This window comes from Aptenodytes patagonicus, chromosome 29, assembly GCF_965638725.1.
Source record: "Aptenodytes patagonicus chromosome 29, bAptPat1.pri.cur, whole genome shotgun sequence".
Taxonomy (NCBI): Eukaryota; Metazoa; Chordata; class Aves; order Sphenisciformes; family Spheniscidae; genus Aptenodytes; species Aptenodytes patagonicus.
In genome coordinates this window covers 1,338,931-1,577,549 of record NC_134977.1, presented here as the reverse complement: position 1 = coordinate 1,577,549, position 238,619 = coordinate 1,338,931, and the positions used below count along the sequence as shown (strand labels likewise).

At 57.1% G+C, this 238,619-nt stretch overlaps 1 protein-coding gene, 6 non-coding genes and 4 pseudogenes across 7 annotated transcripts; 10 read left to right on the top strand and 1 right to left on the bottom strand.

Moving 5' to 3' along the window:
- Positions 1-24,581: 24,581 nt before the first annotated feature.
- LOC143171649 (polyunsaturated fatty acid lipoxygenase ALOX15B-like) lies at positions 24,582-33,916 on the top strand (annotated as a pseudogene).
- Positions 33,917-59,693: 25,777 nt separating this feature from the next.
- Positions 59,694-59,766, top strand: TRNAF-GAA (transfer RNA phenylalanine (anticodon GAA)). Its single transcript has one exon. It is a non-coding gene; the product is annotated as a tRNA-Phe (tRNA).
- Positions 59,767-60,956: 1,190 nt separating this feature from the next.
- TRNAA-CGC (transfer RNA alanine (anticodon CGC)) lies at positions 60,957-61,028 on the top strand. Its single transcript has one exon. It is a non-coding gene; the product is annotated as a tRNA-Ala (tRNA).
- Positions 61,029-69,960: 8,932 nt separating this feature from the next.
- Positions 69,961-164,677, top strand: LOC143171648 (scavenger receptor cysteine-rich type 1 protein M130-like). Its single transcript, XM_076360689.1, is given in 18 exon segments — positions 69,961-70,111; positions 70,114-70,232; positions 70,235-70,586; positions 71,879-72,187; positions 155,445-155,768; positions 157,062-157,370; positions 157,602-157,916; positions 158,869-159,195; positions 159,282-159,596; positions 160,251-160,565; positions 161,048-161,110; positions 161,195-161,509; positions 161,971-162,006; positions 162,295-162,432; positions 163,192-163,287; positions 163,717-163,800; positions 164,016-164,168; positions 164,421-164,677. Coding segments are annotated over 18 exon segments (3,978 nt in total).
- Positions 89,355-98,685, top strand: LOC143171621 (polyunsaturated fatty acid lipoxygenase ALOX15B-like; annotated as a pseudogene).
- Positions 144,884-144,956, top strand: TRNAF-GAA (transfer RNA phenylalanine (anticodon GAA)). Its single transcript has one exon. It is a non-coding gene; the product is annotated as a tRNA-Phe (tRNA).
- TRNAA-CGC (transfer RNA alanine (anticodon CGC)) lies at positions 146,147-146,218 on the top strand. The gene has a single exon. It is a non-coding gene; the product is annotated as a tRNA-Ala (tRNA).
- Positions 164,678-174,600: 9,923 nt separating the features above from the next.
- On the top strand, positions 174,601-225,769 carry LOC143171647 (polyunsaturated fatty acid lipoxygenase ALOX15B-like; annotated as a pseudogene).
- Positions 217,353-217,425, top strand: TRNAF-GAA (transfer RNA phenylalanine (anticodon GAA)). Its single transcript has one exon. It is a non-coding gene; the product is annotated as a tRNA-Phe (tRNA).
- On the top strand, positions 218,605-218,676 carry TRNAA-CGC (transfer RNA alanine (anticodon CGC)). Its single transcript has one exon. It is a non-coding gene; the product is annotated as a tRNA-Ala (tRNA).
- Positions 225,770-232,012: 6,243 nt separating the features above from the next.
- LOC143171646 (olfactory receptor 14A16-like) lies at positions 232,013-232,996 on the bottom strand (annotated as a pseudogene).
- Between the last annotated feature and the right edge of the window lie 5,623 nt (positions 232,997-238,619).

Here is a 238,619-nt window from a genome sequence, read left to right as displayed (position 1 = left end):
TTCCCCTCACACACACACACACACACACACAGAGGTCTCACCAGCAGCTGGCACTTTGTCCTTGCAGCACACGCACACACACAGGATAGAGTGAGATTACAGAGAGACAGTTAAGACAAGGTTTTATGAGAAGATATAAGAAGACACGACAGACTGTGGTGGTCAGGCGCAGTTCTCAGCCAGACAAGCACACTGACTGACCATGTTTGACATGCAACTGACCTCTTTTATACCCTTTTCTGTCTAACCCCTTCGATGTTCCTCCCTCTTGCCCCTTCCCCTGCATGTCCCTCATGGCCTTGCACAGATCTATCGATTCCCCCACCCCTCTCAGACTGGGGTCCCTCTGATTCACAACGTTATCAGTTGAAAAGTCCAGCTGATCCTCTTGGAAGTGGTGCCTGTAGATCCTTGATGGCCCATCAATCACTGTGACTGGCTAGGTTCCTTCCTTGTACGGACTCCATATTTGTTTTGTCAAGGCTGTGTCTCATTGTATTTTGCTTCTGGAGTCCCTTTTTTCCCCTGAGTTTCCCAATTAACCAGGTCCCCGGTCAGATAAACTTGCTGGAATAAACCCTCTCACCCTCTCACATGCCATCATCGGTTTGTGTGACTGACCAGCTTTGGTTCCCATCCCTGCCTCCCTTACCATTTGCCGGTCAGGTTTGCGTCCCTGTAAGTTCTTGTTTATGGCTTCCTCCTTTTCTCATTGTTTTATTATCCCTTGCTTCATTGAAACAGGTCCTTGACGAGATACCCTTAAAGGAGCAGCCATTCTCCTTCCACACACCCGTACACAGATGAGAGTAAGACACGCTTTGGCTGGATGTCATGAACGAGAGTAAAATATTGAACATGCTAGTGCATGTGTAGACACTCACACACACACAGAGCAAGGGGTCCTTTTGTGACGGTTTCAGACGGTGACCACAGGTGGTGCTGGGACAGCTGCAGGTTCCCCAGGAGGCGAAGCTCAGACAAACTGCCCCGAGAGCTCAAACAGGGCCAGTGTTTTATGTCGGTTTAATTACCCATATGTTTTGCGAGACAGTCACTCGCGTGGTCTGGAGACCTGAGGAAACTGGAGGCTTCCACAGCTCTGGAGGCCCAGCTCTGGCTGGGGTGTTTGTACCTCCCCACGTGCCTTCCTGGTGCGTGTTGGGATCCCTGCCCTGGCACACGCCAGGAGCACCAGCACCACTGCTATGGGAGACATGCCCCGACAGGTGCCCCACCCACCAGCTTCTGGTGGAAGTCCCGCCCCCTCCCAGCAGCTGCAGGGGCCATTTGCCCTGGACATCGCTCTCCTCTACCGGTCATGTGCTCTGCTGTGATTGGCTGGCAGGTTTACCCGGAAGTGCATCAGAAGGCCCTTCCCCTACAAACACAGGGGCCGCCATTTTGGTTTGGCCACAATTTTATGACAGGGTGCCGCCATTCCATGGCAGTGAGCTGCCATTTTGTTAAAGATCATACTGCTCTGTGATTGGCTAATGGCCATTTCTTGACACTGTCATACCTACGAGCGCTCCGGCAGCCCCGTGATTGGCTGGCAGGACTGGCCGCCTGTCCTGGTGTCCCCGGAGGCACGTCACAAAGGGCCTGTCATTACATAAAGGGCAGCTGCCATTTCTGACATCCTCATTCCCCATGTGTTTTCATCCTGCATTGTGATTGGCTGGCAGCCATTTCTAGATACTGTCATACGGATGTGTTCTCTGGTAGCCCTGTGATTGGCTGCCTGCCTCCCTTGGACCAGGAAGTGCTGAGAGATACAAATATATACATTTATATGCAATATATACATATATAGAAATACACCTATAAAAGGGAGTGTCTAATTATTTTAACAAATGTATTTATTTAAGAACAGATACGTTATTTTTATAGATAGACTTCTATATGTGTGTATATGTGTATACGTTTACATATCTATGAACAAGTATAAAGCTATAGAAGTTAAATTAATATAGCCACAAAAGCATAGGTATGAAATGGATAAAACCTTCTTTAATAAGAGCTAATGGAGTGAACAATTATAGTTTGAATGTGAATAGAAACAAAAGGAAAAGGCCAGGCCTGATCGCATGTTTCAAAAAACTCCAGATGACTGAGTGAAGGGAGAAGTCAGGAGTGGGCTGGGACTTGCCCAGGTCCACCTGAGCCACACCAGCCACACCCAGTACACAGTGTTTATGTCATGCCAAAGGGCAGGGAAAGGGGTGGTGGTGGCTGATGACAATGCATTGAATACTACAGGACCTGGGCAGGATGCAAATGGTATGGAATAAGGGGTGGAGATTGTCCTGGGTCTGGCTGGGCTGGAGTACATTTGCCTGATAGCAGCCCTTACGGTGCTGTGCTTTGCGCTGGTGGCTGGTGTTGATAACGCACTGATGTTGTGGCTATTGCTGATGAGTGCTGGCATAATGTCAAGGCCTTCTCTGTTTCTCATTCTGACCCCACAGTGAAGAGGCTGGGGATGGGCGAGAGCCTGGGAGGGGACAAAGTCAGGATAGCTGACCCAAACGGACGAAAGAGATATTCCATGCCATATGGCGTCTTGTTCAGCACTAAAACTGGCAGGGGAGTTTCTCCAAAGTAGCCATTGCTTGGAGACTGGCTGGGATCTTTCTGCTGGTGTGAGTGATTGCTTCTCCATCCCGTGTTTCCTTCCTTTTTTTTATTTTTCACCATTTCTTAAAGTGTCATTATCTTGACCCATGAGTTTTTCTCTCATTTTGCCCTTCCAGTTGTCTCCCCCATCCTCCTGGGGGGGGAGTGAGCAAGCGATTGGATGAGGTCACTTGTTCCCTTGTACCTCATAGGTGAGGAGACAGCAAATAGGTGGATATGTGGTGATCAGGTCACTGGTGCCTGAGTAGCTGATAGGCAAGAGGGAGACACAGAGCTTTGGCATGTACTTGTGATGTCACTCTTGGCTGAGTAGCTGATAGGCCAGGACCAGGTATAGGTGCTTGTGAGGTCATTGGAGCCTGAGTACGTCAATGGCAAGTACATGGCAAATGGACAGATACCTACTTGTGAGGTTACTCTGGGTTGAATATGTGATAGGCCAGGAACAGGCCTATGGATTGTGTAGGCGCTTCTGAGGTCACTGGTGCCTGAGTAGATGATAGGCCAGGAGCTGGCATATTACTTGTGAATGTCTTTGTGAGGTCATAGTTGCCTGAGTAGCTGGTAGGCCAGGAGAAACATGTCTTGTGTTGGATATTTTGAGGTCACAGGGGCCTGAGAAGCTGGTAGGCCAGGAGTAAGAACTTGTCTCATGTAGGTGTTTGCAACGTCATTTGTGACTGATTAGCTGATAGGCCAGGACAAGGCCTATGGGTTGTGTAGGTGCTTGTGAAGTCACTGCCGCCCTATTATCTGGTAGGCCAGGAGCAGGCCCATGGGTGGTGTAGGTTGAGTTGTGTCACTGGTGCCTGAGTAGCGGATAGGCTAGGAGCAGACCAATAGTTTGTGTGGGTGTTTGTGAGGTCATTGGTGCCTGAATACCTGAGAGGCCAGGAAGAGGCACATGGCAGGTTTAGATGCTATGACATCACCTGTGGCTGAGTGGCGCATAGGCCAGGAGTATGCACATGGCTTGTGCACGAATTTGTGATTTCACTGGTGCCTGAGTAGCTTTTAGGCAAAGATCAGGCATATGGCTTGTGTGGGTGCTTCCGATGTCATCAAAATAATATTTAGGCCCCATCCAAATACGACTTTTTGGAAGAACCATGGTCAGCAGAAGCCCATACGCAGCACACCCACACGTGTGACAGTGTAACTCATGAGCACACAGCAGCAGAAGTAGAAGGGTGTGAGGTCATATAACGCATAGCACCCCGTGGCTGTGGGGCTCGGTGCAGAGCAGCCGTGTGCATCAGAGGAGCATCACGGGGGATGGGAGCTGCCTGGCCCGTGTCTGCAAGGCTGAAGGAGCAGCCCCTGCAGCCCTGGCTGGAGCAGTCGGGGTGGGGGTGGCTCAGGGGCACCGCAGGGATGTGCCAGGGCACGGTGCCAGGAGGAAACCACAGACTTCCTGCACGGGGGGAGCATGGCGAGGGCTGCGAGGCCACATGGGCTGTGGTTTGTGCACCTGCAGGCTCCAGCTCCCAATCTGCCTGTGGGGAATAACGGCCCCTTGGTGACAGGCTGAGAGTCAGGGACATGTCTGAGCCTCTGGGCTGCATGTCTGCTGCCAGGGCAGGGACATGTCCCAGCTCCAGCTCCTGCAAGGGACCCACCATGGGGCTTTGCAGGCCAGCACTCCTGGGATGGAGCTCTTGTCCAGGCCAAGGACCTTTCCCAGCTGCTGTTGCCAGCACAGCAGGGTCTGTAGGAGGGGCAGGGGCTGTTTCCTTCCCATCCTCACACAAACCCTCGTGCAGTCCCAGCCCTGTGGTTCCTGTAGCATGGGGATGGCTGGTCACTTGCCTCTTGGGCTCTTGGATGAGCCCAACGTAGGAGATGCTCAGTGCCCCTGGTCCCCACAGCGAGATGCAAGGGGTGACAGATCCATTCCCCGCCCCTCCCCCCCCCAACCCTGTCCTGTGATGATTCCCCACCGCCGTGACCGTGACACCCGAAGCGGAGCCATCCCTCATATATGGTCATGAACGGTGCTGGAGAAGTTCATTGGAGGGCTGGGCTGTGTCGGAGGGGAGATAGCTCCTGATCATGTCTAAAAAGGTGCTGCTGCTTCGATTGGCTCCTCCTGCAGCTGGGTCGGCATCTGCAGAGATATATTACCCTCCCACCGCTGTTGTCCCTGTGAGTCCCCCGGAGCCGTGAGAGGGAGTGGGGTGCAGCAGGGCTGTGCCAGCAGGGCAGGAGGCTCAGGATGGGCACAGAGGGACTCCAGTTCCCTCAGGTGATGTGGCTGCTCCTCTGGGTGCAGCTGTGCAGGGGTAAGTGCCGGTTCCCTTGTCCCACAGCCCAGGGCCAGTGAGTACCAGCGAGGTCATCGGGATACTTCTGAGAACGGGTTTCTTTGCAGGTGCCACTGAGATGAGGGGCAGAAGGTACTCAAGTCAATTGAACTTCTGCCCTTCCCTGTGTCTCTCTGGGTGGGAGAGGCAGCTGTGGGCCTGAGGGCACAGGGCTGTACAGGGGTTTCTGGGATGGTGAGGAGACGGTGCTCTGTGCAGCGCCAGCCACGGTGTGCGGGTGGGCATGGGCAGGAGGTTGTTGAGGTGGGAGGAGGTGCTGCAGGCTGTGGGGTGGTGAATGGCACAGCAGGTCTGCTGCTGGGCACCCCCAGCTCTTTGCAGCCCATGGGGAGAAAAGGGACCCCCACACTGCCCCGGGGACAGCCCAGAAGGGGGAGGACTCCCACTCCAGTGCCTGTGACTCAGCCTGGGCAGGGGGGACCTCCAGACCTGCAGTTTGGGGCTCAGCGCCCTCCTGATGGGTCCCGTGTTGATGTTTGAAGGGGCTGCGGTGGTGAGACTGGAGGATGGTGGCGGACGCTGTGCTGGAAGAGTGGAGGTGAAACACCAGGGCCAGTGGGGGACCGTGTGTGATGACTCCTGGGACATGACCGATGCTGCAGTGGTTTGTAAGCAGCTGAGCTGTGGGTCTGCTGTTAATGCTCCTGTGTACTTTGGGCCAGGATCTGGCCACATTTGGATGGATGAAGTTGGTTGTAATGGCACTGAGTCTGCCCTGTCTGACTGTACACACAAAGGATGGGGTCAACACTACTGTGATCACGAAGAGGATGTTGGAGTGACGTGTTCAGGTAAGGGACCAGCCCATTCCTCACCTTTGTGGCCGGGATAGGGGAAGGGACCTGGCTGTGCCCTCAGGGAAACAAGGGGGTACTAGAGGAGGGCCCAGTGTGGCCGGTCACACTGCTGAGCTGGGACTTTCATTCCTGGTTTCCCCGGTCCCTGAGGAAAGCCCAGTGGGAACCTGTCCCTGCCTGACCCCTGATGTGGCTCAGCCCACCCTCAATCGGTGCCTGGGGCTGGGAGATAAATGCCCACCCTGCCCCGCAGTCTCTGTTGGTTCCCAACTTTCTCCTTCTGTTCACGCAGGAGCTATCTGGCAGCACGGAGGACCAGGTTCCCCCATGGCAGAGGCACTGAGAGCAGCTCACGTGGCCACCCACAGCCCCAGGGAAGGGCCCAAGGTGGCCAGGGACTGTTGGGTTGTGTTCCCTGGCGGACATGAGTCCCCCCAAAGCAGAGGGGCTGCTCACAGGGGAGGAGCACTGGGCTTGGGCAGAAGAGCAGGGTGGCATGGCCACCCCATTCTTCTTCCAGGGTCACCCCATGAGAGCCAGCTCACAGGGAAACAACCCTGTGCAGGCAGTGCTGACCTGCTGCCCAGCCTCTCCTGTCGGCCCCAGCCCCTGTCTGCCCTGTGCCACGGGGGATTTGCTAGCACTTTCTGGCTCTCCTTGGTGCCTGTCCTTGCCTTGGGAGCTTGTGTCAGTCCAGGGCTGCTCCTCTGCCTACTCTCCTGCCTTCTGCCCAGCTGTTGGCTGGGGCTGTGCATGCCTGGCCGTGTACTTCTGGCCCTGGCTGAGGACCCCTCCCCGGGTGGGTGTTGGAGCTTGGGGCTGGTGGAGACAGCAACCGCAGGTACACTCATAGAGTGTGTACCCTCTGGGAATGAGGTGCGTTTCTGGTAGCTCCCAGGGGTTCCTCAGCCTGGCACTGAGCTCGGCAGGCAGAGCAGGCTGCAGCAGCCAACAGTGCCTGGGCCAATCTCCCTGGGCTCAAGTGCTCCAAGCGCTGCAAGTGCCTAGGGCCCGTGCCAGGCATCCCAGGGTCTCCAGGACAGCAGCAGTTTTTCTAAGCAGTATCTGTGGCTGTGGGTTTGGAAGAAAAGCCAGCCCATGAGTGCTGTGCTGATGTCTGAGGAGCGGCAGGCAGTCCCTGATGTGTTTGTGCCATCAGCACCCACTGGGAGCTGCTGGGGTGCTTGTGGGACTCTTTGCCCGTGGCCTCCTTGGAGATTAGGTGGGATGCGGTCAGGTAACAGACAGAGGGCTCTGGGAACTCGCAGGGGTCTTTGATTGCTCCAGGATTTGTCCGGCTGGTTGGAGGGAACAGCCCCTGCTCAGGACGCGTGGAGATCCATGATGGAACCCAGTGGAAAACTGTCTGTGACTCAGACTTTGGTCCCAAAGCCGCCAACGTGGTCTGCAGGGAGTTACAGTGTGGCATAGCCCTGTCCGTCCCCAGAGCAGCTCACTTTGGAGAAGGTGTCGGTCCCATGTGGGACAGAGAGTTGCAGTGTGCGGGGAATGAATCCTTCCTCGTGTTCTGCCCCAGGGGGTCCCCCAGAGACCAGCCCTGCACCCACACGGACGCCGCTGGTGTCACCTGCACACGTAAGGACTGCTGTTGGGGTGTTAAATGCCAGGGGGTGTGCTGGGGACAGGGGAGCAGGGCAGGGACTGTGCCGTGCCAGGTGTGAGGACAGCAGGGGTGATGTGGTTGTCTGCAGCCCTAAAATCATGCAGAAGGAGGAGGATGGCAGGCTCTCGTCCATTTGGCCTCTCCTCTAGCTCCTGAGGGAGCGAGAGCACAAGTCCGCCCTCTCTCATCCTTCTCTTTCCCAGAGTTCACAGGGTTCCGGCTGGTGAACGGCAGCACGGCATGTGAGGGGAGGGTGGAGGTCCATGTGCTGGGGACCTGGGGCTCTCTCTGTGCCTCCCGCTGGGATCTCTTGGATGCCCACGTTCTCTGTCGTCACCTCGACTGTGGGTTTGCTGAGTCCATTCCCAGAGGAGGGCATTTTGGGAGAGGAACCGGCCCTGTCTGGAAAGACTCATTCCACTGTGATGGGACAGAAGCTCACCTGGGACAGTGCCCAGTGACTGCCTTGGGGGCCTCACCATGCTCCCATGAGAACAGCGCTGCTGTCATTTGCTCAGGTGAGTGCTGGGAAAACACAGGATTAACTTCATTTTCCCCTGGCATGAGAGAGAAATGCAAAGCAGGGGACCCCATTGCAGTGCCAGGCTGCATTTCTCCCTGGAGAAACCCTGGCTTCACCAGAAGCGATCTGGAGGGCTTTGCCTGCTCGGACCAACTGCTCTGCTGTGGGAGAGCTGAGGACTGAACAGGAGCAGTCGTCTCTGCCCCCCGGGTCAGCAGCTCAGGCTCCGGGGCCACTACTAGGCCTGGGCTCCTTTGAACTCCCACTGTGGGATGGGCCCGGGGCAGCGCTGCGGGGATCATCGCCAACCCCCTGGCTGCAGACAGCCCTGTTCCAGCCACAGAGAGATACCCTCAGAGCCTGAACTCACCATCACAGGGGCTGCCTGGGTGCCCCCGGCAGCAGCGGCAGACCAGGGGGCTGAGCTGCAGAGCGGGGCTGGGCTTTGCCCTGCCTTCTGGTCAGCGCAAGCCCCAAACTCATCCTGTTTGCTCAGAGAGGCCCCCCTCGCTCTGCTCCCTGCCAGGGACACAGGCTCCCAGTTCCCCATTCCCAGGGACGTAGATGGGCAGAGATGTGTGGGCTGTGCCTGGTGTCTCAGCAGTGCCAGTGCCAGTGCTGAGGCTGGGCAAAGCCTGTCCTGGTGCTGCCCATCCCCAGGCCACTGCTGGCCATTGCTGCCTCCTGCGGAAGCTGCCCCAACTGCATTGGCAGGGACGTGCTGTGTGTCTCTGGCCCGCCAACAGCAAAGCTGGCGTCTGGCTCAGGAAGGCTCAGGGACTGGGCAACCAGCCCCATGGAGCCCTGGCCCAGGAGCTCCCGCAGAGGGCTGGGGACAGGCAGGCAGAGCTTCAAGGCCCTGAAAGGGTGCCAGAGCCTGGAGACGTGCCGCAGGCTGCTTGCCTCCCTGGTGCCACCAAGGGCTGGGGCATGGCTGCTCTCCCCAGGCCCAGCTGGCTCCGCGTCCTTGCGGCTGGTGCTTGGAGGGAGTCGGTGCGACGGACGAGTAGAGATCTTCCAGCACGGGACATGGGGCAGGGTCCTGGATGACCACTGGGACATGCGGGAGGCCAGCGTGGTGTGCCGGCAGCTGCGGTGCGGAGAGGCAGAGACAGCTTACAACCCCCCGAAGCCTCAGAGAGGGACAGGTCCTGTGGGGCTGCGAGGGGTCAGGTGTGCAGGGCACGAGGCCAACCTGACCCTCTGCAACACCTCCCTGCCCGAGAGCATGCTGGCAGCAGGGATTGCAGAGGACGTGGGGGTCGTTTGCCGGGGTAAGTGGCACTGCACAGGCCCCCCCCAGGCTCTGGGCTGGGTGGGCACCGCCCCTAATGACAGCTGGGGTTTCTTCCCACTGCAGGGAGCCGGCAGGTCCGGCTGGTGAACGGGCCTGGGCGCTGCGCTGGGAGAGTGGAGATCTACTACCAGGGCAGCTGGGGGACCATCTGCGATGATGGCTGGGACCTGCCCGATGCCACTGTTGTTTGCCACCAGCTGGGCTGCGGAGGGGTGGTGAAGGCGGTTGGCTCTGCTCAGTTCGGGGAAGGCTCTGGGCAGATCTGGCTGGATGCCGTGAACTGCTCTGGGGCCGAAGCTGCTCTCTGGGACTGCCCAGCAGGGTCCTGGGGGCAGCATGACTGTGGGCACAAAGAGGACGCAGGAGTTGTCTGCTCAGGTCTGTGCCGGGAGCTGTGGTGGGAGCCCAGTGCCCAGGGAGGCTGGGACGAGGGGACAGGCGGCAGCAACCGAGGCTGTCCCTGGCTGCCTCTGAGCCTCTGCCTGAGCCTGTCCTGGGGACACGCATGCACAAACCCCCTCAGTCCCACTAGAGGTCCCTTGTAAGCTGTGCTGTCCCCAAGGGTTAGTGGGGAGGGCATGGGTGTCTGTCCGTCTGGGACTTCTCTCTGCCCCCTGGCAAAAGGGTGATTTGCTGGCCGTGCCTCTGCCTGGCTGAGGGCCTGGGGGGTGAAGAGGCTTCTCTGCTCCCATAGCCCCAGGCCCCAGTGCCTGGGGAGGCTGGGATGAGGGGAGAGATGGCAACGGCCGAGGCTGTCCCTGGCTGCCTCTCAGCCCCTGCCCAAGCCTGTCCCGGGGGTGCCAATGCATGGGTCTCCTCAGTCCCACCAGGGTTCCCCGGTGAGCTCAGCTGTCCCTGAGGGTGAGCGGGGAGGGCAGGGTTGTCTGTCCATCCGGGACTTTTCTCTGTCCATGTGTGCAAGGGGGACTTGCTGGACGTGCCTTTGCCTGGCTGAGGGCCTGGGGGATGCAGGGGTGTCCCTGCTCCCACAGCCCCAGACCAGCATGTTCCCCTTTGGCCACTTTCCTCCCAGAGTTCGTGGACCTGAGGCTGGAGAACAGCGATGGCTGCTCCGGGCGCCTGCAGGTTTTCTATAACGGGACGTGGGGGAGTGTTTGCTCCAACTTAATGACTCCCGAAACAGTGTCGCTGGCATGCAAGGAGCTGGGCTGCGGGGATGGAGGGTTCCTGGAAACACGCCTGCCCTATGGTAGGGTGTCTGGCCCCGCCTGGCTGGATCGTGTGGAGTGTGGGGAGAGAAACAGCTCCTTCTGGCAGTGTCCCTCCGCTCCCTGGGACCCACAGTCGTGCGATGACCTGCAAGATGAGACCCACATCACCTGCAATGGTAATTCTGAGCTACCCGGGCACCAGCATCCCCCCAGCTCCTGCTCCCTGCTGGGCACAGTCAAGTACAGAGACAAGGCCCACAGGGGCTTTGACCTTACGTGCCAGACCCTGCTGCTTCTGGTGGCACAAATGGGACTTCAGCTCTCAGAGCCCCACACATTCACCAGCAGTTGCCAGCCGGGCTCCCAGCAGTGCCCGGGGGAGGCAGAGGTGTCTCCAGGCAAGGTCTCAGGAGAGACCAGCCAGCACTCCGAGGAGCGTCCCCTCCATGGACACCCTCCTGCTTTTCTGTGAACCAGGGTCCCTTTGGGGCTGAGCAGTCAGGGTCCCCCACATTGCTGTGTGTGTCCCCTGAATGACCAGGGTTCAGCTGCTGCCGTGAGCGAGGCAGCACGGGGAGGTGTGAGCAGAGCTGTACCCCACCCTCTGCTGCATGACTCCCCTGCAGCAGTCCCTTCACGCCAGCTTTTCCTTCTGCAGGGAGACGGTCAGAAACGCCCCCAGCCCTGGGGACTGTGTGCCCAAACTCCACAAGCTGCACAGGTAGCTGCTCCTCTGCATGCCCCTCTCACCTGGCAGGGCTCTGCCTGCTGTCCCGGTGCCCTGGAAGGTCTCTGCCTTCTCCAGACAGGGAGAAGATTCGTGCCGTTGGAGGCGAGAATGGGTGCTTGGGCAGAGTGGAGGTCTGGCACCGCGGCTCCTGGGGGACGGTGTGCGATGACTCCTGGGACATGCAGGATGCTGAGGTGGCATGCAGGCAGCTGGGCTGTGGCCCCGCAGTGTCTGCCCTGGACAAGGCTGCATTTGGGGAGGGGACGGGTCCCATCTGGCTGGAGCAGGTGGAGTGCCGTGGGACAGAGCCATCTCTGCAGGACTGCTGGGCTCGTCCTGGGGACAGCGGTGCCTGCCGGCACAAGGAGGATGCTGCCGTGAACTGCTCAGGTGAGTGGCAGGGCTGGGACTCCTCATGGGGGTATTGGCAAGCAGCCACGGAAGGCGTTTTTACTTGCTGGGTCCCATCATGGCTCCAGAGCTCCTGAGAGCAAGGCTGTCCCTGCAGAACATGGGAGCCTGTTCCCAAGTGGGCAGCTGCTTCTGTGGGGCTGGATGTCCTCCGTCTTCTACCCAGCAGGGCTCTGCAGGCCCCAGGGGCATCTTCCAGCGTGCTTGTGCTATCCTACCCGTGTCCCAGAGCAGCGCCCTGGGCTCTGTTCCAGCCACCCTGAGCAGCCCTGCAGGAGGGGCAATTTGTGTGGGATGTGTCAGGGATGTCTAAAAGCACACGCATGCATTCACACACATATAAACACACACACACACACACGGCATGTCAGAGAGGAGGCTCCCTGGTACCTGCACACCCACCCTCTCAGCCCAGTCTCCTTCTCTTCCTCTGCAGCTGCACCCAGGACGGCAGCACCAACGCCCCGAACAGGTAACCTGTCCTCCCTGGCTGCGCTGGGTCTTCTTGAGGTCAGGCTGTGACCCGCAGCTGGAGGGAAGGACCTTCTTGTCGGGGTGTGAAGCTCCCGAGAGGAGGCACCGGGGTAGCGGTGGAGGGGGTTGGATAGGGCTGTCATTTACTCAGTAGGGTGGGAGCTTCCCCATCACTCACCCCCTGGGGCCCCTTACCCCCGGTGTAATGGGGGTCAGGACTGGGGTGTCCTGGCCCCACACCTCTCCCAGGTCTGGTGCTGCCCTTTCTGTGTTCCTGCCCATGCAGATCCCACTCGGGGCCGTCCGACCAGCAGCAGGAGTGTCTCATTGCCCGTCATCATCTGCATCATCCTGGGAGCCCTTCTCTGCCTGCTCCTGGCCCTCCTGGCCGGGCAAGTGCGAAGCGCCAGGGCTGGGCGCAGAGGTGGGTCTGTCCCCCATGGTCCCAGGGGAAGATGCCTCCTGGCAAGGCCAGGGGTGCTGTGGGGTGTCAGTGAGTGGTACAGGCAGAGCTGGGGGGACAAGAGTGTGTGCTGCCTGCATTCCCATGTGCTGCCCCATTGATTGCCTGACCATGGGCCACCAGCAGCAAGGGGTAGAGAGAGTCAGGACACAGGGAGGATTTAGGGATGAGGCAAGGAAACAAATGGCTGAGCTGGGCTGGGACAGATGGGAGCAGAGGGGAAACAGCTGAGGACCTGCCACTGGCAGCACTCTGGGCAGTGCTGGAGTGGGCTCTGGGTCAGGGGAGATGCCAGGAAGAACGTGGGGCAGCAGGGTCCATACTCGTGGTTTCAGACCCCCAGGCTGTTCCTCTGCCCAACCCTGACCTCCCCATGGCAGGGCATGTGCCATGCTCTGGATCCATGGGGCAGAGAGGGGGAAGCTCCAGGGGGAGAGGAAAAGCGGGAGCTGCTCCAAGCTGAGCACCAGGGACCTGACCCAGGGGCCAGAGGGGCAGAAGGTCTGTCTCTGAAGGGACGGTGCAAGGGTGTCACTGCCCCAGATCATCTCCATGGAGACATTGCCCTCACTGAGGAAGTGGCAGCGGTGACCGAACAGCGCAGCGGGTCTGTGTTGTGGGGACAGCCCTGGGCTGGCCCAGGGGAACAGGGCTGGGGGAACAGAGCAGGATTCTGTCCCCTCTTTGCCTGTCCCTGAGCCAGCCCTGCCTCTATCCGCAGGCTCCGAGCGCGCTTGGGAGCCCTTCCCTGAGGCCGTGTATGAGGAGATCGGTTACAGCCCAGCGTGGGAGAAGCAGGCAAGGTTCAGCCAGTCAGGTGGGTGTGGGTCCCTCATGGAGGGGCACATGTGCAGAACTCTTTCCCCTGGCCCTCACCCGGGGCTGACCCACTGCAACCCCCTGGCCCATGGAGTTGGGGTCTGTGGGTTCTGTGGGGAGAGCAGCCAGGTCCTGGGCCTGGGAGAGAAGCTTCCTCCCCACCAGCTCTGCCCATCCCAGCCGGGGACAGCCCCTCTCTGCCTGTCCCTGCACCCCTATGTGACACCTGAGGGGTGAGGGAAGGGGCTGTCCCCAGGCATCTCTGGGAGGCCCTTTGAGACAGGGTTGATCCCAGGGGAGCAGGGTGAGTCCTGAGCCCTCCTCCCCACTCAGCCCTGGCTCCGTGGGTCCCCCGTCCCCAGCAGCACTGACCACAAGCCAGGTGAGCAGAGCGCACTCCCATAACACCCACTGTGCCTCTCTCCAGGCTCCGATTCAGAGGGGTCCCTGACCAAGCTGCAGCCCTACCCCAGGGACAGTGAGGAGGAGGATGGTCCACGTTCAGCACCAGGTAACAGGGGCAGGAAGGGGTTGATGTCCTGTCCCTGCAGACATGTGATGGACAGCAATGTCACTGAGTGTCACCGTCAGAGCTGGGGAGCACACTGGGTGTGTCCTGTGGTGCTGCCAACACCAGTGTCTGAGCCCCATGTCCCTGGCGCATCCTCCCATCCTCTGCTCTGCAGGGTGTATCTTCTCACTCTCACCAGCTCCCCTCTCCTTTCAGATGTCCCTGTCCTGCTTGGAGGAGACCCAGCAGATGGCTATGATGATGCCAGGGAGGTTTCTGACCCTGGGGAGGATCCTTCCCCTGGGCAGGGAGACTGGGAAATGCCCAGGGCGCCAGAGGAGGGAGCAGGGCCCGGGGATGCTCCCGGAGGTGAGAGGGAAAGATAGCGCTACCGGTTCCTGGGGTGCCATCCCTGGTGCTGGATGAATCGCTGCTGTACTGAGAGCCCAGCCTCCTGGGATGGGGGAACCTGCCCTGGGAATTTTTCCTTGGGGGGACCAGGGGGTGGGAGAGAGACCTGAACATCTCAGGACTAGTGAGGAGACGGGAGGCTGGAGATCTACAAAGCAGGAGAGGCACCCCATGGGGTGAACGTGCAATGGCCTGCCTTGCTGCTTGCAGGGGCAAACCTGCGCTCCCAGAGAAGTGCTGGGGCCCCTGGAGCTGAGGGAGATGCCTGGTCCCTGTCCCCAGAGAGCATGGGCTATGACGATGCTGAAGAGGTGTCTCTGGCGCATCGCCCTGAGGACACAAAGGTTGCGATACCAGCGGACAGTGCACAACAGTCCCTGATGCCCAGAGCAGGAGAGCCCGTCCCTGCCGTGCAGCTGGGTGCAGCCGGGAGGGAGGAGAGGACTGTGCAGCTGGGAGAGCCGTGAGCACCAGGGAACTGTTTCCCTTTTCCCACGGGCAGCAGAAACAGCTGGGCATGTCCTCTATTTGTATTATGCTGTTTTTACGCTGTGCCTCCATATTTGTTCTTAATAAAAGTCTTTGGGGGTTTGAGCCAGAGCTGGTGCTTGCCTGCCCAGATGTCGGGGTGTCTCCCTGAGGCTGACTGGGGGGGAGCAGAGCACAAAGACATGGTGGAGGGGAATGGGCACATCTCGGGACAGCAGGCTCAGGGTCAGGCTGTGGGGCTGCGAGAGCCCATGGTTCCAGGAGAATATTCCTGCCGATATTTCCATCCTGCCAGCAAAAGTTTCCAACAAAAATGGCTCTCTGCAAGGTCCCGTGATGCACCCCAGCAGGAACGCCCATCTCCTCACCTCGGGGTTCCCCAGTTGCTCTTTCCCCCAGGACCATGCTGGTCCCACGACAGAGCTGCCATGTTGGGATGAGGCCTGGGTTGTGGCCCCACAGAAGTGAGCCCTAAGGTGGCCGTGGTGCCTTGAACACCCCAGCCAGCCACAGGGGGGATCACGCCCCACGGCTCATCTCCCACAGCGGTTAGGAGGCAGCTGTCCTCCCCACTGCCTCGGCACAGGGTACAGAGCCACTTGCTGGGGAACACGGGCCTGGGATTGCCCCTTCAATGACTCTGCCAGGACTCCAGTCTCCATGGGCTGTTCCTGCTGCCTTGGGGGTCCTTGCAGACCCCGAGAACTTCTATCACAGTCCCAGAGCTGCCTTCCTTCCTGGGCAGGGGCATTAAGGCCCCATGGCAGCCCTGGGAACCCCTCCTCCTGCTGCGCTCCTACCTCCACCCCTGCCCTCCTGCTGCCTCGCCAGGGGTGACAGTGTCGGTTTGTGTCGGGGCAGTACCTGTGTGCAGGTGCAGGGGGGATGGGAGTGGGGGGGGTTGGTGGGGGCACCTTTCCCTCAGCGTTGTGGGAGGCAGATGAGGGAGAGGCCAGGGGGAGGGAGAAAGGATCCCTGTGAGACGTGGACTGGAACCCACAGCTGTCATCCAGCCCCTGGCCTGGAGAAGGGCCTGCCTGGGAGGGTGCTAACGTGGGCACATTTCCATGGCAGAGGGTATTTTGTGTCCCTCCCCTAATGCAGGCACTGCTGGGAGTTGAGCCAGGGTCCCTCTCCCTCGGCTGGGGCGTTCACCTGTCCCAGCTCCCATGGGCAGAGAAACCTTTCACACAGGAGCTGTGTGGGGAGAAGGGTTTGACACTTGGGCAGGAACCTGGAGCCTAAACTGCCCTCCCTGCTCCTGCTGTTGGGTCTCCACAGCCCTCCAGCTCTTCCCCGGTGGGCTTCTCTGCTGCAGGCCGGAAGGTGCGTTGGGTGTCCACAGCAGGGCTCCCCACGAGGAGCAGCCGCAGGTCACTGCAAAGAGCAGGATCTGGCCCTAGAGCAGAAGAGGGGAGGAGGCAGCCGTCACCAACAGCCTCTGCCATGACAGCGTTGGCCCATTCCCTGCTGGGAGCTCCTCCACCCCTGGGGTGACCCTGTGGGGGTCTGGGGGGAGCCCAGGCTCACACACTCCTTTGCCCTGGTCTCTAGAGGTTTCCTGCTGGCAGCCCCTGGCCCCGGAGCCAGCCCCTTCCTCCCCAGCTCTGGGCCCACCTCTCCCTGTGGACATGCAGGGCTGGAGCCTGCCCCGGTGGGAGTTTCCCAGGGGATGGAGGCTGTGTTTGCAGTGCCCATGTGCGTCACCCATCACCTTGGGGGTCTCACCCTAGGAAGGCTACTCTCTCCCATGGCCTTTCCCAGCGTGGGGCAGCAGTGCAGAGGGTTGGGCTCTCACCGTCAGGCCCCTCACGTAGGTCCTCAGGAGCTGCAGGAGCCTGCACAGATCTGGGGCACAGATGATCCCGCACTGCTGCAGAGAATGAACCCAGCCTGCAGGGCCAGACTGGTCAGGCCCCAAATGCCTTGAAATGGGCTCTTTCTGCTCAGGTGTGATGCCCCCTCACCCACACCCAGGGCCTGGCTCTCATTTCCCTGAGGAGGAGGAGGAGGCAAACCTCTGGCAGGTGCCAGAGTAAGGGAGAAATACTACACCTGCGGGAGGGCAGAGCTGGTGGGGAGGTGGCATGGGACAGACACTGGGCTTTTCTCCCCTGTCCCTGCCTGGGGTGGCTTGAATCTGCAGGTCAGTGTCCATACTGGCACCCACCGTCCTGTGTTCAGAAGATATCCCCACAACCCCCCTTCTTCTTTGCTTCACTTTTATACCTTATTTCTCTGAATCTGGGCTCACTGTTCCCAGGGGCTGGGCACCCTGCAGTGAAACATTGGGTCTCACACCCCGTTTTGGTTGCAGAGGTTTTTGTCAGAGGAGCAGCCGAGGCACCATCTCCTTGCCCTCCCCACCTCTGCACGGCTGTGGACAGGCCTGTGCTTCCCTGTTCCCACTGACATGGGGTGGACAGAGCCACCAACCCCCCCAGGAACAAGAGGTGGGTGCCGGCCCCACCAGTCCCACCTCTGCAGAGCTATGCCTGACCTCAGCAGCTCTGGGTTCCCTGAGCTGCGGCTCTGCTCAAGCCAGTGGTGATGGCAGAGGGAAAAGGACCGGGAGGCAGGGTCAGGGTAAGGAGTGTCGCTCCTCCAGCTCGGACATCCCTACCCATTGGCACAGACAGGTACTTCCCACGTGGTATGGGATCTCCACCTGGAGACAGGACAATCTCACAGCCTTACCCCTGGAGAGCCACCAGGGCAGTGTGGCCCTGGTCCCAAAGGACACCTGGGCTGGACCAGCACCCTCACACCACCTCTCTCAGCGCAGCCAGGAAGGATTGCCAGCACCCAGTCTGCTGCTGATGTCTATCCCCTCCCTGAGGGCCACCCCTTGCCTCCAAGCAGGGCCCCTGGTTGGTGTGTGGGGTGGATCTGTGGTGCAGGGTAGTGACCTGAGCTCAGGTCCAGCACAGCTGCCTGCCTCTCCTCCAGGAGGGGGCTCAGCAGAGGCAGTGCACACAGCCCTCCTCACTCCTCAGCCAGGCCCTGGGAGGTCAGGGCAGGCCCACAGCACCTGGAGAGGAGCAGTGCCCCAGCTCCAGCACTCACCCACTTGAGGCCAGGGAGTAAGAGCAAAAGCAGCCCTGGAGATGGAAGCCAGGACCTCCCACGTGCAAAGTTGTTCCTCTTCCACTGACCTACACCCCTTTGGCACCTGCCAGCAGCAGGAACACTCTCCTCCCATGACGTGTCTATGAGAAGCACAGCCCTGTTGTCCCCTGTGTGCCTAGGTGTCCTGGTTTTGGCAGGGATAGGGTTAATTTCCTTCCTAGTAGCTGGTACAGTGCTGTGCTTTGGATTTAGGATGAGAACAATGTTGATAACACACCGATGTTTCAGTTGTTGCTAAGTAGTGCCTACACTAGCCAAGGACTTTTCAGCTTCCCATGCCCTGCGGACTGAGAAGGCTGGAGGTGCACAAGAAGGTAGGAGGGGGCACAGCCAGGACAGCTGACCCAAATTGGCCAAAGGGCTATTCCATACCATGTGACATCATGCTCAGTATATAAACTGGGGGAAGGCTGGCCGGGGGGGCCGCTGCTCAGGGACTGGCTGGGCATCGGTCGGCGGGTGGTGAGCAATTGCGCTGTGCATCACTTGCTGTGTATATTATTATTATTATTGTTATTATTATTATATTGTTATTAATTTATTTCAATTATTAAACTGTTTTTATCTCAACCCACGAGTTTTCTCACTTCTACTCTTCCAATTCTCTCCCCCATCCCACTGAGGCGGGGGAGGGGGGGCGGGGGAGTGAGCGAGCAGCTGTGTGGTGCTCAGTTGCCGACTGAGGTTAAACCACGCAGTCCTTTTTGGCGCCCAATGTGGGGCTCGAAGGGTTTGAGATAATAACAGATTAACTGGAGCGCATTAAGGAATTTATATCTGTTAACAGTTGCGGGTCACAATGTTGCTTCTTCTGTTCTCGATACTGGTTTGTCTAATCTGCATCATGCTCTTTTTTTTGCTGTACGTGTTAGAGATTGGTGTTGGGTTTTGCAGTTTGCTGTGGTCTGTGGTGATTAGTGATGTTTTGCCTGGGAGGTTTGTTATTAAAACACTGACCTTGAGCTTAACCTGGTATTTGAGCTTCGTGCTGAAGCCATTACTGTACTTGGTGTACCACTTCGTGGAGACAATTAGCAATTACAGTCCTTCCTCTGAGAGATTTTTTATGGAGGAAATACAGAATGGCAGTGTCACTACCTTCTTCTATGACATTTCCTCCTTCATTACAGTAACTTTTCAGTATCTTGAACATCCTTAGTAGTTAAGATACTTCTATTGGTATTTCTTGGGAATATTGTATCGGTTTTGTCTAAACTTAATAAGCAATTTAAGAATATCATCCAGAGATCTGCCCCAAGGCTGGACAGTTATGAGTGGCAGGGTGTGTGGGATAGGATGGGCAAGTACCTAGGCCAGTGGGCACCCCCAGTGTTTTGGAACTTCACCCCTGAGCAAGTGCAGAATCCTGAAAAGTTAGTAGAATAGTTGGAAGAAGTATGCTGTCACCCTGGCAACTCCAGAGAGACACAGATCACTGCAACGTGCTGGGGCCTGGCCCATGCCTATCAAGCCCTGTTCAAGATTATTCAGTACCCTCAAGGGGAAGCGAAAGTCTCTGGATCTGACAATAAAACGACAGGCCCTGCTGCCACTCTGACCCCAGCGATGGGCCCTGTGGCCACTCCAACCCGGCAACAGGCCCTGCGGCCACTCCAAACCTGGCGATACGCCCTGCGGCTGAACCAAAGAGCCAACCTGTGCCAGTATCAGTTGCCCCTGTACAGAAGAAGAAATCTTGGAAGCGGAAGTCGGCTCGTTTAGTAAGGGAGGAATACGCTTCTTCTAAAAGGGAGCCAGAGGAAGAAGTGGACAAGGCAGACTACACTGGAGAAGGGCCATCACGAGAACAGGAGGAGGAGGGCCGGCCACTGCTCGGGGAGGAAGAAGAGGAAGAACTCATAAACGAGGCAGTAACCACCCAATCCCTATCCCTGAGTGAGCTTTGAGATATACGAAAAGATTTCAGCCATCGTCCAGGCAAACATATTTTCACCTGGCTGCTCCGATGCTGGGATAATGGGGCCAGTAGCCTGGAATTAGAGGGTAAAGAAGCCAAGCAGCTGGGATCCCTTTCGAGGGAAGGGGGCATTGGCGATTGGAAAAGGGACACGAGTCCTCAGCCTCTGGAGGCGACTCTTGACAAGTGTGAAGGAAAGGTATCCCTTCAAGGAAAATGTCATATATCGTCCAGGCAAATGGATCACCATGGAGAAGGGTATCCAATTCCTGAGGGAATTAGCTGTGCTGGAGGTGATTTCTGGTGACATGAACAATGGACAGCTATCCAAAGATCCAGATGAGGTCAGGTGCACACGACCCATGTGGCAGAAGTTTATAAGGAGCGCACCATCGTCATATGCCAACTCATTGGCAGTGATGACCTGGAAAGATGGAGAGGAACAAATGGTGGATGAATTGGCTAGTCAACTCCGGCAATACAAAGAAATCTCTCTTCCTCCTTCGCCTCAGCTGTGGAGAAACTGTCCCGGGAGGTCCAGCAACTTGAAGAGGATAGGTCCTACTCCCCACCTGTACGGACCAGTATCTCAGCTATTAGGAGTCAGCGTTCTTTTGCTCAAGAGAGAGGATATAAAGGGTACACACCACGGGGCACCCTATGGTTTTTACCTGCATGACCATGGAGAGGACATGAGGAAGTGGGATGGAAAACCTACCTCAGCCCTAGGGGCATGGGTACGTGAGTTGCAAGGGAAAACAATCACAAAAGGGGGTTCTTCCAGGAAAATTGCTGCTCCAGTTTCCAGTGGGCAGTTCCCCAGACAGAGTAGAAGGGACAACCTTACTCCTGATCTTAATGAAGGGATTTCCGATTTGTATGTACAAGAAATGAGAAACGAATACTGTGATGAGGACTAGAGGGGCCCTGCTTCCAGTCAGGTGGAGGAAAGGGACAACCGGGTTTACTGGACTGTGTGGCTTCGGTGGCCTGGCACATCGGACCCACAGGAGTATAAGGCTCTAGTAGACACCGGTGCACAGTGTACCCTAATGCCATCAAGCTATAAAGGGGCAGAACCCATCTATATTTCTGGGGTGACAGGATCCCAACAGCTAACTGCATTGGAAGCCGAAGTAAGTCTAACTGGGAATGGGTGGCAGAAGCACGCCATTGTGACTGGCCCAGAGGCTCCGTGCATCCTTGGCATAGACTACCTCAGGAGAGGGTATTTCAAGGACCCAAAAGGGTACCGGTGGGCTTTTGGTATAGCTGCCATGGAAACGGAGGAAATGAAACAGCCGTCTACCTTGCCTGGTCTCTCGGAGGACCCTTCTGTTGTGGGGCTGCTGAAAGTCACAAGACCAACAGGTGCCAATCGCTACCACCATGGTGCACCGGCGGCAATATCGCACCAACCGAGACTCCCCGATTCCCATCCATAAGCTGATTTCGTCGACTGGAGAGCCAAGGAGAGATCAGCAAGACTCGCTCACCCTTTAACAGTCCCATATGGCCAGTGCGGAAGTCTAATGGAGAGTGGAGACTGACAGTAGACTATCGTGGCCTGAGCAAAGTCAAGCCGCTGCTGAGTGCTGCCGTGCCGGACATGCTAGAACTTCAGTACGAACTGGAGTCAAAGGCAGCCAAGTGGTATGCCACAACTGATAGCGCTAATGCGTTTTCCTCAATCCCTTTGGCAGCAGGGTGCAGGCCACAGTTTGCTTTCACTTGGAGGGGCGTCCAGTACACCTGGAACCAACTGCCGCAGGGATGGAAACACAGCCCCACCATTTGCCATGGCCTGATCCAGGCTGCACTGGAACAGGGTGAGGCTCCGGAACACCTGCAATACATTGATGACATCATGTGGGGCAACACAGCAGGAGAAGTTTTTGAAAAAGGGAAGGAAATAGTCCAAATCCTGCTGAAAGCCGGTTTGGCCGTAAAACAAAGTAAGGTCAAGGGACCTGCACAGGAGATCCAGTTTTTAGGAATAAAATGGCAAGACGGACATTGTCACATCCCAATGGATGTGATCAACAAAATAACAGCCATGTCTCCACCGACTAGCAAAAAGGAAACAGAAGCTTTCTTAGGTGGTGTGGGTTTTTGGAGAATGCATATTCCAAATTACAGTCTGATCGTAAACCCTCACTATCAAGTGACCCAGAAGAAGAACGGTTTCAAACGGGGCCCTGAGCAACGACAAGCCTTTGAACAAACTAAACAGGAGGTAGTTCATGCAGTAGCCCTTGGGCCAGCCCGGGCAGGACAAGATGTAAAAAATATGCTCTCTCTCTATACTGAGTCATGGATGGTGGCAAATGCCCTGTGGGGGTGGTTGCAGCAATGGAAGCAGAGCAACTGGCAGCGCAGAGGCAAACCCATCTGGGCTGCCACATTGTGGCAAGATACTGCTGCCCAGGTGGAGAACCTGGTTGTAAAAGTCCGTCACGTAGATGCTCACATACCCAAGAGTCGGGCCACTGAAGATCATCAAAACAACCAGCAGGGGGATCAGGCTGCTAAGATTGAAGTGGCTCAGGTGGATCTGGACTGGCAACGTAAGGGTGAATTATTTATAGCTCGGTGGGCCCATGACACCTCAGGTCATCAAGGAAGAGATGCAACATGCAGATGGGCACGTGATCGAGGGGTGGGCTTGACCATGGACACTATTGCGCAGGTTATCCATGAATGTGAAACATGCGCTGCAATCAAGCAAGCCAAGTGGTTAAAGCCCCTCTGCTATGGAGGACGATGGCCGAAATATAAATATGGGGAGGCCTGGCAGATCGATTATATCACACTCCCACAAACCTGCCAAGGCAAGTGCCACGTGCTTACAATGGTGGAGGCAACCACCGGATGGCTGGAAACATATCCCGTGCCCCATGCCACTGCCCGGAACACTATCCTGGGCCTTGAAAAGCAAGTCCTATGGCGACATGGCACCCCAGAAAGAATTGAGTCAGACAACGGGACTCATTTCCGAAACAACCTCATAGACACCTGGGCCAAAGAGCACGGCATTGAGTGGGTGTATCACATCCCCTATCATGCACCAGCCTCTGGGAAAATTGAACGATACAATGGACAAAGACTGCACTGAGAGCAATGGGTGGCGGGACATTCAAACATTGGGACACACATTTAGCAAAGGCCACCTGGTTAGTCAACACTCGGGGATCTGCCAGCTGAGCTGGCCCTGCCCAGTCAGAACTTTTATGTACTGTAGATGGGAATAAAGTCCCTGTAGTGCACATAAAAAATATGTTGGGGAAGACAGTTTGGGTTATTCCTGCCTCGGGGAAAGGGAAACCCATCCGTGGGATTGCTTTTGCTCAAGGACCTGGGTGCACTTGGTGGGTGATGCGGGAGGATGGGGAAGTCCGATGTGTACCTCAAGGGGATTTGATTTTGGGTGAGAATAGCCAATGATCTGAATTATCTGATGTTAAGTGCTACATAATATTATATGCCATACCAATGATATTACAATAAGAATCACCCAGATTAATGAAGAATGAACTTTGATGAAACCGAGCAAAGCACAGTGATGATGGAACCAGAACTGACTTCAACATGAAACAATCCAACACCACATACCATCCCCATCTTTCCTGCCCTGGAAGATTATGATGACAGATGGAGCCCAAAGTCATGGACTAAATGAACTCAACGAACATTTTAGAGGGATGGCCCATAGACTAAGGGAATGATATCTCTGTGTGTGTGTGTGTGTATATATATCAAAAACAGGAAAAGGGGTGGTGATTAATGGGAATGTATTGGAAAGGGGGGGACCTGGGCATGACATAGATGGTATAGAATAAGGGGTGGATACTGTCCTGGTTTTGGCGGGGATAGGGTTAATTTCCTTCCTAGTAGCTGGTACAGTGCTGTGCTTTGGATTTAGGATGAGAACAATGTTGATAACACACCGATGTTTCAGTTGTTGCTAAGTAGTGCTTACACTAGCCAAGGACTTTTCAGCTTCCCATGCTCTACCGACTGAGAAGGCTGGAGGTGCACAAGAAGCTGGGAGGGGGCACAGCCAGGACAGCTGACCCAAACTGGCCAAAGGGACATTCCATACCATATGACGTCATGCTCAGTATATAAACTGGGGGAAAGCTGGCCGGGGGGGCCGCTGCTCAGGGACTGGCTGGGCATCGGTCGGCGGGTGGTGAGCACTTGCATTGTGCATCACTTGCTTTGTATATTATCATTTTATTTCAATTATTAAACTGTTTTTATCTCAACCCCCCCGGGTTTTTCTCACTTCTACTCTTCCAATTCTGTCCCCCATCCCACCGCGGGGGGGTGAGGGAGCGAGTGGCTGTGTGGTGCTCAGTTGCCGACTGAGGTTAAACTGTGACACCAGTATTAGTTGCTCCACGACCTTCCTTTGGGAAGGCCCTGCCTGCCCCACAACCACTGCTCCACAGCATCCCTTGAGCAGCCAGTGAAGTGCGGGAGCAGCGCGGGCAGGGACACAGCAGCAGATGGAAGAGACCCTGGGGAGGCAGGAGGAGCTCCTGGACCATGGCAAACGCCCCCTCCCTTGGGCCCATGGCCACCCCCGGGGCCATCGCTTGGGTAATGTCTCCATGGCCACATCCATTGAGATTCGATATGCTGGTCGCCGTCCAATAACGGTCATCTGATAACCTCCCCTTGAGAAGGAAGGACTGGCCACCCGGCTTGTGCAACGGCCACGGGGCTTGCAGCATGCAAACCACCCAAGATGGCAGGTTTCCACCCCCAAAACCCTCACCCCTACAGGTGGTCGCTTTTTAAAGGCAGCTCTTGAATGTCGTGGCGTGTCCTTGTGCAGCTCGCCATGGCCGTCTACAAGGTGAAGGTGGCAACGGGTGACATCCTCAAAGGTGGGACCAACAACTCCATCTCCATCACCTTGGTGGGCAGCCGTGGTGAGAGGCGCCGGACAACCATCAACTACTGGTTCCTGCCGGGGACGGTGAGCGCAGGGATGGGGACACGAGTGGAGGCATGGGCATGCCAGGGGTCCCGGCACGGGTTTTACTGGAGAGGGTAAGAAAAGGGATGGGTCTTCACCAAGGTTTGGGGGGATGGTGGGAAGTGGTCCTGGGGGGATGAAGGAAGGGCTCATGGGGGGATGGAGGAAAGTGTTCTTGGGGGGGGATGGAGGAAAAGGGTTTGGTGGGGGGGGAAATAGAGGAAAGGGGTCCTGGGGACATGGAGGGAAGGATCCTGGGGGATGGAGCGAGGGGGTGGGGGTGCGGGGGATGGAGGAAAAGGATCTTTGGGGGGGATGAAAGAAAGTGGTCTTGGGGGGTGTGGGGTGGAGGAAAAGGATCCTGGGGGGATGGTGGGAAGTGGTCTTGGGGGGGGGGATGTAGGAAAAGGATCTTGCGGGGATGATGGAGGAGGGGTCCTGGGGGATGGTGGAAAGGGGTCCTGGGGGGATGGAGGAAGAGGATCTTTGGGGGATGCCCTGAAGCCCCACTCCACTGGTGGGGAATGCCCGTATCCCCCAGTGCCATGCCAGGGCAGCTGCCCTCCCACCCCAAGCCATTTCCCGCCCACCCCCCACCAGGAGAAGGACATGACCATGCGCTGCGAGCAGGACTTGGGTCGCATTGTCCTCATCCGCCTGCACAAGTGGCGGCTCTTCTTGGAGGATGCCTGGTTCTGCAGGGACATCCGCGTGATGGGCCCTGACGGCACCCTCTACCGCTTCCCCTGCTACCAGTGGCTGGAGGGGGTTACCACGGTGGAGGTCCGGGAGAGCTCGGGTAGGACTCATCCCACCCCCACCCTCCTCTGCTAGCCAGGGGTCCGACCTTGACTCCTCTCTCCTCCTTTCCAGGGAAAAAGCTGGTGGATGATGAGCTGGAGATCCTCAAGGAGCATCGGCAGCAGGAGCTGAAGGCACGGCAGGAGGCTTACCAGTGAGAGCAGGGACATAAGGATAGAGGCCCACCATGGCCAGGGTGGCCTGGCCAGCAGTGACGCTGGCGTATGTCCCCCTGTCCCACCCGCAGGTGGAAGAGCTTCACCAAGGGCTGGCCCCGTTGCCTCAATGTGGGCTCCATCCTCGAGCTGGACTCCAATGTTCAGTTCTCCTGCGTGAGGGCCACCAACTTCACCGGTGTCCTCATCTTCCAGTAAGCAATACCCCAAGGTTGGGGAGGACCTGGATGATGGGAGTGAGGAGCATCGCCAGTGCCACCCTGTCCTGGGAGGCTGGTGGGGGGGGGCCAGGGAAGGAATGGTGGTTGCTGAGGTCCACCTCTGTCCCGTAGAGGGGCCTTCCACCTTCTGGCAGGGTTCCTCTTGAGACCCACCTTCTGGAAGAGCCTGGATGAGATGTGCAGCATTTTCTCCTGGACGCGGGGCAGGGAGATTGGTGGGTGCCTTGTGCGTCTTCCCCCGCCACCCAGGGCTTCCCAGGAAGTCCCTGGCTTGACATGGAGGGTGGGCAGTTCAGCGCTGATGTCCAGCCACCCCCTCAGTCCCCGACTACGCGGCCAGGCACTGGCGAGAAGATGACTTCTTCAGTTACCAGTTCTTCAATGGCAACAACCCCAACACCATTCAGCACTGCGTGATGCTGCCGGCCAAATTCCTGGTGACGCTGGAGATGGTGGCCGGTTCTTTGGGTGGTGGCACCAACCTGGGCAAGGAGATGCAAGAGGGTCAGATCTTCATCGTTGGACTATGAGGTGCTGGAAGGCATTGCGGCCAGCACCATCCACAGGTGCTGGCAGCACGTCGCCACCCTGCTCTGCCTGCTGCACCAGGGTGCCGACGGGCTCCTACGTCCCATCGCCATCCAGGAAGGGACGTCCCACCCCAAACCAGTGGACAACCCCACCGTGGTGGTGGAGAGGAGATGGTCCCACCACGTGGTTTGCGTCCCACAGCTCAGCCAAACACCGGGACCCACCAGCCCCATCTTCTTACAAAGCAATGCCAAGTGGGACTGGCTGTTGGCCAAAACCTGGCGCAACGCCGACTTCTACAGCCACCAGCTCCTCACCCACCCCTTGAGGACCCACCTCTTTGGGGAGGTCTTCGCCATCGCCACCCTATGCCAACTGCCCACCTGTCACCCCCTCTTCAAGGTAAGGTCCCACCTCAGCACCACCCAGTGCCCCCCGCATCTGACCGCAGTGCCCCCCCCCATACACCCACCCCAGCTCCTTAGGAGGTCCCCAGTCGTCTCCAACCTCCTGGTTTCCACCACCAGCTCCTCGTCCCCAACTTGCACTTCAACACGTTGGCCCAGAGCGTCCTCATCAACCCTGGTGGCGTCATCGACAAGGTGAGCACTCGGGTCTACTGGGAGCACTGGGATGTACTGGGAGTGCTGGGGGACACTGGGGGAGCACAGAAGGCCCTGGGGGACACTAGAGAACATGGAGGGACGGAGGGCTGGGGAGCACTGGGGACAGAGGGGTATACTGGGAATACTGGGGAGGCACTGGGGGCACTAGCAAGCATGAATTGACTTGACATGGATTGAATGAGAAGACAACAAAAAAAGTTTTTACAAATATATTAATGACAAGAAGAGAGCCAAGGAAAATCTCCATCCTTTATTGGATGCGGGGGGGAACATTGTCACTGAGGATGAGGAAAAGGCTGAGGTACTCAATGCCTTCTTTGCCTCAGTCTTTAACAGGCAGACCAGTTATCCTCAGGGTACTCGACCCCCCGAGCTGGAAGACAGGGATGGCGAGCAGGATGAACCCCCCGTAATCCAAGAGGAAGCAGTCAATGACCTGCTACGCCACCTGGATGCTCACAAGTCTATGGGGCCGGATGGGATCCACCCGAGGGTGCTGAGGGAGCTGGCGGAGGTGCTCGCCAAGCCACTCTCCATCATTTATCAGCAGTCCTGGTTAACGGGGGAGGTCCCGGACGACTGGAGGCTTGCCAATGTGACGCCCATCTACAAGAAGGGCCGGAAGGAGGATCTGGGGTACTACAGGCCTGTCAGCCTGGCCTCAGTGCCGGAGAAGATTATGGAGCAGTTCATCTTGAGGGCGCTCACAAGGCATGAGCGGGACAACCAGGGGATCCGGCCTAGCCAGCACGGATTCATGAGAGGCAGGTCCTGCTTGACCAACCTGATCTCCTTCTATGACCAGGTGACCCGCCTAGTGGATGAGGGAAAGGCTGTGGATGTGGTCTACCTGGACTTCAGCAAGGCCTTTGACACCGTCTCCCACAGCATTCTCCTAGAGAAGCTGGCGGCTCACGGCTTAGACAGGTGTACTATGCGCTGAGTCAAAAACTGGCTGGACGGCCGGGCCCAGAGAGTTGTGATGAATGGAGTTACATCCAGTTGGCGGCCGGTCACGAGCGGTGTTCCCCAGGGCTCTGTACTGGGGCCGGTCTTGTTCAATATCTTTATCGATGATCTGGATGAGGGGATTGAGTGCAGCCTCAGTAAGTTTGCAGACGACACCAAGTTGGGTGGGAGTGTTGATCTGCTCGAGGGTAGGAAGGCTCTGCAGAGGGACCTGGACAGGGCCGGAAGGAGGATCCGGGGAACTACAGGCCTGTCAACCTGACCTCGGTGCCGGGGAAGATTATGGAGCGGTTCATCTTGAGGGCACTCACAAGGCATGAGCTTTTCCCTTCAGGACCGTCTCCCAGGGGACTCTCTCAACCAACGTCCTGAACAGGCCAAAGTCTGCCCTCCAGAAGTCCATGGTTGCGGTTTTGCCGCCCCCCCTCCTTACTTCACCAAGAATCGAGAATTCCACCATTTCATGGTCGCTAAGCCCAAGACGGCCTCCGACCACCACATCTCCCACCAGTCCTTCTCTGTTTGTAAACAGCAGGTCGAGCGAGGCACCTCCCCTGGTAGGCTCACTTACCAGCTGTGTCAGGAAGTTGTCTTCCACACACTCCAGGAACCTCCTAGACTGCTTCCTCTCTGCCGTGTTGTATTTCCAGCAGACATCCGCTTAGATTGGATGTGAGGAAAAATTTCTTTACTGAAAGAGTGGTTAAACATTGGAACAGGCTGCCCAGGGAAGTGGTTGAGTCCCCATCCCTGGAGGTATTTAAAAGACAAGTAGATGAGGCACTTAGGGACACGTTTTAGTGGGTGGTGGTGTTGGGTCGACGGTTGGACTTGATGATCTTAGAGGTCTTTTCCAACCTCAATGATTCTATGATTCTATGATTCTAATTGGGGGGGCTGGGGGGTTAATGGGAACACTTAGGGGGGCATACTGGGGGCACTGGGGGGAGTACTTGGAGTACTCGTGTCCTGGAAGCACTCGGGACCACTGGGTTATACTGGGAGCACTGGGGGACACTGGGGAGCACAGAGGGCCCTGGGGGACACTAGAGAGCATGGGGCGAGGGGGCTGGGGAGCACTGGGGACAGTGGCATATACTGGGAGCACCGAGGAGCCATGGGGCAGCCGGGGGTTGGAGGGGGGGAAAGGCACCTTCTGCCCTGAGCACCCATGGGTGACCCCTCCCCACCAGGGCTCGGGGGTTACCTGTGAGGGGATGCTGCTGATCATCCAGCAGGGTTTGGAGAAGGCCACCTACACCTCCCTCTGCCTCCCTGATGACATGTGGCACCACGGCGTGGCGCACCTCCCCAGCTACTGGGATGACGCAATGAGCCTCTGGGAAGCCATCAAGAGATGGGACAAGGGATTAGGTGGCAGCTGGTGGTGGTCCCATGGGTGCTCCATGACCTCATGGTCACCTCACCCCATGGTAGCTTCGTCTCCGGCTTTCTACTATGGGGAGGATGCAGCGGTGAGCGGGGATGCTGAGCTGCAGGCTTGGGTGATGGACATCTTCACCAATGGCTTCTTGGGCAGGACCTCCTCGGGTACTGCATCCCCGCACCCATGGGTCCCATGGGGTGTCCCCAGGGGTGGTGGGGGGACAAGGACAGGTCCCTGATGCTCTTTGCTGTCCCCCCACCCAACCCCAGGTATCCCCTCCTCACTGTGGATGGTGGCGGAGCTCAGCAAGTTCCTCACCATGGCGGTGTTCACCTGCTCGGCACAGCACGCAGCCGTCAACAATGGGCAGGTGGGACAGGGGACCTCTGACCCCTCTGCACCCAAAAGATGTCCCCAACTGTCCCCGTCCCACGCTGGAGAGATGTTCCCCTCTGTGCGCAGGAGGGATGTCCCCATCCTGAGCCAGGGGAGGTGTCCGTGTTCCCACCTCTCTTCGTGCTTGAGGGATGTCCCCATCCATCCTGGAGGGACATCCCCACCCCAGCTCAGGAGAAGCTCCATGCCAGAAGTATGTCCCCATCCATTCCCCCCTCCATGCCAGAGGGATGTCCCCAGCCCACCGCATGAGAATGTCCCCATCCCACCTGTCCCCATGCCAGAGGGATGTCCTCTGCTGACAGTGGCCTCTCACCCTGCAGTGTGACCTGGGCGCCTTCCTCCCCAGCGCCCCGTCCTCCATGCGCCACCCGCCACCGGCAGAGAAGGGCAAGGCCTTCCTCCAACACTTCCTCACCACCATCCCTGAGGTGGACACCACCACCAACATCCTGGTGGCCCTCATCCTCCTCAGCTCATGCCTCAGTGACGTGGTGAGTCTGGCCCCACCATCACCATGCCCTCCCCAAAACGGCGGCTCTGTGGGGCTGAGGAATCCCAGGAGATGCCCCACAAGGGCATGGGTGCACATCACCACCTTGGGTATCCCCAAGCCCAGGGTGGTGGGCACCATCGCTCTACAGCTACCACGGGGCCAGAGACCCCCAGATGGCTTGAGACACCTCAGTCAAGTGCTTGAACCTGATGGGTCCCCATCCCTGTCTCCCAGATACTCCCGGGACAGTACCTGGAGGAGCGGTTCACAGAGGTGGAACCCCACTGGCTCATCAGGGCCTTCCAAGGGCAGCTGGAGGAGATCCGGGACCGCATCGAGGAGAGGAACCACTGGGCCAAGCTGAGATACAACTACATGGACCCCCTGGAGACCGAGAACAGCATCTCCGAGTGCCCCCGCACCCCCAGAACCCCACACCTGGCCACCCCCAGCACTCATCACCTGCGCACCCAGCACACCCACCACCCAGCACCTGGATGCCCCCAGCACCCACCAGCCCCCCAGCACCCAGCACCCCCTGCCCTGCTTCTCACCCCCCAGCCCCTCAATAAATGCCAGCTGTCAATCAAACCCTCTCTGATGGGGGGGGGCTGAAAACCTGAGGACCCCCCCCAACACCTCCCCAGAGCCCCCCACCCAGAGAGGGAGTTGGGGGGGCAACTGGGAGACATGATGGGGTGCCCAGTGCTCCCACTGCCCCTCAGTGCTCCCCAGTCTTCCCGGTGCTCCCAGTGCCCCCAGTGTTCCCCAGTTTCCCCCCTGCTCCCAGTGCCCCCCACTGCTCCCCAGTGCTCCCAGTACCCCTCAGTGTACCCCACTCTCCCCAGTGCTCCCAGTGCCCCTCGCGGCTCCCCTGTGCTCCTCAGTCCCCCCATTGCCCCTCAGTGCTCCCCAGTCTCCCCAGCGCTCCCAGTGCCCCTCACTCTCCCCAGTGCCCCCCAGCACTCCCCAGTGCTCCCAGTGTCCCCCATGCTCTCCAGTCTCCCCAGTGCCCCTCAGTGTTCCCAGAACTCCTCCCAGGCATCTCCAGAAGCATTTTGGTTTCTTCTGGAGACTGGGGAATTCCCTGGCAGCAGCCCCCAACTCTTCTGACGTAACTACTGGGACAGCAGTGTGTGTGTTGGGGGAAAGTCCACGCCCAGTAGCTCCGTGGGAATTCTCCCAGGCATCCCCAGGGGTGTGTTGGCCTCCTCTGGAGACAGGTGAAGCCCTGGGGAGCAGCCCTAGACCCCTGCAAGGCAGCTACCCAAGGCGTTTTATCCGTGTTGGGAGAAGGACCATGCTCCACAGCTCCTTCGGACTCCTCCCAGGCAGTTTAGGAATGTTCTGGCCTCCCCTGGAGACAGCTGAATTTTGCAGGTAGCACCCGAGACTACTCCAGGGAAGCCACCCGAGGAGTTTTGTGTATGTTGGAGGCATGTCCATGCTCTGTCCCTTGCTGGGACTCCTCCCAGGCAGCTTGGGAGTGTTTTGTCCTTCCCTGGAGATGGCTGAAGTCCAGTGTAGGAGCTGCCTATGACTCCTAGGCGGTTACCTGAAGAGTTTTGTCGATGTTGGAGGCAGGTCCATGCCCTGTAGCTCCCTGGAACTCCCCTCAGGCATCTCCGGGAGCATTTTGGTTTCTTCTGGAGACAGGAGAATTCCCAGGTAGCAGCCCCAGACTCTTCTAAGGTAACTACCCAAAGAGCATTGTGTATGTTGGGGGAAAGTCCGTACCTGGTAGCTCCCCAGGATGTTCAAGGCTTCGGTGTAAACCCCCGAGTACGAACGGAGGAGGGAGAAAGGGTCTTCAGAGGCTGTAGTCATGAGCGGTTTTCTTCCCAGGGGCTCTGGTGCTTTTTGGGCAGAAAACTCTCCCTGAAGCTCTTCCTCCTGAAAGGGCTGTTATGCTCTGTACCTCCTGCTTCCTTTTGGATCATTCTTACAAAAACAATTGTGGTTGTGCTTTTTTGGGGGTGTTTTTTCCCTTCTCTAGGATGTGAAATGCCTCTGTTTTGGAGAAAAGCAACCCTTTCCCTCCCCATGAGGAGCTGGGGAGGCTGTTGGGGATGGGGTGGAACACGGGGAGCCCGCACCTTCCTTTCTGGGAGACCCTCAAATGGAAGCGGCCAGAGCTGGCAGCCCCGCCGAGTCCTTAGCATCCAACAGACGGAATGGACCATGGCGCTGCCAGCCCTGTGGCTCCCACCACATTGCCCCCGCCCCCCCAGCTGCTTCAGCCATTCATCCTCCCCAAAACCTTCTACCTCCGAGGTAGGGACCGACCCCAATCCCTGCAGCCTGGGGACACTCTCTGGGGAAGGAGTGGAGGTCACCAGCTCTCCCACGCAGGTCTGCAGGTGGCTCCGTGCGGCAGCTGCTTTGACCCCCACGTCATCTGCATGGAGGGGAGAAACGCCGACCTGCCTCCGCCGGCCACCTTCACGCTCGGCCACGGCGGTGCTTCTCCACCAGGTACTGCCCTGTGGGTGTCCCACCCCCCCAGCCTCGGAAGCCCCCAGCACCCCCCAGGGCCAACAGTAGCTCATCCTGACCTGCAACCATCAGGCAGAGCGGTGGTCCCAGCCGCCCCGGTGCTGCCACCCTCCCTCCGCGGCTGCCACCACGTCGCCGGGCAGATCACACAGCTCAGCCTCTCCAGCACGACCACCCCCTGCGGGAGCACCTCAGGGCAGTGCCATCCCCCAAGGAACGGAGGTCCCCATGGACATTAGCAGCCCCCTGGGCAGTAACATCCCATCAGGCATCAATGACCCCATGGATGGTGGCACCACCCTGGGCGGTGACATCACCCATGGCAGTGATGAGCCCATAGCAACATAATATAGTAGTTTTGATGGGACCTTTCCTCTTGTTTTTTTTCCATTACAAGCCAGTTCTCTGGAACCGCTCCGTGCCTGCCTGGGAGGTGGGGGGGAGCACAGGGGGCACCGGGAAACGGCACCCAAGAGCTGCAAAAGCCCCCCTGAGCCCCAGATCAGAGCCGGCGAGCCCCGAAGGGCAACCAAGCCATCCCCAGGGCCGTGTCACCGCCAGCGGGGCAGGCAATGGCAGGGGGGACTCCCCGGTCCCCTTCCCCAGGGGAAGGAGCCCTTTGGTGGGGGAGCCAGGACAGACGGGTCCCTGCAGGAATCACGGACATGGTCCCACGCAGAAAGCAGCACTGACACCTCTCAGGGACATGACAACAAGGGCTGCAGTGCCTCCATCTTGAAAGCAACCACTGGGGACAGGGCTCGATGCAAAGCCCTTCAAACCGTCAAGACGCCCTTCCTCGGGTCCCACCGCACTCAGCTCCAGAGCCCGGCTTTGCCTCACTGCCGCAGCAAAATAACCCCAGATCACCCCAAGAATGCCGAGGGAGGGAGCTGCCGGCAAAAATGCAAAAAGTATTTGCAACCGCAGCAGCTCATGCAAGGTAGAGCCCTGCACCACAGCAGCAGGTGTTTCTTTTCATGCTCCGATAGTGTAGCAGTTGGGATGAACTTCCGAGGGCTTTTCTTGGTGGAGATGGGCAACGTTCACACGCTGCCTGGCATTTCTCCACCACCCAAGTCCTGCTGGCAGAGGTGACGTGCGTGGTCTGCAGGATGATGACGCAGGTGGGGAGGAGCACACAGCCCCTGTTAGCTCTCCCACGAGGGTGCAGCCTCAGCGCAGAGAAGGGAACAGAATGGGACCCCCCCAAAAGCATTTTAAAAAGCACAGTTGCCCAATGTAAGCCAGGCCATGCTTGCAGGAGCACACGGGGAACAAATGCGTTTAGGGGAGGTGGGTTCAAGGGTGGGGCCGTGGGGGAGAGGACGGGTTGGCTTTGATGAAGCCTGTCACTCCCGGGCAGCTTTCCACGGACGGCAGCTCTTGCTTGGCTGATGCTCGCACGCCGTGATGCCAAAAATCACGTGACATGCCATTAAAATAACAAACATGCCCTGCCCCAGCCTGCAAGGGCCTGTGCCCACGGGCCCAGTGGAGGTTTGGGGTGCACCGGTGGGCTGAGGCTGGGAGAAGTTGTGACAGCAGTGGGCAGCTCTAACCTGGTATTTCAGCGTGCCAGGCAAAACCCCACTGTGCCAGGAGATAAGCCCCCAAAACACACCGTCCCCCCCGCACAGGGCTCCTGGCCCAGCTCTGAACTCCTGTGGGAGACACAGGGCCCAGGCAGGTGCCACCCTCCGGGACGTCCCCAGCTGTCATTCATACGCTGCCCCCAGCCCTGGAGGGGGACAATTTCAGACATACAATTTCAGGTGCAGTTGCTGATGGAGATGCCATTGAAGATGCAGACGCCACTGCAAGGGCCACTGGAGATGCAGATGCCACGTCAGACAGCACTTCAGATGAAGATGCCATTGCAGATGCAAGTACCGTTACAGACACCATTGCGGATGGAGATGCCGTTGAAGATTCGGGCATTGATGCCACTGGAGATGGCATTGCAGATGCAGATACCACTGCAGGTGGCCTTGCAGATGCAAGTACAATTTCAGATGCAATTGCCTTTAGAGCTGCTCTTGAAGATGCTGAAGCCATGGCAGACCCCCAGTTCAGATGCAGGTACTCCCTGTACCTTCAGTGGTGTGTCCATCACTACCTGTATGTGTAATGGCATCTCTCTCTGTAATGGTTCCCCTCTCAGGAACGAGATCGGTGTCTGTGTCTGTATCTATAGGTGTAATGGAATGTGCACTCGTGTCTGTGGCTGGTCTTGTGGCTGTAATTGTATGTGTAATTCTGTCTGTATCTATGAGCGCACCTGCAATTGCATGTGTAATGGTGCCTGTGGCTGTACTTGTATCTGTAATGGCAGGTTTATCGTGTCTGTATCTGCCCTTGTATCTGCCGTTGCATCTGCAATCGAATCGGGATCTTCCTCACGGTATTGCTGTCTGTGGCTGTAGCTGAAAAGGCATTGTCAAGGCTATCTGCAACGGCAGCTGCATCTGCAATGCCATCTGCAAAGGCAGATGCAGCTGCAAAGGCATCTGCATCTGCAATGGCATTTGTAATGCTATGGGTGTCTGCAGTGGCCTCTGCATCTTCATTGGTACCTGCAGCTGCAATGGCATCTGCCTCTCCTATTGTGTCTGCACCTGACTTTGCATCAGCAATGGCCTCTGCTGTGGTTTCTACAGTCGTATGTGCAGCTGCAGCAGTATCTGCATCAGAAATGGCGTCTGCAGCTGCAGCAGTATCTGCAACGGCATCTGCATCTGCACTGGTATTGGCTTTGGCGTCCGCATCTGCATAATTATCAGGAATGGTATGTGCATCAGAATCAGCATTGCTACCTGCATCTGCAGGGGTAGCTGCAATGGTACCTGCATCTCCAAATTGGTCTACGTCTGCAGTGGCATCAGCATCTCCACTGGGATCTCCATCTGCAATCTATGCTGACCTGCAACGCTCTCTGCAATCGTATTTGCCCCTGGAATGACATCTGCAACGGCACCTGCATCCGTAATGGTATATGCGTGGGGGTGTGAAATGCAATAGCATCTGCAATATCCTCTGCATCTGCTCCGGTCCCTGCATCTGCACTGCTATCTGCCACGGCATCTGCACGAGTCATGGTATCTGCATCTGCTATGATGTCAGCATCTGAAATGGCATCAGTAACGCCACCTGCAGTGGTGTATGCAATGGTATTTGAGAGTGAAGTGGTATCTGCAATGGAATCTGCAATGACATCTGCAAGGGCATCAGCATCTGCAATGCTATTAGGAATGGATCATCCATCTGCAAAGGTATCTGCAGTGGCATCTGCATCTCCAGCGGTATCTCCATCTCCAGTAGTACGTCCACCTGCAATGCTCTCTATTGGTATTTGCATCTGAAGAGAGGTGTGGGGTTTTCCCTCAGATGGCCAAAACCAAATGATTGGAAAACACAGGATGGGTTGCAATGCCTGTCAGGTCATAATAAATTAATAGAAGGTCGAGAGAAAGAGAGGTGCTGCGATGACAGATGGTGAATTTCACAACCTGCCTCATACCCAGAGGCTCAAGCTCCGCACACTCCATGCTCCTGTGTGGCAGGCGGCTTTCCGCAGCAATGCTGCTCATCAGGCAGTGTTAAAGACATCAATGCCCGACTCTCCTCCAGCACGAGCTGCCCACTGAGCCAAAGCACCCGGAGGACAGGGGCAGCGAGGCCACTGGTACGGCCAAGGCTGCCCGCGGGCTGTCGGGGCCTCGTGGGGGGAGCTGGTAGTTTCCTCGAATTACTTGGAAGAGTGAAGCAATTTGCGACAGGTGCACTTTTGAGACAGACATTTCTGCTCTAATGAGAGTAACCGAAATTAGCCACTCCCTTACTGTTCACAGTCCCATTCTACACACAGACCCCTTCAGCAGCAAAGCTGGCTGCAGACTCCTGCGCTCCCACTGCCTGCGCTCGTAGGGGCATCAGGCCCAGGCGCTTCTTTGGGAGCCCCCTGAGCAAACCCAGAAAGTGGATGAACGTGTCAAAGACGCTGCACCTCACCCATTAAACAAAGAGAGAGATGGCTCAGGGAGACACCACGGCCAGCAGCAGTGTTTGCCACATCCAAGTGTCCTCCTCCGAACCCCACAGAGCTGCTCAGTGCTGCCGGAATCTCCTATTTCCCCCAACCTGCTGCTTGTACAGACCAGACGTGGTGGTTCCACTGCATCTCCTGAAAGAAAGCAGGGGAGCAAGAGTGCAGAGGCGAGGGGAGAGAGGTCCCCATGGAGTGGAGTCCTTGGAATTAAATGCCTTTTGCGGAGGTTTCTCACGTCAGGACAGGCCAGGAAAACAGAAGAAATACGGAGTGGGAAGACTCCGGCAGGCAACATCTCAAAGGGGCTGAGCTCTGCCTGCTAGCCAGTTGTACTAGCTCTCCGGACAGCAGTAACAAGAGCAGCAGCAGCAGCAGCTCCCGAAGACAGGCAATTTACAGAGCATAGTCTCTTCTCAGCAGATACAAGCATAACCCTGACACCTCGCCTACCCTAAGCAGCCCCCTCCTGCGCCACTCCTGGGAGAGGAGCAAGCTCTGGGCCGGGTGGGGGGCTGGGGCTGGTGGCGGGTGACACTGGCCAGGACGTGAGGACCAGCTCCCCCAGGGGCACAGTGCCCCCAGGGGCCCCAGGCCAGCACAGCCCCAATCCTGCGGCCGTGGTCCTCCAGGGCATGGCCAGGCTGCGCTGCCTCCTTGTGCCACCCCACCTCGGTGGGAGGTGAGAGGTCCCCAGGCATTCCCTGTGCATGGAGGGCTGGGGGACCCAGGCTCTTGGGGTGCTGGGACCTAGAGATCGGGCTGTGGGACGTTCTCTGCTCTGGGAGCAGAACAGGCACTCTGGGTGTCTCGCTCGCATGTGGCTGTCCCTATTGCTGCTCTCAAAAGGCCAGGCAGAAATCCCTCCAGAGGCCAGGACCAACCCCACCTGAACTGCAGTGTCCTGCCCGATTGCCGACAGGTTTTCCTGCCTTCCCAGATTGCCCTGTCCCCGCCACCCCAAGCCCCAAGGAACAGAGACGGGTAAGGGCTTTGTGGCAAGGACGGAGGGGTGAGGGGGGAAGTTTGCTCATCCAAGGGTTGAAGGTGCTGGGACATGTGGGGCTTCCCACCCGTTGGACTCCATGGTGAAGGGCGAGGGGCAGAGCACAGCTGGAGCCAGAGGAGCACAGCTGGAGCTGGGGCTGCCTGACTCCTCAGGGGATGGAGGGCGGGAAGGGTGTGGGGAGGGATGTCCCTGACTTTCCTGGGAATGCTGTCTGAGACCCCAGCCAGAACTAGGGCCATGCCTCCCCACCACCTCTTGCCTAAACTTCTTCCCTCTCATTACAGCTGCTTCTTGCGACCAACTGGTTCCCAAGGCTGGGCCTGGCCAGAGGAGGGAGGAGACTTGGGCCTGGCCTATTTTGGCTCATCAGGCTGGAGAATGACATCCTGAGCTGCATCACGAGGGCAGGCCTGGAGAGAGGGAGGATACTGGCACAAGGAGCTTGGAGAGATGTTTGAGCTCAAGCTCTCCAGGCAAGCCTAAATGAAGCCCTGCCTCTGGAGACTCTGCTTCCCAGAGCACCATGGGATGGCAGGGGATCCTCTGCTGACACGCTCTCATGGACAGATGTCCCCACCGCAGACATATACAGCTCCTCCAGGGGTGTGCTGCAATAGGAGGCAGAGGCAGGCGCTCGGCAGGAGTTGGGCTTGAGGGATGGTTCCTCTCCCCAAGGTGATATGCCAGCCAAGGAACGTTCTCCAACGGCACTGGACAGACCATGGAGGCAAACTGCACGTGGCCAGCCTTAGCATTGACCTCAGCGTGGGCTGAATCGCAGACCTCCTGGCGCTGAAGTCTCCTTGAGGGATAGCTGCTGCAGGGAACGTGCCTTCCCACGCTTTACCCTCAGCACTTCCCAGAGGGACCGTTTCCTCACTGGGCTCTAGTAACACAGTGAGCGCTGAGTGCTGACCAGGGCTGCCCTTCCCCCAGGGCCTCCCTCACCTCCCTGTGCCTCAGGCTGTAGACAAGGGGGTTGTCCAAAGGCATCATGGTGTAGAAGAAGAAGTCCACTTTGTTGAGCTGCCTCAGCGGGTCTGTTCTGGGCAGCAGGTAGACGAGGATGCGGGTGCCACAAACAACAGTGATGACGGTGAGGTCGGAGGGTGACGTGACCCTGACCAGAAGACCTTTGAAGACCCAGAGGTCACCGATCTGTGCTGTGCTGCAGCGCAGCACAGCCTGACCGTCAGGCCTGAGCTGTCCTGCACGGATCTCCTGTCTGCAGGATAAACTCAGCCACCTCATTGCACCAGAGGAGCCTGCAGGCAGGGCAGGCACCTCAGCTCCCAGGATGCTGCGGGGAGGGACTACAGTTCCCAGCATGCTGTGGGGCCGCGTCTTCCTTGCTCTTCATCTGGTGAGGGTCATGTACAAATCTTCCTGCTGTCCCTTCATGTCCCTCCCCAGGTCAACTCCAGGTCAGCCTTGGCTTTCCTAGCCCTATCCCTCACCATCAGACAGCACCTCTCGACTTCTCCTGGGTCACCTCCCTCTGTCCCCACCTCTTGTATCTCCCTTTCCGTGCCTGAGCTCAGTGAGGAGCTCCTCACTCATCCATGCCGGGCTCCTGCTGCCTTTGCTTGATTTCCTCCTTGTCGGGAGGGACCTTTCTTGAGCTTGGAGGAGGTGGTCCGTGAATATCAAGTAGCTCTCAGGACCCCTCTTCTTTCCAAGGCCATAGCCCATGGGATTCTTCCAAACAGATCTCTGACAAGGTTGAAATCTGCTGTCCTGGAAGCCAGGGCTGTGGTCCTGCTCTTTGCCCTGCTCCCTCCCCTCTGCATCCTCAACTCCACCATCTCATGGTCACTGCAGCCAAGGCTGCCGCTGACTGTCAAATGCCCAAGCAGTTCTGCCTTGCTCACCAGTGCCAGGTCCAGCAGAGCACCTCTCCTTCTGGGTTCCTCCATCCCCCGTGCCAGGAAATGCCCTCTAGAAATCTCCTAGATTGCTTGAGCCCTGCTGGATTGTCCTTCCAGCAGGTACCAGGGTGGTTCAGGTCCCCCATGAGGACCAGGGCCTGTGAACGTGAGGCTTCTCTCACTTGCCTGAAGAAGGCCTCATCTACATCTTCCTCCTGAACAGGAGGTCTCTAGCAGATACCTGCTAAGACGGCACCCACGTTGGTCTGCCTGCTGATCCTGACCCATAAGCTGGCTCCTGTCCCACCCTGAGCAGGAGGCAAGTCCACCTCCTCGCCTTCCCAGACGGTCCTTCCTGAAGAGCCCGTGTCCCTCCACCGCAGCCCTCCCGCGGTGCCATCTACCCACCACACCTCTGTGGTCCCAGTGTGGTCCCAGCCCAGTAATCACACACAGACTTCTGGCCCTGCTGGTGGTTCTCCACGCTGCGTGCATGAGCGTGCAGGCACTTCAGGGAGGCACGAGCTGTGCTGGTTTCCCGGGAAGAGCGCGAGAGCCTCCTCTGCCGTGCTGCCTGTGTGTTGGGATGTGCAGGAGTGGGGCTGCACGTGTTCGAGCTGTGGGGTAGGTGTGGACTTTATTCCCTCCTGCCCCTAAGAGCAGTTCTGGGATCACACATGGGGTGTGCCTAATCCCTTTAGACGGATCCATCATCAGGCACAGGCCAGTCAGTCCAGCTGGGAACAGCCCCAGAGCTCTTTAGTTTGTATTTAGAGGTGGATCTCGGCAGCTGAGAAGCCTCCCAGCCCCTTGGCTAACAGCCACCGCTCCCGGCACCTTCCCCTCTGCTGCGGTACCAGCATCTAGTGCTAGGGAGGAAGAAAGAGAAGTGTGTGATTGTAAATGAGAAAGCAGAGAATTCCTGCAGGCGTAGCTCAGGCCACCTGTGATGGGATCTGCTTGCAAGGAGGGCTCCAGGTGTCTGGGAAGTGGGAGAGGCCCCTGATGCCCAAGCCCATGAGAAGGTCCCAGGTGCAGCTGATGAGCCTGGGGCTGAGTCAGGTTGGGCCAAGACCTTGAGTGTCCCATATGGGTAGTCCCCCCTCGGGGCAAGGTGTCTTGGCCCAGGACTCTGCAAGGGAAGCACACGCTCTCTGGCTTGGAAGGGGGAAAGGCAGCCATCAGAGGGAGGATCCCTCTGTCTTCAGCCAGGACTTTCACAGCCCACGTGGAAAGGCAGTTCTGGGTGCCCAGGCAGTCCCCTTTGCGTGTCAGGGAGGTGCAGCCCAAAGCCAGCCTCCAGAACCTGCTTCTGTCTCGCGAGGGGTGTCAGAGAAATGCCCTCTTTCCCCCAGGGCTGCCCTCGGTGGAGGGATGGGCCTTGCAGCCGGGGGAAGCACCATCCCTCTTTGGAGATAGTTACCAGGGGAGCTGCCTCTGCTGCTCTTGATGCCGCCTGTTGTTCTCAGCGACGTGCTTGAATATGTTCCTCCGTGCTTGATGCGGCTCCAGCCTTCTGAGGACCTGGACCGCTCGTGGGGAAAGGTGGCTGCAACAACAGGGAAACATCATCCCTCGGCCTCTGCCGGAGATCCCTTCTGCCTCTCGCCTCGTCCAGCCCCTGCCCCCACCCGGTCCCGCGTGTACCCACCCTTTCACCCTGTGGTGAGTTTTGGGCCTTGGCTGTGGGGGTACCCCAGGTCATGCCCGTGTTAGGAGACATCAGGGGGTGTCCCATGCAACTCAGGACGCAGCGACGGGGGTCCTGGACATGTCTGCGGGGTCACGGCTGCTCGACTGCCCCAGGCTGTGGCCAGAGCTGGCACACACTTACTCAGGATGGAGTCTCTCCAGCCGGGCTGCTGCTGCCATCTCCTCTGCTGGGAGAGGGTTTTCAGCCTTCCTCCACCTCTCGTTGGCCTCCTTTCTCCTGGGCTGGGCTGGAGGGTGGGGAGTCCAAGTGCCTCCAGTGCCGAGTGCCTGCCGGGGAGGAGACGCTCTCAGCAGACCAGATGGGAAACAGAGGTGCTGTTTCCCAGAGGACCTCTTGAAAGGAGCCTGCAGCAGGACTGGGAGCCGGGAGACTCAGCACCGTGTGCCCGTCATCACGGCTGACGGCTACTTTTGCCCCTCGGATCCTGCTGCCAATCTCTCCCTCACCAGGATGAGCAGGCAACCCCCTGCCCTGCAGCTGGGTGTCAGTCCAGCTCCCACCCCCTGGAGACCTGCCGCCCTGGGTGCCCCGACAGCGAGGGTCGCTGCTGCTCTCAGCGCTCTCAATCGCTGCCCGTACCTGGGGCGGCTGTCGGTCCTCCCCTGCAGACCAGGCTTCCCACGCCGCCCATTCTGCCTTGGCTTGCTGTCGCCGCTCTTGCCACTGGGTCTTCACTTGCTCCCACTCTGCAGACAGCTGCGAGACCTCCTGGAGGGGATGGAAACGCAGCAGCAGGCAGGATTAGTCTCAGCTCCTGGAGGGGCTTCCTTCGGGCCTGACCCGCGTTGGTGCCCCTTGCCTCAGCCAGGTCGGTCGGCAGCGCTTTGCCCCTAACAGATCAGGGGCCGCGGAGTCATGCCAGGCTCCTCAACTCATGGCAAACACAGCTGAGTGACCAAAGACCTCCGCTGTCAACGACCTAGAAAGGACTCGTACATTTTCCATAGCCCCTGGCCAGGATAAAGTGTTTCCTGACAACCCAGGGAGCAGTAACAGGCAGGAAGGGTGTGCAGCACCTTCCTTTTCGTGAAGAAGATCTGAAGGAGGTGACAAACAGGTTACAATGAACGCACGCCAAGGGATGCTTTCAGGATGGCTCTCTGCACAAAGAGGCTTTTGCCGAGTCTCAGACAGCACGGTAGTTACAGCAAGGTAGAGCACGTACCTGCAACGCTCTCTTGCAGCCCTCGGAGGACGGGAGTGCAGCGGTGGGCCTGGCGGGAGGAGCTGGCTCCCGCCTGCCTGCCTCTTTCGTCCTGGGGGAGCTGCCTGGACATGGGGGGAGCACACTGCAAAGAGACACCAGGAGGAGTTGGCATGAGCACGGGGCAGTTTGGTCTCCCGTTTTTGACTGGTATCAAAGCTCCCCAGGCTGGCAGAAGCAGCGGGGGCCGGGGGGGCCGTTTCCCATGGCAAGGAGGAGCCTTTCCTTAGCCCCATCGGGTGGATGGCAGAGGACTGCACCTCAGGTCTGTTGTAAGGGCAAGGGAAGTGATGTGGGGTGCACTCAACATCTGCCGTCTTCCCCACTAAGAGGCCTGCGGTGGGGCAAACAAGCTCATAAAAACGGTGGGGCATGTGTCAGGGACCTTCCCGAGTCCCTACAGCCGGAACATCCAAAGGGGATGTCTCTCCTACATGGGTGCAAGGATCCCTTTCATCCCTTCCCACAAGGGTCTCACCTGGCAGAAGTCTTCTTCCCCGTGTCTTGCTGCCTTGTGCCTGGCCCCTGGCTTGGCAGCACGGGGAGGGAAAACTTCACCCGCCTCTGCGGGTGAAGCTCCTGCTTGTCAGGACACCCGTCTGTACCTGGGAAAGGAGGAAGCTCTTCAGAGCAGCCCCGTGGGGCGTGCGTTTTAACTGGGCTGTGGTCCCCCAGCGTGGGGCAGGGCCCCGCCTGGACAGCAGGGACCCGTTCCCGTACCTCTTCTGGTCCTGTGCTTTTCTGCAGCCTTCTTGTGCCAGGTGGAGAAAGCCTTGGCCTCCGATCTGCTGAACAGAATGAACTGAAACCTGGAAAGCAAATGGTGACACAGGCTTGAAGAAGGGTCAGCCCCTACCCTCTGCAGCTTCCCAGCGCTAATCCTCCTGACTGTCGTGCAAGGCATGGCATCCCTTTTCCTTTGTGGCCATGCACAGGTTTTACTGGCAATCTCCCCCCAACACCAGAAAATGTAGCTTCAAGTCCTCCCCGTGTGCAGTTGGTTCTCTCTGATGGGAATGACGGCAGGCTGGGCGTGAGAAACACGATCACGATGCCCAGTCACTCCAGGAGAATACACGCGTAGCCCCAGCTCAGCATTAGTTAACCAGAAACCAGTCACTTCAGGATTGATCCCTGACTCGATGCTGAGTGTGGAGCCCTGACAACGTGCACTGCTGAGCAGGAGCTGGGAAGCCGCCCGCTCGGTCGGTCGAGGGCTGCAGAGGAAACACACTCACCTCGGGAACGCATGGGCAGGAGCAGCCTGCATCCCCCGAGTGGTGGTCGCTCCACCGCAGACGGCTGCACCTGGCATCCACAGCCTCTGCAAAGTGACACAGAGCTGTTAGAGGGTTTCCAAGGCAGTTTCCTCTTGGCTCCCAAAGGAAGCAGACCTGTCTCCTGCTCACCCTTCGATAGGCTTCCCAAAGACATTGAAGCAGCCTTCAAAACCTGAGCAACTTACAGTGTGAAGCAGCGCAATGCGGCTGGCCTTGCTCTCCAGCCCTGTGACGCAGTCGTAATAAAACCGCATGCACAGGACATCGTCTTTGCAGGACAGAACGCCAATGTCCTTGAAGGCGAAGGCGAGGCGCTGCCTGTTCCTCAGTTGGAAAGAGTACAAGAGTATGGTCTCTTGCACACAGTCCTTCACCACGTGCTGTGGGAAGGAGGTGGCTCGCGATAGCCACTTGTAGTTCAGTGGCTTGATCTTGACATCGCCTGTAAGGGGAAGGAACATCGTCACTGCCAGCAGCAGGCCAAATTTCCATGTAAGATTCATAACAAAATGCCATAGAAAAGGTCGTTTCTAGAAACAGCTCTTGGGGAGTGGTTTGTTTGGGGGGAGCTCAAGCCATCCCCCGACCTTTGGAGGCAATTCTCTACTTCTCCCAGCCCTTTCCAAAGAGCAGAGAGCAGGCACCCCGCCCTCAGACATGGAGGGGGAAAGTGGAGGGTGGCCGCTGCCTTCTCACCAGGGATAACCACTGTGGGGAACGCGAGCTCCTGCAGACATAACGCATCAATGTCCAGCCGGAAGACGGGTCTTCGAACCACATACACCTCTTCTTCGCCGTGGAATCGCTCTTGGACCATAGCGAAGGTCCCGAGTCCTGTGACCAGGACACCCTGCCCAGGAAAAAGACAAAAAGGCTGATGAGTGAGTACTTTGGAGACGGGAAAAGTGAAGGCTTTGGAAAAGGCCCACGTTCTCCATTTCTTTTCTTCCCCTCCTCAAAATACTTGCTAACATCCCTTGGCTAGAGAAGATCCCAGGCATTTCCAGCACAGGGAATACCTATGGGACTGATCCCCAGGGATTGTCCTTGGCACGGGCCCAGCATAATCCCCAGTCTCTCTGCTTGGTCTCTCCACTCTGACCATAGCAAAGGGTGAAGCCCTATCGTGTGCCGAATGCTTTCTCAGGCTAGATCGGGACTAGTCTCTCTCGTGGTTGACCAAGAAGCAGCTGTGGGCGCACGGGGTTGTCTCGGTGTGCTGCCGCAATGCTCAGGGAGGGATCACTCCCCAGCGTCCAGGCTCTCCAGGGCAAAGGAGGACCAAGATGCCAGCCCACCTTGTCCAGCTTCAGCTGTCCCAGGATGTACGCAGACACAGCATCCCAGATAGCCACAACCTCTGGAAAGCAAGGGAGAGAGGTGTCAGGCTGCGGGCCAGCCAGCTCACAGCCTCTCGGCAAGCTCCTCGCCCAGGGAGTGACAGATGCAGGTGTCCACAAACAGCTGCGGAGCTGGGCTGTGCCCCAGTTTCAGGCTGCCAGCCTTCCTCTGCTCCCGGGGCAGGGCTGGAGCAGAAATGGGGATGTGGGAAGGGCTCAGGACCAGGGCTGTGGCCACCTAACCCCCACAAAGGGACGGCACCCCAGAGCCCAGGACATGATCTGCCAGCCTGGTGGCACAAGAGGATCCCGTGGGAAGGCGCAGAGGTTCTCCCAAAGGAGACTACTTCAAGGTAAAGGGCTGATTTACAGCAGAGGCATTTCCAGCCGGCTCGTGAGAGCCCTGTGGGAGCTGAAGGATGCCCCAGCCCCGGGGACGCAGGACCCCTTTTCATCCCAGAGCCAGAACCCCAAGAGGTACCAGCTCCCAGGGAAAGCTGGCCCCGCATGGCCCCCCTCGCGAGGGGACCGAGCCATTCCCACGGGAGCCTTGGGGCTCAGGGCAGCCCCAGCACCATGACCCGGGAGTCCTGGTTGCCGCACTGTTCCCCGAGCCCGGTGGGACCCTCAGGCAGGGCTCTCGCGGTAGCCCCCAGCCCTGTCCAGCCACCCCCACAGCCCGGCAGCTGCAGCTTTTGACAGTGGGCAGCCCCGGTGCGACCCCTCGAGAAGGAGCTCCCGAAACCCTTACCCCTGGTGGAGAGCTGCAGGAGCGTGGGGAACAAGCTGCTCAGCTCCACGCTGACGGCCACGGTGCAGCAGCCCTCCATCGCACTTGCTGCTTGCTCTCGGCTCAGGGAAAGGGATGCTCTTCGCAGCTCCTCGCCCAAAACTCCTCTCCAACGTGCCCCTGCTCTGCCTGTCAGGAAGGGTCCTGCCTGTCAGCGAGGGTCCCCCAGAGCAGCCCCGCTGCCTCCCGACCCGCTCCTGGCTGTGGAGCAGAGCAGCTCTGAAGGGCAGCAGTGGGGAGCCCCTGAGCAGTGCCCAGCAGCGCCCAGGCCTCGCCGGGAAGTGCCGGCACTGCCGCAGCGCTGGGGAGACCTCCCTGTGATGTGGGGTATCCCCCTGTGACAGCAGCCCGCATCATTTGAAGGTGCATTATGACACCAGCAGGGAGGCGGCACAAGTGGGGAGAGAGGAGATAGATTTCCCCTCTTGTCCTGGGAAACAGTCATCCCCTCTCTCCCCAGTCCTTTTCCAAAAACCCCGCCTGCCCCCTGCCCCAACATGTCTCTGCTACTGGGACCCCGTCTGGGCAGGTGGGCTTTGGGGGTTGGCTGCGGTTGGGCAGTTACAAGAGATGGGATCGAAGGCCTGTGGGATGCAACAGACCCTCCAGCGTGCACAAACGCTCTCTGCTGCGTCGCTTGCATGGTAGGAGTAGGATGGGCTTTATTGCACTGGTTTTGGCTGGGATGGAGTTAATTTTCTCTGTAGCAGCCCATGTGGTGCCGTGTGTTGGATTTGCGACCAAAACAGTCCTGATAACACATCGATGTTTTAGCTATCACTCAACACTGCTTGCACAGCATCAAGGCCTCCTCTGTTTCTCACGCTGACCCACCAGCAACGAGGCTGGGGGTGGGCAAGAAGTTGGGAGGGGACACAGCCGGGGCAGCTGGCCCCAACAAACCAAAGGGATATCCCACACCACATGACGTCGCGCTCAGCAATAAAAGTGGGGGAAAGAAGGAACAAGGCGTGTGTGGGGTGTACGTTCAAGGCTATGGCGTTTGTCTTTCCAAGTTACTGTTATGCCTGATGAAGCCCTGATCATAATGAATAGCAAAAGGTTCAGTTGCCCTAAATTTTGGCATCTGCTGTCATTTCAACTGGCCAAAGGAATTTCCCAACAACCTCCAAGAAGATGCCCCCAAATGTTGTCCGCTCTCTCAGAGTTGCTCCAGTAGAGCTTGCAGTTACCTGCACATATCTTGGACCATCTCTAGTACCTCACATGCCACCAGGTGTTTGTGTCTGAGCAGCTCACTGTGCCCTCCCTCTCCACTGAGACAAGGAGCTCACATGCAGGTGGCCATTTTGTGCACACCTGAACTGAGGCAAGAGGACTCCCACCTCCTTTGATGGATTTGTGGGTTTGTGGTGTGCATGGGAGGGAGCCAAGTCCCTTTCTGGCCCCAGGGCTGAAAACACAGGAGGAGGTGCCGCCGTTGACTCGGCTGAATCCCTTGCCTCCGCAGGGGTACAGGAGATCCCTCCCTGGCCCTGTCTGGGTGTCCTGCCTAACGATGGGACAAGGAAAGGCAATTCTCATGCCCGGTTTTTTTCCTGAGGTGAGAAATGACACTGCTGGAAAGAAGTCTCTCTCCCCAGCTGAGGGAGGGAACGTCAGTGATTCCTTCAGCCTGTTTCACAGCAGGTTCCCCTGGAGCCCCAGGGCCACCTGAAGGGAGCCCAGAGGTGGGGAGAAAAAGTGATGCCTTGGGCTGGTCCTCTGCTGCTGAGCTGGGCTGGCTCCTGGGATGGAGGGAGCTCCTGGCAACTGGGCAGCGCTGCAGAGAGACAGCTCTGCCCAGGAGCAGCTCCTCTGCAAAGCGCAGCAGGGCTGAGGGCACTGCTTGCAGGCACCGAGGGGAGAGGAGCAAGGCAGGGAGAGGTTAAAGGCAGCGTGGAGTAGGAGGGTGCTGAGACCTGACTGGGGGAGAAATGTTGCAACCACAGAACTAGCTGAAGCTGGCAGGTGCAAGCAGCATGAAGCAGAATAGGACCAAGGAAACAATTCCGAGAGAATGAGGTAACTTCAGAAGGCGGCCAGCCCAGCAACCAAGAAAACCAACAAGAAATCAAGAGACCACCGACCAGGCTTAAGTGATTGGACTTGGGGATGGGATGATGGGTGGTACGTTCCGGGAAATCTGTCTGTAAGGGTATAATTGGGGTCTGCGATCAGCACTAGGGGTCCCTCCTTGGAGGCACCCAGCTCGTGCTGCTCTGCATGGTGGATAAATAAACCCTTATTTCCCCAGCAGATTGGCGACTCGTCTTCTGCGAGCAGGAGCCTAGGGCCGAGCCCTGTGAGGTGGCACCTGCATAATTCCTACCATGGCCTAGGTGGCGGCTGCGTAATTCCTGAAACAACAAGCCAGGTGCCTGCTTCTGCCCTATCACCTCCCATTCCACCCATGACATCGCAAGCAGCTGCACAAGCCAGGGGCTGGCCCCCGGCCTCACACCTCCTCAACCACCTATGACATCACAAGCGTCTGCAAAAGCCAGGAGCTTACTCCTGCCCTAATAGCTACACCTGCCATTGACACCAGAAGCAGCTGTACAAGCCAGCTGCCTCCTCCTGCCCTATCACAGATGCAGGTCAATATGACAACACAAGCACCTCCACAAGCCCTCTAACTACTCAAACACATGTGACATCGCAAGGACCTGCGGAAGCCACCTACATAGTCCTGCCCTAACAGCCACTCGGCCACCTGTGACATCACAAGGACCTGCACAAGCCAGCTGCATGCCCCTGCCCTACCAGCTCCTCGGCCATCAGTGACAACATAAGCAGCAGCACAAGCCAGGTCCCGCTCCTGCCCTGTAACGTCTTCAGGGACTTAGGACGTCACAGGCAGCGACACAAGCCAGGGGCCTGCTCCTGCCCTAAGAGCACAGAGCCACCATTGACGTGACAAGCTCCTCAGAAGCCAGGTGCCCTTTCATACCCAGTCAGTTACTTAGCTACCAGTGACATCAGAAGGAGCTGTAAAAGCCAGGTCCTCCTCCTGCACTACCACCTACTCAGACACCTATGACATCACAAGCACCTGCACAGCAGGAGCGTCCTCACTTCCAACACCCTGGCTTTTTCACCATCTCCCCGTGCTCTCCTCTCTCCCAGGCACCTCTCTCACCCACTCCATGACCTCCCAATGCCCCTGTCTGTCTTTGTGTTGGTGTGGCACGTTACCTCGGAAGCATTGTCCCAGCCAGGTCACCCGCACCTCCTTCTCCCTCTGCTGTCATCGTGACTGTCCCAGCTGTCTGATGTGCTTTTTGACCTCAGGCGCCCTCTCGTCCTGCCTCCCTTCTGCTGTTAAGTCCTGTTCCTGCAAGAGAAGTGACAACCAGTTGGTGTCCCCTCTGTGGCACCTTACCTGCATCTTCCTGCGCTGGACAGCTGGTGGGAACTGTCACCATCAGCCTCAGCAATGCGTGAAGTCTTCTCCTGGCACAGGAACAGCTCTGGGTGTGCTTGGTGCGTACCATGCTTCCTGAAGGAGAACGGCAACACTCAGAATGACTCCTGGGCAACGTTCTGCTGCGAGAGCTGATTGGAAGGCAGGTTTGCCGCACGTCCCGAGCCTGGTCCAGGGTTCTCCCTGTCCCCCAGCTCGGCCACGGGTCCCACATCTGCCTCCTTCCAGCAGGATTTTGGAAAGCCCGTTCCCAGCTGTGAGCGCCAGCCCAAGGGCACGGGGCAGAAACAGCTCCCACCCCCGAGGGCCCCAGCCCCCAGCTGGCCTCTGTCCCCACACTACTAACACTTCCAAACAGGCTCTCCCTCTAACTGAATTATCTTCCGTTTGAAGAAAAGAAACACTATGCTTCCAGGTTAAGTAGGCTAAGGCGGTTAGAGGGAGATTTGGGCTTCAATTCCAGAACAAAAGAATTTCCATTACACAATCTCAGCCACCACCTCCACGACCGTCTTGTCAGTGACCCACAAATGCTGCGCTCTAAAACATCTAATAACGGCTAATAAAAAGAATCCTCTCCTCCCCAAATCTTTGTTTCCCTCATAGCCTCAGACTACCGCAGTAATAATCATACCATTATTTTGTAATTACCACCCATCTGAAACCCCTCCAAAGCATCATTCCCTGACCTGACTGACAGCACTGTTGGTAAGGGAGAACCACCACTAACCACGCACCCACCCGTTAGTCCTTTTGCAGCAAGGCCTCTGTGACCAAGCACGTCTACACGGATACCTCTGCCTGAAAGGAGACGACCACGTCCTCTGTAAATCTTTGAAAAGAACAGTACACTGAAGGAAAACTGTTCGTATCAACTGTAAATGACACGTTTCTGCTGTCAAAGGTTGTAACGCTTTGGAGTATCTTCGCCATCCTCATCTTCTTTGTCTTCACTCTCTTCTGATGACACTAGAACTCCCGTACCTCAACAGAACGTTAACCTGTTCAAGTACTCTTGCAAAGCATATAAAATCCAAAATGCCCTACACAGATGCCTGCAGGTTTTGCTATTACCCTCACGTTAACGACACAATCAGTCCTGCCAAACCTACAGCCTGCAAAACCGGAAGACGATCAGCACACAGGCTCATATGGATCGAACTTGTTCTGTCCTTGCCAAAACCGCTGGCGACTTGTCATCAGCCTCAGTGACTAACAGCAGGCAAGACTCATCTGGCTTAGCTCTGACGCAGCTCCGAGGAAAATGGCTACTTCAGAAAGTCACGTCTTGTTGTCTTGGGAAAGTGTTTCAAGGAAATGTTTTTAATACTCTAGAGTGGTAAGTCTAAGCATGGTAATCTCGCTCCACGTCCTAGCTCTGCCACAGATGAAACCTACCTGCTCATTAAAATGGATTAAATGTTATTCCTTGGAAAGCACTACCATTCTTTTTTTTTTTTTTTTGTCTCTTCACCAAAAGGGTGGCACTTCTTTCCTAATGCAAGACGAGTTACGTGGGGTATAGAGACAGCCCATGGAAAACTGAGCAATGAGTCTGTGATCACTGCCATCCCCATTCCTTGGCACTCCAACACTCCTAGCACACTCCTGTCCTTGCTGCGGTCAAGTCACGCAGGCTACGTGACACGTATCAGATGCTGACTTCACCAGGTATTGCCCAAATCACCTCTTATTCAAGATCTGATCAGCTCAACTACTGCCACAGCCTTTTCTGTTCTTACATGCAGTCTCGTCCTATTCTGGCCCTCTCAGAAAGCTCCTACAAGGATTGTCTCACTCACTGCCTTAATCGCAACTAACGGTCTCCTTAACAGCTTGAAGTTGTTTCCGTCACTTCACACATACACTTAATATGGCCTTTTGTGACCCAGCCCCCTTCCTTGTGTGATTTCTCACCGACTACCAAGATGACAGCTCTCAAGTATATGTCCTGTGACCCGCTTCCACCAACTGTCCCCTGCTACACACCAACAGGAGCAGCACTGTCTTGTCCCATGGCCATCTCCATGCTCGGGAGGAGCTGTGCACACACCCCTGCAACCGGCCTTGCTGCCGGGTGCTGCTCAAGGCCATGAAAACTGTCATGCTATGGCTGTACCCACACCACTGTTCCTCATGCTGAGTGACACCGCCCATTTCTATCAGCCTGCCACCTATGAGAAAGTGGAAGCATGTTTTATTGTAAGAGGAAACCCTGAATTGGAAACTTAGTTCACGGCCTCATTTGCCCCTCCATGCACATATCCAGTGAACAGCCCAGGAAACGTTACAGAAGTGATTAGCAAAGCAAACCCAGGGCACCTCGAGAGACCCCGTAACTACACGGGTCTGTCTTTCCTCTTCACCCCCAAGGTCCCAAAGCACCGAGGCAGGAGCAGGCAGGGCAGTCGTGCGCTTGGGTCGCACTGGGGACGAGAGAGCAGGAACAGCCCTCTGGCACCCAGGATTAGGAACAACAATTGCTGCTCTGAGCTGGGGTTACTCCACGTGCAAGGACAGTACTGATCCAGATACGAAACTGAGGGTGTCAGTTAATCCCAGGTGCCACATACACTGTACCGTCTTCCATCACCTCCTCTCGATGAACTATTTTCCAGTCTCTTCCATCTCTCCCCAGTTCAGATACCTGCACTCTGGCTCGGGGCTGACTGGGGGCTGGCGACCCTCGGGGCAGCAGCAGGAACCGCTCTGACCCTGGTTGTGGGGTTGTCCCTGGGGCTGAGCACTCGGGCCCAGGGCTAATGAACTGGGCCATGGTGGGGCCCATGGGCGGTGAAGCCTCCAGGTGCCTGCCAGGCCCATCCACACTGGGAGATACCTGCTCTGGCACCTGCAGCACGCCTGAGCTGAGCTGAGCTGAGCTGAGCTGAGCTGAGCTGAGCTGGCCTGGGCCTGGGCCTGGGCCTGGGCCTGGGCCTGGGCCTGGTATGTAGTTCCTGTTCCTGTTCCTGGCCCTTGTCCCCCCTCACCCCGGCTGCCCCCAGCCCACCTCTCACCCATTTCTCCTCAGGCTGCTCAGCCTCCACCCCCTCCGGCCCCGCCCCAGTCCAGCTGTGACTGACAGGCTGCCTCCGGTTCCGCTGATTGGCTCAGCTGTGGCCAATGGTGCGGCCGTTGCTGGGTGGGCACAGGCAGCCCAGGCCTCTCCTCACAGAGCTGCCCTGTGCCTGCTGCCCCTCAGCTCGCTCCTCAGCCAGCCGGGACACTGGGCCTGCGGAGAGACGGCCTTCAAGAAGGGCCGTTGCACCTGGAGCTGTTCTCTCAGCAGCACAAGGTGTGTGCACAGCTCTGCTGTCCCTCGGTGTGCTCATGGGGTCTGGGCCTGCTCAGGGAGAGAGGGGAGGGAAAGGGGGGTGAAGAGGAGGGGAGGGGACAGGAGAGGAGCTGCCCTGGATCTGCTCTGGATCGGGGAGTCTTCCCCAAAATGCGTGTCTGTCTGTGCTGCCAGCCACAGCCCTGAGCAGGAGGAGCTGCGTGATGGGAGCCGGTGGTGTCAGCCAGGCCGGCACCTGGCAGGAGAGCCCCCGGTCCTACCGCCTGTGCGAAGCCCAGCACCCAGGGCCTTCCTCAGGCCTCACCTTCCCCCAGGCGGTGAGGAGGAGAGACGCCCTGTCCTGGTGTGGCCCAGGGCATCCTCCTGTGGCTGGAAGGAAGGACAGAGCCCCCTCGCTCTCCCTACGGGCTCTGACCGCTGTCCTTCCCTTCTGTCCCCAGGGCTCCCCAGCAGTGGCAGGCCCCGCAGGGCTTCAGGGCCAAGCAAAGGCAGGGGCTGCTGGGGCTCAGGGCAGCTTTGGGCACCTCCCAAGCTGAGGCGCGGCTGCCCCTTTGCTTCTGCAGATGCAGATATGTGCTACCTCCTTTGTGGTCAAAACTGTTTCTCCTCGTGGCACGTGGACGGGACAGATGCCACGTCCCTGTTAGTCTGGGAGGACTTGAGGGAAACGAGGAAGTCCCAGCATGCACACAGGTAGGGGGACAGTGGAAAGGAGCCCTGTCAGGGTTGTTCTGCTGTTTCGCATCTGAACTCAGACGTTTGTGTGTACCAAAGTCAGCTTTTTTTAAATTTAATTTAGCTTTTGCTAATGATTACTTCTTTTGGGGTCCTGTGACAGTGACAGTAAGTTTGTCTGCCTGCAGCAGTGCAGCAGTTAAAACTACCACTGAAACAGTTTTGACGATGGGTGCTGTTCTGTGTATTTTGGTTTTGGTACTCACTTCAGTGAGCTAGAATTACTTCCTTGCGATTAGGTGACGGGGATCTTCTTGCACCGATTTTCTCTTTCTGGAGTGTGTCCTGACAGCCTTTGTCATCCAGAGCTGTCCCCTCTGTTCCCGAAAGTAGCGATGGCAGCGATGTGGAACGTCTCCTGTGAGTAACGGCTTCACCAGTAGGCTTGGGTTTTGTGAATCCCCATGGATAAATGCGTGTGGCAGGTGCTCCATTCCTTAATTTTGATGTGCTGACAATCTAGAGTGAATCTGGAGGTGTTTCGTCCTCCTTGTCGTCCTCCTCCTCGTCCTCCTCCTCCTTTTCCTGTTCTTCCTTCCCATTTTTCTTCCTCCCCTTCCTCCTCTTCTTTTTCCTCCTGCTCCTCCTCTGATTCTTTGTCCTCCTCTTCCTGTTCTCCCTCCTCCTATTCTTCCTCCTCGTACTCCTCCTGTTCTTCTTCCTCCTCCTCCTCCTCCTCTTCTTTTTTTGTCTTGTTCCTCCTCTTGCTCCTCCTGTTCCTCCTCTTCCTGTTCTTCCTCCTGTTCTTCTTCCTCTTCTTATTCCTCCTTCCCCTGTTTTTCCTCCTGTTGTTCCTTCTCCCCCTCCTCCTCCTTTTCTTGTACTACTTCCTCTTCTTCCTCCTCTTCCTCCTCCTCCTCCTGCTCTTCCTCCTTTTCCTGCTCCTTCTCCTGAGTATTATTTTCCTCCTCCTCCTGCTGTTCTTCTCCTCCTCTTCCATCTCCCCTTTTTCCTTCTCCGGTGTTTCCTCCTCCTTCTCCTCCTGTTCTTCCTCCTTCTTTTCTTCTTTCTCCTGTTCTTCCTCTTCCTCCTCCTGTTCTCCTTTCTCCTTGCTCAATTCCTCCTGTTCTTCCTCCTCCTCCTCCTTTTCCTCTTCATCCTTATTCTTTTCTGCTTTCTCCTCCTCCTTATCTTCCTTCTCTTTCTCTTCCTCTCCCTCCTCCTGCTTTTCCTCCTGTTCTTCTGTTTTTCCTCCTCCTCCTCCGCCTCCTGTTCTTCCCCCTCTTCCTTTCTTCCTGTTATTCCTCCTCCTCATCCTCCTCCTTTCTCTTCTCCTGTTCTTCATCCCCTTGTTCCTCCTCCGGCTCTTCTTCCTCCTCCTTTTGTTCCTCCTCCTGTACATCCTCTTCCTCCTCTTCTTCCTCCTCTACTACCTGCTGTTCTACTTCTTCCTCCTCCTACTTTTGTCCTTCCTTCTTTTCCTCCTTAGGTTCCTCCTCAAACTCCTCCTCTTCTTGCACTTCTTCTTCTTCTTCTTCTTGTTTTTTCTCATGTTCTTCATCCTGGTCTTCCTACTGCTCTTTCTCCCCGTCTTGTTCTTCTTTCTCCTCCTTTTCATCTTACTCCAGCTTTTCCTCCCCGTCTTCTTCCTCTTCGTCATTCTCCTTCTCTTTTTCCTTCTCCTCCTCCTTCTGCTCATCTTCCTCCTCCTCCTCCTCCTCCTCCTCTTCTGCCTCTGCATGTTTATCCTCTGCATGTTCTTCCATTCAACAAAAAGTTGTCTCTGCCGCTCCGTGGCTCACCCAGTGCTCCCAATGCCACCCCAGTACTGCCAGTGAGGCTTCCTGGCTTCCCGCTGTGGTCCCAGCGCTGCCCTAGTGCTCCCAGTGCGCTCCCAGACTCCCCACAGTGTTCCCGGTGCGGCTCCAAGACTCCCCCCAGCTTTCCCAGTGCCATCCCAGTGCCCCCAGTTTGCCTTGCTGGCTCCCACGAGTGCTCTCAGTAGCGCCCCAGTGCCACTCCCTGGCTCACCCAGTGCTCCCAGTGCTGCCCCACTGCTCCCAGTGTGCTTCCTGGCTCCCCCTAGTGCACCCAGTGCCATCCCAGTGCTCCCAGTGTGGCTCCCTCACTCTCCCCAGTGTTCCCAGTCCCGCTCCAGTGCTCCCAGTGCGGCTCCCTGCTGCTCCCCAGTGCTCCCAGTGCCATCCCAGTGATCCCAGTGCCATCTCATTGCTCCCAGTGCTGCTCCCTGGCTCCCCCAGTGCACCAGTGCCATCCCAGTGCTCCCAGTGAGGATCCGTGGCCGCCCAAGTGCTCCCAGTGCTGCTACCTGGCTCCCTCAGTGCTCCCAGTGCCATACCAGTCCTCCCAGTGCGGGTACCTGGCTCCCCCCAGTGCTCCCAGTACTGCTCCCTGGCTACCCCCAGTGCTCCCAGTAGCATCCCGGTTCTCCCAGTGCTGTACCAGTGTCCCAGTGTCGCTCTGAGACTCACCCCAGTGCTCCTGGTGCTGCCCCAGTGCTCCCGGTGCGGCTCCCTGGTTCTCTTCAGTGCTCCCACTGCCATCCCAGTGCTCCCAGTGCTGCTCCCTGGTTACTGCCAGTGCTCCCAGTGCCAGGACCTTGCTCCCCCCTGTGCTCCTAGTCCCGCCCCAGTGCTACCAGTTTGGCTCCCTCACTCTCCCCAGTAGTCCCAATACCACTCCCAGTGCTGCCCCAGTGCTGTAAGTACTGTCCCAGTGCTCCCAGTTTGGCTTCCTCACTCTCCCCCGTCTTCCCAGTTCCCCTCCCAGTGCTGCTCACTGGCCCTCCCCTGTGCTCCCAGTGCCATCCCAGTGCTCCCAGTCTGGTTGCAGACTCTCCCCAGTGCTCTCAGTTCGGCTCACTGGTTACCCCAAGTGCTCCCAGTGCCATGCCAATGCTCCCAGTTCCCTCCCAGTGCTCACAGTTTGGTTTCCTCACTATCCCCCATCTTCCCAGTCCCACCCCAGTGCTCCCAGTGCTGCTCACTGGCTCCCCCCTGTGCTACCAGTGCCGTCCCAGTGCAGCTTCCTGGCTCCCCGCAGTGCTCCCAGTGCCACCCCAGTGTTCTCAGTCTGGTCGCAGACTCTCCCCAGTGCTCCCAGTTTGGCTCACTGGCTAACCCCACTGCTCCCAGCGCTGCTCCCTCCCTACCCCCAGTGCTCCCAGTGCCATCCCAATGCTCCCAGTGCGGCTCCCAGACTGCCCTCAGTGCTCCCGGTTCCACATCAGGGCTCCCAGTGCCGCTCCCTGGCTCCCCCCAGTGCCGCCCCAGTGCTCCCAGTTCCCTCCCAGTGCTTCCAGTGCTGTTCCCTGGCTCCCTCCGTGCCTTCCCAGTGCTCCCAGTTCAGCTCCCAGATTCCTCCCAGTGCTGCTACCTGTCTCCCCCCAGTGCTCCTAGTGCGCCACCAGGGCTCCAGTTCAGTTCACTGGCTCCCCCCACTGCTCCCAGGGCCGCTCCCTGGCTACCCCCAGTCCTCCCAGTGCCATCCGAGTCCTCCCAGTGCGGCTTCCTGGCTCCCCACAGTGCTCCCAGAGCTGCTCTGAGACTCTCAACAGTGATCCTAGTGCCCCTGCCCAGTGCTCCCAGTTCAGCTCGCTAGTTCCCCCAGTGCTCCCAGTACCACTCCCTGGCTAACCCCAGTGCTCCCAGTGTCATCCCAGTGCTCCCAGTGCTGCAGCAGTGGTCCCAATGCGGCGCCGAGACTCCCCTCAGTGCTGCCAGAGCCATCCCAGTTCTCCCAGTTTGGTTCCCTGGCTCCTCCCAGTGCCACCCCAGTGCATTAAAACAAAGAGGCCAGCCCCAGAGCTGGCTTAGGGCGTGGAGATGACGAGAGATGGCCCAGGGACACACCACGGCCAGCAGCAGTGTTTGCCGCATCCAAGTGTCCTCCTCCCAACCCCACAGAGCTGCTTGGTGCTGCCGGAATCTCCTATTTCCCCCAACCTGCTGCTTGTACAGACCAGACGTGGTGGTTCCGCTGCATCTCCTGAAAGAAAGCAGGGGAGCAAGAGTGCAGAGGCGAGGGGAGAGAGAGGTCCCCATGGAGTGGAGTCCTTGGAATTAAATGCCTTTTGCGGAGGTTTCTCACGTCAGGACAGGCCAGGAAAACAGAAGAAAAAAGGAGTGGGAAGACTCCGGCAGGCAACATCTCAAAGGGGCTGAGCTCTGCCTGCTAGCCAGTTGTACTAGCTCTCCGGACAGCAGTAACAAGAGCAGCAGCAGCAGCAGCTCCCGAAGACAGGCAATTTACAGAGCATAGTCTCTTCTCAGCAGATACAAGCATAACCCTGACACCTCGCCTACCCTAAGCAGCCCCCTCCTGCGCCACTCCTGGGAGAGGAGCAAGCTTATTACTTACTGCACAAAGGATATAACAATGATTCAAAGCTACCAATGCAAAATCAAAGTTAGCAATACAAAATCTTAGTGCACTATCATACAAGGTTATGCACGATATTGGTCACTTACCAAAGATCTGCAGCTGGTTAGAGGTCTCTCAACCTTGAGGATTAACCCTGAGAGGTGTCCCAGCTCCAGGGGAGATCACCATCGCGCAGCCAGCTGCTTAGCAGGGAGAGCTCAAAGAAGGCTCACTTAGGCTGTCACATTTATGGAATAAAGTGCTTGGCTCGTAGCCAATTTACATGCAATGGAAAAGGTAGGCACGAGACTCCTTGTACCCACAACTTTCTCTGTTCCTTGATAAATGAGTCTTGGAGGAACCACCTGCTATTCATGTGTTAATCGCATGGTCGCTGTTCCAGTTTCCAAACCCATGTGCATCAATGCTCACCATGTCACTCTGTTCCTGTGTGGGTTTCCAGAGAACAGATCGGAACTAGAGAGGTTCTTGGCCCGGTTTCACCTAGGCCTTTACCTTCTTTGGAGCCTGAATCAAACTACCACTAGTTTAGTCATGGCGTCGAGTGCATCTGTCACAGGGACTCAGCTCCCTCCCATGCCTGCCACAAACCCACAGCTGGTGGGATTCCTCTTGCCTCAGTTCAGGTGTGCACACAATACAGTCCTCTGAAGACTGGAAGAAATCAAATGTCACTCCAATGTTGTAGCTATTGCTGAACCGTGCTTGCACAGCCTCAGGGCCTTCTCTGTTCTCTCTCTTCCTCCCCAGTGAGTAAATTGTATTTGTGGATGAGGGAAGAGCAGGGGACGTCATTTAGCAAGGCAAAGATTTACACTGTGTATTGGTGTCCATGTCCAGATTTTGGCAGCAGGGGGGGCTGCAGGGGTGGCCTCTGTGAGAAGAGGCCAGGGGCTGCCTCCATACCAGACAGAGCTGGTTCCAGCCGGCTCCAAAATGCACCCACCGCTGGCCAAAAACTGAAGCCATCAACAAAGCTGGTGGAACCTCTGTGAAAGCATATTTAAGAAAGGACACAACTGTCAGAGTGGGAGAGGAACGAGGGGAAAAAAGTGTGAGAAACAGCCCTGCAAGCACCAAGGTTGGTGAAGAAGGAGGGAGAGGAGGTACTCCAGGTGCCAGAGCAGATGGTCCCCTGCATCTCGTGGAGGAGACCACAGTGGAGAAGGTATTTCCCTGCAGCCCGTGGAGAAGACCACAGTGGAGAAGGTAAGCCCTGCAGTCTGTGGAGGACCCAACACTGGAGTCATCGGATATTTCCTGAAAGAATGGCTGCTTGAGGATAGTCCCTGCTGGAGCAGGTTTATATCGAAGGACTGTAGCCCGTAGGAGGGATCCCATGGAAAAGTGTTAGAAGGAAGGAGCAGCAGAGAGGGACTGTTATGGGCTGACCACAACCCCCATTCCCCATCCCCCTGCGCTGCTCGGGGGGAGGAGGCGGAAGAGTTGAGAACAAAGGAGTGAAGTTCAGGCAAGGAGAAAAGGGTGGGGGCAGGCCTTCCATGGGGAAGGAGATAAGGTCTTCCACCGGCCCCATGCTTCTTCCACCCTCAGCCTCTGTAGTTGCGCATGTCTGGCCTGTCCACTTGCCTTCGCCACTGTCATGTTTGTACAAGGCCCACACACATCTTGGCCCGTACAGTGTAAGCTAGCATCTACCCAAACCTGGAGCCCACCTGGCTTTGGAGGCAGGGAGGGGCCAGGTCCCCTCTGCCTGGGGCTGGGCACAGCTTTTCTCTGGGAACCTGCCTGAGGAGCACTCCTTGTGTGTGTCAGCCTGTGGCCTGGCATGGGTGGCACAGGGACAAGGGCTGCTGGGGCAGGGCTGAAGTAGCTCAGCTGGGAGAGCGTTAGACTGAAGATCTAAAGGTCCCTGGTTCAACCCCGGGCTTCAGCAATGATTTTCTCCCTTAGATTATTGCAGAGCCCGTCTGCCGCCTTCCAGCCTGCCCCAGCCCTGCTTGTTCCTTCCCCTCTTGCCAGAGTACGGTCCCTGCTCTGTAGCTGCAGATCTGCAGCTTAGAAGGAGCCTTCCTCCAGCACCACAAGTCCCCAGCCTCCCCCTGGGCAGGCCTCTCCATTCAGTGCTCTTTTGGGGTGGTCCCCAGCTGCCCCTCCTTCCCTGCTCCACAGGGGTTGGGATCTCTCCTCTGCAGGACCTCTGCAAAGATCCTGTCTGTCTCCTCTTTGTCATTCTCAGTGGTGCACAGGCTGCTCCCCACCTCACACACCTCCTTCACCTGGTCCTCAGTTCCCAGACCAGAGGCCACCATCGCCCCAGTCCCAGGGAGAGGCACTCCCTGGAGCTGAGGCCTGAACAGCAGCATCCTTCCTCTGGAGGTCTGTCGCAGCAAGACCTCTGATGTGCCCAGGACAGTTGACAAAGCTATGCTGAGGATCGTCCACTGTAGTGCATGGGCGTCAGTGTTGTTCGGTCACACACTGTCCTGAGCAGAGTTTCTTGGCCCCCTCTGCCCCCCTGCTGCAATGATTGATGAAATGCATATGTGCTCCTCTCTGGGCATCAGCCCCATGGAGATGGAAGCCTGCCCTTCACCCCACCTCCAGGGATGCTGGTGGGAAGAGGGGTGCAGGGGGAGGCCCGGTACCTGGATGAGGACGTGTGAAATTTCATGTCCCCCCACCACACACCCTGGGGTGCCATCAGAGCCTGGGGGCACCTCACCCCAGGGGGGCATTTCCCTAACCCTGTTGCTCTGCTCCTGCTGTGGAGTCGGGGACAGATGTGGCACAGAGGGGTGAGTGTTGCCCTGGGTGGCAGAGGAGGCTCAGGGGCTTTCTCCTCTCCATCAACCCCAGAGTGGGTCAGAGCATGGGAGCAGTGCCTGCAGCAAGAGCCTCCTCCTGCCCCATTGCCCTGCAGAGACGTTGAAGGGGCAGTGCTCTGCAGTGCAGCCCTGTGCCAGGATCAGGCCCCAGTGGCGAGGTAGGACTGTCTTCCCCCATCTTAGGAGGATTCCAGTACTATTTTCTGCAGAGGGTCCCTGGGCACCCAGGGGACAACAGGCTGTGCTTGTCATAGACATGTCACTGGAGGAGAGTGTCTCTCCTGCTGGCAGGCGCCAAGGGGATGTAGCTCAGTGGCAGAGTGCCTGCTTCGCATGTGGGAGGTCCTGGGTTCAATCCCCAGCATCTCCAAGGGTGTTTTTTCCCTGATTGCCCAGCCTCAGGCGGGTACCGGCTGGAGCTGGAGCACTGGTCCTGTCCTCTCCAGGCACTGTGGGCCTGCCCTGCCCTCCCAGGGCCTGGCTGTGGGGTGAGGAGGGCTGTGCTGTGCCTCTTTTGAGCCCCCTCTCAGAAGAGAGGCAGGCAGCTGTGCTGGACCTGAGCTCAGGTCACTGCCCTGCACCACAGACCCACCCCACCCACCGCCTGGGGACAATGCTTGGCAGCAGAGTGCCTGCCTAGGGAGAGGTATCAGGGAGGGGATAGACATCAGCAGCACACTATGAATCCTTTCTGGCTGCACTGAGAGATGTGGTGTGAGGGTGCTGGTCCAGCCCAGGTGCCCTTTGGGACCAGGGCCACGCTGCCCTGGTGGCTTTCCAGGGGTCAGGGTCTGAGATTGTCCTGTCTCCAGGTGGAGATCCCATACCAGGTGGGAAGCACCCAGCTGTGCCAGCAGGTAGGGGTGTCTGAGCTGGAAGAGCCTGGACAGGCCTGGGGGACTCCAAGCTGGAGGAATGACATTTCTTACCCTGACCCTGTCTCCAGGTCCTTTTCCCTCTGCCATCACCACTGGCTTGAGCAGAGCTTCGGCTCAGGGAACCTGGAGCCGCTGAGGTCAGGCACAGCCCTGCAGAGGTGGGACTGGTGGGGCCGGCACCCACCTCTTGTTCCTGGGGGGGGGTTGGTGGCTCTGTCCACCCCATGCCAGTGGGATCAGGGAAACACAGGCCTGTCCACAGCCGTGCAGAGGTGGGGAGGGCAAGGAGATGGTGCCTCGGCTGCTCCCCTGGCAAAAACCTCTGCAACCAAAATGGAGTGTGAGACCCAAAGTTTCACTGCAGGGTGCCCAGCCCCTGGGAACAGTCAGGGCCCAGATTCAGAGAAATAAGGTATAAAAGTGAAGCAAAGAAGAAGGGGGGTGGGGATATCTTCTGAACACAGGATGGTGGGCGCCAGTATGGACACTGACCTGCAGACCCAAGCCACCCCAGGCAGGGACGGGAGAGAAGAGCCCAGTGTCTGTCCCATGCCACCTCCCCACCAGCTCTGCCCTCCCACAGGTGTAATATCTTTCCCTCATTCTGACGCCTGCCAGAGGTTTGCCTCCTTCTCCTTCTCCTCCTCCTGGTGGACATGAGCCACAGGCCCGGGGTGGGTTTGAGGGGGCAGCACACCTGAGCAGAAAGAGCCCGTTTCCTGGCATTTTGGGGTCTGAACAGTCTGGCCCTGCAGGCTGGGTCCGTTCTCTGCAGCAGTGCAGGATCATCACTGTGTCCCAGATCTGTGCTCGCTCCTGCAGCTCTCAAGAACCCACCTGAGGGGCCTGATGGTGAGAGCCCAACCCTCTGCACTGCTGCCCCACGCTGGGCAGAGCATGGCTGTGGAAAGGCCATGGGAGAGGAGCAGTCCTAGGGTGAGACCCCCAAGGTGATGGGTGACACACATGGGCACTGCAAACACAGCCTCCATCCCCTGGGAATCTCCCACCAGGGCAGGCTCCAGCCCTGCATGTCCACAGGGAGAGGTGGGCCCAGAGCTGGGGAGGGAGGGGCTGGCTCCAGGGCCAGGGGCTGCCAGCAGGAAACCTCTAGAGACCAGGGCAAAGGAGTGTGTGAGCCTGGGCTCCCCCCAGACCCCCACAGGGTCACCCCAGGGGTGGAGGAGCTCCCAGCAGGGAATGGGCCAACGCTGTCATGGTTAGTGACAGCTGCCTCCTCCCCTCTTCTGCTCTAGGGCCAGATCCTGCTCTTTGCAGTGCTACTGACTGCTCCCCGCAGGGAGCCCTGCCATGGACACCCAACACACCTTCCAGCCTACAGCAGCAAAGTCCATCAGAGAAGAGCTGGAGAGTTGTAGAGACCCACCAGTGGGAGCAGGGAGGGCAGTTTGGGCCCCGGGTTCCTGCCCAAGTGTCAAACCCTTCTCCCCACACGGCTCCTGTGTGAAAGGTTTCTCTGCCCATGGGAGCTGGGACAGGTGAACGCCCCAGCCGAGGGAGAGGGACCCTGGCTCAACTCCCAGCAGTGCCTGCATTAGGGGAGGGACACAAAATACCCTCTGCCATGGAAATGTGCCCACGTTAGCACCCTCCCAGGCAGGCCCTTCTCCAGGCCAGGGGCTGGATGGCGGCTATGGGTTCCAGTCCACGTCTCACAGGGATCCTTTCTCCCTCCCCCTGGCCTCTCCCTCATCTGCCTCCCACAACGCTGAGGAAAGGTCCCCCCACCAGCCGCTGCTCCCATCCCCCCTGCACCTGCACACAGGTACTGCCCCGACACAAACCGACACTGTCACCCCTGGCGAGGCAGCAGGAGGGCAGGGGTGGAGGCAGGAGTGTAGCAAGAGGACGGGGTCCCAGGGCTGCCATGGGGCCTTAATGCCCCTGCCCGGGAAGGAAGGCAGCTCTGGGGCTGTGATAGAAGTTCTCGGGGTCTGCAAGGACCCCCAAGGCAGCAGGAACAGCCCATGGAGACTGGAGTCCTGGCAGAGTCATTGAAGGGGCAATCCCAGGCCCGTGTTCCCCAGCAAGTGGCTCTGTACCCTGTGCCGAGGCAGTGGGGAGGACAGCTGCCTCCTAACCGCTGTGGGAGATGAGCCGTGGGCCGTGATCCCCCCTGTGGCTGGCTGGGGTGTTCAAGGCACCACGGCCACCTTAGGGCTCACTTCTGTGGGGCCAACCCCAACACAGCTCTATTGTGGCCTCTACGCTGTTGGACCAGCATGGCCCAGGCAGGGCCTGGGGGAAAGAGCGACTGGGGAACACTGAGGTGAGGAGATGGGCGCTCCTGCTGGGGTGCATCACGGGACCTTGCAGAGAGCCATTTTTGTTGGAAACTTTTGCTGGCAGGATGGAAATATCGGCAGGAATATTCCCCTGGAACCATGGGGTCTCGCAGCCCCACAGCCTGACCCTGAGCCTGCTGTCCCGAGATGTGCCCTTTGCCCTCCACCATGTCTTTGTGCTCTGCTCCCCCCCAGATCAGCCTCAGGGAGACACCCCGACACCTGGGCAGGCAAGCACCAGCTCTGGCTCAAACCCCCAAAGACTTTTATTAAGAACAAATATGGAGGCACAGCGTAAAAACAGCATAATACAAATAGAGGACATGCCCAGCTGGTTCTGCTGCCCGTGGGAAAAGGGAAACAGTTCCCTGGTGCTCACGGTTCTCCCAGCTGCACAGTCCTCTCCTCCCTCCCGGCTGCACCCAGCTGCACGGCAGGGACGGGCTCTCCTGCTCTGGGCATCAGGGACTGTTGTGCACTGTCCGCTGGTATTGCAACCTTTGTGTCCTCAGGGCGATGCGCCAGAGACACCTCTTCAGCATCGTCATAGCCCATGCTCTCTGGGGACAGGGACCAGGCATCTCCCTCAGCTCCAGGGGCCCCAGCACTTCTCTGGGAGCGCAGGTTTGCCCCTGCAAGCAGCAAGGCAGGCCATTGCACGTTCGCCCCATGGGGTGCCTCTCCTGCTCTGTAGATCTCCAGCCTCCCGTCTCCTCACTGGGAACCCCCACTCAATCCAGTAGCTGCACGGAGACATCACATGCTCCAGCAGTTGCTATGGGACCCCAGTTGCTTCAGTACCTGCCCAGGGACCCCACTCACTCCAGTAGCTGCACTGGGACACCCTTCACTCCAGTAGTTTCACTGGGACACCCATTTGCCTCTAGTAGCTGCACCGAGACCCCACTCACTCCCTTAGCTGACACCACAGCCCAGGGACAGCCACACCCTTGGTCGGACTCCAGTAGCTGGCACCAAATTCCCCTCACACACACACACACACACACAGAGGTCTCACCAGCAGCTGGCACTTCGTCCTTGCAGCACACGCACAGACACAGGACAGAGTGAGATTACAGAGAGACAGTTAAGACAAGGTTTTATGAGAAGATATAAGAAGACACGACAGACTGTGGTGGTCAGGCGCATTTCTCAGCCAGACAAGCACACTGACTGACCATGTTTGACATGCAACTGGCCTCTTTTATATCCTTTTCTGTCTAACCCCTTCTACGTTCCTCCCTCTTGCCCCTTCCCTTGCATGTCCCTCATGGCCTTGCACAGATCTATCGATTCCCCCACCCCTCTCAGACTGGGGTCCCTCTGATTCACAACGTTATCAGTTGAAAAGTCCAGCTGATCCTCTTGGAAGTGGTGCCTGTAGATCCTTGATGGCCCATCAATCACTGTGACTGGCTAGGTTCCTTCCTTGTATGGACTCCATATTTGTTTTGTCAAGGCTGTGTCTCATTGTATTTTGCTTCTGGAGTCCCTTTTTTTCCCCTGAGTTTCCCAACTAACCAGGTCCCCGGTCAGATAAACTTGCTGGAATAAACCCTCTCACCCTCTCACATGCCGTCATCGGTTTGTGTGACTGACCAGCTTTGGTTCCCATCCCTGCCTCCCTTACCATTTGCCGGTCAGGTTTGTGTCCCTGTAAGTTCTTGTTTATGGCTTCCTCCTTTTCTCATTGTTTTATTATCCCTTCCTTCATTGAAACAGGTCCTTGACGAGATACCCTTAAAGGAGCAGCCATTCTCCTTCCACACACCCGTACACAGATGAGAGTAAGACACTCTTTGGCTGGATGTCATGAACGAGAGTAAAATATTGAACATGCTAGCGCATGTGTAGACACTCACACACACACAGAGCGAGGGGTCCTTTTGTGACGGTTTCAGACGGTGACCACAGGTGGTGCTGGGACAGCTGCAGGTTCCCCAGGAGGCGAAGCTCAGACAAACTGCCCCGAGAGCTCAAACAGGGCCAGTGTTTTATGTCAGTTTAATTTCCCATATCTTTTGCGAGACAGTCACTCGCGTGGTCTGGAGACCTGAGGAAACTGGAGGCTTCCACAGCTCTGGAGGCCCAGCTCTGGCTGGGGTGTTTGTACCTCCCCACGTGCCTCCCCCGTGCGTGTTGGGATCCCTGCCCTGGCACACGCCAGGAGCACCAGCACCACTGCTACGGGAGACATGCCCCGACACGTGCCCCACCCACCAGCTTCTGGTGGAAGTCCCGCCCCCTCCCAGCAGCTGCAGGGGCCATTTGCCCTGGACGTCGCTCTCCTCTACCGGTCATGTGCTCTGCTGTGATTGGCTGGCAGGTTTACCCGGAAGTGCATCAGAAGGCCCTTCCCCTACAAACACAGGGGCCGCCATTTTGGTTTGGCCACAATGTTATGACACGGTGCCGCCATTCCATGGCAGTGAGCTGCCATTTTGTTAAAGATCATACTGCTCTGTGATTGGCTAATGGCCATTTCTTGACACTGTCATACCTACGAGCGCTCCGGCAGCCCCGTGATTGGCTGGCAGGACTGGCCGCCTGTCCTGGTGTCCCCAGGGGCACGTCACAAAGGGCCTGTCATTACATAAAGGGCAGCTGCCATTTCTGACATCCTCATTCCCCATGTGTTTTCATCCTGCACTGTGATTGGCTGGCAGCCATTTCTAGATACTGTCATACGGACGTGTTCTCTGGTAGCCCTGTGATTGGCTGCCTGCCTCCCTTGGACCAGGAAGTGCTGAGAGATACAAATATATACATTTATATGCAATATATACATATATAGAAATACACCTATAAAAGGGAGTGTCTAATTATTTTAACAAATGTATTTATTTAAGAATAGATACGTTATTTTTATAGATAGACTTCTATATGTGTGTATATGTGTATACGTTTACATATCTATGAACAAGTATAAAGCTATAGAAGTTAAATTAATATAGCCACAAAAGCATAGGTATGAAATGGATAAAACCTTCTTTAATAAGAGCTAATGGAGTGAACAATTCTAGTTTGAATGTGAATAGAAACAAAAGGAAAAGGCCAGACCTGATCGCATGTTTCAAAAAACTCCAGATGACTGAGTGAAGGGAGAAGTCAGGAGTGGGCTGGGACTTGCCCAGGTCCACCTGAGCCACACCAGCCACACCCAGTACACGGTGTTTATGTCATGCCAAAGGGCAGGGAAAGGGGTGGTGGTGGCTGATGACAATGCATTGAATACTACAGGACCTGGGCAGGATGCAAATGGTATGGAATAAGGGGTGGAGATTGTCCTGGGTCTGGCTGGGCTGGAGTACATTTGCCTGATAGCAGCCCTTACGGTGCTGTGCTTTGCGCTGGTGGCTGGTGTTGATAACGCACTGATGTTGTGGCTATTGCTGATGAGTGCTGGCATAATGTCAAGGCCTTCTCTGTTTCTCATTCTGACCCCACAGTGAGGAGGCTGGGGATGGGCGAGAGCCTGGGAGGGGACAAAGTCAGGACAGCTGACCCAAACGGACCAAAGAGATATTCCATGCCATATGGCGTCTTGTTCAGCACTAAAACTGGCAGGGGAGTTTCTCCAAAGTAGCCATTGCTTGGAGACTGGCTGGGCATCTTTCTGCTGGTGTGAGTGATTGCTTCTCCATCCCGTGTTTCCTTCCTTTTTTTATTTTTCACCATTTATTAAAGTGTCATTATCTTGACCCATGAGTTTTTCTCTCATTTTGCCCTTCCAGTTGTCTCCCCCATCCTCCTGGGGGTGGAGTGAGCAAGCGATTGGATGAGGTCACTTGTTCCCTTGTACCTCATAGGTGAGGAGACAGCAAATAGGTGGATATGTGGTGATCAGGTCACTGGTGCCTGAGTAGCTGATAGGCAAGAGGGAGACACAGAGCTTTGGCATGTACTTGTGATGTCACTCTTGGCTGAGTAGCTGATAGGCCAGGACCAGGTATAGGTGCTTGTGAGGTCATTGGAGCCTGAGTACGTCAATGGCAAGTACATGGCAAATGGACAGATACCTACTTGTGAGGTTACTCTGGGTTGAATATCTGATAGGCCAGGAACAGGCCTATGGATTGTGTAGGCGCTTCTGAGGTCACTGGTGCCTGAGTAGATGATAGGCCAGGAGCTGGCATATTACTTGTGAATGTCTTTGTGAGGTCATAGGTGCCTGAGTAGCTGGTAGGCCAGGAGAAACATGTCTTGTGTTGGATATTTTGAGGTCACAGGGGCCTGAGAAGCTGGTAGGCCAGGAGTAAGAACTTGTCTCATGTAGGTGTTTGCAACGTCATTTGTGACTGATTAGCTGATAGGCCAGGACAAGGCCTATGGGTTGTGTAGGTGCTTGTGAAGTCACTGCCGCCCTATTATCTGATAGGCCAGGAGCAGGCCCATGGGTGGTGTAGGTTGAGTTGTGTCACTGGTGCCTGAGTAGCGGATAGGCTAGGAGCAGACCAATAGTTTGTGTAGATGTTTGTGAGGTCATTGGTGCCTGAATACCTGAGAGGCCAGGAAGAAACACATGGCAGGTTTAGATGCTATGACATCACCTGTGGCTGAGTGGCGCATAGGCCAGGAGTATGCACATGGCTTGTGCATGAATTTGTGATTTCACTGATGCCTGAGTAGCTTTTAGGCAAAGATCAGGCATATGGCTTGTGTGGGTGCTTCCGATGTCATCAAAATAATATTTAGGCCCCATCCAAATACGACTTTTTGGAAGAACCATGGTCAGCAGAAGCCCATACGCAGCACACCTGCACGTGTGACAGTGTAACTCATGAGCACACAGCAGCAGAAGTAGAAGGGTGTGAGGTCATATAACGCATAGCACCCCGTGGCTGTGGGGCTCGGTGCAGAGCAGCCGTGTGCATCAGAGGAGCATCATGGGGGATGGGAGCTGCCTGGCCCGTGTCTGCAAGGCTGAAGGAGCAGCCCCTGCAGCCCTGGCTGGAGCAGTCGGGGTGGGGGTGGCTCGGGGGCACCGCAGGGATGTGCCAGGGCACGGTGCCAGGAGGAAACCACAGACTTCCTGCACGGGCGCTGCGGGGGGAGCATGGCGAGGGCTGCGAGGCCACACGGGCTGTGGTTTGTGCACCTGCAGGCTCCAGCTCCCAGTCTGCCTGTGGGGAATAACGGCCCCTTGGTGACAGGCTGAGAGTCAGGGACATGTCTGAGCCTCTGGGCTGCATGTCTGCTGCCAGGGCAGGGACATGTCCCAGCTCCAGCTCCTGCAAGGGACCCACCATGGGGCTTTGCAAGCCAGCACTCCTGGGATGGAGCTCTTGTCCAGGCCAAGGACCTTTCCCAGCTGCTGTTGCCAGCACAGCAGGGTCTGTAGGAGGGGCAGGGGCTGTTTCCTTCCCATCCTCACACAGACCTTGGTGCAGTCCCAGCCCTGTGGTTCCTGTAGCATGGGGATGGCTGGTCACTTGCCTCTTGGGCTCTTGGATGAGCCCAACGTAGGAGATGCTCAGTGCCCCTGGTCCCCACAGCGAGATGCAAGGGGTGACAGATCCATTCCCCGCCCCCCCCACAGCCCTGTCCTGTGATGATTCCCCACCGCAGTGGCCATGACACCCGAAGCGGAGCCATCCCTCATATATGGTCATGAACGGCGCTGGAGAAGTTCATTGGAGGGCTGGGCTGTGTCGGAGGGGAGATAGCTCCTGATCATGTCTAAAAAGGTGCTGCTGCTTCGATTGGCTCCTCCTGCAGCTGGGTCGGCATCTGCAGAGATATATTACCCTCCCACCGCTGTTGTCCCCGTGAGTCCCCCGGAGCCGTGAGAGGGAGTGGGGTGCAGCAGGGCTGTGCCAGCAGGGCAGGAGGCTCAGGATGGGCACAGAGGGACTCCAGTTCCCTCAGGTGATGTGGCTGCTCCTCTGGGTGCAGCTGTGCAGGGGTAAGTGCCGGTTCCTTTGTCCCACAGCCCAGGGCCAGTGAGTACCAGCGAGGTCATTGGGATACTTCTGAGAACGGGTCTCTTTGCAGGTGCCACTGAGATGAGGGGCAGAAGGTACTCAAGTCAATTGAACTTCTGCCCTTCCCTGTGTCTCTCTGGGTGGGAGAGGCAGCTGTGGGCCTGAGGGCACAGGGCTGTACAGGGGTTTCTGGGATGGTGAGGAGACGGTGCTCTGTGCAGCGCCAGCCACGGTGTGCGGGTGGGCATGGGCAGGAGGTTGTTGAGGTGGGAGGAGGTGCTGCAGGCTGTGGGGTGGTGAATGGCACAGCAGGTCTGCTGCTGGGCACCCCCAGCTCTTTGCAGCCCATGGGGAGAAAAGGGACCCCCACACTGCCCCAGGGACAGCCCAGAAGGAGGAGGGCTCCCACTCCAGTGCCTGTGACTCAGCCTGGGCAGGGGGGACCTCCAGACCTGCAGTTTGGGGCTCAGCGCCCTCCTGACAGGTCCCGTGTTGATGTTTGAAGGGGCTGCGGTGGTGAGGCTGGAGGATGGTGGCGGACGCTGTGCTGGAAGAGTGGAGGTGAAACACCAGGGCCAGTGGGGGACCGTGTGTGATGACTCCTGGGACATGGCCGATGCTGCAGTGGTTTGTAAGCAGCTGGGCTGTGGGTCTGCTGTTCAAGCTCATCAGTATGGATACTTTGGGCCAGGATCTGGCCCCATTTGGATGGATAATGTTGGCTGTCGTGGCACCGAGTCTGCCCTGTCTGACTGTACACACAAAGGATGGGGTCAAAACGACTGTTATCACAGCTGGGATGCTGGAGTGACATGTTCAGGTAAGGGACCAGCCCATTCCTCACCTTTGTGGCTGGGATGGGGGAAGGGACCTGGCTGTGCCCTCAGGGAAACAAGGGGGTACTAGAGAAGGGCCCAGTGTGGCCGGTCACACTGCTGAGCTGGGACTTTCATTCCTGGTTTCCCCGGTCCCTGAGGAAAGCCCAGTGGGAACCTGTCCCTGCCTGACCCCCGATGTGGCTCAGCCCACCCTCAGTCGGTGCCTGGGGCTGGAAGATGAATGCCCACCCTGCCCCGCAGTCTCTGTTGGTTCCCAACTTTCTCCTTCTGTTCACGCAGGAGCTATCTGGCAGCACGGAGGACCAGGTCCCCCCATGGCAGAGGCACTGAGAGCAGCTCACGTGGCCACCCACAGCCCCAGGGAAGGGCCCAAGGTGGCCAGGGACTGTGGGTTGTGTTCCCTGGCAGACATGAGTCCCCCCAAAGCAGAGGGGCTGCTCACAGGGGAGGAGCACTGGGCTTGGGCAGAAGAGCAGGATGGCGTGGCCACCCCGTTCTTCTTCCAGGGTCACCCCATGAGAGCCAGCTCACAGGGAAACTGCCCTGTGCAGGCAGTGCTGACCTGCTGCCCAGCCTCTCCTGTCGGCCCCAGCCCCTGTCTGCCCTGTGCCACGGGGGATTTGCTAGCACTTTCTGGCTCTCCTTGGTGCCTGTCCTTGCCTTGGGAGCTTGTGTCAGTCCAGGGCTGCTCCTCTGCCTACTCTCCTGCCTTCTGCCCAGCTGTTGGCTGGGGCTGTGCATGCCTGGCCGTGTACTTCTGGCCCTGGCTGAGGACCCCTCCCCGGGTGGGTGTTGGAGCTTGGGGCTGGTGGAGACAGCAACCGCAGGTACACTCATAGAGTGTGTACCCTCTGGGAATGAGGTGCGTTTCTGGTAGCTCCCAGGGGTTCCTCAGCCTGGCACTGAGCTCGGCAGGCAGAGCAGGCTGCAGCAGCCAACAGTGCCTGGGCCAATCTCCCTGGGCTCAAGTGCTCCAAGCGCTGCAAGTGCCTAGGGCCCGTGCCAGGCATCCCAGGGTCTCCAGGACAGCAGCAGTTTTTCTAAGCAGTATCTGTGGCTGTGGGTTTGGAAGAAAAGCCAGCCCATGAGTGCTGTGCTGATGTCTGAGGAGCGGCAGGCAGTCCCTGATGTGTTTGTGCCATCAGCACCCACTGGGAGCTGCTGGGGTGCTTGTGGGACTCTTTGCCCGTGGCCTCCTTGGAGATTAGGTGGGATGCGGTCAGGTAACGGACAGAGGGCTCTGGGAACTCGCAGGGGTCTTTGATTGCTCCAGGATTTGTCCGGTTGGTTGGAGGGAACAGCCCCTGCTCAGGACGCGTGGAGATCCATGATGGAACCCAGTGGAAAACTGTCTGTGACTCAGAGTTTGGTCCCAAAGCCGCCGACGTGGTCTGCAGGGAGTTCCAGTGTGGCGCAGCCCTGTCCGTCCCCGGAGCAGCTCACTTTGGAGAAGGTGTCGGTCCCATGTGGGACAGAGAGCTGCAGTGTGCGGGGAATGAATCCTTCCTCGTGTTCTGCCCCAGGGGGTCCCCCAGAGACCAGCCCTGCACCCACACGGACGCCGCTGGTGTCACCTGCACACGTAAGGACTCCTGTTGGGGTGTTAAATGCCAGGGGGTGTGCTGGGGACAGGGGAGCAGGGTAGGGACTGTGCCGTGCCAGGTGTGAGGACAGCAGGGGTGATGTGGTTGTCTGCAGCCCTAAAATCATGCAGAAGGAGGAGGATGGCAGGCTCTCGTCCATTTGGCCTCTCCTCTAGCTCCTGAGGGAGCGAGAGCACAAGTCCGCCATCTCTCATCCTTCTCTTTCCCGGAGTTCACAGGGTTCCGGCTGGTGAACGGCAGCACGGCATGTGAGGGGAGGGTGGAGGTCCATGTGCTGGGGACCTGGGGCTCTCTCTGTGCCTCCCGCTGGGATCTCTTGGATGCCCACGTTCTCTGTCGTCACCTCGACTGTGGGTTTGCTGAGTCCATTCCCAGAGGAGGGCCTTTTGGGAGAGGAACCGGCCCTGTCTGGAAAGACTCATTCCACTGTGATGGGACAGAAGCTCACCTGGGACAGTGCCCAGTGACTGCCTTGGGGGCCTCACCATGCTCCCATGAGAACAGCGCTGCTGTCATTTGCTCAGGTGAGTGCTGGGAAAACACAGGATTAACTTCATTTTCCCCTGGCATGAGAGAGAAATGCAAAGCAGGGGACCCCATTGCAGTGCCAGGCTGCATTTCTCCCTGGAGAAACCCTGGCTTCACCAGAAGCGATCTGGAGGGCTTTGCCTGCTCGGACCAACTGCTCTGCTGTGGGAGAGCTGAGGACTGAACAGGAGCAGTCGTCTCTGCCCCCCGGGTCAGCAGCTCAGGCTCCGGGGCCACTACTAGGCCTGGGCTCCTTTGAACTCCCACTGTGGGATGGGCCCGGGGCAGCGCTGCGGGGATCATCGCCAACCCCCTGGCTGCAGACAGCCCTGTTCCAGCCACAGAGAGATACCCTCAGAGCCTGAACTCACCATCACAGGGGCTGCCTGGGTGCCCCCGGCAGCAGCGGCAGACCAGGGGGGTGAGCTGCAGAGCGGGGCTGGGCTTTGCCCTGCCTTCTGGTCAGCGCAAGCCCCAAACTCATCCTGTTTGCTCAGAGAGGCCCCCCTCGCGCTGCTCCCTGCCAGGGACACAGGCTCCCAGTCCCCCATTCCCAGGGACGTAGATGGACAGAGATGTGTGGGCTGTGCCTGGTGTCTCAGCAGTGCCAGTGCCAGTGCTGAGGCTGGGCAAAGCCTGTCCTGGTGCTGCCCATCCCCAGGCCACTGCTGGCCATTGCTCCCTCCTGCGGAAGCTGCCCCAACTGCATTGGCAGGGACATGCTGTGTGTCTCTGGCCCGCCAACAGCAAAGCTGGCGTCTGGCTCAGGAAGGCTCAGGGACTGGGCAACCAGCCCCATGGAGCCCTGGCCCAGGAGCTCCCGCAGAGGGCTGGGGACAGGCAGGCAGAGCTTCAAGGCCCTGAAAGGGTGCCAGAGCCTGGAGACGTGCCGCAGGCTGCTTGCCTCCCTGGTGCCACCAAGGGCTGGGGCATGGCTGCTCTCCCCAGGCCCAGCTGGCTCCGCGTCCTTGCGGCTGGTGCTTGGAGGGAGTCGGTGCGACGGACGAGTAGAGATCTTCCAGCACGGGACATGGGGCAGGGTCCTGGATGACCACTGGGACATGCGGGAGGCCAGCGTGGTGTGCCGGCAGCTGCGGTGCGGAGAGGCAGAGACAGCTTACAACCCCCCGAAGCCTCAGAGAGGGACAGGTCCTGTGGGGCTGCGAGGGGTCAGGTGTGCAGGGCACGAGGCCAACCTGACCCTCTGCAACACCTCCCTGCCCGAGAGCATGCTGGCAGCAGGGATTGCAGAGGACGTGGGGGTCGTTTGCCGGGGTAAGTGGCACTGCACAGGCCCCCCCCAGGCTCTGGGCTGGGTGGGCACCGCCCCTAATGACAGCTGGGGTTTCTTCCCACTGCAGGGAGCCGGCAGGTCCGGCTGGTGAACGGGCCTGGGCGCTGCGCTGGGAGAGTGGAGATCTACTACCAGGGCAGCTGGGGGACCATCTGCGATGACAGCTGGGACCTGCCCGATGCCACTGTTGTTTGCCACCAGCTGGGCTGCGGAGGGGCGGTGAAGGCGGTTGGCTCCGCTCAGTTAGGAGAAGGCTCTGGGCAGATCTGGCTGGATGCCGTGAACTGCTCTGGGGCCGAAGCTGCTCTCTGGGACTGCCCAGCAGGGTCCTGGGGGCAGCATGACTGTGGGCACAAAGAGGACGCAGGAGTCGTCTGCTCAGGTCTGTGCCGGGAGCTGTGGTGGGATCCAGTGCCCAGGGAGGCTGGGACGAGGGGACAGGCGGCAACGACCGAGGCTGTCCCTGGCTGCCTCTGAGCCTCTGCCTGAGCCTGTCCTGGGGACACGCATGCACAAACCCCCTCAGTCCCACTGGGGGCCCCTTGTAAGCTGTGCTGTCCCCAAGGGTTAGTGGGGAGGGCATGGGTGTCTGTCTGTCTGGGACTTCTCTCTGCCCCCTGGCAAAAGGGTGATTTGCTGGCCGTGCCTCTGCCTGGCTGAGGGCCTGGGGGGTGAAGAGGCTTCTCTGCTCCCATAGCCCCAGGCCCCAGTGCCTGGGGAGGCTGGGATGAGGGGAGAGATGGCAACAGCCGAGGCTGTCCCTGGCTGCCTCTCAGCCCCTGCCCAAGCTCGTCCCGGGGGTGCCAATGCATGGGTCTCCTCAGTCCCACCAGGGTTCCCCGGTGAGCTCAGCTGTCCCTGAGGGTGAGCGGGGAGGGCAGGGTTTTCTGTCCATCCGGGACTTTTCTCTGTCCATGTGTGCAAGGGGGACTTGCTGGACGTGCCTTTGCCTGGCTGAGGGCCTGGGGGGTGCAGGGGTGTCCCTGCTCCCACAGCCCCAGACCAGCATGTTCCCCTTTGGCCACTTTCCTCCCAGAGTTCGTGGACCTGAGGCTGGAGAACAGCGATGGCTGCTCCGGGCGCCTGCAAGTTTTCTATAACGGGACGTGGGGGAGCGTTTGCTCCAACTCAATGACTCCCAAAACAGTGTCGCTGGCATGCAAGGAGCTGGGCTGCGGGGATGGAGGGTTCCTGGAAACACGCCTGCCCTATGGTAGGGTGTCTGGCCCCGCCTGGCTGGATCGTGTGGAGTGTGGGGAGAGAAACAGCTCCTTCTGGCAGTGTCCCTCTGCTCCCTGGGACCCACAGTCGTGCGATGACCTACAAGATGAGACCCACATCACCTGCAATGGTAATTCTGAGCTACCCGGGCTCCAGCATCCCCCCAGCTCCTGCTCCCTGCTGGGCACAGTCAAGTACAGAGACAAGGCCCACAGGGGCTTTGACCTTACGTGCCAGACCCTGCTGCTTCTGGTGGCACAAATGGGACTTCAGCTCTCAGAGCCCCACACATTCACCAGCAGTTGCCAGCCGGGCTCCCAGCAGTGCCCGGGGGAGGCAGAGGTGTCTCCAGGCAAGGTCTCAGGAGAGACCAGCCAGCGCTCCGAGGAGCGTCCCCTCCATGGACACCCTCCTGCTTTTCTGTGAACCAGGGTCCCTTTGGGGCTGAGCAGTCAGGGTCCCCCACATTGCTGTGTGTGTCCCCTGAATGACCAGGGTTCAGCTGCTGCCGTGAGCGAGGCAGCACGGGGAGGTGTGAGCAGAGCTGTACCCCACCCTCTGCTGCATGACTCCCCTGCAGCAGCCCCTTCACGCCAGCTTTTCCTTCTGCAGGGAGACGGTCAGAAACGCCCCCAGCCCTGGGGACTGTGTGCCCAAACTCCACAAGCTGCACAGGTAGCTGCTCCTCTGCATGCCCCTCTCACCTGGCAGGGCTCTGCCTGCTGTCCCGGTGCCCTGGAAGGTCTCTGCCTTCTCCAGACAGGGAGAAGATTCGTGCCGTTGGAGGCGAGAATGGGTGCTTGGGCAGAGTGGAGGTCTGGCACCGCGGCTCCTGGGGGACGGTGTGCGACGACTCCTGGGACATGCAGGATGCCGAGGTGGCATGCAGACAGCTGGGCTGTGGCCCTGCAGTGTCTGCCCTGGAGAAGGCTGCATTTGGGGAGGGGACGGGTCCCATCTGGCTGGAGCAGGTGGAGTGCCGGGGGACAGAGCCATCTCTGCAGGACTGCTGGGCTCGTCCTGGGGACAGCGGTGCCTGCCGGCACAAGGAGGATGCTTCCGTGAACTGCTCAGGTGAGTGGCAGGGCTGGGACTCCTCACGGGGGTATTGGCAAGCAGCCACGGAAGGCGTTTTTCCTTGCTGGGTCCCATCATGGTTCCAGAGCTCCTGAGAGCAAGGCTGTCCCTGCAGAACATGGGAGCCTGTTCCCAAGTGGGCAGCTGCTTCTGTGGGGCTGGATGTCCTCCGTCTTCTGCCCAGCAGGGCTCTGCAGGCCCCAGGGGCATCTTCCAGCGTGCTTGTGCTATCCTACCCGTGTCCCAGAGCAGGGCCCTGGGCTCTGTTCCAGCCACCCTGAGCAGCCCTGCAGGAGGGGCAATTTGTGTGGGATGTGTCAGGGATGTCTAAAAGCACACGCATGCATTCACACACATATAAACACACACACACACACACGGCATGTCAGAGAGGAGGCTCCCTGGTACCTGCACACCCACCCTCTCAGCCCAGTCTCCTTCTCTTCCTCTGCAGCTGCACCCAGGACGGCAGCACCAACGCCCCGAACAGGTAACCTGTCCTCCCTGGCTGCGCTGGGTCTTCTTGAGGTCAGGCTGTGACCCGCAGCTGGAGGGAAGGACCTTCTTGTCGGGGTGTGAAGCTCCCGAGAGGAGGCACCGGGGTAGCGGTGGAGGGGGTTGGATAGGGCTGTCATTTACTCAGTAGGGTGGGAGCTTCCCCATCACTCACCCCCTGGGGCCCCTTACCCCCGGTGTAATGGGGGTCAGGACTGGGGTGTCCTGGCCCCACACCTCTCCCAGGTCTGGTGCTGCCCTTTCTGTGTTCCTGCCCATGCAGATCCCACTCGGGGCCGTCCGACCAGCAGTGAAAAGGTCTCACTGCCCGTCATCATCTGCATCATCCTGGGAGCCCTTCTCTGCCTGCTCCTGGCCCTCCTGGCCGGGCAAGTGCGAAGCGCCAGGGCTGGGCGCAGAGGTGGGTCTGTCCCCCATGGTCCCAGGGGAAGATGCCTCCTGGCAAGGCCAGGGGTGCTGTGGGGTGTCAGTGAGTGGTACAGGCAGAGCTGGGGGGACAAGAGTGTGTGCTGCCTGCATTCCCATGTGCTGCCCCATTGATTGCCTGACCATGGGCCACCAGCAGCAAGGGGTAGAGAGAGTCAGGACACAGGGAGGATTTAGGGATGAGGCAAGGAAACAAATGGCTGAGCTGGGCTGGGACAGATGGGAGCAGAGGGGAAACAGCTGAGGACCTGCCACTGGCAGCACTCTGGGCAGTGCTGGAGTGAGCTCTGGGTCAGGGGAGATGCCAGGAAGAACGTGGGGCAGCAGGGTCCATACTCGTGGTTTCAGACCCCCAGGCTGTTCCTCTGCCCAACCCTGACCTCCCCATGGCAGGGCACGTGCCGTGCTCTGGATCCATGGGGCAGAGAGGGGGAAGCTCCAGGGGGAGAGGAAAAGCAGGAGCTGCTCCAAGCTCAGCACCAGGGACCTGACCCAGGGGCCAGAGGGGCAGAAGGTCTGTCTCTGAAGGGACGGTGCAAGGGTGTCACTGCCCCAGATCATCTCCATGGAGACATTGCCCTCACTGAGGAAGTGGCAGCGGAGACCGAACAGCGCAGCGGGTCTGTGTTGTGGGGACAGCCCTGGGCTGGCCCAGGGGAACAGGGCTGGGGGAACAGGGCAGGATTCTGTCCCCTCTTTGCCTGTCCCTGAGCCAGCCCTGCCTCTATCCGCAGGCTCCGAGCGCGCTTGGGAGCCCTTCTCTGAGGCCGTGTATGAGGAGATCGGTTACAGCCCAGCGTGGGAGAAGCAGGCAAGGTTCAGTCAGTCAGGTGGGTGTGGGTCCCTCATGGGGGGGCACATGTGCAGAACTCTTTCCCCTGGCCCTCACCCGGGGCTGACCCACTGCAACCCCCTGGCCCATGGAGTTGGGGTCTGTGGGTTCTGTGGGGAGAGCAGCCAGGTCCTGGGCCTGGGAGAGAAGCTTCCTCCCCACCAGCTCTGCCCATCCCAGCCGGGGACAGCCCCTCTCTGCCTGTCCCTGCACCCCTATGTGACACCTGAGGGGTGAGGGAAGGGGCTGTCCCCAGGCATCTCTGGGAGGCCCTTTGAGACAGGGTTGATCCCAGGGGAGCAGGGTGAGTCCTGAGCCCTCCTCCCCACTCAGCCCTGGCTCCGTGGGTCCCCCGTCCCCAGCAGCACTGACCACAAGCCAGGTGAGCAGAGCGCACTCCCGTAACACCCACTGTGCCTCTCTCCAGGCTCCGATTCAGAGGGGTCCCTGACCAAGCTGCAGCCCTACCCCAGGGACAGCGAGGAGGAGGATGGTCCACGTTCAGCACCAGGTAACAGGGGCAGGAAGGGGTTGATGTCCTGTCCCTGCAGACATGTGATGGACAGCAATGTCACTGAGTGTCACCGTCAGAGCTGGGGAGCACACTGGGTGTCTCCTGTGGTGCTGCCAACACCGGTGTCTGAGCCCCATGTCCCTGCGCATCCTCCCATCCTCTGCTCTGCAGGGTGTATCTTCTCACTCTCACCAGCTGCCCTCTCCTTTCAGACGTCCCTGTCCTGCTCGGAGGAGACCCAGCAGATGGCTATGATGATGCCAGGGAGGTTTCTGACCCTGGGGAGGATCCTTCCCCTGGGCAGGGAGACTGGGAAATGCCCAGGGCGCCAGAGGAGGGAGCAGGGCCCAGGGATGCTCCCGGAGGTGAGAGGGAAAGATAGCGCTACCGGTTCCTGGGGTGCCATCCCTGGTGCTGGATGAATCGCTGCTGTACTGAGAGCCCAGCCTCCTGGGATGGGGGAACCTGCCCTGGGAATTTTTCCTTGGGGGGACCAGGGGGTGGGAGAGAGACCTGAACATCTCAGGACTAGTGAGGAGACGGGAGGCTGGAGATCTACAGAGCAGGAGAGGCACCCCATGGGGCAAACGTGCAATGGCCTGCCTTGCTGCTTGCAGGGGCAAACCTGCGCTCCCAGAGAAGTGCTGGGGCCCCTGGAGCTGAGGGAGATGCCTGGTCCCTGTCCCCAGAGAGCATGGGCTATGACGATGCTGAAGAGGTGTCTCTGGCGCATCGCCCTGAGGACACAAAGGTTGCGATACCAGCGGACAGTGCACAACAGTCCCTGATGCCCAGAGCAGGAGAGCCCGTCCCTGCCGTGCAGCTGGGTGCAGCCGGGAGGGAGGAGAGGACTGTGCAGCTGGGAGAGCCGTGAGCACCAGGGAACTGTTTCCCTTTTCCCACGGGCAGCAGAACCAGCTGGGCATGTCCTCTATTTGTATTATGCTGTTTTTACGCTGTGCCTCCGTATTTGTTCTTAATAAAAGTCTTTGGGGGTTTGAGCCAGAGCTGGTGCTTGCCTGCCCAGATGTCGGGGTGTCTCCCTGAGGCTGATCCGGGGGAGCAGAGCACAAAGACATGGTGGAGGGCAAAGGGCACATCTCGGGACAGCAGGCTCAGGGTCAGACTGTGGGGCTGCGAGAGCCCATGGTTCCAGGGGAATATTCCTGCTGATATTTCCATCCTGCCAGAAAAAGTTTCCAACAAAAATGGCTCTCTGCAAGGTCCCGTGATGCACCCCAGCAGGAGCACCCATCTCCTCACCTCAGTGTTCCCCAGTTGCTCTTTCCTCCAGGCCCTGCCTGGGCCATGCTGGTCCAACAGTGTAGAGGCCACAATAGAGCTGTGTTGGGGTTGGCCCCACAGAAGTGAGCCCTAAGGTGGCCGTGGTGCCTTGAACACCCCAGCCAGCCACAGGGGGGATCACGGCCCACGGCTCATCTCCCACAGCGGTTAGGAGGCAGCTGTCCTCCCCACTGCCCTGGCACAGGGTACAGAGCCACTTGCTGGGGAACACGGGCCTGGGATTGCCCCTTCAATGACTCTGCCAGGACTCCAGTCTCCATGGGCTGTTCCTGCTGCCTTGGGGGTCCTTGCAGACCCCGAGCACTTCTATCACAGCCCCAGAGCTGCCTTCCTTCCTGGGCAGGGGCATTAAGGCCCCATGGCAGCCCTGGGAACCCCTCCTCCTGCTGCGCTCCTACCTCCACCCCTGCCCTCCTGCTGCCTTGCCAGGGGTGACAGTGTCGGTTTGTGTCGGGGCAGTACCTGTGTGCAGGTGCAGGGGGGATGGGAGTGGGGGGGGTTGGTGGGGGCACCTTTCCCTCAGCGTTGTGGGAGGCAGATGAGGGAGAGGCCAGGGGGAGGGAGAAGGGATCCCTGTGAGACGTGGACTGGAACCCACAGCTGCCATCCAGCCCCTGGCCTGGAGAAGGGCCTGCCTGGGAGGGTGCTAACGTGGGCACATTTCCATGGCAGAGGGTATTTTGTGTCCCTCCCCTAATGCAGGCACTGCTGGGAGTTGAGCCAGGGTCCCTCTCCCTCGGCTGGGGCGTTCACCTGTCCCAGCTCCCATGGGCAGAGAAACCTTTCACACAGGAGCCATGTGGGGAGAAGGGTTTGACACTTGGGCAGGAACCTGGAGCCTAAACTGCCCTCCCTGCTCCTGCTGTTGGGTCTCCACAGCCCTCCAGCTCTTCCCCGATGGGCTTCTCTGCTGCAGGCTGGAAGGTGCGTTGGGTGTCCACAGCAGGGCTCCCCACGAGGAGCAGCCGCAGGTCACTGCAAAGAGCAGGATCTGGCCCTAGAGCAGAAGAGGGGAGGAGGCAGCCGTCACCAACAGCCTCTGCCATGACAGTGTTGGCCCATTCCCTGCTGGGAGCTCCTCCACCCCTGGGGTGACCCTGTGGGGGTCTGGGGGGAGCCCAGGCTCACACACTCCTTTGCCCTGGTCCCTAGAGGTTTCCTGCTGGCAGCCCCTGGCCCCGGAGCCAGCCCCTCCCTCCCCAGCTCTGGGCCCACCTCTCCCTGTGGACATGCAGGGCTGGAGCCTGCCCCGGTGGGAGTTTCCCAGGGGATGGAGGCTGTGTTTGCAGCGCCCATGTGCGTCACCCATCACCTTGGGGGTCTCACCCTAGGAAGGCTACTCTCTCCCATGGCCTTTCCCAGCGTGGGGCAGCAGTGCAGAGGGTTGGGGTCTCACCGTCAGGCCCCTCATGTAGGTCCTCAGGAGCTGCAGGAGCCTGCACAGATCTGGGGCACAGATGATCCCACACTGCTGCAGAGAATGAACCCAGCCTGCAGGGCCAGACTGGTCAGGCCCCAAATGCCTTGAAACGGGCTCTTTCTGCTCAGGTGTGCTGCCCCCTCACCCACACCCAGGGCCTGGCTCTCATTTCCCTGAGGAGGAGGAGGAGGCAAACCTCTGCCAGGTGCCAGAGTAAGGGAGAAATACTACACCTGCGGGAGGGCAGAGCTGGTGGGGAGGTGGCATGGGACAGACACTGGGCTTTTCTCCCCTGTCCCTGCCTGGGGTGGCTTGAATCTGCAGGTCAGTGTCCATACTGGCACCCACCGTCCTGTGTTCAGAAGATATCCCCACAACCCCCCTTCTTCTTTGCTTCATTTTTATACCTTATTTCTCTGAATCTGGGCTCACTGTTCCCAGGGGCTGGGCACCCTGCAGTGAAACATTGGGTCTCACACCCCGTTTTGGTTGCAGAGGTTTTTGTCAGAGGAGCAGCCGAGGCACCATCTCCTTGCCCTCCCCACCTCTGCACAGCTGTGGACAGGCCTGTGCTTCCCTGTTCCCACTGACATGGGGTGGACAGAGCCACCAACCCCCCCAGGAACAAGAGGTGGGTGCCGGCCCCACCAGTCCCACCTCTGCAGAGCTATGCCTGACCTCAGCAGCTCCGGGTTCCCTGAGCTGCGGCTCTGCTCAAGCCAGTGGTGATGGCAGAGGGAAAAGGACCAGGAGACAGGGTCAGGGTAAGGAGTGTCGCTCCTCCAGCTCGGACATCCCTACCTGTTGGCATAGACAGGTACTTCCCGCGTGGTATGGGATCTCCACCTGGAGACAGGACAATCTCACAGCCTTACCCCTGGAGAGCCACCAGGGCAGTGTGGCCCTGGTCCCAAAGGGCACCTGGGCTGGACCAGCACCCTCACACCACCTCTCTCAGTGCAGCCAGGAAGGATTGCCAGCACCCAGTCTGCTGCTGATGTCTATCCCCTCCCTGAGGGCCACCCCTTGCCTCCAAGCAGGGCCCCTGGTTGGTGTGTGGGGTGGATCTGTGGTGCAGGGTAGTGACCTGAGCTCAGGTCCAGCACAGCTGCCTGCCTCTCCTCCAGGAGGGGGCTCAGCAGAGGCAGTGCACACAGCCCTCCTCACTCCTCAGCCAGGCCCTGGGAGGTCAGGGCAGGCCCACAGCACCTGGAGAGGAGCAGTGCCCCAGCTCCAGCACTCACCCACTTGAGGCCAGGGAGTAAGAGCAAAAGCAGCCCTGGAGATGGAAGCCAGGACCTCCCACGTGCAAAGCGGGTCCTCTTCCACTGACCTACACCCCTTTGGCACCTGCCAGCAGCAGGAACACTCTCCTCCCATGATGTGTCTATGAGAAGCACAGCCCTGTTGTCCCCAGTGTGCCTAGGTGTCCTGGGTTTGGCAGGGATAGAGTTAATTTCCTTCCTAGTAGCTGGTACAGTGCTGTGCTTTGGATTTAGCATGAGAACAATGTTGATAACACACCGATGTTTTAGTTGTTGCTAGGTAATGCCTACACTAGCCAAGGACTTTTCAGCTTCCCATGCCCTGCGGACTGAGAAGGCTGGAGGTGCACAAGAAGGTGGGAGGGGGCACAGCCAGGACAGCTGACCCAAATTGGCCAAAGGGCTATTCCATACCATGTGACATCATGCTCAGTATATAAACTGGGGGAAAGCTGGCCGGGGGGGCCGCTGCTCAGGGACTGGCTGGGCATCGGTCAGTGGGTGGTGAGCAATTGCGCTGTGCATCACTTGCTTTGTATATTATTATTATTATTATTATTATTATTATTATTATTATTATTATTATATTTTTATTATTTTATTTCAATTATTAAACTGTTTTTATCTCAACCCACGAGTTTTCTCACTTCTACTCTTCCAATTCTCTCCCCCATCCCACTGGGGGTGGGGGGCGGGGGAGTGAGCGAGCAGCTGTGTGGTGCTCAGTTGCTGGCTGAGGTTAAACCACGCAGTCCTTTTTGACGCCCAACGTGGGGCTCGAAGGGTTTGAGATAATAACAGATTAACTGGAGCGCATTGAGGAATTTATATCTGTTAACAGTTGCGGGTCACAATGTTGGTTCATCTGTTCTCGATATTGGTTTGTCTAATCTGCATCATGCTCTTTTTTTTGCTGTACGTGTTAGAGATTGGTGTTGGGTTTTGCAGTTTGCTGTGGTCTGTGGTGATTAGTGATGTTTTGCCTGGGAGGTTTGTTATTAAAACACTGACCTTGAGCTTAACCTGGTATTTTGGCATTGTACTGAAGCCATTACTGTACTTGGTGTACCACTTCGTGGAGACAATTAGCAATCACAGTCTGAGAGTTTTTTTATGGAGGAAATACAGAATGGCTGCGTCGCTACCTTCTTCTATGACGTTTCCTCCTTCATTACAGTAACTTTTCAGTATCTTGAACATCCTTGGGTAGTTAAGATACTTCTATTGGTATTTCTTGGGAATATTGTATCGGTTTTGTCTAAACTTAATAAGCAATTTAAGAATATCATCCAGAGATCTGCCCCAAGGCTGGACAGTTATGAGTGGCAGGGTGTGTGGGATAGGATGGGCAAGTACCTAGGCCAATGGGCACCCCCAGTGTTTTGGAACTTCACCCCTGAGCAAGTGCAGAATCCTGAAAAGTTAGTAGAATAGTTGGAAGAAGTATGCTGTCACCCTGGCAACTCCAGAGAGACACAGATCACTGCAACGTGCTGGGGCCTGGCCCATGCCTATCAAGCCCTGTTCAACATTTTTCAGTACCCTCAATGGGCCCTGTGGCCACTCCAACCCGGCAACAGGCCCTGCGGCCACTACGACCCTGGTGATACGCCCTGCAGCTGAACCAAAGAGCCAACCTGTGCCAGTATCAGTTGCCCCCATACACAAGAAGAAATCTTGGAAGCGGAAGTCGGCTCGTTTAGTAAGGGAGGAAGAAGCTTCTTCTAAAAGGGAGCCAGAGGAAGAAGAGGACAAGGCAGACTACCCTGGAGAAGGGCCATCACGAGAACAGGAGGAGGAGGGCCGGCCACTGCTCGGGGAGGAAGAAGAGGAAGAACTCATAAACGAGGAAGTAACCACCCAATCCCTATCCCTGAGTGAGCTGCGAGATATACGAAAAGATTTCAGCCGCCGTCCAGGCGAACATATTTTCACCTGGCTGCTCCGATGCTGGGATAATGGGGCCAGTAGCCTGGAATTAGAGGGTAAAGAAGCCAAGCAGCTGGGATCCCTTTCGAGGGAAGGGGGCATTGGCGATTGGAAAAGGGACGCGAGTCCTCAGCCTCTGGAGGCGACTCTTGACAAGTGTGAAGGAAAGGTATCCCTTCAAGGAAAATGTCATATATCGTCCAGGCAAATGGATCACCATGGAGAAGGGTATCCAATTCCTGAGAGAATTAGCTGTGCTGGAGGTGATTTCTGGTGACATGAACAATGGACAGCTATCCAAAGATCCAGATGAAGTCAGGTGCACACAACGCATGTGGCAGAAGTTTATAAGGAGCGCACCATCGTCATATGCCAACTCATTGGCAGTGATGACCTGGAAAGACGGAGAGGGACAAACGGTGGATGAATTGGCTAGTCAACTCCGGCAATACAAAGAAATCTCTCTTCCTCCCTCGCCTCAGCTGTGGAGAAACTGTCCCGGGAGGACCAGCAACTTGAAGAGGATAGGTCCTACTCACCACCTGTACGGACCAATATCTCGGCTATTAGGAGTCAGCGTTCTTTTGCTCAAGAGAGAGGATATAAAGGGTACACACCACAGGGCACCCTATGGTTTTTACCTGCGTGACCATGGAGAGGACATGGGGAAGTGGGATGGAAAACCTACCTCAGCCCTAGGGGCACCGGTATGTGAGTTGCAAGGGAAAACAATCACAAAAGGGGGTTGTTCCAGGAAAATTGCTGCTCCAGTTTCCAGCGGGCAGTTCCCCAGACAGGGTAGAAGGGACGACCTTACTCCTGATCTTAATGAAGAGACTTCTGACTCGTATTTGCAGGAAATGAGAAATGAATACTGTGATGAGGATTAGAGGGGCCCTGCCTCCAGCCAGGTGGAGGAAAGGGACAACCAGGTTTACTGGACTGTGTGGATTCAGTGGCCTGGCACATCGGACCCACAGGAGTATAAGGCTCTAGTAGACACCAGTGCACAGTGTACGCTAGTGCCATCAAGCTATAAAGGGGCAGAACCCATCTATATTTCTGGAGTGACAGGGGGATCCCAACAGCTAACTGCATTGGAAGCCAAAGTGAGTCTAACTGGGAATGGGTGGCAAAAGCACCCCATTGTGACTGGCCCAGAGGCTCCGTGCATCCTTGGCATAGACTACCTCAGGAGAGGGTATTTCAAGGACCCAAAAGGGTACCGGTGGGCTTTTGGTATAGCTGCCTTGGAGATGGAAGAAATGAAACAGCCGTCTACCTTGCCTGGTCTCTCGGGGGACCCTTCTGTTGTGGGGCTGCTGAAAGTCACAAGACCAACAGGTGCCAATTGCTACCACCACGGTGCACCGGCGGCAATATCGCACCAACTGAGACTGCCTGACTCCCGTCCATAAGCTGATTTCGTCGACTGGAGAGCCAAGGAGAGATCAGCAAGACTCGCTCACCCTTTAACAGTCCCATATGGCCAGTGCGGAAGTCTAATGGAGAGTGGAGACTAACAGTAGACTATCGTGGCCTGAGCGAAGTCAAGCCGCTGCTGAGTGCTGCCGTGCCGGACATGCTAGAACTTCAATACGAACTGGAGTCAAAGGCAGCCAAGTGGTATGCCACAACTGATAGCACTAATGCGTTTTTCTCAATCCCTTTGGCAGCAGAGTGCAGGCCACAGTTTGCTTTCACTTGGAGGGGCGTCCAGTACACCTGGAACCAACTGCCCCAGGGATGGAAACACAGCCCCACCATTTGCCATGGACTGATCCAGGCTGCACTGGAACAGGGTGAGGCTCCGGAACACCTGCAATACATTGATGACATCATGTGGGGCAACACAGCAGGAGAAGTTTTTGAAAAAGGGAAGGAAATAGTCCAAATCCTGCTGAAAGCCGGTTTGGCCGTAAAACAAAGTAAAGTCAAGGGACTTGCACAGGAGATCCAGTTTTTAGGAATAAAATGGCAAGACGGACATTGTAACATCCCAAAGGATGTGAACAACAAAATAACAGCCATGTCTCCACCAACTAGCAAAAAGGAAACACAACCTTTCTTAGGCGTCGTGGGTTTTTGGAGAATGCATATTCCAAATTACAGTCTGATCGTAAACCCTCACTATCAAGTGACCTGAAAGAAGAACGATTTCAAACGGGGCCCTGAGCAACGACAAGCCTTTGAACAAACTAAACAGGAGGTAGTTCATGCAGTAGCCCTTGGGCCAGCCCGGGCAGGACAAGATGTAAAAAATATGCTCTCTCTCTATACTGAGTCATGGATGGTGGCAAATGCCCTGTGGGGGTGGTTGCAGCAATAGAAGCAGAGCAACTGGCAGCGCAGAGGCAAACCCATCTGGGCTGCTGCATTGTGGCAAGATACTGCTGCCCAGGTGGAGAACCTGGTTGTAAAAGTCCGTCACGTAGATGCTCACATACCCAAGAGTCGGGCCACTGAAGAACATCAAAACAACCAGCAGGGGGATCAGGCTGCTAAGATTGAAGTGACTCAGGTGGATCTGGACTGGCAACGTAAGGGTGAATTTTTTATAGCTTGGTGGGCCCATGACACCTCAGGCCACCAAGGAAGAGATGCAACATACAGATGGGCTCGTGATCGAGGGGTGGACTTGACCATGGACATTATTGCGCAGGTCATCCATGAATGTGAAACATGTGCTGCGATCAGGAAGCCAAGCGGTTAAAGCCCCTCTGCTATGGAGGACGATGGCTGAAATAAAAATATGGGGAGGCCTGGCAGATCGATTATATCACACTCCCACAAACCTGCCAAGGCAAGTGCCACGTGCTTACAATGGTGGAGGCAACCACCGGATGGCTGGAAACATATCCCGTGCCCCATGCCACTGCCCGGAACACTATCCTGGGCCTTGAAAAGCAAGTCTTATGGCGACATGGCACCCCAGAAAGAATTGAGTCAGACAACGGGACTCATTTCCGAAACAACCTCATAGATACCTGGGCCAAAGAGCACGGCATGGAGTGGGTGTATCACATCCCCTGTCATGCACCAGCCTCTGGGAAAATTGAACGATACAATGGACTGTTAAAGACTACGCTGAGAGCAATGGGTGGCGGGACATTCAAACATTGGGATACGCATTTAGCAAAGGCCACCTGGTTAGTCAACACTCAGGGATCTGCCAATCGAGCAGGCCCTGCCCAGTCAGAACTTTTACGTACTGTAGATGGGAATAAAGTCCCTGTAGTGCACATAAAAAATATGTTGGGGAAGACAGTTTGGGTTATTCCTGCCTCGGGGAAAGGGAAACCCATCCGTGGGATTGCTTTTGCTCAAGGACCTGGGTGCACTTGGTGGGTGATGCGGGAGGATGGGGAAGTCCGATGTGTACCTCAAGGGGATTTGATTTTGGGTGAGAATAGCCAATGATCTGAATTATCTGATGTTAAGTGTTACATAGTATTATATGCCATACTAATGATATTACAATATGAATCACTCAGATTAATGAAAAATGAACTTTGATGAAACCGAGCAAAGCACAGTGATGATGGAACCAGAACTGACTTCACCATGAAACAATCCAACACCACATACCATCCCCATCTTTCCTGCCCTGGAAGATTATGATGACAGATGGAGCCCAAAGTCATGGACTAAATGAACTCAACGAACATTTTAGAGGGATGGCCCATAGACTAAGGGAATGATATCTCTGTGTGTGTATATATATCAAAAACAGGAAAAGGGGTGGTGATTAATGGGAATGTATTGGAAAGTGTGGGACCTGGGCATGACATAGATGGTATAGAATAAGGGGTGGATACTGTCCTGGTTTTGGCGGGGATAGAGTTAATTTCCTTCCTAGTAGCTGGTACAGTGCTGTGCTTTGGGTTTAGGATGAGAACAATGTTGATAACACACCGATGTTTCAGTTGTTGCTAAGTAGTGCTTACACTAGTCAAGGACTTTTCAGCTTCCCATGCTCTGCGGACTGAGAAGGCTGGAGGTGCACAAGAAGGTAGGAGGGGGCACAGCCAGGACAGCTGACCCAAACTGGCCAAAGGGCTATTCCATACCATGTGACATCATGCTCGGTACATAAACTGGGGGAAAGCTGGCCGGGGGGGCCGCTGCTCAGGGACTGGCTGGGCATCAGTCGGCGGGTGGTGAGCACTTGCATTGTGCATCACTTGCTTTGTATATTATCATTTTATTTCAATTATTAAACTGTTTTTATCTCAACCCCCCCGGGTTTTTCTCACTTCTACTCTTCCAATTCTGTCCCCCATCCCACCGCGGGGGGGTGAGGGAGCGAGTGGCTGTGTGGTGCTCAGTTGCCGACTGAGGTTAAACTGTGACACCAGTATTAGTTGCTCCACGACCTTCCTTTGGGAAAGCCCTGCCTGCCCCACAACCGCTGCTCCACAGCATGCCTTGAGCAGCCAGTGAAGTGCGGGCAGCAGCGCGGGCAGGGACACAGCAGGAGATGGAGGAGACCCTGGGGAGGCAGGAGGAGCTCCTGGACCATGGCAAATGCCCCCTCCCTTGGGCCCATGGCCACCCCCGGGGCCATCGCTTGGGTAATGTCTCCATGGCCACATCCATTGAGATTAGATATGCTGGTCGCCGGCCAATAACGGTCATCTGATAACCTCCCCTTGAGAAGGAAGGACTGGCCACCCGGCTTGTGCAACGGCCACGGGGCTTGCAGCATGCAAACCACCCAAGATGGCAGGTTTCCACCCCCAAAACCCTCACCCCTACAGGTGGTCACTTTTTAAAGGCAGCTCTTGAATGTCGCGGCGTGTCCTTGTGCAGCTCGCCATGGCCGTCTACAAGGTGAAGGTGGCAACGGGTGACATCCTCGAAGGTGGGACCAACAACTCCATCTCCATCACCTTGGTGGGCAGCCGTGGTGAGAGGTGCCGGACAACCATCAACTACTGGTTGCTGCCGGGGACGGTGAGCGCAGGGATGGGGACACGAGTGGAGGCATGGGCATGCCGGGGGTCCCGGCATGGGTTTTACTGGAGAGGGTAAGAAAAGGGATGGGTCTTCACCAAGGTTTGGGGGGATGGTGGGAAGTGGTCCTGGGGGGATGAAGGAAGGGCTCATGGGGGGATGGAGGAAAGTGTTCTTGGGGGGGATGGAGGAAAAGGGTTTGGTGGGGGGGAGAATAGAGGAAAGGGGTCCTGGGGACATGGAGGGAAGGATCCTGGGGGATGGAGTGAGGGGGTGGGGGTGGGGGGGGATGGAGGAAAAGGATCTTTGGGGGGATGAAAGAAAGTGGTCTTGGGGGGTGTGGGGTGGAGGAAAAGGATCCTGGGGGGATGGTGGGAAGTGGTCTTGGGGGGGGGATGTAGGAAAAGGATCTTGCGGGGATGATGGAGGAGGGGTCCTGGGGGATGGTGGAAAGGGGTCCTGGGGGGATGGAGGAAGAGGATCTTTGGGGGATGCCCTGAAGCCCCACTCCACTGGTGGGGAATGCCCGTATCCCCCAGTGCCATGCCAGGGCAGCTGCCCTCCCACCCCAAGCCATTTCCCGCCCACCCCCCACCAGGAGAAGGACATGACCATGCGCTGCGAGCAGGACTTGGGTCGCATTGTCCTCATCCGCCTGCACAAGTGGCGGCTCTTCTTGGAGGATGCCTGGTTCTGCAGGGACATCCGCGTGATGGGCCCTGACGGCACCCTCTACCGCTTCCCCTGCTACCAGTGGCTGGAGGGGGTTACCACGGTGGAGGTCCGGGAGAGCTCGGGTAGGACTCATCCCACCCCCACCCTCCTCTGCTAGCCAGGGGTCCGACCTTGACTCCTCTCTCCTCCTTTCCAGGGAAAAAGCTGGTGGATGATGAGCTGGAGATCCTCAAGGAGCATCGGCAGCAGGAGCTGAAGGCACGGCAGGAGGCTTACCAGTGAGAGCAGGGACATAAGGATGGAGGCCCACCATGGCCAGGGTGGCCTGGCCGGCAGTGACGCTGACATATGTCCCCCTGTCCCACCCGCAGGTGGAAGAGCTTCACCAAGGGCTGGCCCCGTTGCCTCAATGTGGGCTCCATCCTCGAGCTGGACTCCAATGTTCAGTTCTCCTGCGTGAGGGCCACCAACTTCACCGGTGTCCTCATCTTCCAGTAAGCAATACCCCAAGGTTGGGGAGGACCTGGATGATGGGAGTGAGGAGCATCGCCAGTGCCACCCTGTCCTGGGAGGCTGGTGGGGGGGGGCCAGGGAAGGAATGGTGGTTGCTGAGGTCCACCTCTGTCCCGTAGAGGGGCCTTCCACCTTCTGGCAGGGTTCCTCTTGAGACCCACCTTCTGGAAGAGCCTGGATGAGATGTGCAGCATTTTCTCCTGGACGCGGGGCAGGGAGATTGGTGGGTGCCTTGCGCGTCTTCCCCCGCCACCCAGGGCTTCCCAGGAAGTCCCTGGCTTGACATGGAGGGTGGGCAGTTCAGCGCTGATGTCCAGCCACCCCCTCAGTCCCCGACTACGCGGCCAGGCACTGGCGAGAAGATGACTTCTTCAGTTACCAGTTCTTCAATGGCAACAACCCCAACACCATTCAGCACTGCGTGATGCTGCCGGCCAAATTCCTGGTGACGCTGGAGATGGTGGCCGGTTCTTTGGGTGGTGGCACCAACCTGGGCAAGGAGATGCAAGAGGGTCAGATCTTCATCGTTGGACTATGAGGTGCTGGAAGGCATTGCGGCCAGCACCATCCACAGGCGCTGGCAGCACGTCGCCACCCTGCTCTGCCTGCTGCACCAGGGTGCTGACGGGCTCCTACGTCCCATCGCCATCCAGGAAGGGACTTCCCACCCCAAACCAGTGGACAACCCCACCGTGGTGGTGGAGAGGAGATGGTCCCACCACGTGGTTTGCGTCCCACAGCTCAGCCAAACTCCGGGACCCACCAGCCCCATCTTCTTACAAAGCAATGCGAAGTGGGACTGGCTGTTGGCCAAAACCTGGCGCAACGCCGACTTCTACAGCCTGGAAGCTCCTCACCCACCCCTTGAGGACCCACCTCTTTGGGGAGGTCTTCGCCATCGCCACCCTATGCCAACTGCCCACCTGTCACCCCCTCTTCAAGGTAAGGTCCCACCTCAGCACCACCCAGTGCCCCCTGCATCTGACCGCAGTGCCCCCCCCCATACACCCACCCCAGCTCCTTAGGAGGTCCCCAGTCGTCTCCAACCTCCTGGTTTCCACCACCAGCTCCTCGTCCCCAACTTGCACTTCAACACGTTGGCCCAGAGCGTCCTCATCAACCCTGGTGGCGTCATCGACAAGGTGAGCACTCGGGTCTACTGGGAGCACTGGGATGTACTGGGAGTGCTGGGGGACACTGGGGGAGCACAGAAGGCCCTGGGGGACACTAGAGAACATGGAGGGACGGAGGGCTGGGGAGCACTGGGGACAGAGGGGTATACTGGGAATACTGGGGAGGCACTGGGGGCACTAGCAAGCATGAATTGACTTGACATGGATTGAATGAGAAGACAACAAAAAAAGTTTTTACAAGTATATTAATGACAAGAAGAGAGCCAAGGAAAATCTCCATCCTTTATTGGATGCGGGGGGGAACATTGTCACTGAGGATGAGGAAAAGGCTGAGGTACTCAGACTTTGCCTCAGTCTTTAACAGGCAGACCAGTTATCCTCAGGGTACTCGACCCCCCGAGCTGGAAGACAGGGATGGCGAGCAGGATGAACCCCCCGTAATCCAAGAGGAAGCAGTCAATGACCTGCTACGCCACCTGGATGCTCACAAGTCTATGGGGCCGGATGGGATCCACCCGAGAGTGCTGAGGGAGCTGGCGGAGGTGCTCGCCAAGCCACTCTCCATCATTTATCAGCAGTCCTGGTTAACGGGGGAGGTCCCGGACGACTGGAGGCTTGCCAATGTGACGCCCATCTACAAGAAGGGCCGGAAGGAGGATCCGGGGTACTACAGGCCTGTCAGCCTGACCTCAGTGCCGGGGAAGATTATGGAGCAGTTCATCTTGAGGGCGCTCACAAGGCATGAGCGGGACAACCAGGGGATCCGGCCTAGCCAGCACGGATTCATGAGAGGCAGGTCCTGCTTGACCAACCTGATCTCCTTCTATGACCAGGTGACCCGCCTAGTGGATGAGGGAAAGGCTGTGGATGTGGTCTACCTGGACTTCAGTAAGGCCTTTGACACCGTCTCCCACAGCATTCTCCTAGAGAAGCTGGCGGCTCACGGCTTAGACAGGTGTACTATGCGCTGAGTCAAAAACTGGCTGGACGGCCGGGCCCAGAGAGTTGTGATGAATGGAGTTACATCCAGTTGGCGGCCGGTCACGAGCGGTGTTCCCCAGGGCTCAGTACTGAGGCCGGTCTTGTTCAATATCTTTATCGATGATCTGGACGAGGGGATTGAGTGCAGCCTCAGTAAGTTTGCAGACGACACCAAGTTGGGTGGGAGTGTTGATCTGCTCGAGGGTAGGAAGGCTCTGCAGAGGGACCTGGACAGGGCCGGAAGGAGGATCTGGGGAACTACAGGCCTGTCAACCTGACCTCAGTGCCGGGGAAGATTATGGAGCGGTTCATCTTGAGGGCACTCACAAGGCATGAGCTTTGCCCTTCAGGACCGTCTCCCAGGGGACTCTCTCAACCAACGTCCTGAACAGGCCAAAGTCTGCCCTCCAGAAGTCCATGGTTGCGGTTTTGCCGCCCCCCCTCCTTACTTCACCAAGAATCGAGAATTCCACCATTTCATGGTCGCTAAGCCCAAGACGGCCTCCGACCACCACATCTCCCACCAGTCCTTCTCTGTTTGTAAACAGCAGGTCGAGCGAGGCACCTCCCCTGGTAGGCTCACTTACCAGCTGTGTCAGGAAGTTGTCTTCCACACACTCCAGGAACCTCCTAGACTGCTTCCTCTCTGCCGTGTTGGATTTCCAGCAGACATCCGCTTAGATTGGATGTGAGGAAAAATTTCTTTACTGAAAGAGTGGTTAAACATTGGAACAGGCTGCCCAGGGAAGTGGTTGAGTCCCCATCCCTGGAGGTATTTAAAAGACGAGTAGATGAGGCACTTAGGGACACGGTTTAGTGGGTGGTGGTGTTGGGTCGACGGTTGGACTTGATGATCTTAGAGGTCTTTTCCAACCTCAATGATTCTATGATTCTATGATTCTAATTGGGGGGGCTGGGGGGTTAATGGGAACACTTAGGGGGGCATACTGGGGGCACTGGGGGGAGTACTTGGAGTACTCGTGTCCTGGAAGCACTCGGGACCACTGGGTTATACTGGGAGCACTGGGGGACACTGGGGAGCACAGAGGGCCCTGGGGGACACTAGAGAGCATGGGGCAAGGGGGCTGGGGAGCACTGGGGACAGTGTCATATACTGGGAGCACCGAGGAGCCATGGGGCAGCCGGGGGTTGGAGGGGGGGAAAGGCACCTTCTGCCCTGAGCACCCATGGGTGACCCCTCCCCACCAGGGCTCGGGGGTTACCTGCGAGGGGATGCTGCTGATCATCCAGCAGGGCTTGGAGAAGGCCACCTACACCTCCCTCTGCCTCCCTGATGACATGTGGCACCGCGGCGTGGTGCACCTCCCCAGCTACCACTACCGGGATGACGCAATGAGCCTCTGGGAAGCCATCGAGAGATGGGACAAGGGATTAGGTGGCAGCTGGTGGTGGTCCCATGGGTGCTCCATGACCTCATGGTCACCTCACCCCATGGTAGCTTCATCTCCTTGGGCAGGACCTCCTCGGGTACTGCATCCCCACACCCATGGGTCCCATGGGGTGTCCCCAGGGGTGGTGGGGGGACAAGGACAGGTCCCTGATGCTCTTTGCTGTCCCCCCACCCAACCCCAGGTATCCCCTCCTCACTGCAGACGGTGGCGGAGCTCAGCAAGTTCCTCACCATGGCGGTGTTCACCTGCTCGGCACAGCACGCAGCCGTCAACAATGGGCAGGTGGGACAGGGGACCTCTGACCCCTCTGCACCCAAAAGATGTCCCCAGCTGTCCCCGTCCCACGCTGGAGAGATGTTCCCCTCTGTGCGCAGGAGGGATGTCCCCATCCTGAGCCAGGGGAGGTGTCCGTGTTCCCACCTCTCTTCGTGCTTGAGGGATGTCCCCATCCCTCCTGGAGGGACATCCCCACCCCAGCTCAGGAGAAGCTCCATGCCAGAAGTATGTCCCCATCCATTCCCCCCTCCATGCCAGAGGGATGTCCCCAGCCCACCGCATGAGAATGTCCCCAGCCCACCTGTCCCCATGCCAGAGGGATGTCCCCCACCTCAGTAGAACGTCCCCATCTAACCCATCCCCATTCCAGAGGGGTGTCCTCTGCTGACAGTGGCCTCTCACCCTGCAGTATGACCTGGGCGCCTTCCTCCCCAACGCCCCGTCCTCCATGCGCCACCCACCACCGGCAGAGAAGGGCAAGGCCTTCCTCCAACACTTCCTCACCACCGTCCCTGAGGTGGACACCACCGCCAACATCCTGGTGGCCCTCATCCTCCTCAGCTCATGCCTCAGTGACGTGGTGAGTCTGGCCCCACCATCACCATGCCCTCCCCAAAACGGTGGCTCTGTGGGGCTGAGGAATCCCAGGAGATGCCCCACAAGGGCATGGGTGCACATCACCACCTTGGGTATCCCCAAGCCCAGGGTGGTGGGCACCATCGCTCTACAGCTACCACGGGGCCAGAGACCCCCAGATGGCTTGAGACACCTCAGTCAAGTGCTTGAACCTGATGGGTCCCCATCCCTGTCTCCCAGATACTCCCGGGACAGTACCTGGAGGAGCGGTTCACAGAGGTGGAACCCCACTGGCTCATCAGGGCCTTCCAAGGGCAGCTGGAGGAGATCCGGGACCACATCGAGGAGAGGAACCACTGGGCCAAGCTGAGATACAACTACATGAACCCCCTGGAGACCGAGAACAGCATCTCCGAGTGCCCCCGCACCCCCAGAACCCCACACCTGGCCACCCCCAGCACTCATCACCTGCGCACCCAGCACACCCACCACCCAGCACCTGGACGCCCCCAGCACCCACCAACCCCCCAGCACCCAGCACCCCCTGCCCTGCTTCTCACCCCCAGCCCCTCAATAAATGCCAGCTGTCAATCAAACCCTCTCTGATGGGGGGCGGCTGAAAACCTGAGGACCCCCCCCAACACCTCCCCAGAGGCCCCCACCCAGAGAGGGAGTTGGGGGGGCAACTGGGAGACATGATGGGGTGCCCAGTGCTCCCACTGCCCCTCAGTGCTCCCCAGTCTTCCCGGTGCTCCCAGTGCCCCCAGTGTTCCCCAGTTTCCCCCCTGCTCCCAGTGCCCCCCACTGCTCCCCAGTGCTCCCAGTACCCCTCAGTGTACCCCACTCTCCCCAGTGCTCCCAGTGCCCCTCGCGGCTCCCCTGTGCTCCTCAGTCCCCCCATTGCCCCTCAGTGCTCCCCAGTCTCCCCAGCGCTCCCAGTGCCCCTCACTCTCCCCAGTGCCCCCCAGCACTCCCCAGTGCTCCCAGTGTCCCCCGTGCTCTCCAGTCTCCCCAGTGCCCCTCAGTGTTCCCAGAACTCCTCCCAGGCATCTCCAGAAGCATTTTGGTTTCTTCTGGAGACTGGGGAATTCCCTGGCAGCGGCCCCCAACTCTTCTGACGTAACTACTGGGACAGCAGTGTGTGTGTTGGGGGAAAGTCCATGCCCGGTAGCTCCGTGGGAATTCTCCCAGGCATCCCCAGGGGTGTGTTGGCCTCCTCTGGAGACAGGTGAAGCCCTGGGGAGCAGCCCTAGACCCCTGCAAGGCAGCTCCCCAAGGCGTTTTATCCGTGTTGGGAGAAGGACCATGCTCCACAGCTCCTTCGGACTCCTCCCAGGCAGTTTAGGAATGTTCTGGCCTCCCCTGGAGACAGCTGAATTTTGCAGGTAGCACCCGAGACTACTCCAGGGAAGCCACCCGAGGAGTTTTGTGTATGTTGGAGGCATGTCCATGCTCTGTCCCTTGCTGGGACTCCTCCCAGGCAGCTTGGGTGTGTTTTGTCCTTCCCTGGAGATGGCTGAAGTCCAGTGTAGGAGCTGCCTATGACTCCTAGGCGGTTACCTGAAGAGTTTTGTCGATGTTGGAGGCAGGTCCATGCCCTGTAGCTCCCTGGAACTCCCCTCAGGCATCTCCGGGAGCATTTTGGTTTCTTCTGGAGACAGGAGAATTCCCAGGTAGCAGCCCCAGACTCTTCTAAGGTAACTACCCAAAGAGCATTGTGTATGTTGGGGGAAAGTCCGTACCTGGTAGCTCCCCAGGATGTTCAAGGCTTCGGTGTAAACCCCCGAGTACGAACGGAGGAGGGGAGAAAGGGTCTTCAGAGGCTGTAGTCATGAGCGGTTTTCTTCCCAGGGGCTCTGGTGCTTTTTGGGCAGAAAACTCTCCCTGAAGCTCTTCCTCCTGAAAGGGCTGTTATGCTCTGTACCTCCTGCTTCCTTTTGGATCATTCTTACAAAAACAATTGTGGTTGGGCTTTTTTGGGGGTGTTTTTTCCCTTCTCTAGGATGTGAAATGCCTCTGTTTTGGAGGAAAGCAACCCTTTCCCTCCCCATGAGGAGCTGGGGAGGCTGTTGGGGATGGGGTGGAACACGGGGAGCCCGCACCTTCCTTTCTGGGAGACCCTCAAATGGAAGCGGCCAGAGCTGGCAGCCCCGCCGAGTCCTTAGCATCCAACAGACGGAATGGACCATGGCGCTGCCAGCCCTGTGGCTCCCACCACATTGCCCCCGCCCCCCCAGCTGCTTCAGCCATTCATCCTCCCCAAAACCTTCTACCTCCGAGGTAGGGACCGACCCCAATCCCTGCAGCCTGGGGACACTCTCTGGGGAAGGAGTGGAGGTCACCAGCTCTCCCACGCAGGTCTGCAGGTGGCTCCGTGCGGCAGCTGCTTTGACCCCCACGTCATCTGCATGGAGGGGAGAAACGCCGACCTGCCTCTGCCGGCCACCTTCGCGCTCGGCCACGGCGGCGCTTCTCCACCAGGTACTGCCCTGTGGGTGTCCCACCCCCCCAGCCTCGGAAGCCCCCAGCACCCCCCAGGGCCAACAGTAGCTCATCCTGACCTGCAACCATCAGGCAGAGCAGTGGTCCCAGCCGCCCCGGTGCTGCCGCCCTCCCTCCATGGCTGCCACCACGTCGCCGGGCAGATCACACAGCTCAGCCTCTCCAGCACGACCACCCCCTGCGGGAGCACCTCAGGGCAGTGCCATCCCCCAAGGAACGGAGGTCCCCATGGACATTAGCAGCCCCCTGGGCAGTAACATCCCATCAGGCATCAATGACCCCATGGATGGTGGCACCACCCTGGGCGGTGACATCACCCATGGCAGTGATGAGCCCATAGCAACATAATATAGTAGTTTTGATGGGACCTTTCCTCTTGTTTTTTTTCCATTAAAAGCCAGTTCTCTGGAACCGCTCCGTGCCTGCCTGGGAGGTGGGGGGGAGCACAGGGGGCACCGGGAAACGGCACCCAAGAGCTGCAAAAGCCCCCCTGAGCCCCAGATCAGAGCCGGCGAGCCCTGAAGGGCAACCAAGCCATCCCCAGGGCCGTGTCACCGCCAGCGGGGCAGGCAATGGCAGGAGGGACTCCCCTGTCCCCTTCCCCAGGGGAAGGAGCCCTTTGGTGGGGGAGCCAGGACAGACGGGTCCCTGCAGGAATCACGGACATGGTCCCACGCAGAAAGCAGCACTGACGCCCCCCCGGGACAAGGACAGACCTGGGGGTCTCAGGGACATGACAACAAGGGCTGCAGTGCCTCCATCTTGAAAGCAACCACTGGGGACAGGGCTCGATGCAAAGCCCTTCAAACTGTCAAGATGCCCTTCCTCGGGTCCCACCGCACTCAGCTCCAGAGCCCGGCTTTGCCTCACTGCCGCAGCAAAATAACCCCAGATCACCCCAAGAATGCCGAGGAAGGGAGCTGCCGGCAAAAATGCAAAAAGTATTTGCAACCGCAGCAGCTCATGCAAGGTAGAGCCCTGCACCACAGCAGCAGGTGTTTCTTTTCATGCTCCGATAGTGTAGCAGTTGGGATGAACTTCCGAGGGCTTTTCTTGGTGGAGATGGGCAACGTTCACACGCTGCCTGGCATTTCTCCACCACCCAAGTCCTGCTGGCAGAGGTGACATGCGTGGTCTGCAGGATGATGACGCAGGTGGGGAGGAGCACACAGCCCCTGTTAGCTCACCCACGAGGGTGCAGCCTCAGGGCAGAGAAGGGAACAGAATGGGACCCCCCCAAAAGCATTTTAAAAAGCACAGTTGCCCAATGTAAGCCAGGCCATGCTTGCAGGAGCACACGGGGAACAAATGGGTTTAGGGGAGGTGGGTTCAAGGGTGGGGCCGTGGGGGAGAGGACGGGTTGGCTTTGATGAAGCCTGTCACTCCCGGGCAGCTTTCCACGGACGGCAGCTCTTGCTTGGTTGATGCTCGCACGCCGTGATGCCAAAAATCACGTGACATGCCATTAAAATAACAAACATGCCCTGCCCCAGCCTGCAAGGGCCTGTGCCCACGGGCCTGGTGGAGGTTTGGGGCGCACCGGTGGGCTGAGGCTGGGAGAAGTGGCAGCAGTGGGCAGCTCTAACCCGGTATTTCAGCATGCCAGGTAAAACCCCACTGTGCCAGGAGATAAGCCCCCAAAACACACCGTCCCCCCCGCACAGGGCTCCTGGCCCAGCTCTGAACTCCTGTGGGAGACACAGGGCCCAGGCAGGTGCCACCCTCCGGGACGTCCCCAGCTGTCATTCATACGCTGCCCCCAGCCCTGGAGGGGGACAATTTCAGACATACAATTTCAGGTGCAGTTGCTGATGGAGATGCCATTGAAGATGCAGACGCCACTGCAAGGACCACTGGAGATGTAGATGCCATGTCAGACAGCACTTCAGATGAAGATGCCATTGCAGGTGCAAGTACCATTACAGACACCATTGGGGATGGAGATGCCGTTGAAGATTCGGGCATTGATGCCACTGGAGATGGCATTGCAGATGCAGATACCACTGCAGATGGCCTTGCAGATGCAAGTACAATTTCAGATGCAATTGCCTTTAGAGCTGCTCTTGAAGATGCTGAAGCCATGGCAGACCCCCAGTTCAGATGCAGGTACTCCCTGTACCTTCAGTGGTGTGTCCATCACTACCTGTATGTGTAATGGCACCTCTCTCTGTAATGGTTCCCCTCTCAGGAACGAGATCGGTGTCTGTGTCTGTATCTATAGGTGTAATGGAATGTGCACTCGTGTCTGTGGCTGGTCTTGTGGCTGTAGTTGTATGTGTAATTCTGTCCGTATCTATGAGCGCACCTGCAATTGCATGTGTAATGGTGCCTGTGGCTGTACTTGTATCTGTAATGGCAGGTTTATCGTGTCTGTATCTGCCCTTGTATCTGCTGTTGCATCTGCAATTGAATCGGGATCTTCCTCACGGTATTGCTGTCTGTGGCTGTAGCTGAAAAGGCATTGTCAAGGCTATCTGCAACGGCAGCTGCATCTGCAATGCCATCTGCAATGGCAGATGCAGCTGCAAAGGCATCTGCATCTGCAATGGCATTTGTAATGCTATGGGTGTCTGCAGTGGCCTCTGCATCTTCATTGGTACCTGCAGCTGCAATGGCATCTGCCTCTCCTATTGTGTCTGCACCTGACTTTGCATCAGCAATGGCCTCTGCTGTGGTTTCTACAGTCGTATGTGCAGCTGCAGCAGTATCTGCATCAGAAATGGCGTCTGCAGCTGCAGCAGTATCTGCAACGGCATCTGCATCTGCACTGGTATTGGCTTTGGCGTCCGCATCTGCATAATTATCAGGAATGGTATGTGCATCAGAATCAGCATTGCTACCTGCATCTGCAGGGGTAGCTGCAATGGTACCTGCATCTCCAAATTGGTCTACGTCTGCAGTGGCATCAGCATCTCCACTGGGATGTCCATCTGCAATCTATGCTGACCTGCAACGCTCTCTGCAATCGTATTTGCCCCTGGAATGACATCTGCAACGGCACCTGCATCCGTAATGGTATATGCGTGGGAGTGTGAAATGCAATAGCATCTGCAATATCCTCTGCATCTGCTCCGGTCCCTGCATCTGCACTGCTATCTGCCACGGCATCTGCACGAGTCATGGTATCTGCATCTGCTATGATGTCAGCATCTGAAATGGCATCAGTAACGCCACCTGCAGTGGTGTATGCAATGGTATTTGAGAGTGAAGTGGTATCTGCAATGGGATCTGCAATGACACCTGCAAGGGCATCAGCATCTGCAATGCTATTAGGAATGGATCATCCATCTGCAAAGGTATCTGCAGTGGCATCTGCATCTCCAGCGGTATCTCCATCTCCAGTAGTACGTCCACCTGCAATGCTCTCTATTGGTATTTGCATCTGAAGAGAGGTGTGGGGTTTTCCCTCAGATGGCCAAAACCAAATGATTGGAAAACACAGGATGGGTTGCAATGCCTGTCAGGTCATAATAAATTAATAGAAGGTCGAGAGAAAGAGAGGTGCTGCGATGACAGATGGTGAATTTCACAACCTGCCTCATACCCAGAGGCTCAAGCTCCGCACACTCCATGCTCCTGTGTGGCAGGCGGCTTTCCGCAGCAATGCTGCTCATCAGGCAGTGTTAAAGACATCAATGCCCGACTCTCCTCCAGCACGAGCTGCCCACTGAGCCAAAGCACCCGGAGGACAGGGGCAGCAAGGCCACTGGTACGGCCGAGGCTGCCCGCGGGCTGTCGGGGCCTCCTGGGGGGAGCTGGTAGTTTCCTCGAATTACTTGGAAGAGTGAAGCAATTTGCGACAGGTGCACTTTTGAGACAGGCATTTCTGCTCTAAGGAGAGTAACCGAAATTAGCCACTCCCTTACTGTTCACAGTCCCATTCTACACACAGACCCCTTCAGCAGCAAAGCTGGCTGCAGACTCCTGCGCTCCCACTGCCTGCGCTCGTAGGGGCATCAGGCCCAGGTGCTTCTTTGGGAGCCCCCTGAGCAAACCCAGAAAGTGGATGAACGTGTCAAAGACGCTGCACCTCACCCATTAAACAAAGAGAGAGATGGCTCAGGGAGACACCACGGCCAGCAGCAGTGTTTGCCACATCCAAGTGTCCTCCTCCGAACCCCACAGAGCTGCTGAGTGCTGCCGGAATCTCCTATTTCCCCCAACCTGCTGCTTGTACAGACCAGACGTGGTGGTTCCACTGCATCTCCTGAAAGAAAGCAGGGGAGCAAGAGTGCAGAGGCGAGGGGAGAGAGGTCCCCATGGAGTGGAGTCCTTGGAATTAAATGCCTTTTGCGGAGGTTTCTCACGTCAGGACAGGCCAGGAAAACAGAAGAAATACAGAGTGGGAAGACTCCGGCAGGCAACATCTCAAAGGGGCTGAGCTCTGCCTGCTAGCCAGTTGTACTAGCTCTCCGAACAGCAGTAACAAGAGCAGCAGCAGCAGCAGCTCCCGAAGACAGGCAATTTACAGAGCATAGTCTCTTCTCAGCAGATACAAGCATAACCCTGACACCTCGCCTACCCTAAGCAGCCCCCTCCTGCGCCACTCCTGGGAGAGGAGCAAGCTCTGGGCCGGGTGGGGGGCTGGAGGGAAGCGGGTGACACTGGCCAGGAGGTGAGGACCAGCTCCCCCAGGGGCACAGTGCCCCCAGGGGCCCCAGGCCAGCACAGCCCCAATCCTGCGGCCGTGGTCCTCTAGGGCATGGCCAGGCTGCGCTGCCTCCTTGTGCCACCCCACCTCGGTGGGAGGTGAGAGGTCCCCAGGCACTCCCTGTGCTCTTGGGGTGCTGGGACCTTGAGATCGGGCTGTGGGACGTTCTCTGCTCTGGGAGCAGAACAGGCACTCTGGGTGTCTCGCTCGCATGTGGCTGTCCCTATTGCTGCTCTCAAAAGGCCAGGCAGAAATCCCTCCAGAGGCCAGGACCAACCCCACCTGAACTGCAGTGTCCTGCCCGATTGCCGACAGGTTTTCCTGCCTTCCCAGATTGCCCTGTCCCCGCCACCCTAAGCCCCAAGGAGCAGAGACGGGTAAGGGCTTTGTGGCAAGGACGGAGGGGTGAGGGGGGAAGTTTGCTCATCCAAGGGTTGAAGGCGCTGGGACATGTGGGGCTTCCCACCCGTTGGACTCCATGGTGAAGGGCGAGGGGCAGAGCACAGCTGGAGCCAGAGGAGCACAGCTGGAGCTGGGGCTGCCTGACTCCTCAGGGGATGGAGGGCGGGAAGGGTGTGGGGAGGGATGTCCCTGACTTTCCTGGGAATGCTGTCTGAGACCCCAGCCAGAACTAGGGCCATGCCTCCCCACCACCTCTTGCCTAAACTTCTTCCCTCTCATTACAGCTGCCTCTTGCGACCAACTGGTTCCCAAGGCTGGGCCTGGCCAGAGGAGGGAGGAGACTTGGGCCTGGCCTATTTTGGCTCATCAGGCTGGAGGATGACATCCTGAGCTGCATCACAAGGGCAGGCCTGGAGAGAGGGAGGATACTGGCACAAAGAGCTTGGAGAGATGTTTGAGCTCAAGCTCTCCAGGCAAGCCTAAATGAGGCCCTGCCTCTGGAGACTCTGCTTCCCAGAGCACCATGGGATGGCAGGGGATCCTCTGCTGACACGCTCTCATGGACAGATGTCCCCACCGCAGACATATACAGCTCCTCCAGGGGTGTGCTGCAATAGGAGGCAGAGGCAGGCGCTCGGCAGGAGTTGGGCTTGAGGAATGGTTCCTCTCCCCAAGGTGATATGCCAGCCAAGGAACGTTCTCCAATGGCACTGGACAGACCATGGAGGCAAACTGCACGTGGCCAGCCTTAGCATTGACCTCAGCGTGGGCTGAATCGCAGACCTCCTGGCGCTGAAGTCTCCTTGAGGGATAGCTGCTGCAGGGAATGTGCCTTCCCACGCTTTACCCTCAGCACTTCCCAGAGGGACCGTTTCCTCACTGGGCTCTAGTAACACAGTGAGCGCTGAGTGCTGACCAGGGCTGCCCTTCCCCCAGGGCCTCCCTCACCTCCCTGTGCCTCAGGCTGTAGACAAGGGGGTTGTCCAAAGGCGGCATGGTGTAGAAGAAGAAGTCCACTTTGTTGAGCTGCCTCAGCGGGTCTGTTCTGGGCAGCAGGTAGACGAGGATGCGGGTGCCACAAACAACAGTGATGACGGTGAGGTCGGAGGGTGACGTGACCCTGACCAGAAGACCTTTGAAGACCCAGAGGTCACCGATCTGTGCTGTGCTGCAGCGCAGCACAGCCTGACCGTCAGGCCTGAGCTGTCCTGCACGGATCTCCTGGCTGCAGGATAAACTCAGCCACCTCATTGCACCAGAGGAGCCTGCAGGCAGGGCAGGCACCTCAGCTCCCAGGATGCTGCGGGGAGGGACTACAGTTCCCAGCATGCTGTGGGGCCACGTCCTCCTTCCTCTTCATCTGGTGAGGGTCATGTACAAATCTTCCTGCTGTCCCTTCATGTCCCTCCCCAGGTCAACTCCAGGTCAGCCTTGGCTTTCCTAGCCCTATCCCTCACCATCAGACAGCACCTCTCGCCTTCTCCTGGGTCACCTCCCTCTGTCCCCACCTCTTGTATCTACCTTTCCGTGCCTGAGCTCAGTGAGGAGCTCCTCACTCATCCATGCCGGGCTCCTGCTGCCTTTGCTTGATTTCCTCCTTGTCGGGAGGGACCTTTCTTGAGCTTGGAGGAGGTGGTCCGTGAATATCAAGTAGCTCTCCAGGACCCCTCTTCTCTCCAAGGCCATAGCCCATGGGATTCTTCCAAACAGATCTCTGACAAGGTTGAAATCTGCTGTCCTGGAAGCCAGGGCTGTGGTCCTGCTCTTTGCCCTGCTCCCTCCCCTCTGCATCCTCAACTCCACCATCTCACGGTCACTGCAGCCAAGGCTGCCGCTGACTGTCAAATGCCCAAGCAGTTCTGCCTTGTTCACCAGTGCCAGGTCCAGCAGAGCACCGCTCCTTCTGGGTTCCTCCATCCCCCGTGCCAGGAAATGCCCTCTAGAAATCTCCTAGATTGCTTGAGCCCTGCTGGATTGTCCTTCCAGCAGGTACCAGGGTGGTTCAGGTCCCCCATGAGGACCAGGGCCTGTGAACGTGAGGCTTCTCTCACTTGCCTGAAGAAGGCCTCATCTACATCTTCCTCCTGAACAGGAGGTCTCTAGCAGATACCTGCTAAGACGGCACCCACGTTGGTCTGCCTGCTGATCCTGACCCATAAGCTGGCTCCTGTCCCACCCTGAGCAGGAGGCAAGTCCACCTCCTCGCCTTCCCAGATGGTCCTTCCTGAAGAGCCCGTGTCCCTCCACCGCAGCCCTCCCGCGGTGCCATCTACCCACCACACCTCTGTGGTCCCAGTGTGGTCCCAGCCCAGTAATCACACACAGACTTCTGGCCCTGCTGCTGGTTCTCCACGCTGCGTGCATGAGCGTACAGGCACTTCAGGGAGGCACGAGCTGTGCTGGTTTCCCGGGAAGAGCGCGAGAGCCTCCTCTGCCGTGCTGCCTGTGTGTTGGGATGTGCAGGAGTGGGGCTGCACGTGTTCGAGCTGTGGGGCAGGTGTGGACTTTATTCCCTCCTGCCCCTAAGAGCAGTTCTGGGATCACACATGGGGTGTGTCTAATCCCTTTAGACGGATCCATCATCAGGCACAGGCCAGTCAGTCCAGCTGGGAACAGCCCCAGAGCTCTTTAGTTTGTATTTAGAGGTGGATCTCGGCAGCTGAGAAGCCTCCCAGCCCCTTGGCTAACAGCCACCGCTCCCGGCACCTTCCCCTCTGCTGCGGTACCAGCATCTAGTGCTAGGGAGGAAGAAAGAGAAGTGTGTGATTGTAAATGAGAAAGCAGAGAAATCCTGCAGGCGTAGCTCAGGCCACCTGTGATGGGATCTGCTTGCAAGGAAGGCTCCAGGTGTCTGGGAAGTGGGAGAGGCCCCTGATGCCCAAGCCCATGAGAAGGTCCCAGGTGCAGCTGATGAGCCTGGGGCTGAGTCAGGTTGGGCCAAGACCCTGAGTGTCCCATATGGGTGTCCCCCTTCGGGGCAAGGTGTCTTGGCCCAGGACTCTGCAAGGGAAGCACACGCTCTCTGGCTTGGAAGGGGGAAAGGCAGCCATCAGAGGGAGGATCCCTCTGTCTTCAGCCAGGACTTTCACAGCCCACATGGAAAGGCAGTTCTGGGTGCCCAGGCAGTGCCCTTTGGGTGTCAGGGAGGTGCAGCCCAAAGCCAGCCTCCAGAACCTGCTTCTGTCTCGCGAGGGGTGTCAGAGAAATGCCCTCTTTCCCCCAGGGCTGCCCTCGGTGGAGGGATGGGCCTTGCAGCCGGGGGAAGCACCATCCCTCTTTGGAGATAGTTACCAGGGGAGCTGCCTCTGCTGCTCTTGATGCCGCCTGTTGTTCTCAGCAACGTGCTTGAATATGTTCCTCCGTGCTTGATGCGGCTCCAGCCTTCTGAGGACCTGGACCGCTCGTGGGGAAAGGTGGCTGCAACAACAGGGAAACATCATCCCTCGGCCTCTGCCGGAGATCCCTTCTGCCTCTCGCCTCGTCCAGCCCCTGCCCCCACCCGGTCCCGCGTGTACCCACCCTTTCACCCTGTGGTGAGTTTTGGGCCTTGGCTGTGGGGGTACCCCAGGTCATGCCCGTGTTAGGAGACATCAGGGGGTGTCCCATGCAACTCAGGACGCAGCGACGGGGGTCCTGGACATGTCTGCGGGGTCACGGCTGCTCGACTGCCCCAGGCTGTGGCCAGAGCTGGCACACACTTACTCAGGATGGAGTCTCTCCAGCTGGGCTGCTGCTGCCATCTCCTCTGCTGGGAGAGGGTTTTCAGCCTTCCTCCACCTCTCGTTGGCCTCCTTTCTCCTGGGCTGGGCTGGAGGGTGGGGAGTCCAAGTGCCTCCAGTGCCGAGTGCCTGCCGGGGAGGAGACGCTCTCAGCAGACCAGATGGGAAACAGAGGTGCTGTTTCCCAGAGGACCTCTTGAAAGGAGCCTGCAGCAGGACTGGGAGCCGGGAGACTCAGCACCGCGTGCCCGTCATCACGGCTGATGGCTACTTTTGCCCCTCGGATCCTGCTGCCAATCTCTCCCTCACCAGGATGAGCAGGCAACCCCCTGCCCTGCAGCTGGGTGTCAGTCCTGCTCCCACCCCCTGGAGACCTGCCGCCCTGGGTGCCCCGACAGCGAGGGTCGCTGCTGCTCTCAGCGCTCTCAATCGCTGCCCGTACCTGGGGCGGCTGTCGGTCCTCCCCTGCAGACCAGGCTTCCCACGCCGCCCATTCTGCCTTGGCTTGCTGTCGCCGCTCTTGCCACTGGGTCTTCACCTGCTCCCACTCTGCAGACAGCTGCGAGACCTCCTGGAGGGGATGGAAACGCAGCAGCAGGCAGGATTAGTCTCAGCTCCTGGAGGGGCTTCCTTCGGGCCTGACCCGCGTTGGTGCCCCTTGCCTCAGCCAGGTCGGTCGGCAGCGCTTTGCCCCTAACAGATCAGGGGCCGCGGAGTCATGCCAGGCTCCTCAACTCATGGCAAACACAGCTGAGTGACCAAAGACCTCCGCTGTCAACGACCTAGAAAGGACTCGTACATTTTCCATAGCCCCTGGCCAGGATAAAGTGTTTCCTGACAACCCAGGGAGCAGTAACAGGCAGGAAGGGTGTGCAGCACCTTCCTTTTCGTGAAGAAGATCTGAAGGAGGTGACAAACAGGTTACAATGAACGCACGCCAAGGGATCCTTTCAGGATGGCTCTCTGCACAAAGAGGCTTTTGCCGAGTCTCAGACAGCACGGTAGTTACAGCAAGGTAGAGCACGTACCTGCAACGCTCTCTTGCAGCCCTCGGAGGACGGGAGTGCAGCGGTGGGCCTGGCGGGAGGAGCTGGCTCCCGCCTGCCTGCCTCTTTCGTCCTGGGGGAGCTGCCTGGACATGGGGGGAGCACACTGCAAAGAGACACCAGGAGGAGTTGGCATGAGCACGGGGCAGTTTGGTCTCCTGTTTTTGACTGGTATCAAAGCTCCCCAGGCTGGCAGAAGCAGCGGGGGCCGGGGGGGCCGTTTCCCATGGCAAGGAGGAGCCTTTCCTTAGCCCCATCGGGTGGATGGCAGAGGACTGCACCTCACGTCTGTTGTAAGGGCAAGGGAAGTGATGTGGGGTGCACTCAACATCTGCCGTCTTCCCCACTAAGAGGCCTGCGGTGGGGCAAACAAGCTCATAAAAACGGTGGGGCATGTGTCAGGGACCTTCCCGAGTCCCTACAGCCGGAACATCCAAAGGGGATGTCTCTCCTACATGGGTGCAAGGATCCCTTTCATCCCTTCCCACAAGGGTCTCACCTGGCAGAAGTCTTCTTCCCCGTGTCTTGCTGCCTGGTGCCTGGCCCCTGGCTTGGCAGCACGGGGAGGGAAAACTTCACCCGCCTCTGCGGGTGAAGCTCCTGCTTGTCAGGACACCCGTCTGTACCTGGGAAAGGAGGAAGCTCTTCAGAGCAGCCCCGTGGGGCGTGCGTTTTAACTGGGCTGTGGTCCCCCAGCGTGGGGCAGGGCCCCGCCTGGACAGCAGGGACCCGTTCCCGTACCTCTTCTGGTCCTGTGCTTTTCTGCAGCCTTCTTGTGCCAGGTGGAGAAAGCCTTGGCCTCCGATCTGCTGAACAGAATGAACTGAAACCTGGAAAGCAAATGGTGACACAGGCTTGAAGAAGGGTCAGCCCCTACCCTCTGCAGCTTCCCAGCGCTAATCCTCCTGACTGTCGTGCAAGGCATGGCATCCCTTTTCCTTTGTGGCCATGCACAGGTTTTACTGGCAATCTCCCCCCAACACCAGAAAATGTAGCTTCAAGTCCTCCCCGTGTGCAGTTGGTTCTTTCTGATAGGAATGACGGCAGGCTGGGCGTGAGAAACACGATCACGATGCCCAGTCACTCCAGGAGAATACACGCGTAGCCCCAGCTCAGCATTAGTTAACCAGAAACCAGTCACTTCAGGACTGATCCCTGACTCGATGCTGAGTGTGGAGCCCTGACAACGTGCACTGCTGAGCAGGAGCTGGGAAGCCGCCCGCTCGGTCGGTCGAGGGCTGCAGAGGAAACGCACTCACCTCGGGAACGCGTGGGCAGGAGCAGCCTGCATCCCCCGCGCGGTGGTCGCTCCACCGCAGACGGCTGCACCTGGCATCCACAGCCTCTGCAAAGTGACACAGAGCTGTTAGAGGGTTTCCAAGGCAGTTTCCTCTTGGCTCCCAAAGGAAGCAGACCTGTCTCCCGCTCACCCTTCGATAGGCTTCCCAAAGACATTGAAGCAGCCTTCAAAACCTGAGCAACTTACAGTGTGAAGCAGCGCAATGCGGCTGGCCTTGCTCTCCAGCCCTGTGACGCAGTCGTAATAAAACCGCATGCACAGGACATCGTCTTTGCAGGAGAGAACCCCAATGTCCTTGAAGGCGAAGGCGAGGCGCTGCCTGTTCCTCAGTTGGAAAGAGTACAAGAATATGGTCTCTTGCACACAGTCCTTCACCACGTGCTGCGGGAAGGAGGTGGCTCGCGATAGCCACTTGTAGTTCAGTGGCTTGATCTTGACATCGCCTGTAAGGAGAAGGAACATCGTCACTGCCAGCAGCAGGCCAAATTTCCATGTAAGATTCATAACAAAACGCCATAGAAAAGGTCGTTTCTAGAAACAGCTCTTGGGGAGTGGTTTGTTTGGGGGGAGCTCAAGCCATCCCCCGACCTTTGGAGGCAATTCTCTACTTCTCCCAGCCCTTTCCAAAGAGCAGAGAGCAGGCACCCCGCCCTCAGACATGGAGGGGGAAAGTGGAGGGTGGCCGCTGCCTTCTCACCAGGGATAACCACTGTGGGGAACGCGAGCTCCTGCAGACATAACGCATCAATGTCCAGCCGGAAGACGGGTCTTCGAACCACATACACCTCTTCTTCGCCGTGGAATCGCTCTTGGACCATAGCGAAGGTCCCGAGTCCTGTGACCAGGACACCCTGCCCAGGAAAAAGACAAAAAGGCTGATGAGTGAGTACTTTGGAGACGGGAAAAGTGAAGGCTTTGGAAAAGGCCCACGTTCTCCATTTCTTTTCTTCCCCTCCTCAAAATACTTGCTAACATCCCTTGGCTAGAGAAGATCCCAGGCATTTCCAGCACAGGGAATACCTATGGGACTGATCCCCAGGGATTGTCCTTGGCACGGGCCCAGCATAATCCCTGGTCTCTCTGCTTGGTCTCTCCACTCTGACCATAGCGAAGGGTGAAGCCCTATCGTGTGCCGAATGCTTTCTCAGGCTAGATCGGGACTAGTCTCTCTCGTGGTTGACCAAGAAGCAGCTGTGGGCGCACGGGGTTGTCTCGGTGTGCTGCCGCAATGCTCAGGGAGGGATCACTCCCCAGCGTCCAGGCTCTCCAGGGCAAAGGAGGACCAAGATGCCAGCCCACCTTGTCCAGCTTCAGCTGTCCCAGGATGTACGCAGACACAGCATCCCAGATAGCCACAACCTCTGGAAAGCAAGGGAGAGAGGTGTCAGGCTGCGGGCCAGCCAGCTCACAGCCTCTCGGCAAGCTCCTCGCCCAGGGAGTGACAGATGCAGGTGTCCACAAACAGCTGCGGAGCTGGGCTGTGCCCCAGTTTCAGGCTGCCAGCCTTCCTCTGCTCCCGGGGCAGGGCTGGAGCAGAAATGGGGATGTGGGAAGGGCTCAGGACCAGGGCTGTGGCCACCTAACCCCCACAAAGGGACGGCACCCCAGAGCCCAGGACATGATCTGCCAGCCTGGTGGCACAAGAGGATCCCGTGGGAAGGCGCAGAGGTTCTCCCAAAGGAGACTACTTCAAGGTAAAGGGCTGATTTACAGCAGAGGCATTTCCAGCCGGCTCGTGAGAGCCCTGTGGGAGTTGAAGGATGCCCCAGCCCCGGGGACGCAGGACCCCTTTTCATCCCAGAGCCAGAATCCCAAGAGGTACCAGCTCCCAGGGAAAGCTGGCCCCGCATGGCCCCCCTCGCGAGGGGACCGAGCCATTCCCACGGGAGCCTTGGGGCTCAGGGCAGCCCCAGCACCATGACCCGGGAGTCCTGGTTGCCGCACTGTTCCCCGAGCCCGGTGGGACCCTCAGGCAGGGCTCTCGCGGTAGCCCCCAGCCCTGTCCAGCCACCCCCACAGCCCGGCAGCTGCAGCTTTTGACAGTGGGCAGCCCCAGTGCGACCCCTCAAGAAGGAGCTCCCGAAACCCTTACCCCTGGTGGAGAGCTGCAGGAGCGTGGGGAACAAGCTGCGCAGCTCCAGGCTGACGGCCACGGTGCAGCAGCCCTCCATCGCGCTTGCTGCTTGCCCTCGGCTCAGGGAAAGGGATGCTCTTCGCAGCTCCTTGCCCAAAACTCCTCTCCAACGTGCCCCTGCTCTGCCTGTCAGGAAGGGTCCTGCCTGTCAGCGAGGGTCCCCCAGAGCAGCCCCGCTGCCTCCCGACCCGCTCCTGGCTGTGGAGCAGAGCAGCTCTGAAGGGCAGCAGTGGGGAGCCCCTGAGCAGTGCCCAGCAGCGCCCAGGCCTCGCCGGGAAGTGCCGGCACTGCCGCAGCGCTGGGGAGACCTCCCTGTGATGTGGGGTATCCCCCTGTGACAGCAGCCCGCATCATTTGAAGGTGCATTATGACACCAGCAGGGAGGCGGCACAAGTGGGGAGAGAGGAGATAGATTTCCCCTCTTGTCCTGGGAAACAGTCATCCCCTCTCTCCCCAGTCCTTTTCCAAAAACCCCGCCTGCCCCCTGCCCCAACATGTCTCTGCTACTGGGACCCCGTCTGGGCAGGTGGGCTTTGGGGGTTGGCTGCGGTTGGGCAGTTACAAGAGATGGGATCGAAGGCCTGTGGGATGCAACAGACCCTCCAGCGTGCACAAACGCTCTCTGCTGCGTCGCTTGCATGGTAGGAGTAGGATGGGCTTTATTGCACTGGTTTTGGCTGGGATGGAGTTAATTTTCTCTGTAGCAGCCCATGTGGTGCCGTGTGTTGGATTTGCGACCAAAACAGTCCTGATAACACATCGATGTTTGAGCTATCGCTCAACACTGCTTGCACAGCATCAAGGCCTCCTCTGTTTCTCACGCTGACCCACCAGCAACGAGGCTGGGGGTGGGCAAGAAGTTGGGAGGGGACACAGCCGGGGCAGCTGGTCCCAACAAACCAAAGGGATATCCCACACCACATGACGTCGCGCTCAGCAATAAAAGTGGGGGAAAGAAGGAACAAGGCGTGTGTGGGGTGTACGTTCAAGGCTATGGCGTTTGTCTTTCCAAGTTACTGTTATGCCTGATGAAGCCCTGATCATAATGAATAGCAAAAGGTTCAGTTGCCCTAAATTTTGGCATCTGCTGTCATTTCAACTGGCCAAAGGAATTTCCCAACAACCTCCAAGAAGATGCCCCCAAATGTTGTCCGCTCTCTCAGAGTTGCTCCAGTAGAGCTTGCAGTTACCTGCACATATCTTGGACCATCTCTAGTACCTCACATGCCACCAGGTGTTTGTGTCTGAGCAGCTCACTGTGCCCTCCCTCTCCACTGAGACAAGGAGCTCACATGCAGGTGGCCATTTTGTGCACACCTGAACTGAGGCAAGAGGACTCCCACCTCCTTTGATGGATTTGTGGGTTTGTGGTGTGCATGGGAGGGAGCCAAGTCCCTTTCTGGCCCCAGGGCTGAAAACACAGGAGGAGGTGCCGCCGTTGACTCGGCTGAATCCCTTGCCTCCGCAGGGGTACAGGAGATCCCTCCCTGGCCCTGTCTGGGTGTCCTGCCTAACGATGGGACAAGGAAAGGCAATTCTCATGCCCATTTTTTTTCCTGAGGTGAGAAATGACACTGCTGGAAAGAAGTCTCTCTCCCCAGCTGAGGGAGGGAACGTCAGTGATTCCTTCAGCCTGTTTCACAGCAGGTTCCCCTGGAGCCCCAGGGCCACCTGAAGGGAGCCCAGAGGTGGGGAGAAAAAGTGATGCCTTGGGCTGGTCCTCTGCTGCTGAGCTGGGCTGGGCTCCTGGGATGGAGGGAGCTCCTGGCAACTGGGCAGCGCTGCAGAGAGACAGCTCTGCCCAGGAGCAGCTCCTCTGCAAAGCGCAGCAGGGCTGAGGGCACTGCTTGCAGGCACCGAGGGGAGAGGAGCAAGGCAGGGAGAGGTTAAAGGCAGCGTGGAGTAGGAGGGTGCTGAGACCTGACTGGGGGAGAAATGTTGCAACCACAGAACTAGCTGAAGCTGGCAGGTGCAAGCAGCATGAAGCAGAATAGGACCAAGGAAACAATTCCGAGAGAATGAGGTAACTTCAGAAGGCGGCCAGCCCAGCAACCAAGAAAACCAACAAGAAATCAAGAGACCACCGACCAGGCTTAAGTGATTGGACTTGGGGATGGGATGATGGGTGGTACGTTCCGGGAAATCTGTCTGTAAGGGTATAATTGGGGTCTGCGATCAGCACTAGGGGTCCCTCCTTGGAGGCACCCAGCTCGTGCTGCTCTGCATGGTGGATAAATAAACCCTTATTTCCCCAGCAGATTGGCGACTCGTCTTCTGCGAGCAGGAGCCTAGGGCCGAGCCCTGTGAGGTGGCACCTGCATAATTCCTACCATGGCCTAGGTGGCGGCTGCGTAATTCCTGAAACAACAAGCCAGGTGCCTGCTTCTGCCCTATCACCTCCCATTCCACCCATGACATCGCAAGCAGCTGCACAAGCCAGGGGCTGGCCCCCGGCCTCACACCTCCTCAACCACCTATGACATCACAAGCGTCTGCAAAAGCCAGGAGCTTACTCCTGCCCTAATAGCTACACCTGCCATTGACACCAGAAGCAGCTGTACAAGCCAGCTGCCTCCTCCTGCCCTATCACAGATGCAGGTCAATATGACAACACAAGCACCTCCACAAGCCCTCTAACTACTCAAACACATGTGACATCGCAAGGACCTGCGGAAGCCACCTACATAGTCCTGCCCTAACAGCTACTCGGCCACCTGTGACATCACAAGGACCTGCACAAGCCAGCTGCATGCCCCTGCCCTACCAGCTCCTCGGCCATCAGTGACAACATAAGCAGCAGCACAAGCCAGGTCCCGCTCCTGCCCTGTAACGTCTTCAGGGACTTAGGACGTCACAGGCAGCGACACAAGCCAGGGGCCTGCTCCTGCCCTAAGAGCACAGAGCCACCATTGACGTGACAAGCTCCTCAGAAGCCAGGTGCCCTTTCATACCCAGTCAGTTACTTAGCTACCAGTGACATCAGAAGGAGCTGTAAAAGCCAGGTCCTCCTCCTGCACTACCACCTACTCGGACACCTATGACATCACAAGCACCTGCACAGCAGGAGCGTCCTCACTTCCAACACCCTGGCTTTTTCACCATCTCCCCGTGCTCTCCTCTCTCCCAGGCACCTCTCTCACCCACTCCATGACCTCCCAATGCCCCTGTCTGTCTTTGTGTTGGTGTGGCACGTTACCTCGGAAGCATTGTCCCAGCCAGGTCACCCGCACCTCCTTCTCCCTCTGCTGTCATCGTGACTGTCCCAGCTGTCTGATGTGCTCTTTGACCTCAGGCGCCCTCTCGTCCTGCCTCCCTTCTGCTGTTAAGTCCTGTTCCTGCAAGAGAAGTGACAACCAGTTGGTGTCCCCTCTGTGGCACCTTACCTGCATCTTCCTGCGCTGGACAGCTGGTGGGAACTGTCACCATCAGCCTCAGCAATGCGTGAAGTCTTCTCCTGGCACAGGAACAGCTCTGGGTGTGCTTGGTGCGTACCATGCTTCCTGAAGGAGAACGGCAACACTCAGAACGACTCCTGGGCAACGTTCTGCTGCGAGAGCTGATTGGAAGGCAGGTTTGCCGCACGTCCCGAGCCTGGTCCAGGGTTCTCCCTGTCCCCCAGCTCGGCCACGGGTCCCACATCTGCCTCCTTCCAGCAGGATTTTGGAAAGCCCGTTCCCAGCTGTGAGCGCCAGCCCAAGGGCACGGGGCAGAAACAGCTCCCACCCCCGAGGGCCCCAGCCCCCAGCTGGCCTCTGTCCCCACACTACTAACACTTCCAAACAGGCTCTCCCTCTAACTGAATTATCTTCCGTTTGAAGAAAAGAAACACTATGCTTCCAGGTTAAGTAGGCTAAGGCGGTTAGAGGGAGATTTGGGCTTCAATTCCAGAACAAAAGAATTTCCATTACACAATCTCAGCCACCACCTCCACGACCGTCTTGTCAGTGACCCACAAATGCTGCGCTGTAAAACATCTAATAACGGCTAATAAAAAGAATCCTCTCCTCCCCAAATCTTTGTTTCCCTCATAGCCTCAGACTACCGCAGTAATAATCATACCATTATTTTGTAATTACCACCCATCTGAAACCCCTCCAAAGCATCATTCCCTGACCTGACTGACAGCACTGTTGGTAAGGGAGAACCACCACTAACCACGCACCCACCCGTTAGTCCTTTTGCAGCAAGGCCTCTGTGACCAAGCACGTCTACACGGATACCTCTGCCTGAAAGGAGACGACCACGTCCTCTGTAAATCTTTGAAAAGAACAGTACACTGAAGGAAAACTGTTCGTATCAACTGTAAATGACACGTTTCTGCTGTCAAAGGTTGTAACGCTTTGGAGTATCTTCGCCATCCTCATCTTCTTTGTCTTCACTCTCTTCTGATGACACTAGAACTCCCGTACCTCAACAGAACGTTAACCTGTTCAAGTACTCTTGCAAAGCATATAAAATCCAAAATGCCCTACACAGATGCCTGCAGGTTTTGCTATTACCCTCACGTTAACGACACAATCAGTCCTGCCAAACCTACAGCCTGCAAAACCGGAAGACGATCAGCACACAGGCTCATATGGATCGAACTTGTTCTGTCCTTGCCAAAACCGCTGGCGACTTGTCATCAGCCTCAGTGACTAACAGCAGGCAAGACTCATCTGGCTTAGCTCTGACGCAGCTCCGAGGAAAATGGCTACTTCAGAAAGTCACGTCTTGTTGTCTTGGGAAAGTGTTTCAAGGAAATGTTTTTAATACTCTAGAGCGGTAAGTCTAAGCATGGTAATCTCGCTCCACGTCCTAGCTCTGCCACAGATAAAACCTACCTGCTCATTAAAATGGATTAAATGTTATTCCTTGGAAAGCACTACCATTCTTTTTTTTTTTTTTTTGTCTCTTCACCAAAAGGGTGGCACTTCTTTCCTAATGCAAGACGAGTTACGTGGGGTATAGAGACAGCCCATGGAAAACTGAGCAATGAGTCTGTGATCACTGCCATCCCCATTCCTTGGCACTCCAACACTCCTAGCACACTCCTGTCCTTGCTGCGGTCAAGTCACGCAGGCTGCGTGACACGTATCAGATGCTGACTTCACCAGGTATTGCCCAAATCACCTCTTATTCGAGATCTGATCAGCTCAACTACTGCCACAGCCTTTTCTGTTCTTACATGCAGTCTTGTCCCATTCTGGCCCTCTCAGAAAGCTCCTACAAGGATTGTCTCACTCACTGCCTTAATTGCAACTAACGGTCTCCTTAACAGCCTGAAGTTGTTTCCGTCACTTCACACATACACTTAATATGGCCTTTTGTGACCCAGCCCCCTTCCTTGTGTGATTTCTCACCGAGTACCAAGATGACAGCTCTCAAGTATATGTCCTGTGACCCGCTTCCACCAACTGTCCCCTGCTACACACCAACAGGAGCAGCACTGTCTTGTCCCATGGCCATCTCCATGCTCGGGAGGAGCTGTGCACACACCCCTGCAACCGGCCTTGCTGCCGGGTGCTGCTCAAGGCCATGAAAACTGTCATGCTATGGCTGTACCCACACCACTGTTCCTCATGCTGAGTGACACCGCCCATTTCTATCAGCCTGCCACCTATGAGAAAGTGGAAGCATGTTTTATTGTAAGAGGAAACCCTGAATTGGAAACTTAGTTCACGGCCTCATTTGCCCCTCCATGCACATATCCAGTGAACAGCCCAGGAAACGTTACAGAAGTGATTAGCAAAGCAAACCCAGGGCACCTCGAGAGACCCCGTAACTACACGGGTCTGTCTTTCCTCTTCACCCCCAAGGTCCCAAAGCACCGAGGCAGGAGCAGGCAGGGCAGTCATGCGCTCGGGTCGCACTGGGGACGAGAGAGCAGGAACAGCCCTCTGGCACCCAGGATTAGCAACAACAATTGCTGCTCTGAGCTGGGGTTACTCCACGTGCAAGGACAGTACTGATCCAGATACGAAACTGAGGGTGTCAGTTAATCCCAGGTGCCACATACACTGTACCGTCTTCCATCACCTCCTCTCGATGAACTATTTTCCAGTCTCTTCCATCTCACCCCAGTTCAGATACCTGCACTCTGGCTCGGGGCTGACTGGGGGCTGGCGACCCTCGGGGCAGCAGCAGGAACCGCTCTGACCCTGGTTGTGGGGTTGTCCCTGGGGCTGAGCACTCGGGCCCAGGGCTAATGAACTGGGCCATGGTGGGGCCCGTGGGCGGTGAAGTCTCCAGGTGCCTGCCAGGCCCATCCACACTGGGAGATACCTGCTCTGGCACCTGCAGCACACCTGAGCTGAGCTGGCCTGGGCCTGGGCCTGGTTTGTAGTTCCTGTTCCTGTTCCTGGCCCTGGCCCTGGCCCTGGCCCTGGCCCTGGCCCTTGTCCCCCCTCACCCCGACTGCCCCCAGCCCACCTCTCACCCATTTCTCCTCAGGCTGCTCAGCCTCCACCCCCTCCGGCCCCGCCCCAGTCCAGCTGTGACTGACAGGCTGCCTCCGGTTCTGCTGATTGGCTCAGCCGTGGCCAATGGTGCGGCCGTTGCTGGGTGGGCACAGGCAGCCCAGGCCTCTCTTCACAGAGCTGCCCTGTGCCTGCTGCCCCTCAGCCAGCCGGGACACTGGGCCTGCGGAGAGACGGCCTTCAAGAAGGGCTGTTGCACCTGGAGCTGTTCTCTCAGCAGCACAAGGTGTGTGCACAGCTCTGCTGTCCCTCGGTGCGCTCATGGGGTCTGGGCCTGCTCAGGGAGAGAGGGGAGGGAAAGGGGGGTGAAGAGGAGGGGAGGGGACAGGAGAGGAGCTGCCCTGGATCTGCTCTGGATCGGGGAGTCTTCCCCAAAATGCGTGTCTGTCTGTGCTGCCAGCCACAGCCCTGAGCAGGAGGAGCTGCGTGATGGGAGCCGGTGGTGTCAGCCAGGCCGGCACCTGGCAGGAGAGCCCCCGGTCCCACCGCCTGTGCTAAGCCCAGCACCCAGGGCCTTCCTCAGGCCTCGCCTTCCCCCAGGCGGTGAGGAGGAGAGACGCCCTGTCCTGGTGTGGCCCAGGGCATCCTCCTGTGGCTGGAAGGAAGGACAGAGCCCCCTCGCTCTCCCTACGGGCTCTGACCGCTGTCCTTCCCTTCTGTCCCCAGGGCTCCCCAGCAGTGGCAGGCCCCGCAGGGCTTCAGGGCCAAGCAAAGGCAGGGGCTGCTGGGGCTCAGGGCAGCTTTGGGCACCTCCCAAGCTGAGGCGCGGCTGCCCCTTTGCTTCTGCAGATGCAGATATGTGCTACCTCCTTTGTGGTCAAAACTGTTTCTCCTCGTGGCACGTGGACGGGACAGATGCCACGTCCCTGTTAGTCTGGGAGGACTTGAGGGAAACGAGGAAGTCCCAGCATGCACACAGGTAGGGGGACAGTGGAAAGGAGCCCTGTCAGGGTTGTTCTGCTGTTTCGCATCTGAACTCAGACGTTTGTGTGTACCAAAGTCAGCTTTTTTTAAATTTAATTTAGCTTTTGCTAATGATTACTTCTTTTGGGGTCCTGTGACAGTGACAGTAAGTTTGTCTGCCTGCAGCAGTGCAGCAGTTAAAACTACCACTGAAACAGTTTTGACGATGGGTGCTGTTCTGTGTATTTTGGTTTTGGTACTCACTTCAGTGAGCTAGAATTACTTCCTTGCGATTAGGTGACGGGGATCTTCTTGCACCGATTTTCTCTTTCTGGAGTGTGTCCTGACAGCCTTTGTCATCCAGAGCTGTCCCCTCTGTTCCCGAAAGTAGCGATGGCAGCGATGTGGAACGTCTCCTGTGAGTAACGGCTTCACCAGTAGGCTTGGGTTTTGTGAATCCCCATGGATAAATGCGTGTGGCAGGTGCTCCATTCCTTAATTTTGATGTGCTGACAATCTAGAGTGAATCTGGAGGCGTTTCGTCCTCCTCGTCGTCCTCCTCCTCCTCCTTTTCCTCCTCCTCCTTTTCCTGTTCTTCCTTCCCATTTTTCTTCCTCCCCTTCCTCCTCTTCTTTTTCCTCCTACTCCTCCTCTGATTCTTTGTCCTCCTCTTCCTGTTCTCCCTCCTCCTGTTCTTCCTCCTCGTACTCCTCCTGTTCTTCCTCCTCCTCCTCCTCCTCCTTCTCCTGGTCTTTTTTGTCTTGTTCCTCCTCTTGCTCCTCCTGTTCCTCCTCTTCCTGTTCTTCCTCCTGTTCTTCTTCCTCTTCTTATTCCTCCTTCCCCTGTTTTTCCTCCTGTTGTTCCTTCTCCCCCTCCTCCTCCTTTTCTTGTACTACTTCCTCTTCTTCCTCCTCTTCCTCCTCCTCCTCCTCCTCCTCCTCCTGCTCTTCCTCCTTTTCCTGCTCCTTCTCCTGATTTTTATTTTCCTCCTCCTCCTGCTGTTCTTCTCCTCCTCTTCCATCTCCCCTTTTTCCTTCTCCTGTATTTCCTCCTCCTTCTCCTCCTGTTCTTCCTCCTTCTTTTCTTCTTTCTCCTGTTCTTCCTCTTCCTCCTCCTGTTCTCCTTTCTCCTTGCTCAATTCCTCCTGTTCTTCCTCCTCCTCCTCCTTTTCCTCTTCATCCTTATTCTTTTCTGCTTTCTCCTCCTCCTTATCTTCCTTCTCTTTCTCTTCCTCTCCCTCCTCCTGCTTTTCCTCCTGTTCTTCTGTTTTTCCTCCTCCTCCTCCTCCTCCGCCTCCTGTTCTTCCCCCTCTTCCTTTCTTCCTGTTATTCCTCCTCCTCATCCTCCTCCTTTCTCTTCTCCTGTTCTTCATCCCCTTGTTCCTCCTCCTGCTCTTCTTCCTCCTCCTTTTGTTCCTCCTCCTGTACATCCTCTTCCTCCTCTTCTTCCTCCTCTACTACCTGCTGTTCTTCTTCTTCCTCCTCCTACTTTTGTCCTTCCTTCTTTTCTTCCTTAGGTTCCTCCTCAAACTCCTCCTCTTCTTGCACTTCTTCTTCTTCTTCTTCTTGTTTTTTCTCATGTTCTTCATCCTGGTCTTCCTACCGCTCTTTCTCCCCGTCTTGTTCTTCTTTCTCCTCCTTTTCATCTTACTCCAGCTCTTCCTCCCCGTCTTCATCCTCTTCGTCATTCTCCTTCTCTTTTTCCTTCTCCTCCTCCTTCTGCTCATCTTCCTCCTCCTCCTCCTCCTCCTCCTCTTCTGCCTCTGCATGTTTATCCTCTGCATGTTCTTCCATTCAACAAAAAGTTGTCTCTGCCGCTCCGTGGCTCACCCAGTGCTCCCAATGCCACCCCAGTACTGCCAGTGAGGCTTCCTGGCTTCCCGCTGTGGTCCCAGCGCTGCCCTAGTGCTCCCAGTGCGCTCCCAGACTCCCCACAGTGTTCCCGGTGCGGCTCCAAGACTCCCCCCAGCTTTCCCAGTGCCATCCCAGTGCCCCCAGTTTGCCTTGCTGGCTCCCACGAGTGCTCTCAGTAGCGCCCCAGTGCTCCCAGTGCCACTCCCTGGCTCACCCAGTGCTCCCAGTGCTGCCCCACTGCTCCCAGTGTGCTTCCTGGCTCCCCCTAGTGCACCCAGTGCCATCCCAGTGCTCCCAGTGTGGCTCCCTCACTCTCCCCAGTGTTCCCAGTCCCGCTCCAGTGCTCCCAGTGCGGCTCCCTGCTGCTCCCCAGTGCTATCCCAGTGATCCCAGTGCCATCTCATTGCTCCCAGTGCTGCTCCCTGGCTCCCCCAGTGCACCAGTGCCGTCCCAGTGCTCCCAATGAGGATCCGTGGCCGCCCAAGTGCTCCCAGTGCTCCCAGTGCTGCTACCTGGCTCCCTCAGTGCTCACAGTGCCATACCAGTCCTCCCAGTGTGGGTACCTGGCTCCCCACAGTGCTCCTAGTCGCACCCCAGTGCTCCCAGTGGCGCCTCAGTGGTCCCCGGTCGGCTCGCTGGCTCCCCCCAGTGCTCCCAGTACTGCTCCCTGGCTACCCCCAGTGCTCCCAGTAGCATTCTGGTTCTCCCAGTGCTGTACCAGTGTCCCAATGCCGCTCTGAGACTCACCCCAGTGCTCCTGGTGCCACCCCAGTGCTCCCGACGCGTCTCCCACACTCCCGCTCGTGCTGCCGGTGCTGCCCCAGTGCTCCCAGTGCGACTCCTAGACTTCCCCCAGTGCTCCCATTGCAGCTCCCTGGTTCTCTTCAGTGCTCCCACTGCCATCCCAGTGCTCCCAGTGCGGCTCCCTGGCTCCCTGGCTCCTCACAGTGCTCCCAGTTCCGCCCCAGTGCTCCCAGTGCTGCTCCCTGGTTACTGCCAGTGCTCCCAGTGCCAGGACCTTGCTCCCCCCCGTGCTCCTAGTCCCGCCCCAGTGCTACCAGTTTGGCTCCTTCACTCTCCCCAGTAGTCCCAATACCGCTCCCTGGCTCCCCTCAGTGTTCCCAGTGCTGCCCCAGTGCTCCCAGTTCCTTCCCAGTGCTCCCAGTTTGGCTGCCTCACTCTCCCCCGCCTTCCCAGTCCCCCTCCCAGTGCTCCCAGTGCTGCTCACTGGCTCCCCCCTGTGCTACCAGTGCCATCCCAGTGGTCCCAGTGCAGCTTCCTGGCTCCCCGCAGTGCTTCCAGTGCCACCCCAGTGTTCTCAGTCTGGTCGCAGACTCTCCCCAGTGCTCCCAGTTCGGCTCACTGGCTAACCCCACTGCTCCCAGCGCTGCTCCCTCCCTATCCCCAGTGCTCCCAGTGCCATCCCAATGCTCCCAGTGCAGCTCCCAGACTGCCCTCAGTGCTCCCGATTCCACACCAGGGCTCCCAGTGCCGCCCCAGTGCTCCCAGTTCCCTCCCAGTGCTGTTCCCTGGCTCCCTCCGTGCCTTCCCAGTGCTCCCAGTTCAGCTCCCAGATTCCCCCCAGTGCTCCCAGTGCTGCTACCTGTCTCCCCCCAGTGCTCCTAGTGCGCCACCAGGGCTCCAGTTCAGTTCACTGGCTCCCCCCACTGCTCCCAGGGCTGCTCCCTGGCTACCCCCAGTGCTCCCAGTGCTATCCCAGTGCTCCCAATGCCATCCCAGTCCTCCCAGTGCCATCCCAGTACTCCCAGTGCGGCTTCCTGGCTCCACCCAGTGTTCCCAGAGCTGCTCTGAGACTCCCAACAGTGATCCCAGTGCCCCTGCCCAGTGCTCCCAGTTCAGCTAGCTGGTTCCCCCAGTGCTCCCAGTACCGCTCCCTGGCTAACCCCAGTGCTCCCAGTGTCATCCCAGTGCTCCCAGTGCTGCAGCAATGGTCCCAATGCGGCGCCAAGACTCCCCTCAGTGCTGCCAGAGCCATCCCAGTTCTCCCAGTTTGGTTCCCTGGCTCCCCCCAGTGCTCCCAGTGCCACCCCAGTGCATTAAAACAAAGAGGCCAGCCCCAGAGCTGGCTTAGGGCGTGGAGACGACGAGAGATGGCCCAGGGACACACCACGGGCAGCAGCAGTGTTTGCCACATCCAAGTGTCCTCCTCCCAACCCCACAGAGCTGCTCGGCGCTGCCGGAATCTCTATTTCCCCCAACCTGCTGCTTGTACAGACCAGACGTGGTGGTTCCACTGCATCTCCTGAAAGAAAGCAGGGGAGCAAGAGTGCAGAGGCGAGGGCAGACAGGTCCCCATGGAGTGGAGTCCTTGGAATTAAATGCCTTTTGCGGAGGTTTCTCACGTCAGGACAGGCCAGGAAAACAGAAGAAATACGGAGTGGGAAGACTCCGGCAGGCAACATCTCAAAGGGGCTGAGCTCTGCCTGCTAGCCAGTTGTACTAGCTCTCCGGACAGCAGCAACATCAGCTCCCGAAGACAGGCAATTTACAGAGCATAGTCTCTTCTCAGCAGATACAAGCATAACCCTGACACCTCGCCTACCCTAAGCAGCCCCCTCCTGCGCCACTCCTGGGAGAGGAGCAAGCTCTGGGCCGGGTGGGGGGCTGGAGGGAAGCGGGTGACACTGGCCAGGAGGTGAGGACCAGCTCCCACAGGGGCACAGTGCCCCCAGGGGCCCCAGGCCAGCACAGCCCCAATCCTGCGGCCGTGGTCCTCTAGGGCATGGCCAGGCTGCGCTGCCTCCTTGTGCCACCCCACCTCGGTGGGAGGTGAGAGGTCCCCAGGCACTCCCTGTGCTCTTGGGGTGCTGGGACCTTGAGATCGGGCTGTGGGACGTTCTCTGCTCTGGGAGCAGAACAGGCACTCTGGGTGTCTCGCTCGCATGTGGCTGTCCCTATTGCTGCTCTCAAAAGGCCAGGCAGAAATCCCTCCAGAGGCCAGGACCAACCCCACCTGAACTGCAGTGTCCTGCCCGATTGCCGACAGGTTTTCCTGCCTTCCCAGATTGCCCTGTCCCTGCCACCCCAAGCCCCAAGGAGCAGAGACGGGTAAGGGCTTTGCGGCAAGGATGGAGGGGTGAGGGGGGAAGTTTGCTCATCCAAGGGTTGAAGGTGCTGGGACATGTGGGGCTTCCCCACCCATTGGACTCCATGGCGAAGGGCGAGGGGCAGAGCACAGCTGGAGCCAGAGGAGCACAGCTGGAGCTGGGGCTGCCTGACTCCTCAGGGGATGGAGGGCGGGAAGGGTGTGGGGAGGGATGTCCCTGACTTTCCTGGGAATGCTGTCTGAGACCCCAGCCAGAACTAGGGCCATGCCTCCCCACCACCTCTTGCCTAAACTTCTTCCCTCTCATTACAGCTGCCTCTTGCGACCAACTGGTTCCCAAGGCTGGGCCTGGCCAGAGGAGGGAGGAGACTTGGGCCTGGCCTATTTTGGCTCATCAGGCTGGAGAATGACATCCTGAGCTGCACCACGAGGGCAGGCCTGGAGAGAGGGAGGATACTGGCACAAGGAGCTTGGAGAGATGTTTGAGCTCAAGCTCTCCGGGCAAGCCTAAATGAAGCCCTGCCTCTGGAGACTCTGCTTCCCAGAGCACCATGGGATGGCAGGGGATCCTCTGCTGACACGCTCTCATGGACAGATGTCCCCACCGCAGACATATACAGCTCCTCCAGGGGTGTGCTGCAATAGGAGGCAGAGGCAGGCGCTCGGCAGGAGTTGGGCTTGAGGAATGGTTCCTCTCCCCAAGGTGATATGCCAGCCAAGGAACGTTCTCCAACGGCACTGGACAGACCATGGAGGCAAACTGCACGTGGCCAGCCTTAGCATTGACCTCAGCATGGGCTGAATCGTAGACCTCCTGGCGCTGAAGTCTCCTTGAGGGATAGCTGCTGCAGGGAACGTGCCTTCCCATGCTTTACCATCAGCACTTCCCAGAGGGACCGTTTCCTCACTGGGCTCTAGTAACACAGTGAGCGCTGAGTGCTGACCAGGGCTGCCCTTCCCCCAGGGCCTCCCTCACCTCCCTGTGCCTCAGGCTGTAGACAAGGGGGTTGTCCAAAGGCGGCATGGTGTAGAAGAAGAAGTCCACTTTGTTGAGCTGCCTCAGCGGGTCTGTTCTCAGGTAGACGAGGATGCGGGTGCCACAAACAACAGTGATGACGGTGAGGTCAGAGGGTGACGTGACCCTGACCAGAAGACCTTTGAAGACCCAGAGGTCACCGATCTGTGCTGTGCTGCAGCGCAGCACAGCCTGACCGTCAGGCCTGAGCTGTCCTGCACGGATCTCCTGGCTGCAGGATAAACTCAGCCACCTCATTGCACCAGAGGAGCCTGCAGGCAGGGCAGGCACCTCAGCTCCCAGGATGCTGCGGGGGAGGGACTACAGTTCCCAGCATGCTGTGGGGCCGCGTCCTCCTTCCTCTTCATCTGGTGAGGGTCATGTACAAATCTTCCCGCTGTCCCTTCATGTCCCTCCCCAGGTCAACTCCAGGTCAGCCTTGGCTTTCCTAGCCCTATCCCTCACCATCAGACAGCACCTCTCGACTTCTCCTGGGTCACCTCCCTCTGTCCCCACCTCTTGCATCTCCCTTTCCGTGCCTGAGCTCAGTGAGGAGCTCCTCACTCATCCATGCCGGGCTCCTGCTGCCTTTCCTTGATTTCCTCCTTGTCGGGAGGGACCTTTCTTGAGCTTGGAGGAGGTGGTCCGTGAATATCAAGTAGCTCTCAGGACCCCTCTTCTTTCCAAGGCCATAGCCCATGGGATTCTTCCAAACAGATCTCTGACAAGGTTGAAATCTGCTGTCCTGGAAACCAGGGCTGTGGTCCTGCTCTTTGCCCTGCTCCCTCCCCTCTGCATCCTCAACTCCACCATCTCACGGTCACTGCAGCCAAGGCTGCCGCTGACTGTCAAATGCCCAAGCAGTTCTGCCTTGTTCACCAGTGCCAGGTCCAGCAGAGCACCGCTCCTTCTGGGTTCCTCCATCCCCCGTGCCAGGAAATGCCCTCTAGAAATCTCCTAGATTGCTTGAGCCCTGCTGGATTGTCCTTCCAGCAGGTACCAGGGTGGTTCAGGTCCCCCATGAGGACCAGGGCCTGTGAACGTGAGGCTTCTCTCACTTGCCTGAAGAAGGCCTCATCTACATCTTCCTCCTGAACAGGAGGTCTCTAGCAGATACCTGCTAAGACGGCACCCACGTTGGTCTGCCTGCTGATCCTGACCCATAAGCTGGCTCCTGTCCCACCCTGAGCAGGAGGCAAGTCCACCTCCTCGCCTTCCCAGATGGTCCTTCCTGAAGAGCCCGTGTCCCTCCACCGCAGCCCTCCCGCGGTGCCATCTACCCACCACACCTCTGTGGTCCCAGTGTGGTCCCAGCCCAGTAATCACACACAGACTTCTGGCCCTGCTGCTGGTTCTCCACGCTGCGTGCATGAGCGTACAGGCACTTCAGGGAGGCACGAGCTGTGCTGGTTTCCCGGGAAGAGCGCGAGAGCCTCCTCTGCCGTGCTGCCTGTGTGTTGGGATGTGCAGGAGTGGGGCTGCACGTGTTCGAGCTGTGGGGCAGGTGTGGACTTTATTCCCTCCTGCCCCTAAGAGCAGTTCTGGGATCACACATGGGGTGTGTCTAATCCCTTTAGACGGATCCATCATCAGGCACAGGCCAGTCAGTCCAGCTGGGAACAGCCCCAGAGCTCTTTAGTTTGTATTTAGAGGTGGATCTCGGCAGCTGAGAAGCCTCCCAGCCCCTTGGCTAACAGCCACCGCTCCCGGCACCTTCCCCTCTGCTGCGGTACCAGCATCTAGTGCTAGGGAGGAAGAAAGAGAAGTGTGTGATTGTAAATGAGAAAGCAGAGAAATCCTGCAGGCGTAGCTCAGGCCACCTGTGATGGGATCTGCTTGCAAGGAAGGCTCCAGGTGTCTGGGAAGTGGGAGAGGCCCCTGATGCCCAAGCCCATGAGAAGGTCCCAGGTGCAGCTGATGAGCCTGGGGCTGAGTCAGGTTGGGCCAAGACCTTGAGTGTCCCATATGGGTAGTCCCCCCTCGGGGCAAGGTGTCTTGGCCCAGGACTCTGCAAGGGAAGCACACGCTCTCTGGCTTGGAAGGGGGAAAGGCAGCCATCAGAGGGAGGATCCCTCTGTCTTCAGCCAGGACTTTCACAGCCCACATGGAAAGGCAGTTCTGGGTGCCCAGGCAGTGCCCTTTGGGTGTCAGGGAGGTGCAGCCCAAAGCCAGCCTCCAGAACCTGCTTCTGTCTCGCGAGGGGTGTCAGAGAAATGCCCTCTTTCCCCCAGGGCTGCCCTCGGTGGAGGGATGGGCCTTGCAGCCGGGGGAAGCACCATCCCTCTTTGGAGATAGTTACCAGGGGAGCTGCCTCTGCTGCTCTTGATGCCGCCTGTTGTTCTCAGCGACGTGCTTGAATATGTTCCTCCGTGCTTGATGCGGCTCCAGCCTTCTGAGGACCTGGACCGCTCGTGGGGAAAGGTGGCTGCAACAACAGGGAAACATCATCCCTCGGCCTCTGCCGGAGATCCCTTCTGCCTCTCGCCTCGTCCAGCCCCTGCCCCCACCCGGTCCCGCGTGTACCCACCCTTTCACCCTGTGGTGAGTTTTGGGCCTTGGCTGTGGGGGTACCCCAGGTCATGCCCGTGTTAGGAGACATCAGGGGGTGTCCCATGCAACTCAGGACGCAGCGACGGGGGTCCTGGACATGTCTGCGGGGTCACGGCTGCTCGACTGCCCCAGGCTGTGGCCAGAGCTGGCACACACTTACTCAGGATGGAGTCTCTCCAGCTGGGCTGCTGCTGCCATCTCCTCTGCTGGGAGAGGGTTTTCAGCCTTCCTCCACCTCTCGTTGGCCTCCTTTCTCCTGGGCTGGGCTGGAGGGTGGGGAGTCCAAGTGCCTCCAGTGCCGAGTGCCTGCCGGGGAGGAGACGCTCTCAGCAGACCAGATGGGAAACAGAGGTGCTGTTTCCCAGAGGACCTCTTGAAAGGAGCCTGCAGCAGGACTGGGAGCCGGGAGACTCAGCACCGCGTGCCCGTCATCACGGCTGACGGCTGCTTTTGCCCCTCGGATCCTGCTGCCAATCTCTCCCTCACCAGGATGAGCAGGCAACCCCCTGCCCTGCAGCTGGGTGTCAGTCCTGCTCCCACCCCCTGGAGACCTGCCGCCCTGGGTGCCCCAACAGCAAGGGTCGCTGCTGCTCTCAGCGCTCTCAATCGCTGCCCGTACCTGGGGCGGCTGTCGGTCCTCCCCTGCAGACCAGGCTTCCCACGCCGCCCATTCTGCCTTGGCTTGCTGTTGCCGCTCTTGCCACTGGGTCTTCACTTGCTCCCACTCTGCAGACAGCTGCGAGACCTCCTGGAGGGGATGGAAACGCAGCAGCAGGCAGGATTAGTCTCAGCTCCTGGAGGGGCTTCCTTCGGGCCTGACCCGCGTTGGTGCCCCTTGCCTCAGCCAGGTCGGTCGGCAGCGCTTTGCCCCTAACAGATCAGGGGCCGCGGAGTCATGCCAGGCTCCTCAACTCATGGCAAACACAGCTGAGTGACCAAAGACCTCCGCTGTCAACGACCTAGAAAGGACTCATACATTTTCCATAGCCCCTGGCCAGGATAAAGTGTTTCCTGACAACCCAGGGGGCAGTAACGGGCGGGAAGGGTGTGCAGCACCTTCCTTTTCGTGAAGAAGATCTGAAGGAGGTGACAAACAGGTTACAATGAACGCACGCCAAGGGATGCTTTCAGGATGGCTCTCTGCACAAAGAGGCTTTTGCCGAGTCTCAGACAGCACGGTAGTTACAGCAAGGTAGAGCACGTACCTGCAACGCTCTCTTGCAGCCCTCGGAGGACGGGAGTGCAGCGGTGGGCCTGGCGGGAGGAGCTGGCTCCCGCCTGCCTGCCTCTTTCGTCCTGGGGGAGCTGCCTGGACATGGGGGGAGCACACTGCAAAGAGACACCAGGAGGAGTCGGCATGAGCACGGGGCAGTTTGGTCTCCTGTTTTTGACTGGTATCAAAGCTCCCCAGGCTGGCAGAAGCAGCGGGGGCCGGGGGGGCCGTTTCCCATGGCAAGGAGGAGCCTTTCCTTAGCCCCATCGGGTGGATGGCAGAGGACTGCACCTCAGGTCTGTTGTAAGGGCAAGGGAAGTGATGTGGGGTGCACTCAACATCTGCCGTCTTCCCCACTAAGAGGCCTGCGGTGGGGCAAACAAGCTCATAAAAACGGTGGGGCATGTGTCAGGGACCTTCCCGAGTCCCTACAGCCGGAACATCCAAAGGGGATGTCTCTCCTACATGGGTGCAAGGATCCCTTTCATCCCTTCCCACAAGGGTCTCACCTGGCAGAAGTCTTCTTCCCCGTGTCTTGCTGCCTTGTGCCTGGCCCCTGGCTTGGCAGCACGGGGAGGGAAAACTTCACCCGCCTCTGCGGGTGAAGCTCCTGCTTGTCAGGACACCCGTCTGTACCTGGGAAAGGAGGAAGCTCTTCAGAGCAGCCCCGTGGGGCGTGCGTTTTAACTGGGCTGTGGTCCCCCAGCGTGGGGCAGGGCCCCGCCTGGACAGCAGGGACCCGTTCCCGTACCTCTTCTGGTCCTGTGCTTTTCTGCAGCCTTCTTGTGCCAGGTGGAGAAAGCCTTGGCCTCCGATCTGCTGAACAGAATGAACTGAAACCTGGAAAGCAAATGGTGACACAGGCTTGAAGAAGGGTCAGCCCCTACCCTCTGCAGCTTCCCAGCGCTAATCCTCCTGACTGTCGTGCAAGGCATGGCATCCCTTTTCCTTTGTGGCCATGCACAGGTTTTACTGGCAATCTCCCCCCAACACCAGAAAATGTAGCTTCAAGTCCTCCCCGTGTGCAGTTGGTTCTCTCTGATGGGAATGACGGCAGGCTGGGCGTGAGAAACACGATCACGATGCCCAGTCACTCCAGGAGAATACACGCGTAGCCCCAACTCAGCATTAGTTAACCAGAAACCAGTCACTTCAGGACTGATCCCTGACTCGATGCTGAGTGTGGAGCCCTGACAACGTGCACTGCTGAGCAGGAGCTGGGAAGCTGCCCGCTCGGTCGGTCGAGGGCTGCAGAGGAAACGCACTCACCTCGGGAACGCGTGGGCAGGAGCAGCCTGCATCCCCCGAGCGGTGGTCGCTCCACCGCAGATGGCTGCACCTGGCATCCACAGCCTCTGCAAAGTGACACAGAGCTGTTAGAGGGTTTCCAAGGCAGTTTCCTCTTGGCTCCCAAAGGAAGCAGACCTGTCTCCTGCTCACCCTTCGATAGGCTTCCCAAAGACATTGAAGCAGCCTTCAAAACCTGAGCAACTTACAGTGTGAAGCAGCGCAATGCGGCTGGCCTTGCTCTCCAGCCCTGTGACGCAGTCGTAATAAAACCGCATGCACAGGACATCGTCTTTGCAGGACAGAACGCCAATGTCCTTGAAGGCGAAGGCGAGGCGCTGCCTGTTCCTCAGTTGGAAAGAGTACAAGAGTATGGTCTCTTGCACACAGTCCTTCACCACGTGCTGCGGGAAGGAGGTGGCTCGCGATAGCCACTTGTAGTTCAGTGGCTTGATCTTGACATCGCCTGTAAGGAGAAGGAACATCATCACTGCCAGCAGCAGGCCAAATTTCCATGTAAGATTCATAACAAAACGCCATAGAAAAGGTCGTTTCTAGAAACAGCTCTTGGGGAGTGGTTTGTTTGGGGGGAGCTCAAGCCGTCCCCCGACCTTTGGAGGCAATTCTCTACTTCTCCCAGCCCTTTCCAAAGAGCAGAGAGCAGGCACCCCGCCCTCAGACATGGAGGGGGAAAGTGGAGGGTGGCCGCTGCCTTCTCACCAGGGATAACCACTGTGGGGAACGCGAGCTCCTGCAGACATAACGCATCAATGTCCAGCCGGAAGACGGGTCTTCGAACCACATACACCTCTTCTTCGCCGTGGAATCGCTCTTGGACCATAGCGAAGGTCCCGAGTCCTGTGACCAGGACACCCTGCCCAGGAAAAAGACAAAAAGGCTGATGAGTGAGTACTTTGGAGACGGGAAAAGTGAAGGCTTTGGAAAAGGCCCACGTTCTCCATTTCTTTTCTTCCCCTCCTCAAAATACTTGCTAACATCCCTTGGCTAGAGAAGATCCCAGGCATTTCCAGCACAGGGAATACCTACGGGACTGATCCCCAGGGATTGTCCTTGGCACGGGCCCAGCATAATCCCCGGTCTCTCTGCTTGGTCTCTCCACTCTGACCATAGCGAAGGGTGAAGCCCTATCGTGTGCCGAATGCTTTCTCAGGCTAGATCGGGACTAGTCTCTCTTGTGGTTGACCAAGAAGCAGCTGTGGGCGCACGGGCTTGTCTCGGTGTGCTGCCGCAATGCTCAGGGAGGGATCACTCCCCAGCGTCCAGGCTCTCCAGGGCAAAGGAGGACCAAGATGCCAGCCCACCTTGTCCAGCTTCAGCTGTCCCAGGATGTACGCAGACACAGCATCCCAGATAGCCACAACCTCTGGAAAGCAAGGGAGAGAGGTGTCAGGCTGCAGGCCAGCCAGCTCACAGCCTCTCGGCAAGCTCCTCGCCCAGGGAGTGACAGATGCAGGTGTCCACAAACAGCTGCGGAGCTGGGCTGTGCCCCAGTTTCAGGCTGCCAGCCTTCCTCTGCTCCCGGGGCAGGGCTGGAGCAGAAATGGGGATGTGGGAAGGGCTCAGGACCAGGGCTGTGGCCACCTAACCCCCACAAAGGGACGGCACCCCAGAGCCCAGGACATGATCTGCCAGCCTGGTGGCACAAGAGGATCCCGTGGGAAGGCGCAGAGGTTCTCCCAAAGGAGACTACTTCAAGGTAAAGGGCTGATTTACAGCAGAGGCATTTCCAGCCGGCTCGTGAGAGCCCTGTGGGAGCTGAAGGATGCCCCAGCCCCGGGGACGCAGGACCCCTTTTCATCCCAGAGCCAGAACCCCAAGAGGTACCAGCTCCCAGGGAAAGCTGGCCCCGCATGGCCCCCCTCGCGAGGGGACCGAGCCATTCCCACGGGAGCCTTGGGGCTCAGGGCAGCCCCAGCACCATGACCCGGGAGTCCTGGTTGCCGCACTGTTCCCCAAGCCCGGTGGGACCCTCAGGCAGGGCTCTCGCGGTAGCCCCCAGCCCTGTCCAGCCACCCCCACAGCCCGGCAGCTGCAGCTTTTGACAGTGGGCAGCCCCGGTGCGACCCCTCGAGAAGGAGCTCCCGAAACCCTTACCCCTGGTGGAGAGCTGCAGGAGCGTGGGGAACAAGCTGCGCAGCTCCACGCTGACGGCCACGGTGCAGCAGCCCTCCATCGCGCTTGCTGCTTGCCCTTGGCTCAGGGAAAGGGATGCTCTTCGCAGCTCCTTGCCCAAAACTCCTCTCCAACGTGCCCCTGCTCTGCCTGTCAGGAAGGGTCCTGCCTGTCAGTGAGGGTCCCCCAGAGCAGCCCCGCTGCCTCCCGACCCGCTCCTGGCTGTGGAGCAGAGCAACTCTGAAGGGCAGCAGTGGGGAGCCCCTGAGCAGTGCCCAGCAGCGCCCAGGCCTCGCCGGGAAGTGCCGGCACTGCCGCAGCGCTGGGGAGACCTCCCTGTGATGTGGGGTATCCCCCTGTGACAGCAGCCCGCATCATTTGAAGGTGCATTATGACACCAGCAGGGAGGCGGCACAAGTGGGGAGAGAGGAGATAGATTTCCCCTCTTGTCCTGGGAAACAGTCATCCCCTCTCTCCCCAGTCCTTTTCCAAAAACCCCGCCTGCCCCCTGCCCCAACATGTCTCTGCTACTGGGACCCCGTCTGGGCAGGTGGGCTTTGGGGGTTGGCTGCGGTTGGGCAGTTACAAGAGATGGGATCGAAGGCCTGTGGGATACAACAGACCCTCCAGCGTGCACAAACGCTCTCTGCTGCGTCGCTTGCGTGGTAGGAGTAGGATGGGCTTTATTGCACTGGTTTTGGCTGGGATGGAGTTAATTTTCTCTGTAGCAGCCCATGTGGTGCCGTGTGTTGGATTTGCGACCAAAACAGTCCTGATAACACATCGATGTTTGAGCTATCGCTCAACACTGCTTGCACAGCATCAAGGCCTCCTCTGTTTCTCACGCTGACCCACCAGCAACGAGGCTGGGGGTGGGCAAGAAGTTGGGAGGGGACACAGCCGGGGCAGCTGGCCCCAACAAACCAAAGGGATATCCCACACCACATGACGTCGTGCTCAGCAATAAAAGTGGGGGAAAGAAGGAACAAGGCGTGTGTGGGGTGTACGTTCAAGGCTATGGCGTTTGTCTTTCCAAGTTACTGTTATGCCTGATGAAGCCCTGAACATAATGAATAGCAAAAGGTTCAGTTGCCCTAAATTTTGGCATCTGCTGTCATTTCAACTGGCCAAAGGAATTTCCCAACAACCTCCAAGAAGATGCCCCCAAATGTTGTCCGCTCTCTCAGAGTTGCTCCAGTAGAGCTTGCAGTTACCTGCACATATCTTGGACCATCTCTAGTACCTGACATGCCACCAGGTGTTTGTGTCTGAGCAGCTCACTGTGCCCTCCCTCTCCACTGAGACAAGGAGCTCACATGCAGGTGGCCATTTTGTGCACACCTGAACTGAGGCAAGAGGACTCCCACCTCCTTTGATGGATTTGTGGGTTTGTGGTGTGCATGGGAGGGAGCCAAGTCTCTTTCTGGCCCCAGGGCTGAAAACACAGGAGGAGGTGCCGCCGTTGACTCGGCTGAATCCCTTGATTCCGCAGGGGTACAGGAGATCCCTCCCTGGCCCTGTCTGGGTGTCCTGCCTAACGATGGGACAAGGAAAGGCAATTCTCATGCCCGTTTTTTTTCCTGAGGTGAGAAATGACACTGCTGGAAAGAAGTCTCTCTCCCCAGCTGAGGGAGGGAACATCAGTGATTCCTTCAGCCTGTTTCACAGCAGGTTCCCCTGGAGCCCCAGGGCCACCTGAAGGGAGCCCAGAGGTGGGGAGAAAAAGTGATGCCTTGGGCTGGTCCTCTGCTGCTGAGCTGGGCTGGGCTCCTGGGATGGAGGGAGCTCCTGGCAACTGGGCAGCGCTGCAGAGAGACAGCTCTGCCCAGGAGCAGCTCCTCTGCAAAGCGCAGCAGGGCTGAGGGCCCTGCTTGCAGGCACCGAGGGGAGAGGAGCAAGGCAGGGAGAGGTTAAAGGCAGCGTGGAGTAGGAGGGTGCTGAGACCTGACTGGGGGAGAAATGTTGCAACCACAGAACTAGCTGAAGCTGGCAGGTGCAAGCAGCATGAAGAAGAATAGGACCAAGGAAACAATTCCGAGAGAATGAGGTAACTTCAGAAGGCGGCCAGCCCAGCAACCAAGAAAACCAACAAGAAATCAAGAGACCACCGACCAGGCTTAAGTGATTGGACTTGGGGATGGGATGATGGGTGGTACGTTCCGGGAAATCTGTCTGTAAGGGTATAATTGGGGTCTGCGATCAGCACTAGGGGTCCCTCCTTGGAGGCACCCAGCTCGTGCTGCTCTGCATGGTGGATAAATAAACCCTTATTTCCCCAGCAGATTGGCGACTCGTCTTCTGCGAGCAGGAGCCTAGGGCCGAGCCCTGTGAGGTGGCACCTGCATAATTCCTACCATGGCCTAGGTGGCGGCTGCGTAATTCCTGAAACAACAAGCCAGGTGCCTGCTTCTGCCCTATCACCTCCCATTCCACCCATGACATCGCAAGCAGCTGCACAAGCCAGGGGCTGGCCCCCGGCCTCACACCTCCTCAACCACCTATGACATCACAAGCGTCTGCAAAAGCCAGGAGCTTACTCCTGCCCTAATAGCTACACCTGCCATTGACACCAGAAGCAGCTGTACAAGCCAGCTGCCTCCTCCTGCCCTATCACAGATGCAGGTCAATATGACAACACAAGCACCTCCACAAGCCCTCTAACTACTCAAACACATGTGACATCGCAAGGACCTGCGGAAGCCACCTACATAGTCCTGCCCTAACAGCTACTCGGCCACCTGTGACATCACAAGGACCTGCACAAGCCAGCTGCATGCCCCTGCCCTACCAGCTCCTCGGCCATCAGTGACAACATAAGCAGCAGCACAAGCCAGGTCCCGCTCCTGCCCTGTAACGTCTTCAGGGACTTAGGACGTCACAGGCAGCGACACAAGCCAGGGGCCTGCTCCTGCCCTAAGAGCACAGAGCCACCATTGACGTGACAAGCTCCTCAGAAGCCAGGTGCCCTTTCATACGCAGTCAGTTACTTAGCTACCAGTGACATCAGAAGGAGCTGTAAAAGCCAGGTCCTCCTCCTGCACTACCACCTACTCGGACACCTATGACATCACAAGCACCTGCACAGCAGGAGCGTCCTCACTTCCAACACCCTGGCTTTTTCACCATCTCCCCGTGCTCTCCTCTCTCCCAGGCACCTCTCTCACCCACTCCATGACCTCCCAATGCCCCTGTCTGTCTTTGTGTTGGTGTGGCACGTTACCTCGGAAGCATTGTCCCAGCCAGGTCACCCGCACCTCCTTCTCCCTCTGCTGTCATCGTGACTGTCCCAGCTGTCTGATGTGCTCTTTGACCTCAGGCGCCCTCTCGTCCTGCCTCCCTTCTGCTGTTAAGTCCTGTTCCTGCAAGAGAAGTGACAACCAGTTGGTGTCCCCTCTGTGGCACCTTACCTGCATCTTCCTGCGCTGGACAGCTGGTGGGAACTGTCACCATCAGCCTCAGCAATGCGTGAAGTCTTCTCCTGGCACAGGAACAGCTCTGGGTGTGCTTGGTGCGTACCATGCTTCCTGAAGGAGAACGGCAACACTCAGAACGACTCCTGGGCAATGTTCTGCTGCGAGAGCTGATTGGAAGGCAGGTTTGCCGCACGTCCCGAGCCTGGTCCAGGGTTCTCCCTGTCCCCCAGCTCGGCCACGGGTCCCACATCTGCCTCCTTCCAGCAGAATTTTGGAAAGCCCGTTCCCAGCTGTGAGCGCCAGCCCAAGGGCACGGGGCAGAAACAGCTCCCACCCCCGAGGGCCCCAGCCCCCAGCTGGCCTCTGTCCCCACACTACTAACACTTCCAAACAGGCTCTCCCTCTAACTGAATTATCTTCCGTTTGAAGAAAAGAAACACTATGCTTCCAGGTTAAGTAGGCTAAGGCGGTTAGAGGGAGATTTGGGCTTCAATTCCAGAACAAAAGAATTTCCATTACACAATCTCAGCCACCACCTCCACGACCGTCTTGTCAGTGACCCACAAATGCTGCGCTCTAAAACATCTAATAACGGCTAATAAAAAGAATCCTCTCCTCCCCAAATCTTTGTTTCCCTCATAGCCTCAGACTACCGCAGTAATAATCATACCATTATTTTGTAATTACCACCCATCTGAAACCCCTCCAAAGCATCATTCCCTGACCTGACTGACAGCACTGTTGGTAAGGGAGAACCACCACTAACCACGCACCCACCCGTTAGTCCTTTTGCAGCAAGGCCTCTGTGACCAAGCACGTCTACACGGATACCTCTGCCTGAAAGGAGACGACCACGTCCTCTGTAAATCTTTGAAAAGAACAGTACACTGAAGGAAAACTGTTCGTATCAACTGTAAATGACACGTTTCTGCTGTCAAAGGTTGTAACGCTTTTGAGTATCTTCGCCATCCTCATCTTCTTTGTCTTCACTCTCTTCTGATGACACTAGAACTCCCGTACCTCAACAGAACGTTAACCTGTTCAAGTACTCTTGCAAAGCATATAAAATCCAAAATGCCCTACACAGATGCCTGCAGGTTTTGCTATTACCCTCACGTTAACGACACAATCAGTCCTGCCAAACCTACAGCCTGCAAAACCTGAAGACGATCAGCACACAGGCTCATATGGATCGAACTTGTTCTGTCCTTGCCAAAACCGCTGGCGACTTGTCATCAGCCTCAGTGACTAACAGCAGGCAAGACTCATCTGGCTTAGCTCTGACGCAGCTCCGAGGAAAATGGCTACTTCAGAAAGTCACGTCTTGTTGTCTTGGGAAAGTGTTTCAAGGAAATGTTTTTAATACTCTAGAGTGGTAAGTCTAAGCATGGTAATCTCGCTCCACGTCCTAGCTCTGCCACAGATAAAACCTACCTGCTCATTAAAATGGATTAAATGTTATTCCTTGGAAAGCACTACCATTCTTTTTTTTTTTTTTTTGTCTCTTCACCAAAAGGGTGGCACTTCTTTCCTAATGCAAGACGAGTTACGTGGGGTATAGAGACAGCCCATGGAAAACTGAGCAATGAGTCTGTGATCACTGCCATCCCCATTCCTTGGCACTCCAACACTCCTAGCACACTCCTGTCCTTGCTGCGGTCAAGTCACGCAGGCTGTGCGACACGTATCAGATGCTGACTTCACCAGGCATTGCCCAAATCCCCTCTTATTCGAGATCTGATCAGCTCAACTACTGCCACAGCCTTTTCTGTTCTTACATGCAGTCTCGTCCCATTCTGGCCCTCTCAGAAAGCTCCTACAAGGATTGTCTCACTCACTACCTTAATCGCAACTAACGGTCTCCTTAACAGCCTGAAGTTGTTTCCGTCACTTCACACATACACTTAATATGGCCTTTTGTGACCCAGCCCCCTTCCTTGTGTGATTTCTCACCGAGTACCAAGATGACAGCTCTCAAGTATATGTCCTGTGACCCGCTTCCACCAACTGTCCCCTGCTACACACCAACAGGAGCAGCACTGTCTTGTCCCATGGCCATCTCCATGCTCGGGAGGAGCTGTGCACACACCCCTGCAACCGGCCTTGCTGCCGGGTGCTGCTCAAGGCCATGAAAACTGTCATGCTATGGCTGTACCCACACCACTGTTCCTCATGCTGAGTGACACCGCCCATTTCTATCAGCCTGCCACCTATGAGAAAGTGGAAGCATGTTTTATTGTAAGAGGAAACCCTGAATTGGAAACTTAGTTCACGGCCTCATTTGCCCCTCCATGCACATATCCAGTGAACAGCCCAGGAAACGTTACAGAAGTGATTAGCAAAGCAAACCCAGGGCACCTCAAGAGACCCCGTAACTACACGGGTCTGTCTTTCCTCTTCACCCCCAAGGTCCCAAAGCACCGAGGCAGGAGCAGGCAGGGCAGTCATGCGCTCGGGTCGCACTGGGGACGAGAGAGCAGGAACAGCCCTCTGGCACCCAGGATTAGGAACAACAATTGCTGCTCTGAGCTGGGGTTACTCCACGTGCAAGGACAGTACTGATCCAGATACGAAACTGAGGGTGTCAGTTAATCCCAGGTGCCACATACACTGTACCGTCTTCCATCACCTCCTCTCGATGAACTATTTTCCAGTCTCTTCCATCTCACCCCAGTTCAGATACCTGCACTCTGGCTCGGGGCTGACTGGGGGCTGGCGACCCTCGGGGCAGCAGCAGGAACCGCTCTGACCCTGGTTGTGGGGTTGTCCCTGGGGCTGAGCACTCGGGCCCAGGGCTACTGAACTGGGCCATGGTGGGGCCCGTGGGCGGTGAAGTCTCCAGGTGCCTGCCAGGCCCATCCACACTGGGAGATACCTGCCCTGGCACCTGCAGCACGCCTGAGCTGAGCTGAGCTGAGCTGGCCTGGGCCTGGGCCTGGGCATGGGCCTGGTTTGTAGTTCCTGTTCCTGTTCCTGTTCCTGTTCCTGGCTCTTGTCCCCCCTCACCCCGGCTGCCCCCAGCCCACCTCTCACCCATTTCTCCTCAGGCTGCTCAGCCTCCACCCCCTCCGGCCCCGCCCCAGTCCAGCTGTGACTGACAGGCTGCCTCCGGTTCCGCTGATTGGCTCAGCCGTGGCCAATGGTGCGGCCGTTGCTGGGTGGGCACAGGCAGCCCAGGCCTCTCCTCACAGAGCTGCCCTGTGCCTGCTGCCCCTCAGCTCGCTCCTCAGCCAGCTGGGACACTGGGCCTGCGGAGAGACGGCCTTCAAGAAGGGCCGTTGCCCCTGGAGCTGTTCTCTCAGCAGCACAAGGTGTGTGCACAGCTCTGCTGTCCCTCGGTGCGCTCATGGGGTCTGGGCCTGCTCAGGGAGAGAGGGAAGGGAAAGGGGGGTGAAGAGGAGGGGAGGGGACAGGAGAGGAGCTGCCCTGGATTTGCTCTGGATCGGGGAGTCTTCCCCAAAATGCGTGTCTGTCTGTGCTGCCAGCCACAGCCCTGAGCAGGAGAAGCTGCGTGATGGGAGCCGGTGGTGTCAGCCAGGCCGGCACCTGGCAGGAGAGCCCCCGGTCCCACCGCCCGTGCGAAGCCCAGCACCCAGGGCCTTCCTCAGGCCTCGCCTTCCCCCAGGCGGTGAGGAGGAGAGACGCCCTGTCCTGGTGTGGCCCAGGGCATCCTCCTGTGGCCGGAAGGAAGGACAGAGCCCCGTCGCTCTCCCTACGGGCTCTGACCGCTGTCCTTCCCTTCTGTCCCCAGGGCTCCCCAGCAGTGGCAGGCCCCGCAGGGCTTCAGGGCCAAGCAAAGGCAGGGGCTGCTGGGGCTCAGGGCAGCTTTGGGCACCTCCCAAGCTGAGGCGCGGCTGCCCCTTTGCTTCTGCAGATGCAGATATGTGCTACCTCCTTTGTGGTCAAAACTGTTTCTCCTCGTGGCACGTGGACGGGACAGATGCCACGTCCCTGTTAGTCTGGGAGGACTTGAGGGAAACGAGGAAGTCCCAGCATGCACACAGGTAGGGGGACAGTGGAAAGGAGCCCTGTCAGGGTTGTTCTGCTGTTTCGCATCTGAACTCAGACGTTTGTGTGTACCAAAGTCAGCTTTTTTTAAATTTAATTTAGCTTTTGCTAATGATTACTTCTTTTGGGGTCCTGTGACAGTGACAGTAAGTTTGTCTGCCTGCAGCAGTGCAGCAGTTAAAACTACCACTGAAACAGTTTTGATGATGGGTGCTGTTCTGTGTATTTTGGTTTTGGTACTCACTTCAGTGAGCTAGAATTACTTCCTTGCGATTAGGTGACGGGGATCTTCTTGCACCGATTTTCTCTTTCTGGAGTGTGTCCTGACAGCCTTTGTCATCCAGAGCTGTCCCCTCTGTTCCCGAAAGTAGCGATGGCAGCGATGTGGAACGTCTCCTGTGAGTAACGGCTTCACCAGTAGGCTTGGGTTTTGTGAATCCCCATGGATAAATGCGTGTGGCAGGTGCTCCATTCCTTAATTTTGATGTGCTGACAGTCTAGAGTGAATCTGGAGGCGTTTCGTCCTCCTCGTCCTCGTCCTCGTCCTCCTCCTCCTTTTCCTCCTCCTCCTTTTCCTGTTCTTCCTTCCCATTTTTCTTCCTCCCCTTCCTCCTCTTCTTTTTCCTCCTGCTCCTCCTCTGATTCTTTGTCCTCCTCTTCCTGTTCTCCCTCCTCCTGTTCTTCCTCCTCGTACTCCTCCTGTTCTTCTTCCTCCTCCTCCTCCTCCTCTTCTTTTTTTGTCTTGTTCCTCCTCTTGCTCCTCCTGTTCCTCCTCTTCCTGTTCTTCCTCCTGTTCTTCTTCCTCTTCTTATTCCTCCTTCCCCTGTTTTTCCTCCTGTTGTTCCTTCTCCCCCTCCTCCTCCTTTTCTTGTACTACTTCCTCTTCCTACTCCTCCGCCTCCTGCTCTTCCTCCTTTTCCTGCTCCTTCTCCTGATTTTTATTTTCCTCCTCCTCCTGCTGTTCTTCTCCTCCTCTTCCATCTCCCCTTTTTCCTTCTCCGGTATTTCCTCCTCCTTCTCCTCCTGTTCTTCCTCCTTCTTTTCTTCTTTCTCCTGTTCTTCCTCTTCCTCCTCCTGTTCTCCTTTCTCCTTGCTCAATTCCTCCTGTTCTTCCTCCTCCTCCTCCTTTTCCTCTTCACCCTTATTCTTTTCTGCTTTCTCCTCCTCCTTATCTTCCTTCTCTTTCTCTTCCTCTCCCTCCTCCTGCTTTTCCTCCTGTTCTTCTGTTTTTCCTCCTCCTCCTCCTCCGCCTCCTGTTCTTCCCCCTCTTCCTTTCTTCCTGTTATTCCTCCTCCTCATCCTCCTCCTTTCTCTTCTCCTGTTCTTCATCCCCTTGTTCCTCCTCCTGCTCTTCTTCCTCCTCCTGTACATCCTCTTCCTCCTCTTCTTCCTCCTCTACTACCTGCTGTTCTTCTTCTTCCTCCTCCTACTTTTGTCCTTCCTTCTTTTCCTCCTTAGGTTCCTCCTCAAACTCCTCCTCTTCTTGCACTTCTTCTTCTTGTTTTTTCTCATGTTCTTCATCCTGGTCTTCCTACCGCTCTTTCTCCCCGTCTTGTTCTTCTTTCTCCTCCTTTTCATCTTACTCCAGCTTTTCCTCCCCGTCTTCTTCCTCTTCGTCATTCTCCTTCTCTTTTTCCTTCTCCTCCTCCTTCTGCTCATCTTCCTCCTCCTCCTCCTCCTCCTCCTCCTCTTCTGCCTCTGCATGTTTATCCTCTGCATGTTCTTCCATTGAACAAAAAGTTGTCTCTGCCGCTCCGTGGCTCACCCAGTGCTCCCAATGCCACCCCAGTACTGCCAGTGAGGCTTCCTGGCTTCCCGCTGTGGTCCCAGCGCTGCCCTAGTGCTCCCAGTGCGCTCCCAGACTCCCCACAGTGTTCCCGGTGCGGCTCCAAGACTCCCCCCAGCTTTCCCAGTGCCATCCCAGTGCCCCCAGTTTGCCTTGCTGGCTCCCACGAGTGCTCTCAGTAGCGCCCCAGTGCCACTCCCTGGCTCACCCGGTGCTCCCAGTGCTGCCCCACTGCTCCCAGTGTGCTTCCTGGCTCCCCCTAGTGCACCCAGTGCCATCCCAGTGCTCCCAGTGTGGCTCCCTCACTCTCCCCAGTGTTCCCAGTCGCGCTCCAGTGCTCCCAGTGCGGCTCCCTGCTGCTCCCCAGTGCTCCCAGTGCCATCCCAGTGATCCCAGTGCCATCTCATTGCTCCCAGTGCTGCTCCCTGGCTCCCCCAGTGCACCAGTGCCGTCCCAGTGCTCCCAGTGAGGATCCGTGGCCGCCCAAGTGCTCCCAGTGCTGCTACCTGGCTCCCTCAGTGCTCACAGTGCCATACCAGTCCTCCCAGTGCGGGTACCTGGCTCCTCCCAGTGCTCCTAGTCGCACCCCAGTGCTCCTAGTGCCGCCTCAGTGGTCCCCGGTCGGCTCGCTGGCTCCCCCCAGTGCTCCCAGTACTGCTCCCTGGCTACCCCCAGTGCTCCCAGTAGCATTCTGGTTCTCCCAGTGCTGTACCAGTGTCCCAGTGTCGCTCTGAGACTCACCCCAGTGCTCCTGGTGCTGCCCCAGTGCTCCCGGTGCGGCTCCCTGGTTCTCTTCAGTGCTCCCACTGCCATCCCAGTGCTCGCAGTGCTGCTCCCTGGTTACTGCCAGTGCTCCCAGTGCCAGGACCTTGCTCCCCCCTGTGCTCCTAGTCCCGCCCCAGTGCTACCAGTTTGGCTCCCTCACTCTCCCCCGTCTTCCCAGTCTCCCCCCAGTGCTGCTCACTGGCCCTCCCCTGTGCACCCAGTGCCATCCCAGTGCTCCCAGTCTGGATGCAGACTCTCCCCAGTGCTCTCAGTTCGGCTCACTGGTTACCCCCAGTGCTCCCAGTGCCATGCCAATGCTCCCAGTTCCCTCCCAGTGCTCACAGTTTGGTTTCCTCACTATCCCCCATCTTCCCAGTCCCGCCCCAGTGCTGCTCACTGGCTCCCCCCTGTGCTACCAGTGCCGTCCCAGTGCAGCTTCCTGGCTCCCCGCAGTGCTCCCAGTGCCACCCCAGTGTTCTCAGTCTGGTCGCAGACTCTCCCCAGTGCTCCCAGTTCGGCTCACTGGCTAACCCCACTGCTCCCAGTGCTGCTCCCTCCCTACCCCCAGTGCTCCCAGTGCCATCCCAATGCTCCCAGTGCGGCTCCCAGTGCCGCCCCAGTGCTCCCAGTTCCCTCCCAGTGCTTCCAGTGCTGTTCCCTGGCTCCCTCCGTGCCTTCCCAGTGCTCCCAGTTCAGCTCCCAGATTCCCCCCAGTGCTCCCAGTGCTGCTACCTGTCTCCCCCCAGTGCTCCTAGTGCGCCACCAGGGCTCCAGTTCAGTTCACTGGCTCCCCCCACTGCTCCCAGGGCCGCTCCCTGGCTACCCCCAGTGCTCCCAGTGCCATCCCAGTTCTCCCAGTGCGGCTTCCTGGCTCCCCACAGTGCTCCCAGTGGCACCCCAGTGCTCCCAGTGCGGCTGCCTGGCTCCACCCAGTGTTCCCAGAGCTGCTCTGAGACTCCCAACAGTGATCCCAGTGCCCCTGCCCAGTGCTCCCAGTTCAGCTAGCTGGTTCCCCCAGTGCTCCCAGTACCGCTCCCTGGCTAACCCCAGTGCTCCCAGTGTCATCCCAGTGCTCCCAGTGCTGCAGCAGTGGTCCCAATGCGGCGCCGAGACTCCCCTCAGTGCTGCCAGAGCCATCCCAGTTCTCCCAGTTTGGTTCCCTGGCTCCCCCCAGTGCTCCCAGTGCCACCCCAGTGCATTAAAACAAAGAGGCCAGCCCCAGAGCTGGCTTAGGGCGTGGAGACGATGAGAGATGGCCCAGGGACACACCACGGCCAGCAGCAGTGTTTGCCGCATCCAAGTGTCCTCCTCCCAACCCCACAGAGCTGCTTGGCACTGCCGGAATCTCCTATTTCCCCCAACCTGCTGCTTGTACGGGCCAGACGTGGTGGTTCCACTGCATCTCCTGAAAGAAAGCAGGGGAGCAAGAGTGCAGAGGCAAGGGCAGAGAGGTCCCCATGGAGTGGAGTCCTTGGAATTAAATGCCTTTTGCGGAGGTTTCTCACGTCAGGACAGGCCAGGAAAACAGAAGAAAAAAGGAGTGGGAAGACTCCGGCAGGCAGCATCTCAAAGGGGCTGAGCTCTGCCTGCTAGCCAGTTGTACTAGCTCTCCGGACAGCAGTAACAAGAGCAGCAGCAACATCAGCTCCCGAAGACAGGCAATTTACAGAGCATAGTCTCTTCTCAACAGATACAAGCATAACCCTGACACCTCGCCTACCCTAAGCAGCCCCCTCCTGCGCCACTCCTGGGAGAGGAGCAAGCTTATTACTTACTGCACAAAGGATATAACAATGATTCAAAGCTACCAATGCAAAATCAAAGTTACCAATACAAAATCTTAGTGCACTATCATACAAGGTTATGCACGATATTGGTCACTTACCAAAGATCTGCAGCTGGTTAGAGGTCTCTCAACCTTGAGGATTAACCCTGAGAGGTGTCCCAGCTCCAGGGGAGATCACCATCGCGCAGCCAGCTGCTTAGCAGGGAGAGCTCAAAGAAGGCTCACTTAGGCTGTCACATTTATGGAATAAAGTGCTTGGCTCGTAGACAATTTACATGCAATGGAAAAGGTAGGCACGAGACTCCTTGTACCCACAACTTTCTCTGTTCCTTGATAAATGAGTCTTGGAGGAACCACCTGCTATTCATGTGTTAATCGCATGGTCGCTGTTCCAGTTTCCAAACCCATGTGCATCAATGCTCACCATGTCACTCTGTTCCTGTGTGGGTTTCCAGAGAACAGATCGGAACTAGAGAGGTTCTTGGCCCGGTTTCACCTAGGCCTTTACCTTCTTTGGAGCCTGAATCAAACTACCACTAGTTTAGTCATGGCGTCGAGTGCATCTGTCACAGGGACTCAGCTCCCTCCCATGCCTGCCACAAACCCACAGCTGGTGGGATTCCTCTTGCCTCAGTTCAGGTGTGCACACAATACAGTCCTCTGAAGACTGGAAGAAATCAAATGTCACTCCAATGTTGTAGCTATTGCTGAACCGTGCTTGCACAGCCTCAGGGCCTTCTCTGTTCTCTCTCTTCCTCCCCAGTGAGTAAATTGTATTTGTGGATGAGGGAAGAGCAGGGGACGTCATTTAGCAAGGCAAAGATTTACACTGTGTATTGGTGTCCATGTCCAGATTTTGGCAGCAGGGGGGGCTGCAGGGGTGGCCTCTGTGAGAAGAGGCCAGGGGCTGCCTCCATACCAGACAGAGCTGGTTCCAGCCGGCTCCAAAATGCACCCACCGCTGGCCAAAAACTGAAGCCATCAACAAAGCTGGTGGAACCTCTGTGAAAGCATATTTAAGAAAGGACACAACTGCCAGAGTGGGAGAGGAACGAGGGGAAAAAAGTGTGAGAAACAGCCCTGCAAGCACCAAGGTTGGTGAAGGAGGGAGAGGAGGTACTCCAGGTGCCAGAGCAGATGGTCCCCTGCATCTCGTGGAGGAGACCACAGTGGAGAAGGTATTTCCCTGCAGCCCGTGGAGAAGACCACAGTGGAGAAGGTAAGCCCTGCAGTCTGTGGAGGACCCAACACCGGAGTCATCGGATATTTCCTGAAAGAATGGCTGCTTGAGGATAGTCCCTGCTGGAGCAGGTTTATATCGAAGGACTGTAGCCCGTAGGAGGGATCCCATGGAAAAGTGTTAGAAGGAAGGAGCAGCAGAGAGGGACTGTTATGGGCTGACCACAACCCCCATTCCCCATCCCCCTGCGCTGCTCGGGGGGAGGAGGCGGAAGAGTTGGGAACAAAGGAGTGAAGTTCAGGCAAGGAGAAAAGGGTGGGGGCAGGCCTTCCATGGGGAAGGAGATAAGGTCTTCCACCGGCCCCATGCTTCTTCCACCCTCAGCCTCTGTAGTTGCGCATGTCTGGCCTGTCCACTTGCCTTCGCCACTGTCATGTTTGTACAAGGCCCACACACATCTTGGCCCGTACAGTGTAAGCTAGCATCTACCCAAACCTGGAGCCCACCTGGCTTTGGAGGCAGGGAGGGGCCGGGTCCCCTCTGCCTGGGGCTGGGCACAGCTTTTCTCTGGGAACCTGCCTGAGGAGCACTCCTCGTGCGTGTCAGCCTGTGGCCTGGCATGGGTGGCACAGGGACAAGGGCTGCTGGGGCAGGGCTGAAGTAGCTCAGCTGGGAGAGCGTTAGACTGAAGATCTAAAGGTCCCTGGTTCAACCCCGGGCTTCAGCAATGATTTTCTCCCTTAGATTATTGCAGAGCCCGTCTGCCGCCTTCCAGCCTGCCCCAGCCCTGCTTGTTCCTTCCCCTCTTGCCAGAGTACGGTCCCTGCTCTGTAGCTGCAGATCTGCAGCTTAGAAGGAGCCTTCCTCCAGCACCACAAGTCCCCAGCCTCCCCCTGGGCAGGCCTCTCCATTCAGTGCTCTTTTGGGGTGGTCCCCAGCTGCCCCTCCTTCCCTGCTCCACAGGGGTTGGGATCTCTCCTCTGCAGGACCTCTGCAAAGATCCTGTCTGTCTCCTCTTTGTCATTCTCAGTGGTGCACAGGCTGCTCCCCACCTCACACACCTCCTTCACCTGGTCCTCAGTTCCCAGACCAGAGGCCACCATCGCCCCAGTCCCAGGGAGAGGCACTCCCTGGAGCTGAGGCCTGAACAGCAGCATCCTTCCTCTGGAGGTCTGTCGCAGCAAGACCTCTGATGTGCCCAGGACAGTTGACAAAGCTATGCTGAGGATCGTCCACTGTAGTGCATGGGCGTCAGTGTTGTTCGGTCACACACTGTCCTGAGCAGAGTTTCTTGGCCCCCTCTGCCCCCCTGCTGCAATGATTGATGAAATGCATATGTGCTCCTCTCTGGGCATCAGCCCCATGGAGATGGAAGCCTGCCCTTCACCCCACCTCCAGGGATGCTGGTGGGAAGAGGGGTGCAGGGGGAGGCCCGGTACCTGGATGAGGACGTGTGAAATTTCATGTCCCCCCACCACACACCCTGGGGTGCCATCAGAGCCTGGGGGCACCTCACCCCAGGGGGGCATTTCCCTAACCCTGTTGCTCTGCTCCTGCTGTGGAGTCGGGGACAGATGTGGCACAGAGGGGTGAGTGTTGCCCTGGGTGGCAGAGGAGGCTCAGGGGCTTTCTCCTCTCCATCAACCCCAGAGTGGGTCAGAGCATGGGAGCAGTGCCTGCAGCAAGAGCCTCCTCCTGCCCCATTGCCCTGCAGAGACGTTGAAGGGGCAGTGCTCTGCAGTGCAGCCCTGTGCCAGGATCAGGCCCCAGTGGCGAGGTAGGACTGTCTTCCCCCATCTTAGGAGGATTCCAGTACTATTTTCTGCAGAGGGTCCCTGGGCACCCAGGGGACAACAGGCTGTGCTTGTCATAGACATGTCACTGGAGGAGAGTGTCTCTCCTGCTGGCAGGCGCCAAGGGGATGTAGCTCAGTGGCAGAGTGCCTGCTTCGCATGTGGGAGGTCCTGGGTTCAATCCCCAGCATCTCCAAGGGTGTTTTTTCCCTGATTGCCCAGCCTCAGGCGGGTACCGGCTGGAGCTGGAGCACTGGTCCTGTCCTCTCCAGGCACTGTGGGCCTGCCCTGCCCTGCCCTCCCAGGGCCTGGCTGTGGGGTGAGGAGGGCTGTGCTGTGCCTCTTTTGAGCCCCCTCTCAGAAGAGAGGCAGGCAGCTGTGCTGGACCTGAGCTCAGGTCACTGCCCTGCACCACAGACCCACCCCACCCACCGCCTGGGGACAATGCTTGGCAGCAGAGTGCCTGCCTAGGGAGAGGTATCAGGGAGGGGATAGACATCAGCAGCACACTATGAATCCTTTCTGGCTGCACTGAGAGATGTGGTGTGAGGGTGCTGGTCCAGCCCAGGTGCCCTTTGGGACCAGGGCCACGCTGCCCTGGTGGCTTTCCAGGGGTCAGGGTCTGAGATTGTCCTGTCTCCAGGTGGAGATCCCATACCAGGTGGGAAGCACCCAGCTGTGCCAGCAGGTAGGGGTGTCTGAGCTGGACGAGCCTGGACAGGCCTGGGGGACTCCCAGCTGGAGGAATGACATTTCTTACCCTGACCCTGTCTCCAGGTCCTTTTCCCTCTGCCATCACCACTGGCTTGAGCAGAGCTTCGGCTCAGGGAACCTGGAGCCGCTGAGGTCAGGCACAGCCCTGCAGAGGTGGGACTGGTGGGGCCGGCACCCACCTCTTGTTCCTGGGGGGGGGTTGGTGGCTCTGTCCACCCCATGCCAGTGGGATCAGGGAAACACAGGCCTGTCCACAGCCGTGCAGAGGTGGGGAGGGCAAGGAGATGGTGCCTCGGCTGCTCCCCTGGCAAAAACCTCTGCAACCAAAATGGAGTGTGAGACCCAAAGTTTCACTGCAGGGTGCCCAGCCCCTGGGAACAGTCAGGGCCCAGATTCAGAGAAATAAGGTATAAAAGTGAAGCAAAGAAGAAGGGGGGTGGGGATATCTTCTGAACACAGGATGGTGGGCGCCAGTATGGACACTGACCTGCAGACCCAAGCCACCCCAGGCAGGGACGGGAGAGAAGAGCCCAGTGTCTGTCCCATGCCACCTCCCCACCAGCTCTGCCCTCCCACAGGTGTAATATCTTTCCCTCATTCTGACGCCTGCCAGAGGTTTGCCTCCTTCTCCTTCTCCTCCTCCTGGTGGACATGAGCCACAGGCCCGGGGTGGGTTTGAGGGGGCAGCACACCTGAGCAGAAAGAGCCCGTTTCCTGGCATTTTGGGGTCTGAACAGTCTGGCCCTGCAGGCTGGGTCCGTTCTCTGCAGCAGTGCAGGATCATCACTGTGTCCCAGATCTGTGCTCGCTCCTGCAGCTCTCAAGAACCCACCTGAGGGGCCTGATGGTGAGAGCCCAACCCTCTGCACTGCTGCCCCACGCTGGGCAGAGCATGGCTGTGGAAAGGCCATGGGAGAGGAGCAGTCCTAGGGTGAGACCCCCAAGGTGATGGGTGACACACATGGGCACTGCAAACACAGCCTCCATCCCCTGGGAATCTCCCACCAGGGCAGGCTCCAGCCCTGCATGTCCACAGGGAGAGGTGGGCCCAGAGCTGGGGAGGGAGGGGCTGGCTCCAGGGCCAGGGGCTGCCAGCAGGAAACCTCTAGAGACCAGGGCAAAGGAGTGTGTGAGCCTGGGCTCCCCCCAGACCCCCACGGGGTCACCCCAGGGGTGGAGGAGCTCCCAGCAGGGAATGGGCCAACGCTGTCATGGTTAGTGACAGCTGCCTCCTCCCCTCTTCTGCTCTAGGGCCAGATCCTGCTCTTTGCAGTGCTACTGACTGCTCCCCGCAGGGAGCCCTGCCATGGACACCCAACACACCTTCCAGCCTACAGCAGCAAAGTCCATCAGGGAAGAGCTGGAGAGTTGTAGAGACCCACCAGTGGGAGCAGGGAGGGCAGTTTGGGCCCCGGGTTCCTGCCCAAGTGTCAAACCCTTCTCCCCACACGGCTCCTGTGTGAAAGGTTTCTCTGCCCATGGGAGCTGGGACAGGTGAACGCCCCAGCCGAGGGAGAGGGACCCTGGCTCAACTCCCAGCAGTGCCTGCATTAGGGGAGGGACACAAAATACCCTCTGCCATGGAAATGTGCCCACGTTAGCACCCTCCCAGGCAGGCCCTTCTCCAGGCCAGGGGCTGGATGGCGGCTATGGGTTCCAGTCCACGTCTCACAGGGATCCTTTCTCCCTCCCCCTGGCCTCTCCCTCATCTGCCTCCCACAACGCTGAGGGAAAGGTCCCCCCACCAGCCGCTGCTCCCATCCCCCCTGCACCTGCACACAGGTACTGCCCCGACACAAACTGACACTGTCACCCCTGGCGAGGCAGCAGGAAGGCAGGGGTGGAGGCAGGAGTGCAGCAAGAGGACGGGGTCCCAGGGCTGCCATGGGGCCTTAATGCCCCTGCCCGGGAAGGAAGGCAGCTCTGGGGCTGTGATAGAAGTTCTCGGGGTCTGCAAGGACCCCCAAGGCAGCAGGAACAGCCCATGGAGACTGGAGTCCTGGCAGAGTCATTGAAGGGGCAATCCCAGGCCCGTGTTCCCCAGCAAGTGGCTCTGTACCCTGTGCCGAGGCAGTGGGGAGGACAGCTGCCTCCTAACCGCTGTGGGAGATGAGCCGTGGGCCGTGATCCCCCCTGTGGCTGGCTGGGGTGTTCAAGGCACCACGGCCACCTTAGGGCTCACTTCTGTGGGGCCAACCCCAACACAGCTCTATTGTGGCCTCTACGCTGTTGGACCAGCATGGCCCAGGCAGGGCCTGGGGGAAAGAGCGACTGGGGAACACTGAGGTGAGGAGATGGGCGCTCCTGCTGGGGTGCATCACGGGACCTTGCAGAGAGCCATTTTTGTTGGAAACTTTTGCTGGCAGGATGGAAATATCAGCAGGAATATTACCCTGGAACCATGGGCTCTCGCAGCCCCACAGCCTGACCCTGAGCCTGCTGTCCCGAGATGTGCCCTTTGCCCTCCACCATGTCTTTGTGCTCTGCTCCCCCCCAGTCAGCCTCAGGGAGACACCCCGACACCTGGGCAGGCAAGCACCAGCTCTGGCTCAAACCCCCAAAGACTTTTATTAAGAACAAATATGGAGGCACAGCGTAAAAACAGCATAATACAAATAGAGGACATGCCCAGCTGTTTCTGCTGCCCGTGGGAAAAGGGAAACAGTTCCCTGGTGCTCACGGTTCTCCCAGCTGCACAGTCCTCTCCTCCCTCCCGGCTGCACCCAGCTGCACGGCAGGGACGGGCTCTCCTGCTCTGGGCATCAGGGACTGTTGTGCACTGTCCGCTGGTATTGCAACCTTTGTGTCCTCAGGGCGATGCGCCAGAGACACCTCTTCAGCATCGTCATAGCCCATGCTCTCTGGGGACAGGGACCAGGCATCTCCCTCAGCTCCAGGGGCCCCAGCACTTCTCTGGGAGCGCAGGTTTGCCCCTGCAAGCAGCAAGGCAGGCCATTGCACGTTCGCCCCATGGGGTGCCTCTCCTGCTCTGTAGATCTCCAGCCTCCCGTCTCCTCACTGGGAACCCCCACTCAATCCAGTAGCTGCACGGAGACATCACATGCTCCAGCAGTTGCTATGGGACCCCAGTTGCTTCAGTACCTGCCCAGGGACCCCACTCACTCCAGTAGCTGCACTGGGACTCCACTCACTCCAGTAGTTTCACTGGGACACCCATTTGCCTCTAGTAGCTGCACCGAGACCCCACTCACTCCCTTAGCTGACACCACAGCCCAGGGACAGCCACACCCTTGGTCGGACTCCAGTAGCTGGCACCAAATTCCCCTCACACACACACACACACACAGAGGTCTCACCAGCAGCTGGCACTTCGTCCTTGCAGCACACGCACACACACAGGATAGAGTGAGATTACAGAGAGACAGTTAAGACAAGGTTTTATGAGAAGATATAAGAAGACACGACAGACTGTGGTGGTCAGGCGCATTTCTCAGCCAGACAAGCACACTGACTGACCATGTTTGACATGCAACTGGCCTCTTTTATACCCTTTTCTGTCTAACCCCTTCTACGTTCCTCCCTCTTGCCCCTTCCCTTGCATGTCCCTCATGGCCTTGCACAGATCTATCGATTCCCCCACCCCTCTCAGACTGGGGTCCCTCTGATTCACAACATTATCAGTTGAAAAGTCCAGCTGATCCTCTTGGAAGTGGTGCCTGTAGATCCTTGATGGCCCATCAATCACTGTGACTGGCTAGGTTCCTTCCTTGTATGGACTCCATATTTGTTTTGTCAAGGCTGTGTCTCATTGTATTTTGCTTCTGGAGTCCCTTTTTTTCCCCTGAGTTTCCCAATTAACCAGGTCCCCGGTCAGATAAACTTGCTGGAATAAACCCTCTCACCCTCTCACATGCCGTCATCGGTTTGTGTGACTGACCAGCTTTGGTTCCCATCCCTGCCTCCCTTACCATTTGCCGGTCAGGTTTGTGTCCCTGTAAGTTCTTGTTTATGGCTTCCTCCTTTTCTCATTGTTTTATTATCCCTTCCTTCATTGAAACAGGTCCTTGACGAGATACCCTTAAAGGAGCAGCCATTCTCCTTCCACACACCCGTACACAGATGAGAGTAAGACACGCTTTGGCTGGATGTCATGAACGAGAGTAAAATATTGAACATGCTAGCGCATGTGTAGACACTCACACACACACAGAGCGAGGGGTCCTTTTGTGACGGTTTCAGACGGTGACCACAGGTGGTGCTGGGACAGCTGCAGGTTCCCCAGGAGGCGAAGCTCAGACAAACTGCCCCGAGAGCTCAAACAGGGCCAGTGTTTTATGTCAGTTTAATTTCCCATATCTTTTGCGAGACAGTCACTCGCGTGGTCTGGAGACCTGAGGAAACTGGAGGCTTCCACAGCTCTGGAGGCCCAGCTCTGGCTGGGGTGTTTGTACCTCCCCACGTGCCTCCCCCGCGCGTGTTGGGATCCCTGCCCTGGCACACGCCAGGAGCACCAGCACCACTGCTACGGGAGACATGCCCCGACACGTGCCCCACCCACCAGCTTCTGGTGGAAGTCCCGCCCCCTCCCAGCAGCTGCAGGGGCCATTTGCCCTGGACGTCGCTCTCCTCTACCGGTCATGTGCTCTGCTGTGATTGGCTGGCAGGTTTACCCGGAAGTGCATCAGAAGGCCCTTCCCCTACAAACACAGGGGCCGCCATTTTGGTTTGGCCACAATGTTATGACACAGTGCCGCCATTCCATGGCAGTGAGCTGCCATTTTGTTAAAGATCATACTGCTCTGTGATTGGCTAATGGCCATTTCTTGACACTGTCATACCTACGAGCGCTCCGGCAGCCCCGTGATTGGCTGGCAGGACTGGCCGCCTGTCCTGGTGTCCCCAGGGGCACGTCACAAAGGGCCTGTCATTACATAAAGGGCAGCTGCCATTTCTGACATCCTCATTCCCCATGTGTTTTCATCCTGCACTGTGATTGGCTGGCAGCCATTTCTAGATACTGTCATACGGACGTGTTCTCTGGTAGCCCTGTGATTGGCTGCCTGCCTCCCTTGGACCAGGAAGTGCTGAGAGATACAAATATATACATTTATATGCAATATATACATATATAGAAATACACCTATAAAAGGGAGTGTCTAATTATTTTAACAAATGTATTTATTTAAGAATAGATACGTTATTTTTATAGATAGACTTCTATATGTGTGTATATGTGTATACGTTTACATATCTATGAACAAGTATAAAGCTATGGAAGTTAAATTAATATAGCCACAAAAGCATAGGTATGAAATGGATAAAACCTTCTTTAATAAGAGCTAATGGAGTGAACAATTCTAGTTTGAATGTGAATAGAAACAAAAGGAAAAGGCCAGACCTGATCGCATGTTTCAAAAAACTCCAGATGACTGAGTGAAGGGAGAAGTCAGGAGTGGGCTGGGACTTGCCCAGGTCCACCTGAGCCACACCAGCCACACCCAGTACACGGTGTTTATGTCATGCCAAAGGGCAGGGAAAGGGGTGGTGGTGGCTGATGACAATGCATTGAATACTACAGGACCTGGGCAGGATGCAAATGGTATGGAATAAGGGGTGGAGATTGTCCTGGGTCTGGCTGGGCTGGAGTACATTTGCCTGATAGCAGCCCTTACGGTGCTGTGCTTTGCGCTGGTGGCTGGTGTTGATAACGCACTGATGTTGTAGCTATTGCTGATGAGTGCTGGCATAATGTCAAGGCCTTCTCTGTTTCTCATTCTGACCCCACAGTGAGGAGGCTGGGGATGGGCGAGAGCCTGGGAGGGGACAAAGTCAGGATAGCTGACCCAAACGGACGAAAGAGATATTCCATGCCATATGGCGTCTTGTTCAGCACTGAAACTGGCAGGGGAGTTTCTCCAAAGTAGCCATTGCTTGGAGACTGGCTGGGCATCTTTCTGCTGGTGTGAGTGATTGCTTCTCCATCCCGTGTTTCCTTCCTTTTTTTATTTTTCACCATTTCTTAAAGTGTCATTATCTTGACCCATGAGTTTTTCTCTCATTTTGCCCTTCCAGTTGTCTCCCCCATCCTCCTGGGGGGGGGAGTGAGCAAGCGATTGGATGAGGTCACTTGTTCCCTTGTACCTCATAGGTGAGGAGACAGCAAATAGGTGGATATGTGGTGATCAGGTCACTGGTGCCTGAGTAGCTGATAGGCAAGAGGGAGACACAGAGCTTTGGCATGTACTTGTGATGTCACTCTTGGCTGAGTAGCTGATAGGCCAGGACCAGGTATAGGTGCTTGTGAGGTCATTGGAGCCTGAGTACGTCAATGGCAAGTACATGGCAAATGGACAGATACCTACTTGTGAGGTTACTCTGGGTTGAATATGTGATAGGCCAGGAACAGGCCTATGGATTGTGTAGGCGCTTCTGAGGTCACTGGTGCCTGAGTAGATGATAGGCCAGGAGCTGGCATATTACTTGTGAATGTCTTTGTGAGGTCATAGGTGCCTGAGTAGCTGGTAGGCCAGGAGAAACATGTCTTGTGTTGGATATTTTGAGGTCACAGGGGCCTGAGAAGCTGGTAGGCCAGGAGTAAGAACTTGTCTCATGTAGGTGTTTGCAACGTCATTTGTGACTGATTAGCTGATAGGCCAGGACAAGGCCTATGGGTTGTGTAGGTGCTTGTGAAGTCACTGCCGCCCTATTATCTGATAGGCCAGGAGCAGGCCCATGGGTGGTGTAGGTTGAGTTGTGTCACTGGTGCCTGAGTAGCGGATAGGCTAGGAGCAGACCAATAGTTTGTGTAGGTGTTTGTGAGGTCATTGGTGCCTGAATACCTGAGAGGACAGGAAGAAACACATGGCAGGTTTAGATGCTATGACATCACCTGTGGCTGAGTGGCGCATAGGCCAGGAGTATGCACATGGCTTGTGCATGAATTTGTGATTTCACTGGTGCCTGAGTAGCTTTTAGGCAAAGATCAGGCATATGGCTTGTGTGGGTGCTTCTGATGTCATCAAAATAATATTTAGGCCCCATCCAAATATGGCTTTTTGGAAGAACCATGGTCCCCACAGCACACCCGCATGTGTGACAGTGTAACTAATGAGCACACAGCAGCAGAAGTAGAAGGGTGTGAGGTCATATAACGCATAGCACCCCGTGGCTGTGGGGCTCAGTGCAGAGCAGCCGTGTGCATCAGAAGGACATGACGGGGGATGGGAGCTGCCTGGCCCATGTCTGCAAGGCTGAAGGAGCAGCCCCTGCAGCCCTAGCTGGAGCAGTCGGGGTGGGGGTGGCTCAGGGGCACCGCAGGGATGTGCCAGGGCACGGTGCCAGGAGGAAACCACAGACTTCCTGCACGGGCGCTGCGGGGGGAGCATGGCGAGGGCTGCGAGGCCACATGGGCTGTGGTTTGTGCACCTGCAGGCTCCAGCTCCCAATCTGCCTGTGGGGAATAACAGCCCCTTGGTGACAGGCTGAGAGTCAGGGACATGTCTGAGCCTCTGGGCTGCATGTCTGCTGCCAGGGCAGGGACATGTCCCAGCTCCAGCTCCTGCAAGGGACCCACCATGGGGCTTTGCAAGCCAGCACTCCTGGGATGGAGCTCTTGTCCAGGCCAAGGACCTTTCCCAGCTGCTGTTGCCAGCACAGCAGGGTCTGTAGGAGGGGCAGGGGCTGTTTCCTTCCCATCCTCACACAGACCTTGGTGCAGTCCCAGCCCTGTGGTTCCTGTAGCATGGGGATGGCTGGTCACTTGCCTCTTGGGCTCTTGGATGAGCCCAACGTAGGAGATGCTCAGTGCCCCTGGTCCCCACAGCGAGATGCAAGGGGTGACAGATCCATTCCCCGCCCCCCCCACAGCCCTGTCCTGTGATGATTCCCCACCGCCGTGACCGTGACACCCGAAGCGGAGCCATCCCTCATATATGGTCATGAACGGCACTGGAGAAGTTCATTGGAGGGCTGGGCTGTGTCGGAGGGGAGATAGCTCCTTATCGTATCTAAAAAGGTGCTGCTGCTTCGATTGGCTCCTCCTGCAGCTGGGTCGGCATCTGCAGAGATATATTACCCTCCCACCGTTGTTGTCCCTGTAAGTCCCCCGGAGCCGTGAGAGGGAGTGGGGTGCAGCAGGGCTGTGCCAGCAGGGCAGGAGGCTCAGGATGGGCACAGAGGGACTCCAGTTCCCTCAGGTGATGTGGCTGCTCCTCTGGGTGCAGCTGTGCAGGGGTAAGTGCCGGTTCCCTTGTCCCACAGCCCAGGGCCAGTGAGTACCAGCGAGGTCATCGGGATACTTCTGAGAACGGGTTTCTTTGCAGGTGCCACTGAGATGAGGGGCAGAAGGTACTCAAGTCAATTGAACTTCTGCCCTTCCCTGTGGCTCTCTGGGTGGGAGAGGCAGCTGTGGGCCTGAGGGCACAGGGCTGTACAGGGGTTTCTGGGATGGTGAGGAGACGGTGCTCTGTGCAGCGCCAGCCACGGTGTGCGGGTGGGCATGGGCAGGAGGTTGTTGAGGTGGGAGGAGGTGCTGCAGGCTGTGGGGTGGTGAATGGCACAGCAGGTCTGCTGCTGGGCACCCCCAGCTCTTTGCAGCCCATGGGGAGAAAAGGGACCCCCACACTGCCCCAGGGACAGCCCAGAAGGAGGAGGGCTCCCACTCCAGTGCCTGTGACTCAGCCTGGGCAGGGGGGACCTCCAGACCTGCAGTTTGGGGCTCAGCGCCCTCCTGATGGGTCCCGTGTTGATGTTTGAAGGGGCTGCGGTGGTGAGGCTGGAGGATGGTGGCGGACGCTGTGCTGGAAGAGTGGAGGTGAAACACCAGGGCCAGTGGGGGACCGTGTGTAGTAGCTTTTGGGACATGACCGATGCTGCAGTGGTTTGTAAGCAGCTGGGCTGTGGGTCTGCTGTTAAAGTTCCTCAGTATGGATACTTTGGGCCAGGATCTGGCCCCATTTGGATGGCTAATGTTGGCTGTCGTGGCACCGAGTCTGCCCTGTCTGACTGTACACACAATGGATGGGGTCAACACAACTGTTATCACAGCTGGGATGCTGGAGTGACGTGTTCAGGTAAGGGACCAGCCCATTCCTCACCTTTGTGGCCGGGATAGGGGAAGGGACCTGGCTGTGCCCTCAGGGAAACAAGGGGGTACTAGAGGAGGGCCCAGTGTGGCCGGTCACACTGCTGAGCTGGGACTTTCATTCCTGGTTTCCCCGGTCCCTGAGGAAAGCCCAGTGGGAACCTGTCCCTGCCTGACCCCCGATGTGGCTCAGCCCACCCTCAATCGGTGCCTGGGGCTGGAAGATGAATGCCCACCCTGCCCCGCAGTCTCTGTTGGTTCCCAACTTTCTCCTTCTGTTCACGCAGGAGCTATCTGGCAGCACGGAGGACCAGGTCCCCCCATGGCAGAGGCACTGAGAGCAGCTCACGTGGCCACCCACAGCCCCAGGGAAGGGCCCAAGGTGGCCAGGGACTGTTGGGTTGTGTTCCCTGGCAGACATGAGTCCCCCCAAAGCAGAGGGGCTGCTCACAGGGGAGGAGCACTGGGCTTGGGCAGAAGAGCAGGGTAGCGTGGCCACCCCGTTCTTCTTCCAGGGTCACCCCATGAGAGCCAGCTCACAGGGAAACAACCCTGTGCAGGCAGTGCTGACCTGCTGCCCAGCCTCTCCTGTCGGCCCCAGCCGCTGTCTGCCCTGTGCCACAGGGGATTTGCTAGCACTTTCTGGCTCTCCTTGGTGCCTGTCCTTGCCTTGGGAGCTTGTGTCAGTCCAGGGCTGCTCCTCTGCCTACTCTCCTGCCTTCTGCCCAGCTGTTGGCTGGGGCTGTGCATGCCTGGCCGTGTACTTCTGGCCCTGGCTGAGGACCCCTCCCCGGGTGGGTGTTGGAGCTTGGGGCTGGTGGAGACAGCAACCGCAGGTACACTCATAGAGTGTGTACCCTCTGGGAATGAGGTGCATTTCTGGTAGCTCCCAGGGGTTCCTCAGCCTGGCACTGAGCTTGGCAGGCAGAGCAGGCTGCAGCAGCCAACAGTGCCTGGGCCAATCTCCCTGGGCTCAAGTGCTCCAAGCGCTGCAAGTGCCTAGGGCCCGTGCCAGGCATCCCAGGGTCTCCAGGACAGCAGCAGTTTCTCTAAGCAGTATCTGTGGCTGTGGGTTTGGAAGAAAAGCCAGCCCATGAGTGCTGTGCTGATGTCTGAGGAGCGGCAGGCAGTCCCTGATGTGTTTGTGCCATCAGCACCCACTGGGAGCTGCTGGGGTGCTTGTGGGACTCTTTGCCCGTGGCCTCCTTGGAGATTAGGTGGGATGCGGTCAGGTAACGGACAGAGGGCTCTGGGAACTCTCTGGGGACTTTGATTGCTCCAGGATTTGTCCGGCTGGTTGGAGGGAACAGTCCCTGCTCAGGACGCGTGGAGATCCATGATGGAACCCAGTGGAAAACAGTCTGTGACTCAGACTTTGGTCCCAAAGCCGCCGACGTGGTCTGCAGGGAGTTCCAGTGTGGCACAGCCCTGTCCGTCCCCGGAGCAGCTCACTTTGGAGAAGGTGTCGGTCCCATGTGGGACAGAGAGCTGCAGTGTGTGGGGAATGAATCCTTCCTCGCGTTCTGCCCCAGGGGGTCCCCCAGAGACCAGCCCTGCACCCACACGGACGCCGCTGGTGTCACCTGCACACGTAAGGACTCCTGTTGGGGTGTTAAATGCCAGGGGGTGTGCTGGGGACAGGGGAGCAGGGTAGGGACTGTGCCGTGCCAGGTGTGAGGACAGCAGGGGTGATGTGGTTGTCTGCAGCCCTAAAATCATGCAGAAGGAGGAGGATGGCAGGCTCTCGTCCATTTGGCCTCTCCTCTAGCTCCTGAGGGAGCGAGAGCACAAGTCCGCCCTCTCTCATCCTTCTCTTTCCCAGAGTTCACAGGGTTCCGGCTGGTGAACGGCAGCACGGCATGTGAGGGGAGGGTGGAGGTCCATGTGCTGGGGACCTGGGGCTCTCTCTGTGCCTCCCGCTGGGATCTCTTGGATGCCCACGTTCTCTGTCGTCACCTCGACTGTGGGTTTGCTGAGTCCATTCCCAGAGGAGGGCATTTTGGGAGAGGAACCGGCCCTGTCTGGAAAGACTCATTCCACTGTGATGGGACAGAAGCTCACCTGGGACAGTGCCCAGTGACTGCCTTGGGGGCCTCACCATGCTCCCATGAGAACAGCGCTGCTGTCATTTGCTCAGGTGAGTGCTGGGAAAACACAGGATTAACTTCATTTTCCCCTGGCATGAGAGAGAAATCCAAAGCAGGGGACCCCATTGCAGTGCCAGGCTGCATTTCTCCCTGGAGAAACCCTGGCTTCACCAGAAGCGATCTGGAGGGCTTTGCCTGCTCGGACCAACTGCTCTGCTGTGGGAGAGCTGAGGACTGAACAGGAGCAGTCGTCTCTGCCCCCCGGGTCAGCAGCTCAGGCTCCGGGGCCACTACTAGGCCTGGGCTCCTTTGAACTCCCACTGTGGGATGGGCCCGGGGCAGCGCTGCGGGGATCATCGCCAACCCCCTGGCTGCAGACAGCCCTGTTCCAGCCACAGAGAGATACCCTCAGAGCCTGAACTCACCATCACAGGGGCTGCCTGGGTGCCCCCGGCAGCAGCGGCAGACCAGGGGGGTGAGCTGCAGAGCGGGGCTGGGCTTTGCCCTGCCTTCTGGTCAGCGCAAGCCCCAAACTCATCCTGTTTGCTCAGAGAGGCCCCCCTCGCTCTGCTCCCTGCCAGGGACACAGGCTCCCAGTCCCCCATTCCCAGGGACGTAGATGGGCAGAGATGTGTGGGCTGTGCCTGGTGTCTCAGCAGTGCCAGTGCCAGTGCTGAGGCTGGGCAAAGCCTGTCCTGGTGCTGCCCATCCCCAGGCCACTGCTGGCCATTGCTGCCTCCTGCGGAAGCTGCCCCAACTGCATTGGCAGGGACGTGCTGTGTGTCTCTGGCCCGCCAACAGCAAAGCTGGCGTCTGGCTCAGGAAGGCTCAGGGACTGGGCAACCAGCCCCATGGAGCCCTGGCCCAGGAGCTCCCGCAGAGGGCTGGGGACAGGCAGGCAGAGCTTCAAGGCCCTGAAAGGGTGCCAGAGCCTGGAGACGTGCCGCAGGCTGCTTGCCTCCCTGGTGCCACCAAGGGCTGGGGCATGGCTGCTCTCCCCAGGCCCAGCTGGCTCCGCGTCCTTGCGGCTGGTGCTTGGAGGGAGTCGGTGCGACGGACGAGTAGAGATCTTCCAGCACGGGACATGGGGCAGGGTCCTGGATGACCACTGGGACATGCGGGAGGCCAGCGTGGTGTGCCGGCAGCTGCGGTGCGGAGAGGCAGAGACAGCTTACAACCCCCCGAAGCCTCAGAGAGGGACAGGTCCTGTGGGGCTGCGAGGGGTCAGGTGTGCAGGGCACGAGGCCAACCTGACCCTCTGCAACACCTCCCTGCCCAAGAGCATGCTGGCAGCAGGGATTGCAGAGGACGTGGGGGTCGTTTGCCGGGGTAAGTGGCACTGCACAGGCCCCCCCCAGGCTCTGGGCTGGGTGGGCACCGCCCCTAATGACAGCTGGGGTTTCTTCCCACTGCAGGGAGCCGGCAGGTCCGGCTGGTGAACGGGCCTGGGCGCTGCGCTGGGAGAGTGGAGATCTACTACCAGGGCAGCTGGGGGACCATCTGCGATGACAGCTGGGACCTGCCCGATGCCACTGTTGTTTGCCACCAGCTGGGCTGCGGAGGGGCGGTGAAGGCGGTTGGCTCTGCTCAGTTCGGGGAAGGCTCTGGGCAGATCTGGCTGGATGCCGTGAACTGCTCTGGGGCCGAAGCTGCTCTCTGGGACTGCCCAGCAGGGTCCTGGGGGCAGCATGACTGTGGGCACAAAGAGGACGCAGGAGTCGTCTGCTCAGGTCTGTGCCGGGAGCTGTGGTGGGATCCAGTGCCCAGGGAGGCTGGGACGAGGGGACAGGCGGCAACGACCGAGGCTGTCCCTGGCTGCCTCTGAGCCTCTGCCTGAGCCTGTCCTGGGGACACACATGCACAAACCCCCTCAGTCCCACTAGAGGTCCCTTGTAAGCTGAGCTGTCCCCAAGGGTTAGTGGGGAGGGCATGGGTGTCTGTCCGTCTGGGACTTCTCTCTGCCCCCTGGCAAAAGGGTGATTTGCTGGCCCTGCCTCTGCCTGGCTGAGGGCCTGGGGGGTGAAGAGGCTTCTCTGCTCCCATAGCCCCAGGCCCCAGTGCCTGGGGAGGCTGGGATGAGGGGAGAGATGGCCACGGCCGAGGCTGTCCCTGGCTGCCTCTCAGCCCCTGCCCAAGCCCGTCCCGGGGGTGCCAATGCATGGGTCTCCTCAGTCCCACCAGGGTTCCCCGGTGAGCTCAGCTGTCCCTGAGGGTGAGCGGGGAGGGCAGGGTTGTCTGTCCATCCGGGACTCTTCTCTGTCCATGTGTGCAAGGGGGACTTGCTGGACGTGCCTTTGCCTGGCTGAGGGCCTGGGGGGTGCAGGGGTGTCCCTGCTCCCACAGCCCCAGACCAGCATGTTCCCCTTTGGCCACTTTCCTCCCAGAGTTCGTGGACCTGAGGCTGGAGAACAGCGATGGCTGCTCCGGGCGCCTGCAGGTTTTCTATAACGGGACGTGGGGGAGTGTTTGCTCCAACTTAATGACTCCCGAAACAGTGTCGCTGGCATGCAAGGAGCTGGGCTGCGGGGATGGAGGGTTCCTGGAAACACGCCTGCCCTATGGTAGGGTGTCTGGCCCCGCCTGGCTGGATCGTGTGGAGTGTGGGGAGAGAAACAGCTCCTTCTGGCAGTGTCCCTCCGCTCCCTGGGACCCACAGTCGTGCGATGACCTGCAAGATGAGACCCACATCACCTGCAATGGTAATTCTGAGCTACCCGGGCTCCAGCATCCCCCCAGCTCCTGCTCCCTGCTGGGCACAGTCAAGTACAGAGACAAGGCCCACAGGGGCTTTGACCTTACGTGCCAGACCCTGCTGCTTCTGGTGGCACAAATGGGACTTCAGCTCTCAGAGCCCCACACATTCACCAGCAGTTGCCAGCCGGGCTCCCAGCAGTGCCCGGGGGAGGCAGAGGTGTCTCCAGGCAAGGTCTCAGGAGAGACCAGCCAGCGCTCCGAGGAGCGTCCCCTCCATGGACACCCTCCTGCTTTTCTGTGAACCAGGGTCCCTTTGGGGCTGAGCAGTCAGGGTCCCCCACATTGCTGTGTGTGTCCCCTGAATGACCAGGGTTCAGCTGCTGCCGTGAGCGAGGCAGCACGGGGAGGTGTGAGCAGAGCTGTACCCCACCCTCTGCTGCATGACTCCCCTGCAGCAGCCCCTTCACGCCAGCTTTTCCTTCTGCAGGGAGATGGTCAGAAACGCCCCCAGCCCTGGGGACTGTGTGCCCAAACTCCACAAGCTGCACAGGTAGCTGCTCCTCTGCATGCCCCTCTCACCTGGCAGGGCTCTGCCTGCTGTCCCGGTGCCCTGGAAGGTCTCTGCCTTCTCCAGACAGGGAGAAGATTCGTGCCGTTGGAGGCGAGAATGGGTGCTTGGGCAGAGTGGAGGTCTGGCACCGCGGCTCCTGGGGGACGGTGTGCGATGACTCCTGGGACATGCAGGATGCCGAGGTGGCATGCAGGCAGCTGGGCTGTGGCCCTGCAGTGTCTGTCCTGGAGAAGGCTGCATTTGGGGAGGGGACGGGTCCCATCTGGCTGGAGCAGGTGGAGTGCCGGGGGACAGAGCCATCTCTGCAGGACTGCTGGGCTCGTCCTGGGGACAGCGGTGCCTGCCGGCACAAGGAGGATGCTGCCGTGAACTGCTCAGGTGAGTGGCAGGGCTGGGACTCCTCACGGGGGTATTGGCAAGCAGCCACGGAAGGCGTTTTTCCTTGCTGGGTCCCATCATGGTTCCAGAGCTCCTGAGAGCAAGGCTGTCCCTGCAGAACATGGGAGCCTGTTCCCAAGTGGGCAGCTGCTTCTGTGGGGCTGGATGTCCTCCGTCTTCTACCCAGCAGGGCTCTGCAGGCCCCAGGGGCATCTTCCAGCGTGCTTGTGCTATCCTACCCGTGTCCCAGAGCAGGGCCCTGGGCTCTGTTCCGGCCACCCTGAGCAGCCCTGCAGGAGGGGCAATTTGTGTGGGATGTGTCAGGGATGTCTAAAAGCACACGCATGCATTCACACACATATAAACACACACACACACACACACACGGCATGTCAGAGAGGAGGCTCCCTGGTACCTGCACACCCACCCTCTCAGCCCAGTCTCCTTCTCTTCCTCTGCAGCTGCACCCAGGACGGCAGCACCAACGCCCCGAACAGGTAACCTGTCCTCCCTGGCTGCGCTGGGTCTTCTTGAGGTCAGGCTGTGACCCGCAGCTGGAGGGAAGGGCCTTCTTGTCGGGGTGTGAAGCTCCCGAGAGGAGGCACCGGGGTAGCGGTGGAGGGGGTTGGATAGGGCTGTCATTTACTCAGTAGGGTGGGAGCTTCCCCATCACTCACCCCCTGGGGCCCCTTACCCCCGGTGTAATGGGGGTCAGGACTGGGGTGTCCTGGCCCCACACCTCTCCCAGGTCTGGTGCTGCCCTTTCTGTGTTCCTGCCCATGCAGATCCCACTCGGGGCCGTCCGACCAGCAGTGAAAAGGTCTCATTGCCCGTCATCATCTGCATCATCCTGGGAGCCCTTCTCTGCCTGCTCCTGGCCCTCCTGGCCGGGCAAGTGCGAAGCGCCAGGGCTGGGCGCAGAGGTGGGTCTGTCCCCCATGGTCCCAGGGGAAGATGCCTCCTGGCAAGGCCAGGGGTGCTGTGGGGTGTCAGTGAGTGGTACAGGCAGAGCTGGGGGGACAAGAGTGTGTGCTGCCTGCATTCCCATGTGCTGCCCCATTGATTGCCTGACCATGGGCCACCAGCAGCAAGGGGTAGAGAGAGTCAGGACATAGGGAGGATTTAGGGATGAGGCAAGGAAACAAATGGCTGAGCTGGGCTGGGACAGATGGGAGCAGAGGGGAAACAGCTGAGGACCTGCCACTGGCAGCACTCTGGGCAGTGCTGGAGTGGGCTCTGGGTCAGGGGAGATGCCAGGAAGAACGTGGGGCAGCAGGGTCCATACTCGTGGTTTCAGACCCCCAGGCTGTTCCTCTGCCCAACCCTGACCTCCCCATGGCAGGGCACGTGCCATGCTCTGGATCCATGGGGCAGAGAGGGGGAAGCTCCAGGGGGAGAGGAAAAGCGGGAGCTGCTCCAAGCTCAGCACCAGGGACCTGACCCGGGGCCAGAGGGGCAGAATGTCTGTCTCTGAAGGGACGGTGCAAGGGTGTCACTGCCCCAGCTCATCTCCATGGAGACATTGCCCTCACTGAGGAAGTGGCAGCGGTGACCGAACAGCGCAGCGGGTCTGTGTTGTGGGGACAGCCCTGGGCTGGCCCAGGGGAACAGGGCTGGGGGAACAGAGCAGGATTCTGTCCCCTCTTTGCCTGTCCCTGAGCCAGCCCTGCCTCTATCCGCAGGCTCCGAGCGCGCTTGGGAGCCCTTCTCTGAGGCCGTGTATGAGGAGATCGGTTACAGCCCAGCGTGGGAGAAGCAGGCAAGGTTCAGTCAGTCAGGTGGGTGTGGGTCCCTCATGGGGGGGCACATGTGCAGAACTCTTTCCCCTGGCCCTCACCCGGGGCTGACCCACTGCAACCCCCTGGCCCATGGAGTTGGGGTCTGTGGGTTCTGTGGGGAGAGCAGCCAGGTCCTGGGCCTGGGAGAGAAGCTTCCTCCCCACCAGCTCTGCCCATCCCAGCCGGGGACAGCCCCTCTCTGCCTGTCCCTGCACCCCTATGTGACACCTGAGGGGTGAGGGAAGGGGCTGTCCCCAGGCATCTCTGGGAGGCCCTTTGAGACAGGGTTGATCCCAGGGGAGCAGGGTGAGTCCTGAGCCCTCCTCCCCACTCAGCCCTGGCTCTGTGGGTCCCCCATCCCCAGCAGCACTGACCACAAGCCAGGGGAGCAGAGCGCACTCCCGTAACACCCACTGTGCCTCTCTCCAGGCTCCGATTCAGAGGGGTCCCTGACCAAGCTGCAGCCCTACCCCAGGGACAGCGAGGAGGAGGATGGTCCACGTTCAGCACCAGGTAACAGGGGCAGGAAGGGGTTGATGTCCTGTCCCTGCAGACATGTGATGGACAGCGGTGTCACTGAGTGTCACCGTCAGAGCTGGGGAGCACACTGGGTGTCTCCTGTGGTGCTGCCAACACCAGTGTCTGAGCCCCATGTCCCTGCGCATCCTCCCATCCTCTGCTCTGCGGGATGCATCTTCTCACTCTCACCAGCTCCCCTCTCCTTTCAGACGTCCCTGTCCTGCTCGGAGGAGACCCAGCAGATGGCTATGATGATGCCAGGGAGGTTTCTGACCCTGGGGAGGATCCTTCCCCTGGGCAGGGAGACTGGGAAATGCCCAGGGCGCCAGAGGAGGGAGCAGGGCCCAGGGATGCTCCCGGAGGTGAGAGGGAAAGATAGCGCTACCGGTTCCTGGGGTGCCATCCCTGGTGCTGGATGAATCGCTGCTGTACTGAGAGCCCAACCTCCTGGGATGGGGGAACCTGCCCTGGGAATTTTTCCTTGGGGGGACCAGGGGGTGGGAGAGAGACCTGAACATCTCAGGACTAGTGAGGAGACGGGAGGCTGGAGATCTACAGAGCAGGAGAGGCACCCCATGGGGCAAACGTGCAATGGCCTGCCTTGCTGCTTGCAGGGGCAAACCTGCGCTCCCAGAGAAGTGCTGGGGCCCCTGGAGCTGAGGGAGATGCCTGGTCCCTGTCCCCAGAGAGCATGGGCTATGACGATGCTGAAGAGGTGTCTCTGGCGCATCGCCCTGAGGACACAAAGGTTGCGATACCAGCGGACAGTGCACAACAGTCCCTGATGCCCAGAGCAGGAGAGCCCGTCCCTGCCGTGCAGCTGGGTGCAGCCGGGAGGGAGGAGAGGACTGTGCAGCTGGGAGAGCCGTGAGCACCAGGGAACCGTCTCCCTTTTCCCACGGGCAGCAGAAACAGCTGGGCATGTCCTCTATTTGTATTATGCTGTTTTTACGCTGTGCCTCCGTATTTGTTCTTAATAAAAGTCTTTGGGGGTTTGAGCCAGAGCTGGTGCTTGCCTGCCCAGGTGTCGGGGTGTCTCCCTGAGGCTGATCGGGGGGAGCAGAGCACAAAGACATGGTGGAGGGGAATGGGCACATCTCGGGACAGCAGGCTCAGGGTCAGGCTGTGGGGCTGTGAGAGCCCATGGTTCCAGGGGAATATTCCTGCTGATATTTCCATCCTGCCAGCAAAAGTTTCCAACAAAAATGGCTCTCTGCAAGGTCCCGTGATGCACCCCAGCAGGAGCACCCATCTCCTCACCTCGGGGTTCCCCAGTTGCTCTTTCCCCCAGGCCCTTCCTGGGCCATGCTGGTCCAACAGCGTAGAGGCCACAATAGAGCTGTGTTGGGGTTGGCCCCACAGAAGTGAGCCCTAAGGTGGCCGTGGTGCCTTGAACACCCCAGCCAGCCACAGGGGGGATCACGGCCCACGGCTCATCTCCCACAGCGGTTAGGAGGCAGCTGTCCTCCCCACTGCCTCGGCACAGGGTACAGAGCCACTTGCTGGGGAACACGGGCCTGGGATTGCCCCTTCAATGACTCTGCCAGGACTCCAGTCTCCATGGGCTGTTCCTGCTGCCTTGGGGGTCCTTGCAGACCCCGAGAACTTCTATCACAGCCCCAGAGCTGCCTTCCTTCCTGGGCAGGGGCATTAAGGCCCCATGGCAGCCCTGGGAACCCCTCCTCCTGCTGCGCTCCTACCTCCACCCCTGCCCTCCTGCTGCCTTGCCAGGGGTGACAGTGTCGGTTTGTGTCGGGGCAGTACCTGTGTGCAGGTGCAGGGGGGATGGGAGTGGGGGGGGTTGGTGGGGGCACCTTTCCCTCAGCGTTGTGGGAGGCAGATGAGGGAGAGGCCAGGGGGAGGGAGAAGGGATCCCTGTGAGACGTGGACTGGAACCCATAGCCGCCATCCAGCCCCTGGCCTGGAGAAGGGCCTGCCTGGGAGGGTGCTAACGTGGGCACATTTCCATGGCAGAGGGTATTTTGTGTCCCTCCCCTAATGCAGGCACTGCTGGGAGTTGAGCCAGGGTCCCTCTCCCTCAGCTGGGGCGTTCACCTGCCCCAGCTCCCATGGGCAGAGAAACCTTTCACACAGGAGCTGTGTGGGGAGAAGGGTTTGACACTTGGGCAGGAACCTGGAGCCTAAACTGCCCTCCCTGCTCCTGCTGTTGGGTCTCCACAGCCCTCCAGCTCCTCCCCGGTGGGCTTCTCTGCTGCAGGCTGGAAGGTGCGTTGGGTGTCCATGGCAGGGCTCCCCACGAGGAGCAGCCGCAGGTCACTGCAAAGAGCAGGATCTGGCCCTAGAGCAGAAGAGGGGAGGAGGCAGCCGTCACCAACAGCCTCTGCCATGACAGCGTTGGCCCGTTCCCTGCTGGGAGCTCCTCCACCCCTGGGGTGACCCTGTGGGGGTCTGGGGGGAGCCCAGGCTCACACACTCCTTTGCCCTGGTCCCTAGAGGTTTCCTGCTGGCAGCCCCTGGCCCCGGAGCCAGCCCCTCCCTCCCCAGCTCTGGGCCCACCTCTCCCTGTGGACATGCAGGGCTGGAGCCTGCCCCGGTGGGAGTTTCCCAGGGGATGGAGGCTGTGTTTGCAGTGCCCATGTGCGTCACCCATCACCTTGGGGGTCTCACCCTAGGAAGGCTACTCTCTCCCATGGCCTTTCCCAGCGTGGGGCAGCAGTGCAGAGGGTTGGGGTCTCACCGTCAGGCCCCTCATGTAGGTCCTCAGGAGCTGCAGGAGCCTGCACAGATCTGGGGCACAGATGATCCCACACTGCTGCAGAGAATGAACCCAGCCTGCAGGGCCAGACTGGTCAGGCCCCAAATGCCTTGAAACGGGCTCTTCCTGCTCAGGTGTGCTGCCCCCTCACCCACACCCAGGGCCTGGCTCTCATTTCCCTGAGGAGGAGGAGGAGGCAAACCTCTGCCAGGTGCCAGAGTAAGGGAGAAATACTACACCTGCGGGAGGGCAGAGCTGGTGGGGAGGTGGCATGGGACAGACACTGGGCTTTTCTCCCCTGTCCCTGCCTGGGGTGGCTTGAATCTGCAGGTCAGTGTCCATACTGGCGCCCACCGTCCTGTGTTCAGAAGATATCCCCACAACCCCCCTTCTTCTTTGCTTCACTTTTATACCTTATTTCTCTGAATCTGGGCTCACTGTTCCCAGGGGCTGGGCACCCTGCAGTGAAACATTGGGTCTCACACCCCGTTTTGGTTGCAGAGGTTTTTGTCAGAGGAGCAGCCGAGGCACCATCTCCTTGCCCTCCCCACCTCTGCACGGCTGTGGACAGGCCTGTGCTTCCCTGTTCCCACTGACATGGGGTGGACAGAGCCACCAACCCCCCCAGGAACAAGAGGTGGGTGCCGGCCCCACCAGTTCCACCTCTGCAGAGCTGTGCCTGACCTCAGCAGCTCCGGGTTCCCTGAGCTGCGGCTCTGCTCAAGCCAGTGGTGATGGCAGAGGGAAAAGGACCGGGAGGCAGGGTCAGGGTAAGGAATGTCGCTCCTCCAGCTCGGACATCCCTACCCGTTGGCATAGACAGGTACTTCCCGCGTGGTATGGGATCTCCACCTGGAGACAGGACAATCTCACAGCCTTACCCCTGGAGAGCCACCAGGGCAGTGTGGCCCTGGTCCCAAAGGGCACCTGGGCTGGACCAGCACCCTCACACCACCTCTCTCAGTGCAGCCAGGAAGGATTGCCAGCACCCAGTCTGCTGCTGATGTCTATCCCCTCCCTGAGGGCCACCCCTAGCCTCCAAGCAGGGCCCCTGGTTGGTGTGTGGGGTGGATCTGTGGTGCAGGGTAGTGACCTGAGCTCAGGTCCAGCACAGCTGCCTGCCTCTCCTCCAGGAGGGGGCTCAGCAGAGGTAGTGCACACAGCCCTCCTCACTCCTCAGCCAGGCCCTGGGAGGTCAAGGCAGGCCCACAGCACCTGGAGAGGAGCAGTGCCCCAGCTCCAGCACTCACCCACTTGAGGCCAGGGAGTAAAAGCAAAAGCAGCCCTGGAGATGGAAGCCAGGACCTCCCACGTGCAAAGTGGTTCCTCTTCCACTGACCTACACCCCTTTGGCACCTGCCAGCAGCAGGAACACTCTCCTCCCATGACGTGTCTATGAGAAGCACAGCCCTGTTGTCCCCTGTGTGCCTAGGTGTCCTGGTTTTGGCAGGGATAGAGTTAATTTCCTTCCTAGTAGCTGGTACAGTGCTGTGCTTTGGATTTAGGATGAGAACAATGTTGATAACGCACCGATGTTTCAGTTGTTGCTAAGTAGTGCTTACACTAGTCAAGGACTTTTCAGCTTCCCATGCTCTGCGGACTGAGAAGGCTGGAGGTGCACAAGAAGCTGGGAGGGGCCACAGCCAGGACAGCTGACCCAAACTGGCCAAGGGGCTATTCCATACCATGTGATGTCTTGCTCAGTACCTAAACTGGGGGAAAGCTGGCCGGGGGGGCCGCTGCTCAGGGACTGGCTGGGCATCGGTCGGCGGGTGGTGAGCAATTGCGCTGTGCATCACTTGCTGTGTATATTATTATTATTATTATTATTATTATATTTTTATTATTTTATTTCAATTATTAAACTGTTTTTATCTCAACCCACGAGTTTTCTCACTTCTACTCTTCCAATTCTCTCCCCCATCCCACTGCGGGGGGGGGCGGGGGAGTGAGCGAGCAGCTGTGTGGTGCTCAGTTGCCGACTGAGGTTAAACCACGCAGTTCTTTTTGGCGCCCAACGTGGGGCTCAAAGGGTTTGAGATAATAACAGATTAACTGGAGCGCATTAAGGAATTTATATCTGTTAACAGTTGCGGGTCACAATGTTGCTTCTTCTGTTCTCGATATTGGTTTGTCTAATCCGCATCATGCTCTTTTTTTTGCTGTACGTGTTAGAGATTGGTGTTGGGTTTTGCAGTTTGCTGTGGTCTGTGGTGATTAGTGATGTTTTGCCTGGGAGGTTTGTTATTAAAACACTGACCTTGAGCTTAATCTGGTATTTGAGCTTCGTGCTGAAGCCATTACTGTACTTGGTGTACCACTTCGTGGAGACAATTAGCAATTACAGTCCTTCCTCTGAGAGATTTTTAACGGAGGAAATACAGAATGGCTGCGTCGCTACGTTCTTCTATGACGTTTCTTCCTTCATTACAGTAACTTTTCAGTATCTTGAACATCCTTGGGTAGTTAAGATACTTCTATTGGTATTTCTTGGGAATATTGTTTCGGTTTTGTCTAAACTTAATAAGCAATTTAAGAATATCATCCAGAGATCTGCCCCAAGGCTGGACAGTTATGAGTGGCAGGGTGTGTGGGATAGGATGGGCAAGTACCTAGGCCAGTGGGCACCCCCAGTGTTTTGGAACTTCACCCCTGAGCAAGTGCAGAATCCTGAAAAGTTAGTAGAATAGTTGGAAGAAGTATGCTGTCACCCTGGCAACTCCAGAGAGACACAGATCACTGCAACGTGCTGGGGCCTGGCCTGTGCCTACCGAGCCCTGTTCAACATTTTTCAGTACCCTCAAGGGGGAGAGAAAGTCTCTGGATCTGACAATAAAACGACAGGCCCTGCTGCCACTCTGACCCCAGCGATGGGCCCTGTGGCCACTCCAACCCGGCAACAGGCCCTGCGGCCACTCCGACCCTGGCGATACGCCCTGCGGCTGAACCAAAGAGCCAACCTGTGCCAGTATCAGTTGCCCCTGTACAGAAGAAGAGATCTTGGAAGCGGAAGTCGGCTCGTTTAGTAAGGGAGGAATACGCTTCTTCTAAAAGGGAGCCAGAGGAAGAAGTGGACAAGGCAGACTACCCTGGAGAAGGGCCATCACAAGAACAGGAGGAGGAGGGCCGGCCACTGCTCGGGGAGGAAGAAGAGGAAGAACTCATAAACGAGGAAGTAACCACCCAATCCCTCTCCCTGAGTGAGCTGCGAGATATAAGAAAAGATTTCAGCCATTGTCCAGGCGAACATATTTTCACCTGGCTGCTCCGATGCTGGGATAATGGGGCCAGTAGCCTGGAATTAGAGGGTAAAGAAGCCAAGCAGCTGGGATCCCTTTCGAGGGAAGGGGGCATTGGCGATTGGAAAAGGGACACGAGTCCTCAGCCTCTGGAGGCGACTCTTGACAAGTGTGAAGGAAAGGTATCCCTTCAAGGAAAATGTCTTATATCGCCCAGGCAAGTGGGCCACCATGGAGAAGGGTATCCAGTACCTGAGGGAATTAGCTGTGCTGGAGGTGATTTCTGGTGACATGAACAATGGACAGCTATCCAAAGATCCAGATGAGGTCAGGTGCACACGACCCATGTGGCAGAAGTTTATAAGAAGCGCACCATCGTCATATGCCAACTCATTGGCAGTGATGACCTGGAAAGATGGAGAGGAACAAACAGTGGATGAATTGGCTAGTCAACTCCAGCAATACAAAGAAATCTCTCTTCCTCCCCCGCCTCAGCTGTGGAGAAACTGTCCCGGGAGGTCCAGCAACTTGAAGAGGATAGGTCCTACTCCCCACCTGTATGGACCAGTATCTCGGCTATTAGGAGTCAGCGTTCTTTTGCTCAAGAGAGAGGATATAAAGGGTACACACCACGGGGCACCCTATGGTTTTACCTGCATGACCATGAAGAGGACATGGGGAAGTGGGATGGAAAACCTACCTCAGCCCTAGGGGCACGGGTACGTGAGTTGCAAGGGAAAACAATCACAAAAGGGGGTTCTTCCAGGAAAATTGCTGCTCCAGTTTCCAGCGGGCAGTTCCCCAGACAGAGTAGAAGGGATGACCTTACTCCTGATCTTAATGAAGGGATTTCCGATTCGTATGTACAAGAAATGAGAAACGAATACTGTGATGAGGACTAGAGGGGCCCTGCTTCCAGTCAGGTGGAGGAAAGGGACAACCAGGTTTACTGGACTGTGTGGATTCAGTGGCCTGGCACATCGGACCCACAGGAGTATAAGGCTCTAGTAGACACCAGTGCACAGTGTACCCTAATGCCATCAAGCTATAAAGGGGCAGAACCCATCTGTATTTCTGGAGTGATGGGGAGATCCCAACAGATAACTGCATTGGAAGCCGAAGTGAGTCTAACTGGGAATGGGTGGCAGAAGCACCCCATTGTGACTGGCCCAGAGGCTCCCTGCATCCTTGGCATAGACTACCTCAGGAGAGGGTATTTCAAGGACCCAAAAGGGTACCGGTGGGCTTTTGGTATAGCTGCCATGGAAACGGAGGAAATGAAACAGCCGTCTACCTTTGCCTGGTCTCTAGGAGGACCCCTCTGTTGTGGGGCTGCTGAAAGTCACAAGACCAACAGGTGCCAATCACTACCACCACGGTGCACCGGCGGCAACATTGCACCAACTGAGACTGCCCGATTCCCATCCATAAACTGATTTCGTCAACTGGAGAGCCAAGGAGAGATCAGCAAGACTCGATCACCCTTTAACAGTCCCATATGGCCAGTGCGGAAGTCTAATGGAGAGTGGAGACTAACAGTAGACTATCGTGGCCTGAGCAAAGTCAAGCCGCCGCTGAGTGCTGCCGTGCCGGACATGCTAGAACTTCAATACAAACTGGAGTCAAAGGCAGCCAAGTGGTATGCCACAACTGATAGCGCTAATGCGTTTTTCTCAATCCCTTTGGCAGCAGGGTGCAGGCCACAGTTTGCTTTCACTTGGAGGGGCGTCCAGTACACGTGGAACCAACTGCCCCAGGGATGGAAACACAGCCCCACCATTTGCCATGGACTGATCCAGACTGCACTGGAACAGGGTGAGGCTCCGGAACACCTGCAATACATTGATGACATCATGTGGGGCAACACAGCAGGAGAAGTTTTTGAAAAAGGGAAGGAAATAGTCCAAATCCTTCTGAAAGCCGGTTTGGCCGTAAAACAAAGTAAGGTCAAGGGACTTGCACAGGAGATCCAGTTTTTAGGAATAAAATGGCAAGACGGAGATTGTCACATCCCAAAGGGTGTGATCAACAAAATAACAGCCATGTCTCCACCAACTACCAAAAAGGAAACACAAGCTTTCTTAGGCGTCGTGGGTTTTTGGAGAATGCACATTCCAAATTACAGTCTGAGTGTAAACCCTCTCTATCAAGTGACCCGGAAGAAGAATGATTTCAAATGGGGCCCTGAGCAATGAGAAGCCTTTGAACAAACCAAACATCAGACAGTTCATGCAGTAGCCCTGGGGCCAGCCCGGGCAGGACAAGATGTAAAAAATATGCTCTCTCTCTATACTGACCCATGGATGGTGGCAAATGCCCTGTGGGGGTGGTTGCAGCAATGGAAACAGAGCAACTGGCAGCGCAGAGGCAAACCCATCTGGGCTGCTGCATTGTGGCAAGATACTGCTGCCCAGTTGGAGAACCTGGTTGTAAAAGTCCGTCACATAGATGCTCACATACCCAAGAGTCAGGCTACTGAAGAACATCAAAACAACCAGCAGGGGGATCAGGCTGCTAAGATTGAAGTGGCTCAGGTGGATCTGGACTGGCAACGTAAGGGTGAATTATTTATAGCTTGGTGGGCCCATGACACCCTAGGTAATCAAGGAAAAGATGCAACATGCAGATGGGCACGTGATTGAGGGGTGGACTTGACCATGGACATTATTGCGCAGGTCATCCATGAATGTGAAACATGTGCTGCAATCAAGCAAGCCAAGCAGTTAAAGCCTCTTTGGTATGGAGGACGATGGCTGAAATACAAATATGGGGAGGCCTGGCAGATTGATTATATCACACTCCCACAAACCTGCCAAGGCAAGCGCCACAAGCTTACAATGGTGGAGGCAACCACCAGATGGCTGGAAACATATCCCGTGCCCCATGCCACTGCCCGGAACACTATCCTGGGCCTTGAAAAGCAAGTCTTATGGCGACATGGCACCCCAGAAAGAATTGAGTCAGACAACGGGACTCATTTCCAAAACAACCTCATAGACACCTGGGCCAAAGAGCACGGCATTGAGTGGGTGTATCACATCCCCTGTCATGCACCAGCCTCTGGGAAAATTGAACGATACAATGGTCTGTTAAAGACTACGCTGAGAGCAATGGGTGGCGGGACATTCAAACATTGGGATACGCATTTAGCAAAGGCCACCTGGTTAGTCAACACTCGGGGATCTGCCAGCTGAGCTGGCCCTGCCCAGTCAGAACTTTTACGTACTGTAGATGGGAATAAAGTCCCTGTAGTGCACATAAAAAATATGTTGGGGAAGACAGTTTGGGTTATTCCTGCCTCGGGGAAAGGCAAACCCATCCGTGGGATTGCTTTTGCTCAAGGACCTGGGTGCACTTGGTGGGTGATGCGGGAGGATGGGGAAGTCCGATGTGTACCTCAAGGGGATTTGATTTTGGGTGAGAATAGCCGATGATCTGAATTATCTGATGTTAAGTGCTACATAATATTATATGCCATACCAATGATATTACAATATGAATCACTCAGATTAATGAAGAATGAACTTTGATGAAACCGAGCAAAGCACAGTGATGATGGAACCAGAACTGACTTCAACATGAAACAATCCAACACCACATACCATCCCCATCTTTCCTGCCCTGGAAGATTATGATGACAGATGGAGCCCAAAGTCATGGACTAAATGAACTCAACGAACATTTTAGAGGGATGGCCCATAGACTAAGGGAATGATATCTCTGTGTGTGTGTGTGTGTATATATCAAAAACAGGAAAAGGGGTGGTGATTAATGGGAATGTATTGGAAAGGGGGGGACCTGGGCATGACGTAGATGGTATAGAATAAGGGGTGGATACTGTCCTGGTTTCGGCGGGGATAGGGTTAATTTCCTTCCTAGTAGCTGGTACAGTGCTGTGCTTTGGATTTAGCATGAGAACAATGTTGATAACACACCGATGTTTCAGTTGTTGCTAAGTAGTGCTTACACTAGCCAAGGACTTTTCAGCTTCCCATGCTCTGCGGACTGAGAAGGCTGGAGGTGCACAAGAAGCTGGGAGGGGGCACAGCCAGGACAGCTGACCCAAACTGGCCAAAGGGCTACTCCATACCACGTGACATCATGCTCGGTACATAAACTGGGGGAAAGCTGGCCGGGGGGGGGCCGCTGCTCAGGGACTGGCTGGGCATTGGTCGGCGGGTGGTGAGCACTTGCATTGTGCATCACTTGCTTTGTATATTATCATTTTATTTCAATTATTAAACTGTTTTTATCTCAACCCCCCGGGTTTTTCTCACTTCTACTCTTCCAATTCTGTCCCCCATCCCACCGCGGGGGGGTGAGGGAGCGAGTGGCTGTGTGGTGCTCAGTTGCCGACTGAGGTTAAACTGTGACACCAGTATTAGTTGCTCCACGACCTTCCTTTGGGAAAGCCCTGCCTGCCCCACAACCGCTGCTCCACAGCATGCCTTGAGCAGCCAGTGAAGTGCGGGCAGCAGCGCGGGCAGGGACAGAGCAGGAGATGGAGGAGACCCTGGGGAGGCAGGAGGAGCTCCTGGACCATGGCAAACTCCCCCTCCCTTGGGCCCATGGCCACCCCCGGGGCCATCGCTTGGGTAATGTCTCCATGGCCACATCCATTGAGATTAGATATGCCGGTTGCCGGCCAATAACGGTCATCTGATAACCTCCCCTTGAGAAGGAAGGACTGGCCACCCGGCTTGTGCAATGGCCACGGGGCTTGCAGCATGCAAACCACCCAAGATGGCAGGTTTCCACCCCCAAAACCCTCACCCCTACAGGTGGTCGCTTTTTAAAGGCAGCTCTTGAATGTCGCGGCGTGTCCTTGTGCAGCTCGCCATGGCCGTCTACAAGGTGAAGGTGGCAACGGGTGATATCCTCGAAGGTGGGACCAACTCCATCTCCATCACCTTGGTGGGCAGCCGTGGTGAGAGGCACCGGATGGCGCCTGGTTCAGTCAACTACTGGTTGCTGCCGGGGACGGTGAGCGCAGGGATGGGGACACGAGTGGAGGCATGGGCATGCCGGGGGTCCCGGCATGGGTTTTACTGGAGAGGGTAAGAAAAGGGATGGGTCTTCACCAAGGTTTGGGGGGATGGTGGGAAGTGGTCCTGGGGGGATGAAGGAAGGGCTCATGGAGGAATGGAGGAAAGTGGTCTTGCGGGGGGATGGAGGAAAAGGGTTGGTGTGGGGGAGAATAGAGGAAAGGGGTCCTGGGGACATGGAGGGAAGGATCCTGGGGGATGGAGCGAGGGGGTGGGGGTGGGGGGGGATGGAGGAAAAGGATCTTTGGGGGGGATGAAAGAAAGTGGTCTTGGGGGGTGTGGGGTGGAGGAAAAGGATCCTGGGGGGATGGTGGGAAGTGGTCTTGGGGGGGGATGTAGGAAAAGGATCTTGCGGGGATGATGGAGGAGGGGTCCTGGGGGATGGTGGAAAGGGGTCCTGGGGGGATGGAGGAAGAGGATCTTTGGGGGATGCCCTGAAGCCCCACTCCACTGGTGGGGAATGCCCGTATCCCCCAGTGCCATGCCAGGGCAGCTGCCCTCCCACCCCAAGCCATTTCCCGCCCACCCCCCACCAGGAGAAGGACATGACCATGCGCTGCGAGCAGGACTTGGGTCGCATTGTCCTCATCCGCCTGCACAAGTGGCGGCTCTTCTTGGAGGATGCCTGGTTCTGCAGGGACATCCGCGTGATGGGCCCTGACGGCACCCTCTACCGCTTCCCCTGCTACCAGTGGCTGGAGGGGGTTACCACAGTGGAGGTCCGGGAGAGCTCGGGTAGGACTCATCCCACCCCCACCCTCCTCTGCTAGCCAGGGGTCCGACCTTGACTCCTCTCTCCTCCTTTCCAGGGAAAAAAATGGTGGATGATGAGCTGGAGATCCTCAAGGAGCATCGGCAGCAGGAGCTGAAGGCACGGCAGGAGGCTTACCAGTGAGAGCAGGGACATAAGGATGGAGGTCCACCATGGCCAGGGTGGCCTGGCCAGCAGTGACGCTGACGTATGTCCCCCTGTCCCACCCGCAGGTGGAAGAGCTTCACCAAGGGCTGGCCCCGTTGCCTCAATGTGGGCTCCATCCTCGAGCTGGACTCCAATGTTCAGTTCTCCTGCGTGAGGGCCACCAACTTCACCGGTGTCCTCATCTTCCAGTAAGCAATACCCCAAGGTTGGGGAGGACCTGGATGATGGGAGTGAGGAGCATCGCCAGTGCCACCCTGTCCCGGGAGGCTGGTGGTGGGGGGCCAGGGAAGGAATGGTGGTTGCTGAGGTCCACCTCTGTCCCGTAGAGGGGCCTTCCACCTTCTGGCAGGGTTCCTCTTGAGACCCACCTTCTGGAAGAGCCTGGATGAGATGCGCAGCATCTTCTCCTGGACACGGAGCAGGGAGATTGGTGGGTGCCTTGTGCGTCTTCCCCCGCCACCCAGGGCTTCCCAGGAAGTCCCTGGCTTGACATGGAGGGTGGGCAGTTCAGCGCTGATGTCCAGCCACCCCCTCAGTCCCCGAGTACGTGGCCAGGCACTGGCGAGAAGATGACTTCTTCAGTTACCAGTTCTTCAATGGCAACAACCCCATCACCATTCAGCACTGCGTGATGCTGCCGGCCAAATTCTTGGTGATGCTGGAGATGGTGGCCGGTTCTTTGGGTGGTGGCACCAACCTGGGCAAGGAGATGCAAGAGGGTCAGATCTTCATCGTTGGACTATGAGGTGCTGGAAGGCATTGCGGCCAGCACCATCCACAGGCGCTGGCAGCACATTGCCACCCTGCTCTGCCTGCTGCACCAGGGTGCCGACGGGCTCCTACGTGCCATCGCCATCCAGGTAGGGACGTCCCACCCCAAACCAGTGGACAACCCCACCGTGGTGGTGGAGAGGAGATGGTCCCACCATGTGGTTTGTGTCCCACAGCTCAGCCAAACACCGGGACCCACCAGCCCCATCTTCTTACAAAGCAATGCCAAGTGGGACTGGCTGTTGGCCAAAACCTGGCGCAACGCCGACTTCTACAGCCACCAGCTCCTCACCCACCCCTTGAGGACCCACCTCTTTGGGGAGGTCTTCGCCATCGCCACCCTATGCCAACTGCCCACCTGTCATCCCCTCTTCAAGGTAAGGTCCCACCTCAGCACCACCCAGTGCCCCCCCCCCCCTCATCTGACCGCAGTGCCCCCCCCCCCCCCCAACACCCACCCTGTGGGAATGGGAGTCTCACTAACGGACATTCCTGAGTTTGATTTTAATGAGCAAACACTGCACCACCTGGCATGACAAGGCACTTAAGCAGTAAATAACGGAGAAAGGAATGTGCAGTTGAAAGGAGAAAAACAAGATAAAGACCATGAAGGCATTTCGCATGATCAGAAAGAACGGGCCAATCTGCTAGAGCATAGATGCGCGTGAACACAAGGCTGTAACCTATCTGCAAGCGGCAGGTAGCGCGTGTCCATAGTAGTTAACTATATAAGCCCTGTTATAAGTGTAAATAAAGGAGAATGACCATACTCATATTGAGATCTGTCATTACTCCGGAATCGCAACTCCCGCTCCGTCGTCGACACTGAACAAAGGGAAACTCCGACATCTGGTAGCAGAGGATGGTTCGGCGCATATCTTCGAGACTGCGGTAAGAGCAGCGAGAGAAGGGGAGCGGGAGAAAAGCGGCTGGGAGTTGTACTATCCCGATGATCGGAGGGGGATAAGATAACGGAGCAGTCTGGCCAACTGCCTCCCAGTGAGCGACCGCTATCATGGAAACAGAGGCGGCAGCTGTGTTGCTCGTAAGCATCCTCTCCAAGAGAGGGATCGAGACAACGGTAAAACAATTATGTACGTTGATTAAATTAGGACAACGTTGGGGACATTTTAAGGACAGTCAAACTATTTTTTCTGACCTTGAGTGGCGAGAGCTTGGCAATACTATGTGGGAGCAGACTATCACGGGGGATGAAAAGTCAAAGAAGGAGATTAAAACAGTGCGGGAACTATGGAGGTCTGTGTCAGAGACTTTAAAAGCCATGAAAGCTGAAAGAAAGGTGGCTTGTGCAGCCACTCAAATGCTAGCCCCAGAACCCTTGCCTGATAGACCGAAGAATACAACATCTGGACTGTTTCGGTTCTTTGGGCCGTCGGCAGTCCGAGGTATGTCGGGTACCCCCAAACGAACTGCCTTGGAAGCCAAGTATAGTGTTCTGGGGGGTGATGGCGCTTCTGAACTGTTTGAAACGTACCCTCCGCTTACGGACTGCAAAGATGCAGAAACTAGCGGTAACGGGGCCCCTCTTTCACCTGAGACGGTGGCGGAAGAGCGACGACCCGGAGAAGAGGAGCGGCTGGTTCCGTTAACCCCTCCGTGGCCAACAGCCCCGCCTCTAGGAGTCTCTTCAGGTGCGTCTACTCCACCACAGGGTGACAGCAAAGAACAGAGTATGGCTGAGACTAATGAGCTCCTGAAGAAGGTAGTGCAACAGTTACAGGACTTAACAATTACAGCCCAGAGGGGAGGGATGGAGCACCTGTCCGGGGCATCAGGGGAATCCCTACCCCCTTGCCTCTCTGGACCACCAGCGACGGTTCAGCCCAGACGCTGGAGTGAAGTGGCTAGAGACGCTATGCTGGACGGGCAGTGGCAAGCGGTATCCAGCTTGGGGGCGAGTGCTTTTCCTGTGCTGCAAGAGAATAATGGCAATAAGTGGGCACCTCACGATTGGAAAATCCTACAGCAAGCAAAAAACACTGTGTCCCAGTATGGGATAAAATCAGAAGCTTCACGTCAAATTGTAATCTGGATTTTTTCGGCTGACCTGATGTGCCCTGCTGACTGCCAAAACCTTATGAGGCTTTTATTGTCACCTACGCAGTATTTGTTGTGGGGGTCGGAATGGTCACGGCGGGCGGCAAGTGCTGCGGCACAGCATCAAACGCAGGGGGATCCCCTCTATGGGATTACCGCGGAAATGATAACGGGGACGGGAAGGTTTAATGATATTAATGCTCAGTTGGTTTTTCCTATTGCTTTGTTGCAGTTGTCTGCCAAACTGGCGCTAGACGCCTTTTTAGCCTTACCCGGTTCGTCCACTCCATCTTTTAGTTCTGTACAGCAAGGTGCCACTGAAGCGTATAGTCATTTTGTCGATTGCTTGTGGGGGGCGATACGTGGAAAAAAAAAAAAAAAACAAAATCAAAAAACCAACAAAAACCAAAAACAAAGAGTGCCTACGGTGTGTACCGTGAGTATTGTGTCAGTGTTACCATTGTGATAAGAAGTGGTGGGCCCGGTGCACGCGCGCACAAAGGTGATCTGAAACTTGCTATCTGAAAGAAATAGTGCTGTATAGAATATTAATAACCACTGGACACGAAATACAGTTCACGAAACTGCCAAATTGATTATTGTTTGTATAAAAAAAAAAAAACAAAAACAAACAAACAAAAAAAAAAACCACAAAAAAACCCAAAAAACAAAAAAAAACAAAAAAAAAAAACCAAAAAAACCCAAACCAACAAAAAAAAAAAAAAAAAGGCAATTTGCCTAGAAGAGAAAATGTTGAGCCAGGCAGATGTGATCGTAATTGGGCTAATCTTAATAATCCCAGGGTCGGCAACTATACATCGCATTAACCCAAGGGAAAATATGTGGGTAACCTGGGCAAATAAAACAGGACAGCCCGCGTTTTGCCTTTCCCTCGCCTCAGCAACTGAGCCGTTTAGGACTTGTTTGTTAGGTATGCCTGGATATAAGGAAGGTGACTTTGCCAGGTTCAGTACTGGCAGTTGTACTAATGTGACTGCAACTAGCAACTGTAGTGCTAACTTGATAAAAGGATTAAATCACTCGCTACCCTGGAATCCCCAGGAGTTGGAACTATTAGGGTCGATGCGAGTTGGAAATACATCTAAAAATTGGACTCAGACATGTTTTATATTTGGGGGACCCCTACAGACGGGTATCCACTTCTACCAGGCAAGAAATTGGACAGGGTGGACTAATGTCACCTCTCACGCATCTTACTACAAGTATCAGGATGCGGGCGATTTTTGTGGTACCAATGACAGTGGTAATAGCTATGCTTTAGGAGCGGCTGGAGCGGAAACAAAGGGAGGAATAGGGATCTGGAACAATGGTACCCCAAAGGCGTTGCCCCCACAGGTATTTTTAATATGTGGGGACAGGGCCTGGCAGGGTATCCCAGCAAATGCTGTAGGAGGGCCATGCTACTTAGGAAAATTGACCCTGCTGGCTCCGGGACAAAATTGGTGGAAAACCATAACAAGAAAAGGGCAACAACAAAGACGAAAAAGAGCCGCCACGGGTCTTTCCCCAGACTGTCGTGATGACGTAATTCTGCCTAGCGACACCGAAAAGGTCTTCCTTTCACTATTTGTACCAGGCGCTGCAGCTGCAAGGGCCCTAAATGAGGTAGGGAAATTAGCTTGTTGGGCTAAAAAGCAGGCTGATGTGACAACAGAGCTTATTGAAAAATTACTTGCAGATCAGGATACCTTCCATCATGCGATTTTACAGAATAGAGCTGCTATTGACTTTCTGTTACTAGCACAAGGACATGGGTGTGAGGATTTTGAAGGGATGTGTTGTATGAATCTGTCTGACCATGGGGAGTCAATCCACAAACAGCTACAATGGTTAAAGGACCACACCAAGAATATTCAACAAGATCACGGGTTATTCGATACCTGGCTTAAGAATATATTTGGGGAACTGCCATCTTGGATAATAAGTTTAATAAAAGAAAGCTTACGCATTTTAATTGTTATATTAGTAATAAGTATATGCTCTTGTATAATTTTTAGCTGTGTGAAGAAAGCAATTATGAAAATTGTTAATCAAGTCTGGGTTGCTCAAAAACAAGAAGGGGGAATTGTGGAGGAGTGGCTGGTACAGCAGGGGCACGATCTAGTATCCATGAGCAACCCATGTTTTTAACAGTAGCAGGGATATGCTGACAAAGACGGCTGGTGACCTTGACCATCCTTCCCTGAGCAGAAGAAGGAGCCTCACTACGTGATGAACAACAACAGCGGAACAACACCCGGGATAAGGAGGAGGCAGAGATCGGCGGGACCAGCCGGCAGCTACCGATGAGAAGGGTGTTGTGAACGCGTGGACAGCTGTGATTAACCAATTACAGGTTGTTATGAAGAGCGTGTCCGAAGGTGTTGTGAGTGCGTGGACAGCTGTGATTAACCAATTATAGGTTGTTATGAAGAGCGTGCCCAGCCACCCCATCCGTTCCGATGAATGATGGGGGAGTGACCGGGGAGAAAGACCCCCTGGCTGCTGCGTTTGCAGACTTGCGGGTATCAGACAGCTCCTCCTCGTGGCTGGTTAAAAGGACTAGCCAAGCTAAGAGGGATATGTGTAATAGTATTTATATGCATTTTTGTTTTGTGTACCCTGTTTGTTGCAATGTATACGAAAAATGATTGAAAGATCGGTTTCAGCAGTGTTTCTAGTAAAACAAAAAGGGGGAGATGTGGGAATGGGAGTCTCACTAACGGACATTCCTGAGTTTGATTTTAATGAGCAAACACTGCACCACCTGGCATGACAAGGCACTTAAGCAGTAAATAACGGAGAAAGGAATGTGCAGTTGAAAGGAGAAAAACAAGATAAAGACCATGAAGGCATTTCGCATGATCAGAAAGAACGGGCCAATCTGCTAGAGCATAGATGCGCGTGAACACAAGGCTGTAACCTATCTGCAAGCGGCAGGTAGCGCGTGTCCATAGTAGTTAACTATATAAGCCCTGTTATAAGTGTAAATAAAGGAGAATGACCATACTCATATTGAGATCTGTCATTACTCCGGAATCGCAACTCCCGCTCCGTCGTCGACACTGAACAAAGGGAAACTCCGACACCACCCCAGCTCCTTAGGAGGTCCCCAATCGTCTCCAACCTCCTGGTTTCCACCACCAGCTCCTCGTCCCCCACTTCCACTTCAACACGTTGGCCCAGAGCATCCTCATCAACCCTGGTGGCGTCATTGACAAGGTAAGCACTGGGAGCACTGGGATGTACTGGGAGTGCTGGGGGGCACTGGGGGAGCACAGAAGGCCCTGGGGGACACTAGAGAACATGGAGGGACAGAGGGCTGGGGAGCACTGGGGACAGTGGGGTATACTGGGAATACTGGGGAGGCACTGGGGGCACTAGCAAGCATGAATTGGGGGGGCTGGGGGGTTAATGGGAGCACTTAGGGGGGCATACTGGGGGCACTGGGGGGAGTACTTGGAGTACTCGTGCCCTGGAAGCACTCGGGACCACTGGGTTATACTGGGAGCACTGGGGGACACTGGGGAGCACAGAGGGCCCTGGGGGCACTAGAGAGCATGGGGCGAGGGGGCTGGGGAGCACTGGGGACAGTGGCATATACTGGGAGCACCGAGGAGCCATGGGGCAGCCGGGGGTTGGAGGGGGGGAAAGGCACCTTCTGCCCTGAGCACCCATGGGTGACCCCTCCCCACCAGGGCTCGGGGGTTACCTGCGAGGGGATGCTGCTGATCATCCAGCAGGGCTTGGAGAAGGCCACCTACACCTCCCTCTGCCTCCCTGATGACATGTGGCACCGCGGCGTGGTGCACCTCCCCAGCTACCACTACCGGGATGACGCAATGAGCCTCTGGGAAGCCATCGAGAGATGGGACAAGGGATTAGGTGGCAGCTGGTGGTGGTCCCATGGGTGCTCCATGACCTCATGGTCACCTCACCCCATGGTAGCTTCATCTCCCTGGGCAGGACCTCCTCGGGTACTGCATCCCCACACCCATGGGTCCCATGGGGTGTCCCCAGGGGTGGTGGGGGGACAAGGACAGGTCCCTGATGCTCTTTGCTGTCCCCCCACCCAACCCCAGGTATCCCCTCCTCACTGCGGACGGTGGCGGAGCTCAGCAAGTTCCTCACCATGGCGGTGTTCACCTGCTCGGCACAGCACGCAGCCATCAACAATGGGCAGGTGGGACAGGGGACCTCTGACCCCTCTGCACCCAAAAGATGTCCCCAACTGTCCCCGTTCCACGCTGGAGAGATGTTCCCCTCTGTGCGCAGGAGGGATGTCCCCATCCTGAGCCAGGGGAGGTGTCCGTGTTCCCACCTCTCTTCGTGCTTGAGGGATGTCCCCATCCATCCTGGAGGGACATCCCCACCCCAGCTCAGGAGAAGCTCCATGCCAGAAGTATGTCCCCATCCATTCCCCCCTCCATGCCAGAGGGATGTCCCCAGCCCACCGCATGAGAATGTCCCCATCCCACCTGTCCCCATGCCAGAGGGATGTCCTCTGCTGACAGTGGCCTCTCACCCTGCAGTGTGACCTGGGCGCCTTCCTCCCCAACGCCCCGTCCTCCATGCGCCACCCGCCACCAGCAGAGAAGGGCAAGGCCTTCCTCCAACACTTCCTCACCACCGTCCCTGAGGTGGACACCACCGCCAACATCCTGGTGGCCCTCATCCTCCTCAGCTCATGCCTCAGTGACGTGGTGAGTCTGGCCCCACCATCACCATGCCCTCCCCAAAACGGTGGCTCTGTGGGGCTGAGGAATCCCAGGAGATGCCCCACAAGGGCATGGGTGCACATCACCACCTTGGGTATCCCCAAGCCCAGGGTGGTGGCCACCATCGCTCTACAGCTACCACGGGGCCAGAGACCCCCAGATGGCTTGAGACACCTCAGTCAAGTGCTTGAACCTGATGGGTCCCCATCCCTGTCTCCCAGATACTCCCGGGACAGTACCTGGAGGAGCGGTTCACAGAGGTGGAACCCCACTGGCTCATCAGGGCCTTCCAAGGGCAGCTGGAGGAGATCCAGGACTGCATCGAGGAGAGGAACCACTGGGCCAAGCTGAGATACAACTACATGAACCCCCTGAAGACCGAGAACAGCATCTCCGAGTGCCCCCGCACCCCCAGAACCCCACACCTGGCCACCCCCAGCACTCATCACCTGCGCACCCAGCACACCCACCACCCAGCACCTGGATGCCCCCAGCACCCACCAGCCCCCCAGCACCCAGCACCCCCTGCCCTGCTTCTCACCCCCAGCCCCTCAATAAATGCCAGCTGTCAATCAAACCCTCTCTGATGGGGGGCGGCTGAAAACCTGAGGACCCCCCCCAACACCTCCCCAGAGCCCCCCACCCAGAGAGGGAGTTGGGGGGGCAACTGGGAGACATGATGGGGTGCCCAGTGCTCCCACTGCCCCTCAGTGCTCCCCAGTCTTCCCGGTGCTCCCAGTGCCCCCAGTGCCCCCAGTGTTCCCCAGTTTCCCCCCTGCTCCCAGTGCCCCCCACTGCTCCCCAGTGCTCCCAGTACCCCTCAGTGTACCCCACTCTCCCCAGTGCTCCCAGTGCCCCTCGCGGCTCCCCTGTGCTCCTCAGTCCCCCCATTGCCCCTCAGTGCTCCCCACTCTCCCCAGCGCTCCCAGTGCCCCTCACTCTCCCCAGTGCCCCCCAGCACTCCCCAGTGCTCCCAGTGTCCCCCGTGCTCTCCAGTCTCCCCAGTGCCCCTCAGTGTTCCCAGAACTCCTCCCAGGCATCTCCAGAAGCATTTTGGTTTCTTCTGGAGACTGGGGAATTCCCTGGCAGCGGCCCCCGACTCTTCTGACATAACTACTGGGACAGCAGTGTGTGTGTTGGGGGAAAGTCCATGCCCAGTAGCTCCGTGGGAATTCTCCCAGGCATCCCCAGGGGTGTGTTGGCCTCCTCTGGAGACAGGTGAAGCCCTGGGGAGCAGCCCTAGACCCCTGCAAGGCAGCTCCCCAAGGCGTTTTATCCGTGTTGGGAGAAGGACCATGCTCCACAGCTCCTTCGGACTCCTCCCAGGCAGTTTAGGAATGTTCTGGCCTCCCCTGGAGACAGCTGAATTTTGCAGGTAGCACTCCAGGGAAGCCACCCGAGGAATTTTGTGTATGTTGGAGGCATGTCCATGCTCTGTCCCTTGCTGGGACTCCTCCCAGGCAGCTTGGGTGTGTTTTGTCCTTCCCTGGAGATGGCTGAAGTCCAGTGTAGGAGCTGCCTATGACTCCTAGGCGGTTACCTGAAGAGTTTTGTCCATGTTGGAGGCAGGTCCATGCCCTGTAGCTCCCTGGAACTCCCCTCAGGCATCTCCGGGAGCATTTTGGCTTCTTCTGGAGACAGGAGAATTCCCAGGTAGCAGCCCCAGACTCTTCTAAGGTAACTACCCAAAGAGCATTGTGTATGTTGGGGGAAAGTCCGTACCTGGTAGCTCCCCAGGATGTTCAAGGCTTCGGTGTAAACCCCCGAGTACGAACGGAGGAGGGGAGAAAGGGTCTTCAGAGGCTGCAGTCATGAACGGTTTTCTTCCCAGGGGCTCTGGTGCTTTTTGGGCAGAAAACTCTCCCTGAAGCTCTTCCTCCTGAAAGGGCTGTTATGCTCTGTACCTCCTGCTTCCTTTTGGATCATTCTTACAAAAACAATTGTGGTTGGGCTTTTTTGGGGGTGTTTTTTCCCTTCTCTAGGATGTGAAATGCCTCTGTTTTGGAGGAAAGCAACCCTTTCCCTCCTCATGAGGAGCTGGGGAGGCTGTTGGGGATGGGGTGGAACACGGGGAGCCCGCACCTTCCTTTCTGGGAGACCCTCAAATGGAAGCGGCCAGAGCTGGCAGCCCCACCGAGTCCTTAGCATCCAACAGACGGAATGGACCATGGTGCTGCCAGCCCTGTGGCTCCCACCACATTGCCCCCGCCCCCCCAGCTGCTTCAGCCATTCATCCTCCCCAAAACCTTCTACCTCCGAGGTAGGGACCGACCCCAATCCCTGCAGCCTGGGGACACTCTCTGGGGAAGGAGTGGAGGTCACCAGCTCTCCCACGCAGGTCTGCAGGTGGCTCCGTGTGGCGGCTGCTTTGACCCCCACGTCATCTGCATGGAGGGGAGAAACGCCGACCTGCCTCCGCCGGCCACCTTCGCGCTCGGCCACGGCGGCGCTTCTCCACCAGGTACTGCCCTGTGGGTGTCCCACCCCCTCAGCCTCGGAAGCCCCCAGCACCCCCCAGGGCCAACAGTAGCTCATCCTGACCTGCAACCATCACGCAGAGCGGTGGTCCCAGCCGCCCCGGTGCTGCTGCCCTCCCTCCGCAGCTGCCACCACGTCGCCGGGTAGATCACACAGCTCAGCCTCTCCAGCACGACCACCCCCTGCGGGAGCACCTCAGGGCAGTGCCATCCCCCAAGGAACGGAGGTCCCCATGGACATTAGCAGCCCCCTGGGCAGTAACATCCCATCAGGCATCAATGACCCCATGGATGGTGGCACCACCCTGGGCGGTGACATCACCCATGGCAGTGATGAGCCCATAGCAACATAATATAGTAGTTTTGATGGGACCTTTCCTCTTGTTTTTTTTCCATTACAAGCCAGTTCTCTGGAACCGCTCCGTGCCTGCCTGGGAGGTGGGGGGGAGCACAGGGGGCACCGGGAAACGGCACCCAAGAGCTGCAAAAGCCCCCCTGAGCCCCAGATCAGAGCCGGCGAGCCCCGAAGGGCAACCAAGCCATCCCCAGGGCCGTGTCACCGCCAGCGGGGCAGGCAATGGCAGGAGGGACTCCCCTGTCCCCTTCCCCAGGGGAAGGAGCCCTTTGGTGGGGGAGCCAGGACAGACGGGTCCCTGCAGGAATCACGGACATGGTCCCACGCAGAAAGCAGCACTGACGCCTCTCAGGGACATGACAACAAGGGCTGCAGTGCCTCCATCTTGAAAGCAACCACTGGGGACAGGGCTCGATGCAAAGCCCTTCAAACCGTCAAGATGCCCTTCCTCGGGTCCCACTGCACTCAGCTCCAGAGCCCGGCTTTGCCTCACTGCCGCAGCAAAATAACCCCAGATCACCCCAAGAATGCCGAGGGAGGGAGCTGCCAGCAAAAATGCAAAAAGTATTTGCAACCGCAGCAGCTCATGCAAGGTAGAGCCCTGCACCACAGCAGCAGGTGTTTCTTTTCATGCTCCGATAGTGTAGCAGTTGGGATGAACTTCCGAGGGCTTTTCTTGGTGGAGATGGGCAACGTTCACACGCTGCCTGGCATTTCTCCACCACCCAAGTCCTGCTGGCAGAGGTGACATGCGTGGTCTGCAGGATGATGACGCAAGTGGGGAGGAGCACACAGCCCCTGTTAGCTCTCCCACGAGGGTGCAGCCTCAGCGCAGAGAAGGGAACAGAATGGGACCCCCTCCCAAAGCATTTTAAAAAGCACAGTTGCCCAATGTAAGCCAGGCCATGCTTGCAGGAGCACACGGGGAACAAATGCGTTTAGGGGAGGTGGGTTCAAGGGTGGGGCCGTGGGGGAGAGGACGGGTTGGCTTTGATGAAGCCTGTCACTCCCGGGCAGCTTTCCACGGACGGCAGCTCTTGCTTGGCTGATGCTCGCACGCCGTGATGCCAAAAATCACGTGACATGCCATTAAAATAACAAACATGCCCTGCCCCAGCCTGCAAGGGCCTGTGCCCACGGGCCTGGTGGAGGTTTGGGGCGCACCGGTGGGCTGAGGCTGGGAGAAGTTGTGGCAGCAGTGGGCAGCTCTAACCCGGTATTTCAGCATGCCAGGCAAAACCCCACTGTGCCAGGAGATAAGCCCCCAAAACACACCGTTTCCCCTGCACAGGGCTCCTGGCCCAGCTCTGAACTCCTGTGGGAGACACAGGGCCCAGGCAGGTGCCACCCTCTGGGACATCCCCAGCTGTCATTCATACGCTGCCCCCAGCCCTGGAGGGGGACAATTTCAGACATACAATTTCAGGTGCAGTTGCTGATGGAGATGCCATTGAAGATGCAGATGCCACTGCAAGGGCCACTGGAGATGCAGATGCCACGTCAGACAGCACTTCAGATGAAGATGCCATTGCAGATGCAAGTACCGTTACAGACACCATTGCGGATGGAGATGCCGTTGAAGATTCGGGCATTGATGCCACTGGAGATGGCATTGCAGATGCAGATACCACTGCAGATGGCCTTGCAGATGCAAGTACAATTTCAGATGCAATTGCCTTTAGAGCTGCTCTTGAAGATGCTGAAGCCATGGCAGACCCCCAGTTCAGATGCAGGTACTCCCTGTACCTTCAGTGGTGTGTCCATCACTACCTGTATGTGTAATGGCATCTCTCTCTGTAATGGTTCCCCTCTCAGGAACGAGATCGGTGTCTGTGTCTGTATCTATAGGTGTAATGGAATGTGCACTCGTGTCTGTGGCTGGTCTTGTGGCTGTAGTTGTATGTGTAATTCTGTCCGTATCTATGAGCGCACCTGCAATTGCATGTGTAATGGTGCCTGTGGCTGTACTTGTATCTGTAATGGCAGGTTTATCGTGTCTGTATCTGCCCTTGTATCTGCCGTTGCATCTGCAATTGAATCGGGATCTTCCTCACGGTATTGCTGTCTGTGGCTGTAGCTGAAAAGGCATTGTCAAAGCTATCTGCAACGGCAGCTGCATCTGCAATGCCATCTGCAGCTGCAAAGGCATCTGCATCTGCAATGGCATTTGTAATGCTATGGGTGTCTGCAGTGGCCTCTGCATCTTCATTGGTACCTGCAGCTGCAATGGCATCTGCCTCTCCTATTGTGTCTGCACCTGACTTTGCATCAGCAATGGCCTCTGCTGTGGTTTCTACAGTCGTATGTGCAGCTGCAGCAGTATCTGCATCAGAAATGGCGTCTGCAGCTGCAGCAGTATCTGCAACGGCATCTGCATCTGCACTGGTATTGGCTTTGGCGTCTGCATCTGCATAATTATCAGGAATGGTATGTGCATCAGAATCAGCATTGCTACCTGCATCTGCAGGGGTAGCTGCAATGGTACCTGCATCTCCAAATTGGTCTACGTCTGCAGTGGCATCAGCATCTCCACTGGGATCTCCATCTGCAATCTATGCTGACCTGCAACGCTCTCTGCAATCGTATTTGCCCCTGGAATGACATCTGCAACGGCACCTGCATCCGTAATGGTATATGCGTGGGGGTGTGAAATGCAATAGCATCTGCAATATCCTCTGCATCTGCTCCGGTCCCTGCATCTGCACTGCTATCTGCCACGGCATCTGCACGAGTCATGGTATCTGCATCTGCTATGATGTCAGCATCTGAAATGGCATCAGTAACGCCACCTGCAGTGGTGTATGCAATGGTATTTGAGAGTGAAGTGGTATCTGCAATGGGATCTGCAATGACACCTGCAAGGGCATCAGCATCTGCAATGCTATTAGGAATGGATCATCCATCTGCAAAGGTATCTGCAGTGGCATCTGCATCTCCAGCGGTATCTCCATCTCCAGTAGTACGTCCACCTGCAATGCTCTCTATTGGTATTTGCATCTGAAGAGAGGTGTGGGGTTTTCCCTCAGATGGCCAAAACCAAATGATTGGAAAACACAGGATGGGTTGCAATGCCTGTCAGGTCATAATAAATTAATAGAAGGTCGAGAGAAAGAGAGGTGCTGCGATGACAGATGGTGAATTTCACAACCTGCCTCATACCCAGAGGCTCAAGCTCCGCACACTCCATGCTCCTGTGTGGCAGGTGGCTTTCTGCAGCAATGCTGCTCATCAGGCAGTGTTAAAGACATCAATGCCCGACTCTCCTCCAGCACGAGCTGCCCACTGAGCCAAAGCACCCGGAGGACAGGGGCAGCGAGGCCACTGGTACGGCCGAGGCTGCCCGCGGGCTGTCGGGGCCTCCTGGGGGGAGCTGGTAGTTTCCTCGAATTACTTGGAAGAGTGAAGCAATTTGCGACAGGTGCACTTTTGAGACAGGCATTTCTGCTCTAATGAGAGTAACCGAAATTAGCCACTCCCTTACTGTTCACAGTCCCATTCTACACACAGACCCCTTCAGCAGCAAAGCTGGCTGCAGACTCCTGCGCTCCCACTGCCTGCGCTCGTAGGGGCATCAGGCCCAGGCGCTTCTTTGGGAGCCCCCTGAGCAAACCCAGAAAGTGGATGAACGTGTCAAAGACGCTGCACCTCACCCATTAAACAAAGAGAGAGATGGCTCAGGGAGACACCACGGCCAGCAGCAGTGTTTGCCGCATCCAAGTGTCCTCCTCCCAACCCCACAGAGCTGCTCGGCGCTGCCAGAATCTCCTATTTCCCCCAACCTGCTGCTTGTACGGACCAGACGTGGTGGTTCCACTGCATCTCCTGAAAGAAAGCAGGGGAGCAAGAGTGCAGAGGCGAGGGGAGAGAGGTCCCCATGGAGTGGAGTCCTTGGAATTAAATGCCTTTTGCAGAGGTTTCTCACGTCAGGACAGGCCAGGAAAACAGAAGAAATACGGAGTGGGAAGACTCCGGCAGGCAACATCTCAAAGGGGCTGAGCTCTGCCTGCTAGCCAGTTGTACTACCTCTCCGGACAGCAGTAACAAGAGCAGCAGCAACATCAGCTCCCGAAGACAGGCAATTTACAGAGCATAGTCTCTTCTCAGCAGATACAAGCATAACCCTGACACCTCGCCTACCCTAAGCAGCCCCCTCCTGCGCCACTCCTGGGAGAGGAGCAAGCTCTGGGCCGGGTGGGGGGCTGGAGGGAAGCTGGTGACACTGGCCAGGAGGTGAGGACCAGCTCCCCCAGGGGCACAGTGCCCCCAGGGGCCCCAGACCAGCACGGCCCCAATCCTGTGGCTGTGGTCCTCCAGGGCATGGCCAGGCTGCAATGCCTCCTTGTGCCACCCTACCTCGGTGGGAGGTGAGAGGTCCCCAGGCACTCCCTGTGCATGGAGGGCTGGGGGACCCAGGCTCTTGGGGTGCTGGGACCTAGAGATAGGGCTGTGGGACGTTCCCTGCTCTGGGAGCAGAACAGGCACTCTGGGTGTCTCGCTCGCATGTGGCTGTCCCTATTGCTGCTCTCAAAAGGCCAGGCAGAAATCCCTCCAGAGGCCAGGACCAACCCCACCTGAACTGCAGTGTCCTGCCCGATTGCCGACAGGTTTTCCTGCCTTCCCAGATTGCCCTGTCCCCGCCACCCCAAGCCCCAAGGAGCAGAGACGGGTAAGGGCTTTGTGGCAAGGATGGAGTGGTGAGGGGGGAAGTTTGCTCATCCAAGGGTTGAAGGCGCTGGGACATGTGGGGCTTCCCCACCCGTTGGACTCCATGGCGAAGGGTGAGGGGCAGAGCACAGCTGGAGCCAGAGGAGCACAGCTGGAGCTGGGGCTGCCTGACTCCTCGGGGGATGGAGGGCGGGAAGGGTGTGGGGAGGGATGTCCCTGACTTTCCTGGGAATGCTGTCTGAGACCCCAGCCAGAACTAGGGCCATGCCTCCCCACCACCTCTTGCTTAAACTTCTTCCCTCTCATTACAGCTGCTTCTTGCGACCAACTGGTTCCCAAGGCTGGGCCTGGCCAGAGGAGGGAGGAGACTTGGGCCTGGCCTATTTTGGCTCATCAGGCTGGAGAATGACATCTTGAGCTGCATCACGAGGGCAGGCCTGGAGAGAGGGAGGATACTGGCACAAAGAGCTTGGAGAGATGTTTGAGCTCAAGCTCTCCAGGCAAGCCTAAATGAAGCCCTGCCTCTGGAGACTCTGCTTCCCAGACCACCATGGGATGGCAGGGGATCCTCTGCTGACACGCTCTCATGGACAGATGTCCCCACCGCAGACATATACAGCTCCTCCAGGGGTGTGCTGCCATAGGAGGCAGAGGCAGGCGCTCGGCAGGAGTTGGGCTTGAGGAATGGTTCCTCTCCCCAAGGTGATATGCCAGCCAAGGAACGTTCTCCAACGGCACTGGACAGACCATGGAGGCAAACTGCACGTGGCCAGCCTTAGCATTGACCTCAGCGTGGGCTGAATCGCAGACCTCCTGGCGCTGAAGTCTCCTTGAGGGATAGCTGCTGCAGGGAACGTGCCTTCCCACGCTTTACCCTCAGCACTTCCCAGAGGGACCGTTTCCTCACTGGGCTCTAGTAACACAGTGAGCGCTGAGTGCTGACCAGGGCTGCCCTTCCCCCAGGGCCTCCCTCACCTCCCTGTGCCTCAGGCTGTAGACAAGGGGGTTGTCCAAAGGCATCATGGTGTAGAAGAAGAAGTCCACTTTGTTGAGCTGCCTCAGTGGGTCTGTTCTGGGCAGCAGGTAGACGAGGATGCGGGTGCCACAAACAACAGTGATGACGGTGAGGTTGGAGGGTGACGTGACCCTGACCAGAAGACCTTTGAAGACCCAGAGGTCACCAATCTGTGCTGTGCTGCAGCGCAGCACAGCCTGACCGTCAGGCCTGAGCTGTCCTGCACGGATCTCCTGGCTGCAGAATAAATTCAGCCACCTCATTGCACCAGAGGAGCCTGCAGGCAGGGCAGGCACCTCAGCTCCCAGGATGCTGCGGGGGAGGGACTACAGTTCCCAGCATGCTGTGGGGCCACGTCCTCCTTCCTCTTCATCTGGTGAGGGTCATGTACAAATCTTCCCGCTGTCCCTTCATGTCCCTCCCCAGGTCAACTCCAGGTCAGCCTTGGCTTTCCTAGCCCTATCCCTCACCATCAGACAGCACCTCTCGACTTCTCCTGGGTCACCTCCCTCTGTCCCCACCTCTTGCATCTACCTTTCCGTGCCTGAGCTCAGTGAGGAGCTCCTCACTCATCCATGCCGGGCTCCTGCTGCCTTTGCTTGATTTCCTCCTTGTCGGGAGGGACCTTTCTTGAGCTTGGAGGAGGTGGTCCGTGAATATCAAGTAGCTCTCCAGGACCCCTCTTCTCTCCAAGGCCATAGCCCATGGGATTCTTCCAAACAGATCTCTGACAAGGTTGAAATCTGCTGTCCTGGAAACCAGGGCTGTGGTCCTGCTCTTTGCCCTGCTCCCTCCCCTCTGCATCCTCAACTCCACCATCTCATGGTCACTGCAGCCAAGGCTGCCGCTGACTGTCAAATGCCTAAGCAGTTCTGCCTTGTTCACCAGTGCCAGGTCCAGCAGAGCACCTCTCCTTCTTGGCCCCTCCATCCCCCGTGCCAGGAAATGCCCTCTAGAAATCTCCTAGATTGCTTGAGCCCTGCTGGATTGTCCTTCCAGCAGGTACCAGGGTGGTTCAGGTCCCCCATGAGGACCAGGGCCTGTGAACGTGAGGCTTCTCTCACTTGCCTGAAGAAGGCCTCATCTACATCTTCCTCCTGAACAGGAGGTCTCTAGCAGATACCTGCTAAGACGGCACCCACGTTGGTCTGCCTGCTGATCCTGACCCATAAGCTGGCTCCTGTCCCACCCTGAGCAGGAGGCAAGTCCACCTCCTCGCCTTCCCAGACGGTCCTTCCTGAAGAGCCCGTGTCCCTCCACCGCAGCCCTCCCGCGGTGCCATCTACCCACCACACCTCTGTGGTCCCAGTGTGGTCCCAGCCCAGTAATCACACACAGACTTCTGGCCCTGCTGCTGGTTCTCCACGCTGCGTGCATGAGCGTGCAGGCACTTCAGGGAGGCACGAGCTGTGCTGGTTTCCCGGGAAGAGCGCGAGAGCCTCCTCTGCCGTGCTGCCTGTGTGTTGGGATGTGCAGGAGTGGGGCTGCACGTGTTCGAGCTGTGGGGCAGGTGTGGACTTTATTCCCTCCTGCCCCTAAGAGCAGTTCTGGGATCACACATGGGGTGTGTCTAATCCCTTTAGACGGATCCATCATCAGGCACAGGCCAGTCAGTCCAGCTGGGAACAGCCCCAGAGCTCTTTAGTTTGTATTTAGAGGTGGATCTCGGCAGCTGAGAAGCCTCCCAGCCCCTTGGCTAACAGCCACCGCTCCCGGCACCTTCCCCTCTGCTGCGGTACCAGCATCTAGTGCTAGGGAGGAAGAAAGAGAAGTGTGTGATTGTAAATGAGAAAGCAGAGAAATCCTGCAGGCGTAGCTCAGGCCACCTGTGATGGGATCTGCTTGCAAGGAGGGCTCCAGGTGTCTGGGAAGTGGGAGAGGCCCCTGATGCCCAAGCCCATGAGAAGGTCCCAGGTGCAGGTGATGAGCCTGGGGCTGAGTCAGGTTGGGCCAAGACCTTGAGTGTCCCATATAGGTGTCCCCCCTCGGGGCAAGGTGTCTTGGCCCAGGACTCTGCAAGGGAAGCACACGCTCTCTGGCTTGGAAGCGGGAAAGGCAGCCATCAGAGGGAGGATCCCTCTGTCTTCAGCCAGGACTTTCACAGCCCACGTGGAAAGGCCGTTCTGGGTGCCCAGGCAGTCCCCTTTGGGTGTCAGGGAGGTGCAGCCCAAAGCCAGCCTCCAGAACCTGCTTCTGTCTCGCGAGGGGTGTCAGAGAAATGCCCTCTTTCCCCCAGGGCTGCCCTCGGTGGAGGGATGGGCCTTGCAGCCGGGGGAAGCACCATCCCTCTTTGGAGATAGTTACCAGGGGAGCTGCCTCTGCTGCTCTTGATGCCGCCTGTTGTTCTCAGCGACGTGCTTGAATATGTTCCTCCGTGCTTGATGCGGCTCCAGCCTTCTGAGGACCTGGACCGCTCGTGGGGAAAGGTGGCTGCAACAACAGGGAAACATCATCCCTCGGCCTCTGCCGGAGATCCCTTCTGCCTCTCGCCTTGTCCAGCCCCTGCCCCCACCCGGTCCCGCGTGTACCCACCCTTTCACCCTGTGGTGAGTTTTGGGCCTTGGCTGTGGGGGTACCCCAGGTCATGCCCGTGTTAGGAGACATCAGGGGGTGTCCCATGCAACTCAGGACGCAGCGACGGGGGTCCTGGACATGTCTGCGGGGTCACGGCTGCTCGACTGCCCCAGGCTGTGGCCAGAGCTGGCACACACTTACTCAGGATGGAGTCTCTCCAGCTGGGCTGCTGCTGCCATCTCCTCTGCTGGGAGAGGGTTTTCAGCCTTCCTCCACCTCTCGTTGGCCTCCTTTCTCCTGGGCTGGGCTGGAGGGTGGGGAGTCCAAGTGCCTCCAGTGCCGAGTGCCTGCCGAGGAGGAGACGCTCTCAGCGGACCAGATGGGAAACAGAGGTGCTGTTTCCCAGAGGACCTCTTGAAAGGAGCCTGCAGCAGGACTGAGAGCCGGGAGACTCAGCACCGCGTGCCCGTCATCACGGCTGACGGCTACTTTTGCCCCTCGGATCCTGCTGCCAATCTCTCCCTCACCAGGATGAGCAGGCAACCCCCTGCCCTGCAGCTGGGTGTCAGTCCTGCTCCCACCCCCTGGAGACCTGCTGCCCTGGGTGCCCCGACAGCGAGGGTCGCTGCTGCTCTCAGCGCTCTCAATCGCTGCCCGTACCTGGGGCGGCTGTCGGTCCTCCCCTGCAGACCAGGCTTCCCACGCCGCCCATTCTGCCTTGGCTTGCTGTCGCCGCTCTTGCCACTGGGTCTTCACTTGCTCCCACTCTGCAGACAGCTGCGAGACCTCCTGGAGGGGATGGAAACGCAGCAGCAGGCAGGATTAGTCTCAGCTCCTGGAGGGGCTTCCTTCGGGCCTGACCCGCGTTGGTGCCCCTTGCCTCAGCCAGGTCGGTCGGCAGCGCTTTGCCCCTAACAGATCAGGGGCCGCGGAGTCATGCCAGGCTCCTCAACTCATGGCAAACACAGCTGAGTGACCAAAGACCTCCGCTGTCAACGACCTAGAAAGGACTCATACATTTTCCATAGCCCCTGGCCAGGATAAAGTGTTTCCTGACAACCCAGGGGGCAGTAACAGGCGGGAAGGGTGTGCAGCACCTTCCTTTTTGTGAAGGAGGTGACAAACAGGTTACAATGAACGCACGCCAAGGGATGCTTTCAGGATGGCTCTCTGCACAAAGAGGCTTTTGCCGAGTCTCAGACAGCACGGTAGTTACAGCAAGGTAGAGCACGTACCTGCAACGCTCTCTTGCAGCCCTCGGAGGACGGGAGTGCAGCGGTGGGCCTGGCGGGAAGAGCTGGCTCCCGCCTGCCTGCCTCTTTCGTCCTGGGGGAGCTGCCTGGACATGGGGGGAGCACACTGCAAAGAGACACCAGGAGGAGTCGGCATGAGCACGGGGCAGTTTGGTCTCCCGTTTTTGACTGGTATCAAAGCTCCCCAGGCTGGCAGAAGCAGCGGGGGCCGGGGGGGCCGTTTCCCATGGCAAGGAGGAGCCTTTCCTTAGCCCCATCGGGTGGATGGCAGAGGACTGCACCTCAGGTCTGTTGCAAGGGCAAGGGAAGTGATGTGGGGTGCACTCAACATCTGCCGTCTTCCCCACTAAGAGGCCTGCGGTGGGGCAAACAAGCTCATAAAAACGGTGGGGCATGTGTCAGGGACCTTCCCGAGTCCCTACAGCCGGAACATCCAAAGGGGATGTCTCTCCTACATGGGTGCAAGGATCCCTTTCATCCCTTCCCACAAGGGTCTCACCTGGCAGAAGTCTTCTTCCCCGTGTCTTGCTGCCTGGTGCCTGGCCCCTGGCTTGGCAGCACGGGGAGGGAAAACTTCACCCGCCTCTGCGGGTGAAGCTCCTGCTTGTCAGGACACCCGTCTGTACCTGGGAAAGGAGGAAGCTCTTCAGAGCAGCCCCGTGGGGCGTGCGTTTTAACTGGGCTGTGGTCCCCCAGCGTGGGGCAGGGCCCCGCCTGGACAGCAGGGACCCGTTCCCGTACCTCTTCTGGTCCTGTGCTTTTCTGCAGCCTTCTTGTGCCAGGTGGAGAAAGCCTTGGCCTCCGATCTGCTGAACAGAATGAACTGAAACCTGGAAAGCAAATGGTGACACAGGCTTGAAGAAGGGTCAGCCCCTACCCTCTGCAGCTTCCCAGCGCTAATCCTCCTGACTGTCGTGCAAGGCATGGCATCCCTTTTCCTTTGTGGCCATGCACAGGTTTTACTGGCAATCTCCCCCAACACCAGAAAATGTAGCTTCAAGTCCTCCCCGTGTGCAGTTGGTTCTCTCTGATGGGAATGATGGCAGGCTGGGCGTGAGAAACACGATCACGATGCCCAGTCACTCCAGGAGAATACACGCGTAGCCCCAGCTCAGCATTAGTTAACCAGAAACCAGTCACTTCAGGATTGATCCCTGACTCGATGCTGAGTGTGGAGCCCTGACAACGTGCACTGCTGAGCAGGAGCTGGGAAGCCGCCCGCTCGGTTGGTGGAGGGCTGCAGAGGAAACGCACTCACCTCGGGAACGCGTGGGCAGGAGCAGCCTGCATCCCCCGAGCGGTGGTCGCTCCACCGCAGATGGCTGCACCTGGCATCCACAGCCTCTGCAAAGTGACACAGAGCTGTTAGAGGGTTTCCAAGGCAGTTTCCTCTTGGCTCCCAAAGGAAGCAGACCTGTCTCCCGCTCACCCTTCGATAGGCTTCCCAAAGACATTGAAGCAGCCTTCAAAACCTGAGCAACTTACAGTGTGAAGCAGCGCAATGCGGCTGGCCTTGCTCTCCAGCCCTGTGACGCAGTCGTAATAAAACCGCATGCACAGGACATCGTCTTTGCAGGACAGAACGCCAATGTCCTTGAAGGCGAAGGCGAGGCGCTGCCTGTTCCTCAGTTGGAAAGAGTACAAGAGTATGGTCTCTTGCACACAGTCCTTCACCACGTGCTGCGGGAAGGAGGTGGCTCGCGATAGCCACTTGTAGTTCAGTGGCTTGATCTTGACATCGCCTGTAAGGAGAAGGAACATCGTCACTGCCAGCAGCAGGCCAAATTTCCATGTAAGATTCATAACAAAACGCCATAGAAAAGGTCGTTTCTAGAAACGGCTCTTGGGGAGTGGTTTGTCTGGGGGGAGCTCAAGCCGTCCCCCGACCTTTGGAGGCAATTCTCTACTTCTCCCAGCCCTTTCCAAAGAGCAGAGAGCAGGCACCCCGCCCTCAGACATGGAGGGGGAAAGTGGAGGGTGGCCGCTGCCTTCTCACCGGGGATAACCACTGTGGGGAACGCGAGCTCCTGCAGACATAACGCATCAATGTCCAGCCGGAAGACGGGTCTTCGAACCACATACACCTCTTCTTCGCCGTGGAATCGCTCTTGGACCATAGCGAAGGTCCCGAGTCCTGTGACCAGGACACCCTGCCCAGGAAAAAGACAAAAAGGCTGATGAGTGAGTACTTTGGAGACGGGAAAAGTGAAGGCTTTGGAAAAGGCCCACGTTCTCCATTTCTTTTCTTCCCCTCCTCAAAATACTTGCTAACATCCCTTGGCTAGAGAAGATCCCAGGCATTTCCAGCACAGGGAATACCTATGGGACTGATCCCCAGGGATTGTCCTTGGCACGGGCCCAGCATAATCCCCGGTCTCTCTGCTTGGTCTCTCCACTCTGACCATAGCAAAGGGTGAAGCCCTATCGTGTGCCGAATGCTTTCTCAGGCTAGATCGGGACTAGTCTCTCTCGTGGTTGACCAAGAAGCAGCTGTGGGCGCACGGGGTTGTCTCGGTGTGCTGCCGCAATGCTCAGGGAGGGATCACTCCCCAGCGTCCAGGCTCTCCAGGGCAAAGGAGGACCAAGATGCCAGCCCACCTTGTCCAGCTTCAGCTGTCCCAGGATGTACGCAGACACAGCATCCCAGATAGCCACAACCTCTGGAAAGCAAGGGAGAGAGGTGTCAGGCTGCGGGCCAGCCAGCTCACAGCCTCTCGGCAAGCTCCTCGCCCAGGGAGTGACAGATGCAGGTGTCCACAAACAGCTGCGGAGCTGGGCTGTGCCCCAGTTTCAGGCTGCCAGCCTTCCTCTGCTCCCGGGGCAGGGCTGGAGCAGAAATGGGGATGTGGGAAGGGCTCAGGACCAGGGCTGTGGCCACCTAACCCCCACAAAGGGATGGCACCCCAGAGCCCAGGACATGATCTGCCAGCCTGGTGGCACAAGAGGATCCCGTGGGAAGGCGCAGAGGTTCTCCCAAAGTAGTCTACTTCAAGGTAAAGGGCTGATTTACAGCAGAGGCATTTCCAGCCGGCTCGTGAGAGCCCTGTGGGAGCTGAAGGATGCCCCAGCCCCGGGGACGCAGGACCCTTTTTCATCCCAGAGCCAGAATCCCAAGAGGTACCAGCTCCCAGGGAAAGCTGGCCCCGCATGGTCCCCCTCGCGAGGGGACCGAGCCATTCCCACGGGAGCCTTGGGGCTCAGGGCAGCCCCAGCACCATGACCCGGGAGTCCTGGTTGCCGCACTGTTCCCCGAGCCCGGTGGGACCCTCAGGCAGGGCTCTCGCGGTAGCCCCCAGCCCTGTCCAGCCACCCCCACAGCCCGGCAGCTGCAGCTTTTGACAGTGGGCAGCCCCGGTGCAACCCCTCGAGAAGGAGCTCCCGAAACCCTTACCCCTGGTGGAGAGCTGCAGGAGCGTGGGGAACAAGCTGCTCAGCTCCAGGCTGACGGCCACGGTGCAGCAGCCCTCCATCGCGCTTGCTGCTTGCCCTCGGCTCAGGGAAAGGGATGCTCTTCGCAGCTCCTTGCCCAAAACTCCTCTCCAACGTGCCCCTGCTCTGCCTGTCAGGAAGGGTCCTGCCTGTCAGCGAGGGTCCCCCAGAGCAGCCCCGCTGCCTCCCGACCCGCTCCTGGCTGTGGAGCAGAGCAGCTCTGAAGGGCAGCAGTGGGGAGCCCCTGAGCAGTGCCCAGCAGCGCCCAGGCCTCGCCGGGAAGTGCCGGCACTGCCGCAGTGCTGGGGAGACCTCCCTGTGATGTGGGGTATCCCCCTGTGACAGCAGCCCGCATCATTTGAAGGTGCATTATGACACCAGCAGGGAGGCGGCACAAGTGGGGAGAGAGGAGATAGATTTCCCCTCTTGTCCTGGGAAACAGTCATCCCCTCTCTCCCCAGTCCTTTTCCAAAAACCCCGCCTGCCCCCTGCCCCAACATGTCTCTGCTACTGGGACCCCGTCTGGGCAGCTGGGCTTTGGGGGTTGGCTGCGGTTGGGCAGTTACAAGAGATGGGATCGAAGGCCTGTGGGATGCAACAGACCCTCCAGCGTGCACAAACGCTCTCTGCTGCGTCACTTGCGTGGTAGGAGTAGGATGGGCTTTATTGCACTGGTTTTGGCTGGGATGGAGTTAATTTTCTCTGTAGCAGCCCATGTGGTGCCGTGTGTTGGATTTGCGACCAAAACAGTCCTGATAACACATCGATGTTTGAGCTATCGCTCAACACTGCTTGCACAGCATCAAGGCCTCCTCTGTTTCTCACGCTGACCCACCAGCAACGAGGCTGGGGGTGGGCAAGAAGTTGGGAGGGGACACAGCCGGGGCAGCTGGCCCCAACAAACCAAAGGGATATCCCACACCACATGACGTCGCGCTCAGCAATAAAAGTGGGGGAAAGAAGGAACAAGGCGTGTGTGGGGTGTACGTTCAAGGCTATGGCGTTTGTCTTTCCAAGTTACTGTTATGCCTGATGAAGCCCTGATCATAATGAATAGCAAAAGGTTCAGTTGCCCTAAATTTTGGCATCTGCTGTCATTTCAACTGGCCAAAGGAATTTCCCAACAACCTCCAAGAAGATGCCCCCAAATGTTGTCCGCTCTCTCAGAGTTGCTCCAGTAGAGCTTGCAGTTACCTGCACATATCTTGGACCATCTCTAGTACCTCACATGCCACCAGGTGTTTGTGTCTGAGCAGCTCACTGTGCCCTCCCTCTCCACTGAGACAAGGAGCTCACATGCAGGTGGCCATTTTGTGCACACCTGAACTGAGGCAAGAGGACTCCCACCTCCTTTGATGGATTTGTGGGTTTGTGGTGTGCATGGGAGGGAGCCAAGTCCCTTTCTGGCCCCAGGGCTGAAAACACAGGAGGAGGTGCCGCCGTTGACTCGGCTGAATCCCTTGCCTCTGCAGGGGTACAGGAGATCCCTCCCTGGCCCTGTCTGGGTGTCCTGCCTAACGATGGGACAAGGAAAAGCAATTCTCATGCCCGGTTTTTTTCCTGAGGTGAGAAATGACACTGCTGGAAAGAGGTCTCTCTCCCCAGCTGAGGGAGGGAACGTCAGTGATTCCTTCAGCCTGTTTCACAGCAGGTTCCCCTGGAGCCCCAGGGCCACCTGAAGGGAGCCCAGAGGTGGGGAGAAAAAGTGATGCCTTGGGCTGGTCCTCTGCTGCTGAGCTGGGCTGGGCTCCTGGGATGGAGGGAGCTCCTGGCAACTGGGCAGCGCTGCAGAGAGACAGCTCTGCCCAGGAGCAGCTCCTCTGCAAAGCGCAGCAGGGCTGAGGGCCCTGCTTGCAGGCACCGAGGGGAGAGGAGCAAGGCAGGGAGAGGTTAAAGGCAGCGTGGAGTAGGAGGGTGCTGAGACCTGACTGGGGGAGAAATGTTGCAACCACAGAACTAGCTGAAGCTGGCAGGTGCAAGCAGCATGAAGAAGAATAGGACCAAGGAAACAATTCCGAGAGAATGAGGTAACTTCAGAAGGCGGCCAGCCCAGCAACCAAGAAAACCAACAAGAAATCAAGAGACCACCGACCAGGCTTAAGTGATTGGACTTGGGGATGGGATGATGGGTGGTACGTTCCGGGAAATCTGTCTGTAAGGGTATAATTGGGGTCTGCGATCAGCACTAGGGGTCCCTCCTTGGAGGCACCCAGCTCGTGCTGCTCTGCATGGCGGATAAATAAACCCTTATTTCCCCAGCAGATTGGCGACTCGTCTTCTGCGAGCAGGAGCCTAGGGCCGAGCCCTGTGAGGTGGCACCTGCATAATTCCTACCATGGCCTAGGTGGCGGCTGCGTAATTCCTGAAACAACAAGCCAGGTGCCTGCTTCTGCCCTATCACCTCCCATTCCACCCATGACATCGCAAGCAGCTGCACAAGCCAGGGGCTGGCCCCCGGCCTCACACCTCCTCAACCACCTATGACATCACAAGCGTCTGCAAAAGCCAGGAGCTTACTCCTGCCCTAATAGCTACACCTGCCATTGACACCAGAAGCAGCTGTACAAGCCAGCTGCCTCCTCCTGCCCTATCACAGATGCAGGTCAATATGACAACACAAGCACCTCCACAAGCCCTCTAACTACTCAAACACATGTGACATCGCAAGGACCTGCGGAAGCCACCTACATAGTCCTGCCCTAACAGCTACTCGGCCACCTGTGACATCACAAGGACCTGCACAAGCCAGCTGCATGCCCCTGCCCTACCAGCTCCTCGGCCATCAGTGACAACATAAGCAGCAGCACAAGCCAGGTCCCGCTCCTGCCCTGTAACGTCTTCAGGGACTTAGGACGTCACAGGCAGCGACACAAGCCAGGGGCCTGCTCCTGCCCTAAGAGCACAGAGCCACCATTGACGTGACAAGCTCCTCAGAAGCCAGGTGCCCTTTCATACCCAGTCAGTTACTTAGCTACCAGTGACATCAGAAGGAGCTGTAAAAGCCAGGTCCTCCTCCTGCACTACCACCTACTCAGACACCTATGACATCACAAGCACCTGCACAGCAGGAGCGTCCTCACTTCCAACACCCTGGCTTTTTCACCATCTCCCCGTGCTCTCCTCTCTCCCAGGCACCTCTCTCACCCACTCCATGACCTCCCAATGCCCCTGTCTGTCTTTGTGTTGGTGTGGCACGTTACCTCGGAAGCATTGTCCCAGCCAGGTCACCCGCACCTCCTTCTCCCTCTGCTGTCATCGTGACTGTCCCAGCTGTCTGATGTGCTTTTTGACCTCAGGCGCCCTCTCGTCCTGCCTCCCTTCTGCTGTTAAGTCCTGTTCCTGCAAGAGAAGTGACAACCAGTTGGTGTCCCCTCTGTGGCACCTTACCTGCATCTTCCTGCGCTGGACAGCTGGTGGGAACTGTCACCATCAGCCTCAGCAATGCGTGAAGTCTTCTCCTGGCACAGGAACAGCTCTGGGTGTGCTTGGTGCGTACCATGCTTCCTGAAGGAGAACGGCAACGCTCAGAACGACTCCTGGGCAACGTTCTGCTGCGAGAGCTGATTGGAAGGCAGGTTTGCCGCACGTCCCGAGCCTGGTCCAGGGTTCTCCCTGTCCCCCAGCTCGGCCACGGGTCCCACATCTGCCTCCTTCCAGCAGAATTTTGGAAAGCCCGTTCCCAGCTGTGAGCGCCAGCCCAAGGGCACGGGGCAGAAACAGCTCCCACCCCCGAGGGCCCCAGCCCCCAGCTGGCCTCTGTCCCCACACTACTAACACTTCCAAACAGGCTCTCCCTCTAACTGAATTATCTTCCGTTTGAAGAAAAGAAACACTATGCTTCCAGGTTAAGTAGGCTAAGACGGTTAGAGGGAGATTTGGGCTTCAATTCCAGAACAAAAGAATTTCCATTACACAATCTCAGCCACCACCTCCACGACCGTCTTGTCAGTGACCCACAAATGCTGCGCTGTAAAACATCTAATAACGGCTAATAAAAAGAATCCTCTCCTCCCCAAATCTTTGTTTCCCTCATAGCCTCAGACTACCGCAGTAATAATCATACCATTATTCTGTAATTACCACCCATCTGAAACCCCTCCAAAGCATCATTCCCTGACCTGACTGACAGCACTGTTGGTAAGGGAGAACCACCACTAACCACGCACCCACCCGTTAGTCCTTTTGCAGCAAGGCCTCTGTGACCAAGCACGTCTACACAGATACCTCTGCCTGATAGGAGACGACCACGTCCTCTGTAAATCTTTGAAAAGAACAGTACACTGAAGGAAAACTGTTCATATCAACTGTAAATGACATGTTTCTGCTGTCAAAGGTTGTAACGCTTTTGAGTATCTTCGCCATCCTCATCTTCTTTGTCTTCACTCTCTTCTGATGACACTAGAACTCCCGTACCTCAACAGAACGTTAACCTGTTCAAGTACTCTTGCAAAGCATATAAAATCCAAAATGCCCTACACAGATGCCTGCAGGTTTTGCTATTACCCTCACGTTAACGACACAATCAGTCCTGCCAAACCTACAGCCTGCAAAACCGGAAGACGATCAGCACACAGGCTCATATGGATCGAACTTGTTCTGTCCTTGCCAAAACCGCTGGCGACTTGTCATCAGCCTCAGTGACTAACAGCAGGCAAGACTCATCTGGCTTAGCTCTGACGCAGCTCCGAGGAAAATGGCTATTTCAGAAAGTCACGTCTTGTTGTCTTGGGAAAGTGTTTCAAGGAAATGTTTTTAATACTCTAGAGTGGTAAGTCTAAGCATGGTAATCTCACTCCACGTCCTAGCTCTGCCACAGATAAAACCTACCTGCTCATTAAAATGGATTAAGTGTTATTCCTTGGAAAGCACTACCATTCTTTTTCTTTTTTTGTCTCTTCACCAAAAGGGCGGCACTTCTTTCCTAAAGCAAGACGAGTTACGTGGGGTATAGAGACAGCCCATGGAAAACTGAGCAATGAGTCTGTGATCACTGCCATCCCCATTCCTTGGCACTCCAACACTCCTAGCACACTCCTGTCCTTGCTGCGGTCAAGTCATGCAGGCTGTGCGACATGTTGTCATGGTTTAACATCAGTCGGCAACTAAGCACCACGCAGCCACTCACTCACTGCCCCCCCCCCCCCCCCGTTGGGATGGGGGAGAGAATGGGAAGAGTACAAGTGAGAAAAACTTGTGGGTTGAGATAAAAACAGTTTAATAATTGAAATAAAATGATGATAATAATAATATGATAATAATAATAATACACAAAAAAAGTGATGCACAGTACAGTTGCTCACCACCCACCGACCGATGCCCAGCCAGTCCCTGAGCAGTGGCCCCCCCCCGGCCAGCTTTCCCCAGTTTAGGTACTGAGCACGACGTCATATGGTATGGAATGTTTCTTTGGCCAGTTTGGCTGTGCCCCCTCCCAGCTTCTTGTGCACCTCCAGCCTTCTCAGTCCGCAGAGCATGGGAAGCTGAAAAGTCCTTGGCTAGTGTAAGCACTACTTAGCAACAACTAAAACATCGGTGCGTTATCAACTTTGTTCTCATCCTAAATCTAAAACACAGCATTGTACCAGCTACTAGGAAGGAAATTAACTCTGTCCCTGCCGAAACCAGGGCAATATCCACCCCTTATTCTATACCATCTACGTCACGCTCATCTCACATTTTCCAGTACATTTTCGTTAATCACCAACCCCTTTTTTTCTATATATAAATATATATATACACACACACACAGAGATATCATTCCCTTAGTTTATGGGCCATCCCTCTAAAACGTTCGGTGAGTTCATTTAGTCCATGACTTCGGGCTCCATCTTTCAGGGCAGGAAAAATGGAGATGGTGTGCGGTGTTGGATTGTTTCATGTTGAAGTCAGTTCTGGTACCATCATCACTGTGCTTTGCTTGGTTTCACTGAAGTTATTCTTCATTAGTCTGGGTGATTCTTATTGTAATAACATTAGTGTGGCATATAATATTATTAGTATTATTAGTATATCTGTGTATTATTAGTATAACTATTATAACTATAATTCATACTTAACATCAGATAATTCAGATCATTGGCTATTCTCACCCAAAATCAAATCCCCTTGAGGTACACATCGGACTTCCCCATCCTCCCGCATCACCCACCAAGTGCACCCAGGTCCTTGAGCAAAAGCAATCCCACGGATGGGTTTCCCTTTCCCCGAGGCAGGAATAACCCAAACTGTCTTCCCCAACATATTTTTTATGTGCACTACAGGGACTTTATTCCCATCTACAGTACGTAAAAGTTCTGACTGGGCAGGGCCTGCTCGATTGGCAGATCCCTGAGTGTTGACTAACCATGTGGCCTTTGCTAAATGCGTATCCCAATGTTTGAATGTCCCGCCACCCATTGCTCTCAGCGTAGTCTTTAACAGACCATTGTATCCTTTGATTTTCCCAGAGGCTGGTGCATGACAGGGGATGTGATACACCCACTCAATGCCGTGCTCTTTGGCCCAGGTGTCTATGAGGTTGTTTCGGAAATGAGTCCCGTTGTCTGACTCAATTCTTTCTGGGGTGCCATGTCGCCATAGGACTTGCTTTTCAAGGCCCAGGATAGTGTTCCAGGGAGTGGCATGGGGCACGGGATATGTTTCCAGCCATCTGGTGGTTGCCTCCACCATTGTAAGCATGTGGCGCTTGCTTTGGCAGGTTTGTGGGAGAGTGATATAACCAATTTGCCAGGCGTTCCCATATTTTTATTTCAGCCATCGTCCTCCATAGCAGAGGGGCTTTAACTGCTTGGCTTGCTTGATCGCAGCACATGTTTCACATTCATGGATGACCTGCGCAATAATGTCCATGGTCAAGTCCACCCCTCGATCACGAGCTCATCTGCATGTTGCATCTCTTCCTTGATGACCTGAGGTGTCATGGGCCCACCAAGCTTTAAATAATTCACCCTTACGTTGCCAGTCCAGATCCACCTGAGCCACTTCAATCTTAGCAGCCTGATCCCCCTGCTGGTTGTTTTGATGTTCTTCAGTGGCCCGACTCTTGGGTACGTGAGCATCTACGTGACGGACTTTTACAACCAGGTTCTCCACCCAGGCACAATATCTTGCCACAATTCGGCAGCCCAGATGGGTTTGCCTCTGCGCTGCCAGTTGCTCCGCTGCCATTGCTGCAACCACCCCCACAGGGCATTTGCCACCATCCATGGGTCAATATAAAGTACTGGCCATTTTTCTCATTCAGCAATATCTAAAGCCAGCTGGATGGCTTTCACGTCTGCAAACTGACTCTATTCATCTTCTCCTTCAGCAGTTTCTGCGACTTGTCGTATAGGACTCCACACAGGAGCTCTCCACCTCCGATGTTTTGCTACAATACAACAGGATCCATCAGTGAGCAGGGCACATTGTTTCTCGTTTTCTGGTAGTTCATTATACATTGGGGCCTCCTCAGCACGCGTCACCTCCTCCTCTGGCGATATTCCAAAATCTTTGCCCTCTGGCCAATCCATGATCACTTCCAGGATTCCTGGGCGACTGGGGTTTCCTATTCGAGCCTGTTGTGTGATCAGTGCGACCCACTTACTCCACGTAGCATCAGCTGCATGATGGGTACAGGGGATCCTTCCTCTGAACATCCAGCCTTGCACCGGCAGTCGGGGTGCCAGGAGGAGCTGTGCTTCAGTGCCGATCACTTCTGAAGCAGCTCGAACCCCTTCATATGCTGCTAATATCTCTTTTTCAGTTGGAGTATAGCGGGCCTCGGATCCTCTGTATCCCCGGCTCCAAAACCCTAGGGGTCGACCTCGAGTCTCCCCCGGTGCTTTCTGCCAGAGGCTCCAGGTAGGGACATTCTCCCCAGCTGCGGTGTAGAGCACATTTTTTACATCTTGTCCTGCCCAGACTGGCCCAAGGGCTACTGCATGAACTATCTCCTGTTTAATGTGTTCAAAGGCTTGTCGTTGCTCAGGGCCCCATTTGAAATTGGTCTTCTTTCGGGTCACTTGATAGAGAGGGTTTACACTCAGACTGTAATTTGGAATATGCATTCTCCAAAAACCCACGACGCCTAAGAAAGCTTCTGTTTCCTTTTTGCTAGTTGGTGGAGACATGGCTGTTATTTTGTTGATCACATCCATTGGGATGTGACAATGTCCGTCTTGCCATTTTATTCCTAAAAACTGGATCTCCTGTGCAAGTCCCTTGACCTTACTTTGTTTTATGGCAAAACCGTCTTTCAGCAGGATTTGGACTATTTCCTTCCCTTTTTCAAAAACTTCTCCTGCTGTGTTGCCCCACATGATGATGTCATCAATGTATTGCAGGTGTTCCGGAGCCTCACCCTGTTCCAGTGCAGTCTGGATCAGTCCATGGCAAATGGTGGGGCTGTGTTTCCACCCCTGGGGCAGTCGGCTCCAGGTGTACTGGACCTCCCTCCAAGTGAAAGCAAACTGTGGCCTGCACTCTGCTGCCAAAGGGATTGAGGAAAACGCATTAGCGCTATCAGTTGTGGCATACCACTTGGCTGCCTTTGACTCCAGTTCGTATTGAAGTTCTAGCATGTCCGGCACAGCAGCACTCAGCAGCGGCTTGACTTCGCTCAGGCCACGATAGTCTACTGTTAGTCTCCACTCTCCATTAGACTTCCGCACTGGCCATATGGGACTGTTAAAGGGTGAGCGAGTCTTGCTGATCACACCTTGGCTCTCCAGTTGGCGAATCAGGTCATGGATGGGAATCGGGGAGTCTCGGTTGGTGCGATATTGCCGCCGGTGCACCGTGGTGGTAGTGATTGGCACCTGTTGGTCTTTTGACTTTCAGCAGCCCCACAACAGAAGGGTCCTCCGAGAGACCAGGCAAGGTAGACAGCTGTTTCATTTCTTCCATCTCCAAGGCAGCTATACCAAAAGCCCACCGGTACCCTTTTGGGTCCTTGAAATACCCTCTCCTGAGGTAGTCTATGCCAAGGATGCACGGAGCCTCTGGGCCAGTCACAATGGGGTGCTTCTGCCACTCATTCCCACTTAGAGTTCGGCTTCCAATACAGTGTTGGGATCTCCCCGTCACTCCAGAAATACAGATGGGTTCTGCCCCTTTATAGCTTGATGGCATTAGTGTACACTGTGCACCGGTGTCTACCAGAGCCTTATACTCCTGTGGGTCCGATGTGCCAGGCCACCGAAGCCACACAGTCCAGTAAACCCGGTTGTCCCTTTCCTCCACCTGACTGGAAGCAGGGCCCCTCTAATCCTCATCACAGTATTCGTTTCTCATTTCTTGTACATACGAATCGGAAATCCCTTCATTAAGATCAGGAGTAAGGTCGTCCCTTCTACCCTGTCTGGGGAACTGCCCGCTGGAAACTGGAGCAGCAATTTTCCTGGAAGAACCCCCTTTTGTGATTGTATTCCCTTGCAACTCACGTACCCGTGCCCCTAGGGCTGAGGTAGGTTTTCCATCCCACTTCCTCATGTCCTCTCCGTGGTCACGCAGGTAAAAACCATAGGGTGCCCCGTGGTGTGTACCCTTTATATCCTCTCTCTTGAGCAAAAGAACGCTGACTCCTAATAGCCGAGATACTGGTCCGTACAGGTGAGGAGTAGGACCTATCCTCTTCAAGTTGCTGGACCTCCCGGGACAGTTTCTCCACAGCTGAGGCGAGGGAGGAAGAGAGACTTTCTTCGTAGTGCCGGAGTTGGCCAGCCAATTCATCCACTGTTTGTCCCTCTCCGTCTTTCCAGGTCATCACTGCCAATGAGTTGGCATATGACGATGGTGCGCTTCTTATAAACTTCTGCCACATGGGTCGTGTGCACCTGACCTCATCTGGATCTTTGGATAGCTGTCCATTGTTCATGTCACCAGAAATCACCTCCAGCACAGCTAATTCCCTCAGGTACTGGATACCCTTCTCCATGGTGGCCCACTTGCCTGGGCGACATATAACATCATCTTTGAAGGGATACCTTTCCTTCATGCTTGACAAGAGTCGCTTCCAAAGGCTGAGGACTCGCGTCCCTTTTCCAATCGCTTTGTCAATGCCCCCTTCCCTCGAAAGGGATCCCAGCTGCTTGGCTTCATTACCCTCTAATTCCAGGCTACTGGCCCCATTATCCCAGCATCGGAGCAGCCAGGTGAAAATATGCTCACCTGGACGATGGCTGAAATCTTTTCTTATATGTCGCAGCTCACTCAGGGATAGGGATTGGGTGGTTACTGCCTTGTTCTTCCTCTTCTTCCTCCCCGAGCAGTAGCCGGCCCTCCTCCTCCTGTTCTTGTGATGGCCCTTCTCCAGGGTAGTCTGCCTCATCCACTTCTTCCTCTGGCTCCCTTTTAGAAGTTTCTTCTTCCTCCCTTACTAAACGGGCCAACTTCCGCTTCCAAGATTTCTTCTTGTGTACAGGGGCGACTGATACTGGCACAGGTTGGCTCTTTGGTTCAGCCGCAGGGCGTATCGCCAGGGTCGGAGTGGCCGCAGGGCCTGTTGCCGGGTTGGAGTGGCCACAGGGCCCATCGCTGGGGTCAGAGTGGCAGCAGGGCCTGTCGTTTTATTGTCAGATCCAGAGACTTTCTCTCCCCCTTGAGGGTACTGAAAAATGTTGAACAGGGCTCGGTAGGCACAGGCCAGGCCCCAGCACGTTGCAGTGATCTGTGTCTCTCTGGAGTTGCCAGGGTGACAGCATACTTCTTCCAACTATTCTACTAACTTTTCAGGATTCTGCACTTGCTCAGGGGTGAAGTTCCAAAACACTGGGGGTGCCCACTGGCCTAGGTACTTGCCCATCCTATCCCACACACCCTGCCACTCATAACTGTCCAGCCTTGGGGCAGATCTCTGGATGATATTCTTAAATTGCTTATTAAGTTTAGACAAAACCGAAACAATATTCCCAAGAAATACCAATAGAAGTATCTTAACTACCCAAGGATGTTCAAGATACTGAAAAGTTACTATAATGAAGGAGGAAACGTCATAGAAGAAGGTAGTGACACTGCCATTCTGTATTTCCTCCGTAAAAAAACTCTCAGAGGAAGGACTGTAATTGCTAATTGTCTCCATGAAGTGGTACACCAAGTATAGTAATGGCTTCAGCACGAAGCTCAAATACCAGATTAAGCTCAAGGTCAGTGTTTTAATAACAAACCTCCCAGGCAAAACATCACTAATCACCACAGACCACAGCAAACTGCAAAACCCAACACCAATCTCTAACACGTACAGCAAAAAAAAGAGCATGATGCAGATTAGACAAACCAATATCGAGAACAGATGAACCAACATTGTGACCTGCAACTGTTAACAGATATAAATTCCTTAATGCGCTCCAGTTAATCTGTTATTATGTCAAACCCTTCGAGCCCCACGTTGGGCGTCAAAAAGGACTGCGTGGTTTAACCTCAGTCGGCAACTGAGCACCACACAGCTGCTCGCTCACTCCCCCGCCCCCCCCCGCAGTGGGATGGGGGAGAGAATTGGAAGAGTAGAAGTGAGAAAACTCGTGGGTTGAGATAAAAACAGTTTAATAATTGAAATAGAATAATAATAATAATAATATACACAGCAAGTGATGCACAGCGCAATTGCTCACCACCCGCCGACCGATGCCCAGCCAGTCCCTGAGCAGCGGCCCCCCCGGGCAACTTTCCCCAGTTTATGTTCTGAGCATGACGTTACATGGTATGGAATAGCCCTTTGGCCAGTTTGGGTCAGCTGTCCTGGCTGTGCCCCCTCCCAGCTTCTTGTGCACCTCCAGCCTTCTCAGTCCGCAGAGCATGGGAAGCTGAAAAGTCCTTGACTAGTGTAAGCACTACTTAGCAACAACTGAAACATGGGTGTGTTATCAACATTGTTCTCATCCTAAATCCAAAACACAGCACTGTACCAGCTACTAGGATATCCCTGCCGAAACCAGGACACTTCCTCTATTTTGGGATGCATCACTGCTGAGCTTGGAGGAGGTGATCCTTGAACATTAACCAGCTTTCTGGTTTCCCTGCTCAGATTCAGGGCTGCCTGACAGGTGCCCCCAAACAGTCCTCATCTGATCCTTTGCCTTACCTCCTCTTTTTTCTTTCCCTCTTTTCCCCCTCTCAAGTTCTTCCCTTTGGTCTTCCTCAAATCCTCCCACACAAAGAGCCCACCTCTTTTCCCTCTACCCCCTGGCCCTGGCTTTGCTTGCCTTGTGCCCTCAGGTGTTTCTGGGGTGGCTGCCATGGGAATACCTACCGTGGTCAGCAAGTCCATTAAACTAGTACCTCCTTCTATTATCTGTCATATCCTGCAATTCCCTTTGCTGTCGTCTTCTTAGAGGCATCACTGGGCAGGGTGAGCCACCTACACACACGTATTAACAGTTGACACAATGAAGCTTCAGTCCGTGGGGAGCTTGAGAAACTCCGGGATTTGGCCAACAAAAACCTCACTAAGTTTTTGAAGGAGAAGTGCCCAGTCCTGCATCAGGGGCAGAATCACCCCATGCATCAGGGCAAGCTGGGACCTGACTGCCTGAGGAGTGACCCTGAGGAGAAGGCCATGGACGCTACGAGAGCTGCCACGGGAGCCAGTGCAGCATGCTCACCATGAATAAGACCAGCTGCATACAGGGCTGCATTAGGAGGAGTGTGGCCACCCGGGCAAGGGGAGTTACCTCCCTCCCTTGATTCAGCAGAGTTGTGATCAAATCTGGACTAGTGTGTCCTGGTGTGGGGCTCCTTTTTCTGGAAGAGTGGAGAGGAACTGGAGAGGGTCCAGAGGAGGTCTGCCAAGATGGGTTTCAAGGCCTGTATGCAGAGACTGTGTGACCTTGGCTCCTTTAGCCTCATGACGTGGGTGCTCAGGGCACTGTAGCAATAACGTGTGACTGCTTGAAGAGTGGTTTCAGAGATGATGGCGAGTTTCCCCATAGTGGAATAAAGCAGGACAAAGCTACAAAGTTCAGCTTGGGATGTCTATCCTGGACACGAGGAGAAAGAAACGTCACTCAAGGGGTAGTGCTGTGGTGCAAAAGACCACCCAGTGGGAGTCAGGTCGAGGAGGGAGAGGTTGAGGAGGAAGAAGTACATGGGGGTGTGGAGGCAGTGGTCGCAGGCTATGGCAGTGATGATGAGGCCGTTGCCCAGGAGGGCAGCCAGGTAGATGCCCAGGAAGAGCCAGAAGTGCAAGAACTGTAGCTCCTGGGTGTCTGCAAATGCCAGGAGGAGGAACTGGGTGATGGAGCTTTTGGACGTTTGGTGCCTCTGGGCATGGGGACCTGACCAAGGAGGAAAACACAATCGGTTAGGGGAGGCTTCTCTGAGCAAAGTCAAAGTCGTTTCCCATAGATACTCCCCCTGCTACACACACCCCGTTTTCTTTTTCCAGGAGACTTTCCTCATCTCTGTTCCCAGAGCCCTGGTTGATGCTGGCTGAGCGTGCCGTGAGGAGAAGGGCCTCTGCCCACCGAATGCTGAGGAGTCAGCCCTGCTCTGCAGCAGTGGGTTCATGGGAAACGTGGGGGCAGGGGCCTGTCCTGGTGTTTGACTTTGTCAGATGAAACTACTCCTAACGCAGAGGGCTAGTCAGCATCTGCACTCTCAGTGCTAAGGAATGGGGATGGCAAATGCAGTTTGAGAGGTTTGGGTTTTTTTACAGCTGCCCCCATCTCACCTGGGGAGTGTTCTTGGACATCAGAAACCCTCAGCATTTCTGCTCCACTCAGGGAGAGCAGAGTGAGTTCTGCAAAGCCAGAGGATTGCCTGTGGCTTAGAGCAGAGTGAGGGGAGCTGATCTGTCCCTCTGTCTTGTTCCCAGCTGCCCTGGAATTACACCACTCTCAGATGGAGGGTGATCACGCTCCCATGTTACCCTGAAAAGTCACCAGGCAATGCTGAGAGCAGACAGATCAACCACAGACCACTAAATATCTCACCCTTTTTCAAGGTCTTATCACCCCACTTCTAGCCACGGACACGCATGGCTCATCTCACCAACCCCACAGCATTTCCTTGGTCGTAGCATCTCTGTGCTTCTCTGTGGGACTTTCAGATAACACAAAGATGCTACGGGACAGGGTGGCAATTTGGAGGGCAACTCACAGCTTGGAAGGACACCTCAAGGAGATAGCCAAGTGTCCTAGCGATGGCATCTGACTAACAAAACACCAGCTCCTTCCCCAGCTCCACAGGCTGCATTCCCCACAGCCCCACAGGGGAAAGCTGGGACACTTCATTTCCATGGACACACCTGCATGGCAGGGCCCACAAGATCAGTGTGTGACTCTGCAGCTGAAACTCCCGTCCCCAGAGAGCCTGACAGCAAGAACAAGACAACAGTAACAATATCACAGATAGGTGGAGAAACAAGGAAAAATACACTGAGGTTCTGGCTGAGAGAGGCAAGCGGAGAGGCAGCTGTGCACTCAGGAAAGTGTTACCTTTACCCAGCTGTGCCACCTCCCAGACATTGCTGGGCAGTTGCTCTCAGCCCCTGTGCGCTGCAGATGGAAATGGGCATGTGGCTGGAGAGCTGCACCACAGCTCTGCTGGAGTGCTGGCTGCACAGGAGGTGGTTTGTGCCTTGGACCCCACGGCCCTGAGGGCAGAGGCTTTGCTGGGTGGGACGGGAGTCAAGGGGGCTTTCTCAGAGGAAGGGACCTGCATTGGAGGGGATCATAAGGAGTTTTTGGCATTCTCCCTCCCACAACATCTCTGCTTTTAGTTTCCTCTCATTCCCTAACATTATCCCTGCTGCCTGGAGATTTTCCTCCTAGGAGGTGTTTCCCTGTCCCATGTCTTTTTCCCATCATCACTCACAGAGCCCATCCCAACCTCTGTGCACTCACCTTGGCCCTACAGAAACATGTCTGTTGTCAGGGCACTGGCTGGGTGCATGTTCTTGTATGCAGGTGGAAAAGGGCAGGTCAGAACAGCCCTGATGAATCCAGCAAAGGTGATGCTGGTGCTGTCCCTAGGAAGAGACGTGGCTGAAGGCACTTGAGGAGGCTCCTGGCAGACCTACTGACCACTCAAAGTTACAGTTCAGGAGTCTCAGTGACTTGTTCAAACTTGAGAGCTCCTTTTCCATTTCTCCCCTCCCATCGCCCAAGAGTAGGAAATTGAAAAGTCAGACTCGGGAAATCACCTTATCTTTATATTAATCCTTGCCTTGATCTTCCCCTTGAAGCACCGTCCTTAAAGATGTCCTGGGGTGATCTGGAGCTGTGAATAGCTCTGACCCACGTGGCACCCTCTCAACAGCAAAGACTCTGCCCTTCTGGGGATCGCTCCTTCCACCCAGAGCCTCTCCCCGCAGCGCTGTGGCGAGCTCCCCGGGCAGTCTGAGTGCTGACCCTAGCAGGCAGCCTGCCCTGACACACAGCCCCCTGGGGCTCAGGAAACCTGTTCGGAATGACAGCCCTGGGCACCCCTGAGGGTACACGCAGCTTCACACCCCTGCAGCCACCCACAGTGACACCAGATGTTTAGGGCACCTGAATGTGCCTTGTTAAATATCTCCCTGAGTTGATCAAACCGAGGAGCGCCCCAGAAGGAGACCCAGGTCTCTCTCTCTCCAATGTACTCACCAAAGCTCCAATCACTCTAAGACACATCCACATCCCTGCACTGAAGACTTTTATTTCAGGCCTCTCATTTTAATGCCATTTAAAAAAAAAAAAAAAAAAAGCCTCGAGTGCCATGCCAGGTGCCCGGGTGCCAAACACAACCCACTCAGTAAGCAAACACAGCACCGAACCTCCAGGAAAGCCATGCCCTGCTAGAGCTGGTGTGGGGCGGACACCCCAGGGCCTCTCAAGGGGGTCCAGTGACCGTGTGCCACTACCTGAATGACAACACCATGGCATTGATGCAAGGTCCATGCCATCAACACCTGGGGTGATGCAGGGCTGGGAGGCAGATCACACCAGGGTGCCCTGCCCTGTACCTGTTTTTTCAGCCCTTGACTATTCTCCTCTCTCTGAACCTCTACTCACCTGCCTGATGCTAAAAGAGGGAAGTTGATAAAAATAGAATCACAGAATCATAGACTCATAGACTCATAGAATGGGATGGTTTGAAAGGAACCTTTAAAGATCATACAGTCCAAAGCCCCTGCCGTGGGCAGGGACATCTTTCACTAGTCCAGGTTGCTCAAAGCCCCGTCCAAACTGACCCTGAACACTTCCAGGGATGGGGCATCCACAACTTCTCTGGGAAACCTGTTCCACTGTCTCACCACCCTCAACATGAAAAATTTCTTTTTATGTCCAATGTAAATCTACCCTCTTTTATTTTAAAACCGCTACCCCGTGCCCTATCACTACAGGCCCTGGTAAAAAGTCTCTCTCCATCTTCTCACAAGCCTCCTTTATATATTTTATGGCTGCAACAGGGTCTGTCGTGGATCCTGGTTTAGAAGCCTGCTGACTACACCAATTGGTCACGAATGGGTGATTTAGGTCAATTAAAGAACCACCACCAGAGGTATCAGCAAAAGCGGTTTTATTGCAACTTAACAAGTTCAATGGCAAGGTTCACTCTATTACTTACTGCACAAAGGATATAACAATGATTCAAAGCTACCAATGCAAAATCAAAGTTAGCAATACAAAATCTTAGTGCACTATCATACAAGGTTATGCACGATATTGGTCACTTACCAAAGATCTGCAGCTGGTAAGAGGTCTCTCAACCTTGAGGATTAACCCTGAGAGGTGTCCCAGCTCCAGGGGAGATCACCATCGCGCAGCCAGCTGCTTAGCAGGGAGAACTCAAAGAAGGCTCACTTAGGCCGTCACATTTATGGAATAAAGTGCTTGGCTCGTAGCCAATTTACATGCAATGGAAAAGGTAGGCATGAGACTCCTTGTACCCACAACTTTCTCTGTTCCTTGATAAATGAGTCTTGGAGGAACCACCTGCTATTCATGTGTTAATCGCATGGTCGCTGTTCCAGTTTCCAAACCCATGTGCATCAATGCTCACCATGTCACTCTGTTCCTGTGTGGGTTTCCAGAGAACAGATCGGAACTAGAGGGGTTCTTGGCCCGGTTTCACCTAGGCCTTTACCTTCTTTGGAGCCTGAATCAAACTAGCACTAGTTTAGTCATGGCGTCGAGTGCATCTGTCACAGGGACTCAGCTCCCTCCCATGCCTGCCACAAACCCACAGCTGGTGGGATTCCTCTTGCCTCAGTTCAGGTGTGCACACAATACAGTCCTCTGAAGACTGGAAGAAATCAAATGTCACTCCAATGTTGTAGCTATTGCTGAACCGTGCTTGCACAGCCTCAGGGCCTTCTCTGTTCTCTCTCTTCCTCCCCAGCGAGTAAATTGTATTTGTGGATGAGGGAAGAGCAGGGGACGTCATTTAGCAAGGCAAAGATTTACGCTGTGTATTGGTGTCCATGTCCAGGTTTTGGCAGCAGGGGGGGCTGCAGGGGTGGCCTCTGTGAGAAGAGGCCAGGGGCTGCCTCCATACCAGACAGAGCTGGTTCCAGCCGGCTCCAAAATGCACCCACCGCTGGCCAAAAACTGAAGCCATCAACAAAGCTGGTGGAACCTCTGTGAAAGCATATTTAAGAAAGGCCACAACTGCCAGAGTGGGAGAGGAACGAGGGGAAAAAAGTGTGAGAAACAGCCCTGCAAGCACCAAGGTTGGTGAAGAAGGAGGGAGAGGAGGTACTCCAGGTGCCAGAGCAGATGGTCCCCTGCATCCCGTGGAGGAGACCACAGTGGAGAAGGTATTTCCCTGCAGCCCATGGAGAAGACCACAGTGGAGAAGGTAAGCCCTGCAGTCTGTGGAGGACCCAACACCGGAGTCGTCGGATATTTCCTGAAAGAATGGCTGCTTGAGGATAGTCCCTGCTGGAGCAGGTTTATATCGAAGGACTGTAGCCCGTAGGAGGGATCCCATGGAAAAGTGTTAGAAGGAAGGAGCAGCAGAGAGGGACTGTTACGGGCTGACCACAACCCCCATTCCCCATCCCCCTGCGCTGCTCAGGGGGAGGAGGCGGAAGAGTTGAGAACAAAGGAGTGAAGTTCAGCCAAGGAGAAAAGGGTGGGGGCAGGCCTTCCATGGGGAAGGAGATAAGGTCTTCCACCGGCCCCATGCTTCTTCCACCCTCTGCCTCTGTAGTTGCGCATGTCTGGCCTGTCCACTTGCCTTCGCCACTGTCATGTTTGTACAAGGCCCACACACATCTTGGCCCACACAGTGTAAGCTAGCATCTACCCAAACCTGGAGCCCACCTGGCTTTGGAGGCAGGGAGGGGCCGGGTCCCCTCTGCCTGGGGCTAGGCACAGCTTTTCTCTGGGAACCTGCCTGAGGAGCACTCCTTGTGTGTGTCAGCCTGTGGCCTGGCATGGGTGGCACAGGGACAAGGGCTGCTGGGGCAGGGCTGAAGTAGCTCAGCTGGGAGAGCGTTAGACTGAAGATCTAAAGGTCCCTGGTTCAACCCCGGGCTTCAGCAATGATTTTCTCCCTTAGATTATTGCAGAGCCCGTCTGCCGCCTTCCAGCCTGCCCCAGCCCTGCTTGTTCCTTCACCTCTTGCCAGAGTACGGTCCCTGCTCTGTAGCTGCAGATCTGCAGCTTAGAAGGAGCCTTCCTCCAGCACCACAAGTCCCCAGCCTCCCCCTGGGCAGGCCTCTCCATTCAGTGCTCTTTTGGGGTGGTCCCCAGCTGCCCCTCCTTCCCTGCTCCACAGGGGTTGGGATCTCTCCTCTGCAGGACCTCTGCAAAGATCCTGTCTGTCTCCTCTTTGTCATTCTCAGTGGTGCACAGGCTGCTCCCCACCTCACACACCTCCTTCACCTGGTCCTCAGTTCCCAGACCAGAGGCCACCATCGCCCCAGTCCCAGGGAGAGGCACTCCCTGGAGCTGAGGCCTGAACAGCAGCATCCTTCCTCTGGAGGTCTGTCACAGCAAGACCTCTGATGTGCCCAGGACAGTTGACAAAGCTGTGCTGAGGATCGTCCACTGTAGTGCATGGGCGTCAGTGTTGTTTAGTCACACACTGTCCTGAGCAGAGTTTCTTGGCCACCTCTGCCCCCCTGCTGCAATGACTGATGAAACGCATATGTGCTCCTCTCTGGGCATCAGCCCCATGGAGATGGAAGCCTGCCCTTCACCCCACCTCCAGGGATGCTGGTGGGAAGAGGGGTGCAGGGGGAGGCCCGGTACCTGGATGAGGACGTGTGAAATTTCATGTCCCCCCACCACACACCCTGGGGTGCCATCAGAGCCTGGGGGCACCTCACCCCAGGGGGGCATTTCCCTAACCCTGTTGCTCTGCTCCTGCTGTGGAGTCGGGGATGGATGTGGCACAGAGGGGTGAGTGTTGCCCTGGGTGGCAGAGGAGGCTCAGGGGCTTTCTCCTCTCCATCAACCCCAGAGTGGGTCAGAGCATGGGAGAAGTGCTGCAGCAAGAGCCTCCTCCTGCCCCATTGCCCTGCAGAGACGTTGAAGGGGCAGTGCTCTGCAGTGCAGCCCTGTGCCAGGATCAGGCCCCAGTGGCGAGGTAGGACTGTCTTCCCCCATCTTAGGAGGATTCAAGTGCTATTTTCTGCAGAGCACCCAGGGGACAACAGGCTGTGCTTGTCATAGACATGTCACTGGAGGAGAGTGTCTCTCCTGCTGGCAGGCGCCAAGGGGATGTAGCTCAGTGGCAGAGTGCCTGCTTCGCATGTGGGAGGTCCTGGGTTCAATCCCCAGCATCTCCAAGGGTGTTTTTTCCCTGATTGCCCAGCCTCAGGCGGGTACAGGCTGGAGCTGGAGCATTGGTCCTGTCCTCTCCAGGCACTGTGGGCCTGCCCTGCCCTCCCAGGGCCTGGCTGTGGGGTGAGGAGGGCTGTGCTGTGCCTCTTTTGAGCCCCCTCTCAGAAGAGAGGCAGGCAGCTGTGCTGGGCCTGAGCTCAGGTCACTGCCCTGCACCACAGACCCACCCCACCCACTGCCTGGGGACAATGCTTGGCAGCAGAGTGCCTGCCTAGGGAGAGGTATCAGGGAGGGGATAGACATCAGCAGCACACTATGAATCCTTTCTGGCTGCACTGAGAGATGTGGTGTGAGGGTGCTGGTCCAGCCCAGGTGCTCTTTGGGACCAGGGCCACGCTGCCCTGGTGGCTTTCCAGGGGTCAGGGTCTGAGATTGTCCTGTCTCCAGGTGGAGATCCCATACCAGGTGGGAAGCACCCAGCTGTACCAGCAGGTAGGGGTGTCTGAGCTGGAAGAGCCTGGACAGGCCTGGGGGACTCCCAGGAGGAATGACATTTCGTAAGAAAGGACCTGTCTCCAGGTCCTTTTCCCTCTGCCATCACCACTGGCTTGAGCAGAGCCTCGGCTCAGGGAACCTGGAGCCGCTGAGGTCAGGCACAGCACAGCCCTGCAGAGGTGGGACTGGTGGGGCCGGCACCCACCTCTTGTTCCTGGGGGGGTTGGTGGCTCTGTCCGTCCCAGGCAGGCCCTTCTCCAGGCCAGGGGCTGGATGGCAGCTATGGATTCCAGGCCACGTCTCACAGGGATCCTTTCTCCCTCCCCCTGGCCTCTCCCTCATCTGCCTCCCACAACGCTGAGGGAAAGGTCCCCCCACCAGCCACTGCTCCCATCCCCCCTGCACCTGCACACAGGTACTGCCCCGACACAAACCGACACTGACACCCCTGGCGAGGCAGCAGGAAGGCAGGGGTGGAGACAGGAGCGCAGCAGGAGGACGGGGTCCCAGGGCTGCCATGGGGCCTTAATGCCCCTGCCCAGGAAGGAAGGCAGCTCTGGGGCTGTGACAGAAGTGCTCGGGGTCTGCGAGGGCCCAAGGCAGCAGGAACAGCCCATGGAGACTGGAGTCCTGGCAGAGCCATTGAAGGGGCAATCCCAGGCCCGTGTTCCCCAGCAAGTGGCTCTGTACCCTGTGCCAAGGCAGTGGGGAGCATGGTTGCCTCCTAACCACTGTAGGAGGTGATCCATGGGCCGTGATCCCCCCCTGGGACGGGCTGGGGTGTTCAAGGCACCACGGCCACCTTAGGGCTCAGTTCTGTGGGGCCACAACCCAGGCCTCATCCCAACATGGCAGCTCTGTCGTGGGATCAGCATGGTCCTGGGGGAAAGAGCAACTGGGGAACCCCGAGGTGAGGAGATGGGCGTTCCTGCTGGGGTGCATCACAGGACCTTGCAGAGAGCCATTTCTGTTGGAAACTTTTGCTGGCAGGATGGAATGTCTCTGTCAGCAGGAATATTCCCCAGGGACCGTGGGCTCTTGCAGTCCAAGAGCCTGACCCTGAGCCCGCTGTCTCCAAGACGCACCCGTTCCCCTCCACCACGTCTTTGTGCTCTGCTCCCCCCGATCAGCCTCAGGGAGATGCCTGTGACCTGGGCAGGCAAGCACCAGCTCTGGCTCAAACCCCCAAAGGCTTTTATTAAGAACAAATATGGAGGCACAGCGTAAAAACAGGGTAATAGAAATAGAGGACATGCCCAGCTGTTTCTGCTGCCCGTAGGAAAAGGGAGACGGTTCCCTGGTGCTCGCGGTTCTCCCAGCTGCACAGTCCTCTCCTCCCTCCCGGCTGCACCCGGCTGCACCCAGCTGCACGGCAGGGACGGGCTCTCCTGCTCTGGGCATCAGGGACTGTTGTGCACTGTCTGCTGGTATTGCAACCTTTGTGTCCTCAGGGCAATGCGCCAGAGACACCTCTTCAGCATCGTCATAGCCCATGCTCTCTGGGGACAGGGACCAGGCATCTCCCTCAGCTCCAGGGGCCCCAGCACTTCTCTGGGAGCGCAGGTTTGCCCCTGCAAGCAGCAAGGCAGGCCATTGCACGTTCACCCCATGGGGTGCCCCTCCTGGTCTGTAGATCTCCAGCCTCCCGTCTCCTCAGTCCTGAGATGTTCAGCTCCCTCTCCCACCCCCTGGTCCTTCAATGGAAAAATTCCTGGGTCAGGTTCCCCCATCCCAGGAGGCTGGGCTCTCAGTATGACAGCAATTCATCCGGCACCACGGATGGCACCCCAGGAACCGGCAGCGCTATCTTTCCCTCTCACCTCCAGGAGCATCCCTGGGCCCTGCTCCCTCCTCTGGCACCCTGGGTGTTTCCCAGTCTCTCTCCCAGGGGAAGGATCCTCCCCAGGGTCAGAAACCTCCCTGGCATCATCATAGCCATCTGCTGGATCACGTCCGGGCAGGACAGGGACGTCTGAAAGGAGAGGGGAGCTGGTGAGAGTGAGAAGATACATCCCGCAGAGCAGAGGATGGGAGGATGCGCAGGGACATGGGGCTCAGACACTGGTGTTGGCAGCACCACAGGAGACACCCAGTGTGCTCCCCAGCTCTGACGGTGACACTCAGTGACACCGCTGTCCATCACATGTCTGCAGGGACAGGACATCAACCCCTTCCTGCCCCTGTTACCTGGTGCTGAACGTGGACCATCCTCCTCCTCGCTGTCCCTGGGGTAGGGCTGCAGCTTGGTCAGGGACCCCTCTGAATCGGAGCCTGGAGAGAGGCACAGTGGGTGTTATGGGAGTGCTGAGTCGGCCTGTGGTCAGTGCTGCTGGGGACGGGGGACCCACGGAGCCAGGGCTGAGTGGGGAGGAGGGCTCAGGACTCACCCTGCTCCCCTGGGATCAACCCTGTCTCAAAGGGCCTCCCAGAGATGCCTGGGGACAGCCCCTTCCCTCACCCCTCAGGTGTCACATAGGGGTGCAGGGACAGGCAGAGAGGGGCTGTCCCCGGCTGGGACAGGCAGAGCTGGTGAGGAGGAAGCTTCTCTCCCAGGCCCAGGACCTGGCTGCTCTCCCCACGGACCCCACAGTCCCAGCACTGCAGGGAGCAGGGGCCAGGGGGCCGCAGTGGGTCAGTCCTAGGTGGAGACCAGGGGTAATAGTCCTGCACATGTGCCCCCCCATGAGGGACCCACACCCACCTGTGCCGCTGAACCTTGCCTGCTTCTCCCACACTGGGCTGTAACAGATCTCCTCGTACACGGCCTCAGGGAAGGGCTCCCAAGCTCTCTTGGAGCCTGAGGACAGAGGCAGGGTTGGCCCAGGAATTACAGAATCATAAAATAGTTTGGTTGGAAGGGACCTTTAAAGGTCATCTAGTCCAACCCTCCCTGCAATGAGCAGGGATATCTTCAACTTGATCAGGTTGCTCAGAGCCCCGTTCAACCTGACCTTGAACACTTCCAATGACGAGGCATCGAAAACTTCTCTGGGCAACTTGTTCCAGTGTTTCACCACCCTCAGCGTAAAAAATTTCTTCCTTATATCTAGTCTAAATCTACCCTCTTCTAGTTTAAAACCATTACCCCTTGTCCTATCACAACAGGCCCTGCTAAAAAGTTTGTCCCCATTTTTCTTATATGTCCCCTTTAAGTACTGAAAGGCTGCTATAAGGTCTCCCCAGAGCCTTCTCTTCTCCAGGCTGAACAACCCCAACTCTCTCAGCCTTTCTTCATAGGAGAGCTGTTCCATCTCTGATCATTTTTGTGGCTCTCCTCTGGACCTGCTCCAACAGGTCCGTGTCTTTCTTATGCTGAAGGCTCCAGTACTCCAGGTGGGGTCTCACCAGAGCAGAGCAGAGGGGCAAAATCACCTCCCTCAACCTGCTGGCCACACTTCTTTTGATGCAGCCCAGGATACGGTTGGCCTTCGGGGCTGCGAGCACACATTGCCGGCTCATGCCAGTGCTGAGCTTGGAGCAGATCACACCTTTCCTCTCCCCCTGGAGCTTCCCCCTCTCTGCCCCACAGATCAATAGCATGGCCCATGCCTTGCCATGGGGAGGTCAGGGTTGGGCAGAGGAACAGCCTGGGGGTCTGAAACCACGAGTATGGACCCTGCTGCCCCACGCTCTTCCTGGCATCTCCCCTGACCCAGAGCCCACTCCAGCGCTGCCCAGAGTGCTGCCAGTGGCAGGTCCTCAGCCGTCTCCCCTCTGCTCCCATCTGTCCCAGCCCAGCTCTGCTATTTCTCTCCTTGCCCCATCCCTAACTCCTCCCTGTGTCTGGACTCTACCCCTTGTTGCTGGTGGCCCATGGTCAGGCAATCAATGGGGCAGCACATGGGAATGCAGGCAGCACACACTCTTGTCCCCCCAGCTCTGCCTGTACCACTCACTGACACCCCACAGCACCCCTGGCCTTGCCAGGAGGCATCTTCCCCTGGGACCATGGGGGACAGACCCACCTCTGCGCCCAGCCCTGGCGCTTCGCACTTGCCCGGCCAGGAGGGCCAGGAGCAGGCAGAGAAGGGCTCCCAGGATGATGCAGATGATGACGGGCAATGAGACCTTTTCACTGCTGGTCGGACGGCCCCGAGTGGGATCTGCATGGGCAGGAACACAGAAAGGGCAGCACCAGACCTGGGAGAGGTGTGGGGCCAGGACACCCCAGTCCTGACCCCCATTACACCGGGGGTAAGGGGCCCCAGGGGGTGAGTGATGGGGAAGCTCCCACCCTACTGCGTAAAAGACACCCTCCCCAACGCCCCCCAGCGCTACCCCGGTGCCTCCTCCTGGGAGTTTCACACCCTGACAAGGATCCCCTTCCCTCCAGCTGTGGGTCACAGCCTGGCCTCAAGAAGACCCAGTGCTGGCAGGGAGGACAGGTTACCTGCTCAGGAGGTTGGTGCTGCCATTCTGAGTGCAGCTGCAGAGGAGGAGGAGAGCTGGGCTGAGAGGGTGGGTGTGCAGGTACCAGGGAGCCTCCTCTCTGACACGCCGTGCGTGTGTGTTTGTGCATATATCCCTGACCTATCCCACCCAAATTGCCCCTCCTGCAGGGCTGCTCAGGGTGGCCGGAACAGAGCCCGGAGTCCTGCTCTGGGTATTTCACAGGATGGCGCAGGTAGCCTGGGAGACGCCCCTGGGATCTGCAGGGCCCTGCTGGGCAGAAGACAGAGGACATCCAGCCCCACAGAAGCAGCTGCCCACTTGGGAACAGGCTCCCATGTTCTGCAGGGACAGCCTTGCTCTCAGGAGCTCTGGAACCATGATGGGACCCAGCAAGGAAAAACGCCTTCCCTGGCTCCTTGCCAATACCCCCGTGAGGAGTCCCAGCCCTGCGCTCACCTGAGCAGTTCACGGAAGCATCCTCCTTATGCCGGCAGGCACCACTGTCCCTAGGCCGAGCCCAGCAGTCCTGCAGAGATGGCTCTGTCCCCCGGCACTCCACCTGCTCCAGCCAGATGGGGCCCATCCCCTCTCCAAACGCAGCCTTGTCCAGGGCAGACACTGCAGGGCCACAGCCCAGCTGCCCGCATGCCACCTCAGCATCCTGCATGTCCCAGGAGTCGTCGCACACCGTCCCCCAGGAGCCACGGTGCCAGACCTCCACTCTGCCCAAGCACCCATTCTCGCCTCCCACGGCACGAATCTTCTCCCTGTCTGGAGAAGGCAGAGACCTTCCAGGGCACCGGGACAGCAGGCAGAGCCCTGCCAGGTGAGAGGGGCATGCAGAGGAGCAGCTACCTGTGCAGCTTGTGGAGTTTGGGCACACAGTCCCCAGGGCCGGGGGCGTTTCTGACCGTCTCCCTGCAGAAGGAAAAGCTGGGGTGAAGGGGCTGCTGCAGGGGAGTTGTGCAGCTGAGAGTAGCATGGAGCTCTGCTCACACCTCCCCGTGCTGCCTCGCTCATGGCAGCAGCTGAACCCTGGTCATTCAGGGGACACACACAGCAATGTGGGGGACCCTGACTGCTCAGCCCCAAAGGGACCCTGGTTCACAGAAAAGCAGGAGGGTGTCCATGGAGGAGACACTCCTCAGAGCCCTGGCTGGTGTCTCCTGAGACCTTGCCTGGAGACACCTCTGCCTCCCCCGGGCACTGCTGGGAGCCCTGCTGGCAACTGCTGGTGAATGTGTGGGGCTCTGAGAGCTGAAGTCCCATTTGTGCCACCAGAAGCAGCAGGGTCTGGCACGTAAGGTAAAAGCCCCTGTGGGCCTTGTCTCTGTACTTGACTGTGCCCAGCAGGGAGCAGGAGCTGGGGGGATGCTGGTGCCCGGGTAGCTCAGAATTACCATTGCAGGTGATGTGGGTCTCATCTTGCAGGTCATCGCACGACTGTGGGTCCCAGGGAGTGGAGGGACACTGCCAGAAGGAGCTGTGGCCCACACTCCACACGATCCAGCCAGGCACGGCCAGACACCCTACCATAGGGCAGGCGTGTTTCCAGGAACCTTCCATCCCCACAGCCCAGCTCCTTGCATGCCAGCGACACTGTTTTGGGAGTCATTGAGTTGGAGGAAATGCTCCCCCGTGTGCCATTGTAGAAAACCTGCAGGTGCCCAGAGCAGCCATCAGTGTTCTCCAGCCTCAGGGCCATGAAATCTGGGAGGAAAGACCCCAAAGGGGAACAAGCTGGTCTGGGGCTATGGGAGCACAGAAGCCTGTTCAGCCCCCAGGCCCTCAAGCCAGGCAGAGGCAGGGCCAGCAAGTCACCCTTTTGCCAGGGGGCATAGAAGAGTCCCTGACAGACAGACACCCATGCCCTCCCCACTAACCCTTGGGGACAGCTCAGCTTACAAGGGACCTGCAGTTGGAGTGAGGGGGTTTGTGCATGCGTGTCCCCAGGACAGGCTCAGGCAGCAGCTCAGAGGCAGCCAGGGACAGCCTCGGCTGTTGCCACCTGTCCCCTCGTCCCAGCCTCCCTGGGCACTGGGCTCCCACAACAGCTCCCGGCACGGGCCTGAGCAGATGACTCCTGCATCCTCTTTATGCCTGTAGTCGCGCTGCCCCCAGGACCCTGCTGGGCAGCCCGAGAGAGCAACTTCGGCCCCGGAGCAGTTCACGCTGTCCAGCCAGATCTGCCCAGAGCCTTCTCCTAACTGAGCGGAGCCAAACGCCTCCACCGCCCCTTTGCAGCCCAGCTGGTGGCAAATGACGGCGGCATCCGACAGGTCCCAGCCATCATCGCAGATGGTCCCCCAGCTGCCCTGGTAGTAGATCTCCACTCTCCCAGCGCAGTGCCCAGGCCCGTTCACCAGCTGGACCTGCCGGCTCCCTGCAGTGGGAAGAAACCCCAGCTGCCATCAGGGGCGGGTGCCCACCCAGCCCAGAGCCTGGAGGGCCCGTGCAGTGCCACTCACCCCAGCAAACGACCCCCACATCCTCTGCAATCCCTGCCACTGGTGCACTCTGAGGCAGGGAGGTGTTGCAGAGGGTCGGGTTGGCCTCATGCCCTGCGCACCAGATCCCTCGCAGCGCCATGGGACCCATCCCTCTCTGAGGCTTCAAGGGGTTGTAGGCTATCTCTGCCTCTCCGCACCGCAGCTGCCGGCACACCACACTGGCCTCCTGCACATCCCACTGGTCATCCAGGACCCTGCCCCACATCCCGCGCTGGAAGATCTCCACTTGCCCATCGCACCGGCTCCCTCCACCAACCAGCCACAGGATGCGGCGCCAGCTGGGCCTGGGGAGAGCAGCCATGCCCCAGCCCTTGGCAGCACCAGAGAGCCCAGAAACCTGCAGCACCTCTCTAAGCTCTAGAATCCTTGCAACACCCTGGAGCTCACCCACCTGCCTCCAGCCCTCTGTGCTGAGCTTCAGGAGCGGGTTTTTACAGCATTTTCTTCCCAGTCCTTCAGCGTTCCTCAGCAAGACACTGACTTTGCTCTTTGTGGGGCAGAGCCACCCAACATGTCTGCGCTGAGGCAGCTTGGGCAGCTCCCGCAGGAAGGAGCAGCAGCCGGTGCCATTACCCAGGGACAGTCAGCACTGGGACAAGCCTTGCCCAACCTCAGCGCTGACACTGGCACTGCTGAGACACCAGGCACAGCCCTCACGTCTCTGTCCCTCTGCATCCCTGGGGATGGGGGACTGGGAGCCTGTGTCCCTGGCAGGGAGCAGAGCAAGGGGCGCCTTTCTGACCAAACAGGACAAGTCTGGGTCTTGTGCTGACCAGAAGCACCAGAAGCAAGGCAAAAGCCCAGCCCTGCTCTGCAGCTCACCCCCCAGGTCTGCTGCTGGGGGCACCTGGGCAGCCCCCATGGGTGTGGGATTGGGGTCTGTGGGGCTGGGACAGGGCTATCTGTGGCCAGAGGGATGGAGCTGAGCCCCACAGCCCAGGATAGGGCCTGTCCTGCAGCAGGAGAGCAGAGGATCCCAGCCCTGGCACGGCCTCAGGGCCTGAGCCACTGCCCTGGGGGCAGAGATGCCTGACCTCGTTCAGGCCTCAGCTCTCCCACAGCAGAGTGGTGGGTGAGAGCAGGCAAAATCCTCCGGGTTGTTCCTGGTGAAGCCAGGGCTTCTCAAGGGAGAAATGCAGCCTGGTGCTGCCATGGGGTCCCCTGTTTTCGGTGGCCATGTCACATTTTCCCAGCACTCACCTGAGCAAATAACAACAGCGTCATTCTCATGGCAGCACAGTGAGGCCCCCAGGGCGGTCACTGGGCACTCTCCCAGGTGGGCTTCAGTCCCATCATAGTGGAATGAGTGTCTCCAGACAGGGCCGGTCCCTCTCCCAAAAGGCCCTCCTCTGGGAATGGACTCAGCAAACCCACAGTCAAGGTGACGACAGAGAACGTGGGCATCCAAGAGATCCCAGCGGGAGGCACAGAGGGTCCCCCGGGTGCCTGGAACCTGGACCTCCACCCTCCCCTCACACTCTGCTGCTGTTCATGAGCCTGAGCCCTGTGTCCTTGTGAAAAGAGAAGGATGAGAGAGGGCGGACTTGTGCTCTTGCTCCCTCAGGAACTAGAGGAGAGGCCAAATGGATGAGAGCCTGCCATCCTCCTCCTTCTGCATGATTTTAGGGCTGCAGACAACCACATCACCCCTCCAGTCCTCACACCCGGCATGGCACTGTCCTTGCCCTGCTCCCCTGTCCCCAGCACACCCTCAGATATGTAACACCCCAACAGGAGTCCTTACGTGTGCAGGTGACACCAGCGGCATCCGTGTGGGTGCAGGGCTGGTCTCTGGGGACCCCATGGGGCAGAACATGAGGAAGAATTCACTCCCCGCACACTGCAGCTCTCTATCCCACAGGACCAACACCTTCTTCATATTGAGCTGCCCTCGGGACAGACAGGGCTATGCCACACTGTAACTCCCTGCAGACCACGTCGGCGGCTTTGAGACCAAAGTCTGAGTCACAGACAATTTTCCACTGGTTCACATCGTGGATCTCTGTGAGTCCTGAGCAGGGGCTGTTCCCTCCAACCAGCTGGACAAATCCTGGAGCAATCAAAGTCCCCGGAGAGTTCCCAGAGCCCCCTGGCAGTTACATGCCAACATCCCACCTGGTCTGCAAGGTGACCACAGGGAAGGAGCCTCATGACCCTCCCAGCAGTTCCCAGTGGCTGCTGATGGCACAAACACACCAGGGACATCTTGCCACTCCTCAGACATCAGTACAGCACTCGTGGGCTTGCTTTTCTCCCAAACCCCCAGCCGTAGGCACTGCTCAGACAAACTGCTGCCATTTTGGAGACCTGGCAGCACCCAGAGCACTTGGGGCCCAGGGAGACTGGCCAAGGCACTGTTGGCTGCTGCAGCCTGATCTGCCCACTGAACTCGGGGCCTGGCTGAGGAATCCCAGAATCACACTAGAAACACACCTTTCTCTCAGGGTGCTCTCAGGCTGTTGGGACACTGCTGTTAGACGGGACATGTCACAGGGTACAGGTATGACACGGCTATATTGGCAGTCCGTGTCTGTGCCAGCCCCGACTCTGGCACGTGCCTGGGGAGGGGGTCCTCAGCCAGGGCCAGAGTGCACTGCCAGGCATGCACATCCCCATCAACAGCCAGGCAGAGGGCAGGAGAGCGGGCAGAGGAGCAGCCCTGGGCTGACACGAGCTCCCAGTGCAAGGACAGGCACTGAGGACACTGCAAGTGCTGGCAAAGCCCCAGTGGCCCAGGGCAGCTGGGGGCTGGGGTAGGCAGGAAAGGCTGGGCAGCAGGTTGGCACTGCCTGCATGGGGCCGTATCTCCATGGACTGTAACTCACGGGGTGAGCCTGGGAGACGAATGAGGTGCCACGTGCAACCCTGTTCCTCTGCCCAAGGCCAGCGCTCTTCCACTCTGAACATCCCCTTTGCTTAGGCTGAGGGACTCGTGTCTGCCAGGAGGCACGATCCAAAAGTCCCTTGCCACCTCGTGCCCTTCCCCGGGGCTGTGGGAGGTCATGTGAGCAGCTCTTGGTGCCTCTGGCTTGGTGGGACCTGGCGCCTGGTAATGCCAGACTGGTCCTGGCTGAAAGGGAGGAGAAAGATGGGAACCAACAGACACAAAGGGGCAGGGAGGGGGATTCATTTCCCAGTGCCAGGCACTGACCGAGGGTGGGCTGAGCCACCTCAGGGGCCAGAAAGGGGGTGGGCACCTGGGGTGGGATCTCATTGGTCTTTCCTCGGGGACCAGGGACACTAGCAATGACAGTCCCAGCTTGGTGGTGCGACCAACCACACCAGGCCCTGCTACGGCCTCCACTCGTTGTTCCCTGAGGGCACAGCCAGGTCCCTTCCCCTGTCCTGGCCTCACAGGTGGGGAACAGGCTGGCCATTAACCTGAACATGTCACTCCAGCATCCTCACCGTGATCACAGTTATGTGATCCGTGGTGTGTACAGTCAGACAGGGCAGACTTGGTGCCATGACAGCCAACTTCATCCATCCAAATGGGGCCAGATCCTGACCCAAAGTGTCTGTACTTAGGAGCTTTAACAGCAGAACAACAGCCCAGCTGCTTACAAACCACTGCAGCATCAGCCATGTCCCAGGAGTCATCACACACGGTCCCCAATTGGTCCTGGTGTTTCACCTCCACTCTCCCAGCACAGTGGCTGCTGCCATCCTCCAGCCTCAACTCTGCAGCCCCTTCAAACACCGACATGGGACTGGTCAGGAGAGCACCAAGCCCCAGACTGCAGGTCTGGAGGTCCCCTCTTCCCAGGCCGAGTCACAGGCACCAGGGTGGGAGCCCTCTCCCCTCCGGGCTCTCCCTGGGAGAGTGTCAGTGTCCCTCCACTCCCCATGGGCTGTGTAGGCCATATCCTGCCCCACAGCCCTTGGCACCTCCTCCCACCCCAGTGGCCCCCTGCTCATGTTCACTGATATACCGTGCCCCCTGGCCCTGCACAGGGCACCTGCTCCTCCCCAGCCCAGCACCCCTGAACAGCTATGTTCGGTGTTGGTCTCTTCTCCCAAGTAACTAGCGATAGGACAAGAGGAAATGGCCTCAAGTTGCGCCAGGGGAGGTGTAGATTGGATGTAAGGAAAAATTTCTTTACTGAAAGAGTGGTTAAACATTGGAACAGGCTGCCCAGGGAAGTGGTTGAGTCCCCATCCCTGGAGGTATTTAAAAGACGAGTAGATGAGGCACTTAGGGACATGGTTTAGTGGGTGGTGGTGGTGTTGGGTCGACGGTTGGACTTGATGATCTTAGAGGTCTTTTCCAACCTCAATGATTCTATGATTCTATGATTCTATGATTCTTCCACAAGTGGTAAACTCTCCTTTTTTTTCCTGAGTCCCAGCGAGAGCTCCCCGTTCAGCCAGGCCAGTCGTCTTCCCCACCCGTTCTTCTTACAACGTATGGGGACAGCCTGCTCCCGCGCCTTTAAGACTTCCTTCTTGAAGATCGTCCAGCCTTCCTGGACCCCTTTGCCCTTCAGGACTGTCTCCCAAGGGACTCTCTCAACCAGTGTCCTGAACAGGCCAAAGTCCGCCCTCCGGAAGTCCATGGTTGCAGTTTTGCTGGCCCCCCTCCTTACTTCACCAAGAATCGAGAATTCCACCATTTCATGGTCACTAAGCCCAAGATGGCCTCCAACCACCACATCTCCCACCAGTCCTTCTCTGTTTGTAAACAGCAAGTCAAGCGAGGCACCTCCCCTGGTAGGCTCACTTAGCAGCTGTGTCAGGAAGTTGTCTTCCACACACTCCAGGAACCTCCTAGACTGCTTCCTCTCTGCCGTGTTGGATTTCCAGCAGACATCCGGGAAGTTGAAGTCCCCCACGAGAACAAGGGCTAGCGATTGAGAGACTTCTGCCAGCCGCTTGTAGAACGCTTCATCCGCCCCTTCATCCTGGTTGGGTGGTCTATAACAGACTCCCAGCAGGATATCTGCCTTGTTGGCCTTCCCCCTCATCCTTTCCCATAAACACTCGACCAGGTAGATGGGGATCACTGTTTGTGAGCCCCTTTCCATCTTCCCTGATGGCTCAGTAGCCAGGACCATGGGGTGTCTCTAATGGCACAAGGGGATCATGAGGGCTGCACTAGATCCAGCCTGTGGGTTTTCAAAGTATCCTGAATCACTCTCCAGTCTTGTGTCCTTTTGCCTGCTGGCTCCTCACAGCCTCTCCTGACATTGCAGTGTCTTTGTTAGCACGTGGGCTCCGCAGGTTCACTGTGTCCTCTGAGAGACTCTACTTGGATGGTCACTCATTTGGGTGTATTCCTGACACCAGCTTTGGAAGAGGCATCTAGCCTTCTCGCCCTGCCCTGAGGAGCCCCTTTGGTGACGGTGGTGCTAGCAGAGAGGCCAGCTCTGACACAGTGGTTCACGTTGCCTGCTCTTCCCCACAGCCACAGGGATGCCACTGTAGAGACAATGGGACTGCCACAAATTACACGAGACCTTTGGGCTTCCACAATTGCAAAGGTCTAAGAGGACAGTGTGGAAGTGAGGGGAGACCATCACTGAAAAGACCACGTCCTGCTGCTGTCCATGGACACGGCTCCAAGGAAGCAGCAGCCCTGACTTGAAGGTGGCAGAGTGGCCACTGAGGCAGTGAGCGGCAGCCCTGAGGGCCACTGCGGCTGCTCTGCCATGCAGCAGCTTGCCTCTTGGCTCCTGAACCCCTCCTGCCTGCTGGGGCTGCACCCCCAGCTCCAGAGAGGATAGATAAGAGATGGGAGCTGAGACAAATAATTTTCTGCTTGATTCTCTATTGAGTTTATCTAAGCAGGGAGCCTGGCTCCATATATACATGAGGTCTTTGAGGAAAAAAAGGTAGGAGGCCAAGACTAATATTATCATAGTTATATATAAAAAAAAAAAAAGAGGCAAGCAAGCAAGCAAGGAAACAAAACTAAGCGAAAATTAAAGACACATACGAACAGAAGTTAGTCATGGCTTTTCCTGAGGTACCCATGGAGTCCTATGAGACCGATGGGCACCTTATTGATGCTGAAGTAGCATGTATTCAAATAGTTTCCACAGGCCACCCTTGATCTCTTCGTTCCTTATGCTGTAGATGAGGGGGTTCACTGCGAGAGGCACCACCAAGTACAGAACTGCCACGACCAGATCCAGGGATGGGGAAGAGGTGGAGGGGGGCTTCAGGTAGGCAAACATGCCAGTGCTGACATACAGGGAGACCATGGCCAGGTGGGGGAAGAACGTGGAAAAGGCTTTGTGCCGCCCCTGCTCAGAAGGAATCCTCAGCACAGCCCTGAAGCTCTGCACATAGGACAGCAGAATGGAAACAAAACAACCAAAGACTAAAAAGGCACTGATCGCGAGAAGCCCCGCTTCCCTGAGGTAGTCTCAGTCTGAGCAGGAGAGCTTGAGGATTTGGGGAACTTCACAGAAGAACTGGTCCAGGGCATTGCCTTGGCAGAGTGGTAGTGAAAATGTATTAGCAGTGTGCAGCACAGCATTGAGGAAACCACTGCCCCAGGCAGCTGCTGCCATGTGGACACAAGCTCTGCTGCCCAGGAGAGTCTTGTAGGGCAGGGGTTTGCAGATGGCCACGTAGAAGTCATAGGCCATGACAGTGAGGAGAGAATACAATGCTGAGATCCAGAAGATAAAAAAAAATACCTGTGCAGCACATCCCACGTAGGAGATGGCCCTGCTGTCCCACAGGGAATTGGCCATGGATTTTGGGAGATGGAGCCCACGTCGAGGAGGGAGAGGTTGAAGAGGAAGAAGTACATGGGGGTATGGAGGTGGTGGTTGTAGGCTAGGGTTGTGATGATGAGGCTGTTGCCCAGGAGGGCAGCCAGGTAGATGCCCAGGAAGAGCCAGAAGTGCAAGAGCTGCAGCTCCCGCATGTCTGCAAACATGAAGAGGATGAACTCAGTCATGAAGCTGCTGTTGGACATTTGCTCCCCCTGGGCACAGAAGTCTGTCCAAAGATGGAAAAGACATGGTAAAGTTAGGACAGACTTCTCTCAGCAAAGGTACTCCATTTCTCATTGAAATACACACCCACCCACCCCCAATTAAAAAGCATTTCCTTTCTCTGGGTTGTTGTGCTGAATGTGCTGTGAGGAGCAGGGGCTCTGCCTGTGATGTCCCGAGGAGTCAGCTCTGCCCTGCTGCAGTGAGTACACGGGAGCTGGTTGGTGACACCTCTGGTGTTCACAAGTGATGTCAGATGTAATCCACCTTTAGTGGAAAAGTTCAGTATCTGCACTTATGACTCTGAAGAGTGTGGGCTGAAGATGAGAGTCTTAGTGTGTCTTTATGGTAATTTTGTCTGAGTTTCTTGTTTTCCATCATTACGTCTGGTGAGTGCTCTTTTTAGGGGTTAGAAATCCCCATTTTTACAACTGAAAGTGTGAAAGTCCTAAGACCAGGCAGGCAAAAGGGGTCAGCTCTCTGTGGCTTAGTGCAGAGTCATGAGAACTGCAGTGTCCCTCCTTCTGTTCCCAGCTGCCCTGTGCTTTCATTTGTGCTTCCTCAAGGATGACTGCACCTGCAAATTGCTTTTAAAACAAATGCAGCTGGACTCTGATGAGAGCAGAGGAGTCCTGTTTCAAAGGGCAGATCCGTGAACTCTTCTCTTTCCCAGCCCGGAGGTGAACTTGTGATGGAGAAGGCAAGACATGGCTGCTGAAAGAGAGAAGCAAAGGACTCTGAGAGGTCGGTGCCAACCCCCAAGGGAAGGCTCGGCACTCCCTAGGATCCTACACGAGAGCCATTCCTTTCTGGAGGACAGCTTGCAAGCGCAGAAGGACAGGCAAAGGGGATAGTCAGGTGTCCTGAAATGGGATCTCCCAAAGGGAGAGTCAATGCTGCCCTGCAGACAACGCCCAGAAGACATCCACAGTGAAGGACCAAAAGAGAGCTGCCTGAACATAGCCTCTCCCAGTCCTTGTTTGCAATTTCCTCCCACTCCCTGCCATGACTCTGCTGCCTGGAGCTGTATTTGCCAGGAATTGTTTCTCTTTGCCCAAGTCTCCTCCTTGTCCATGCTCACAGAGCTCATCCCACTCACTGTGCACTCATCTTGGCCCTGCAGACACCTCCTGGCAGCAGGACACTGCCCAGGGGCATCTCCATGTCTGCAGGCTCTGATGGTAACATGAGCGCAACCCTGCGGAGGCTGGAAAGGGGATACTGGTGCTGCTCGTAGGGCACAGGGTGTTGATTTTTGATCATTCACCTCTAAGAGAAGCATATTTGGAATTTCAGTGCCTTCTCCAGAACTGAGAGATGAATTTCTATGTCCTGTTCCCCACCCAGACAACCAAGAGTAGAAGACTGAAAGCACTGGATCCTTACCTTTCAAGTAGCCCCTGCCTTGATGTGCTTCTTGAACAGTGCCCTGGGAAAGTCCTGGGGGTGATCTGGAGCTGTGAGTAGCCCTCACCCACATAGAACCCCCTTGACAGCAGAGGAACCCTGCCCTGCCCTGCCCGGCCCTGCCCTGCCCTGCTGGCAGTCGCTCCTTCCACCCACAGCTTCTCCCTGCAGTGCCATGGGAACATCCCCAGGCAGGCTGAGTGCTGACCTTGGCACCTTGGCAGGTGGCAGAGTCCCTGCCCCGGCACAAAGCCCCCTGGGGCACAGGGACCCTGCTCTGAAGGACAGCCCTGGGAATCCTTGGCTGCACACCCCCTTCACAACCCTGCAGCCATCCCCGGGAGAGGGCAGCCATCATGCCCTGTCCCTCTGATGGTGCAGCAGGGAATGCCTGCTCTAGAGCACATCCTCCTACCCATCACGAGAGAGATCCCATCGGCTGTGGGCTATAAGAGCTTTACAAGATCGCTCCAAGAACCGCATCTGCATTGCGGTCACATTTCTTTCTCCTCATGTCCAGTCTCAGCCTCCCAAGCTGCACTTTGTGGCCCTCTTCCCTACTCTTTCCCACTATGAAGAAAAGCTCCACCAGCTCTGATAGTGCATCTCTTCAAGCAGTCTCAGGCTACTGCTACACAGACCGGAGCCTCCATGCCACTGGACCAAAGGGCCAAAGAAGCCCAGGTTCCCCAGCCTACCTAGACCGGGCATGTGCTTGAGGCCCCAAACCCCGTCTTAGCAGAGCTCCTCCGGACCCTCTCCAGTTCCTCCCCACTTCTCTAGAACAGGAAGCCTCCACAGGGGGACACACTAGTCCACACGTGGGCACACCAGTGCTGACTCCGGGTGGATGGTGGTGAAACAGAGTGGTGAAACATTGGAACAGGCTGCCCAGGGAAGTGGTGGAGTCCCCACCCCTGGAGGTATTTCAAAGACGAGTAGATGAGGCACTTAGGGACATGGTTTATTGGACATGGTGGTGTTGGGTCGACGGTTGGACTCGATGATCTTAGAGGTCTTTTCCAAACTCAATGATTCTATGATTCTATGATTCTATGGTTGCTCAAGTTGTCTGGGTCGCCGCATACTTCCTAACGCAGGCCTGTATGCAGCTGGCCTTGCTCACTGGGAGCGTGCACCACTGGTTTGTATGGCAACCCTGACAGTGCCCAGGCCCTTGTCCTCAGGGTCCCTCCTCAGCCCGTCAGGTCCCAGCTGGCCCTGACTAACCTCATACACGTTATTCTGCCCCCGATACAGGACTGGCCACTTCTCCATGTAAAACTTCAAGAGATTCTTCTGTTGGCCAAATCCCAGAGTTTCTCAAGATCCCCCTGGACTCAAGCTCCATTTGGTCAGCTGTTAATATTTGTGTGCAGATGGCTCGCCCCGATTGTGGTGCCTCTCATGGGGTGGTCACAGCATGGGGAGTTGCAGGGCACTACAAATACTAAAAGGTGGTGCTACTTTAATGCAATTTCCTTCCAATGTAGGATTAACCATGGTGACCACCTCAGAAACAGCTGCAAAGCCAGCAAACCCAGGGCCGGTGAGGAAAGAGCAAATGGAGGTGGCGTGTTTGTATGGAGGGCACAAGAATGATCCAAGGGAAGAACTTGGATGAAAAGAGGGAGAAAGAAAAGAGAAGGTGAAGCAAAGGACAAGCTCAAGGCTGTTTGGGGTGCCTGCCAAGCAGCTCTGCATCTGAGCAGCAGTGACTGGTGTGGGACAAGAATGACACAGATGATCCGACCAAACCTATGTCTGGCTTACTTCCAGGGTCATGGGGAACCCGAGTGCTTTCCCTACCACGGGGAAGGGAAGACCTGTGGTGGAAGGAAACGTGCAATCCCTCATGTTGGAAGGGACCCCGGGAGGTCTCTAGACCAACCTCCTGCTCACAGCAAGGGCGGCTATAGTTTCACACCAGGTTGATGAGGGATTTAGTCACGTTGGCTTTGAAACCTGCCAAGGACTGACCCAGCACAGCGTCTCTGGGCAACCTGCTCCAGTGCTTGAGTGTCTCCGTGGGAAAACTGTTTTTCCGCACTTGTTTCAACTGGTGCCCGTGGGCCCTCATCCTCCCATCACATACGACACGGAAGAGCCCAGCTCTGTCTTCTTGATGAGCTCCTGGTAGAGGTGGGAAGGCCTGTGGAAAGGAAGAGGTCCCCAAAGCCTTCTTTTCTCATAACTTAACAAACCCAGCTCCCTCAGCCTTTCATAGTGAAAAAGTCAACCTTACAAATGTGAGCCTGAGATGTTTAGGGCTCTTCCAATCCTACTGGATTTTTTTGCAGTTGCAAGGGACCTCAGGAGTTGCAAGGCACCCTCAATACCATCACTTTCTGCACGTGTCACTCTCATTTGTCATCCTGGTGCAACACACCGCTGTTGCGGGCTGTGAGGAGGGCCCATGCTGAACAAGTAGCTATTCATAATTAAACTTTGAGCCTAAAATTCTTCAGGGATGTTTCTTCTGCCCAAGGGGATGTGCCAGCCAAGGAGCATTCTCCAATCACACTGGACAGGCTCTGGATGCACACTGGTGTGGCCTGTGTCAGCATCGACCTGAGGATGGGCTGAGTGGCAGACCACCTGGCAGTGAAGTCCATGCCTGCAGGCATGAGTGCTGTTAACCACACAGCCCTTTTAAGTACCCTCACATTCTGGACTGCCATTATTTTCTCCTCATCCCCATGGAGCTCCCCTTGACGTCTATCGTAGAGGTCCGCTAGGTAGGAGGGGACGGGATATGGGGTGAGACTGAGACTTCTGCACTGGAAATGTGCTCAGCTGACAGAGATGAATCCACACTTAGATAACGAGGGGCACTAGGCATTGGGAAGAGCTCTCTTTTCAGCCAAAATTCCTGTTTTATCTCCCCAGGAACAGCAGAGATCCACCTGACAAGTACACCATTTTATTTAGAATTAACGACACAAGCAAGCAGGGACTTTTCCACATTGTCTTCTAAAGAAGACACAAAGATCACTAAGGAACTCGTTCCTCCCTCCTCTTACCGCTTCACAAACATCCACAAGGCAAACGCTTCTTGAGGGCGCCTGGTGCAGAGCACACGCTTTCCCAAACTTTATCCTCAGCGATTCACAGAAGGACCATTTCTACATCACGGTCTAACAATCCTATGAGGACTGGGTGCTGGCCAGGACTTTTCTGAGCCCTTTCCTCATGGCCTCTCTGACCTCCCTGATCCTCAGGCTGTAGATGAGGGGGTTGGCCAGGGGCATGAGGACGGTGTAGAAAAAGGAGAAGACTTTGCTGAGCTGTTCTGGGCAGCAGGTAGACAATGATGAGGGTGCCATAGAAAACCGCGACGATGGCGAGGTGAGAGAAGCAGATGGCGAAGGACTTCTGCCTGCCCGCACAGGATGGGATCCTCAGGATGGCAGCCATGATGCACACAAAGGAGGCTAGTGGGAACATGAAGAGGAAGACTGTACTTGGAAAAGACAGTGTGAAAGACACTCATTTGACCACACTTGTGTCACTGCGGGAAAGCTCCAGCAATGGGGCAAAGTCACAAAAGAAGTGACGGCATAGGAAAGTATTAAGGAATACTCATAAGTCTAGTACCAAGAGCTCAGCTGCTGTATTTCATTTTTCCATAAGTTAACCCTACAATGCATTGATTGCAAGCGGTGATATAACAGCATCCCTTTAAAGGCAAAGAAAAAAAAAAAAAAGAGTAACAAATTCTGTGCTTGGACTATAAAGCTCTTCTGTTTCATATAAAAAAGAGCTGGAATCTATGGACAGCCAGGTTTGCTGAAGAGCTAATGCTGAGGAGAGATTTGTTAGCACTGGTTTGGGAAGAATAGCTGATAAATTGTTACAACGAGGAAAGAAGAGTCCGACTGAGTGGATTCTTGATGAATGAGGAATCAAATATTGACATAACCAATGCAGTATTGGCAAGATGGGGAAGAGGGTGATGACCTCCTTAGAAACTCTAACCCAAACTCTAACCCTAACTGGAACCCAAACCCAAACCCTAACTAACTCATACCCAGCCCTAACCCTAACCCATCTTCCTAGGCCAACAGCACCAATGTAACCACACCAGTAATATCATATCACTCCCAGATTACCATGGTAATAGCATCAGAAAAAAACCCCAAATTTGGTTATAGAGGTAGCACAACTAGGACAGACAGATGAGCGTTTTTGTATCAC